Consider the following 266,710-nt stretch of genomic DNA (forward strand, 5'->3'; position numbering starts at 1 on the left):
AGTAAATGTGACAGTTGGTGAGCTCACAGTAGTGTACTGCTGATACATGCCTGTAATAACTGTAGATGCAAAGTCATATTCAGGGTGTCATTTGTTGGAAGTCTGATCTCAATCTAAATCCTCTAATAAAGCAGCAGCTCCCATTTAGTTAGAAAAAAGATCTTACATGAAATAAGGCAAGAGAGAATTAGAGGAAATTGGAAACCATTTCAGACTCACTCCAGTGGAACAGCGGAGTATTGAGGTTAAGAGGTGACGGGACACAGTAAGATTGCTCTGTACTATGCAGTTGTAACTTGGGAGAAATCCCAACAATGCTTCTGAATCTCTTCTTGTACACCAGAAAAGAAGGATTCGTTGAAGTGATAAATAATGATAAATCAGTGGAAACGTCTGGAATAGACAGCCCAGAAGTGGCTGGCAGACAGCATGCTTGGGGTGAGGCGTCACTCGGTCACAGCCACCGTTTTACAGACCACCACCATACCGTACCAAATCTCAGGCTGCCCAGGTGTCTCAGAAGATGACAGCGCGAACAGGACTGGCAGGAGTGGCAAGGCAGAATATGTTAATGGTAGAACAACACTTAAATTCATTGCACACAAGCTCAAAAACGGTGGGAGGCTGCTCACTATGCCAAAGCCTATCCGTATTCCTTCAGGTGTACCACAGGCAGTTCCAGAAACATAGCAGCAGCGGTTCCTAGACAGTGCTAAAGGCAATTAACGGAGCTGGGCACCTAATTCAGCTGCTCTCCAGCCGGGGTGTGCAGAGATGCTGATGCAGATTTCTTTGGGCTGCACAAGCCCGCCGGTCCTGTTGCAGGAAGAAGAGAAGCAATTGCCATTGTAAGGCAAGGTCAGCTAGGGATGGAAACGATACAAGCAGACAGCACGGATCAGCCTCAGGAATGCAAAAACAAGCTCTGGGACTGGCAGAGGTTCACACAAAAAAGAGACACTGCAATAGAACTGACCCAATTTTCGCATTTGCCCTATTTTTTGGCAACTGAACATAACTAACAGCCCTGAGAGTTGCCCAAGCTAAGTCTCTAGTCATGCACAGTATCCTTACACAGCCTTTACCTGATAGAGTAATCCTCCTCCTCGGGCTTCCTACCAAAGAACACCTGTAGGGTTACATCAGCCTGTGGCACGTAGCTTCTATGTGACAGGTTTATTGTAGTGCTCTCGTTTCACAACCCTTTTTCTTCTACTCATCTGTCAAAGGAGTAACTTAAGACTCTTAAAGAAGAACTAGAGTTCTTTAAAACAACACTCTTTGAAAGCTGGACACTTTGTGCAATACTTAGCAAAAAAATAACAGAAAATAAAAAACAAAACAAAATTTGAGCAAAACAAAATCAAATTTAATGTTCTTAAATGCAAAAGTAAAAACAAACAAAAAACACAAAAAAGCAAAAGAAAATTAACAGAAACAGAACAACTCAAAGTTTCAAGGCAGTCTGCAGAAAACTTGGGGGATTAATCTTTAAATCTACAAATCAAAGGGTTTTTTTGTTAATATCTAACTTGCAAGTCGTAAGTACTTTTCTGCTGAGTGTTCAATAAGTAAAGCTAGTTGTCAAAACAAAATCCTATTAAAATAGAAAAATCTAGCACTCATTAGAAGGGATGCGAGAAATACAATGCTCAAATGTTTATAAATGTTTTTTTCTTTACAAAACAGAACTACCAAAGGAATTCAGACTATAATGATCTTTGAAAATGAGTATCTTGCTGCATTATAATGTACCAGTAAGTAGTGCACCATGCATTAAATATTTGGACAGAAGAGATTCAGTTTGATAAAGTAGCAACATATATTCACACTTTTTTGGAGTTTCATTTTGACTCTGAAATCTTCCCGGAGTTTCTTTGAAACTCTTTGGTCCATTCCTATTAGAAAGTGGGCTTTAAAAGTAATGTTTCTAAAACCTTTGAATTTGACAACTTGGCTGCTGCTCAGTGTGCAACTTACCTCATCAATGGTGTTAAAAGTTATGCTGGCATGCTACTACTTACAAGACCTTGACTTTATAAAGCCTAATCCTCAACTATATGTAGCAATGAATATTAATTGATAAAGCAAATTTACTGTCAACTAAAACATTAGTATTTCTCAACTTTTCTTCCATACTAGTGAGTCTGGGGTAAAGAAGGTCAGGGGAACGGGTAGGAAAAACAACAACATGAAAACAAGAAAAATTAATTAATTCAGCCTGATAGGTTTAAAAAGATTCCAGTTTTTGCAGACAACATTCAATGGAACAAATGTTAGTCTCATAAGTGAAAGCATGCTTCAATTTTACCACCATCCAGAGGGTCTAGTTAAATGCAATCTACTTAAGATTTCAGGGGATTTTTTTTTAACATGTTTTAAGTGAAATAACTTAAAGTAACTTAAAATTGGTCTAACATTGTGGGATTTCAAACATTTGAACATGTCAGTTGCATCCCAGAATATAAAACCTTTTTCACTTCTCATTTAGACTAAGACAAACACTTGTGAAAATTGGCGCAAAATGAGTTTTACACTAACAAAAATGTTTCAACTTCTGTCACTCAATTATCTATTCCATACAAAAAGCACGAGCAAGTTATTTGTGGGACTTGTTGGTTTTGAAGGAAACCTGTAAGATTTTGTCCCCCAGGCGGTAGCCATTAAGACTTGCTATGGCCATTGCAGCTTCTTCATAGTTTGTCATGGTCACAAAACCAAAACCTTTGCACTTGTTGGTGTTGAAATCTCGAATAACTTTCACATTGGTAACCGCACCAAAGGGGCCAAACATCTGCCAGAGGATTCCCTCATCAGCATCTTGACCAAGGTTGTAGATGAAGATACACCAGCCAGAAGATGCGTTTCCTGGAACATTTACACCAGAAAGCCCACTCATGTGATCTACACCCATAGGAGAGAACCTAGCAAATAAAAAGCACAATATTTCATGTAAAAAGTTCAATTCAATCAAGCAAATTAACTTGAATGGGAAGCAACTGAGAATGAATATTTTCTACATGGACATCAAAACTGCCAGAAAAATGTTTACCCATTCAAATTAACAATAAACCAAATTGACAGCTGCCAGGAAAAAAAAAAGTTAAGATTCCAAGTTCTTTTCTTTATCAATAGGGAACTATAATTAGAAATAGGCAGGCCACAGAACAGTTGCAAGGCAAGTTTATGTAATCACCTTCACAGGGGACCCGGATTGATCTTTGAAACTCAGCTAGGCTGTTAAGTGTTCAGTGGCGTCAATGCAGAATTGCTCAAATGTGAAGTAACAGGCAACACCTCCCCAGAGGCCCCAGCTCGCTTCAAGCCACCCTCTCCCACTTATTTTGCTCAAGGGGGTTGCATCCAATAAGCCTCCTTTTCTTGCCTCTACAATAGCACATTGGGAACTCCTAAGTTAAGGGTTTTCTTTGGGTTTCTTTTAGGAGCAGAGTTTGTGTGTGTATTAATTTCAATTTCTTTCTGCGGAACAGAAGAAAACCTACGCCCTTCTCCACCATAAGGCAGCAGGTGCAGGCAAACACTCCCAATACCAGCAGGCTACCAAGGAAGCCACAGGCATGCACACTCTCTGCTATTAGGTAGCCAAGGAAACATTAGCACTTCCTCAGTTAATTCTCAGTAGCTGGGATGCCCCACATTTCTAGCTACAGAATTTAAATTTTGGTTTATTATTCTTTAACACCAGTTATGCAGATAATCTAACTGTGGTAGCTTTCAAATATAAAAATAGCGAACCACTTTAAAGTATACAGTTTTAAAATTCAAGTATTTCTGGTTTTCTTCTTATTCAGTTGACACCAACTTCATACTCTGAAAACTCATCTGACTTTACTGAATTGGACTTTTTAAAGTCACCTACCCACTCTTCCTAAATCTAGCCTCCAGCTTAGTAGCCCAGCAGTAATTCTGATTAACAAAAAGCAAATAATTTTCCTTTTTATGTCTTGCTCTGTATTATTTTCTTTTCTCCTATAACCCACATATCTAATTCTCCTTTCATCTTCTACTCCTGGTCTCCATCCTAGAAATTCAAAGCTTTAGAACATTTTAATGCAATATTATGGTTGCACAGCTAAGCACTCAAGGGTCAGGAAATGTGAAATTTAAAGCAGAAAACCTCAGTTGGATCCCTTTTGCTCGTGTATTATTTAAAAATGTGAGGTCACATGATTGTAGAAATATAATTATACTATACCAGGGGTTCCCAAACTGTGGTGTACCACTGGTGATATGCAAACCACTTAAATGCGGTACACGTGCTGCTCTCTGCCAAGAACATGGCGGTGGCAGTTCCTGATTCTCTGCTGACCTGGAGAAAACAGGGAATGGATATCTGGGCAGTGAACACCGCATTCAGTGCCAAGCACTTCCCCACTGACTTCTTCTTGCCCTGCATAAAGACAGGAGCTGCTCTTGCCTTTACAGAGAGGAGAGGGCTCAAGGCAACGTGAATGAGAAGGAAGGGGAGCAGAGCTGCAGCAGCACACACATAGAGGCAGGGAAGTCAGCTCACGGTCAGTGTGGTGCTTAGGTGGGTGCACCCATACAAGAGAACCACTAGGTCATCATCTCCCCCAGCCCACGCTCCCCGGTGCTCCAGGAGAGCTCACTTCTTTGGACACCTGAGCGAACAGACCCTCCTGTACCCAGAGGGAGCCTGCTGGTACAGACACCTTCCCCTCCTTTGCACTGTAGCTTCTGCTGGCTGCCTGGGGCCAGGAGAGCTGCCGCGGCTCAGCCAGGCTGCAGCGCAGCTCCCTGCCTGGTGCTGGTGTTTCTAGAGCACAGTGCGGACACACCTGAGCTCATGCTGCACATACTCACTGCTGCTGCCATTGTTGGCCAGCCCCGAGCAAATCCAAGTTTGGGAATCCTTGTACTATAGTAAAACTGAAAAAGCAGTTAAGAGTATCAGAATGTGAATGAAACGTGCTAACCCACGTGATTTGATGATTGTGACATCTTATCTACCAAGTATTCATTTTGCTTTTATATGAAGATGTTCCTGTGTTTGCATGCTTTACACACTTGTTTTTTTTTTTTTCCCCAGACACCTTCAGCTCTGTAACTTCTTTCTGTTTGAGTAACGATCTATTTATCTTAATTCATATCTGGAAAACGTTCATCTCAACAGATCACCAATCTTGGGTTCTTGTTCACATGTACAGGGAGCAGAAAAATCACTAAGCTCAGAACTGCGTGATGTTGGTTCCAGCAGACAGTGTAGGGCTGAACCTGCCCACTACGAAGCCTCACGCTCTGCCCACAAGCCCAGATCAACAGGTTATCAAGAACTGAAGACAACTGTAGCAGAAGTATTGGGGGTAGAAAGCAGGCAGACAATAAATCTAAAATACCTACTACATCCAAAATGATTTAAAATAGCAAGTTCCTCTGTTCTTTGAAGACACTAACTTTCCATTATTTTTCAAACGTTCTCCTCTTTCAGCTTTTGACTTGCAAAACTGTTTCAGGTTTATTAAAAAAACAGGGTAGAGACACCCCTAAAAGACTTGAAAAGGCACTTAAAAAGACACCAAACACCACCACCATAGGAAATACCACAACACAATCTCTCTTAACCAGATCTAACGTGACTCTAAAATGAAACTATACTTTGCAAATATACTTGAAAAAAAATAAAAATCTTTCACAGGAGTTTCTGGTTGGTTATAAAAGCAACTATCAAAAGAACTTGCAGAAGTGTCAGTAAGCATGCTACAGGACTAGACCTATAAAGAAGTCTAGATTTAGACTTGCATCCAGCCAGCAGCATCACATAGGCCAGTGTCACAGACCTGTCGTTGGTGCCAACACTCACACAAGGAGTAGAGCTCCTGCTGCGATTCAGCTGACCTGCTACGTCTCTGCTTACCCTGGACTAACAGCCTGCACAAGACGGGAGCCAGGAGATCTCGCAGCAGCCTGGGGTAACGGCCCGGACCCAGCCTGGCAAAGAGCAGTGGACACACAGTACCTCGTTGCCCTACAGGAAGAGTTTTTTTTGACACAGCAAATATAAGTATACCTTTCCAAGGGTCATCTTATTAAGGATGTTGAAAAGACTAAGTCTGACTTAAGTAGGTAATACTTTAGTTCACACAGATGCAAGACACTCCAGAGAAAATTAAAATTACTTCATTAACATTGTTATTTGGATAATCTCAGACATAATTTTTGCTGGTACCCTCATTTTTTGTTATATTTTTATATCATCTCCCTCATATTGTTTTTCCAACCCTCCCAGAGCATCTGTAAAAGATGTTATCTATGGCTGGTTCTTTTAAGTAAAGCCTTCAACAACTTGTGATGTTAAGCATCAACACAGTGTTAATATTTTTTATTTGTAAGCTTTTACTTTGTAAGCTTCTCATTTATACGAATGCCCCTTTGCTCTACTCTTATGAAAGAGACTAACTCATTTAATACATTTCAGGAAGCATTTTAAACATGCTAGAGTACATTATCTCAGAAGTGACATTCTTAAACTAAAACAATTTATTTTTAGTTCCACGGAAGTCCTATAAATTCTTTTTGCTGAATTCTTCTCACTGCACTCTGACAACAACTATATACAGCATCACAGGTGGGAGAAATCCCACTGCTTATATAATGGTAGTTAGCAGTAATGGAATTTTTAATATTAGCTATAATATATATAATAATATAGCTATATATATATTATAGCTATAATATATATTTAATATATGTTGCCCTTTAACATAAGCTCGGAATTTTTTTTTCCCTTTTGAATCATTCCACAAATAACAGGAGTTAAACCAAACTAATACTGGTCACATCCACTGTTTTCCCACAACTTTTTTTTATATCCCAATACAGATAGGAAGATCTACTGTGTACAGAACAGGTCTTGTTGAAAATTCATCAATACGAACCTTAAGCCTGAAGTAACAGTGTATTTAATCCAACAGCCAAATTTCAAAGAGCAACACTAATTGAAATAAGGGCTTTCAGCATCACATTCTTCTAGAGCTTTGACGAAACACTACTCTGGACAAAGTCCTCTTCTGTGCGGTCCTCAATCCATGTAAGATGCATCCAAGCTACAAACTGGATTACCATTGAAAATGTGAAGATAACTTCACTGAAGTGAAACAAAATAGATGTTTGGGAGCCGCCCAAGCATTGGTGCCAGCTTAGTTTTCAAGGATTTTGTGAACTGGATGTAAATGCTACCTAGCCATCAGAACCAGAACTCCTAACTGTCCCACCTCTGTGGTTTAAGGTCCTTACGCCTACAAAATCCTCTACATTGTCTAACAACATAGGGCTAAACAACGTAGACTTATTACATTTCCCCTTGATCAAAGGATTATCAAGAAATACCAATCCCCTTCAGGCATCCTGGAGCTAATTCACAGGCTTTGATATCAACAGAAGTATTCCTATTCAAGAAGAGGGAACTGGCTCCAACTCTGAACAAGTCTGAAAGTAAAAACCACTAAACTAGGAATATTTTCAAGATTTTTTTGTTGTTCCGTTTGTTTTCTTTCCCTTCTAGCATAAAACCCCAGTAAACTGGGGAAGTGTAAGACATCTAGGGACCTTGGTCGAGATTTTCAAACCTCAGTCCTTAACTTCAGTGTTCAACACCTAGAGACCCTCTGCTCTGCTTAATTAAGGAAAGCTTAGACTCAAACCCTTGGCCCAGATGTTTTCATCTGCCCTCCAACCACAGTTCCAAGTTGCAGCATCATCTGTTCTGGATGGAAACAGAGAGGCTTTTGGACCATGTACCAGACTTAGGAGGCCAACTCAGCATGTCAGCAGGACAGGACATTAAGACCAGTTCCTGATGTGAGCCATAAGCCATAAATACCACAGGAACCAGAAAGGATTAAGAGACCATTAAGCAGAGGTCTGAGTGATATCTGTAGGAAATTAATAATTACAAATTGGAGGTACAAAAGGGTTAATCCTGGATTTACAGAGGTATGATGGAACAAGATGGAGTGTAATCAAAATGCCAGTTTAAAGTATTCAGCCTCTATGTGGCAGTGAACACAAGTGTAATTTATACAGACTGAGCTCTCTGGAAGCAGCTTATCCTTTCATCGTACTTTGTTCACTCCAGAAAACAAAGAGACCTGGCCCAAGGCAAGGTTCCTAAGTTTTATCACAGTATGAATAGTTATAACTCAGTAAGTTCAACATCCTTTAAGGAAGACTCACTAGAAAAGACCTGCAGTTAGCACCAAAGGTGGGAAGAAAAAAACTGGGCTGTGGAATGGTGGGTGTGTTGGGCATGTGTCTGTGCACGCACCTGTGACTGAGGGGAGGAAGCATTTCAGTTCTTGCAAGTCTGTGACAAGACATTAAGAGAAACGGGCAGTTCTTGTCTTGAAGTCAACTACTGAAGCTTAACCTTATCTCCATAATGTATTCCTACATAATTCCTACCTAATGTATTCCTTAACCCAGAATTGCTTTATTATTACCTCTGCCAACCTGCGGTACTGAAAAATCTCCACCAGCAAGCTTACAGCTGGGAGCAGAAGGTGACCAGAACATGTTGACAGATGAGCCCTGGGAACAGTTTGACCTACCAAAGAGGCCAATGGAACAGGAACACCATGTTTTCTTTACTCTTGTGAAAAAACACTTGTGAAAACCCCTGCCTGTGGAAACTTAGCGAAAGCACACTAATAACATTAATGCTGCTCTTAATGGTACAAGAGAGAACGATGAACAACTCAGTCGTTACAATTTAGTTCCACCTGAACTATAAACAAACATATTAGCCATTTTTATTATGTGACCATTACACGACAGAATTAAAGTTATTAGTATTCATGTTCAAAATAAAGATACCATCTGCACTGCTTATCCTGATGCACCTTAATTCTGCTGTAAAACCTAAGGGGAAGGATGATGATGAATACATCCCAATTGTATTAAGGATTGAAAACATGAGACAAACCTCAAGATTTTCCTAGGACCATGAAGCCTCTAGCCAACACAGCAGATAGATGTGCAAATTTTGGAACAGTTCACCTAACCGCCAATATTTCTGAATTTCATCAATTGGTGTGGCTTACGAGGTTTGAGTGCAGAGATCTGGGTGAGTGCCTCAGTAAAACACTCTTATTTGAGGAGCTGCCTGCATTCAACTTGCTTGTGCTACAGCAGAAGAGAATCTCAGAACACCTGAAGAGGGCCCAGACCTCTGGAGGTCCCCTGGTAAACCTGGTAAACTCGAGGCAAGGGGCACCCACAGCAGGTTGTGCCGGTCAGGTTTTGAGCATCTCCAAGGATGGCACTCCAAGCTCTCCAGACAACCTGCTCCAGGGTTCAATCACCCTTGCAATAAAGGGCTTTTTCTTATTTTTCCTATAAGACAACAGCTGACTGTGAAGTACTTATTCTCATTGGAGACACATTATGCCTAACTGTTCTTAGAAAAAACACAGCTCTGCTATGGTCACAGCAACACTGGAACAGAAGTACTGCAGAGTATTTCTTGAGCATTTTAGTCCAGATTTTCCTGAGCTAACCAGGTATCTCCAAGGAGAAAAAAAAAAGTGTAAATTCTCAACAGGGCAAGACTACTCTCAGAAACTCTCCATGAACACACCTCATTAAAGAAAGCCAATTACTTGTTTGCAAGATAGTAAATATAATGCATATTCCAGAGCACAGTCCAGCTATCAACATCCTCCTTTAGGCAACTAAGGCAAGTCAAATTCAAAGCAACTAAGGCAAATCTCAAAGGCAAAATGCACAATATCTTCCACAGCTCTGGAAGCAGACGGTATGTTGCAATTACCCGATAATTTTCCTGAACTTATGAGGACTTAAGGAAACAACACCACACAGCTCAAGATGGAGGTAGAAAACCCACAGAATCTTAATCAGATAGTTTTCTTAACTTAGTATGACACCCCCCTGCTGGAACCAATGGTTCAGAGCTTTAATTAAGTTGCCAAATCGTATCTACATTCAGATAGATGGACTACAGAATGGGGATCTGTTGAGACAGGCATCTACGAACACCCATCTGGAACGTGCTACTTTATCATCTCACTATACACTGAATTGTAGAAATGCACACCTTAGTGTATGTACCTTTACATAATTAGCTTTAATGCAAGTTTTACAAGTAAGATTTTACTTTAAACATCTTTTAATTCAACAATTTATTTACATAACACTGCAGGACACATAGCGTACTATGTATTCATTCACACGCTGCAACGAAGAGATTACTGCACAGCTGCAAGAGTACAGTTTCCCAGATGGACACGGGAATAGCAGTACAGCCTTAAATGCATTATTCTTCCTAACCTACCTGAATCTTTGCGCCTGGTGATGAACTGGCCCTCCAAACCGTCTAGCTGGTGAATGACACAGCTGCGATAACAGTGCCACATTTTTGTTCTGGTTAGGATTGGCTGCAAACTTCACTGTAATGGGTTCGGAGGAACCTGGGGGTTTGTGACCATTGAAATTTGTAATTGCCTCTTCTGCTTCTGACCTTTTGTCAAACCGGATAAATGCGACCCCTCTGGACAAACCTTTTAACCAAACCAATAAAAAAAAAAATGAAGTTCAGGATAAACTCAAAATAATTTTGAATGTAAAAACAAAAAGGTTAAAAGTTTCTACGGTCACAGCTTTCAAGTTCTCTACATTTACTAATGGTTCTTCAGCAGCTAGAGAATAAAGCACAAAATTAAGAAACAAAAGACAAATGAACACATTCATTTCAACTATAACTACTAGAGTGACTAACACTTATAATGTACTAAAACAAAAAAATTAAATATGGTAATATTCCAAGAAAACCAACATCGAATGCCATTTCCATTATCCCCCCAAAACATTTTAAATTAATACCCCCTCAAGAAGAATCCCACTGGAAGAAAATGAATCACAAAACCCCTTAGCTTTGATTACCGTAACACTAAAAAGCATTTGCAAACACAAAATTTTCCAAATGTTTTCAGCTTTCCAAGGCTAACACACACTCCAGTTCTTAGACTATGGCATGAAGGTATAACTAATAAAGTAGTTTAACCTTCTGTAACAAAAAGATCACAATTTAGTCTGCATTATACTCATTACTTCTGGCTAGCACATACCTTATTTTTAATTCATTAAATACTGAGTAAGAATTACCTATTCCCTCCATAATTATACTGAAGCAATTACACTTGCATCTTGTTTCTATTTCCCAACGCTGGCCATTGGATTTTGTTATCTTTTTGATCAAGGTAAAAGTTACGCCTTACCAGATCTTCCCCCCTACTTCCCCTTCTCGTCTGTGACTAATCTGGAAATACTGCTTACCACAGTGAAGTGAAAAGGGTACATTCTGTTTAAATTTCATTCCAAAGATGATGATATTATGGATAGAATAATTTCAGGACTTTGCCAACTCTACTTCAGAAAGGGCTGTATCAAATATTTTCATATTGCCTCTACTAGAGGCTCACACAGGGCTATCTTCAAAGAAAGCTTCAAAAGTTATTTCAACTTGTCATAAATTACAAAGTTGTTTCCAAAGCAATTGGACATTACTTCCTGCGATTTTACAGAAGGAAATACAGCAGGACAAAACCCTGGTCATATGGCAAGCAAGCTGAAGGGAACCCGTCCTCTGCAATGCCCCTATAAGGGCCTACAGGAAGGGCGCGTTTGCTTTTGGGGCACTGGGAGAACTTCCATAAACAACTCGTCTCGTTTACTGAACGTTGTCAGGTATGCAGTCACACAGAAAAAGCCTGCTTCCCAGGTCACTGCACTTTCTGAAGAGAACATCTGCAGAGCAATGGTGGAAAATGCATTTGCAGAAGCCACCCTGTGGCTAGCACCACCTGTGCAAGTGGTATTCCTAACGTCACCCGGAAAGCAGTCTACCTGTGAGTAAGTTATTCCAGATCTGGATTTCTTAGTGATTGCTTTCAAAACAGGAGACTGGACCAGACCAGCTCAAATCAGAGCCGGTCGGATGATGTGCTCCAGTACAGGTCTTTCTGTGCCGCGTGCTGCAGAGGCGCAGGATGGCAGCAGCACCCCCCAGTCAGCAAGGGCTACCCCAAAGCCCAGCATATGGTTGCTTCTCCACTTCCATGCTGTTCAGCTTAGCACTTCTCACTTGATTTACCAGAGATTTCATTTAAAATATAGTATTAAGGCTCGAAAGCTGGAGAACAACCTCTGCTGAAGGAATGCCTGAAAGTACAAAGGAAACTTTGTCCCAGTTGGGCCCAGATCCAGATATGAAACGCATATTTTTAAAGCCAAGGCATGGCTTCGTTCTTGAAGGGAAAGGAAACCTACGCTATGCATGCATAATGGAGCTTCACAGTGTAAACAGAATACATTCTTCAAACAATACATAATTAAGGTTCTGTAAGCAAGCTGTATATCCTCTGAGCTGAGGGAATTAGACAGCATCATGCCCCAGCACACTCGATAAAAGCTGTATTATTCCTGGAAAGATTCTGACTGTATGACTTCTGTCATCTCATTTTATAGCCCTGTCAGAGAGAGACGCTAGCTATCTCGACTCCACTGGCAACCACAGAACGGTGACTCTTTCGGACACTTATGAGTAAGTTTTCTGTGCTCCTAAAGCCTTTTTCTTGCTTCTACCTACAGTTGTGATCCAGGTAACTAGCTCAGAGGGACAGAGTCATATGGATGCCAGTTACCCAAAATGAGTTCTTCTCTGCCTAGAATAGGAAGGATCGGGTTCCCTCATCCAGCCTTGAAGTGCCTGCAGTGTTGGTACCCAGATCTCCTTTAGTCACCTCAGACTTTTACATGCAATCACATTTACAGTGCAATCCACCTGATCAGATCAAAACACTAAGACGTAGGTGCCTACTCAGGAAACTAGTTCCAATGGAGATACTTACATTGTAGACTTTTACATTTGGTCAGATGAATCTCACCAAAAGTTGCTGGTGGCCTACTCTAAATTACAGTGGATTCTTCAGAGTATCAAAGCTGCTGCTCCTCACACAGCTTGAAAGCTGCTGCTCAACTAATGTACATAAAAGTACATACTACTGTGTATAGATGTTAATCTAATTCTAGTAATTCCACATTTGTCATTGCACTAATATAGCACATGCATAATTCATACATGACAAATGAGCTGCTGGAAAAAAAACAACTCAGAACACCTAAGGTTGCAGGATAAGTCATACTACACAGCATAGCTGTTTCAAATAATTACATAAGAAATTAAAACTGTCAAAACACATTGTAACACCAAGTCAGAATTAACATTATAAAGGAAATCCTTTGTAAAAAAAAAAAAAAAAAGGAAAAACAGAAAAAAAATTGGTTTTCTCCTGAGGTGAGTGCTTAACTAAGCAACTTCTTTTTACTTCAGAGTTTGTTTTTTTTTAAAGCATAATGCATTCAGAAAATTCAAGAAGGTAGAATTCACATATGAAGCTTATTCTTCTGGTTAGCAGTAACCAGAGGATAAGACACCTCAAATGTTTTTAAAATATCAAGAAATTGTATGAGTGAATTCCAAGCTGGTATGAAAGACAAAACACACTGGTATTTTTCTTTTTAAATATTTGACTATGGCCTGGAATTCACCTGTGAGTAGCAGCTGCATTTGTGTGAAGTAAACTTCATAGCTTCAAATTACAAGCAGATTGCCCAGGCACACACCTCACTATACTCCCATGAAATGTCAGAGCAAGAGGAAATTTGGCAAATCAACAGTTTAGCCTGATAGAACAGACAATAAAAGCATGGAATACATTATGAGGTTTAGACTGTAACCTAGCAAAGGAAGCAATGTAAGTCATTCTGTGTGAAAAAAAACAAACAAACCAACCACACATTAGAAAAGGACAGACCATTAAAATTATTTCAGTGGTTGATACCAGATGCCATGGTTAGTTTGTGACAGTTAAATGAGTTTAGGAGCTGCTAGTCCCTGAAGAGAGACAAAACATGCCATACAGTACAGTTTTGTCTAGCTAGTGCAATAGAACTCACCTGTGGTTTGATCCACAAGCACACGTGAGTTGATGATGCGTCCAAAACGTGAAAACATATCTTCTACATCTTTTTGTGTCATTGACCTCGGTAGTCCACTAATATATAAATTAGCATCCTTGATAACTTCAGAACTTGGACGAGCATAGGAAACCTTAAAAAAGGTTAATAATTAAAAAGAGGATATGTTCAGGGTTTAAATTGAAAGAGTAGCTTATTTTGTCGTAAGTCACTTGTATTTATTCCTCGCTAAACAATGCAGGCATTTTTTATTGTAGTTCAGAAGAGCTAAACGGTAGAGGAAAATTACCAGAAGAAAAATCATGCTCCTATACAACTTCATTGCTCTCAGGTTCATCCGACAGATAAACAGAAAAACAGCACTGCTATAAAATGCCAGCAACAGACCAGTGTTTCCAACATACCCGTTATGTTGAAGTATCCCTGTCCAAAGTTCGCAATTCAACAGTGGACCTATCAGTTACCACAGCTCACACCAAGAACTTGTGCAGTCAGTATATTTTTTGAGTCAGAAAATTTATCAGCTGCAGTGCAGCTTTCTATCTTAATTTCTGCTAATAGAGAAAGTTACAAAAATGATTGAAGCAGGTGTGATTTCCTGGACATAACGTACTGTTATATCCAAGAAGGAGTGCATGTGTATTAACACTTTAAAACAGATCAGCTTTGAGACATAAGAATTCATTCCAAGTCATTGTTAGGCTTTTGATCTTGGCTACTTCTATAATAATGGTGGGAACAAAAAACAACCAAAAAGCAACAAAAGCAATCTTTAAATACCAAGCCATTACAAACCCCAAGTGACTTAACAGCTCATTTCACTACTGTGCTCCCACAGTCAGTCTGTCTTGCAGCTGGACAGCACACAGAACTCACCACCAGAATGAACAAGCACTCTAAACGGATTACAAGTTTAATATAATGTCATTTTCACAGAAAACTGAAAAATCTGTACATCCTACCTTGATAGTTTTTGACTGAAGTCTGAGGCCATTCAGCGTGTTTATTGCTCGTTCAGCATCTTTTGCAGTAACGTAGTTCACGAAGCCATAGCCTAAGCTGTGTCCTACACAGAAGAACAGTTTTTAAATTAATCCTTACACAAAAAGGTTATCACTACCAAAATCACAGGAAGTGAAAGCAAGAAAAATGAACTCAACATAATCCATCCAGTAAATACTTAATATGCCACAGAACTTCCAGAGCACGCCAACCTCGAGAAACAGCTCAAGGCTACTTCAAACATCCTCAAGAACAGTTTATCTCAGATGGCTGCAGACCGTCCATCAATAGTAGAAAAATCAAATTTGAACTCTTGTACTGACTCTTGTCTCATGAACATAATGGGGATATAACAAAGACATGAATTTTTGCCAAGTTCACAAATACAAACTCTTGTATACAAAGAACAGAAAGCAAAAAAATGTGAATTGATGAACCCCTGGGTATGAAATCATCACGCTACACGTTTCTGTGTAGCTATTTCAACTTTTGCTCCTGGAGACCACAGGAAGAAGGTTTTTATTTCTTCATACAGCTAACAAGCAGTAAGTATCCCAAACACAGGATAAAGCTGAAAAGTGAAAAATTATCTTCAATGCAGATACTTCATGTACTTTAAGTTTACCTTAAGTCTTACCAAAAAAAAAAGTAATAATAGTACAACTTCAAAACATTTAAGGCAAAGCACACTTAATTGGATATTTGTTTGTTCTGCTTCTGTATATTCAACCTCCACAAATGCTCCTATCAGTGATAACAGTACATAAAGTCACTTCAGGTTGCAGTTTCCCAACAGTTAGAGGCTATCTTATCGCTGCAGGCCTAAAAATAACTGAAATCCTTTCAGACCGTCTTGGCACCTCCCATCCAAGAGGTGTTCCTTTTTCAGACTCCCCCTTGTCTGTCTTTCAGACTCCTCCTAGTCAGACCTACAGAATGCACGAGAGAAAACTTGAAGTGTGCACAGGAGAACATGCTATTTTACTGTAATAATATACTACTGCTATCTCATTATTAAGCTCCACTGTTACACTATAGAACACTAGAAGATGTGGCTAAACATTAGAGTAAAGCATTCTCTTCTGAAATACAGCCCTTTTTGATTACATGGCACGGCTCCACAACAGTCATAGCTGCCAAGGCAGTTTTCCTATGCCTTCCAGACGTTTCAGAACACCAGATACACAAAGATGAGTCGCGGTGACATCCTAGCACAAAGTCTCAGAGTAACTGAAGATTAATCCCCCTCTGCAAGACGACTCATCAGCCCTCAATCAATATCCTGGTAGCCTATCAATACCTTGTGGGTATTGAGACCTACCAGCCTATAAGCAGCACGGGACGGAAAGAAGCTCCAAATAACCTTCTGCATGTTGTTACCAACAGCACATGGCGCAGACGGACTGCAGCTGTAACAGCACAACTGCCTGGCACGTCCCGTGTTCACCTGCTTTGTTGTGAAATGTAATATACCACTAACTCATCTAAACCTAAATAACGTCACAGCCTGTTTCTTAATACACTTGTTGTATAAACAGTCCCAGTTAATTTTTACAGGCTGCTAAAGCTCTTAAAAGAAGCCAGATCCACTTCACATTCACGCCTCCTAGAGGAACGACATCCTGTTCTTTGACAAAGCATTAAAACATCTCCACTAGCACAGATCCAGCCTTTGTGATACCAGACACTTCTGTACAATTGCAATAGCAAATTAATCTTTGATAGCCAGGTAGAATTTAATTCTGCATAGGAAACAAATAGAATAAAAGATCTTAGACAACATCTTCTGTACCTTTACCTTTTAAAGAGCTACAGATGACAGTGGCTAATAGAACAGAAAATGCACATTATTAAGAAATCAACAAAAAAGCACGTAGGTAAGACCCCAGAGATGGTCAATCATTTAGATAAGGCGTGGTTAGCCTGACTAGTGATATTTTTTTTCCCTAATCAAGAAGATGCGTTATTTATCAATTAGAAAAATGTTCGTCACCTGGACCCTGGCTTAATCTAAGAAAACAAAGATAAGCCTCAGAGGGAATACGTGCCATGCAGATGGCAGGCGATGAATTTTTCCCACCTAAGGGGGTGGGAAGGGTCCAACACTCCTTACAGGCACAGCAAACCAGCAGCTTCTCTGCAGACCACCACTACTCTGAGCACCCCCTTCTTTGCAGGTGTTCTCAGTTTGTCCCAACAGCCACATCAACATCACGCTACTGCACAGAATGAGGTCCTAGTAAAGAGTTTGGAGACAGGCCCTTAAAGATCAGGGAAATAGCAGACCCAGCCATCCTCTCCTGGCAGGGCGAAGGCAGGAGCCTGTGCAGCGTGGATTTGTTAAGCTGTCCTTAGTGCTCTGGGTCACAGAGACCAGGGGCTCGGTGCTCTGGCCAGCACAAGTGAACGTCCTTCCCCATTTTCCTGGGTAAGTCCCCAGAGAACAGAGCAGGCACGCCCTCTCGTGCAGAGCCTCAGACAGCTTGTATGTTTACGCACCGTTTGAGATCAGTGACAAGGAAGATTAAGCTACTTACTTTTGTTTTTATCCTGTATAAGTGTTCGTAGATACGCAGAACTGAAAGGGACCACAGGATCTGGGTCAAGCCCTTGCAATCACACGCTGTACATATTCCCCTTCCCTAAAAAGGGAGCTTCACGTGAGAAGCAGTTAGGTTTTTGTCCCGAGGACTCTGACTGAAAGCACGATCTAGAAATCCCTCCTCCAACGCTCTCCTTTTCTAAAAGTGGGCCTGAGTTTATCCCCATCTCACTTATATCCACTTGTTCTTGTGCAAGTACCATCCTTTCACTTACACGTGCTCACCCTGCCAAGTGTCTGGTTCCCAAAACACACCCGCAGGGACCATAACCCCCTCGACCTTCTGTCTTGGTTTCACCTGAGCCAAACCTGTTCTTTTCCCCTTCTCGTTTTATCCAGGTGGCTATTTTATACAGTGGCTATTCGTATCAGAGTTTGAATGCCCTGGGAAAAGAGGGCAGGGATGGAATGGGGTTAACAGAAACAAACAGAGATAAAACAGCAGGGTCTGAGAAGGCACCTAGCAGATGGCAGGATTACAACGGTAAGAGTTTCTCATATCCCCAGTGGTTACAGTCTCACTAACTTCTCAGTCCCTAGATAAGGAAGCACCTATTACCTATCTTCCCCTACAAGGACTAGGACGCTGACCCTCCCCTCTTCCTCTATACTTCCCACCTTTAAATGACATCAGTGGAACATGACTTCACAGTCCTTAAGTGTTAAAAAAGCTAGCCTACACAGCACAGACAACAGATACCAACTTATCAGCCTCACTCATCTCCTGCCATTCAGGTCTTGCTTTTGATCTCTACCCAGGCTGGATCTCACCCACTGCAGTCCCAGCACCAAGAGGCCCGTTCCAGATCTCGAGAGGCACGTTCCGCATCTCCACACATCGCTCCTCAGGAACACCGTCTGCTTCGTAATTGTGCAATGCATTCCCACCTCCTAAGGGCACAAACTAGCTTCCTTCAGGGTATGCCAGGAAAAATAAGGGGCTGGCATTTACACTGCGTAAAGATTTATGTCAAGCATTTGTCTCAGGCAAGGAGACGTTATTTGCTTTACCACAACATTAACAGCCTGCTAGAAACCTATTGTGCAAAAGAAAGTAATTCCATAACATTCCTCAATCTATTTTTAGTGGATAGTAATTAAAAATAAATAAATAAACAAACCCTTTGCTTATACATAAAATGTAAATCTACTCAAGAGACCGAAATAAAAAAAAACAAGTAGGCCCTTATCTGGATGAATAAATTAACAAAGTGATCATGAAATCTAGTTTTAAACAAACTGCCATACTCCTTCAGCATAAAGAATCTAGTTTTGTCCCCATGATAAGAAGCCCTTTCATCAAAGAGGGCACTCATTTTCTTTCTGCGCGTCACTTGGTTTTCTGTCCATGTCCTTGCTTCCTTCCCCTGCTGCCTCAGACACACGCCTTCAGTCCCTAAATCGTTTCTCATTCCCCTCCTGCTATGGGCTGACAACTCCGGTTTCACTGGAGCCCAGTACGAGAACAGAGCTGGTGCTTGTCTTCCTCCCCGCTACAGAGCGGCTGTCCCTGAAAGCAGCGGCCCCGGATTCTCCCCATCCTGCCCTCCTCAAGGAAGCCGAGATGTAAACCTGGCCCCACTACGCCAGAGCGCCTTGGTACGAAGGCATTTCAGTTCAGAATTTGTTTTCTGAACTGAGCAACTCTTGCCAATCGATGCAGTCTTGTGAGGTTATATAAATAAATAAAAAGCCAAGTAACCAACGCAGGAGGACGGAAGAGATGCTCCCAAGACGTCACTGAGGAGAACGGGGTGTCTTGGGAATAGCTGGGTTTTTTGTTTGCTGCTGCAGAACACGCACGAATGCATCAAGCACTACCTCGTCTGAATACAGACACCGGTGGGCTGAAATGCACAACTCTAAGCGGTGGCTCTGCAGCTTCAGAGGATGAGAACAGCGAAAAGTGCGCTGCACGGGCTTGCTCCAGTACCGTTACAGCACTGTGTAACGGCACCTACACACGCGTGTCAACTAGAGAAAAATGTGAGCACACCTGCATCAAGCTTCAGGAAAGAAGTCCTGCCAACGCAGAAGTACAGCAAGGCAGGACTGGCAGAGCAAGTGACCACAAGGTTATCCTAACCCCCAGGACAAGCAGTGCTGTGCACGCAGCACCTCTCTGCACTAGGTACACGTGCCAGCTCCTGCTGTGAAAAAGCATGTGCTAGCAACTCTAAATCCGGTGACAGAAAATAGCAGCTGGGCTTTCCTCTGCTGCAGTGCATTCCTCTGCTTTGTTAGGTCAACCTAAAAACGTGTTCAGTTCTAGAAATTCAATTTCTAAAATTAAAAATAAGCCATTTCAAAACAGAGCTAACCGATTCTCTCTGAACACTACAGAAACTAGGAGGGGTTTCGATATAAAAGGGATCAGATACGATACATGTCTGCTGTCTGCTTCTTCCCGCAGTTCTATGTCCTTTGCACGCAAAAGGTACCCGCTGGACACCGGCACAACACTAAGAGCCACTTCAGAGCTCATTAATGCTACAACCTCATGTGGCAGTGCTTGTTTTTACTTGGCCAACTTCTGCCATTAAGATTCACTTAAAAGACAGACACTAAGAGGTACACGTCTATACTTCACAGGGTATCGCTACAGTTTGCAGGCTTTGCACCTGAGCACCTTACCTCCTCCTTTCTGGAAAGGCCCCGGGGACAAGGAACCGCCTGAAGCCACGGGACTTGGGACCGCCAGCTCCCAGAGCCTACTCTGGTTTGAGGTGGAATATTTAAATCTGGAGTCAGGCCACCGTTTCTGAAGTTAAGTTATAATACGCTGCTGTCAAAGTTTCGACACTTTTATGTACACCTGTGCTAACAAGAAGATAAAACAGGCTTTGGGAATTTCCAACCCTTTCATTATAGAAGAAACCCCACTTCCATTGGAAAGCCAAGAACAAAGCTCAAGAATGGAAGGTGCTAATAAGCTGATGCACAGCAAAATAAAGATAATTAAAATTTTGGTGGACTATTGTCTCTTATCCTTCCTATTTATAGAGATGAGAGTATGCTGTCAGGTGTTGAAATAGAGGAAGGAAGACTGAATCCAGAGTATAGCACTGATAATTTGAAGTAACTGTCGGTTTTGGACTTGTTGAAAAGATGCATAGTATTTCAAACGCAGTCTGTTACAGCATACCTAGAAAAAAATCTTAATAAAAGCAAAGAAACATTTTTAGGCTCCAGTGGAACAAGCTACTGATTTAATGAGAAAGATACAGACCAGCTTCCAGTCTCTCAATGACCTTCTGTCAAAAGCTTCTGTAATTTCAACAGCAACTGGCTGTCAGATTGATGCAGGGTTAAAGCATCAGCCTCCAGACCTGACCGCATGCAACGAAGTTTTATTTAAACTCCTGCAGTGTCCATACCAGTTGACCCTGGCGAGTAACAACAGCCATGGCCTTTGTTATTCTCCAGCCTAGAAAAGCAGGGGCTTAATTGAACAGCAGTTCTGGCAACACCACTGATGAAACGGTTTGAGTGGAAGAGAAACCACATCAGAACATGCAACAAAGGCACACGAAGTTCACATTATAGCAAAGCTCCCTTGCTCATTCTCATTTCCAGCCTCCTTCCCAATCAGGCATAGACTTTTACATGGAGGAATTACTGCTGTAATTACCGAGTTTCTTTATTTCCTCAAGTGTTTGTGGTAACTGCTTACTAAATTGGTTAATTAAAGAATGAAAAAGCTCGTAATTAAAAGAGGAATTCAAACCTAAGCAAGCAGCGCAAGTTGACCAGACACCATTTGCCTACTCCATGCCTCAGCACAACACACACTACACAGCTTCATCCTGATCCAACTCATTCTAAAAGCTGTAATCTATAGAGTGAATAAAGCAAAGGACTGCCAAAAAGACCTGAAATAACCTGCCAGTGAATAAAACCAGTGTTTTTGCTTTAGAAATACTGATCCCTAAGGGCGAAACATCGTCTTCCGACTTCAGAGTTCACTAGCCAGGGATGCTGCTAATAAGGGTTACTGGTTTTTGTTGGAGGAATCCCTGACCTCTCGGCAGCTTCAACACACACACCAGAAATGCAAAGCTGCCCATAGGCAGTGGATATGCTGACAATTACTTCAGAGCAAGGTCACCACATGTTCCCATACACAAGCACAAACTACTGCATCTTTTTCACCACTACGTCTTCCCCTGTTACTCAAATTTGATGCCACCCACTTACCTGTGAGCATTATTTGGTAGCTCCACAGCACTTCTAAGAACTCCTTTGAGGAACCCAACAGAGACATTTCTTAAACTCCTCAGCTTGGACATGATGCTGAAGTGCAAATAATGTCTTGAAGCAAACATGGGAGACACGAACAGCTCAGGTTGCAGGACTTGCCCACATCGGTCCATCTACACCCCTGTGATCACCCAACACTATTTCTCCCACATGGCTGGCAAACACCCAGCAGGAATGCAGCCTGGCTGCCACGGGAGGTGACAAAACCCAAGTGCTAGAGATGGCTTAGTCAGAAACCAGTGTTTGAAGACATATCAAAATCTCCTTAATCTCACTGGGTCTGGAAGACGGTACTGGATGCTAAGGACTGGGAATGCTGTTGGGTTCAAGCCCACCAGAATAGACCAACCTAGAACTCAGGAAAACAAGTAGACGTGTCAGCAGAGCAGCCTGGCTAAGCAGGGAGCTCGTGGCAGAGCTCCAAGGCAAACAAGCAGCATGCAGGAGATGAAGAAGAGACAGCCTGCAAGAAAAGAAATTTAGAAACAGTCCACTTGGTTTCACGAAAGCCAAAACTGAACTGAAGTTGAGATTTGCAAGGAAAGCAAACAAAAAAAAAAAAAAGAAAATCAGAGGGAACAGTAACTTTGAAAGGTCATGGGAACCGGACGAGGTTCCCAGGAACTGCAGATGGACAAGAGCTAAGTCCACCTTCAAGAGAGCCCAAAGAACAACCCAGGTCACCGCAGGCTGGTTGGCCTCACTGGGGTTCCAGGAAAATCATGGAGCAAGTCCTCCAGGGACACGTTTCTGAGAAGATGAAGACAGCATGGTTGGGTCAGCACGAACTTCCCAGGGACAAACCATGCCTACCCAGCCTGACTGGCTTTGGACAGAAGGACTGGATTTGTGGACAAGGGAAGAGCAGTGGCTGCCGTTCCCTTCATCTTCAGCAAGCTTCCAATACTGTGCTTGAGAATATTCATGCATCCAAGTTAAGATGTTATAATCGGGATGAATGTCAACCAGATCAGAAGAGATGTGGATCAGAGGGTGGCAGGTCACACTACCTGTATGCCCGCAAGACGTAGAGCACCGCAGGGGTCCGTCCTCAGACCTGCGCTGGTTTCTGCTGTTATCCACAACCTGGAGGCGATGGGGGTGCACTCTTGCCAAGACTGGAGACAACGCTGGGCTGGGAGGAACCTGTGGTACACTGGAGGGCAGGGCCGCCACCCAGAGGGACGGGCCAACAGTGGCCTTTTGAAATCCAGCAAGGACTAATGTAGAGTCCTGCTCTGGGAAGGAAGAGCCCCTTACACCACCACAGACCGGGCACTAAGCGGTGCAGAACAGTTCTATGGAAATGGACCTGGAGTCATGGTACAGAGCAAGGCGAGCATGAGCCAGCAGTGCACTAGGACACAGAAAGTTAAGGGCACCGTGCATCGTGCTAAACAGAAGTACAGCATGAAGGAAGGGGGAAAGGATCATCCCCCCTCACTCAACACTTGCTAGACAACATCTAAAATACTGCTTGCAGTTATTCCTGCGCCCAAATACAGGAAAGACATCAATGACCTGAAGCAGGCTCAGCTAAGGACCACCGTGATGCTCGGGGGGACGGATTTCCAAGCATGGAGGTTTTCAAGGCCAGACCCAGAGTAACCCGGCCTGACCTTACAGCTCACTCTGCTCCGAGCAGGACACTGGACATAGGCGGCCACCCAGCTATGGTCCCAACGACAGAACGAGGAACACTCAGGTTAACGTGGTCTTCAGGCCTTTCCAGTTCCACCGAAGGCCTTTTTGTGCCAACAGTCCATATGCATACTTCACCTAAGTAGGGATGTAACACACCTAAGGATTTATGAAAGGTCTAGAGAAGGTAAGGAATCCCACCTTTATTCTACCTCACAAGACCATCTCCCATTCACAGAATCACTTCCAAATTCTGAGTTTATTTCTAGCGCAGTCCTGAAATCAAGGCCTGGACTTACCAAGACCACTACATGGCTAGGAACTCCAACCTTGTCCATTTTCAGCAGATTAGTTATTCTGTCACACATTTCTGGAAGCACCCACTCCTGTTCTGTTTTCAGTTGAGTTCATTTCTGAAGGTTTCCACTTTTTTTTTTTTTTGGACTTTTTTTGTCCCCTGGCCTCAGGAGATGATGCTGCTTTCCAACTCCTCCTGATGTCCTTCAGCCCTAATTACCTCTGCACCACACTGTACCAGCTTTTAACCCCTTCCTCTTAACATTCAAGATATCAGCCTCAGCAGGGAACGTGCCAGCCCTACAGGCACTGCCTGGCTTGGCTTTGGAGTCGAGCGGTCGCTACTGGCTGCCCCCTCGCCAGGTTTTGTTTCCATACCACGAGGCATCCTTACAAAGACTGGAGGAGTGGGAAGCAGCTTCTTGAAAGACTTCTGTCAAAACCTGTTTTTTGGAAGCAAGCAAACATTTTATTCAAGTATTCAATCACCAGCTTTCAAAATTAACAGCAGAAGGGCATTGTTCTCCATTGCAAATCCATGCTGATCAAACCTCCTCACACCACCAAGCTCACAGTGTACTCGTGAGAACACAGTGAACACCCCAGACCTTCAGCAAAGATACAGATGATGCATCTCAGCTCCTCCAACATCAATCTGAAGCTAAAAGCCCACAGCCTGATCCCAAACTTCACCTGATCCAGTCCCCCCAGGACTCATCTCAAGGTCCTTACAACTGGCTTCCTCAGTGATTCTCCTAAGTTGCTTGAAATGCACCCTTTCTGTCCCATTTATACCACAGTGACCACATTAAGTCCCAGAGAAGTGGAAAACATGCTGCTCATCAGAACCAAGAGGTATAGCAGTTTTAGCACAGGTACTAGAATAGCACCTTATTCCTAAAGGTGACATTCACATTGCCCAACGAAATATTTTACGGTCTTGTGCTCAGAGTTTTGAAAAAGGAAGTAAGTATTTTATTAACCTGAGTAACTTCTTGAAGCTACAATTAATCATTCTGAATTACTTTTTACTCTTCATCTTTTCTTTACCGCTTCATCTCCAGTTTAATCATAAACACTGTCCAAAACTATCGTTAGTCATACAAACACCGAGAGCACTGCAGAAATCCCACGTAATCAGGTTGTTGTCAGGCTGAGGGCAAAGCTCCAGCTAGCGGGACAGTCTGGTGCTGTGCCTCACTTCAGCCATCTGCAAAGCACTGCCCTGTTATAAGACTAAAGTGGCTGGATCTACGCTACCTGTAAGCATACCCCTCAGAGCACAAAGACAAAAGTTCAGGTTCTATGCAAGTATTTCCAAGATATTTACCCTTTAGAAGCCCCTACGGTCAGTGTCAATGCAACAGCTCAGTACTTTTCTTCCACAGTGACCGACCTCAGCTTTGTTATAGTTTCTGTCTGAGCCAATTCCTGCTTCTACTTAAGACTTAAAACCAGTGCATCTTACTGAAAAGGCTTTTGATTGCAACAGAAAGGAGCTAGGAATGAAACAAAATAACGTCTAGTTTTATTGGTAGCAATTTTCAAATGCAAAATGCACCCCCACTGCTTCATCTGGATTCACAAAGCAGGACACAAAGCTACTGCCTGTTCTGTGTCTGAAAGACGAACAGTCACATTTAAGGAAGTCTAGGGGCATGAACAGTATTTGGCAGGTTCAGAAAGCCTGACCTTCAAACAGCTCAGGATAACATTTGGAATTACAGCAACGTGGCCTCTCCTCCATTTGCAAAATAAATGGAATTTGCCTTGAAACAAAGATGACTACAAGCAATACAAACAGACGCTTCAAACAAAAAAGTCAAAAACTACAAAGCAAACTTGACATAAGTCTGGTCTTAACCTGGATCAAAGAGACAAAGAGACAGCTTCCAGGGATGTCGCTAACACCACAATATTTAAAATTTTGACCATTTGCAGTAATAGTGCCAGCTTTAAATCCTGAAAACAGAAGATTTAATATTAGAAGTTACTTTAATTTAATGAAGCCCTTCCACACATTCGTCTCTTCTATATATTCTCTTTATATTTTCTCCTCTCTCTCATTTCCAGAGCATTTTTCTATTGAGATTTAATTTAAGTTGCTCCAGGGCTCTTTTTCCAGATGAACTGCAGTCACATCCAAGATGCTGTGAAGTGAAAAGGATTTGTAAAGTGAACACAGAAAATACCAGGCCCAGAATTGTGCATGAACACCACAGGCTGATTTCCTGAGGAAGTCTTAGGGGGAAAAAAAAATGCCTTGCCCACTTACCGTAAAATCTGATTTCTTTAAAACTTTAGGACAGATTTTGTTCATCAGTGGTTAGAATGAAAACCTGACTATTCGATAAGCCATGGCCTGAAAAAAGTCCCCCTTACCCATTTAAGAATAAACTTGTCTAATAATGACATTTTTTTCCTGTAAACATTATAGTGCAAAACTCTGCCAAGCGTTCAGAGTCAATATGATCGTAGCTTAAGATGAACTAAATCATTATTCTGCAGAAACACACTGCTTCTCCACTGGAAGAGAATTAAAGTGCTGTAATATGATGTGGAACAATAACTCCACATAAAAACATATTAAGAAACATTAGAGTACAATTAAAGATTTTGCAATATGGCTTATTTTTTATGGTTTGGTGGGGGAAAAGAAGAAAGGCAAAAGAATTGAAGATGTCTGCTTTTGTGAAGCAGAATATTTCATACAGCGGGGAGTACAACTAACTGTGCTGGCCTTGGTGATTTTACGTGCCTGCATAAGGCAAGGAGGGACACTGAGCATCAATCTATTTACACCCCTCTGTTTCTCCAGAGAGCGAGGATACCCATAACGCTAAGGCAGTAGAAGTCATCCTCCATTATGCCAGCCCAGACGTAATGCTTACAGAAAACATCGCCAAGGTCCCTCTGAATGGCAGCACGACCACCTGCGGTACTGGCTGCTCCTCCCAGCGTTGTACCGCCTGCAGACGTGCTGTGGGTGGGCTCTATCAAATTTTTAACAGGATTGGCCCCATCACTGAACATCTAGGTACTGCACTAGTGACTGGCCTTCAGCTGGACTTTGTGCTAAAGATCACCAACCTCGGAGACTGGATTTCAGTCCACCCACAGGTCCTTTACACGGTGACACCAGTCCTCCAGCAGCTCTAAGACCATCTCTCCCAGCCAGCCTACGTAAGAGGCCCCAGGCACCCCCAAGACCTGCTGAGCTGCACCCTCGCTCTGTAGCTCTTTTTCAGTCCAGGCCTCTGTAACCTGCAGGGATGGCTGCTCCAGCGACTGCAAGAGACCACAGATCACATCACCCCGCTGCCGAGCACACGGGCTGGTCCCAACACAGTCCTTCCCGCGATCCGTGCTGCTCTGTCTGCGGTGCTGTGGGAGCTGTGCTCCGGGCTGGACCCAACCAGGGGTCAGCTGGAACAAAAGCTCCAACCCTACCTCTGATCAAGGACAGCTGACAGAGCCCAGAGCTGCTGGAAGCCAAGGTCTCCTCCAGCTGTCCTTCCCTGGCAGCCGCACACATTCAAGTTCCTCAGAGGGTTCCCACCAGTCCTGTGACAACCCACAAGTTCCCCGAACATTCAGAAGCAGAGCCCAGAAACTGCTGCGCCAGCCGCTGCTTCTGCTGTGCTCTGAACACACTTGAAGTCAGGCAACGTTTGTATTAAGGATATTCCCATACCCTTGCTAGAACTCAGTTATTACCTCCGAGGTAGTTTATACGGCCAGCCTGATGATAAGGGAAATCAAGTGAAGCTGACAAAACTAAAAGGGTGTTAACTTCTTAAGTATTTGGCCAATTTATCTGCAAACTGTATGCACTTTTCATTAAGTTAACCATTGTTGCTAGGTGTTCTGGAATGTGCATTTAAAGAAATTGCATACCACTAAGTGTGATTAAAAAGCTGGAAAAAAAATCCAGGATAATGATGCATTTCAATTCCACAGTTAACAGCAAGAACTACACAATACCGTAGTTGTTTTCCATGCAAAAGAGAACAATTTCAGCCAAAGAGAATACTTGAACACTTTCCACAAGACAAGAATAATTAAGAGTTCTGTTAGTAGACTGGAAGCCACCGCACTAGCACAATGAGCAATCTCCCCATCATGTGAGCTAGAGCTACTTACCGCCTTTCAGCATCTGAAGGCTGTTAAATGAAGCCCTCCTCCCCTTTATGCTTTAAAAGCTTGGGGACACCATTTATTTCTGGTTTAGGTTGCGTAATTTCTAAGAGAGTCTTCCAGATAAGATCTTATGACAGGGAAAAGGCAGTGAAAAGATGCGTGCACATCAGTTCCTGTAATTCCAGCTATCAGGAAGTGATTGTTTTGATCCTATAAGCAACAGGTCACGTGCACTTGCAGTACAAGTGAGCTATGACGACTGTATTCTTTGAGAGGGACTCCAGATTTCTGTACACAATCATGACAAGTCATCACAAAACGTCCCGTCTACTCCACATTTTTCAGCAGCGATGGAGTGCTACCTTCATCCCTTAGTGCTGCTGATCGAGGTCAACACCAGTGAGCTCCATCAGACCTCAAGCTTGCAAAAGCAAACGGATTGCCACGAGGAAGCCCACTGTTCCCTTTCAGCATCTGCCCAGAGGTGGCCATATTTTGGTAGCTGATTGGTATAGACAGCTTCTGGCACAGTCCTAAGGATCATGTTGTGTATTTCCTCCAGTAGGAATTCAAATATTTTGTGAAGAGTATCACAGGGATATCTTATTTCCTCCTCAAGCAGTTTAAGAGATGTGAGGGATGGAATAAGAAGCCTCAAGAAGCTGAGTGCCTCCCTCTCCTAACCAGATCAACTGCCGTCAGACAGAACTCTGACAGAGAGGTGCACGCAGCAAAACTGTCACCAGATACTCAGAGGAGGGTCACAAGTGCCACAAGCACTAAACAGATCCCACGGAGATCTGCACATTGCTGGGTAGGAGACCAGTAAGAGCACAAGTTCGGGACCAGGATGCCTGAAGTCAGTGCTAGAGGGCTACAGTCTCATCAGCGCAGAAAGATCAGACAAGCCCCAGCACTTTTCCTTGCTCACGGCCTCATGAGCCAGAACCACACACAGGGTGGTCTTCAGCTGAATGAAGCCAATGGCTACTTACAAGCCTCAGCAATAAATAAAAAAGGCCAGGAGACACAACGAAGATGAAAAGTAAAATCTCAGAGTTGACACTGTGCAATAGTATATTGAGAAGTGACCTTCTAATGTTTCCTTGGGGCTCTGAGCTGGTGCTAGTCTTGAAGCCTGACAAAGAACGATATCCAACGTGAGTTCTACAGACTTCTTTGTACGAAAATCCTGGACGATCACAACAAATACAAGTACAGTGAGCAACAGAGCTACAGTCCAAGATTTGCTTGTTGCACCTGAGAGTAGAGATGCTGATTACTGACTAGCTCTTCACAACTTAAGCAAAGCCATGTCTGGAAGTGCTTAGGAATTCAATACACAAACTGGACGACGTAGACACCAGCACCTTATCTCACCAGCATCATCAGGAAGAGCTGAAACTGCAATGGGAGCCTTGCACCCTGTCTAATGTTCATCTACTGTGCACAGACATCTCCTTACTGCCACTGCAGAAATAAAATAAGTTATGGCTTGAACAAAAAAGCAAGCGTATAGTCATACTTTTGCCAACTTCTATAAGCTACATGTACACAGTGCAGGAAATTCATAGCAAGGAATGTAAATTGACACTACAGTTTACTGCTACTTTCAATTCCTTTGGTGTTTATCAACAGCAAAGTAAAGGATGAAAATTGTAGCAATTTCAAAGAGTTACTCTTAATTTTATAAAGACAACCTCATACATGAAAAAATAAGTGTTATCAAACATTGGTTTTAATTCTACAAATACAGTCAATAAAGCAACTAAACCCATTTAAAAGTTTGACTGCCATGAAAAGAGAGGTTACCTCCCTCCTGTCCTGGCCACACAGCTCCACTGCCTCTTAGGTGTCACTATTACAATTTATCTGACCTCAGAGAAAACAGAGCCATGGAGCTAAACAGATTTTTCTGCAGTTCTGATTTCCTGCTTGTCTACCTTGGGTCTCAGTGGGGTCCATACAAATGCAATTGCTGGCATGAGGAAAGCAGAACTCTGCTGCAAGACTGCTCTTTTCAGAGGCTGATTGGTAGAGTTTTACAGCACAGATACGTACAAATTGTAAGCCAAACACGAAGGGGAAAGAAAAGTGAAGTGGTATCTCTAGAAGGTTCCTGAAGAAGCTGATTCTTAGTCATTGATATTCTAAAACAATCAACGAGCATGAAGATGACTTGGAATTGTGGCTAACAGCGTTGCACGTGAATGAAAAATTAGTGAGGTAACAACAAAAATGGCCTAACTAACACAGCCATGCAGACTTAAACACTTTCAATCACTTTAAAGAGTGAAGGTTTTGTATGCAGGCACTCAAGGACTGCATGCAAACTAAGAGGACTTTTACTTCTGATTCTTTGAGGGTTGTTAAGAATAACCTGAAGCACACAAGCACCTATTTTGGCCATTAAATTACCCAGCTCTGTCAAGTTCCAAGTTAAAGTTAACAAGACTTTACCAGAGTATACGATGCTACAGGGAACAGTCTTAAATAAACTCTGAGACTTCAGTTAACATGCTTTGCTTCCCATTTAAAATGTCCTCACCAGCCATACAGAAGATTTTGCACTCATTCAACAGCCTACGGTGTGGATTACCTATGTCATTTAGTGAATGACTTGCTATCATTAAAACAAATGGTCTTATTTCCTTGCAAAAGTAGCCTCCAAGCAAGCCTCTACGTCTAAGCATCGCAAACTGTATGGCAACATCTAGGCTAAGTACTTGGATAGCTCAGTATTCAAAGAAATCAGTATTTTGTGGAACTATTTCATGACAAGTTTACTCATACAGTCCGTAAGTACAGATTTTGGTAGGGCACTATCATGTGAAGCTAGGTCTTGAAATTTCTTTCAGATGAGAAGGCAGACATTGGAGAAGCCATGCTGAAAGTACGTTTTGAAGTTTTCATTATTCAGTTCTCATTTCTACTATGAAGCATATAAAATAATGTCAGTTAGAATGACACACAGAATTTTCATGCATTTTATCAGCTTTCTTGCAGTTTTTACGGTGAAGTAGTTTCAGGCTTGTTTGGCATGGATTAAATAATGATTTAAATCAGTACTGCTAGAATCTGAAATACAAGATTGAGCACGTGCAGCAGAAAATTCCGTAAGGCAGTAGTCATCTGTGTGCCAAGAACAAACAAGCATGCACAACTAGTGAGCAGCATAAATACTTTTATTTACAGCAATAATGATTGTTATCTCCCACTAAATCAAAGATTCTGTGAATTCTCAGTGAGAATAACCAGAATTTGTAAACAAAGATTTGAACAGGACAAGGATTAAAACATCCTGACAGAGCAGATAAAAAGCTCCTGCAAGTAAATAGATCCAGCTTATGAAACCAGCTGCTCTGCCAGCACTTGTCTGTTTCCAAGTAAACATTGTATTTCACAAACTAAACATTTCATTCCTCATTTTTTCTAAAGCTACTACCAACAATCCTATTTAAAGAACTTAGGAGTTAAATTCCTGAAGAATGATAAGGCCTACAACAGTTTCAGACACATACCACACATCTTTTTACTGATCAAAATAGAATCAATTTACTCGCATATTCAGAGCTTTTTTCCTGCTATGCAAGGAAGTAAGTTAGTGCCAAAAAAGCTCAGACTGTAGGAAAAGTAAGTTAGAGACCAAATTCAGACTTCAGATATGCATACGGATGCTGAAACTTAGGAATTTTATTGTAACTTTTAACCTTTTACAAAAACCTCTGGATTTAGCCTGAAGTATCCTCTAAGACTAGACAGTGAGTGCTATGTATAACATCACTCTAGTTATGTGTCTTCACATCAGCAGTTACACATGCTTGCAAAAATGAGATACTCTACATTAAATCGCTTTCAGGCAAGTGTTTGGTTGAGCACTTTACCACAAAGTAAAAAAAAAGAAAACAAAACCATAATTTTTATATCATACCTGCAACTTTGTCCCGAATAAGTTTTGCAGATTCGACTTCGCCAATACTGCTAAATAGACTCCGCAACTCATCTTGCGTCATGTTCTGAGGGAGGTAGTTCACAATTAAATTTGTTCTACCAATATCATCCCTGCAATCTTCAGCCATGTGATCTTCATAACCATTAGACATTTTATAATATATCTGCAAAGAGAAAAATCCCAAATAAGTTCCAGAACTTTGTTTGAATAAGCCAAACTTTCTCCACCTGAAATAAGCTCAAATGTTTTAGAGAACTGACAACAAGCAACTGTTTCAACTGTACATATTTTTTTCACTTGTAAAACAAAACATTTTCTGTTGAAAATCCCAGAACAATTCATTCTTTCAAGCTAGCAAGCATGGCATTTTAGAAAACCATGTACCATTAAAGAGCTCAAGTCTTTTTTTTTTTTTTTTAAATGTAGATAGAAAGCACTGTGACAGATTTTGTACGCATTCCTGCAAACAGCAGAGCACTCACAACAGTTAAAAATCAGGTTCCCCATTTCAGAGCACTTGACTTGACAGAACTAAAAACCGCCAACCTTAATTCCAGCCTTCTGCCCAAAACTCTTACACGGAGACAAGGAGTAGCCAGACCCACTAGATGCAGTTCAGCATTTCAGCCAGCGGCCGTTTACCTTCTAGATGTTTTCTCCTTTACACGCATTTTAAGACACTGTTATTATTAGATGGTTGTCTTCTGGTGAGCACTTAATTGCACACACGAAACAGACTAATCTGTACCAGAACATTAACTTCAGTATATGCTGCATATTTCACAGAGTTTCTATTTTTGCACCTTTTTAAAGAAAGCCTTGAAAAATACCCTGACGTTCCATCCCATGAAGACAGCCCCTGCCTTACTCAGCCACCAGCAGCAGGGGCTGAAGGCTGAAGTTTCGGATCCACAGAACATCTACGGCTCCAACTCCCAACAGAGCCCAGCTGCTCTTTCTTCATGGCCTGCCAAAATACTAGACATTTAAAAGTGCTTTTACAGCTGCTTTGAAATATTCCGAATCAGGATACTTAAGCCCTATTCCTGCAACAGGAGAAAGGTGAGGCCTGGCAGGTTCGGGAAGCCCGGACAGGCACGTTCGTGCTGGAAGCCATCGGCACCAGGAAGCTCGGTCACCGGACGGTTCTAGACTCGGGTTCTCAAGCTGGCTGAAGCCATTTGTTCATCCCCTCTGCTAGAGGGCACTGCACATCTCTTGCTCCAAAACAATGCCATTTTGGTTAACAGCTCTTAAGAACAGACAGCTGTGAAGTGTGCGGAATTCCAGCACTGCTCGAAACCCGTGGCGAATTCGGGGCCTCCTGATGCTCGGCTCAGCGCTCCTCTTCCACGTCAGCCCCATTGGCGCGTTCTGCCGCAGAAGCCAAACACCTACACCCACCAGCAGCATACAGACCTCAACCTACGCCACAAAGTTGCCATAATGCTGAAGTATGAACACATTTCCAGTCCAGACTCGGCTAATAAGGGCAATATGGATTTTACAATAAAGGCATTTAGTCCAAGTGCTCACTAGAGGAACACCATTAGCAAAATACCAACACCAAATTAGCAGCGCTTGCTTAGCTAATAGCCTCTGCTCGCTATACTCCATTTTCCATCCATGTAAATTCAGATTTATACCACAGCATTTCCAGAACGTAAGTAAATGAATGCTACACCAAGAGATCCAAACGTTAAGCATAGCAGTTCATTAATGTCCAAAAGAAACAGCGAGCAGTCAGCCCGATGACAAATCTAAGCACCAGGAACTCAGCAGCAGCCTCACAACTGTAGCTCCCTCCTGAAGAATTAGCACAAATCTTCCAAGTTCAACACAAAATCTGCCGCTCACCAAAACTCACAGCGCTACTGCAGAAAAATTCGTCACCACAGGCTCAAAGACGAGCTTTGTATCGATTTTAATAGAGCTGCAACATACTCGTTTGGCCAAAAGAACAACACAAGATGCTGTACAAAAGCAACTGCTTCCTTGAGAACCCGGCTGACGAGGTTGTCTGAGGCAGGTATCCCCTCCACAGTGCTCACCTCACCCAAGGGAACAGCCAACCCCACCTGAAAGGGACATTTTACAAGACGAAGCACCGGCTCTGCGGATGCAAGAGCTCCTGGCCCGTCGCAGCGCAGTGAGTCTGCAAGCCTCGCGGCACCACGCGGCGGTGCCGGTCGTATTTGCCAACTTAGTTAGGTATTAAGCTGGGCTAGAAGTGCTCGTATGACCACACAGGCTTCTCAGGTAAGGTGACTTAACGCTGCCAGACAGCGATGTATTTATTAGCGGCTCGCAGATTCCGGTGAAGCTCCAGCCACTGCTCGCCAAGGGCCTGAGCGGCCACGGTGCGCTGCTTTGTTTCATGGATCGCGGCCTGCTGAAGTTCGAGCACGTCCAGCATCCGCACTGCTGCTGTCAGCTAGATGGAGAATCATGGAGAATCAGAAAGAGGCAAAAAATCCCAACTCTAGATCGGGAATACTGCCTTTAGGTAGGGACTTCCAGTCCCTTCTCCAATAGCGGTTAAGTCATGTCTGGCATTTATTTCGTGCTTTCTTCTTATGAAATTCAGGCTTTTAAATGGGGAAAAAAACAGAGTGCACTGTTTTTAGAATAAGCCACCAATAAAGTTATGTTAACTTGAGATTTAGCACAGTATACACTGAAATTGAGTCCCTTCTTTTTTGCAGTACAGTTTGAAGCAACCTGACAGCCGGCAGCTCGGAAACTTGCCACCCACGCCGCTCATCAGCCTTCCGCCCCCAGGTCTGGGTCAACAAGGGCAGCCCCTCTGCCCACAGCACAACCAATCTGTATCACAAAAGCAGTGGAAAATTGCACCAGGAGGGAAGCGTTTTTGCTGCGTCAGCAATTTTAATCTGCTTTCCTCGCAACAAGATAAGCACCAGAGCTAACGCCAGAGGAGAGGAGAGCCGTAAAGCTAGAAGCAGGGGAAGAGACTCCCCCCTTCCGATGATTTCAGGCTGTCACGTTGTCTCAGCTGTACTGTGAAATTATATAGTTAAACACAGGTTCCCTTCCCGCTCTGCCAGAACTGCCTGAGCACAAGCCCCCAAACCAGTTTCCTATCCTGCTAAATGACACTCAAACACCTGAACCTTCTTTGCTCAACACAGAAGCTATAAAACCACAAGACTTAAGTGTTCTCAAAATTGTTGTAATGGGAGGCAACTTTGTTTGCCTTCCTCCTGGCCAAAATTCAAGCCCTAGACACACAACACACCAACAGGCTGAATACAGAAGCGAAACGCTACAGTTAGGAGTATTTAATAACTAAAGGAAGAAGCATAGATGAGATTTTTCCAGCTCTGAATACGAAGGTTCAGGTTTCCTTCACACCCCACCAAATTTGCCCGAGATACAACAAATCCTTCCTGCTGCCAAGATTCTTCTCCCGACAAGTTTATGAAGTTGCTATGCATTTCAATGATTTCCAAAAGCAGCAACTTAAATCCACCTTCCTTATCCTCCCAGGTACACCTGCTGCCTACAACAGGAGGCACCCCGGTCAGCTGCCGAGCACAGGGAACTCCCCAGCACACCACCCTGGCAAGCTACCAGGCTCACATCTGGCACTAAGCAAAACTCACAGGAGCTTGGCAACTGGCTATCAACTTTAAATCATTTTACCACGGCCTCTAATCTCACTGTCTGCAATCCTTACCAGCTACGTGCCCTGCAATAAACACGGAGCACCCAGGGCACTGTCGATTCAGAAGCAGTAAGACCCGTGAAGGAAGCCTTCCATCTGCTTCTCCTCAGACATCAGAAAAAAAAAAAAAAAAACAACTTACAGGAAGCCCTTGCATAATGGCCTGGCAAATGTTTTCACGGGATACCAGGAACAAAACATGCAGAAGTGATAACGGCATAGTAGAGAGGAGGAAAAGGAGCAGAGTGCTGACAAGATGCTCCTTTCTTCCGAACATCTCACCAAATACCTCCTGGCCATCCTGGAAGCCAGTGGGAAATTGCTCCCTGCACTGGTGGTGAACAGATCTCAGAATTATTTACCTTTGCATACTGAAAAGAATTCCCAAAAAGCCATAAAAAATGGTCGGTATGGAAGAAATGAGAAATGCTACGTCAGAAATCAAGTTCTTAATTCCACTCCCACTGAAATACATTGAGAGAATACAGGCAACCTCCCAATCTTTCTTATTCAAAGCAAGAACAAGCAAGTAATGTCAACAGAGATGCAAGATTAGAACCAGGCCCAGAACCCAACCTCGGCCCGTAACCATTACCTGATGGTTGTCAGTCCTTGTTGACACAAGCCAGGAGTGTGAATGCGCTTACATTCTCAGCTGTGGGATGGGGAAGGAAAGAAGGCTTACCTAAGGAATGATCTTTAGGCTTACCAGTTCCCCTTGGGAAGGACACTTGCAACGAGACTGCCGAGGCACCCAGCAGCCTTCCCAAAAAACACCTTCAGTTCCATGCCCTCTCCCTCCCCCCAAAGGAAATTGTAAGACTAAGTTCCACTGTAATGGGGTTCCTAAAATTAAGATCTGTTTAAAATAACCCAGCCTTATAAATGCTTGTTTTCCCTCAAATTTAGGAGGTCAAGGTTGAAGCAGGAACCATATGCACCATGCCTTAACCTTCCTTTAATTTTGGATGTGCTCAAATTCACATAGCCCAGCACTTTATCATCTGCTTCAAAGATTGCTCTTTCATCCACAGCCAGGTCTGCCTTCTCATGACCAGACTGAAAAGCTCTCCAGCATATTCTTTTTTTTTTTTCCTGGAAACATTGCAGTGACCCTGAAGATCACCTTCTCAAAGGTGCAGAAGATCCCAGAAGGTTTAAAAGAAAAGTGACACAAATAGCTCTGGCAACAGACCAATTGCAGCTTTTTCCAAATGAAACTCAGCGTCTGCATCGAAAATCCTGTGATTCAGAGCTATTAAGTCTTTCACTGCAAGATGTTTGCTAAGAAGGCAGTCCTACAAGGAAGGCCTACGTAGGAATATTCTCAAGATGCCTGATCCTGAAGATGCACAGTTGAGAGGCTCACTGTACCTTTCCCTTGTCTATGGGTCTGCAAAGGCGTTAGACCACCACCGGGCTCACAAACCTGAATGCAGACAACTAAACAGATTACAGATGATAATGGGAATGTATTAGCTACTGCAGAACCTAGGAAGAAGGAAAATTCTCCCATGAGCAACGAGTTCCGTGCTCCTTCACACCAGCAGCTGGCACTTTTATTAAATCCAGGCAGCAAGCCTTATCACTCCAGCAACCGAGCTATTCTCCCTCCCACAATGTAGCTCTCCAGAAAGCGAAGGCTGTGCAGCACTGCAGGTGCACAGGTGAGAGCTAACACTAGTGGTGCTGAACCTGAGAAGGTCAGAGCTATTTGAACATACTTCTCGTCTCTGATATCAGAAGCACGATGGCTACGCCGATATCTGACACTTGGCCAAAGAGAGCCAGGCGAATGCAGGACAGTACCAGGGCACAGGGTTTGTGGCACCTTCCCTAGGTAACTGGGAACGGACCCTATTAGGCACAGCAGCTCTCAAAGCACACCTGAAAGACACCCAGACCCGAGGGTGCTGGCACAGGTCACTGACCCAACACCTCAGCCCAGCAGGTACAGTGCAGCAGGGAAGTCAGTCCCCTTGCTGGGGTTAACACTGGTGCCTGAACAGGGATCCTGCACCGAGACAAAAGGTGCTGGCAGAGGTCTGACAGTCGGCTGTCTTGAGAATTCAGACTTCAGTCTCAAGGGTTTATTCTTAAATATGCTGGTTGACTTCAAGGATCTTGATGGGGTGCTTCAAGGAGAACTTTAGGGCTACACAAAGAGACTTCCCCTTGTTTCTTCAGCTCGTGGGTGTTATTTGTTGACTTGCCTCCCCCCTGTAAGCCCTCTGGGTGACTCAGAGGCAGACAACAAACTCGGCTATCTGGCTAGACACTGCTCTACCACTCAATTTTGAAGCTACTGAGTAGTCTTCCTTGGAGATCGCGCCTGAAATAGAACAAAAAGGACACTACTATGTCAAGGAAAGTGCCAAACAAATCCAGTAGAAAAACTCCACCAGGCCTACATGCCTCCAGAAAAAAAAAAAAGTTTTCCAATGCTCCACACGCAGAATACCTCTCCCCATTTCTTGATCTAGATCCCTTGATTTTATGAATACCAAAGATTCTTTACCCGTAATCTCCAGGAAACCCCCTTCTACTCTTTACACAAATTCCTCTCCTATCCCCAACAGCTCTCCACGCCGCACCCCACACGGACATCCGAGCGCGTCGGCGGCAGCGCAGCGCCCGGCCAGCGCCGTTCCACCTGCCCGGTGTTCACACACTATTACTCCGAACAGCTGAGGACTTCAGCCTTGACTCACCACCAAAAGCCAAGGCCCAAGCTTCTCTCTTCAATTCAAGAAGAAAACGTGGGGAAAAGCTTTAATTTAACCTGGTAACTAAACACAAAAGATTACCCTAGTACGTGCATGTACAATACAGGTCAAAATCTCTCTTAAGTCTTTTATCAAATTATTATAATGTATAATTGCAAAGACAGGTGATGAGTTTTCTTATAAATAAAATTAATTTAGACATGGAGTAGCACACCCATATTTGAGAGACGCCTGATGCCATTACCAAAACACAAGTCCACGACCAGTAAGGAGGAACGCGGATGTCACGTTTTCTTGCTTGCAGTGCTCCAGCCGATTGGCAGCTACCGCATTTCCTGAGCGCGTGTCCTACGTTTCCTTGGAACTGCCATTTTCCTGAACTTCAAGGCACAGCGTTTGAGAACACGTGAGAACTCAAAAGCAGAATGCGAGGTGTCCGTCCTTCCCACACACCGTACTGTTACCCTATTTCTTTTTCTTGTCTACAGTGCTCCCTGGTCAGTACTCCCCCCCGTGTAGCTGTCTCCTCTGAATTCCTCTCCCCCACGGCTAATACTCCAAATCGGCAAACAGGACAAATTTAAATTTTGTCTTCACTTTGAATTACTCGGCATTTGTACTTTGTTTTTCTTCTCCCCAGAAGAAGAAAACCCACACAGCCTACTGAGACATGCTAATGCAGCTCACTTTTTTTTTTTTTAAAGAAAGTTTGCCTTTTAACCTATCCAGGAAGATTCTTTTACACTGAAACTCTAAGTGTTAAGTCACGGAAGTTGCTGAACTTGTAGGGGTATCTTCCTTTTGCTCCTTTCACACTAACATGCAAGCTCTTTTTGTTAATCTGGCAATTGAACTGCGTCTGCTTGCCAGTCCTTCAGATTTCCCACTGTTAATAGACCTCTTTTACTGATTTCTCACCCCCTTCATGATCTTGGAATGAAGACACTTCTTCCCCCCTTCCCCCCCTCAGCTTGACTATATTTAAAATTCCAACATTTTTCTCAGTTCTGACAAAATATTCTCTCTACTCAAGCAGAAGTGGCTATTACCAAAATCTATTACTGCATTTCAACAGACTTTATTTCCATTTGCTCTATCAATGGTTTCTAGTACAATAGATTTTAAGCTCTTTTTTGCAACTTTGGACATAAGCTTATTTTTAAGTGTATTACTAGCTAACAAATCCCAGCTATCATAATTTAAATATTTTAAGAAAATAGCTCTGCATATTCTTTGACAATCAGATTTGCCTAAAAAAGCTTGTAAGTTTTTTTATTCATGTCCAAACACTGACTGGTAAATGTTTTTGACAGTGCTTAGAGTGACATCCAGAGACATACGCATTTGAGGACAAAAAATAAGCTGCATTCTTCTGAGGAGCGACCTCATTTTGCCACCAATCTGATGAACTAACTCAATTCACAGGAGTAAAATTAATCATAGTTAGGAGGCTGTCAGAAATTAGATAAGGACTGGCCATAATTACCACTCTCTGCTGCTTTAACATGAAAAGGAGGACTGGGGCCTCCCAACATCATCTCTGCTTGATACGTACGAACAAGGGCCAGTTGGAAATTATGCAGCTCAGATAGGAGGAAACAACTGCAGCTGGATCTGAGATTTCCCCGACTTTCAAGGTTAACGGTAAGCCTTGCCAGAGAGAGCAGGCTCAGAGCTTCACGTCAACACCTTCCACGGCTGTTGTGTCACTGGGACAGAGATGCTGACAGTCAACATAACGGAGTTCTTCAGCAGGGAAGACTCAGCTGGACAACTTTTTCTAGCTGAGATGGTCTTACCTGCTGCACGGGTACTTTCAAAAGGACAGGTTTACTACAAACATATGAAAAAATAAAAATATGCTACCATCTTCCTGGTTACAGATGTTGCCAGGTTGTTTGACTGTCCAAAAACAATCCAGAGACACTGTGCTGGAGAGAAAACATTCGTGAACAACTCCTTCCCTATGCGCAGGACATTTGCAATAGGTGAGGGGAGGACACAAAAACTACAGATTCCAGACACATTTTGAGAACAGCTGTCCCCCACGCTGATCCATCCTTGGATTAGCAGCTGGTACTTTCACTTTGATGGGATAGGATGGCAAATGAAGCACCAAGAGGAGGAGATGGCATCCTGCTGGCTCACCAACACAACACAAGCAGCTGGAAATCCATCTCTGAAGGCTTGATGAGACACCAGAACTCGCTGCTGCGCTCCTACAAGGCAGCAATGGAAGCAGTGGGCGAGAGGAACACTGTAATTTATACTTACTATGCCACCGCTACTAACAGTGAAAAACAAACAAAAAAAGCAAAAAATCACATACACAAAGAATGTCTGCCTTCTAAGCATAGTTTATTTCCACCCTACGTCCCAAAAAAACAACCAAAAGAAGCTTAAAATCTATTTTTGCACACATCACCTACATAAAACAATGTTGTATAATCACACGGATCATTTAGGCCAGCAGTTTGAAGCTTGCAGGTGCCTAGATCACAGAGCCGCACATCAAAAAGTAGAAGTGCCCTCACCCATTCTAAACAGAAGGCAGAATTTAACACCTCTCCTATGCTGGGACTACGTCACTAAACATTTACATTGCTGGGAATCTCCCACAGCTGCCTCCCATGCTTTAGAGAAAGTACTTGGAAGTGCAGAAAGAGCAGCTCCTCTCAACATCTCTTTTTCAAGTCTGCAAATACAGCAGGCTTGAGTTTTCTGCACCTAAGTCTGCCATCCTTACAGGTAGCTTATCCATAAGATACATACTCAGTGCAACATCTAATAACGTTTTAACGTTATTGGTTTTTTTTTTTTTTTTCAATTTAACATTTTAGTATTTACAGAGTGCTCGTAACAAATAAGAAACATGACAGAGACCAGTGCTTCAGGAAAGAAAGCAGGCAGGCATAACAGCTTAAAGAAATGGATTCGGAAAACATAATGATATGCCCCCGATGGGTCAAGACAAGGAGTTTTTCCAGGGGGAAAAAGTGTCAGAACGTGCACGAACCAGCAAAAAGTACTTGAATTAAGGGCTTAGATCCCGTTTCACAGTAAGCTAATGTCAGCACTGAACACTGGCTGCGTTCAACAGAAGTGATTAAAGCTCAGAAAGATGCTCTGCACAACATTCACACTTCCCTTTAGACTGCTCAGGACTAGCACTGCTCCCACAAACGTGGCACTGCCTAAGACAGTTTACATAGGAAAGCCACACATAACTACCTTTATCTGGTGCTGCAGAACCACTCACACCAGGGCTGAATGAGTTAAGGCCGTAAACTCACTACGCAATATATTTAACACCAGTATCAGCTTAAGATTTCCTGCTCTTATTCCAACCAAACCAAGTGGTGAGCCTGCTGCTGGGGCAGGTCATTATTCTGTAAGTCAGGAGCATCGAACACTTTGAATCACGAAACCACAGACACCCACATCATCGTACAAATAAATACAGTTATACTGCTTCAGAACAAAAACTAGGCCGGTCACAGAGCAATGGATCACGCTGCAGACTCACGAGCTCAGGGATCTAGACTTTATCACGCAATACAGACGTACCCCTGGAGTCAATGGAAATCTAAGAAAGCATATTGATCGCATGAGCTTGATAAAGCCTTTGGAACAGATGCAGGGCCCCAGTTTTAAAGAGAAATACAAGAGCCTGTGAACTGTTCACACAGACCTGGAAAGACAAGTGGTTTAAAACATGAGTGCGTGCAAACGGTCCTTGAACTTGAAAAGGTAAGAGCCGAGCGACACGAGCAGTCAACATCCACATTCATGGCATACAAGGAAAAAGGAACAGAAATGCAGAGACTCCAAGAAGTGACGAGTTATGACAACAAAAACAACCAGAATTCGTAATGGCAACGAATCTCCACCTTTCCCACTTCTTCCCACCTTTGGTTTTCCACAGATGCCCCATCACGCGAGCCACGGGAGCCAAGCGGCAGCACTTTGTGCGGTCAAAAACGCTTCCTTTCTCAGCACGTCTCGGACGAAGGCCCCTGCCTGGCACCCGGCGGTGCCCCCCCGCTCCCCAGCGGGACGTACCGCGTTCGCCAGCACACGCTCCCCCACGAACCGCTCCCCCGGAGCCCCGCTCCCCTTCCCCCGGGCCGCCCCTTCCCCCGGGCCGCCCCGCCACGCGTTCCTCCCCCCCGCGTCCTCCCCCGACGCGCTCCTGCCTCTTCCCGGCACCGCAGCGAGGGGAAGCCTCCCCCGGCGCTAACAATAGCGGGCCGCTGCTCCGGCCCCGACTTCTTCCGGCCCCGAGCTCCCCGCACGGCGCTCCCCGAGCCTCGCTCCCCGCGGCCTAAAACCAGCGGCACTGCGGGGAGCCCCCCCCCCGGGAGCCCCCCCCCAAGCCGCCGCCGCTCGGCGGGGACGCGCCGCTCTCGGCCGAGGTGGGAGACGGAGCCCCCTCGGGGGGGGAGGTGGGGGGGTGCCGGGGGGGGGCTCAGCCCAGCCGCGGCCCCGGGCCGGCTCCCCCCGCGCCCCCGCGGCGGCGCCGGGGCCCTCCCGCTCCTCCCCCGCCGGCCGCAGCCCCGCGCCCCCCCGCGGCCGGGCCCCTCCCTGCCTCCCGCAGGCCCCAGCTCTCCCCCTGCAGGCCCAGGCCCAGGCCTCACCGCCGCGGCCCTCTCCTCCTCCGCGCCGCCCCGCGCCCTCCCCAGGCCCGGCCCGCTCCGCTCCACCGGAGGGCCCCCCCCGGGAGCCCCGCGACCGCTGCCCCGCGGCCGGCCCGGCCTCACCTGCGGGGCTCGGCAGGGCCGTGCAGCGGCGGGGTAACGGCTCCGCAGCGCGCACAACGAGAGCCGCTCGCAGCGCCGCCGGCCACGCCCCCCCCCGAGCCGCCAAGTCCCGCCCGCCGAGCCCCGTTGGCTGCCTCGCGCACGTGCCCCGCGCCTCATTGGCTCGCTGGGACGTCCGTCAAGAGCTCGGCCGGGGGCGGCCGCTCGCGGCGGGCTATGGGGGGGGGGGGTGCTACGCGTGAGGCGCCGGCGGCCTGCGGCGGGGAGCGGGGCCTGAGGCCCGGCCGGCTGCGGCGGGGGGCTGGGGCCCGGCGGGCACCTGGGGGCTCCTCCTCGTCCCGGCTCCAAGGCTGGGGGGCTCCAGGCAGCCTCCTTGGGTGGTGGGCAGGGGGCTCGGCCCGCTCCGACAGGCGCCTGAGGGGAGCGGCCGGTCGGTGGGGCCGCGGGAAGGCGGCGGCGCCCCGTGGGGATGGCTCCGGAAAGGGCCGGGAGCGGAGCTGGGCCGCGGCCTGCTTGGCTGGGGCCTTCGGCAGGCAGAGAGGGGAGCCAGGGGCAGAAAAGGGGCCTAGGAGCAGCAAGGGGCCTAGGAGCAGCATGGGGGCCTTGTCCCCAGTGCGGCCTGGGGACGAGTCCTTCCGCACTGCACTTGTCCAGGGAGAAGAGCAAGTTCTTGGGCTCGAGTAGAAGCTCCAGCAGGACAGCCCCAGGCTCTGTGGTGCTTGTGGTCAGCTGAAGGCTTCCTCCGCGCATGGATGTGGAGAGCCAGCTGTAGCTCAGACACAAGGGAGAGCCTCGCTGAGCACTAGCACAAAGGAGTGTTTGTGAGCAGTGAAGATGTGAACTGTTCATGTGCAAGCAAAATGCTTGTGATGAGCTGCAGCAGGAGCTCTGATGGTCAGCTCTTTCCTATGCTCTAAGTCCTGTAGTGGCCTTAGGGGCTCCACTTGTCACAAATTTTCCATTCTTCCACTGCCAGCATATTTTTGATAGGAAAGGGCATCCCTTTATATCTATCCTTTTCTACTGCACAGGAGTCTAAATGTAAAATTCGACCATTGTTCAGGAAACAAATGTATTTTGTCAGTAACACAGTATTGTGCAATAATATCCCTGGTACAAAGCAGTATATTTTGTGTGACACGCTTGTAAGCTTGCAAGACTAAGTAAATCCTGTATACATGTCAAGATATTTGGCTTCGGCCAAAAATTTCAAAAAGTAACATCAGAACATTGCTACATTAAAATATGCGATGTTATTTGCCATTCATAGACAACTCATAATTTGAGCTTTACTTAGTTGAGTAGTATAACTAAAAATCACGTTAATGAACCTTTTCCTACAGTGTAAGAGCAGTGAGATCTCACCTGGAGGACAGAAACTTGCAATATAGCAGCAAAGCCATATATAGAGGATGTGTGCTTTGCCATCTATTGCACACGTATGCATGGAAATACTTTACACCTGGTAATAATTACACTGGAACACATGGAAATTCACATAATGAAAATGCAAATATCTTTCCTCCACCTACCTTGACTTGGCCTCTGCAAGGCCCCTTATAGTAAATTCCCAGCATTGTTGCACTGATGGTATCTGTTTTATCTGCCCAGAAATCCATTTCAGGTTGGATTTCACTTTCAAGTGGTCTTGTTATATTGGCCACCATATATAGGCTCCTAATCTTCCACACAGTCTGACCAGGAATGGTCCAGCCTCTGCCACAGTCTGAACAGCACGGTATCAAACAGAAGGTAACATGCAGCATCAAGAGTCCATCAAGGAGGTTAATGACTAAGATGTTAGAGACATTGCCATTTTCATTTTTTTTTTCCTTTTTCGTAGCTTTCAGTGCCAGATGGGGAATCCTCACATGTAAACTCCAAGCCTGACAGGTCTGGAAATATCTTTCAAGGCCCCATAAAACATTAAAGATGTTTGTACATCTGTTATTTGCTCATGCTGCTATGTATGCCAGTCACAATATCACAATTTTGTCATCCACATCAACGGCAGCTTTCAGTTACTGCAAATTTTATATTTTTTCTTCTATCACTCAGGTTTTAATTAAGCAAACCCATTCTTGGGCCTAAGATGGGTCTCAGATCTCTAAAAAATAGAGGCCATGGGCACAAGACATTGCTGCACAGAGCTTTGATGCCTCTATTTCACAACAGCACATTTCAATCTCATCATTTAATTTATCAGTATAAACACTTTGTTATTAAAACCGCGATGACAATTAGAAGGTGTTATCCCACTAAACTGTAAGCCAATTTTTAAAGGAATTATCTCATTTTACTGAAATACATTAATTTCCATTGCAGTGTTTCAGCTCATGTGAAAACACATCAGTCAGAAACAGGTGGTTTCATGTTAATTTAGAATTTTAGAAATGCGAAGCTAGGTGTCCTGGTGAAACCATCTTATGATGATGCAATGTAGGTGACAGCAGGCTCTTCACAGGTATGTTGAGTCATGCTGCTTGTTGATGTATGAAACTTGAAAAAAGCTCAATGCAAACGGTAATACTGGAAGCCATTTGTCAATACGTTTCTTACATATGGCAGGAAAATGATCAGTGCAAAGTGAGTTACTGAATTGGCTGCCAAAAGGACAAATGATTATTATAACTGGCCACATTATAACCTGCTAGAAACTTCAGGTTATGGAAGGAGAAAGATTGTTGCGGAGCCATCTGACAATGTGAATGTATTATGGAAGGTAAGAATGCTTAACGGTGGGAGCAGCAGGCCAACTGAACTCAAGTATGCTCTCCTAATTTAAAACCAGTGATTAGCAGCCATGCACGGGGGGTGTCTGAGAAGTGGCAGCTGTCCTAGCACACTCTTTCAGCTGCCAGCATTGTAAGGACTTCATGACATCGTGACCTTGTGCTCATGAGAGCCCATCTGGAGCACTGTGTCCAGCTCTGGGGCCCTAGCACAGGAAGGACGTGGACGTATTAGAGCGAGTCCAGAGGAGGCCACAGGGCTGCTCAGGGGCTGGAGCAGCTCTGCTATGAGGACAGGCTGAGGGAGTTGGGGTTGTTCAGCCTGGAGAAGAGAAGGCTTCGGGGAGAAGGCTACAGTGGCCTGCCAGTACCTAAAGGGGCTGCAGGAAAGCTGGGGAGGGAGGGACTCTTTTGTCAGGGGATGTGGTGACAGGACGAGGGGTAATGGATTTAAACTAAAAGAGGGTAGGTTTAGATGAGCTGTTAGGAAGAAATTCTTCCCCCTGAGGGCGGTGAGGCCCTGGCTGAGGCTGCCCCGAGGAGCTGTGGGTGCCCCATCCCTGGCAGTGCCCAAGGCCAGGCTGGATGGGGCTGGGGGCAGCCTGGGCTGGTGGGGGGGTCGTGCCCATGGCAGGGGTGGGATGGGGTGGGCTTTGAGGTCCCTTCCAACCCAAACCACTCCATAGTTCTGTGATACTAAATTAGGAGGCACTGTTGACTGCAACGGTAGAGAGGCCTTGCAGAAAGATCTTGATAAACCAGAAGGCTGGGCAATCACCAACAATACAAAATGTAAAAAGAGCAAGTGACGTATTCTGTACCCTGGGATTTGTACAGACTGGGGGACAAGAGGCCCCAAACCATTCTATGATTCTGTGACCTGGAAGGTAGCTCCAGGCCACCCGTTATCAGTGAAAGGCTCTGACAGGCTTCTCCATGAGCCTCTATAGATTCTTTTTAGGCAGCTCTTTAACTTCCCTTTTTAATGCTGTTTTAAGTGCCATTACAAAAAAAAAAAAAAAAAAAAAAAAAAAAACAAACACGATTTTCACAAAACTGGCTTATCTTCTCCCTGACTGCAAGAGGGTTCGCTTTCAGCACACTACAGCCGCTGCCACAGGCTGGATCCGCCGCGTGTGCCCCCCGACTGCCCGCCCCGCTCGGGGCTTGCTCCGAGGAGCCGCCAGCGCCGCAGCCCCGGCTCCTCGCCTAAAATGGCGGCCGGCAGCGCCGGCGGCCTGGCGCGGCTCGGCGACGGCCGGCAGGTAGCGGGCCGCGGGCAGAACCCGGGCCCCGCCGCAACGCTGCTGCCGCCCGCCCCTCTCCGCCTCCGGGGCCGGCCCCGCCCGGCCGCGGCGCCCCCGGCCCGGCCCTCGGGGTGGGTAAAATGGCGGCGGCGCGGCCCGGGGCTGGGCGGCCCGCAGGGGGCTGAGCGCCTGCTGCTGCTCCGGCCTCGGCGCCGCGGCCTCGGGGCTCTGCCCGCCCGCCCGCAGGGGGTGCTCCGGCTGCCCTGGGGTGCTCCGGCTGCCCTGGGGTGCTGCCCTTCCCTTGTGAAGTGGCGCCGAGATGAAAGGTGTCCTGGTGCGCTCCTTCCCGGTGTCTTCATTCTTCGTGTTTCTTTTCTTCCTGTAGGGTCTCGCGTTGTTTTCTGATTTCTGCTTGCTCTTCGCACCGCCTTCTTTGCTCTTTCCTGTTGCTTTCTCTTCTCAGGTCTCAGCCACCAGCCCTGTGTTATCTCCTGGCTCCCCGCTGCCCCTTCCAACAAATGCCCTGGCGTTGCCCCCAGGGTGTTGCTTACCTAATGCCCTGCTTTACTCTCCTTTTGGTTTGTGGTCCAACACGGTGATCTCATTAGGCACGCTTGAGGGCTCCTGTGTTGCTCTGCTGTCAGCATCCTTCCCAGGAATACTTTCTGGTTTTTGTTTGTGGAGTTTCTCTGTGCTCACTGTTTCTGGTATGCTGTGGCTCTGATGAACTCTGTGCTTTCAACTTTGCTCTTGAAGGTGATTTCCTCCCCAGGGATCTGGCCTCGTAATATCAGTTGTTCATCGTGCTTCATCCTCTTCAGAAGCTCCTTCTGCTGGTCGCTTGCAGAAGGATGGAGTTGTATCTGGTGTTTCGCTCCCATAGCAGTTACCTTCGTTGTGGTTAATTGTGATGTCTCATTTTGTTCTGCCTGTGTTGCCTTGTGAATTATATCACCTGGGGTACGTTTGCCTCTGTCTTGCACTGCTGTAAGATCACTCCCTTGTAAGCTTTAAGGGAACTGTGGGAGAACTTTGTGGCCTTCCTTGGGTCAGCACAGAACACACTGCATTGAGCTTCGCACAGCACGCAGTGGGCGTGATGGCCGGCGCACTTGTTAGTTCACGTTTCCGTGTGCTGAGCTTCTCCAATTAAACCACGCTTAATCACTTGTGGACAGATTTAGATAAGTTACAATATAACTTACAATAAATGCAGTTATAAGCTTTTAATGAAGCTGATTTTTCTCTGCCACTTTAATTTTCATGTATGCATGAATAGCCTTTGTAAGCCCCCCCATTTGTTGAGCAGTAGTCACGCTATTTATTAGCCTAGCTTTTGAAGTCTTGTCCTATACAGTTTAGTAGACAATAAGATCCTTCCACAGTGAAATAAAGTGGAGGGAAGCTAAATGGAAGCTTTCTGGTTGCCAGTAATCATCTTTATTCCATGCTCATTATTTATGAAGCTTGTGGTTGCGTATAGTTTCATACTGGCTGTGAATAGTATCTACTGAAATTATTTAAGCTGATGCAGTGCTTATTTGTAGCATAGTTCTGTTTGTGTAGTGATCTGTTAATTTTCTATTGCAATTCAAATCTAAAAGTATAACAGTTTTTATTGTTAATCATACTGCATATGTCAGACTAAACAGAGAAGCTTGTGTCTGGGAAGTACATGGAATACTTTTTGACAAATCTGTTTATGTGTTTAAATTTTGGCACTTCAGATCCCTTCTTAAATCACAGTAACTTGCTGGTAGCATGCTTTCGTGTGCTCAATCTCTGGTGTATACGAGTGAAGGATGAAGTGTTTTTTGTAGTAGAATATATCACTACTGCGTATTGCTTACTAGCCATGGCCCGTGCCTGATCTCGTTGCATCCTGTAACCTTGCTTAGCCTAGAAAGTTAGGCTGAGCTTACTGACCACGTTCTGTAGTCTCAGCTGGTGTGAAAATGACTTTAAATTTGTCATTAAGGCAATATTAACTACGTTTCTTATCTTCCAGTCCTTGAAACTTCATGATGATGTTAAGCAATAATAAAATGCACAGCAAACGTTCTGTTTACATTGTTTTTGTTTCCCCAAAGACCTGGGGGAAAACACCCGTTTTTTGTGTATTTTGGAGCATTTGGCAAAACATACTGCTGCAGCGGCCGTGTGTGAACTTGTAGTAGGGAGTTATGAAGAGCTCGATAGGTGCTTTAAGAATGGTTATTTGAGAATAGTGTCTTATTCCTGAGATTAAGTATTTGTTGCCACAAAAACAAATACATAGGAATAGATCTACTGACCTGTTCTTACATCGTTCAGATGTGTACAGTGATATAACTGCCTTACTGAAACCATAAGTTGGGTTTGCATGCATCAGCAATGGAAAGCCCATTGATACTGCTGCCAAACTAAAACTATTTGGACTAGCACCAACAGTAATAACATAGCATGCCGTGCGTTTAATGTCTGACATGAATGTTTCCCTTCACTGACAGAAGTTTATAATTTCCAGAGCATGTATTCGTGATGGTCTTAATATGGAAAATGTGGTGATATGAACACCCTAATGGCTAAGGCATCTCCCAGGTTTTCTGAAGTAATTGGTTGGCTTGAACATTTATCACACTGTCTCTTACCACCACCATGGAAGCAATAAAGCACTACAGAATTACTGTGTTATCAGACTTTGAGTGTCTTTGTACTTCAAGGATATATTTCAAAATTCTCGGAGAGACTGTAAAGGGACAGGGTTTTATGGAGGAAGGCGTGATTGTACCTGTTCTTGTAAGTGAAAGTTTGAAACATCGAAGCCTGGTTGGATCTGGTGTGGTAGTAACATGAGTTGCTACAGGGACCAAGTTTGGAGGAAGCTTAAGCAACAAATTAGATTAGAATCCTAGCTAAGAACAATGTAATTGTTGAGCTAAGCATACCAGTTTGTGACAAATACTTGGCAAAGCAACCTGTAGTCTTGATCGGCTTTTATCCCCAAACATATCTTGAAAATGCAAAAGGAGATAAGTGCTTTAGATAATCCTTTCACTTAATACGTTATACAGTGACGTGCAAGATCTGTCTGTGGAGATTGTCCGTCAGTTAACTAATCAAAGTGCCAGCAGATGTGTGGCTATCCGGTTGTGTGTCTGACAGTTGTTATTTATTTGTTTTCTGGTATGACATGTATCGTTAGCATAGTAACAACCCAAGCCCTGTCTTGCAAAAATTTCTCTCAAGAACATCTTAAAGATGATGAAAAGTACTGGAGTCAAAACTGACCTGGGGAAAATTCACATGCGGTTTCCGTTCAGGCGTGTCTGAACATCATGTGCGAGCACTCAGGTATGACCGAAAACAATTCAAAACGGCCCCAGGCATATCAAGTGTGGCCTTCAGACAGCATCGTTACAGCCCAGTATGGAGGCTGAAATGTCTGCCCTATCCTCCTTAGCCAACCCTGCTGAGTCCACTGCAGCACGCAGGCGTTTAAGCTGTCTTGTGTGAGCTGGAAGTTAGTTGTCCTGTGCTACAGCCTGCTCTGTTCTAGCACGACCTCTCATGTTTTAATCAAAGTTCAGCAATAGATGTAGGTGTCACGTCTACTGTCTGTATGATACTGAATCTTTTCCCACACTACAGTTTAAACTGAGTGAGCAGTAAGCTCCCGAGGAAAGGAGGTCTCTCTTCTGTGAAATAATGTTTTAGGATCTGATAGCAAGAACAAATGTTTTCCCTACTTTACAGGTTAAGATTGTGTATTCAGTGCATTTTAGATTTGCTAGTTAACTACCTCTAAGATAATGTTTTAAAATATCTCTTATGAACAGTACTGTATACCAAAGTCTTTGTGACTAAATAATTTGTTTGATAAAAGTTACGATACATTCACCTATGCATTACTTCATTTTTTTTTTTTTAACTTTTAAGTGTTCACCTGTAGTGTAGAAGATGCCTCCACTTCAATGTTTTAGCTTGTTTCAAGAGCTCAATCTGATAATAAACTGAAATAAAGGCCATGATGTAGATCCAGCTTTCTTTTTTTTTTAATGGCAAATACTAGTTCTGGTGAGGATGAGAAGCTGTTAGGCTTTGAAGACTTAGGTATGATGCTTTTGAGTTTACAGAATTAAGTATATGAATTCTTTTGTTTTTCTCTTTCCCTCCCTTGTTCTTCAGTATCTTCTGAAGTCTCTTTACAAAGGCTGATGATTCTAGTTTCTGTCTTCAACGCTTTTTTTGCTGAATGGAGATGAATGCTTGTAATTATTCTAGTAATACTATATTCTAGTAATACTAGTATCCAAGCTTAAAATGTCTCCAATTTAAATGTAAACTATTACCTATGACTTTCCATTTTAATAGTTTATGGAGTTAGAAAAAGTAAATAAATTTGTTACCCTAACTTCACCTGTGAAGTTAAATACCTAAGCATGGAAACAACTGGCATGATAAATTATACTCTTTGCAATTTTTGACTTTTTAAAAATAAAATCTCTATTTGGATATTGAAGGGAACCACGGCTTCAGAATAATACATGCACTTGCAATGTAATGTAGGTACAGCAAGAGAAGGGATGATCTTTTAGTTTCCTACCTTCCTTGGTAAGGAGATAAAGTGTATGTTCTGAAAGGGCTTTAACAGCAAGTTCTTATGTCCATTTTCCTCATGCAATTGAATAGTGTCTCTTCAAGTAACTTGCTCTGTTAGCTGTTACGACACATGAACCAAATGAACTTTTTCCTCTCTTCAGTTTTATATCTCTATGGTCTAAGCTTCCCCACTGTGATAAACTAATATACAGAACTGTATGCAGAATACTGGAATACTGCCTTGTGTGGCTCATGCTTCAATTTATATCTTGTAGCAAACTAAAACTTATGAATACAGAAACAGGGTAATCAACTTAAGGACATACAAAAAGATACTTACTTTTTAAATCAAGTTTACAATAAAACTTGCAAGGTAGATATCGAAGAGTTATATTTTTCATGAGAGAACAGCATCAGCTATGGTAACTCATGGGGCCTGAGTTACTGCTGCTTTGTCCACGTAGACAAAGGAAAGGAGCAGCTTTTATTGTGATCGAAGGAATAACTACAGAAATCCCGCATTGACTTGTTAACTAATAAAATAGCGTAGGGCTTGTCATACTGGGCAGAAGCCCTTTGGCAGTTTTGAGTGATGTTAATCCTTAGTTACTACGAAGTCAACAGCTATTTGTTTACTGATTGGCATATTCACATTTTTCATGTGACTATATCTTCGCTCTGCTTCTAATCGGTCATGGCCTTAATTTTATAACACAGACCCGAAGTGCAGCATTACTCGGTCTTCATAAGCTGACTGGCCTGCAGGGTGGTGTTAAAATGTGGTAGCAGTAGATTCTGTGCATGGAAGCTGGGTCTGCTAAATAAAACTTCGGGGGGTTTTGTTGTTGTTTCACAGTGCTCAGCCAGCCACACTTTAATCACATGCAACCAGTGGAGCGAGCTATAGCGTGCAGCGATGTCCTGCATTGGCACCTCTCGTACTCATAGCACAGACTGTCAGGCCGCTTACAGCCTTTGCCTCTGGACTCTATCAGACACAGTCAGGGCAGGACTATGGTTGAGGATGTGCTTAGTAGAAAATCATTCCCCAGCCTGTCAAAACACCAAACTTTCAGGATTTAATACCTGGGAGTTTTTAGTTGGTAACCTGTATTCACAGTATTTGTTTATCGAAATTACACAGTCGAGACAGTAATGTTTAAGGTTCTTTATTCTCCGTGTGTCTAGTCTCTAATTCAAAAGACTTGGTCGTCACTATCTTCAGTTTTCTTCATGCCCACGCACTTCGTTTCAGCACTTAAATGTTGATTTCAGGTAACAGGGTAATGAAAAGAAAACCCAGCTCTTGAGCATCCTCTGCCACACAGCAGTTTAATGGAACTTTAATTTTACCTCTGAATATTCCTCCTCAGGTAACTGGAAGTACTAGGCAGTGCATCAGGGCTAATAAAGCTGAGCTTCGGGTCTATGCTCATGCAAATAATTCTCAAGTTAGTCTTGTCAGCAGCACTGCATCTCAGGCAGTGACTGCATGGTGTGTGCGCATACCAAATTATGGATGTGTTTCTGAGCTTTCAGCACCTACATTTATTGCCTGGATTCCAGGCAGGATTTTTGATCCTTTTGGGAGGAGTTGCTTGCAGTCATCAGTGGCTATTAGTCGGCCAGATAGAGCAGATAGAACGTACCTGTTCGCGATAAAGATTCAGGCTGCATCAGGAAAAAAAGGATGTGCCCTCGTATTTCTGAGGTGGCCTGTAGGCAGTAAGTGCTCCAGATGAATTAAAATAGGAATTTTCTGTTTGACACAGTATCAACATATTAAGATCTTACAACTTTTTTTCTTACTCATAGTAAAGTGTCAGTTTTGGAGTGTATTGAACTCTAACCACTATGATTTATTAGCAGAAATTATTACTACATCCCAAGAGGTTACTTTTGTCTCTTTGGTACTCAGAACTTATTTTGCTGGCATATTTGTTCCTTGACTCTGGACCACATTTAATTTTGAGACTTAGGCTGAATTTGCAGACCTGTTTCTTAAAGGGAGCTTTTTTGTAACTATAAAGTGAGCATGTATAACATAGAAATTCAGTCTAAAATCGTATAATCTCTGCAGTACTGTTTCTGCAGTAGTTTGTCAGAATCTTTTTATTGTTCCTACCTTGCTGAGACTGCTACCAGAGAGCAAAGTGCAGCTGATATCAGCATTTCCTAGGGACTTTTGTCTCACTAGAGTATTCTGTTCTCATGCTTTAAAGATAATGAAGTGAGTCATTGTCTTTACATCTCATGTGATTTATTATAGACATATCTCTCTAATGCTTTCTGAGAAAAAAACAGATCTTTTGTTCAAACTGGTGGCTTTGAACTAGTAGGCTGGTTGAGAGTTTGCTTAACTAGGGAGTTGCTTTGATTTATTTTTTTAATCTATATACTGAGAACACTTCAGCAGACAATGGAGCTCACAGGAGCTTTTTGGTGATTTATTTTTATAGGTATACTGCTTTGGCATCAAGGAAGAATAGATTCATCAGCACCTTTTAATCTACATAGATATGTCAGTGGTTCTATTTTCCTCCTGAAAAAGACTTAGCTGCACTGGATGCAGGTTGGTTGCTCTGATGGAGTAGTAGACTGGGCACCTTGAAGAAAAAGGTCAACTTCTGAAGCTTTGAGAGTATAGCAAACTTCCTAGGCTGAGCATCAATACAGGCCATGTGTTAACATCTCCAAGCCATTCTATCGTTAGCATTTGATATACTTACTTGTTATCTAGTTCAGCTTCTGCTGTGAGGAAGGCAAAGCAGAGTTATAACAAGTAGAATAAAAGGAAAATTAAGTTTAGGCATCTCTCCTAACCCAAAGGATATATTTGTAGCAGCAAGTATCAAACTGCTGCCAAGTGTTGGATGTGATGTTTGAAGGAGGATCAGAATCTGCAAATAACAGGTGAAAGGACTGTGAACTGCAGAGTAGCTCTGTGTGTAGACACACTTGTACTTGGGTGGAAAATACTGATAATTCTTGCTAGATGCTTCCTGCGTGGTAAAAGAAGTGAAGAGCCATTCTGCAGAGCGCAGAGAACAGGACATCTATGTACCTCCACTATTAAACAATTTCTAAGTTACAAGCCTTCATTACCTACAGTGGCAACTCTTTTGCTGGTCAATGTTTAATAGCAGCAATAGTAAGTCTATAGACCTGATGACCTAAAGGAAAGAAGCAACTGCCTTTTTTTCCTCTTACTTCAAAACAACATGCTTAAACAACTTTTAAATTATTAGTGATGTGACTAAATTTTTTGAAGTGTTGCATATCCCTGCTGTTGTACAGATGACAGTGAGGATTATGGGGGTTGCCAGATTAGTTTTTGGAATAAACCACGTGGTTTATACAGGAAGAAATCCCTTCTGGTGCTGAAGGCTGTGAACTCCCTGAGTTTCCATGGACCAATAGGAGAACAAAATTGCATGCATCTTTTTTTTTTTTCAGAATACCTGTATCACAGTTCTGTAATAAGTATGATAATAACTTCAATTTCCTGGCTATAGAAGGTGCTGGGATCTGGTGCTACAATACTACTATATTATTGTGTGATTCTTTGATACTAGCTGTAGAGTGCAGTGATAGTCACACTGTTATTTTAATCTTTGCAGAGTGAAGCATGGGTCAGTATAGTCATTAATTGCCTGAAAAAGAAGCATTGAATATCCAGAGTTGGAAGGAATCCACAGGGATCCTTGAGACCATCTCCTGGCTTCACACAGGACCACCTAAAAATCAGAACATGTGTCTGAGAGAATAGTCCAAACCCTTCCTGAACTCCAGCAGGTTCGTCGCTGTGCCCACTGCCCTGGGGAGCCTGTTCAGTGCCTGACCACCTCTGGGTGCAGAACCTTTCCCTAACCCCCAGCCTGACCCTCCCCTGTCCCAGCTCCATGCCGTTCCCTCGGGTCCTGTCGCTGTCCCCAGAGAGCAGAGCTCAGCGCCTGCCCCTCCGCTCCCCTCGTGAGGGAGCTGCAGGCCGCCATGAGGCCTCCCCTCAGCCTCCTCTTCTCTGGGCTGAACAACCCAAGGGAACTCAGCCACTCCTCACACGTCTTGCCCTCCATACCCTTCACCATCTTCATAGCCCTCCTTCAGGGGCTCTCTAATAGCTTTATGTCCTTCTTATACTGTGGTGCCCAAACCTGCACGTGGCGCTCGAGGCGAGGCCGCGGCAGGCAGAGCAGTGTAGGACAATCCCTTCCTTCACCCAGCTGGCAGTGCCGGGCCTGAGGCACCCCAAAAGGTTGGCCCTGTTGGCTGCCAGGGCCCGCTGCTGACTGGTGCCGCTTTGTATGCACTTGGGTTCTGCATCCAGACCACTGAGAAAAACACTGAATAGAACCATCCTTAAAAGGAAGGCAAGCAGCGACATGATCTGATATTAAGTTAGGTAGGGCAGAACAGTGAGGAATTATAGCCCCAGTACATGACTGAATAGCTAGTTTTCCCCCAGTCTTTACTTTTGTAAATTGTTCTAGCTTTTCTGCAATGTAATAGACTGTGACGGCTACTCAGGAACAAGAATTTGGAGTTTTATAGTGTTCAGCAGAAGTTTATTGAATATTAGAGAGTAAGAACAAAAATAGCAAACAGAAGACAGCTTTATACTCCTGTTTCAAATAATGGCAGTGGCTTTGCCCTTTGCTTGGATACTGACTGTATGCAATTCTCTGTTCCTATTGTCTTGGAAAGGATATGGTAGGACTTGGAAAGGGCCTGAGGCTAGTGACAGAGGTGATCTAAAGCATAGCATAGCTTCCATAGCAAGAATGACTTAGTGGGCTCGGACTCCTCAGCCTGGGAGAGATGATTTAAAGCAGATACTAGATGTTTACTGGATCTGAAGTGGCAAGAAGCAGCGGGATAGGAACTGACTGTTCACTGTCTCTTCCAGTACTATGCAAGCTCAGGTTTACAATTGAAGCTGTTAGGAGTTAGCTTCAAAGCAAACAAAAGGAGGTGATGGTTCTTGCAGTGGATATTAGGTCAGGGGAAGTTCTTGCTCAAGGATGTTGTGTCTGCAAAAAGATAAAGGAGGAAAAAAGGAGACTGAGCAAATATTTGAAAGGTATTTTGAGAGTAACCAACGGACAAGTTATGTCAGGCTTGGGATATTCACAGAGCTGATAACTGAAGCAGAAAGAGTTGCAAGGGAGTATTCTGTACTACCTCTCCCTTGGAATTTGCTTGTAGGCACCACCGGAGACAGGATAATGCACTATATAATCCTGAATGGTCTTACTGCTAGATAGTACCTTTCTGATAGATTTAACACAGTTGCTTTATCACTGTTGCATGATTTTCTTTTCTGTATGGGCTTCATTTTGCAGAAGTTGTCTCTGCCTTCTGTGTAAGCTGGTCTAGACTCCCTCTGTAGGCAACAGAAAGCAATAGCTGCGACGAGTTATCTTTTGAAGGTGCCTGTTTCTCTCTGACCAGAGAGAACAGACAGGCTCGATAGCTTGCATGTCCTCTGGATGGTGGCCAACAGACAGTCACAGTACCAGGGATTTTGTTTTGACCTGCCACTGATGGGAAGCCCGCAGACCCCAGGCATCTGTCAGGGTAAATGGATGACTAAAGAAGTTATTGCAGGTTGTACTGACCTAAGACTTATTTCTTGAGGGACATGATTTTTTTCCCTTATACAATGTGTCCCAGTCCTTAACAAGTATTTCTGGATATTGCTGTTAATGAATCACCTTTGACTTCCTGGTGAATTTCAGATAAATGCTCCTAGACTTTAGCATGTCATCTGCTCCTTTTGAATGGTAAGAGATGTTTCTTATTTATCAGTTTTCTAGATACTTCTAGAGTGTCAAAATAATTAAATCTTACTCTTTTCTTCCCCATTGCATGAATATACAGCTTGAATGTGTATCTGTCATACTAGCAAGAGCATGGGATTTTGTATTTTTTAATGAGGTCTTGTATCTTGCTTTAGAAATTTGCAGCATACCCTAACCTTGGGGTGACTCACACTGAGCACTGTGTGTAATTGGAATGAAACCTCTCAAAGGAGTGAATTAAAGCTGCCTTCTTGTTGTGAGTTACTGTCAGTGATTCCTGCTGTTTCCCCTGCACCTCCAGCTGAGCTCTCCTAGAGAAAGCACAATTAGCCTGCTTCCTGCTCCCACATAATTCCCTGCCAATACCACCAAAATGCCCTTAAATGTTTTTTTCTATAAATAACCTCATTACCTACTGTTCATAAATCAAATATGCGAATTGTCTGCCGTCTGTCAAGTCAGTCACTTATAAATGATTTTTTACCACAGTGTTTTCTTAGTCTTTTTGCTCTGTTGGAATTCCATATGCATTATAATTACAGTTATGAACAACAAACATCTGCAAGCAACTGTGAGAGCAAGCAGTACTACCAGCCAGCACCTGCCTGTTCAGCTGCAACATCCTGCTAGCGATTCATACTCCCCACCAAGTGAGTGTTTCTGGAATCCAGCAGTGGTGTCTTCTGTACGTATGTTTTATTTTAACATTCTTGTAGTATAGGCAGGTTTAGAATTGGTTCTCAAATACAACAGTTAAAACATTAACAAAAAAACAACTGAGGCCACTACTTGTAGCTGCAGGAGGAAATGAGCCTCCTGCTCTTTTCGGAGAAGCCTCTCTCTCAACTGAAAGAGAATAGTTTCTTCAGTCTGAAGTGGTTACTATGAATTGTCTCTTTTAGCTCAAATACCTGTTTCATATCAGGTGTTCAGTTCTCCTAAACAGGTTATTTTTAATGCACGTTCTGAAACAAAATAAGAAATTGGAGAAATTATTTTCACTTCCCTCCTTTGTGTCTTTATAAGCAGAAAACATAACATGCTACTTTGCAATTATGTCTCCAGACAAAATTTGAAGTAGCTTGAATGCATAAGTAATATTTATTTGTTTATCTGTTGAGAAAGTATGATGATATGAACTGTGGATTATAAACATGCTTCATGAATTCCTTGAAACTATGCTAGATAAAGTGATATTTTTACAGCATTGCATGTGAGAAATCAAAATGAAACTATCACAGAATCAGTATTTCACCTTTTCAGTGGGTGACTCCATCACTGATTTCTTTTTTGTTTTGTGGGGAATAGGTAAACTGTTTGTGAGCCTGTAAAACATATTCCTCAAGCTCCTGGACATATTTCTATATTTAGAAACTTAAAATAGTGAGCAGTATATTCATATCTGAAATTGTTGAGTAACATCTTCTTGAGGAAGCAAGAAGTGCTAAAAACTGGCTTACATTTTGCTAATCCTTATTTTTTTTCTTCTGATATTTTAGTGCTGTTAAAAGCTTTCTTTTCCAGATAAAATGTAAATATTTTGATAAGAAAACTGCATTTATCAAAGTATGGTGTGTGTCAAATTTATCTGAGAGAAGAGCATCTGTTTTTTTACTTGCTTATCTTTGACTCAATTTTCCCATACTTTACAAATCTACTGAACTCTTCAGAGAACAAATGGATAAAAATAACTAATTTTTAATGAAGTTTCACTCAGCTTTTCAGATTTTTTTAAGTTAAGATTGCTAGAAATCTGTAAAGTAAACTTGAAAGCAGATGTAGCAGGTAATTGGAGGTGAAGAGTGAGTGTGTTCTGAAGCCTTCTTTTCCGACAAACATTTTCCCTTAATATTGATGAAATATGAAATAATAAAATAAATTATAATGACTGTACAGGAAGTAATATTTAAAATTTAGCCCCTAGGAAAGAATACAGCAGGGATTCTTACATCAAGCATTTAAAAATATAAGTTATTCAGCCTTAATGAGGCATCACAGTAGGTGCCTTGCTTCCAGCAATGATATTGGAAGCTTTAGGACAAGCTTGAAGTCACACAGACTTCAGCTTAATCATTTGGTGGTCATGGTGTGAGGGGAGGGTTTATTCTTGGCTTCAGCGGTGATACTTGACAGTTGAAAGTAATTACATTTAGTTGTATTTGCTGAAATACAAACTTACTATTGGCTGAATTATCTGATTCCACACTTAGCTTTCTGACCTCCTCTGGCAGCAAATTTTGCAGGTTAACTACATGCTGCTTGAAGAAGCGCTTCTCACTTCTGGACTTCAGAAGACTTATTGCTAAGTAGGTCCCTCTCATCTACAGAAGCAGCTACCTTGAATTTTAATAAGAGGATGATGTTCCAATACAAAATGCAGTAGAGCAGCCTCTCTATCCAGATCTTGTACTCGGCTCCCCTTTTTCTGAAGCAGTGCTCTCTTCTCAACTTGTCCAGGTTTGTTCCTGGTGCTGGTTAACTTTGTTCAGTTCTCAAGCCTTTTTACTCTAATCTGCAGCCTGATTTTATGCCATGGAAGGAGCACCTGGTGCATTGAAATGGTGCCTCAGTGGATGTGCTTGCAACACCTGTGGTGTTGCTGGTTCAGCACCAAAGGAGCTGTGGCCACAGTACTGCAGTGGCTGTTCCTGTTCTGCTTAGTACTAGGAAAGTGGAAGCAGAAAAAGCAAAACAACTTTTCCTTATTCTGTTCACTTAATTACAAAATGAAATCATAACCTGGAGAATGTGCAAAATGATAATGATCAAAATCAGTTTAGGAGGAAAAAGCTCTGCTCTGCACTGGTGCAGGCTCATCTTAAGTACTTTTGTGGCAGGTTTGGGTGCCACAATATAAGAAGGACATGAAACTACTAGAGAGTGCCCAAAGGAGGGCTACAAAGAATGTGAAGGGTCTGGAAGGCAAGATGTGTGGGGCAAGATGTATGAGGAGCGGATGAGGTCCCTTGGTTTGTTCAGCCCAGAGCAGAGCAGGCCGAGGGGAGGCCTCATGGCGGCCTGCAGCTCCCTCACGAGGGGAGCGGAGGGGCAGGCGCTGAGCTCTGTGCTCAGCGACAGGACCCGAGGGAACAGCATGGAGCTGGGACAGGGGAGGGTCAGGCTGGGGGTTAGGGAAAGGTTCTGCACCCAGAGGTGGTCAGGCACTGAACAGGCTCCCCAGGGCAGTGGGCACAGCAACGAACCTGCCAGAGTTAGGAAGCGTTTGGACTATTCTCTCAGACACATGGTGTGATTTTTAGGTGGTCCTGTGTGGAGCCAGGAGTTGGACTCAATGATCAGGCACAGGCAGCGGAAGCAGGGACACGTGGTCTGGGAAGAGTACAGGGATGTAGTCCGGATGTGCAGGGGTAGGATAAGGAAAGTCAAGGCATGGATGAAACTGAGCTTGGCAAGGGATGCAAAGAATAACAGGAAGGATTATTTAGATACGTTGCTCAGAAAAGAAAGGCCAGGGAGAATGTACCCCCTCTGCTGGATGAGAAGGGTGAACTGGTAATGACAGACATGGAGAAGGCTGAGGTACTCAACTTCTTTGCCTCAGTCTTCACTGCCAGTCAGGCTTCCCAAGTCTTTTGTTTCTCTGAACCTGCAGATGGAGGCTGGGGGAGCAAAGTGCCACCCGCTGTAAGTGAAGAGCAGGTCTGAGACCACCTGATGAAACTAAACAAGTACAAGTCTATGGGGCTTGATGAGACGCATCCTAGGGTCCTAAAGGAATTGGCTGATGTACTTGCCAAGCCTCTCTCCATCATATCTGAAAAGTCCTGGCAATCAGGCGAAGTCCCTGGTGACTGGAAAAAGGGAAACATCGCTCCCATTTTTAAAAAGGGTAGAAAGGAGGACCTGGGGAACTACAGACCAGTGAGCCTCATCTCTGTGCCTGGGAAGATCATGGAACAGATCCTCCTGGAGGCAATGTCAAGGCACATGCAAGACAAAGAGGTGATCTGAGACAGCCAGCATTGCTTTACCAAGGGTAAAGGGTGCCTGACTATTCTGGTGGCCTGCTATGATGGAGTGACTGCATCAGTTGACAAGGGAAGACTGACCAATGTCATCTCCTTGGACTTCTGTAAGGCCTTTGACACAGTCCCACATGACATCCTGGTCTCCAAATTGGAGAGAGATGGATTTGATGGGTGGACCACTCACTGAATAAGGTGTTGGCTTGAAGGTCTCACCCAGAGAGTGGTGGTCAATGGGTCTATGTCCAGGTGGAGGCTGGTGATGAGTGGTGTCCCTCAGGGGTCTGTCCTGGGACCGGTACTATTTATTATCTTTATCAGTGACATAGTGGGATTGAGTGCACCCTCAGCAAATTTGCAGGTGACACCAGTCTGAGTGGTGCAGTTGATACAACAGAAGGAAGGGATGCCATCCAAAGGGACCTGGATAAGTTGGAGAAGTGGGCCCATGTGAACCTAATGAGCTTCAACAAATCCAAGTGCAAGGTGCTGCACCTGGGCTGGGGCAATCCCGGACATGCATACAGAGTGGGAGAAGAACTCATTGAGAGCAGTCCTTTAATTTTAAAATTAAAGACATTTGAGTGTAAACTTGGACTTCATGTGACTTGACAAGGATGGATTTGATATGCATGTGTACTTCTCTTCTGAAAAATGCTGAACTTATAAAAGTGAACTTATAAAAGTAATCAGTTCTACAGTTTTCAAATAAATCTTGTTCTTCTGCAAATTCAGCTGCAGGTTTAAGAAACTTAGTATAACTGTGAAGAATCTGTAGTACTTCAAAAACTGATAGATATTCAAGTCAAATTTGGAATGAATGTTATAAGGGTATAGTTATAACTGACCAACTTCTATAACCACAGAATTCTTATGTGACACATTCAACAACGTTTAATACACCTGAGCTTAATTTAGGAGTTTCTTAACCTTTACACTCTTTGCCAAACCTAGCAAACAGCTGTGTGACTGTTCAGCTCTAAAACACTTCCATGGCTAATTTCCTTATGATAAGAAATGTGAAGTCAGTTTTCCTGGTACTGAAAGCAATTTTGGTTTTAATAACCAGGTTTCTGTTGTGTTCAGCCCTGGCAATTGACTGCACTGTGGCTCAGAGAGGACTAATTCTGGAATCCTTCCTGGCTTTTTTTTGATATGACTGCCATCTAACATTTGAAATATGATTTAATCTGTGCCAAAGTCTATAGCTCTCATTAATTCAATGTATCTGATGTTTTGGTGGTTTGGCAGATGATTAACTAAAGATATTATCTTGAGCTTACGAAGGTAAAGAAGGATGTGGGATGTATTCCAGAAGCTTTCACCTTTACCCTTTACCAATCAGAATCATGATGTGTGCCATCATTTATCCTCAGAAGAGCTAGAGAGGTTAGTTTGAGCCTCTCTTAAAAATTCTTCCAGATTTGTGATACCAATTTGGATTTTGTTTGGTCTTTTCCTTCTCTGAGATGGGAAATCAAGGCTTGGAATTAAACTCTGAATTCAGAAGCTGAATACAAAGCGCTGCCCCTGGTTTTCACAAACCTCACAGTTTACGTTATTCAGAACATGAGATTATCAAGTTGATACCATGAAAAAGCCTGCAGGAAAGTAGGCACGGCACAAAGTTCAAGATGAAATCTATAGGATCATTGTGGTTTTTTTGGTTGGTTGTTTCTTTGTTTGTTTTTGTTTAAGCATTTATCTGTGAAATCAAACAACTTGTACAGTTATTTACTGAGACAGATGTCCAGTAGCCCAGAACCTTGGCACAGTCAACTTCCAATAGTCCTGTCCAACATACCTAACTAACAACTTGTATTCTTAAGACGTTTCTTAGACAACCTTTTACTGTTTTAGGAAGAAAGTGTGTTTTATTGATATGCTAAACATCTTTTTCCTGACTAATTTATATGAAAGTTTGTGAATAGATCTAGGGTGCTTTTTGTCCTGCAAACGGTTACTGATATGTCAATTTAATGCCTGAAATCAGAGCTAGCTGTTCCCATTGAAGAATGTGTGGATCTTATGGCGGATCAGTGGTTAGCACTGAATTTGAACCTTAATAAAAGCTGGGAAACCGCCTCCTTCCCTACTGCACCCTTAGCAGGATGAAGCGCCAGTCCCATCTCACTGGTTGCTGATGTGGAAAATGTTGATGTTTTTCCAAGGTTAAGGTTTATCAAGTTAAGCCCAACTGTTTTTTTTTCTAAATTCAGACGGGTTTGAAGTTTGAGTAAGTGAGAAAACTTACTGAGTAGCTGTGTGGATTTTTTTTTTTTTAAGATCTAGTCTGGTGGTCAAGATCATGTTTTTATTAACTCATTAGTTTATTAGTCAGTGGCACGATGTCCAAGGTTATTTAAGGTGATGTCACCCCTGGACTTCTGAGCACAGCTGTAGTTTTTTACTTCTGTTTAGTGAAGTGAAACAAATTCTTGCAGAGTACTGTAATGTCTTACGAAAAGAGTATACGTACCAACCAAGAAGTTACCACATTTAAAACTCCTACAGTTTTTCAGAAGCAAGCATGTGATATGCCTGTAACTGCCTGATTTCTTTGAACTGTTGTCCACAGCAGTTGCGATTCTTAGTCAGTGCCTTCCAAAAGGGTCCTTAGCTCTCTGTATTTTGTGAGGTGACATGCATCTAACCAAGCCTACAATATAGTAACCTGAATCTAAATCAGCTGTTAGGTGTGCTCCACAGCCAGCAAAAAGCTAATCGTTTTAATTGTACTAGACAGATATGTTTAGTTGTGTTTAAGTCTTACACCCAAGCTGACTGATTGTTTAAGGAGCCTGAAATGATTAGGTCGCATGTGAGTTCCTATTGCAGTGTGAGTCAGTAAAGGGCGATTCATCAAGCTGTTTGCACTTGTGAGCATTTTATATATTGCAGGTTTGGATGGGACTCTGAAGTGAGGGTTTTTTAATTCTTTTTTTTTAAATTTGACTTTCTGGAAATTTTCCATTTATTTTCGGAAGACATTTAGTGTTTCTGTAGGAAAAAAACAGTACTGCCATTGAAAGCAAAATGAATGTGGTGCCCTGTTTGATTGCAGACTTACCGGGAGCGCTTAGAATGACAAAAGCACAGAAAGAAAGAAGCTGTTCAGAAGACAGGAAACCAAGGAAACAGGAGCCCCTGCAGGGTTCAAAAACAGCCTCAATGTGAGCTCTGTGATGTCCCTTGCACAGGAGCAGGTGCGTGTGTAGCACATATCCGGGGAACCTTCAGAAAGCGAGATAGGTTTTAATGTTAAGAACACAACAGAGCATGCGTATGGCAAGTAAAAGATCTTTAAGAAATATTTCTGAAAGAGAAAACGTGATACAGATGTGCTTTAAGTCAGTTTGCTGCACTAAATGAACTCTTGGGATAACCAAATGTGATCCGAGCATGTGTGTTGCTCAGCTTTGCCAAACATCCCTCTAAAACTGCAAGGTACACTGAGAAAGCTTAACTGTTGTAAAAAAAAAAATGTTTCTGTATCATTTTTTCTCTAAACTCATGTTAAAGTGATTTTACAGTTAACAGGGAAATAACTCTATCACTTAAAAACACACACACAAAAAAACAACTAAGCATAGCAGAATCAAAGCTTGTTTATGACTGTTCAAGCCAATATCTCTAAAAACCTTCTCCTTCAAGTGTTCAGCCATCTTTGGGCTTAGTTCTATGTCTCATCTAAGCTATGACTATGAAAATATCTGAGTATTTTCTGGTTCTTCACTTGGCCTGGGTAGAAGATCTTGTACTTATGAGTGGCTCATGTGGTCATTCAGAGTTGTCTGTGTTTAAGTAAGGATACAAATCTTTTAGCATAAATGTTGGTTTTGTGTTGCATTAGGAGTGTAAAGCTCAGCGATAAATTTAATCCCCTACAGTCAAATACTATAATAATTGCTATAGTGACAAATTGGGGAAAGTTATGTTGGGGACAAATAGCTGACAATAGCATGATGAATTTTTAACTTAAATGCTGTTAAGAATGTCTTCCTAAATAGTAAACTTCATAAATAGTAAAGAACTGGGCTACTAATCCATTTTCTTCATGCACTGCTGAAATACAGGGAACAAGCAACAGAAGATGATGAAACCAGAAGCAGGGCTGCAGTTGTTTCTGAAAACGTACCTGGAGGGCTGCTGGATTTCACAACCTGTTTTACATGACCATGTGGAAGATGTTAACATCTTTCCTCTCAAGGTAAATTACTATGTAAGGTTTTCAATTTCAGACATACTATTTTAATGTAATTTCAACATTGCTTTCTCAGCAACACATGACCAATGCTTGTTGAATTTATTCCATACTATTTAATTTCATTAGGGTGACAGGTGTTGTCTTGTTACTGCGTATGAACAGATCATGTTCTAGTTAAATTTCCATGTGAGGTTTTCAGTCCTTGTGGAGCCCTTTGCAGCTTAAGGGGATGTTGTCTTTCTTTCCTGTCTTAAATAGCAATGTAACAAAGCTATTAAAGTAGCTGTTGTAAATTACTCAGTGGGTTGGCACAATTTTAATACGGAATAAGTACGTGTGTCTTTTAAAAGTACATTCTGCTGTAAAACATTTCTGCTGTAAATGCAAAATAATTTTTACTGTCCTGGGTAGATACCCTGAACAACATGTTTTACCTCTCAGACAGGAAATAATGAAGGAAAAATATTTGACTTCATTGTGAGCTCCAAGTGCAGTTTTGATGGCTTCAGTGCTGAGGATATGCATGTTAAGCAGTGAAGAGGAACAGACTGCAATACCAGGTATGAATGGAGATGTCATCTTGTTATGCTGAGCTAAAGTGATTCTGGTTAGCAGTTCCCAGAATACCAAAGGAGACCACTATCCAATGCATTACTTTTTTAATGTAAAATATAATATTTTATCAAATGTAGAAAAGAGCAGGGTAAGTTAAAGTATTGGATAGCAATTCCTTCCCTTGTCAAAAAAAAAAAAAGATTCCTGTGTTTTGTGCACTTGATAGATCACATTATCAAGACTCTTATCTATCTGATTTAGTTTGAGGAGAACGAGAGAATTTTAGTATTCTATGAATATTTAGTGGGTGACTCAAGTGGATTTTCTGCATTTTGTCAATGCTTAACTGGTAAACATTGTCTTGTTTCAAAACTGAAATTAAATGTCTTAGAGATCTTCAAAACAACTCTGAGCTCTTTTTATTTCACCAGGATGAATTCCTTGTACACCCCAAGAATATAGATAGACTCAATCAGTCGGTGTGTTCATTGAAGTATGCTATATTCCAGCTGTCTCATGATAAAACTGGCCAATAGTTTTTGATAGAATTAGCTTCCTATCTCTCCTTTTCCCTTGCTGTCAAAGGTTTCTTGCATGGAGTGCAGCCGGGGAACACACCATCTTTTGTCCAACCACTGTTTAGAAAGAGTTTTGTCTCCTTCAGCTTGAATGAAGACAACAATCTAGTTAAACACTTTACAGAGCTTATGTGCCACCAGGGTCTGGGCCCTGCGATAGGTAGGGATCTGTCTGGCACCTCTTCTGGACATGCTTACCCTATACAACCAATGAAGAATATGCAGCTGCTGTATTTAAGGGACTAAAAGCACATCTAGAACTTCCTTTTTCTTTTATCCGAAAGTTTAAGCTTGAACATCAGTTTTATTCTATATTGCAGTAGGAGGCTTCTTTTTCTCATATTGTTAGTCCATTTATATGATAGCTCTGGAAGCTTTTCTAAAATGCTTTATGATTTACTTATAGGAAAAAAGGTTCTAGATCTAATATACAAGGAGATGATGAAAAAACAAAACCAAAAGATTCTGATAAAGAGACAGAGTGAGGAAAAGCAGTGTAGACACATAGGAATCAGGCAAGTCACCCATACAAAAATGGGTTTTCCTGGGGTTCTGTTGGAATCGCTTCTGTTCTTTTTTATTTATTTAGTTAGTTAGTTTGAAGTTGAAATTATCTTTCTTTTACTTAGCTCTTTTTTTCTAATGTAGGTATTCTTGACCTGGGTGGATTTTAAGTTGGTTACAAACTCATTTCTTTTCAGTGTCCCTGAATTCAGATTTGCCAAATGGTTGCACATTTCCATTTTTAAAAAATATTTATAATTATTATATTTTTTTAAAATAATTTGAGAAAATATTCTACCCTCCTCTTCCAGAGACTAGAATTAATGCACAAAATGCTTTGGTCATGTCTGAAAAAGAGGAGGTGAATGGCTCCTTCGTAGGCCTGCTGCAAAGCCATATCCCTTGAGAGAAGTATATATATATATATTTGTTATCGTTGTTTTAAGTTTTATTGCTCTAGGACTATTCCTTTTAAATGAAGAAGCTGATGTGTTGGCTTGTCCATAGTGGCTGTTATTCAGTTCTTTGTAACTGAACACACAATGCTTCAACGCATGCTGCTTGTCTCTTCCTGTCTGGGAGAGATGTTCTTACATAGTCAGTGGAGGGAACAGACAGCGTAATTAAATGTGTTGTCCAGCTGTTATCACCTGGTCGTCTTAAATGAAGAGGGGAATCTATAGCTGTGTTGTGGTTTTGGCTGGGCTGGAGTTAATTTAGTAGCTGGTATGGTGCTGTGTTTTGGATTTAAGATGAGGGTAATGCTGGTAACACACTGTTTCAGTTGTTGCATTGCAGAGCTTGCACAGAGGTGGGACTTCTCAGCTTCTGGCGCTGCTCCCCCAGCCTCCTCACTGGCAGGGCACAAGAGGAGGGGACACAGCCAGGACAGCTGACCCCAACTGGCCAAAGGGATATCCCATACCAGGTGGTGTCATGCTGAACAATATGGGATGGCTGGATGGGGTGAACGGGGTGGCTGCTTGGGGTCTGGCGGAGCATCAGTTAGTGATGGTGAGCAGTTGCATTTTGCATCGCTTGTTTTGTGTATTCTGTTTCTTTGTTTGTCTTCCTTTCCCTTTTTCTTATGAAACTGTCCTTACCTCAACCCATGACTACTTGCATTTTTCTTTTCAATTCTCTCCCCCATCCCACAGGGGATGGGAGGTCAGAGAATGTCTGTGTGGTGCTTAGCTACCTGCTGGGTTAAATCACAACGAGCTGTAATGCAGCAAAGGAACGTTTTCCAGAAGTACCAGTAAGATGATGGCGGATGAGTCCAAATACTGCTCTAGTGGCAGCACAGCAAACAATTACCCTGAGAAATCATTAAGTGCACCAGTTTCAACGTGAGTCATTTTGTGTACAGCAAGCAAAAGAGGAAAGCTTGTGTTTACTTTCTGCTATCTACAAGTTTGACTTATGAATCACATTGCTGTACTCTGATCAATAGACACTTCTGTTACCACGCTTGGCACTTGACTGAATAATACACAGCTACTTCAGGCTGGAAATCAGCATGCATAGTTTAGGTGTGTTCCTACATCTTCCGCTGCTTTCTTGTTAACCAGAGCATGTGAATAGCGATTAAGTGTTGTTTGCAAACAGTCTGGTATTTAGCTGACCAGAGGACAGCTCCTTTGAGACTGGGACTAGCTTAACATTGTTCAAACTGTATTTAATGCAACTGTGTAACTTTTACTTTTTTTTTTTTTGTACGTCTATTAGGTTCTTTGAAGACAACTGGTACTGCAGATAGAGGTGGAGAAGTGAGTTACAATGGGAAGGGCAGCGGCTTCCTGTGGGCAGACCTGACATGCTGTTACCTTTCCTGGTGGGTGACCATTGACTGTCTTTCTTAAAAATGAATCTGTACTAGTACCACTTAGTGAGTTTTCAAGAACAGAATATACCAGTTTTCCTAGCTCCTGAAAGGTTTAACTTTGTATTTCTCCATCTATACAGAATTGTCACCAGGACTTTAGAGTGAAAAAAGTACAGAGGTCTATTCTGTCTTGAGTTCATGTAATATTATTTAGTTTTTCAGAATAAATAGTTCTTCATACTCTGGAGTTGCTTGAAGGCCTGTGTTAACATTTAACCCATCAATTAAGTACCACACAGACACTTGTTCACCACCCCACAGTGGTATGAGGGAGGGAATTGAAAAAGGTAAAAGTGCAAGAACTCATGGGTTGAGATAAGTACAGTTTAATAAGAACGTTTTGGTTTTCTTTTTCTAACAAACAAGTGATGTAAAACGCAGTCGCTCACCACCAGTTGAGCAATGCCTAGCCAGTTCCTGAGCAATGGCAGCCTCCCAGCAAACTCCCCCTGAATTTGTTGCTGAGCATAATGCCACATGGTACGGGATATCCCTTTGGCCAGTTGGGGTCAGCTGTCCTGCCTGTGTCCTCTCCCAGACTTCTCACTGGCAAGGCAGTACGAGAAGCTGAGAAGTCTTTGCTTCTGTGTAAGCACTGAAATGCAACAGCTTTAAGGAAAGGTTGAATGTGGTGTTTAGAGACCTGGTTTACTGGGTGATATTGGTGGCAGGTGGACAGCTGGACTAGATGATCCTGGAGGTCTTTTCCAACCTTAATGATTCTAAAACATCAGCGTATTACCAGCATTATCCTCATCTTAAATCCAAAACACAGCACCATACCAGTTACTAGGAAGAAAATTAACTCTATCCCCAGCAAAACCAGGACAGCCTGTAGAAAGTAATTGGCTTCTCTTTTACCTTTTGTATATCATGTCCTACCGATAGGGAAGCCCTAGGCCTTTATAATCAGCATATGATCTTATGTGGCAAGACAGGTCTTGTAGCATTGAGAATATACTTGCTAATGTCACCACCTCTGACTGCATCGAAAATGCTGCAAAGTTGTTCGTTCTGGCTCTCTGCTGGAACTGGTTTGGGAAGTGGTGGCTCTGGCTGCATTGGAGCCAAGCAATCCCTGACTTCTAATCAGCAGGCTTGCCTGAGGTGTTCACCTGCTCCTTCATCTCTTGGCACTGCAGCATGCATGAAACTTGCTGCCAAACACTCCCAGGATAGAGTATCATCAAAGAGCAGTTTTAAACCCCTCTCTCCAAGCGTGATTTCTTTGGCATGATCAATTCTACAGCTGGGCAGTACAATCCATTCAGACAGCTGGTGTACAATATACAGCAGTATGGTTTTCCCAGGGAACTTGAGTGGTTTTTCAGTTTGTTTCGGTCTGCCTGGGAAGTTTTTTTTGCTTAATTTCTTGAGAAAGACATATAGGGAAATGAAGCTCTTGCTGCATGTGTCTATGCTTGGTCTTTCCTTGGAGATCAGTGCTTTTTGTAAAAGAGAATACTCAACAAGCAGTCAATAAGATAGACCAAGTTTATCTTTGAAGGCTGCTTTTGTTGCAGTACACTACTCTAATTATCATAATATCAAAAAGTCTTATTTGTCGACTTTTATGAACTTTTTTGCTGTATTTTCATAAGCAACTTGAACTGCCATAAGGTACTGCTGAATGAAGCAGTGCTGCCTGTCTGTCTACTTGCTGCTGGCACCGACTTTCATAGGCCTTTGTTGAAAGCTGGGTTACAGGATATATGGCACGCTGCTAATTTAAACTGATTGCTAAACCTTGCTTCTAGACTAGTCTGTGCAAGTTGGTCCATCTATATGTTGATGGTAGTGCTATGACTCAAGACGTTACCTTCAAACAATTTTTAAGACTTACAGGATAAGAAGTTGTGTAGAAATTAGTGATTATGTAGCTGCTGAACTCAACTTCCTCTTTCCTCTTCATGCAACCTAGGTAATCTGTAACTAGACATGCAAAAAAAATCTCCATTGCTTGCTCAAACTTCCTTGCTGAATTTGCTTTACCACAGTTGTATTCATGCAAACCTTGTGACATAGGTGTGGTATCTGTGATAGTTCTGCTAGGATACCTTTGACACCCAAATAACCACTGAATTTCTTTTTTTCCCTCAGTCTACAAGTCTACTCATCTGATGACTCATGTCATATGACAAAACACTGTAGCATCCACTTTACAGAAGAACTCTAGTCAATCCAGATATGTTCCTCATATGGAATGTGCACTTTTGCCTTAGATTCACTGACAGGGCAAGATCTGGAGAAAGAGGAAGAAAATGAAGAGAAGAGGTAATGCATTTTTGTTAACTTCTTTATAAAGTTACCGTGAGATGATGGCAAAGTGAGATTGGTGGAAAAGCTGCAGTGTCAGGCTATATGTAGAACACCCAAGGGAATGAGGAGTGGTGCTACACCACTAAAAGAAGGGGGAAAAATAACATGTTAAGTAGTTAAGCTCTTTTATTTTTCCTGGTGTCTTTTTGTGTACAACTTTAGGAAAAACTGTATTTATATTCATAGTTCTTAAACACTTTGCTGTACTGCTGGTGCTCGGTATACAGACGTAAAATGTCTGATTTGTAAACAAAATGCAACATCTGTCCATTTCCACAGGGAAGTATTAAACTTGTCTCTTCAATTCCTATGAAAATAGTCCATAGAACAGCACTAGCTGTGACTAAAAACTATGCTTTTATATTGAGTAGAAACATTTAAAAGGACAAACGAAGTGTAAGCTTCATAGTTGTCTTCATAGCATGTTACCTAGATGGCAATTGTCATTTACATTCTTCAAATGAATAATGCAGACCCAGGACACCATATGGAGATTTCACTGTCCTCATGTCATCAGAAATACAGCCCAGTCTCACTCAAGCACATTAATAATAGATAAGTTTTGTTTTGTTTTTCAGATGGCTTGGAGTTGTTTGTGATTTAATACAAAATAGATTCAGGGCTGCTGGGAAGGGTTTTTCCCATGGCTTATCTTCAAAGAAATGTAGAAACTGAGCCCTGAATTCTGAAAGTTGTAAATTGCAAGAGTATCTTTTTTTTCCCCTCTGAGGACACAGGGATGTTCCTATTATCCTGCCATCTGCCCAGAAATGTGAACTTTCCTCCTAACAGGATATCTCAGGCTGCCTATGGAGCAGTTTTTGTTCAGATTCAGTTTTTCCTAAAATAGGAAAATGGTCATCCAGAGCATAGAACAAGTTATGCTTTCCTCTTTAAGATAAAGTTTTGCCATGCTGTGTACAGAAATGTAATGAAAAGTAAGGTCTCTGCCCTTTCGACATGGCTCATACAGGCCAATACATCAGAAGTAGAAAGTGGAAAATAAGTGCCACTGCATTCACGTGAATTAAGCAATCTCTTCTTGAACAGAAAATTTGCCAATTGAAGGAATGACATGCTGGAGAGCAAGAGCACGTTGTAGGTAGTTTTTTTCTGAAGATGGGTTTTGATGCATAAGCATGAGAGAAACAAGTTGATTTTTTTTTCTTAGTTACTTTCCAGTTACTAACAGAGGACAAATATGAAATTTCATCTGATGCTGAAGGAGCAAGTATAGTTACCTCTTCTTGCAATGAGCCAATAATGCAGGTCAGCATTTCAGTGACCTCTTCTCCTGTGCAAGAAAATACTACTAACTCCTAACAGAAGTAAGGAAATTACTGTTCAGAGTAGACAAAAAGCATTAATGTGACAAATTAAATTTGATAATTGGTGTACGTTAAAGTTGGTGTGTTGATAGAAATGGATGTTATCTGGATGCTTATGTCAAAATACATGTCACAGTGACTGCATCTCAAACCTAAAATACTCCTAAAACTCGTGGCCTAATACTTTCACCCTAACAGCTTCTTCCATGGGACGTTTTAAAGCAATTTTAATTATTAACAGTAATCTGTTAAATAGGGATTCTGATGCCGTAGTTCAAGAGCTGGTGACTTTTGGAAAGCTGTGTTGCTGACTTCGTGAGAGATACTGTCTGTGATCACAGTGCTCACAGCGTCTGTACTCCATGACTGCAGATCTCATAGATCAATTCAGTGCTAGTTTGGTAGCAACTGTTATACCATAAACAAAATTTTAAGTGTATGCTTAGGCTATTTCCAGTAGCATTTTGGGTCATAAAAATTTGATTAAGATGCAAAGAAAATTGTGTTCTTCGTAGAGGTAGCAAAAGTGTTTCAGCCCGATCTGTGTGATACTTCAAATCAGCAGGAACACCCAGAATTGCAGGCTGCTCTTCATTGTCTTAAATGTTTCCTGTGTGAAGGCCTTCCAAGCCAGTGCATTTAGTTGAAGCATGGTGTTTATTCTGCAGCATTGATCTGTCTCCTTGTTGAAAGAAAACATGCCAGAGCAGGACGAAAGGAGATATGGCTTTATACTGCAGAATTGACTGTGCTTGTTAAAGTGTTAACTCTTGTCACTGAGTGTTCTGTGGTGTGGGGGGGTTATTTTTTTTTCTACTGAGCTTTCAGTAGTTATATCTTGTTCCTGCTCATTCTGGCCTGGAGCTACTGTACGGTGGCCGGAATATTTCTAGGACACAATCAGGACCATTGTGTGTGTTTGTTTTGTTACTATTTTTCTCAGGTTTTCCTGAAGCAGGCTTTGAAGTCCAAAAGATCTTTTTTCATCTTTCAGGCTGTGAAGATTGTGTAGCTGTTTTTCTGTTTCTCAGAAAATGGCTAACAGGAACTCTCCTTTGATAATCCAAAAAAGAACTTTCAAATACAGGTTTTCAAGTCAGGTGGTAATTTCTTAAGAAAGTTGTAAGTACTTACCATGCTAATTCAGTCTCAGCAAAAACAAATGGGCTTGAACAGACTATTGAGACAGTATGTACTTCTGCTATCCCTGAATCCATAAATATTTCTGCTTATTCTGTAGCTGCTCAGATATTGAGCGTAATTTGGTAGCCACCATTTCACTGTGCAAATCAGGCTGACTCTGTAGGCTAGTTGTTTTATCCCCTTTGTATTTTCTGTCACTGAGTAACAGTGCTGTATTGCATCTTTTTTCTCATTGAAAGAAAATTCCATTAAATGCTGTTCGTATAATATTATAGTTGCTTAAGATCAAAGTCATTATTAACATTTGTGGGCTTTGTGCTTGCACAGCAACTTATTTATATGTTTGTTTTTATATTTACTGGTGACCCTTCTCTTTTCCCCATAAAGGCTAAAGGTCTGCAGTTAAATGTGATTATCATCGAAGTTCTGCAAAGACCTTTGCCAGCATGTACCTGCCTGAGGGGCTCTTCTGGACTGTGTGAAGACGTAAAAAAACCTTGTCTGTCATGTCATAACAGCAGTTAAAAGAAAGATGTGATGTAGCATTAAGGAGCAGCAATGCTCATTATCTGAGGGGCTGTAGTGAAGTAAAAAAAATTAGTTAATCACACTAGTTAGTAAATCGCACTAGTAAATTGGAAATGGTAGTAAATCCAAGCTAAAGATCACAGACTTCAGTAGGATGCAAGATTTATTATACATCTATCCTTGCTTGTTTCTTTTTTGTAGCCCTAGATAAAGTATCTTGCTTAGAAAGACGGTATGAAATTCAAAACATGAGCAGGTTGTTTCAGGAACTCATAGTCTATGGATAAAAGTCAGCATTTCTGGGGCGTGGTTAATTTCTTTCTAAGGTTGACTTCAAGAGCAGACCTGCTGAATTGCAAGTCTTCCTCTTCAACTGTAAAGGAGAAAGGTATGTAGATAAGTAAAATCAGGTGAGGTGCCCCCTTCACACAGTGGGGTGTATCTGCTCTAACTTTGGCTTTGTAAAGTTAGATCTCAAGATGAGAGAGCCTTCCTCTGTAGAAAGTGTAAAGAAGAATAGCTAGTCCATGTGACTAGCTAACAGAAATGATGTTAAATCAGGATTTTCCACTTCTGCATTGAGTTATACAGGTACTTTTCAAACTGTGTTAGCACAGTGACTTTGCTGTAGCTCAGAGATATGGGGACCGCTGCTTTGGGTTACTGTTTATAATACTATGTCTATAGTCTTGTGGGCGGCCAACATGGCTACTAAGCATGTAACAAATACATATTTATTATTTTCCAGTCAAACTGAACCTCCAGTATCAGTTATGGTGGTTTCATTCATTTAGCTTCAGTTTTCTCTTGTTTGGAGTGGCTAAGCCGTGCTCGTGCTACACTGGAAGTTTGAACCTGGTAATTGAAACTATTCCAGGTTGCATTTGTCAGGCACAATATGCCCTTGATCTTGATTGGCAATCTCTAGAATAACTTTTGTAAAGCTTTTATTAATAGCATTCAGCATTTAGTTAATAGTATTCAGATAGTAGTGTTAGAACCCTAACACAAAAATAAAAAATGGCATAGGAAGTGGGGGAAAAAGATCTATTCTTGTGTAGACCGATACGACTGAAATAGTCTCACATATGAATGATGGAAAAGTGCCAGTAAATAACAGAAATATCCATGGAGACCACCTAAACCCAAATCTAAATGACAGAGGTGATATATTCTGCTATTCGTCGTGCTTATGAGGGAAAATATCTCGTGCATTTACTGCAGTTAAGATTACCAGGCAGCCGTAAAATTCTGCATACATTCGGTTATCTCAGATCTTTTAACATTTTTAGAAAGAAGCTCTGAACTGAGCTCTTAATTCACTTGAGATTCATCCTTAAGAAGCTCTATTTGTCATTACTGCATTTCTTAAGGTATGTTTTTATTTGGCTGTTTTGGTGATAAAGTAGCAAAATAACTTCTTACTGGGCTATTTGTACAATAAAAATAATCACAGAGGTTGATATGTTCCTGGTGGTTTTACAGGTCTTTTACAATGCAGTATAGAAACTAATTTCAAAGTGCTAAAATAATCACTGCAGTCCTGAGAAAGGGCATGTGTCTAGAGAAGCAGTAAGGTTTGGTTAAAGGGAAAGCTATTTTTGCTTGTTTTTATTCCCTCTAATGGATTGCATTTGTCCTCTCCGTAAGCAGCAGGACTTTTGTGAAAAGAAAAAAAAAAAAAAAAAGCTTTAAACAGAGCATTGAGCCTGTTAAATCCTGGCAATGCCATGCAGCGTTGTCTTGAAGGTGGCGTGTCAGGAATGCCGTTGGATGGTGGGTATAGAATCATTTAGGTTGGAAAAGACCTCTAAGATCATCAAGTCCAACTGTTAACCGAGCACTGCCAAGTCTACCACTAATCTGTGTAATCACATGGTGTCATCACATCAGTACCCAGGAGACTCACGGGAACCTTTGGCAAAGCAGCTTGTGCCGTGAATGTTGTTCCTCAGTTCTGCCGCCTCCTGTTTGTTTTCTTACAGAAGTGTTGCTAAGTGCCACGGTTTGTCTCCACTGCACTGCTGAGTTGCTCTGTTAAAATAATGTTGATAGCAACGCTTTCTCCAGGAAGGAGAGACCTGTCTTCACTTTCTGATTCATAAGGAAAGACAAACACCTGAATTTGTCAGAGATGTATTTCAGGCCCCCAGGCGTTTGCACTTGTCTTTTACAAAGCTCATACTGATTTTCTGAATACTTGCATCGTTATTTATAGAAAAGCTTTTAAGGGAAGTCTCCAATGCTGGAACTCAGTGCTTATTCTGGAGAAGCTAAAGCTTCATCAGTTTGTCACATTTTCTTACTTAAGGGTAAAGCAAAATGTCAGAAGTAATTAAACTGTTTTAAAACTTAATTTTTTGTTCCTTCAGTTTTGCTGTTAAAAACCTGAGTGCAATATGTTTACTTTTGTGATATCTTTTTTCTCATATCTTGCTTTGTCAGATGAACCTGGGCTGCAACATGTCCATTAGAAAGATAAGTTGGATGCTTTGGAGACTGACCAGTTGGCAGTAAGATGATGTTACAGCCTGTGCACCGGTAGAAAAGAAGAGCAGTTAATAACAGTTGAGGAGGACACTTTAGCAAATGTTCCTGGCAGTGGTATACTGGAGATCACAACTGCAAATAACTTTTTCAAAGTACTGAGAGATGTGATCTGCATTTTATTTATGAATATATTTCTATCACTTTAAACACCAGAAATCATGCTGATACTGTTCACTTCTTAATAAAGAGGTTCATCAAAGTGAATAAATACTTCAGATGAGGGTCCAGTTGTCTTTAAATATGTTACTTGTTTTAAGTGTTCCTATCTGCCATTCTGTCCTCTGTCACAGTTTGTGTTCCGTGTGTAGAAAACCACAGAACTTAATGTAGCACGTGGAATTGTGCTGTGTGTAACTCACGCCCTCTTCCATTCTGTCTGCTCAGTTATTCTCGGTTTGGTAGATAGATGGATCATTTACATATAACTACTTTTCCATTAACGTTTAAAATTTGCCTGATCATGCTGTTTCTTTGCAGTGAAAGCATTTACTTTCTTGACCAACCCAGAATAAGCAAACATTAAGATCCTACAGTTATTCATGTTAAATGTAGTGGAAGAGATTTGAGTACTAGACTAATTTAGTTTCTGTAGCGAGCCTTGCCTGAAACTTCTGTGGCTTGTTACAGAAGTTTGAATGAGAAATTTACATTGCTGGTTAGCATAGAACTATTTTACCAGTACAGTCACTCTGAACTTGCATCTCTCTGTCCTACCTATTCCTTAGCTCTGTTACTTGTTTGCTGTGGTCTGTTACAGCATTTCCTACTTCATTCCTAGCTACTTCTACAAAATGAAGAAACTCAGGAGGATGGAGGCAATTGAACTTACTTTTCTCCTCATGGCATAAAGCAAATTGTTTCTGTAGAAAACTACAGCTTACAATTAAATTCATTGTTTTAACCTACCCCCGCTCCCTAAAGCAAACAAAAGGAAATCTCAAGCCCCACATCAATTTCTGGCTATAACATTTCTGTCAAAAGCTCGTTATATTCTCAATAGAAAGACTTCAGCGACTTCAGCTCAGACACCAAATTTTTAATTTCTTGTTTTCAAAGTAGTTGGCTTCTCAAACTTCTCAAAGTTCAGGTGAGTGTTGAGTAGCTTTTTACAATATAAGCCTAACTGCCATGGATGATGATGATGATGATCCTTTAAATAACTTAAAATACTAGCTTCCAGTGTGTGTGTGTGTGTGTGTAGACCTGCATATTTCTGTGTCTTTCCTTCATACAACTGCCTTTATTCCATTTAGGTTGTTACCATTTTATCTCTTCGTTCTCCTAACATGTTTTAAAAATGCTACCTTGAAGGAAAAGAAGGGGGGGAGGGGTAGGGCAGTGAAAAATACTTAGAATGAACTTGTTGCTATCTCCCAAAAATACATTTAATGCACGCAATAAAAGAACAGACATCAAAAGCAACAGAGGGTGATGGAAGTGCAAAGAAGGACAAAAAAGAGGAAGAAGCCGCCTAATAATGCTACTGCACCTATAAAAGTGTTCATATGGTTCAAATTTTTATATATAAAGAGGCCCTGTTTTAGTGTCATATTGGACAATTTTGATAACTTTTTGTCGAAATCATGTACTATAGGTAACTTTAAATTGTACTATAGTCACTACAGAAATTGCACTATGCTATAATAGTGAAGTTGCCTATAGCAACGCTTCCTTGCCTTCTGTTATGTCTCCTTCTCCTCCCGCTACCTCACAGCAGAAACTTCCCATAGCAAAATAGGTGAACAGGCAGATGCTTTTAAAAATAAATAAATAAATAAGGGGGAGGGGGTATTCATCTTCATCAGTGTGTGGTAGTTTTACCTTGCTAGGCAGCTGAACTCCACCATAACCGCGCAGAAGAGGAGGGGAAGAAGTAAAGGAAAGGACAACTCATGGGTTGAGATAAGGATAATATAATTAAAGGGAAAAGTTATTAAGGAAAAATTATTATTAATTAAACAATTTAACTAAAGGGAAAGGGGGAAAGGGAAGGGAAAACAACAACAAAAAAGTGAAGGCTGTGTGGAAGTGCAGGGGAAAGAAATTACTCTCTGCTTCCCACAAATGAGCGATGCTTGACCATGTCCTTGAAGCAGGGCCTCAACGCACGTAGCTGTTGTTTGGGAGGACAGATGTTTTCACAACGAGAGCCCACCCCTCCCCTCTTCTTCCTTTTTCCACCTCTTATTGCTGAGTGTGACACCATGTGGTGTGGAATATCCCTTTGGTTGGTTTAGGTCAGCTGCCCTGGTGATGTTCCTTTCTCACTCTTTGCCCAGCCCTAGCCTGCGGACTCTGGGAGGGTTGGAGAGAGTCCTGACGTTGTGCCAGCACTGCTCGGCAGCAGCCACAACGCTGGTGTGAGACTTGTGCTGTTCGAGCTACAAGTGCAGAGCACAGCACTGTACGGGCTGCTGCAGGGAACGGTAACATCCCAACCAGACCCAGTGTAGAGCGTGGCATGCAAAAGGAAGTACAAGATTATTGTGGGTTCTTCATACATTTACTTTATTACTCTAGATTTCAAGCGTCAAACTGGAGGCAGTTTCTAGCCTGGTCTGAAGTGTCTGAAACTGTCCCAGTTTGTTATGCGTGTCCCCCCACCCCTTTTGAAGAGGGGATCTTACACTTTGGGGGCTACTATCTGGGAGCAGTGGGGTGCGTGTGGGATCGCACAGTGATACGTAACTGCTTGCTTAGGGCCTTTTTGGTGGTTTTGGCAAAGCTAGCCAAGCAAATGTGCAGATGACAGCCTGTAACATGGCTTTAGTGTTGTCCTAACATTAACTGGAAACAGGTTACAAAGGTGAAAAACAGAGCTACACACTTTTGTTGCTTGATGTGATGTTGCCAGTTAGCCACTGGATTGTCACAGATTTCAGCTTCACGCACATTCATCACTTAAACTTTGCTTTCAAATTGATTTTCACATTCTTTCAGGTTTTTTAGAGTATTTTGGACCTCTGCTTTTTAGGACTTCTTGGAAAAAAAAAATCTGGATTGTTTATTGTCAAATAAATCTGTTTCTTAGGTATCTTTGTTTTGGGTGTAAAGCAGGCACCATTTAAATATCCTGGGGTAACAGTTATAAGTAATTTAAAAATATATGTTTGAAGAGGGATGCATTTTCAGTACTTCCATAGATGTTTAAACCAGAGGCGTTGTTGTATTTCACTAGTACAGTGCAGCGTGTTCTGAACTGAAAACTGCTCGCAGCTACCTGCCTGTGCTGCAGCAGTTGTCATCCTGCCGTGCGGTTAGTGTTGCTGTGACCTCACACTGAAGCTTTGCTCTTATCTTCCTTTTGCTGTACGGTTGCCTTGTCTACTTCTGGTAACCGGAAGGATTTTCAAGTGTTGACATGTGAGTGATTTCTAGCCTTTTCATCCAGAGCAATCTGACCTTAGTCAGATAGGAGTCTGATCAAAAGAGGATGAAACGGTTCATAGAGTCACAGAATATCCCAAATTGGAAGGGACCCATAAGGATCATCGAGTCCAACTCCTGGCACCACACAGGTCTACCCCAAAATTCAGAGCATGTGACTAAGAGCACAGTCCAAACGCTTCTTAAATTCAGGCAGGCTTGGTGCAGTGACTCCTTCCCTGGGGAGCCTGTTCCAGTGGGCGACCACCCTCTCGGTGAAGAACCTCTTCCTGATGTCCAGCCTAAACCTCCCCTGCCTCAGCTTGACACCATTCCCCCGGGTCCTATCACTGGTGACTAAAGAGAATAGGTCGGTGCCTGCCCCTCCACTCCCCTCCTGAGGAAGCTGTAGGCCGCGATGAGGTCTCCCCTCAGCCTCCTCTTTTCCAGGCAGTCCAGCCCATCCAAAAAGCTTCCACTCCTAAAACCTTTACTCATTAGAAATTAGAAAGTAAAACCATCAGACGCTGCCACAAGTGCTGCCAGAGTTGAAAGCCACACTATGATACCAAATTGCCAAGGTTTAAGTGACGTGACAGTCCTGATCCAGCGTGACATGGACTCCTGCAAAGACCAAGAACTCAGCTGTGGGAGATCCCTGTAAGTGTTGTGTGTTGTGTCCCAAAACAGTCACGGTAAGCGTGGACTGAAGCCTGCTGTGTGAAACAGCTGCCACCACAGCGTGGTTTGGGTTAACGAACGGAGGCGGCAGCTGTAGCAACGTAACTTGCACTTGTCCCTTGAGCACGTTGAATCCGCTTTCTCACTGGGACACAGATTTGTGCAAAAGACTTTGCCCTGTAATGGTTTAGTGGCCACATCTCTGCTGTCCATGCTGTTCCTTAGGGCTGCTGGGCAAGAAGGGGCATCCCTCTTGGAAGCGTCATTCTGGCTCCTGGTGATGCAGTGAGGGGTGTTCAGGTGCATTGCAGCACCTGGATCCCACGTTCTCTGCAGCTGCTTGGAGCAGGGTAAGGAATCGTTCAAAGCTCCCGCTGACAGCCAGGGTGAAATAGCCTCCCAAATGATTCTCTGTGCAAGTGACCCAACAGCACCACTGTGCTGAATAGAAATCTTAGCTATGGAAAGAGGCATTTGATCTCAGTGGTGTTGTCTCTAAATGCTGGAGGTTGGATCTCAAAGACCCCGATAGCATTCTATGCTGCCCTTATGAGCAAGCAGCCTTCCTCAATGTCTTGGTGTGGTGGTTTAACACCGAGGGGCAGCTCAGCACCATCATGCTGCACTCTCACTCCTTCTCCTCAAAAAGATGGGGAGAAAATGTGATGGAAAAAAATCCCATGGTTTGAGGTAAAGACTCAACTATTGCTGTCATGGACAAAACAGACTCAGCATCAGGGCGATCATTGTAACTTACTCCCTGTTGCTAAATGACTAGAGCAGTAAGAATTAAAAGCAAACTAAAGACAACTTCCCCCATCCACACACTTCTACATCGTCCCCCCAAGTGGCACAGGGGAACGGGGGCTGCAGTCCGTCCGTAACGTTTCGTCTCCGCTGCTCCTTCACAGCCACTCTCTGCCCCTGCTCCAGCATAGGATCCCTCCCACAGGATGCCGTCCTTCCCGAACAGATCCTGCGTGGGCTTCCCACAGGCAGCAGTTCTTCAATAACTGCTCCCACACGGCTCCATGCCACGGGGTCCATCCCCCAGGAGCAAACTGCTCCAACATGCGTCCCCCACAGGCGGCAGCTCCCCCCAGCCCCCCTGCTCCTGCGTGGGCTCCTCTCCACGGGCTGCAGCTCCGGCCCGGGGCCTGCTCCTGCGGGGGCTCTCCATGGGCCGCAGCCTCCTCCAGGCCACATCCACCTGCTCCACCGGGGGCTCCTCCACGGGCTGCAGCGTGGAGATCTGCTCCGTGTGGGACCCATGGGCTGCAGGGGGACGGCCTGCTCCACCAGGGGCCTCTCCACAGGCCGCAGGGGAACTGCTGCTGCGTGCCTGGAGCACCTCCTGCCCCCCTCCGCTGACCTTGGTGGCTGCGGATTCCTCTCTCATTTCTCATACCTCTCTCCCAGCTGCTGTTAAGCAGTTTTTTTTCCCCTTTCTGCAATGTGCTCTCCCAGAGGCACAACCAGCATTGCTCATGGCTTGACTCTGTCCAGCAGCAGGTCCCTTTTGGAGCTGGCAGGAGCTGGCTCTGATCTGACCTGGGGCAGGTGCTGGGCTCTGCTCACAGAGGCCACCCTGCAGCCCCCCCTCACCAAGCCCCTGCCATGTAAGCCCGACACACTTGGCTTACTCCAGGTCAGCACGGGAAACCAGGTCAGCCGAGTTGCACTCTGGAGGTGCCCATTTTTCCTTTGGCTGTGCAGGGAGCCAAAGGGTACTGGGATGTTTGGCTTTGGACACTGCGAGGAGAGGTAAAATGAATCCCCCTGAATTGTCACAGAGGCCAGGTAGGGAAGAGTTACCTGTTTTTGTCGCGTGTGCTGCCATTTTCCAACTTCATTCCTAAAGGCTTCAAATGCAGGGCAGATTTCTCAGGCTACGTCACATTCTGGTGAATGCAACTGTATTTTCAGCATGGACTGAGGACAGAAGAACAGGCAAAGAAGAGCCCACAGGCTGCGATCTGCTAATGTCCAAATCTGTGCTGGGAAAGCAGTTGCTTTTTCTGCATAAGATGTGTTGCTGTTCCTAACAAATCTTGCTGCATGTCCTTCCTCTGCTTCCTCGGATAACTTTTGCCCTTTATATTGCTGCTCCTTTAGTCCTGCCAGGGATGACACCATTCAGCAGCTTGTTGTGCAGGACATCGCGTGTGGGACTCACCCACAGAAAGGATGCCAGGAGGAAGACTGAGAAGTGGTTAAAGCCTCAGCCCAGCATGTGAGAAGAACTTTTCCCATACTGTTGCAAGGTAACTCGGCAGCTCTGGAAGTTCTAACACAATCTTTCTGCTTCGGCTTGCTGTTGGCTGTGTTAGAGGTACCTGGGAACACCAGTGATTCAGCTGTATGGGACTAAACAGGGCTGTGCAGCACAGATAACTGAACTGCTGCATCAGAGAAGGGAGAAAGGTGGTTTTGAGGATTAGTATTAAAGACTGAGGCACTTGATGGCTGGTAGATACCTGAGAAAGAAAATGGGAGATGAATCCAACTCCAGCAGAAGCAGTGGGAGTCTTTTTGTGGCCCACACAGCAGGACAGGGAGGGCCCATTTATTACGTCTGAGCATGTTGTTCCCTCTGTGTGATGCTGAGTTCTTGGTCTGTGGTCACATCTGTAACAATGACTGGATGTGAAAAAAAAACAGAAGTACAAAACATCTCTGTTTGTTGCCAAGAGTCATGCTTAGACCCCAGGAAATCTGATGCTGAGACCCAGGAGTGTGGCACAGGGATGGTGAGGATGCACACGTGTTTACTCTCTAGCTTGAACAGACCTGGCATCTAAGGATCCATCCATACAACTCCAGAGAATAATGCAAGGAGTGTTTCTTGGGAAACACACCCTAAGAATCCTATGAACACATCTGTCCCAGTGGTTTGAGGAAGCAGTTTGTTGGTGGAAAAATATAACCAGGAGCTGAAACTGTTGGCCCGTTTGGAAGGACTTCTCAGCTGTACTGGGAGTTGTACCCAAAGAAATGAAATTCCTTGGGGTCATTCGTTAAACAAATAGTTTTCTTACTTCTACTCTTCCTTTTTCCTTGAACTGCCAGTATTTTTAAAGGCTTAAGCATATTTTTTATTAAAAAAATAAAATAAAAACTTGAATGGAATGTGTTTGCCTGAAACTGCGTTTTCTTCTTTCTCACCATTTTGCCCTGAAAATTAGAAATGTTGAACGTAAGTATGAAACTGGTCTCTCTGATGAGCTACAGAGGCAATTGCTTCCTCTCCCCTAGTTGTGGATGCTGGAGGATATAGATAAGCCACTGCCCTTTGACAGTGGTGTTCATTTAAAGCTCCTTCTGAGTTGTACAACTGCCCCTCCCAGACTGCCATGTGTCTGTGCGCGTTTTTATCCCCAGTAGAGCAACAAGGCACAGTCATTCCCCTGGATCAGCCTCCCCTAAATCTGTCGGAAATTGGTACTGAGACAGGATTAGGCTCCAGGCTCCCTGGTCCCACCACGTCCACTCCTGAGTCTCCCCAGCGAGCTGCTGGCACCATGAGCACCTGCAGCTTGGGCGGATGCACTGGTGGCGGCTTCCAGTGGTAGCAGCAGGTCTCTCATTTGCATAGTGGAACATTAATTTTATGTGAGAGCTACACAATGCTGCAAGGTATAAGTTCTGATGATCGTTTCTAGCAAGGGTGTGGATTTGTGCCGTCAAAGGGTAAAAGTTGTTTTAAGCGTTGTCAAATAATGAGTCAGCTCTGATTAATGTTTGACTGCGCAGGCGGCAGGCACTAGGACCTCCAGGACGTTACATCTGCAGCCCTAACCAGAAGAGAAATCAGGAAATAACGCAGTGTCTCTTTCTGGGACTATGCCCTTGAAAATAAAGCTTTGCTGCTCCATGTGAAAGGGAGTTTATTCTCCAGGAATTTGGGAATTTGAGTCCAGACTTAGCTGCGAGCAGCTCCAAGGCATCGCTGCCGCCAAGGCCCTGCATGGACGTGGCTGGAAGGTAAGTGCAAGGGTCTGCTGGAGTTGCTGAGAGCAGGTGACGCGTTGCCATGTCTGCTCTGCCGGCGGGGAGGGATGGATGTCATGTTACGAGGACTGCGGTCGGTGGGGAAAATGGCCAGGTGTTGCCCGTTTTTCAACAAGCGATCTACATCTACCACTTGTCTTGGTGACCCTTAGTGCAGCCGGGTGTTGGTAAAATGGAACCTCACCGGCCCGTGTTTCAGAGGTGTGTGTGCAATATGTCCGGCTCACATTGCAGTACAGAGGTGCAATCTGGCAGCCTGTATGTTGCCCATTCTGCCTCTGTGCTGTTGCATTGTGGCAGCTCTCCCTCCAGCTAGAGTAACTCTGAGCACTGGAAACAAGCCTGAAATCCGTTTTGGGGTCAGGATGGCTCCACCGAACCCCAACGGGCTTTTGTGTTTCTCATCATTGCAAATGCTTAGGTTAACTGGTTAAAAAAGTGTAGAACAACAACAAGAAAAAAAAAAAGAGGGGGGCAAGTGTATTCTCCTAGGCTTTGTGCCCATGCACCCTGCTTGTGGGAATGCTCATTCCGGTGGTGGGAACTTGACGGGCTGGACATCTCCACGAACAAACAGTTGCTCCAGTATGAGGCATGTGAGCGGCACCAGAGGACCGTGACTCACCAGCGTGCCCCAGGTGGCTGGGTGGAGGTGCTGGCCGGGATGGGTTGGGCGCCCCGAGCCTCACAGGCTACCCAGTGCCAGTGGGGGAGAGGAGAAGTGGAGCCCTCGGGCAGCCTGAGCAGAGCACCCCACCCTTCAAGCACCATCTGCACGCATGGGCAGGGCTGCACCCGATGTGGCTGTCCTGGAGCAGCAGAAAATGAGGGACAACTTTCAGAGCCGCTGTCATCCCTGCTGGCGCGTCCCTGTGCCAGTTGCATTGTGGAGAGGGGTATGGAGCAGAGCCCATCCTTCGGCTCTGTGCCCACGAGGTCCTCGCCCACCCTGGACGCGTTACACTTGAGCTCAGCTGCATCACAGCACCTCGGGCTTGGGCTGAGCCTGCCAGGGGGCAGCCACCTTTGCACCTCTGCCCAAAGGCTTTAGTCCAGCAGGATAATACATGTGGCATGGATGGGCAGGACAAGGGGAGGTCTGTGCTAGCTAAAGATGGCTTCTGGAGCAGATAAAACTGCCGCCTGCTAATATTAGGCTTGCCACAACTGCAGCTGTCCCTTTCTTTTGTTGTTCGGGATGAGGGCAGGCACAGCAAGTCCCCAGATCCTTGTCGTCACAGCATCAGGCTGGGGATTACCACCGGTGATGCAGAGGAGTGACCGTGACTCACCCTCCAAAAGAGGAATAGAGCGGAGGGTGACATCGCTGCTGCAAGGCGCTGAGCGAGCCTCATGCCTCCCCCAGCCCGGCAGAGCCAGGGAGGCATCGTCCTGCTCTGGGTTTGCTCTAGAGGTGCAGGTGCTGCTGGTCCCAGACCCACCTTGCCCATGCTCTCATGTCAACTGAGCACCACAAAAATCTCTTCCCCCTCCTCAGACATTTCTCTTCTCCGGAAGCCAACGCTTCTCTGGCTCCTTTGAGGTCTTGGAAGCAGAGAAGCGCTGAGCTGCTGGGACAGCTTCGTGCTTTCTGGTTCTTGGGTAGGAAGGAGCAAGGTGGGCACGAAGCAGCTTTGCCTACGTGGGATGTGGTCTTATCAGATGGCGTCCTTGGTAGAGCCTGAAGCATGTGAGTCATTTGTGTGCTGAGGAATCCCACCTTCTCTTAGAAAAGGAATGAAAACATCTGCCTTACAGCGACAGAGAGAAATTTCTAACAGCACGATGGATCTGGAGGAAAGGCGCTTTTATTATGCTTTATTGTGAAAATCCTGGTGGATTGAGGGATGGTGCTATGATCTGGGGACGCATGGCAGCCTGCGTCATGCCACCCAGGATGCTGGCTCGGTGTCACAAACCAGTGTCATGGGCTGTCCTCTGGCACTGTTTTGTCCCCTTCAGCCATCCGTGCTGCCTTTGGGCTCTGCTTTCACTGCCTGGGGCTTTCCCTGGGGACTGGACACGACCGAGGGTCTCTGCCCAATGTGCCCACAGGCACTAGGGGCTCCCAGGGGGACAACTTGGCGGCAGGGGACCACAGGGACCTTGTGTGATCATCCTGGGGCCAGCAGATGTGACAGTCCCACCTCATCCCAGCCTTGCCCGTCGGTGTCACCCCTCGGGCAGGCAGCCCCCACGTCAGTGCCGCCACATCCCATGTCTGTGGGGCCCCTGCGCCTCTCCCAGCCCCGGATCTCGTGGCCCCGATGACTGGGAGCTGCAGAAACAGGAGGTGAAAATGCCAGTTTCTGGTAAAACCACATCTTCCTGCTGTCGCTGTGATGGCCTCGCAGCGCCGGTGGGCGGTGAAGCACCTCTCTGATTCGCGAGGCAGGGAGAAGGGGCAGCGAGCAGGACACCTGCATCCTGTTCCCACCTGGGTTTGGGGCAGGAGAGTCCCCAGAACACACGCTGTGGTTTTGCAGCCCACTGCCGTGGTGCAGGGCTGCCCTGGGCCATAGAGGCCTTGGTGGAGGTGGGGACAGCGGTGGTGGCCTGGGACGGTGCAGGCCATGGGCTCTGGCTCGGCCCCATCCCTCCACAGCCCTGCTTGGTTTCCTCTCCACAGGTGACATCGGGAGAGGACGGGGAGTCCCTGATGCACTGACGGCCGAGCATGTCTGGGGTGAGCGGGGCTGCCAGCTGCAGGGGCTGGCTCCTGACCGCGGGGGCCTTTGGGCACGGCCCGATGCCTCCGCTTCCCCCAGGGGCATCAGCAGCACCGTCCCCTCCTGCACTGGCATAGGGGTGCCAACATCAGGGTGTCCCATCCCACCAGGACCACAGCGGGGTGCAGGGGGGGTCCGTGCCCCGTGTCCCTTGTCCCTGGTACCATGTCCTATTTCAACGGTGCAGTCGTTCTGGCCAGGGACCAGGGGGGTCCACAGGGCTGGCCCTGATGTCCGTGGGAGGTGGAGGGGGACAGGCCTAGCCTAGCCCTGCCCTCGCTGCCCTTGCTGATGCTGCTTCCTCCCCTGCAGAAACACTGGCCCCCAGGGACGCAGTGCGTCACCAAGCATGACCATAACAAGCCCAAGGCCGGCGAGCTGGCCTTCCGCAAGGGAGATGTGGTCACCATCATCGAGGCCGTGGAGGTGAACCCGAGGGGCACGTGGGGGCCAGCCGTGGCCATGCAACGGAGGGGAGGGGACCCCAGGGCCATCGGCTGAGCTGCCGGAGCCGGGACCACCTTCCCCGGTGTGCCCCCTGCCTCCCCCTGCCCTGAGACCCTCTCATCCCCAGGGCAAGGGCTGGTACCGCGCCAGGCACAACGAGAGCGGGCAGGAGGGGCTGCTGGCGGGCAGCGTGCTGCGGGAGCGCGGCGCCATCCGCGCTGACCCCAAGCTCAGCCTCATGCCGTGAGTACAGCGGGGGTCCCGGTGGCGGCAGAGAGGGGTCTGGTGTGCGTGGGGGCAGAGCAGCCCTTAGCCCTGGCCGTGGGGGGATTTGCTGGGGCAACACCTGGCTTCACAGAGTTGTGCCCACCCAGCGTGGATGGGCCTGATGGGGAGAGGGGTTGTGCAATGGGCTTGGCACAGCCTTGGTGGGGTCTCTGCTCTTCCTGTCTTGCTGCTGGTGCCCTGTCCCCATGTCCCCTGTTCCCATGGTCTCTGTCCCCACATCCCCTGTCCCCAGCTGGTTCCACGGGAAGATCTCAGGGGTGGAGGCAGTGCAGGAGCTGCAGCCCGCCGAGGACGGGCTCTTCCTGGTGCGCGAGTCCGTCCGGCACCCCGGCGACTACGTGCTGTGCGTGAGCTTTGGCAAGGAGGTGATCCACTACCGCGTGGTGCACGAGGAGAACATGCTGAGCATCGACAGCCAGCACCGCTTCTACAATCTCATCGACATGATCGAGGTGAGAGCCCCCCCAGTCCGTGAGCTGCACTGGGGGGCTCCAGGGCCGGTCCAGCCCAGCACATGGTGATGGAGAACCTGTGGGGTGATCCCTGACCCACCTCGTGCCAGCGCTGCCATCCATGTGACAGCATGGTCACCTCGTCCCGTGGTACTTGGGAGCTCGCTGCTGCTGCCTGTGTTCTTTGCTGGGTTTTGTTCGGTGCAGTTCTCCACCCCGGGAAGTTCTCCCAGTTCCCCACTCCGTTTGGGGTGCAATGGATGGATCCAGGATGCCCTGGTGTCCACAAACCAGCTGTGCCCACAGCATGCCCTGCCCAGGGTTGTGTGTCCCCTGTCCCTGCTCCTCTGGTGCTTCATGCAGCAGCGGAGCTTGGGGCATTTTGGAAAACAAAGCTCCTGACAGCCTCTGCCCCCGTGCCCTGGATGAGGCCTGAGCCGCACTGAGGCTCAGAGGCGTTTTGCTGCAGTTCTCTCCCCCCGAGCTCTCCCTTCACCCGCTCACCCTGTGGGACTCCAGGCTTCCTGCTGTCGCTGAATTTATCACCAGCTCTCATGCTTTCAGCAGGCTCTTCCTCAAGATCTGTCTCTGCCCTGTCTCGTAACTCTTCCATGCCTCGCTTCTGGGGTTTTGTACTGCCATATATTTTCCTCATTTAGACACAACTTCTGCTTTCAGACCAGCCCTTTCCCCGCTCAGCTGCCCCAGCCCTGCTCTGTAACCACTACGGCCATGCTGCTGTTTCCGCTTCACCTCTGTAAACCCAGCTCGGACGTGTTGCTCCCTCCAGGGCCGGGCTGTAGCACCCGCAGGGTTCAGCCCCATCATCTGCTGCCCGGCTCGCCGGTAGCGTCCCGAATCCTCGCCCGGTCGTAGTGTCTCCCTGGCCATGCCCCATGGAGACCAGGGCTGAGATGCAGGCTGGGGACTGCAGTGCTGGGGGAAAAGCAGGATTTCACGCAGCCGGAGCAGGAGGGGCTCTGGGCACCTCAGGGCCAGATGCAGGTGGTAGCTTTGGTGGTAGGGGCCCATGGAGCATCCCAAAGCCGTTTCCTGGCTCTGCACCCACCACCTGCCCCAGCCTCGTCTGTCCCTTCCTCTGCAGCACTACACGAAGGAGCAGGGAGCCATCTGCACCAAGCTGGTGAAGCCCAAACCAAAGACTGGGATGAAGTCAGCCGAGGAGGAGTTGGCCAAAGGTAGGGGATGGCGGGAGAGGAGCAGGTCTGGGTTTTGGGGAAGGAGGTGGCGCGGCCCCACTGGTGGCCTTGTTGACCTGTCCTTGCACCTGTTCTCAGCCGGCTGGTTGCTGAACCTGCAGCACCTCACACTGGGAGACCGCATCGGGCAAGGCGAGTTCGGAGGTAGGTGAGAAGATGGAGACAGAGATCCCTGAAGGACATCCCCCGATGTCCGTCCTGGGCACTGTCCTGGGGCTTTTGGGGTCTCAGCCTGGGATGTGGGGAGTGGGACATGTGGCCAACGGCTCAGCCCCATGACACATGCCCCGTGTCCCCTCCCAGATGTCCTGCAGGGTGAGTACATGGGGCAGAAGGTGGCTGTGAAGAACATCAAGTGTGATGTGACCGCCCAGGCCTTCCTCGCTGAAACTGCTGCCATGACGTGAGTGCCTGGGGGGGCACTGGGGGGACACTGAGGGGGTATGGCCAGACCCTGCCCCACGACCCAGGCACAAACAAGCACCCCCTTGACCACGGTTGCCTCCTTTCAGGAAGGTCCGGCACAAAAACCTGGTGCGTTTGCTCGGCGTCATCCTGCACAACGGCCTCTACATCGTCATGGAGTTCATGAGCAAGGTGAGAGCATGTCCTTGGCCAGCGGGACCCATCGCTGCTCAGTTTTTTGGACAAAATCCTTGGTCTGGGGCTGAACTGGGTGGATACTGGGCAGCTCTTAGGTGTTTCTCCTCCTCCGTCAGGGCAACCTGGTGAACTTCTTGCGCACGCGGGGCCGCGCGCAAGTCCCTACCCAGCAGCTCCTCCAGTTCGCTCTGTAAGTGCCCCCTCCCCTCCACACCGCTGGGACCAGCACTCTGCATCCCCCTGGGAGGCACGCGGTGACGCTGCCTCGCCACCACAGGGATGTGGCCCAAGGCATGGACTACCTGGAGTCCAAGAAGCTGGTGCACAGGGACCTGGCTGCCCGCAACATCCTCATCTCCGAGGAGCATGTGGCCAAAGTGAGTGATTTCGGCTTAGCCCGGGTCAATCCCAAGGGCGCGGACACCACGGTGCTGCCCGTGAAGTGGACGGCTCCCGAGGCCCTGAAGCACAATGTGAGTGATGGAGGGAAGGGAAGGGGTCCAGGGGTGGGGTGGGGTGTCCTAAAGCAGCTCATCCCATTGGGTCCCCCCTTCCCATACCCACCTACCACTTCCCACCAACTCATCCCTGCCCCACGGCAGCTTCTGGTGCCACCAGCTCATTGTCTCCCCAAATTTGGCCTTTGTCCTGATCCTGGGGTGTGGGGGGGATTTAGGGCACCTCCTATGGGATGCGGCGGGCTGGGACAGCCGGGTTGGAGCTGGAGTCCTGGTGGTGAAGGAGGGCCAGGCCGGGAGGTCACAGCCCGATGAGGGGGAGGACAGCCCCGGGAGCAGCAGGAGGTGAGGGCACAGCCCTGGGGAGCCCAGCACAGCCCGTACCCAGCTGCAGCCTCCCTGCCTCGTGCCGTGGCAGAAATTCTCCTCCAAGTCGGACGTGTGGAGCTACGGGATCCTCCTGTGGGAAGTGTTCTCCTTCGGCCGAGCACCCTACCCCAAGCTGGTGAGTGCCAGGGGACACTCTGGGTCGTGTCCCCAGGGGATGGATGGGAGGGGGACATCCCAGCTCCCCCTGGCCAGTGGGGTCCCAGCTCCCTCCTTCATCTTTAGAGCCTGAAGGAGGTGACAGAGCTGCTGGAGGAGGGGTACCGCATGGACCCCCCCGAGGGCTGCCCACCTGCCATCTACGCGCTGATGAAGAGCTGCTGGGAGATGGAGCCGGGCAAGCGGCCGTCCTTCAAGAAACTCACAGAGAAGCTACAGAAGGAGCTGAAGCACCTAAGGGACGTTTAACCTGCGTCCTGATCCCAGAACCGATGGCCAGAAGCCCCCCAGACCCACCGGGATAGGGAGCAGCATGGAAACGAGCGGCCAGGCAACCTGCATGCTGCTTTCTCCCAGAGAAGATGGGGCAATGGTTTGGCAGTGTGCCCTCCTCCTCTGGGGTGGCCGAAGAGGATGCAACAACCTCCCACCATCCCCGTACGGGTCTTTCACCCAGCCACACTTGGGGACACCTGGAGCGGCGGCAGGGACCCCAACCCACCAGGCTGCAGAGAGCAGCCCCACAGGGGTGCTGGGCCCATGGCCCCCTGTGGGGTCCCTTTGACCCCCCCCCCCCTCAGGTGACAGGGGACAGGACGGGACATCCCAGCCTGCTGGAAAATGAAACCCCAACCCTGGCAGAGCCCTGCGCTGGCACAAAATGGAGGCCCAAACACAGCCAGCTCAACTGCCTTAATTATTATTATTTTTTGATTAAACCAAAGAAATTAGTTCAACAGCATCTTTAAGTCTCCAGTCTCAAATTAGTGCTCTCTCTTACATGGGGCTGAGTGCACCAAAGCACGGGGAGGGGCGGGCAGGAGCTTCGGCCCTCGGAGACCCCCATGCGCAGCCCGGCCCCGCTCCGCTCGGGGCTCTGCACGCAGCCGGGGATTATTCTTTTAATCAGAGTCTGTATGGGAATTGCTGCATATAGATTACGGGAGCTGGACTCGTCCTCCAGTGGTGGGAAGCCCCCAGCCGTGCCGGCTCGCAGGCAATCTCGATGTCTTGGTGGAGCAGGGATTAACGGGGCCACGGGGCTGCGCGTATGTGCGTGCCCGCCTGCTTCCTCGTTTCCCTTCCAGTCCTTCCACCCTTGATTGAGTTTTTCGGCTAATCCTCTTCTGTGTCCTCTGTGCCGACTTCTTGCAGCTCTCACCCTGCTGAGCTGGGTGGCTCTGGGTGCCCACGGTGCCAGGCAGGGTCTGAACCCTCCATCAGGGCCCGTGCAATGGGGTATCTCAGTGAGGTACGGGTCCCCAGCACCCTTGGGTGCAGCGAGAGGCACAAGAAGGTCTTCCCACCCCGGTGGCTGTGCCTTCCCCTCCTAATGCCTTAATCCAGCCCTGATCCGCGGCGCCCCTGGGTCCTGCTGACCTTGCAGACACCGGCCCCGGGCAGGACCCGGCTGGGCACCACGGGGCACAGGGCACCGCAGCCACCCACCCATGGCCACCTTCTTCACGGCAGCCCTGAAGAACCTGCGGGGGGGCGAGGAGGAGCCCAAGGCACCCCCCAAGGACACCAAGGCGGCCACTCTGCCCAATGGCATGTCCCGCGACGAGTTTGAGGAGTACCAGCGGCAGCTGCTGGAGGAGAAGTAAGGCTTTGCCGGGGCTGTGGGGTCCCCACACACTGGGGCCAGGGTGTCATCCACCTGCCTGGATGGGACGGGGACAGGGAGGCAGGGGATGGGAGCAGAGTGGGTGCTCAGCGATCCCTGCAGTACGAGAGTTCCCAATGGTGCAGGAAGTCCCCATGGGTGCTGGCACAGGGGCTCGGCACACTGCAGGTGGCCAGGGGCAGGTGCCTGGTGCCACCCTCACCCCAGCACCCATGGAGCCACGGGACAACGGGCACAGCACGGCCCCGCTCCCCTGATCTGGGTGATTCGGGGGCCTCAGTCGGGACAGCATCAGGGAAGCGAGAGGCCATAGGAGCAGCAAGTCCCTGCCACAAATGTCATCACTGGGCTGGAGGGGCAGGATGCGGCCCCCGATGACTGTCTCGTGTGGACCTTTGCACCTTTGGACGGGTGTAGCCACGCTGCAGGGCCGAGGTGCAGGGTGATGGGGGGTGTTTGGCTGGGGCAGGGGTGACAGCGTGGCGCCCGCTGTGCAGGATCGAGCGAGACAAGGCCTTCGCGCACAAGAAGGCGGAACGGGCGGCCGTGCGCATGCACCTGCGGGACAAGTACCGCCTGGCCCAGGTAGGGACACACGCGGGGTGCCCTGAGCCCCCCCACCCTCCCCGATAGCCCTGGGCTGGGTGGCTGCTGTCCTCCCCCACCACCCTGGTCCCCTGGGATGGGAGATGATTCCTGAAGAGGGCAGCAAACAGCTGCTGTCTCCGTCCATCCGCCTGTCCGCCCGCACACGTGTGAGCCCAGCATTCCCAGTGTGGGACTGGGCAGCCCCAGCAACCCCGGTGTCCCACAGCATTCCCACTCCTGGGTATCCCAAAGGGACCCTACTCCTCCCTGTCCCCCCCAAGGCTGGTGGCACCCGGTCCATCCGCGGCCCCAACCTCTCCCACCCGTGTGCAGGACGAGCGGGACGATGCCCAGCTGCACGTGGCGGGCGGCGCGGTGGAGCTGCCGCAGGAGCTGGCCGCCATGGTGCGCGGCGAGGAGGAGGAGGAGGAGGAGGAAGAGGAGGGGGCCTTCGCCTTCCTGACCAAGCTGCGGGAGATCGATCTGCCAGCGCTGCGGGGCCGGGCGCTAGGCACCGTGGACGAGGTGAAGGAGAAGTGCTCCCTGATGTAGCGCCGGCACTGGCAGAATCGGGCTCAGCCCCAGGGAGCGGGCGGGATGTGGGCATTGCGGGTGCCCGGTGCTGCGTGCCATGTGCCCCAACGTGCTGCCTGTGTTTGGGGTTTTCCTCCCCCAAATCATTCCCTAGGGCTTTCTGGGGCACTGGGCAGGGACACCTGGGTCCCCTCCTGCCACACTGGCCAAGCCCCCAGCGTCCCAGGTGCCACCCCCCAGCCAGGGCAGGCAGTGGTCCCCAACGCTCCTGCCACATCTTTCACCAGCCTTGGGGTTGCCCACACTGTTTGGATCAATAAAAGTGGTATTTTGCAGGACTGGTGCTTGTGCCATACAATGCTGTCTGCGTGACCCCCACCTGCACAGTGCCACCGTCCCCAGGGCTGCCCCATGGGTGGGCAGGGCGGGGACAGGGACACCGCTGCAGCCCCCCCGTGTCCCCATGCTGGACACAGCCCCATGCCCAGCACATTATTACCCTTGGTCTCCACAACCCCAACCTGCAGGATCCGTCCCCAGCTCCTGCAGGAGCCCCCAGGCACAGCTGCCCCCAGCCGCACGCAGGAACCAGCAGGACCCGGTGTCCCCACCCAGGGCATCCCCGGGGACAGGGTCCCCGCTGCCTCCTGCCCACCCCAGGGGCTCCCCACTGCCGGGCTCAGCAGCAGCGCGGGCTTAAACGCCGCCACGCGGGCACCCGCGCCGGAAGGCTGCAGGCTGCTGAGATCACTAATACCTGCCTATTTTAGTGAGGTCTAATCTGCCTGAATCGCCTGTCCCCGAGGGCTAAGCTAGCTGAACCCTTGTAAAATGTACCACCAGCACTGGCCCCGAACGCCACCGCCCCGCTGGAGCCGGCCCGGGAGTCACGCTGTGTGTGCATGAAAGAAAGGACGCGCTGAGCCGCCTCCGTCCTCCCCACGCCGGGGCCATCTGCTCCGGAAAGGCCCGCGGGGACGGCGCTGCTGCGGGCTGCCCACAGTGGCGGGGCCGAATCCGGTGCCGGTGGGGTGGGCGTCACGGCGCAGAGCCCGTTGGCTGCGAGTGCCGCAGGTCTCAGCCACCCCGGTGGCATGGGGGGGTCCCTGGGTGCGTGGTGCTCGGCCCCTCGGGTCCTGGTGCGAGGGGCTGGTGTCTGCTGGAGCATCCAGGCGTGGCCGGTGGCACTGCCGTTCCCGCTGTCCCCACCATCCTGTTGTCACCACTGTCCCTGCCACCCCTCCTGTCCCTGTTGTCCCCACCATCCAGCCATTCTGCAGGACTCGCAGCATCTCCCATTCGGGCACAAAAATCAATCCGTTTTGATCGGGATGGGGCCATGTCTCCCCAGCGGCCCCCAGCCAGCTCCTGTTCCTACCCCATATCCCCGCTCTCTCCGGGTGCCAGCCTGTGGGATGGCGGCACCAAGGTCCCCAGGCAGCCCGGCCCTGTCCCCAGCCCAGCTCCCAGTGCTCCCAGTGGGGCTGCGCGGGGCTCCCAGTGCCGGCTGGGATCCGGGTCAGGACCCTCTGCCAGGTCTCCCTGGCTAATCGTCCTGTCCCCCCCCGCCCCGCTGTCCCCACACCGCCACCTGTGCCTCGGCACCCTTTTGGGTCACCCCTGCCGCCCACCCGCCCGCCCCAGGCCTCTTAATGAACTAAAAAAGTGACAAATCCCCGGCAGAGCTGGTCACGTGCGGCCAGCGGCCCCCGGCCCCGACCCCCGCCCCGGCCCCACCGCCCCGGTAAGCTGACGCAGCGTCTCTAAGCGTTAGCAGCTTTGCCCGCTAATAGGATTAGGGAGGTTTAAAACTGTCATTTGAGTGAACTAAACCCCCTGATACTCTGCATTGCACCTTCTTAACCAATTTGCCTTCAATTAGGGTAATTGGGAAACTAGCAAAGAAGTATAGCATTAATATTTTAAAGTGATGAAGCGATTACGGGCCTTGGACGAGGAAGCAAATCAATTTGCTATCTGCTCCTAAAAGGCAATTATAATCATTTGTCAAATCAGCCTGCTGGCCTCCCCCGCCCGTGTGAGCCAACACCTTAAGGCGGTTTAGCGGGGCCGGCTCCGCGCACACGGCCCTTGTGGGTAAATCCAAATCCGGGCAGCTGGGGCGGCTGTGCCCGCGCCTCGAACCAGCCCACGGGTGGTCCTGGTGGGGTGTCTTCAGGCACAGGGGGCTTGGGGGGCTTGGTGCACTTTGGGTCACTTTGGGGCTTTCGGAGTGTTGGGTATCTCTGAGAAGCTCCATGAGGGTCCGCATGTGCAGGTCACCCTGGTGGGGTCCTCCTGGGACAGCTCTGCTTGTCGCGTCCCCATGCCTGTGCCAGGAAGCCACCGTGGGCCACCAAAGCAGGGGACTGGGGTCCTTTCGCTGCCACTAGGGTGGCCCACGCAAGGGCACATTGGCACAAGGGCCAGCTAAAGGGGCCCCTTTGCGCCCATGTCCCCACGGCCTGGGGACGTCCCCACCACCCTCCAGCAGCACTCAGGGGTGCTCCTGGAGCTGGAACCCCCCATGCAGGAGCGGGCAGCAGAGGGGTCCCTGTGGCACTGCCCGGCGCAGCAGTGTCACCCCGTCCCCAGGGGGCCACATGTCCCCAGTGCAGTGCCACGCTGTCCCCATGATGCTGTCAGCCTGTCCCTGCGGTGGTGGCACGCTGTCCCCACACGGGTAGCACGCTGTCCCAACAAGAGTGTCACGCTGTCCCCAGGAGCTGTCAGACAGGGCAGGAGGGTGAAGGGAGGTGACACAGAGATGGCTTTAGGGTCCAAGCCCGGACACAATGGCGGTGGCAGTGTCCCACCGGGGGCAGCTCCATGGGCTGACACGGGGGGGGGCACGCGGGACCAACACCAGGGCTGACTGAAAACCTTGTGGTTACATTTGGCATCCGAAAGGGGAACTGTGCCGAGGAGAGGAAGGGAGTGGGAGGAAGCTGAGATGGCGGCCGAGAGCTGCAGTGCTCGCAGATGGAAGGAAGAGGCTGTTGGGAGAAAGTAAAAGTGAGCAGAGAACGAGAAGGGCAAAACCCTGCAGAGGCCGGGTGGGCAGCACGGGGAAGGGGCTGAGCTCAGGCAGCACTGAGCCCCAGGCACCCGGAGGACCTGGGTGGCAGGGAGGGGACCCCGTCACAGTGCTCACAGCCCCCACCCGGCTGGGGTCCCCAAGGGACGCAGGAGGGGGACACTGAGGGATGGTGTTTCTGCCCCACCCCCCCCCCCAGCCCATGGCCAAACCCCACGGATAGCCCCAGAGTGGGTCCCCCATGCTCTGTCCCCTTGCCTGGTCCCCAGAGCCAGTCCCTGTGCACTGCCCCACGTCCACAGCTTGTCCCTGTGCTTGGTCCCCATGGCTGATGTGACATCCGTGGATGGTCCCATAGCTGGTGTGACATTCATGGACGGTCCCACTGCCGGTGCCCACAGCTGGCCCCATGGCTGGTCCCCATGGCTGTTGTGACGTTCATGGTGGTCCCCATAGCTGGTCCCCAAGCCTGCCATCCATGGCCGGTCCCCACGCCTGGCCTCCCCCTGGCCCCCACACCCACTCCCCGTGGCTGCCCACGGTGCTCGCCCCCGGGGGCTGGTCCCCACGCACCTCTCCCCGCTCCCGGTGCCACTGCTGGATGTCACACCTGTCCCCATGCCCGGTCCCCATCGCCCGTCCACACCCAGGACCCAAGCATGCAGCATCCCAAGGAACCCATGGGGGCCACACACACTGCCACCAGGGCCACCCCCCAGTCTCCGTCCCCTCTGGGGTGGGACACGGCCACTGGAGCGTCCCCACCACAGCAGGGCCGGGCACGGGCTGCGGCCCCCAGGCCCGTCCCTGGGCCGCGGCGCTGGCAGAGCCAAAGGAAATTGTTTCTTTCCCTCCTCCCCCCCCATCCTCTGCCTTTCTTCTCCTCGCCCCGTGTTTCTAATTCTTTTTCCTCTCCCATAATGAGGGGATTACAAGGAAAACTCCAGCAGGACGCCTTTGTGGGGAGACAATCCGAGCGGGGAAGGCAGCGCGGGGCTTTGTGTGCCCGCGGCCCCCCCAGCCTGCCGGGCGCTGGGGGGACATTTAGAGCAATTACTTGTCCAGAAAGTAACTGTCAATCATTCTTAGAGGGGAAGGCCTCCAATTAATAACCTCGTCTTAATCCTTTGGACTCATTTCCAATCTGCGGGGCCTTGGTGACATCTGCAACACTAAATAAAGATTCTCCCGAGCCTTAGCACGGCGGTTCTGTGACAAATAAGAAGACTAGAGGCAACTTTGGCTGCCAAGCTGCAAGATTGGTGAGGTTGAGCCGCTTGTTTGGTTCCCAGGAGGGGCCGACAAAGTTAAATACTCCTGGAAAAGCCGAGTTGGGCCCAGCAGGTAACACCGTTTTATTCGAATTCGGGAGAAAGCGCCGGGGGAAGATGCTCCAAAGAGAAACGGGACGGCCCTGGGGTGCGCCCGTGGCCAGGGCCGGATCCTGGGCCCTGCCCCGGGGGTGTGGGAGTGGGTGCTGGGTGCCCCAAAGCTGCCTGCTTTGCACCCCTGGTTGCCCTTCGGTGTCATGGCACCGAGTGCCACTGCTCCTGGTGGGCTCTGCGCTGCCGGCTCGCGCTGTGCCGGCTGCCATCAGGGTCCAGCCCCGGCCCCGGTGCCCACCGGCACCCAAAGGGGCACGGAAGGGGAACGGGTGCTGGAGCAAAGCGGGACGGCCTCAGGCAGGCTGCAGCACCCACGGGCCACGGCACCGCCCGAACGGAGGGTTTTGGTGCTTTATTCATCTCGCCGAGTCTTTCTGGCACTGGGAGAGCTGGGGTTTGCCCAGTTTGGGCACATTACTGCCTAGTTCGGGGCTTGTCGCCGTTGCTGTTTGCTTTTCTGGTGTCTGTGGTGAGGAGCAGACAGCTCCGCTCAAGCCTGAGGCTGCAACGGGTGCGGGCATAAAGCAGCGAAACGCTGCCCTGGCACTGCCCAGTGCACTTTTACAGCCGAAACCCCCAAATTGCTGCCGGGACCACCACGGCCGCGGGAAGCCCTCTGGTCCCCGACGAGCCCAGGCGAGCCGCCCTGCCGCCCAGCTGGGTGTGCATCTGGGGGACGGGGGCTGCGGGGTCCCCTTGAGCTGCCGGGTTTTGGGGCCAGCAGCGACACCCGGGACTTCTGGCTTGGCCATGGGGGTGCATGGACGGGGCTGGGGGGAGGGGGGGGGCACCCGCTCTTTCGGCAGGGACTTCGGGCACCCATCAGAGTGACACAGCCGGGGAGCGGTGCTGGGGAGCCGGGGGGCCGTGCTGTGATGCCGCCAAGGATGAGGTGGGGCGGGGGCAGCCCCGGGGCACCCACAGGCTGCAGCGCTGCCACCCCGCTTGGCGGGTTGTGATTTTCTGTAATTCCCATGTTTGTTACTCCTGCTTTTGTTTGGCTCTGTTATTTTTTCCGTTCTTCTTTTATCGCCCTTGATTCCTGCTCCCACTCCAAGGATTTGTTTTCCTCTTCTTCCTGTTTTTTGTTGTTGTTGTTGTTGTTGTTGTTGTTTGTTTGTTTGTTTTCTTGGCCTCCTTTGCTTTTGGGTGGGGTTGGGAGGTGCTAGGGGCTGCCCCTAGCCTCAGCCCTTTTCTGTCCCCAGCCCCTGTTGCCCAGCTCACCCCAATCCCTGCACCTCTCCGTGGGGTCCTGGGGGGGGCTGCAGGTGCTCACCCCTCTCCCCTCTCCTTGCAGGTGTGGAGCTGCGCAAATGAGAAGCGGGTGAGCACAAACGGGATGGCGGCGGGGGTCCCGTCCCCTCCCTGTTTCCCCAACCCCAGGACATTCCACGACCCTCGCACGGTGACATTGGGGCCCTGCTCGTCCCAGCGCCCAGCAGGGCACCCCAGCACTGCGGCACTCAGCAGCCTGGGTGCCATGAAGGGACTGCTGCCTGGGGCAGCGTGGCCAGACCCAGACCCAGCCAGAGACCTCGGGGTGATGGGGCACCCTGCGTGGGGCCGTGGGGTGTCACCCAGAGCCAAGCACGTGTGGCACGTGCTGCATGCGGACCCTGTGCATTTACTGCATGCGCTGCACATGCAACACACTGGCAGCGCTGTGCACTGCACATACCGCACGCACAGCCCCTGCGCGTGCACTGCATGCGTTATATGTGCTGTGGACACAGGCACTGCACACACTGCACAGTGCGCACATTGCACACACACGCTGCATGCTCTGAGCGTGCTGCAAATGCCTTGGGCAGTGCACACAGCCCCTGCGAGCGCGCTGCATGTGTTACACACACTGCACACAGGGGCACTGCCCAAATTGTGCAGTGCACACACGCTGCACATACACAGTGTGTGCTCTGAGCATGGTGTGCATTGGGCAGCGCACACAGACCCTGGGCATGCGTGGCACACGTTGGATATGCTGCACATGCTGTACACACGGACGCTGCACTTGCTGCACACCTGTGTGCACGGTGTGCACTGCACGGCACGTGCTGCATGCTCTGTGCGTGCGCTCGCTGCATGCACTGTGTGCACTGAGCACAAAGGCACTGCAAGCACTGCGCACAGACACTGCACGCACGCACTGTGCACTGATTCATGCTGTGCCCACATGTGCATGCACTGCACTCCTCGCACACCCTGTGAGCTGTGCACTGCACATGCAGACTGCACGCTGCACCCGTGGCACATGGACACTGCACACTGGGCACACGCTGTGCACTCTGCATGCAGTGCATGTGCAGCACAACCCCCACACACACATACACACACGCTGCTCGCACACAGGCACCCACTCAGCACAAGTCGCACCCTGCGCTCCGCGCACGGCACGCTCACACCTCGCTGTGCACACCCCCAGCATCTACACCTGCCTGCAGTGTGCGTGCATGCTGCCGATTCACTGCACGCTGCACCCTGCACATGCACACACACAAACCATGCACGGCGCACGCAGACCCCCTGCGTGTGCATAGTGCCAGCAGCCCCCAGCTCCCCCCACCAGCTGCCCACCCAGGATCCCCAGTTATTCCCTTAGCGAATTAATTGATTTTCCCCCTCCCTCCCTGTGCCCGCTTGGGTGTTTCCTGAATTTTTGGGGCGATGCAGGGCCGAACACCTTCCCCTCGCAGAAACACCCCGGGATTATGGCTTTTTGCCCGATTCCCGTGTCTGACCACATCCCCGCGGTGGAAAGGGGCCCTTAATCCCTGGCGAATACCACAGGAAGATTTCAGAAGCTGGATAAAAAGCTTAAAGATGCAACATTGTAAGGGTTGAAAACGCTGATAAACATGCAGAAAAAAGGATATTAGCTGGGGGACGGCGCTGGGCCGCTTTTGCCCTGCCTGGGGACTAGAATGGGTTCCTGCAATGATGTGGGGCTGGTCTCAAGGGACAGAGCAGAGGAGCGGGGCTGGCAGGGGGACCTGGCCAGCTCCGGTCACCTCCAGGCCAGGCAGGGAGGGGTTTGCATTGGTTTTCAGGGCTGGTGGCTCCATAAAATTCCCACACAGGTATCACGGGGCTGGCCCATCCTCCTGTCCATCCGCTTGTCCCTCTGTCCCAGCCGGGGTGCATGGAGGGGGGGTTCCGATGTCCCCACCCTCCCCAACCCCTCCATCCCCTCGCAGGCGCCGAGATGTTCCTGAATAAGTGCGAAGGGGATCTGGGCGAGCTGCGGAAGCCGGGGGACGGCGAGGGGACCCCTCCTGCTGCCGCCGAGGAGGAGCAGCCCAAGAAGAAGCACCGGCGGAACCGCACCACCTTCACCACCTACCAGCTGCACGAGCTGGAGCGCGCCTTCGAGAAGTCCCACTACCCCGACGTCTACAGCCGCGAGGAGCTGGCCATGAAGGTCAACCTGCCGGAGGTCCGCGTGCAGGTAGGGGAAGCACCTGCTGGCCATGACGTGTCCCCTGGGTGCTGGAGGGCTTTGCTCGGTGCCCAGCTCTGTGCCTCAGTTTCCCCGTTGCTCAAGGCAGGGGCAGGGGCACAGCCACGGGGTGGGCGCACAGGGCCGCGCCACCTGTCCTGCGTTGCTCCAAGTGTCAGGTCTCTGGGCTGGGGTTTGGCTGTTTCCTGCTCCCCAGGGGCTCCCCAGTTCAACCATTGTGTCCCAAGGCTCAGTTTGGGGCAGGGAGATGGGTTTTGGAGATTTTTCCCCCGCTGCACAGAGAGGTCAGGGATGCTTTTGTGGGTCCAGCTGGTCCCATGGGAAAGGAGAAAACCCTCAGTAGCTTGTGACCACTTGCAGCTCCTCAGAGCCAGGAAAGCTCAAAATTCTCATCGATTTGGGGATTTTAGGCTTTTCAGAGCATGGGGCACGGGAAGTTTTGGCTTCCCAGGCTGCAGCACAAAACCCTGCCGGGGGTGGGGGGGAGGGGGTGGGCTCAGCCTGGAGCAGCCCCTGCTGTGGTGAGGGTGCACTCCCTCCTGCCTCTGGGTCTGAAAGCCCAAGAAAGGGCAGAGGAAACCAAAACGATCAGAAGTGACAGAACAACTGTGAGATGGCCAGAAAAGCAATCCACTGACACGTGAACTGAGTTTTCCAGGCCTCAACTCCATTCCTTTTTGCACATCAAGCAAGTCCAAGCCAATGTGGCCTTTTCCTTGGAGCTCCACACCACGGGGACGCCTCTGCTGAGCTGCCTGAGCAGCGACCAGTTTGCACCAGTATAGCCCAGTAGGAGCCGTCCCCTTCTCAGCCCAGGGGCTGACACCTGCTGCCTCTTTGCACTACAAGGCAGGCTGGGCTGTGCCCCATGCTGCTGGGGACTCTGGGGACGTGGGGACCAGTGCTTTAAGCAGCAGCTCTTCCCAGGTCCGGGTGGGTTTTAGTGCAATTCAGCTTCTAAGAACTTTTACCGAGTGGCTTTTGGACACCACGCAGCGTTGTACCGACAGCGTGCGGTGTTGCAGGGCCAGTGGGAGCGTCCCCACAGCGCAGCAAGAGCAGGGGCTGCACGGTGCCACCGCTCCCGTCCCACGCCAGAGATGGGTTCGGTTCCTGGGGTTTGCAGGAGAGGCTTAGCAGAGGTGCGTGGTGTGACAGGGACTGCTGGAGCCACGGGGGACACAGCACGTGGGCACCCTGCTGGGGACACCCCACGTGGGACACAGCATGTGGGGGCATCCCACCTGGAGCACCCTGTGCGGGGCACCCTGCATGGGGCACCCCGTGTGGGATACAGCACAACGGGGCACCCTGCATGGGGCACCCCGCACGGGGCACAGCACGGGGGGCACCTCGCACGGGACGGAGCACATGGGGCACCCTACACAGGACTTAGCACGTGGGGAACCTTGCACGGGGTGTGCCACATGGGGCACCTGACATGGGACATGGGACACAGGGCACCTGAAATGAGGCATGCCACATGGGTACCCTATATGAGACGTGCTACATGGGGCACCTTGCATGGGAGATGCCATATGGGGCACCCTACACAGGCCACAGTATGTTGGGCACCCTATAAGGGACATAGCACGTGGGGCACCCTATAAGGGACACAGCACGTGGGTCACTCCCCGTGGGGCATGCTGCGAGGGACAGGCCGGGCATGGGGCGTGCACCCTGGGATCACTCTCACTGTCCCCTGGCAGGTCTGGTTCCAGAACCGGCGAGCCAAGTGGAGGCGTCAGGAGAAGATGGAGGCCAGCTCCATGAAGCTCCACGACACCCCCATGCTCTCCTTCAACCGGCCGCCCATGACAGCCAACGTGGGGCCCATGAGCAACTCCCTCCCGCTCGACCCGTGGCTGACGTCGCCCATCTCCAGCGCCACCCCGGTGCACAGCATCCCCGGCTTCATGGGGGCCCCCCAGGCCCTGCAGCCCCCCTACGGCGGGCACTCCTTCCTCAACACCCCCCCGGGGATGGCGCAAGGCATGCAGCCCATGGCCCCCGCGCCCTACCAGTGCGGCCCCCCCTTTGTGGACAAGTACCCACTGGAGGACGTCGACCAGAGGAGCTCCAGCATCGCCTCGCTCCGCATGAAAGCCAAGGAGCACATTCAGACCATTGACAAAACCTGGCAGCCCATTTGATGAACGCTTCCCCGCCTCCCCGGCCCCCCCACTGCCCCCCCCCCCCAAGGCTCCCGTCCCCAGGCCGTGTGACACCGGGGGTGACAGCGGGATGCTCAGCAGGACCAAAGCCAGCACGGGGCAGGGACGGGGCAGAGATGCTGGGCTGTGGCTGCACCGCCCCCGGACCAGCACCGTGGGCACAGGGCAGCGAGGCGGGGTGCTGGCGGGACCCCCCCCCCGTGGGGAGCACCCCAGCAGCCACCCACGTCCCGCTCAGCCTCCCTCGTGCAGCCGCGCACAGAAGACCCCAGCCCGGGGCTCTGCAGCCCTGCCCTTTATCGTTAATGTTGGGTTTGTTTGTTTGTTGTTTGTTTTTTTTTTTATGCTGCAGATTTGAACACAAATGAACAGAAATGCTTTAGTTTCGTAGGGAATATTGGGGGGGGGGGTGGAGGGGGTTAGCTGCATGGGGGCACAATGCTGGTTGTGCGCCAAGAGACGGGTGTACTGCGAGTAAAGAGATGAGCCGAACGGGTGCGTCGCACTCGAGTCAGGCACTGCCGCTAGCCGGGATGCGGGAAGGAGCTTTCCAGGGAAATCGGCTTTTCCCTCGCCCACACTTGGCATCTGCAGGGAAAATCCGCCGTCCCGGCGCACCCAGCCATCGCACGCAGGGCTCGGTCCCCACCGGGTGACCGGATCCGTCCCCGCCGCCTGGCTCCGCGTCCCGGCTGCTTGTCAGGGGGAATCTGCTCCGCCGTCACTCCACGCTGCGCCGCCCTAATTGCTCTCCAGCGGTGCCGGCGTTCGAGGCACAAAGCTGCCGTAATTGCCGGGCAGGGAACGGCCCCACGGCCCCCAGTGGGGCCCACCAGGAGGGGGGCAGTGGGGCAGCAGCGTCCCCGTGGGGTCCCTGGGGGGGCCATGGTGCCAGGTGGGAGCAGGGAGAGGAGGGTGGCGATGTGCCGTGTCCCCAGCCTGGCCCCGCAGTGACACCGGGGAGGGCGCATGGCCGGTGTCACCGTCACCGGGCAGCGAGGGCCAGCACGGCCCCAGTGGGGATGAGCGAGCTCAGGATGGCTTTAGGAGGCTCGTGGTCGGGACAGGCAGGGGCTGGTCCAGGCAAACGGGTGTGCTGTCACCCATGGAGGCAGAGGGGACGCTCCTGGGAAAGCAAGACCAAGAGGAGACCTTTCCCCAGAAGTATTTCCTGCTACAGAACCAACAACTACCACGACACTGTGTCCCCACCTTGCCTCCAAGGCCCAGAAGGGAGCAGACCCTGCTCAGCACCAGCACCCCCGGCCCCCAGCCCAGCCCCAGTGGGTCCCAGCCCCTCGGGAGCCCCAGGGACAGCGCTGACGTCCCCACAGCCCTGGTGGCACTGGGGTCAGGTGGGAGCAGCGGCAGTGACACTGGGCCAGCCAAGGCGCTGACCCCAAGGGGACCCGGCTCCTTGTCCCCGTCCCCCGGCTGCTGCTGCTCGTCTGCTTCGTTAGTGATAATTAAACCTTTAACAACCCATTAAACGCATAATCAATGCTCCCCCGGCTCCCCAGCCCAGCTAATGGGACCGGGCTTAGCTTAACCGGCCGCAGGCAGAGGCATACTCGGGCCGGGAGATAATGAAGCAACGGCCGCGGAAGTAATGGGGTTTGATCTGGGGGACGGGTCGCGCTGAATGGGGGCTGCGGTTTTCGCATGACATAATTGCAGAGGCTGGCGCCAGCCCCGCCGGGGCGGCCGGGCTCCCCTCGGCCCTACGAGCACCAACAAAAGCTGGCTGGCGCGGGGAGGGGGCTCGGGAGGGGGCTCCCCCCCCCCGAATCCAAGCCTAATTGGGTCAGGGGGGCCCCCGCCGCCACCCAAAAGCGCAGGCGCATCGGGGCGAGGCCGGCCTTGGTGTGCCTGGGTGAGGACGCGTCTCCTCCGTGCTGTCGAGGTGCTGGGTGTTATACAAATTATGTAAATGAGCTAATTTGCACATGGCCGGTGGTGATGCTGTGCGGGGCCAGGCATGGTGCCCGGCGGTGCTGGGTGTCACCGCGACAGGGCTCGGGCACCCCTTACCCCAGTGCGAGCCTCGTCGCTCTCATTAGTGCAGAAACAGGCGGTGTTTCTGGCCAAAAAAGCCTCCTGAACACGAAGAACCATGAGAAGTGCTGAGCTATCTTGCCTTCACTCTTTTATTGGTGTTTTCCCCCATTTTAGACCCAATGGAGACATTGCAGATGCTGGCACATAGGGCCGAGCAAAGCACGCGTACACCCTGTGCCCCCATCTCGTGCATTATGGAAAAAAAAAAAAAAAGCAAATGGCGATTTTTCCCCCAGATTTTATCCATACCCTGAAATCTTTCACGGCCTGGCCAGCGCTGGCACTCAGTGTCCCACTGGGAGCACTGGGGGGCCAGGTGGGTCTCCCATGGCCTCAGGGCTGCCTCCCAGCCAAGCAGGAGCCCTTTGCTCCCCCCTAATCCTCCCCTCAGGATTTGCCCCCTAATCTCCTTATTTCTCTCTATTTCTCCTAGGCCTGAATGAGCCCAGCCCTGCCCCGGCGCGACGCCTCGCTCAGCCCCCTGCCTCCGTCCCCTCCTCGCCCCATGGAGCAAGGGGCAGTGCCACCGCCACGCAAAGTGGGCCCGGCCCGGCCACGGGGAGCCCCGGGGCTGGCGCTGCCCTGGGGTGGGGGGTGGCACTGCCGTGCCAGGGACAGCGTCCTGTCTCTGGGGGTGGCAGTGCCACGGCAGGGGACATGGGGCCGTGTCCTCTGTGTGGGGCTGGCAGTGCCGTGTGGCTGGGGCTGGCATTCCCTGTACATCTGTGGGGTGGCAATGTGCCATCCGTGGGGCTGTCCCTGTCCAGGGCAGGGGGCAGTGCCCTGTACCTGAGGCAGCACCGTGCTGCCCCCCCCCAGGTGCCAAGCAGCGAGCCCCACATCCCTGGTGCGGGGCAGGACAGGGCTCAGCCCCTCAGCACCCAGCTCCGTCCCCATCCCCTCTGTCCCCTCCAGGCCAGACGGGGCACGAGGTGTAGAGCGGGGGCCGCGTGTCCATCTACAGGCTGTGTGAGCCTGGCCCCTTGGGGCTCAGGTTCTCCTCGGGGGTGTTTCCCCAGAAGTCCCCCGCCGCCCCCCAGCTCCCCGGGGGCGAGCTGGAGAGGGGGCTGACGGAGCTCTCCAAGGGGGGCTGCGAGGCGGCGGCGGGGCCGAGGCGCAGGTTGAGCTTGGCGATGAGCGGCTTGCCCACGCTCACTGCCCGCCTCTCCTCCACGAAGTCGTCCATGCCGCGGTAGCGGTACTGCAGGCACACGGTGAAGGCCAGCTCCTGCTGCGGGGCATGGCAGGGTGGGCACCCGCCCGCGGCATGGGGACGGTGGCTTCATTCCCCCCCCACACACGCAGCGTGACCCTTACCCGCAGTTTCTGCAGGCCGCAGAGGCGGCTGTAGAGGCAACAGGAGGGGCAGCCGGGGCTCCAGGAGGGTGACAAGGGGCTGCCCACCTCCTCGGGGCTCTCCTTGTTGGTGCACTTGAGGTCCACGTCCAGCTCCTGCCGTGGGCGATGTGCGACTGTGGAAAACCCACAGCCCACTGGGACCCCCCATCACCGCCCTGCCGAGGGTGTCAGCACCCTGCCCCACCTCGGGGATGTCGGTGAGCTTGGCCACGCACTCAGTGACGTCCCTGGGGGCGGCCAGGATGCGGGTGTAGATGATCATGATGTTGGAGAACTCGGCAGCGAAGCCCAGCTGGACGGTGACGCCGCAGCTGAAGTGCAGGTGGCGGCTCTCCGGGAGCACTGCCGGGACAGCGAGCACGGGGCTGGCACCTCCTCGGTCACCACCACAGCGGTGACCCTCGGGGCAGCCCCGGTGCCAAGCCCAGGGCTGGTGGTGCTGCACCAGAGAAACCCGGTGGGCACTGGAGATGCTGCCTGCCACCTCGCCCCACATCTCGGGGCCGTCCCCTCCACGTCCCCACAGGTGCCAGCGCTGGGTGCGGTGGCCGCGGTGCTCACCGTGGGCCTTGGCCCACTGCAGGTTCCTGGCAGAGGTCTCGTCCCGGCCCGGGGCACGGATGGGGTCCGTCAGCGCTCGCCTCTCTGAGAGGTTGCTGCGGAGCTCCAGCGCCTGGCGGCCCCGCGTGATCTCCAGGGTGCCCATGTCTGCGGGGGGACGAGAGGTACAGGGGGGTCGGTGGGGGACGCTCCCACCCCCAGGGTCCCCGCTGCTCGCCACTCACCCTCGGCCACCTTGTCCAGCAGCACCGTGATCTTCTCGTCATCCAGCAGCCAGCGCTTGAGGAAGCTGACGAAGACGCCGTTGGAGAACTCGCCCTGGCTCAGCTCGTAGGCTTCGGCGTCTGCGCACCTGCGGGGATGGGGCAGGGGTGGGCTCCATCCGTGGGACCCCTCCATCCACGGGGGGCTGCTCCAAGAACCAGCCCCCACTGAGCCCTGGGGAAGCTCAGCCACAGTGCCGTGGCCAGATCCTGGATGCTTAAAGCATCGTCGGCCCAAATCCCTGTGCTGCAGAGGAGCCTCGGTGCTTTAACCCCCTCAGGCACTGCCCAGAGCTGAGCAGGGCTGCGAGCATCCCCCATCCCTGTAAGGGACTGGGGGCTGCGACTCCCAGCACCTCCAGCATCGACCGGGGGGAGTTGGTGGCCTGGAGCAGGATGTGGTACAAACGGGGCTGAGCCCCATCCCTGCTCCAGGCCAAGGCAGGATGTGTCCCACTGGCCCTGGAGCGAGGAAGACAGGGGCACCACCAGGGCGGTGGAAAGGGGACCCACGTGGCGTAGCCGAAGACGATGTTGGCCGTCACCTGCAGCGCCCCGACCTGCGGGATGATGTCGTCGTTGAGGTTCCTGTAAGAGAGCAGTTGGGCAGAGCTGGGCGCTGTGAGAACCCTTGGGGGGGTGCAGCCCCCCAAATCCACCTGAGGCACCCCAGACCCTGACCACAATGGGATTAAACTGGAGCAGTGACACTCAGGGCATCCACACGATGCCACAGCTGGGACACGGGGGACACCTCGCTCTGCTCCCCCAGGAACCAGCACCCATGGGTGGCAGGGACCCCGTGCCAGGACCCCGCTCTGTGCCGGGGGGCTCAGTCACCTCTTGCGGCACATGTCGAGCAGGAAGATGTTGAGGCCGGTGTGCCGCTGCTGCATGCTCTGTAGCACCCGCTGCACGCACAGGCAGTGGGCGGAGGTGTAGGAACTGGGGGCGTCGATGGGCACCATGAAGCTGTTGCCAAAATTTTCGTAGCCATGCCCAGCGTAGTAAAGCAAACCTGGCGGGAGGGGACAGCAGCGGGTCACGTCCCTCCTTGCACGTCCCCAAGCCTCAGGGCCCCCCCCAGTCCTCACCCCAGGCTGTCCCCGCTTCTCACCCCGCCACCCCCAAACCCCACCAGTGCAAGCCCCCCCAGTTCCCCCTGAAGCTGCCCCACCGTAGACGCCCTTGTCGAGGAGCAGGAGGAACTCATTGACAGCCATCTGCATCTCGTCCTTGCCCAGGTCCAGCAGCGAGACCACCTTGAAGTCGAGCTGGCGCAGGAGGGAGCTCAGCGCGTGCACGTCCACCATGGGCGCCTTCAGGTGCTTGTGGTGCAGGTAGCGCATGTTGCCGATCAGCAGGGCCACTTTGTCGGTGGCTGCCGGGACAGGAGAGGGGCACGCTCGGGTCGCTCCTGCTGTCCCTGCCACCCCTCCTGACATTCCCGGTGTCACCATGCACACCAGTCCCTGCCTCTCTCCCCAGGGTGTTGTACCCATGCTCGAGCTTGGCCAAGCAAAGCAGACCTCGCGGGTGGCAATGGGGACAGTCACAGCCCCACAGGGTCCCCAACCCCTCGTGGACGGGCTCTTACCGTACAGCTGGTCAGGACTGCCGGGCTCTGGGGGGCCTGGAAAGAGAGAAGCGTGGTGGCATGGCCCTGAGTGCGGTGCCCTGAGCAGACCAGCAGGGACAGAGCCACGCCACCTGCACCTACCTCCGTCCCCATCCTGCCAGGAGCCTCCAGAGGCGAAGAGCCGTGGGCCTGGGGCAGCACAAAGGGCAAGGGGGGGTTCAGAAGAGAGGGAGCAGGGGCACACGGGGGCTATGGGGCTGGAGGGAACCCCATTTTGTAGCGCCCAGACAGCGCGGTGCTGAAGCCCCCCAAAATGTGAGGGAGCAGAGAGGCCATGGGAGGACGTTGTGGGGGTGAGAAGAGCCAGGAGAAAGACACGGGGTTGGGGACAGGGGACATGGAGGTTGCCCCCCTCCCCTCACCGATCTCCACGTCCACCTCCTGGCTCCACACCTCGTGGAAGAGGTTGAACACGCGGCAGGAGTAGCTGCCCCGCTCGGCCGTCGTCACCAGCTGCACCTGCCAGCGGGATGGAGAGAGGAGCTGGGGCCACCGTGCCACGGTGTGCCATGCTGCACCACACCACGCTGTGCTGCACCACGCTGTGCCGTGCCATTCTGCACCGCACCGTGCCATGCCGTGCCGCACTGCTCCATGCCATGCCGTGCCGTGCCGCACCAGGCGAGGGGCCCCACGGTACCTGGAGCCGGGGCGCCCGCGCACCCTCCACGGGACGCCGGTTCCTGAACCACTGGTACTGCGGCGGCGGGTTGCCGATGGCTCTGCACTCCAGCAGCAGCGTGTCCCCCTCAGCCAGGCAGCACGGCTGTGGCTGCTGCAGGATCTGCAGCCCCGCCATGGTGGGGCAGTAACCGCTGGCTGGGGAGGGGACAGGCAGCAGGTCTGCCAGGGGCCACGGCAGGGCTGCGCCGAGCCACCCGGGGCTCCAAGTGACGCCCTGTAGGAGCCCCCCTGGTCCCGCAGGCGAGCGATGCCTCGCGGGTGCCAGCACAGGGACGCAGACCTTGGGGCCCACCTGAGCTAGGGCTGCTGCTCCTCTCCACCTGGACGTGGGCCCACCTGGAGAAGGCGAAGGCAGCCCCGCAGTTCACGCGGCAGATGAACCACCGGGGTGGGCCCGGCGGGGCGGCCGTGTCGATCACCAGCTCCGGGGCCGTGGCTCCGGGCACCTACGGGATGAGGTGGGGGGCTTGGACAGGGGCTCAGGGTGGGGGTTCGGCCAGGGAGGGGACCTGGGGCACTGGCTTGACGTGGCTGCGTGGGACTCACCTCCTGCTTCCCGCAGAACCACTGGTAGGCGAGCCCCGGCGGGCCGGTGGCCCAGCAGGTGAGGGACACCCGCGCGCCCTCCGCCACCACCTGCGACTCCGGCTGCACCGTGATGCGGATCATGTCATGGACTGCGGGAGAGGGAGAAGAACCCGGGCTGGCCGAGAGCCCCATCCCGCACCGCCCTGTCACACCCGGCCCTGTCCTGTCCTGTCCCGTTGTGCCCCATCCCAGTGCAGCCTGCTCCGTCCCACCCCGACCATCTCATCCTACCTCACCCCATTCAACGCCACCCTGACCCACGCCACCCCAGCCTGTCCTGTACTTGGCGTTCTGCACCATTCCTGTCCCATCATACCCCGTGGCACCTTATGCCATCCCCTCTGCTCCACCCCAGCCCACCCCGTGCCGTCCCAACCCATCACACCTCATCCCATCACGGCCTGTCCTCTCCCAGCCCCTCCTGCCCCACCTCGTCACACATGGTCCCATCCATCCTTCCCTACCCCATCCCACCCCACGCCACCACATCCCACCCTGCTGCATCCATCCCATCCCATCCCATCCCATCCCATCCCGTCCCGTCCCGTCCCATCCCATCCCGTCCCATCCCCAGGAAGAGCTGCCCCTCCTCTCCCTGTGTTCCTCCTGCTGAGCCCCCTTCCCCTGGTGACCCTCTCCAGGCCCCCCAGGCCCCGCCGCCATCCCTACCGGCGCTGCTGAGGACCTGGCAGGCCTGCGCGTGCCCCATCCTGTCCAGGCAGCCCAGCAGGTACTTGAGGGTGCAGTCGCGCTCGGCCAGGAGCTGCAGGAGGCACTGCGTGGGGCTGCCGCGGGGCTCCAGCACCTTCAGCGAGCACACCTCCAGCTCCTCCTCGCTGCGGAGCGCCCGCAGGGCTCAGCGCCGCAGCCTCCCCCGGGACGGCCGGGGCTCAACACGGGAAAACGGGGACACAGCGGGGCGGGCGGGGGCCGCGGGCGCCCCTCGCTCGGCCGTGCCCCATCTCCTGCCCCGTCTCTGCGGTTTGTCACCCAGCAGGGGACAGAGGCCCAGCTGTGCCTGACGCAGGGTCCATCCTGCTCCTACCTGCACTTGAAGCGTTTCTCCGCCCCGGCCACCTCGGCCAGCTTGCGCCAGCCCCGGCTGGCGTTGTCCAGGAGCTCGCAGAGCCGGGCCACCACCTCCTCGCCCAGCGAGCTGATGGGCAGGCTCCAGTCCCCCATCCCGTCCCCGCCACCGCCTGCCTGGGGGTGTGGAGGGGATGGGACATCAACGGGTGACGAAGTGACAGTGCCTGTGCCCCACCGGGCACCCTCAGGAGCTGCTGGCAGGTGGCCCAGCGCAGCAACGCTGGCACGGGGACGGAGAGCACCGGCGCCAGCCCATTGGTGTTGTGTCACCTCCCTGCACCATCCCGGGCTCTGCAGGATCCGGCCACCAGCCAAGAATGCCACAAGATCCCCCTCTGTGCCCAGGGGACGAGAGCTGTGACAGTGGCATGGGGACCCTGCTGAGCCCCTGGTGTTGGGCAGGGGGCCAGGGCCGCAGTAGAGCAGCCCCCAGGACCTTGGCAGGATGAGGTCCAAGGAACTGGAAAAAGGGGATGTCCCCTGCCACCTTCCCGTCCCTTTAGGGGACACGGAGGACGGGCTCATCGTGGAAGGCTGAGCACGGGTGGGACAAGGTACGGCACAGCCTGGGCACCCCGCTCCTTCCAGCACAGACAGCGCGTGGCGTCTGCACCTCAGGGGTCGGGAGCAGCCCCCTCACTGTCACCAGGCCCCGTGGTGGTGGCTCTGGAGGTGGCCTGAACCCTGCTGGGCCACCAAGAGGAGCCCTGGGAGATGACAAGGGGAGTGGAGCACAGAATCCGAGCCCTGGGGGCAGGAATTGGGCACCAGGCACGGGGACAAAGGGCTTTGGCAGCGAAGGGAGCGCAGCATCAACCACCCTGCCCCTTGTGCATGAGCTGCCCGGCTCTGCACGGGGCCCGACACCCAGGAACGCGCTCCCTCCCCACCGAGCCACCCCACAGGACCGGCACATCCATGATCGGGCGACGCTCAACCAAACAGCGGGGCTCTGACACGGAGGGCAGGGACTTGCTCATCCGCTCTGCTCACCCTCTGCTGGGTTTGGGGGCCCGGATGCGCTCGGGGTGGCGACAGGGGGTCAGGGGGACAAGCGCTGGGGTGGGCATGGAGAGGACAGAGCCTGGAAGGCGCAGGGCACTCACCTCTGGCACGGCCTGGCCCCAGCCTCAGGGCAGCTCCTGCCGGAGGAGCCTGCCTGGAGCCCTCAGCTCTGAGCTCGGCGCGCACCGAGCCCCACGCAGAGGAAATGAAGGTTAAAAACAAAAGCTCTCCCCCGCACCACGGCATGGCACTTCTGCTTTCCTCCACCGCTTCCTGTGCTGCAGAGCGTGGGCGTCACAGCTGCCGGGGAGCTGGGCATGGCCCCGTACCAGGGTGGCAGCGGCCCCACTGCCCGTCCTGCCCCTGCGGCACTGCACAGGCAGGACTGGGGCCAGGGGGAGATGCTGGACTCCACCAGGCCGAGGACGCGTGGGGAGGGGGCAGCAAAGCCCCTGGTGCTTGGGTAAGATGCAGCTGCAGACCCTGCTGGAAGGCCAGACTGGAAGCCACAACTTCCCCAAGGGGAAGGGGCTCGGCTGAGCAGGACAGACGTGCCCCCCTCCGCTGCGCCCCCCAGCCCATCCCACTCCCTCGGGATGCTGAGCCAGAGGAGGACAAGAGAACATGGGGTGGTGGTGGCGCTGCGAGCCCTCCCACTGCAGAAGGGGCTGAGGCGTCCCCTCAAACTTGCTCGCTGCACCCACCAGCGCCCCCAGACCCTGACTTCCCTCCTCTCGTCCCCCGGGGTGCTGGCTGCCACCCTGACACTTCCCTCCTGGGGGACACGGTGACACCAGCGGAGTCGCCCCCACCCCAAGCCACTGCCCTCCCAGCATGGCCTGTAAGCCCCCATCATTGCAGCGCAGACTGACAGAGGGAGCGGGAACGATTTGGCAGCTTTGGCTCCCTCTGTGAACAATAAATGGAGCTTCTGCTTTAGCAAAGACACCAAGAATTTGGGGCCTCGATCCTCCGCCAACCCTGGGCAGGAGGGGAGGCCCACACTGAGCTTGCGGAGGACGTGGGTTTGCCACAGCTTCAGTAACAGGCATCAGCCTCGCCAGAGATTTATTACCAGTTCACAGCAAGAATAAGAGACCAACAACGGGAGCTGGTCCCAGTGCCGTCCATGTGGCACTCGGGGCAGCTGCGGTGCCACGAGGTCCGCAGCACCTACAGCTTCTTGCCCTTCTTCAGCCGGTTGCGCTGCCACGTGTTGTACTTCCGCAGGCGCCTCCAGTACTCGATGGAGTCGGGGTCCATCTCCTCCAGCTTCTTGGGGGGCCCCAGGTGGATCTGGAAAAGCCTGGGGGCGAACGCAGAGGACGTGAGTTTGCAACCAGGAGGACAAAGGAGGATGGAGGGGCAGTAGCGCATGATCAGGGCACGAATAATCCCTCACCCACCACATCCACCGCTACCAGGGCAGGTCCCCGAGCCCCCAGCCCCAAGGAGGAGAGCAGTTCCCATCCCTCCAACTCTTGTTGGTGCCCTCGGGATGGGCCTTCGGGGCCAGGCACCTCAGGGGGGCCCCACCTACCAGTCGGGGTACTCGGAGTCGGGCTTCAGGGCCACGTCAGGGCTGTCCTTGTGGTAGTTGACGCCCACAGCATAGGTGGCCAGCTTGACGGGGTCCGTGCACACCTCCGGCCCCTTCAGCTCCTCTTTTAGCACGCTCTTACCCTTGGCCTTCCCACCTGCGGGGACGGGGGCACAGTCAGGCAGGGGGACGTGGGGATGGGGCTGAGGAGCAGGGCTGGGGCAGGAGCAAGAGGAGAAGGCCATGGGGTGAGGGGATGAAGGACTGGGGGCCGGGACCAGGGTGAGGCCGGGACATGGGGCCAGGACATCGGGATGGGGCTCGGACACGGGGCCGGGACACAGGGCTAGGACGGGACAAGGATGGGACAAGGGGCCAGGACACCAGAACAGGATGGGACATGTACGGGACACTGGGACGGGACAGGGCTGGGACACAGGGCCAGGACACCAGGACAGGGCTGGGACGCCGCGATGGGGCAGAGCTGGGACACGGGGCTGGGTCGCTGGGACAGGGCACGGACACCGGGACCAGGCTGGGACACGGGGCTGGGATGGGGCTGGGACACGGGGCTGGGACGTGGGGCCAGGACACCGGGACGGGACGGGATGGGAGGAGGATGGGGCATGGGGCAGGACACCGGGACAGGGCACGGAAACCGGGACCGGGCCGGGACACCGGGCCGAGGTTGGGGCCCGGCCCACCCCACCCCACCCCGGCCCATCCCGGCCCTCACCCGGCTTCTTGGCGTACCCGCGGGCCGGGCCGGGCCGCACGGCGCTGGCCGCCCTCAGCAGCAACCGCGCGGCCATGGCGGGGCGGGGCGGGCCCGGAAATGGCGGCGGCCCCGGCCCGGTCCGGCCCCGGCCCCGTCCCGCTCCGCCCCGTCCCGTCCCGCTCCGTTCCGCTCCGGGACCGGGGCAGCGCCACCCCAGGGCCCCTCCGTGCCCTCCCCCCCCCCCCGGACCCCCAGCCCCCCCCCCCCCCCGCCGCCATGGAGAGCAGCATGGATTTCCAGGCTGCGCCCTCGGCCCCCGCTCCCGGCCCCGCCGAGGCCCCCGAGCCGCCGGCCATGGACACGGAGGAAGGGCCCGCGGGGCAGCCCGGAGCCCCGGGGCCCGGCGTGGCCGAGGGGCGGCCCCGGGGGTCCCCCTGCAGCGGCACCGCCGGGGGTCGGCGGAGGGGAGCGGCAGCCCCGGGCCCCGGGCGAGGCGGGGACGGGCGGAGCGGGAGCTGCCGGGCCTCGGGACGAGCCGTGCAAGAGGAGGCGGAGGACGACCCGCGGGGCCCCTCGGGCTGGGAGGCGAGCGTGGGGAGCGCCCCCCGGGGAGCGGGGCCGCCCCGCGCCCCCAGCAGCGGTGACATGGAGCTGGACGAAGCGCCCGAGGACGCGGAGGACGAGCCTGCGGAGATCCAGGGCCTGCTGGCGCAGCTCGAGACCCTCAGCCCCAGCCTCTGCGACCCCCCGGACCCGCCGCTGGCCTCGAGCGCTGGCATGGCCCCCCCAGCGGGCGAGTGGGCCCCGCAGGGCTCCGGAGGGTGCCGGGGCGGGTGCCGGCCCTGCCCGCTGCACGTGGCCACGGGCAGGGGCCTGGCGACGCGGCCCTGCTGCTCCCAGCACTCGGCCTGCTCCCGGCCCTGCCATGGCCTGCTTTTTGCCGAGGCTGACCGGGAGGACTTGCTGAGCCTCCTGTGCTACGAGGGGGGCTTGCCCGAGGCCGGCGCCGAGACGCCCCTGGCCCGCTCTGACGTCCTGGCCGGGACCAACTTGGAGATGCTGCAGGCTCCGGAGGAACCGGCGGCTGTGGCTGAGCCAGGAGGGCCAGGCGGCTCGGAGGAAGGGCCTTCTGGCGGCTGGTTTTACGGAGAGGGGCTCAGCGAGGTTGACCCCACCTGTGAGGGCAACCGGGACAGTTCGCCAGAGCCGGCCTGGGTGGCCCTGTCTCCTGCTGCGGCCCCGGAGAAAGAGCAGCTGCCCCAAGGCAGCGTGACTGTGAGTGCATGGCCCACAGGCTGCGGTGGCGTGGCAGCAAGCCAGGATGTTCCCCTAGGCTCTGCCTCCTCGTGGGATTTTGGGAGGGGGCAGAGGGGAGCAAGGGAGGGCTTTTCCCTGGGGCTTACAGGGCCTTGCGTTGCTGGGGTGCCCGGACAAGACCCTCAGTATCGGCTCTGGCTCCTGCTGTCCTGAATGTGCGGGACATTCACACCTGCCTGAGGCACGCGTGCCCTGGGGAGGAAGCCAGTGGGTCTGAACAAGCCCCTCAGCCCCAGCACCCTGTGCCCATGCTCTCCTGGTGCTCCCCAGGCTCCCAGTCAGGGTCTCACCCACCCTCTTGTTGCTTTGCAGAACAAGGAATCCCCTTCCTCCTGTCCAGCCTTCAAAGAGGGTGAGTAGCAGCTGTGCTTGAACCAGGAGTCCTGAGCCATCTCCTCCTGCACTGACATGAGCACGGGGGTGGCTGGGGGTCGCAGCTGGGGAAGGAGTGCTCGGCTCTGTGCCCAGGAGAAGGGGCCCCTTGGGCAGAGGCGTTGTTGCCACGTTTTGGAGAATATGGCTGCAGACTTTGGGTGGCTGGTTTGCTCACAGCTCACCTTTTGCTGTATGAATGGGGTGCTTCAGGGATCTGGGGTGGTGCCCAGTGAAGGAGGAGGCAGCCCTGGGGTCAGCTGTATGTGGGGTCAGTTGGTCCCCGTGTGATGCCAGGAGCCCATCTCCCAGGCACTGAGCCGCTTCGCCACACGTAGGAGCACAGCAAACATACGGTGGCAGCTGGCAGCCCCCAGCCTTCAGAGTCAGGAGGGAACCAGCCCCTGCTTTATCCCTCCCAATACCTCAGTTCCAGGCCCCTGCGACCCAGAGGATCTGCTGGACGGTGTGATTTTTGGGGCAAAGTACCTGGGCTCCACGCAGCTGGTCTCCGAGAGGAACCCCCCCACCAGCGTCCGCATGGCACAGGCGCAGGAGGCTGTGGACAGGATCAAGGTGTGTGGGGGCACAGCCTGGCCTCTCGTGGGTGCAGGGCAATGCTCAGGCCAGGGCTGTGCGCAGGGGGACCCCAGCCGTGGGGCAGGGACCCGGCAGGGACCTCACTGGGGCACTTTGCAGGCACCGGAGGGGGAGTCCCAACCCATGACGGAGGTGGATCTGTTTGTCTCCACGCAGAGGATCAAGGTGCTCACGGCTGACACACAGGTGAGAAGAAACGGGAATGCCCACGTGGCCCTGGGGCTGCTGAGACCTTCCCGTCCGCCTGGGGATCTCTTCTGCCTGCCCACGCTGGTGGGGTCATGCGCAGGGATGGCCCATGGGCAAGGCCGTGCAGCTGGGAGGAGACGTGTCACTCCACAGCCATCCCACACGCGCGTGCCGTGCGTCCCTCGGCTGGCTGCCTGGCTGCACGAGGCTTCTCATGCAAACTAAGCCTCGGGGGAGCAAACTGAGCTCCAGGGGAGCTGGTCTTAAAGTTTTTGCAGCTCTTTGCTGTAGGATTATTTTCTGCTTTATAGTAAGATGCCAAAGAGCTGTGTTGTCCCCTGACTACACCTGGAGACACAAACGAGTCCTCGATTGAAGGAACTGTTTGTAGCTTTCAGCAAATACATGATTTCTCCCAGGCTCTTGAGCCACGTTTCAGCAGTGTGGGGTTTGAACCAGACCTCACCCAAATCCTTCTGACATGGAGCGGTACCTGGCTGGCCCGTGGGCTGCCCAGAGGGGAGGGCTGAAGGTCTCTGCTGTGTCCCCCTTGCCAGGAGGCCATGATGGATCACTCCCTGCAGACCATCTCCTACATTGCCGACATCGGCTCCCTTGTGGTGCTCATGGCACGCCGCAAGCTGCCTCGGCGAGCGGAGGCGGCGGAGGAGAAGCGGCTCTACAAGATGATCTGCCACGTCTTCCACTCGGCTGATGTGAGTGGAAGCGAGACCCTCGGGAGGGCAGGGTGGTGTTGGGGTCCTGGTCCCCATCCTGCTCTAGCGACCGGGTGCTTGGTGTCTCTGCACTGGGGGCTTCTGATGCAGTCAGAGGGAGGAGGAGGGAGCTTGGGCACCCCTCCCACGTAGAGGGTCCCAGTGAGAAAAGAATGGGATTGGCACCACGAAGGTGAAGGGCAGGAGCCAGGATGCTCTGCAGCTCCCAAGCCTCGGCTGCGCTGGGCAGAACGGTGCTGGCAGCTGCTGGGTCCAGTTTGGCATGAGGCCGCAGCCCTGAGCTGTGGCCACGAATGATCCCTCTCTATCCCCAGGCCCAGATCATCGCTCAGGCCATCGGGCAGGCATTTGGTGTGGCTTACCAGCGCTTCCTGGAGGCCAACAGCATCGACCCGAGTGAGCTGAGCCCTCGCCAGTACAGCCGTGCCCTTGAGGACCAGGAGCAGTACAATGCAGAGCTGACCCACTTCTCCCGGCAGGAGAACTGCAAGGACGTAAGAGCTGCTTTGGAGGGGTGAAGACAGCGTGGGGTATCAGCACGGTGCCTGCTGGCACCTCTCTGTGGCACCTCACCGTGGCTCCCTGAGCTGCCGAGGTGCTCCCTACAGAACTGGGCCCCCCCGCAGCTCGCTTTGAGCCCAGGACCCCCGTGCTGGGGCTGTGACACACGCCCCACGACCCAGCATCCCTCTTCTCGTGACCACAACCTCCCCGTGTCCACCCCCACAGGTCTGCATCCGGAAGCAGAAGGGGGAGATCCTGGGCATCGCCATCGTGGAGTCGGGCTGGGGCTCCATCCTGCCCACGGTGGTTGTCGCCAACCTCATGCACGGGGGCCCTGCGGAGCGCTCGGGCGAGCTGAGCATCGGGGACCGCCTCATGTCCGTCAACGGGACGAGCCTGGTGGGGCTGCCCCTCACCACCTGCCAGAGCATCATCCGGGTGAGCCGGGGCTGGGCCCAGGGGTGCTCCCGCTGCCAGGGCAGAGCCGGGGCCCGGCCTGAATGCATCCGCGCTGTCTGATACTGGGGTGCCCCCAAACGCTCCCAGGAAGGGGATGGATGGGAGGTAGGAGCATGCTCGGCAGGCAGAGATGTGACAAGGCGGTGACAAAGCTGGGGGCTGAACCCGCAGCAGGGCGTGGGCAGGGCCCTGCCCGGGGAGGTGGGTGGGTGAGGAAGCTGGGCTTTGTGGGGATGTGGCCAAATGTCCCGGGGGGATCCTGTTGCACCTTCAGCCTCCTGAGCTGAAAGCAGCGTGGTCTCAGGGACAGAGTGGGGTGTCTTGGTCTGGATTTGTAAGTTCCTCTCCCTGAATTTGAGCATGGCAGTATTCTTGTGCGTGCCTCAGTTTCCCCATTGAAAACAGGGTGCTAATCCTCAGCACCCCGTGAGCAACGTGGCTGTGTCGCCCCTCTCAGCCCCTCCAAGTGGCTTTCTGAAGTCTGACACGTCCCCATTCCATCTTCCAGGAGCTGAAGCACCAGACGGAGGTGACACTGAACATAGTGCACTGTCCCCCCGTCACCACGGCTGTCATCCGGCGCCCCGACTCCAAGTACCAGCTGGGCTTCTGTGTTGAGAATGGCGTGGTGAGTGCTGGCAGGGACTGAGAATGGTGTGGTGGGTGCCGGCAGGGACAGCAGCCGAGCCAGGCCGGGGTCAGCCAAAGGCTTCTGCTGCCCATCTGGCAGAGGGACGCGTGGCTCTGGCTGTGTCTGCGTGGACGAGGACCCAGCACCAATGCTCCCTGCCTCTGCTGGGGCCGAGGTTTCAAGGGTCTCTGCAGTGCCGTGGTGAAAGGCTCCTTGTAGCTCTCCTGCAGCGTTGCTGTTTGGGTTTGTCTCCTTGGCGCTCCGTAGCTGTTTGCTTTGGGGGTGGTGGTTTCTTCCTGACTACCTTGACGTGTCCTTTGTGACATTTGTCACCATCCCCAGTGCCCTGGCCACTCCCTGCTCTGAGCTCCACAGTGGCTGGGTTTGAAACGCCCCGGAAAGGCAGAGAGGAGCGTTTCCAGGATCAGCAGGAGAGGATGGGGTGGGTGGGCAGCAGAGGCATGGTTGCATTTCCCACCAGCTCATGCTCCTGCTCGTATTGAGGCATGGTCACCCCGCCAGCATGCAGGAGCTGCTGCCGCAGGGAGAAGCTCTGGCTCTGCAGCCAGGGACAGGAGCATGAGGGTCCAAGGTGTGGATGTGGGGAGAGGAGCTCTGTGCAGGCCAGGGGGCCAAAAGCCTGTGGAGTGTTCTTGCCATGCAGCTCAGCACGAATCCCACCACAGCAGTGCCAGGGGCCGTCCCTGTGCTCGTTTGCAGGCCCTTGGGCTGGAGGAGACAGCACCAAGCGCAGAGCTGTTGCTGGAGGAGGGGTTTTGGGGCGGTCATGGTGCACGGCCCCGGGGTACGAGCACAGCTCTGATCTCACCAGCACTCCCTGCTCCCCAGATCTGCAGCCTGATGCGCGGGGGCATCGCAGAGAAAGGCGGCATCCGTGTGGGGCACCGCATCATCGAGATCAACGGGCAGAGCGTGGTGGCCACGCCGCACGAGAAGATCATCCAGATCCTCACGCAGGCCGTCAGCGAGGTAAGGCAGACCCCGGCTGGGTGACCACCGAGGTCCTTGTGCTGGGGGGGGCTGTGACTGCCCCTCTGCTCCCTGCAGACGCTGTGGGCTGGGCTCGGGGCTTTGCCCCAGCAGCCTCCCGCCTGGGGCTGGCATCTCCCAGCTGATCTGCGTGTCTCTGCCTAGGTCCACATCAAGACCATGCCGGCCTCCACGTACCGCTTACTGACGGGGCAGGAGCAGCCCGTGTTCCTCTGAGCGCTGGCCGTGCCCGGCTGTCGCTGCATGTGCCTGGGGCCAGGCAGGAGCGAGCCCGGGGCCTCCAGGGTGGGACAGGCTCTGCCTCCTGCCCCAGGACCCTCATCGGAACCCTCTGGCCCCCAGCAGGGCCTAATCCTGCACCTCGTTGGTTTTACTCAGGACACAGTGGGAGGCGGGGGGCCGATGCCCAGCTTGAGCAGTGTTAGGGCCTGTGGTGCACAGTTCAGGCCCGTGACTCCCTCTCTGCCTCTGTTCACCCCTCCCTGCCTCACAGTGCCTGCACGGCGCCATCCCCCTGCTCCTCGGGGTCCCTCGCCTCGGCTTGGTGCTGGCAGGGGAGAAGGGACCCGCTGTGAAAGGCCGCCCCCTCCAGTCACCGCAGATCGTGCTCTTACACTTGCCGCTGGTGCCTTTCCCTAGCTGGGGATGGAACCTGAGCACAGCTCGGGGGCCTGTCATAGCACAGCCCCGGGCGGCGCTGCCCCTGCACACCCGGGTGTGGGCGCACACCGGCACCCAAGGGAGAGCCGGCAGCTCCCAGGCTCAGCCTTAAGGGCAGCAGCACCCTCAGCACCCACTGCCCCTCCCGGGCTTTGCCAGGGGCCTGGTGGGGTGCAAACAACCTCCCTGTTAGACCCGTTGCACCAAGCTGGGAAACTACCTCTGCCTCCCCAGTGCTGCCTTTAACTGCTCTGCATGCACAGCTGGGTCCCAGCCCTCGGGGCTGCTCCCCAGCGCAGCAAAAGGGAACATGGCACAGCTGCATCCCAGGGAGCATGGGGACACGAGCCCCAAGGACCAGCCTGCAGCTGAGTGCTCCGTGGGGAAGGTGTCATTCACAAGGGGGTATCTGGGATCCTTCGGCTGAGGCAGCCTGACGTGACTTTGCCTGTGTGCTTGGTTGGTGTAAAAATAAAAGTTTGGGGGAACGTTGGAGGCTGTGTTTCAGGAGCCGTGGCTGGGCTGCAGTGGAGGAAGCTCAGGCTGGGGGATGCTGCCTTGAGCCCGCTGCGGTGCCAGACGTCGGTCCGAGCCCGCCGCCCCCAGGCTGGTCCTGCACCAGTGCCCACTGGGGACAGGGATCAGGGCAGGCAGGGGGCCCTGCCCACAGAGGCGTGCGGATCCCAGCAAGGCTGCCCTGCTGTACACCTCCGCTGCACGCTGCCACGCAGTACACACGGAAACAGCCCGTCCTACTCAAAACGTCCCCTTTATTTCAGCTGCAGAGGCTGCGGACGAAAGGGGGAAGGAGGCACTTGGTGGTGGTGGCTGGCGACGGGCGCAGGCGCAACCTGGCCCAGCTGTGGGATGCTGCGTGGCACTGCTGGGGCTGTCACCCGGCCCCGGTGGCACGGGGCTGTGGCAGGGCTGGCCTAAGGGGCCCGGCTGCCCAGCAGGGCAGAGGCTGGCCCGGCAGCGTGGAGGGGTCCCAGGCAGGCGCTGAGCCTGCCCCACTACACGTCCGTAGCGGGGCCCCACTCGTAGCCTTCGTCCTGGTCCGAGTCATCTCTGGCTCGCGTGAATCTCTTCCTCACAGCGTCATGCTCGTATTCCCTGGGGGACAAGGGGCTGCGGTGATGCCTCCGCGACGTGGTCAGCAGAGACAGTCACCGCCGTGCAGGAGCAGGCTGCGCAGAGCTGGCACCGATCCCCCCCCGGGGCGTGGGGTACCTGATGCTGCTGCGCTGCGTCCACTGTCCCTGCGGGTGCTGCTCTGTCACCTGTGTAAAAAGAGACGGGCATCAGAGGTGGCTAGGCATGATTTGTGTTTCCCCATAGGAAAACGTTCCAAGGCACCAAGGAGAGCTGGAGGTGATAGCCCTTCTCCCACCAGTACCACAGGAAGATAGGAATTCACCCCCACAGGTGGGTTCTGGGCCCCCCCTGCCCCACCAGCCCCTGCTACAGGTGTGGGGCGCCCACCTGCTCACTCAGGCCATGGCTCGGGTATGTCTGTGCCGGCTCAGAGGAGCGGGCCAGCGCAGGCTGATCGTAGGCGTCCTCTGCCTCGCCGTCAGTGTAGGCACCCGCCTCACCATCCGTGTCATCGTAGTCGCTGTTGGCGTGACTGTCACAGGTCAGGTAGCCCGAGGCCGCCCTGCTTGATGGGTTCAGCAGGTCCAGGCTGTCCTCCAGAGCCACGTCCACCTGTGGGGAGGGGATGAAGGAGACCTGGGACCCTGGGCTTGGAGAGGACAGGCACAGCCCCACGCGGCCCTGGCACCATTACTCACCTGCCTGCCCCCCTGCAAGGCTGAGTCTTGCCCCAGGGGAACCCCTGCCCCATACCTGCTCTGCTGCCGTCCAAACAGGCTGGCTCTGCTGCGTCCTGATGATGTCCTTGATCTGCTCGTACCAGGCGTTGCCGCTGCCGCTGAGGCTGATGGTGGCAGTGAAGAGGTGGCTGCAGTACTTCTTCATCTTGGTGGCCTGGGCATAGAGGCGCCGGGAGCTCTTCCTGGATTCGGGCGCCAGCCACTGGCGCATGGCCTTGATGCCCTGCCGGCTCTCCGGCTCACAAAACACCACCACGGGGTAGTACTGCACGTAGTTGAGGCGCTCCACAGCCAGGGGTGTGATGTCCAGCAGGGCATGCTTGTCCTGGGGCAGGGCACCAGCACTCAGCCCACTGGGGACGGTGCTGGAGGCAGGGGGCTCCCTGAGGGCTCCCCCTGCCAGGCCCTGGCCCACCCAGCCCCCAGGACATGGGGAAGATCCCCCAGGCTCTCACCTTTTCTGCGATTTGCCTCACCGAGTCCAACTTGATGACCTTGGATGATGTCCCGTCTCGGGGCACGCTTGCTGCAGGACAAGGAGACAGGCGTGAGAGCAGCTGGGGCAGATGTGACATCCCCTGTAGTCCCAGCTGGCGTCTGGCCATGGGGCTCTGACCCTCCAAGGGGGATGTCTGGAGCCAGCTTGCCCCACGATGCGTGGGGAGAGGGTGCTTGAGTCCAGGAGGGAGTTGGGGTGTCACAAGGGGGCAACGAGGCAGGATCTGAACCGTCAGTAAAATGCTGCCAGCACCGAGGGTCCAGCTGCTGAGCACAATTCACCCCGGTGTGGAGGGCACTCACGGGCAATCTCAAACAGCGCAGGCAGCTCCGTGCTCAGCTTCTGCATGGCAATGTCCGCGATGGGGCCCAGGATCACCACCGGCCGCTTGAAGCTGGCTGTGGGAAGAACACACACCAGCTCAGGGAGGCTGGGAGCAAGGGCAGCCCCAGGTCTGATGACCCCTGGCGGGGTCTGGCTGACGCAGTGCTGTGCCCACCTTCCTTCAGAACCACCTTCTCGTACGGGGGGTAGTGGCCCTGCTTCGTGAGGGCAGACAGATCCTCCCTGCTCTTCCGCAGCATCTTCTTGGCTCCCCGCAGGCCTCGTAGCTTCCAGAACTCGGCCCGTGCCCCTGAGGGGTTGGTGCCAGACGAGGCTTTCAGCACTGACTCCAGGCTGGCGATCTGCTCGGCCCTGGGAGGGGAAAGGGCTCAGAATTTCGAGACTGGGTTTACTCGGTAGCCTGGCTGGATGGGGCTGTGGAGGCCCCTTCCCTCCAGGACCTGAGACAAGCACAGCATCAACCACCCCAACCTGCCCTGGGCGCCAAGAAGGTTTTTCACCAGCTAGTGCTTCCCAGCACCACTCCATCTGCCCTTGCCCTACGTCTTACTGGGGCCACCATCCACATCCCCCTCGTCCCCTGCCCCCTGCTCACCCTAGGCCCATTTCTGGCTCTGTCCCTACCTGCTCTGGTTGGGGATGATGCCCTTGTCCTGCTCCTGCAGGTCCCTGCCCATGCGCACGGCCAGCCAGCTCCCCAGCTTGCCCCGGTACATGGTGTCCAGCACGTGGAAGATGTCCCCACGGGCAAAGCTGAGCCCTGACGGCGTGTCCTTCTCGTAGTCAAAATGCGTCCGGATGTAGAACGAGTCACCCACGTTGGACGAGATCATCTTTCTGTAAACTGGAGCCCGGGTGAAAGGGACCATCAGGGAAGAAGTGGTTGAGGAGGAATTAGGGGTACGGGAAGGTGCTGGAGGGATTTAGGTACAAGCTGGGCTGGCCGGGATCCTCCACAGCAGCCCTTGATGCCAAAGAGGGCAGTGAGGACGCCCTATCTACATGTGGTGCTCTTGGGCATGCTGGGGACAGCAGGACCCGACCCCCCAGCACACACTGGCCTCTCTGGGCTGAGCCACAGTGCCAGAAAGCCCCACGCTCCTGGATGCCAAGGCACAAACTGCACACCAGAATGGCCCAGTCCCCTCCCATCACCTCTCGGAGGAGAAGGGTGTGGGGAAAAAGGACCACCCTGTGGGGCAGAAAGAGCCGCGGGGTGTCAGGCAGCTCTGATGCTTGCTCAGAGAAGACAGAGGATGGAGAGAGACAAGCCCGGGATGACACCAGCTGTCACTCACTGTCCTGCTTGCTCTGGATCCGCAGCGTGATCTCCTCACCAGGCGGCAGGTTCAAGAGATACTGCACGGCCTCCTCGCGGGTCAGGTTCTGGAAACTGGTGTCGTTCACCTGCCGTGGAAAAACGCTCAGACGTGACCCACCGGTAGGACAGAGGGATCGGGTTCCAGCGGGGTCTTGGGGACAGCAGTGCCCAGGGCAGGGTGGGAGAGGGAACTGGTCCCTGCCACCCAAGTGCCTGCCACAACCCCCAGGTGACCCTGGGGACAGCCCCTCTGGGTGGCGCCTGCACCCTGCTGGGTGCTAGCACAGTGCTGGGGACAGGACTGTCCCCTCAGGCAGCGCCTGTAGACCCAGTCTCACGGCTGTGGGCACCAGTGCTGCCCCAAAACAAAGCGCAGCAGGAGAAATCCAAACCACATGGGGGGTACTGGACCCGAGAGGGACACGGCCAGTGCCAGCATTCAGTGGTGCTCCTGGTCCCGGGTACCTGCAGGATCTGGTCCCCTTCCTGGATGCCCTGGCTGTCGGCCGGGCTCCCCTCCTGCACGCCCGACACGAAGATGCCCACGTCGTTGCCGCCAGCCAGCCGCAGCCCCACGCTCTTGGCCTTCACAAACTGCACGACCCTGGAGTCGGGGCTATACCTGCCACGGGGGAGGCTGCAGTGAGCCCGGCAGTGACACGCCGGTGGTCACTGATTCTGAGACCCCAACCCTGCCCCAGCACAGCTCCCACCTGCCCAGCCCTTCCCCACCAGCCCTTGCAGAGACGCACCCGTCCTTGCAGGCGGCTTGGGCAGCGGGGCTGGTGCGGGGGCTGTGGCGGCCGTCCCCCTCCACAGTTTCCAGCACATCTGCAGGGAAGGAGGACACGTCCAGGAGGTGGCGGTGGCTGTGCCGCTGCCACCGAGGCACGGGGAGATCTGGCACGGCTCTGCCAGGCGGGCTTGGGGAGTGGGGAGATGCGGGAGCCCAGAGCCCGCTCAGTGCCCTCGGCTCCCCCCAGCCTGACCTGAGCTCACCCACCATGGCCCAGAGCATCGTGTGTGTTCGTGTCAGTTGCGGCGTTCTTGCTCGCTCGTCTCCTCTCTCTGGAACAGAGTCAGGGCAGGATTTAGGGTGGCCATGGAGGTGGGTGCTGGATCAGCACGGGCAGGCAGAGCCTGCGGTGCCAAGCAGGCAGCAGGGACAGCGGGGCAAGCTGGGGACCAAAATGCAGCGCCACCTTCACGGTGAGCTGGCTCCAGGACAGAGGAGAAAAAGCCACTCCAGATGGGCAGAGAGCATGGGGGGTCTGGTGGTCAGTGGGGGAAAGAGGGGCTCATGGGGACGCAGGAACAGGGACATGGCAGGGCTTACGGTGGTGAATTCATCCTGTCAGCAGCTGGAAGTCGTGGGGAGGTCTGGGGGGACGGCGGACGGGACAGGTCAGACTCAATGTCAGAGATATCTGCAGCAACCGAAGGGGAGACACATTGGTGACCATCCAGTCCTCACACTGAGCATTGGGACCCTGGTGCTGTCGCTCTGTCCCCTTACCGTCCATCCGGGAGCTGTCACTCTGGATGTCTTCCATGTCAGGGATGTTGACCAGGAACTGCCGGTGGTCCCGGAGGATGAGCAGGGTCAGGGTCCCCTCCGTCCGCTCAATGAGCTGCTGCGTGTCAGCCAGGGACATGTCCTCACTGGCCACCCCGTTGATCTGGAGGGGCAGAGCAAGAAGGCCTCGGTGCACTCGCTCCTGGGAAAGCTGTTCCCAGGAAAACCCCACTTGTTATGGGGACACTCCCACCACCGCATTCCCAGGTCCCTTCCCATCCCTGCTGGCCCCAGCCCCAGCTTTTGTTTGCTCCAGAGTCACTTTGGCTCTGGTTCCCAGTGGCCACTGGTTTGCCTGGCCTGTGTGCGTGCAAACAAAGCACCTCCATCCCTCTGTTCTATCCTCCCCAAATTCCTTAAGCACCATTTCACCTGGCACGCCCTGAACACCTGAGCTGCTTGCTGACTGCTCTCCCAGCAGGGACACCCACACGCAGCACAGGACCAGTGCCATGGGGACAGGAGGAGGCTGGCGATCCCACTGTGGCAGCAGGATGAGCCGCCGTCCCCAGCTGAACCCCACTGCTTTAACCAAACAACCTCAGCATCCTGGGGGCCTGGTCCTAGGGAACAACTGGGGCAGGATGCGGGCACCAGATGGAGCTGCTTCCAGCCCAGGAGCTGTCCTTCGCAGCTGGCCAAGAGAAGCATGCCCTCACCTTGTCCCCTGAGTAGACACTACTCAGGGCCAAGACACCCAAACCAGGGGAAACAAGTCCCTCGGCAAGTGCTGTGCTCCCCTTGGGACCCCGTACCTTCAGGATCAGGTCTCCCTCCTGCAAGGAGCTGCCCTTTGCCGCCAGCCCGCTCTCCACGATGTGCTTGATGAAGAGCTGACTTCCCAGCTTCAGGCCGTACTCTGCACCACAGAGAGCCCATGACAGCCCTGGAGCCGGGCAGAAGCAGGACCCGCAGGGGTCTTCTCTTGCCACCATCCCCACAAGCCCACCCCAGCTCCCACTGGGCATCTGCAAGCCCCAGAGCTGAGCTCTGCCACCCTTTGGGCGGAGGCCAGGCAGGCTCGGTGCCCCCAGCACGACACACATCGCCTCTGGCTGTGTGCCAGACCATGGCACCAGCCCTGCAGCTATCTCCTCCCCAGGGGCACGTGGCCACTGCTCAGGTGATGACCCAGGGACGGAGGAGTCAGGAAGGCCCTACCTTCATTCTCCTTCTTCTTCACCAGGACCGACGTGATGGGCTTCATCAGCACGTCCTGGTGCGGCAGCCGCTTGAACCCCGACACCAGGGCCAGCCCGTTGGTGTCCCCTTCGTGGCCGAAGCCATTGGCGGAGCGGCGCCGGCTGTAGCCCCTGCGATCCGAGCCGCTGTCGGGGCTCTGCCTCCAGTGGCTGCTGTCCTGGCTTCGTCTCCGGCTGCGGGACACCGACTTGTGCTGGCGGCGGTCGTCCCGGTGGTGACCGGAGCTCCTCTCACTGGACGAGTCCCCGTCATAGCCCCGGCTGTGGTCCAGGTCATCGCGGGAGCGGTGCCGGCGGGTGCTGCGCAGGGCCAGATCCGCACCACGCGACCCGTAGTCCTCATCCGAGTCGTAGCGCCGGTGCACGGCAGGGGACCCAGGGCCACTCTTGCTCACGGGAAGGTGAATTTTCTTCTGTCTTTTCAGCGTCTGCAAGCAGAAACAGAGAAGGAAGGGATGGTGAATGAGGCTATCTCTGCCCCATGTTCCTACAGCAATGTCCCAGCCCAGAAGAGGAACCCTGGGCACCCCGGGGGAGCAGAGCACAGTGCTGCAGCCGCTGCAAGAGGAGCAGGGCTTTGCCCAGCTCCACCACCCACCCCACACACAGCTACAGCAAGGTGGGGACAGGCATGGAGCGCTCCCACTGCGGGGCACACTCACAATGTTGGCGATCTTGCCGCAGGTCTTAAGCGTCTGGATGGCGAAGGAGGACGAGGCATTCTCCATGGAAAGGCCATTGACCATCACAATCTGATCCTTCCTCCTGCGAAGGGAACGCAGCCATGGCTCTGCCCCACGTGCAGCCCCCAGCCCGGGGAGGTTTGGCGGGGCAGCAAGGGCAGCTTTGCCCCAGGGGGACCCCGTCTGCGCAGCACACCAGGGCAAGGTGGCAATGCGCTGGCCCTGTCTGAGCAGGAGCAATTCACTGCCCTCCCCGTCCCCGCTGGCAGCGAGGACGCCCTGTGTCCCCACGTCCCTGCAAACTCACTGGAGCTGGCCGAACGCTGGTCCCCCAGCAACCACATCCGAAACAACCACCGCGGTGTCCCCGGTCACCTTGTTGGGACGGTCCCGGCCTCCCGAAACGGCAAAACCGAAGCCCCGTTGAGGGTCCTAGCGGGGATGAGCAGAGAGGGGATCAGACCCTGACCCCGTGCCACCGTCCCACAGCCTCCCCGGCCACGCTCACCTTGCTCAGCGTCACGGTGTGCTGCTCCCAGATCACCATCTCCTCCATGGCGGCCACCTGCCAACGCAAGCGAGGGAGGGCGAGCGCTGAGGCTGACCGGTGCCTCGGCTCCAGCCCGGGGGCCAGGGGCGCGGACCGGCTCCGGTTCCTCTTCGCAGCCGCCGGCCCCTTCCTGAGTCCCGCTTTGGGCTGCGAACAGAGGCGAGGCGAGCGCTTTCAGCATCAGCTGAGCCGCAGGCAGCGGGGACCACAAGGGCGCAGGGGCACAGAGCCCCCCGCGGTGCTCAGGCACCCACCCAGGGCACTGGGACTGGTGGCTGTGACACTCCCTGTGCAGGAGCGTGCCCAAAACCCAGAGCTGGCCCTGTGCAGAGTGAACCCCCCTCCAGTGAGCGCTGGGGACATCCATCTCTGTCCCCTCAGACGTGTGGCCACGGAAGGAGAGGTTTTAGGCAGAGCAAACGGGCTGGGGACCCTTCCCCATAGCTGGAGCCACCAGTCCCGCTGGTCCTGCTCCCCTCCCTGCCCTGGGAGCTGGCAGACCCTGGTTGCTGCTTCGGACGGTGCTCCTGTGCCCTCCCACCTGCCCCTCAGCATGACCACAGGGCTGGAGGCTCTGCTGACCACTTCAGGAGCACCAGTGTCCTGCCTTCACCCTTTTTTTTTTTCCAGGTTTTCCCCAAATCCAAGAGTTTCTGACAGACAAGCCTCATTGGGATGTTCACCCCAGCTGAAACGCCGCCCTGCACAGGGCATGGGATCAGGATCCCCTCCAGCAGCTCCCAGTGCCCCAAAGAGACGCGGGATCCGCGCACCATGCAGGGAAAATCCCCAGAAACAAAGCCGCAGAACCGGGCGCGGGGCGGTGGCTCCCACAGCTGTGTTTTACAGCCTCTATCTCAAGGGTCATCTGGATATGGAAAAACAAACCGAGAGCGCCAGGCAATGCCGCGATGGATCAGCTGCAGCCTCCCCGCAGCCGGCCCGAGCCTCCTGCTCAGGGTGCAGGACGCGGCACGAGGCTCCCGCCGCCTCCACCGTGCCCAGGGCACCCTGCAGCCCTCCGGTGCCAGGCAGGGCAGGAGGCACGGCGCCCGGCGACAGGAGCGCGTGGTTTTATCCGTGACGAGGAAATCATGGAGAGGCCCCACCGCCGTCCTGCGGCGTGACGAGGCCGGGCCAGCAAGCAGCCCGGCGCGGTGCCACGGCCGCCCCACAGCTCCCCACGGCCAGCAGCCGGGTGGGACAGGGCCGACCCGGGTGGGATGGAGCTGACCCCGCCGCCCAGCCCCGAGCCCGCCGCGGTGACCTCCCCGGGGCTCCCCCGGTCCCTCCCGGGCGGGCAGCGCACCTGGAACCGCACGGCCATGCTGAACCTCCCGGGAGGCGCCAAGGGGCCCTCGGGGGCCGCCGCTGCACCTGCGGCACGGCCCAGCACGGTACGGTATGGCCCGGCCCGGCACGGTACGGCCCGGCCCGGCCCGCCTCCCGCCGCACCCCACCCGGCCCCGGGGCGTGCCCAGGTAGGGCCGGGCGGGCGGGCACGGAGCGCGGTCGGGATCCAGTGCCTCGGTTCCCTGCCGGCACGGCACGGTATGGCACGGCACGGTATGGCACAGTATGGCATGGCACGGCACGGCACGGCACAGTACGGCATGGCACATGGCATGGCACATGGCATGGCACGGCACGGCATGGCATGGCACGGCATGCACAGCACGCACAGCACATGGCACGGCTTGGCATGGCACGGCTTGGCATGGCACAGCACGGCACAGCACAGTACGGCATGGCACAACATGGCACGGCACAGTACAGCACAGCACAGCACGGCATGGCACAGCACGGCACAACATGGCATGGCACAGCACAGCACAGCATGGCACAGCACAGCACGGCACAGCACAGTACGGCACGGCACAGCACGGCACAGCACGGCACGGCACGGCCCCGACATGGCACGGACAGGACACAGCTCGGCACAGCCCGTGGTGGCAGCTCGGCGGGGGGAGATCTCCCCGAGTGCTGCCCGGCCGGCAGCCCCGGGGTGGGCGATATCCATCCCCGGGCTGGCAGCTCGGCTCCGCCACGGTGGGAGCGCCGGATCCGGGTGGCCAACGGCTCTGCCCTAGCAGATCTCCTGGGCTCCAGCGGGCCAAGGGCTCTGCCACGGCAGCAGCCCCCATTTCTGGCCTCGCTGCCCGTGTGCCCCCATCCTGTGCCACCCGCACATCCCCGTGGTGCTGCCGGGGGCCACGGGGTTGTCCCGGCCCCCATCACAGCTCGGCTGCCCTGAGCCCCACCGCGGACCCCCTGCATTGACACCCCAGGGCTGGAACCCCACAGCCCCGCTGGGAATCACCACAGGGCAGTTCTGGCAGGACGGGGGCACCTGAGCGCTGACACCCGTGGGCAGCGCCTGTCCCCAGAGCCACAGTGATGGGGCTGGCAGTGGGCTCGGGGGTAAGCACACAGCCCCAGCTGCACCAAAGGAGCCCCAAAACGTGGCGGGGCGGCCGGCAGCGCGGCAGGCAGGGGTAATCATTCACCCGGGCCCGGGAACAACCTGGCCGGCCGGGCTGAGAGCGCGGGGCAGAGTCCGGGAGGGTGTCCTGCGCCGCCCGGCCTCACCAGCCACCGACACCGGCCCCGGTGCCCAGCCGCTGGCGCTTGACACCCAGGGATGTGTGCGCCTGCGGGACCGGCTGGGGCCAGGCAGGATCCCAGCTCGGTGGTGTCACGGTCCTGTCCCCCCTGCACTGTCCCCATACTCATAGGACCATGCCATGGTGGTGGGCAGGTTTCCTGCTGGATCAGAGGCAGGTCCTCTCCCAGCTGTGTCACCAGCATCAGCTGGTTGGTGCTTACGGGGTCCCCCGACACCCACAGGTGACAAGGCAGGGCCCCCAGGTCCCAACAGCCCCCAGCCATGGGACAGCCAGTGTCCCCCCCTCCAGGTGACGGCTCATGCTCTGTGCTGTCCCCTCGCCAGCCCCACGCAGCTGTCCCATCACCGGGACTCAGGGAATCAGTCACACGCCTGCGTCCTGCAGCTCTCCATGGCCTTCGTGGGGCCAGGGTGGGGGGACAGCATGGGGACAGCAGCTCCCTCTCACCCGGCAGTGCCTGCGGGGACGGCCAGCCCCGGTCCTGCCCTTGGCCTCCCCGAGGGCCCTGCCCCGAGCCAAAGGCCGAGGCTGGCAGCCGGAGGAGCCGGCTCTGCCGGTTTCCAACAGAAACCAGCCCGCACCCGAAATGGCCCCGCCGGGAGAGGCAGTTTCTGGGCCGAGCTGACCGCGGACCAGCCCGATGCACCGGGAGCCCCGTGGGAGCCCCGTGGGAGCCCCGCACACCCCCCTCGCACCGGGCCGGCCTCCCCTGGGGCTGGCTCCCCGTGTCCCAGCCAGTTCTGCCGAACCGCTCATCCCTCGTCCGGCCCCGGCTGTGCAGGAAGGGTCCATGCCCCGCCGGCAGCCCCCCAGCGCGCCCCCAAACCCAGCCCCACCCGCGTCCCGGTGGGCTGATCCTGCCGCCCCCCCCCCCCCCAAGACAGGTGCCCCCCCAGCCCTGGCTGGGTGTAAACGGGTGGGATGGAGGCACGTGAAAGGGAGGCACGTCCTCCAGCCCCAGGGCGCAGAGCCTGATGGCAGGGTCCCAGCTCCGTGTCCCCAAGCCCACGGCGTGAGAGCCGCAGCACCCCAACAAGGGCTCTGCACCGCGTCCTGCTCAGGTCCCCCCCGCCAGCACGTAGGGACCCCCGGGGCCTCCCCTCCTGCTCCGTCCGTGTGGTCAGGGCAGGACCCCGGGAGGGTCCCCGGCCCCTGTCCCTCCCGGGGCTGACGGGCAGGGGTGACCCTCGGTTCCATCCCCGTCCCCCGGGACTCACCGAGCGGTGGCTCAGCCCCAGCGGAGGCTGGATCCGACCAGGAAGGAGCTGAGCTCTGGGGCTGGTGGCAGCGGTGTCACTCCCGGGCGCCTCGCGTAACCCTTTGTGGGCCAGACGCTGCCTGCAGGAGGGAGAGGGCAGGGGGAAGGGGTCCCTGGGCAGCTCCACCGGGCACAGCAGGAGCTGTAGGGGGGCTGTCCCCGCTGTCCCCCCCCGGGCTGGTGGCTCAGCCACGTCCACTCGTGCCCCACGCGGCCCCAGGCAAGGACAGGACGCACAGGACGCGGGGGGTCACCGGGGGTGGCAGTGCCCGAGCACGGGGCCCTTCCTCCCGGCCGGGCCCCCCTCCGAGGAGGTGGGGGGGGGGGGCTCCACGCCACCCACACCGCCCTGAGCCCCCAGCCCCTCCCCGGGCCGTCCCTGGGGGACCGCACAGCTTCACCCAGCGCCACGCGAGGGGCCGGGGACAGCAGCTCCGCGGGGACACCCAGCCCTGGGGGGGCCGTGGGTGAGACCGCGGCCCCTCGCTGCCCCCCTGGGCCGCCGCCCCCTTCCCTCCCCGGCCCCTTCCCTCCGCCCCCACCTCGCCGCCGGCCGGGGCTCCCGGCTCCTGCCTCCCGGGGGGCTCCCGGCCACAGAGACCGGCTCCACGCCGCGGCTCCCGGTCCAGGCGTCGGCCCGGGCTCTGTACCGGGGGTGCCGGGGCAGCTCCGAGCCCCGCTCCCGGGCGTCCCGGGGGGACCAGTTCCTGCGGAACCCCCCCGCCGCCAGCCGCCACCCCGGGGCCATGGTGCTGGGCGCGGGGCTTCAGCGGCGGGCTCGCAGCTCCCCGGGGGAGGACGGGGCAGCTCCCGGTGCTGCTCCCCGGAGCCGTTCGGAGCCTCCCCGCGCCGCCGCCGCCGCTCCCCTCCCTCGCAGCGCCGCAGCCCCGGGGCACGGCGAGGCCGCCCATGGTGAGGGCAGCGCGCCCCGAGAGCCGGGCGGGCTCCCCCCGGGGACACCCGAGGCCGGTGCCAGGCTCACGCCGCTCCCCGGCCTCCCCCCGGTGCCCGCTGCCCGCTGCCCGCTGCCCGGTGCCCCCCCCCCCCCCATCCCCATCCCCACGGAGCCGCCCGGGCCCGATCCTGCCCCCGCCGCCGCCGTTGCCATGGCGCCGGCCGGGCCCGGCCGCGCGGTGCCTCCCGGCCCCCAGGGGGCAGCACGGCGCCGGCCGCTCCGTCCCCGCCGCTCTGTGGTGCGCCGGGCCCTGGCCCCTTCCCCGCCCCCTCCGCCCTCCCGTCCATGGTCCCCGCCGCTCCCAGGCTGCTCAGCGGCGGCGGCCGGAGCCGGGAGCAGCGCGGCGGCGGCGGCGGAGGGGGGCGCGGGCCCGGCCTGCCCCTGCCCTGCCCTGCCCGCGCCCTCGGCGGCCGCCATGGAGCTGGAGGTGCCCGAGGAGGCGGAGGGCTCGGCCGCGGCGGGGGCCGGTGCCGGCGCCATCACCCCGGAGGGCAGCGCGGGGGGCCCGGACGCGGCAGGAGGTAACGGGCGCTGCCCCGCCGGGGGTCGCCGGCCCCGCGCGGAGCCCTCAGGGCCCCCCCGTCCCGTGGCCGTCCCCCCCTCCCGCAGCCCGCAGTGGTTCAGCCCAGCCCCCCCCCCCCCCGGGTGCGGGTGGTGCCTCCCTGCCCCGTCCCCCCGGGGGGGTTCCGCTGCCCCCCCCCCCCCTTCATCCCCCCCCCGCCGGGCCGCGTGGTGCGCTCCGGCCGCCGCTCCGCGCAGCGGGGGGCCCGGAATGGTTCCGTCCGCGGGGGGGGGGGGGAAGCTCTCGGTGGTCGGGGCAGGCGGGGCGCCCCCAGCACCGGCGAACCGCGGCAGGAGCCGGGGCTGCCCCGGGGGGCGCCGCCTGGCACCGGGTCCCGGCCCGGCGCCACCCCCGGCTGGTTTTGGGGCCGGCCGGCTGCAGGCAGCCCGCAGGCTGCGCCGCCTGGCTCCGGGCGGTCTCGCCTCCGATGGCCCCGTTTGGGAGGGAGCCAAACCGGGCCCCTCGGCCCCGGCCCCGCCGCTGACGGCAGCTCCCGGAGGGGGGGGGGGGCTGGAGGGGGCTGGGGGCGGCCCCCGAGCGGTTTTTGGAAGGGGGCGACCCCGCGGGGCCCGGCGGCAGGGCTGGGGCTGCGGTGCCGTGCCCCCCGTGAGGTGTTCTGCTCAGCCTCGCCGGCGGGAAGCCGAGGCCGTCGTGCGGCAGCCGTCGTGCAGCAGCCGTCGTGTGGCAGTCCCCCCCTCGCGTCGCACGCACGAGGCAGGCCGGAGCGGCGGCGAAGCGCTCGTGGCCCAGCCGGTGCCGCTCGCCTCGACGCCCGTGCTGCTGCCGGTGGCGTGGCCGAAAGCCCGCTCCCCGGCGCCGTCCGCGCGCCCTGCTCGCACCGACCGAACGCCGCGGCTCGTCCCGACCCCCGGCTGGCCCAGCAGGGACCTTCCCCAGCACGCGGGAAGAGGTGCGGGAAGGAGCTGGGGGGCGGCGAGGCTCCGCGGCTGCTTGACTCGAGGCCTGGGGAGGCTTCGGCAGGGGGCTCGTGGAAGCCTCGGGATGCCTCCTGAGGAGGAAAACCTTTAGCGCCGGCAGCCGGGCTCATTCGTGGACACGCAGGGCTGATCGGTCCCTTTCTGAGAACCTAGCCTTGGGGGTTTTAAAAAGTGTTGTAACTGTTGTGGTTGAAAAAAAAAAGTTTCAAAACCTGCCGCCTGTAAATGGCCGCCGCGGCTCCTTCCTGAATCCGCTCCCTCTCGCCCTGAGAAGGAGCCGCAGGGAGTCTGAAGGAAGGCGTCGGAGCTGGGGTGGTCGGGGGCTCTGTGAAACCCTTGGGGCTGGGATAGCCCGTCCCCAGTCCCCAGGCGTGGCTGGGTGAGGAGAGATCGCTGTCCTGCTCCCTGTGCCGGCGGGGCCGGAGACTGGGGGTTCGCCTTGCTGGAGAGCCGTCAGCAACAACTGACAGCAGAGCTGCCCTCCGCCCTCTCCTTGCAGAGGTGGGGTCTGGAAATTCTCGTCCCAGGAGGGAAAAGAGTTGACTTACGATTTCTTTCCATTCCTCCTGTCTCCTGTTGCGTGGGTTGCGGCCTGCCCCTCGCTTACGGCTTAGAGCCTGGGCAGAAGCCTACAGCGTGTTCCTCGGGGCCGAGTTCCCCTGCTTTAGGGACTGAAGCGATGTAACGGCGGTGTCTGTGCCCTGGCTGTCTCCCCGTGCCCGCAGCAGAGGCCCTGGCCAGGTACGCTGGGCGCGGACGGAGCCTCTGAGGCCGGCTGGGAGAGCGCAGGTTGCGACACGAGGAGCAGCGCTGCGGCTCTTCCCTCTTCGCCACGATAACCGCGAAGTGACTTCTGAAGGGCTGCTGAAAGCGATTTTTATTTTTTTTTTTCCAGTGAGCAGATTAGAGATAAACGAAGAATTCCACCCCGTGGGGCACGAGCAGCTCAATCCGTACCAACGTGATGGAGAGGGAAATTGGAGAGAGCTTATCAGCTTGAGGAAAAATCAAATGTAAACATCATCCCCAGCATGATTATGGTTCACAGCTTAGTTGGGTGTCACGTGCCTCTTTCCTGTGAAATGGTGCTAGCGAAGATGATGACAGGGGGAGTCAGCTAGGCAAAAACACGCAGAAAAACACCCTGTGCCTTGAACTTCTGGAGACCCTGCAGTTCCTTCACAGTCAATAAGTCACAGCTCAGCTGCAGGCAAGGAGAGGAAGGCAGCGAAAATGGAATTCAGGCTGCTCCAGCAAATTAATTGGCCTTTAAGATGCGACCGGGCTGGGAACGTTCAGGGAAGCTGGGACCATGGGGGCCGGGAGCCGGGGAGGGGTGCGAGGGGCAGTCCTGGCCGGGTGTCCGGCCGGGCTGGAGAACCAGTGCCTGGGAGGGGAGCGATCGATCTAAGATTGATCTGATTGCAATTAGCAGGCGCTTGGCCCTGACCCGCGGTGGCAGACTGGGTCTGCCCACGTGCCCCGGCTGGCTCGCTGAGCGTCTCCAGAAGGGCTCCCCCGGGAGCATCCAGGGTGGATTTAGCGCGAGCAGCGCGTAATTTGGGACCGATTATCGAAGAGAATCGCTGACACGACCAGCATGGGCTCTCGCCAGATGCGCAACCTTAAATATGGTTTTCCCATATAAGGTGGCTGCAGCCTGGAAAGCAGAAGCAGGAATTCCAGCGCTCTCTTTTTTCACCAACACGTCTTTCAGACGCAGCCGGTTGAGTCCCGAAATAGGTCTGCCGAGGCTGGGCGCTACCCCGACGAAGGCGCGGGGAGCTGCTCTCGTCACATGCTGCTTCCAGCTTTGTCGCATTCGATTATTCCCTCTTTGGGCTGCCGAGCGTGTTCCTGCAGCCCCGTGTTAATCTGTGGAGGCACGGTGGGTGCCTTGTGCCCAACCTCACCGCTGTACCTGCGTGCCCTCCGGGAGCACGGGACCGGTGCCATCTGCACGTAGAGGAGCTTCAAGAGTTACGTGGGGTCAGTTAACCCACACGTCGCAGCGCCGGGAAACGCCGCACCTTTTGCACCGTGCGGGGGAACATCGGCAGTGGAGCTGGAGGGGAAATGCGTGCCAGCTGCTAGCACGGCGAGGGCTGGGAGCATTTGGGTGGTGGTGACCTTCAGCAGCCTGGTTCGCACGCTCCGCTGTCGGGGAGGGCAGAGGGAGCTCACAAATAGCAGCAGAACAGGAGAAAAAGTCCTTGGGTGGCTTTTTCTGTTTCCCAATCCCAGGTCTCTTATTTATTTATTTTTAAATCCCAGTAGTCCCCTTTAAATTCAGTTTGATAATCCGGCTGACGGTGCCGCTTCCCTTCTGATGCCTCCCAAGCTGTTGTCTCCTAGGCCTGCGAGCCGGGTCGCTTCGTGGACGTGCCGAAGAACGGGATCGATCTCGGTCGCGTCGGGCTGGACGTGGGCGACCACGGACGTGGGGCCAGGCAGAAGCTGATTTTTGCAGCCCTGTGCAGGCGCAGAGCCCCGGCTGTTCGGCACGGGCTGCCAGTGCGGAGCTGCTGCCAGGGTGGCAGCCCTGCACGGTGCTTGCTGCGTCCTCGCCCGTCCGTGGCTGGTGCAGACACTGAGAGGAGCAAAATGTTGTCATTTCCTATAAGCCGTTGGCAACGCAGTGTTGCTGGCACGAGCACCTTCTCCCTGTTCGCTGCCTGCTGATGGTGCACCGCGCTCCCTTCAACAAACAGGCGCAGCCGCTTGCCTTTTCCCCCCCGAGGGAAGGATGCTGTGAGGAAAGCGCGTGCCGTGCCCGGCGCCTGCCTGCGTGCGGCCGCTTCCACGCGCTCGCGGCGATCGGACAACGGGAGCCCGGCGGAAAGGTAAATGGAGGCACCGCGAGGGATGCCGACCAAAAGGCCGTTTGATGCTGAAACTGAAGTGCAAAAACGCAGGGAAGAAGAGGGTCGAGTTAAAAAAAAAAAAAAAAAAGCGATGGTCTGCGCGAAGTGTATTTTGTCCTAGTCTGTATCAGCGCTGAGTTTCTCAGCGGAGCGCCCAGCATCGCTCGCCTGCCCGCCTGGGTCGCTGCATGCTGGAAGGAAAAGCGTTTCCTGGCTTTTCAGGCTTCCCACCTCCTCTCTGAGTGCCTTGGAGGCTGTGGAAGGGGCGGCTGGCCTCTCCGAGCAGCCCTGAAAGAGCCACTGACGATAAGGTGACATTGTGGTTTTTCCTCCTTTAGGTAGGTCTCCGAAATACTTTGTTCCTAGGCGGCCTGGCACTCGTCGTGTCTTTCAGCGTTTGCCAGTAGCCGAGTTAACCTCAGAACTTTTCTGGGAAACGTTTTCTGTAATTAAAAAGCTAAAAGCAATCAGAGCAGCGTTTCTGTCACTTTGTCTCTTCTCACCCACGTGTTTGAGCAGAAAACGCTGTCAACCCCTAATTAAGTGTCGTTGCCTTCCATCGTGTGTTTTTTGCGGCTTCCCCGGCGTACGTGTGGGTTTTTGCACTGGCTTGTGGTGAATAACCCAGGCTGAGTCAGAGCACGTGCTGCAGCGGCGAGGAAATCAGGAGGCCCCAGTGCCCTCGGTTGCCCTGGGGTTCACGGCTCATCCGACGGCGCCGGTCACCGCCGATCGCAGCTCGCTCACCTCGCACCTCTGGGGAGCGGCTGCGGCAGCTCGCCGGCAGAGTGTGTGCCTTGGCTTCTCTCCCCCCTTTCCTCGAGCAAAGCAAAGCCACCGCTCTTCCCTAATGCCGTTTAAAGGATGCAAGTGCCTCAAACTGGAGTCAGCGTGGAGTGTGAATGGGTCTCTTGAACATTTCCTGTTGCCCAGGAAGAGGCTGTGATTCTGAAGACGAGCAGCGTTATTTTACAGCGCGGAGATTGCCGGAAATGCGACTTTACAGGCTATGCAAATGACTGGAACCAGAGCTGTCCCCCTGGATAATTGCACGGCTCTGCAGCACTTGGATCCAGAGCCGCAGAAAGCGAACCTCACAATGCCCAATCACCGCCTGTATGGCTTGGATCCGGAGCGAGGAGTGAGCAACGGGGAGGGGGGGGTGTGCACAGCCCTCCTCTCATCTGTAATTAGCAGAATCTGCATGTTCTCTCTGCGGAAATTGCTACTTGCTATGAAACTTGGAGAGGGTGGGAAAGGCTCCCAGGGAGAGAACAGAAGCGGGAAGCCAGCTGCCCGCCTGCCTGCCCGGGGTCGGCGCCGCTGCTGGCCTGCCTGTGGGCAGGAAGGGGACGTGCGCTGCCCACCTGCGGCTGCTCCTGCTGCACAGGGCGCTCGCTGAGCCGGCACAGGGAGCGCCGTCACAGCCTGGGGACCACAGGGAGCGCTGTCACAGCCTGGGGACCATCGCAATTCTGGCCTGGGCAGATCTGCTGCTGCTGCTGGAGGAGCCTGGGGATTCGCGGGGCATGGGAACGCTGCAAGCGTGGGGAACTTGGTGCCGGTCAAACTCCCCAGTGCTCGAAAGCAGCTTCTGACTTCACTGCACGACATCGAATCTCTCCCCGCCGTTTAGGGGCACGATGTTTAGTTCGGCTTCTGCCTGTGCTCTGGCCGCTCAGGGTTTGGGGTTGGCGGCGGCTGCTGCTGAGCAATGCTCGCGCGTGCGGCTCGCTGGCTCCTGCAGACCTGTCTCTGAGGGTCCCCGCACCAAAGCAGTGATTTTCCTGCCATTTAAATTTGCCGTGCTTTCTCTGACGGAGCTCTGTCAAACTTCTGGCTATTTAACCCGTTCTCTGTGTCCCTGTACTGTGGTAGACACCTACAGATTTCTTCTTTGGGTCTTCTGTTCTGAGAGTGCTTTGAGTTAGGTGGGTCCCTGCTCCTTTACAGAATTTAGTAGTTAAGAGTAATTCCCCAGCTGTTCTGTTGTTTGTTTTTTTGTTTTGTTTTTTCCACAGGAGGCAAAGAGATCTGCTCTTGAGACCAGGTAGCTGAGTTCATGCAGCCATTTGGCAGGGCTGGTGTTGGAAGCCTCTCTCGTGCACCCCAAACGCGGCACACATCGGGGCGCTGCCCTTCCGAACGGGCGTTTGGAACGCGCTGGACCCTGCTGGTGACCGTGTTAGGATCCTGCACGAGTAGAATTAACCGGGGTTGTTTCCTCCCTTTCGTTTGCTGCCCGGCAAGCTGTTATTTAAATTGCCAATTACACCTTTCTCTTCTTCCCATTGGCATCGGCTGTGCTCAGCTGCTGCTTTGTTTTGCTGCCCCGAGCGAGTTAAGGTCCGGATCTCCAGTGGCTGGGATGGCCGCGGAGACCGGTGACGTGCAGCCGGATGGAATTGAGGGCTGGCACGAAAAACACGTGTAATCTCCATTAAAATAGCGTCGTCTGCGAAGTCACTCCCTTGTGAGCTCAAACCTGCTGTGCAGGCTTGCTTCCAGCCTCCTTGCCCAGGGCTGGGTGCCCACCACGGGTGCGTGCCATTGAGCACGGGGTCTCGCTCAGCCCCTCGGGGGGCAGGAAGGGCGGGGAGGGATGAGGTGGGCAGCGCCGCTCTTCTATCGCGTGTTTAAAGCAGAGGTAACGCGGGTTGTCTTAGTCTGTTCTCCCTTTCCTGCAGAGTCCCAGCCACGTGTGCTTGGCACAGCCCCTGGCGCAGCCCCGCTTTGCTGTTTTTCCCTTCCGAGCATTTTGTGACCTTTGCAGGCTTCTCTGCCAGTTTCTTGCCTACCAAAAAAAACAACCTCTCCACCGCTAGAGCAAAACAGCACCATTTGTGTTTAAACTAAATGGCTTCAAGGTGTTCCCAATTATGGTTTTTAGGGTGGAATTTCTGACTTGTGGGTGGAACAGATTTGGTTTAAAGGGCGAGTTCATAGCATCCTCCTGAGCTCCTGCAGCCTTACTTGTGTTTTTCTCCGGTTGGAATCGGGCAGCAGTGCAGTTACGGTAATGCCTCAGTCACTGTGCAAGTAGCCGCGTAAACATCTTCCCAAAACGGCTCCTTTCAGCCTGCTGGTGATGAAAGCTTGGTTTGGAAGGGCTGCACAGATTTTCATTCCTCATTCAGGGCCATGTGAGCTCAGGTAATTAAGGTCACTTTACATCAATTGGAGAAACTTGAGCGTTGGGTTGGCGCGTCGGTGCAGCTCACAAAGCATTTGGAACATCTGAGAAATGTTTTTATGGAACTGGCAGGTTGGGAGAGGTTTGGGGAAATCTTTCCAAAGCCGAGGACGCGGCTCTGAAGGCTGCGAGGCTCGAGGCGGGCTGGGGGCTCGCGGCGGCCGATCTCACCGACACGCACGCCGGCGGTGAACCGCCGACGCAGCACGTGCTGCTGCTCTCTTGCTGGGTCGGCACAAACAGTGGGATCCCGGCGGGTCTGGGATCAGGCACTGCTGCTCCTCTGCTCTTGGATCCCCCTTGGTTTCGTTGTGTTTCTGTACGGCTTCATCAGAGGCCGGGCAGCTTCTGGCCACGCAGAAGCCGAACTTTCCCTAGGTTTCGCCTCCGATGTCCACTGGATCAGGATTGTACTCGAGGTCCTGAAGATCTGAGGGATTTAAGAAAAGCCTTCAGGCTTGGCGTAAGGCCCAGAAACCCAAGTTCCTAGTTTGCAAAGTAAAGTGAAGGTGATTAGCTGGAGTCTCTCGTTGCCACCGTCTGGGTGGCCTGGTTTCCTTTTGCAAAACGCCTGCTTGGGGTGAGGGGGAAGGCGAAGTTCCTGCTGCTCTCGTGACGCTGCCGATGCTCCTGCGCTGCTGAACTGCGGGCAGAGGGGAGGCTCCGGCACGAGGCACAAGTGGTTTTGTTTTGCCGACCCCTCTGAAAGGAGAGGGAAAACTTGTCTGTGCCTTAACGCTCGCTTGATCCCTGCTGGTGTGTTCCGCAGCACAAGCAAAACGTCACCAAAGCCTCTAGCGCGGGCAGGGTACAGCTGCCGCAGCACTTCTCTCTCTGTAGTCTCTCTGCACATCTGACAGACCAAATTCCGTGGACTTTTCAAGGCAGAATTGCCCATTGCAGCGTTTTCCAAAGGGAGGCAGCTGGCTGAAATCATCATCTTCCCCAGCGCGTCCAGGAGGGCTTCGCGCCGGCAGCCGCTCCGGTTAGGGGCTGACATGAAACTCGGGTCTCTCCAGTTTCCTGGGTTTTGCCCCATTTTTTGTCTGCATCCCCACACCAAGAAGAAGAGGGATGTGCTCAGGAATCTGTGAGAGGGCAGCTGCAATACCTGAAAGCGCCCAAAATGTCCCTGGTAAATCGGCGTCGCTAAAATGACAGCTTTGCCTCCCGTGCAGCCTCGGTGCTGCTCTCGCCATCTGTCTGGGTGCGCGTTGATGGGGGGCAGCGTACAAAACGCACGGTTTGCTGGCAGAGAGGCAAGCTATAGAGATGTAAAACAGGCCCTAACTTCAAAGCTGGAACGAAGACAGCAGAACGTGAGAGCGTCTTGAAGCTGTGCCTGTCAGCGCCGAATGACGTGCGCTGCGTGACAGCGCGAGCGCGGCCCGGGTGGGACCCAGACGTAAGGCAAAGGGGGTCCCGTGGGGCCTGACGGGCGCTGGTTGTCTGTGGGCTCAGAGAGCACCTGTCGGGATAATTCTCGTGTTTGTAAGGACTGTTTGTTCGGTGATCGGGGCTGAAATCTGGAAGAGCAGCCATTTATTCATTTATTCTTCATTTATTACTTTTTTTTTTTTCTCCTGTAATGCTAACTTGTGCTACAAGATAATTTTTTCTAGGGGATGCAGATTGTGCTGCGTTTGATTTTTCTAGTAACGCTTTATAAAACCTCTGCTTGGGAGAAGCTGAAATGTTAATTCTTTAAAGATGCTCTTCTGATACGTGTGCTATTTTTAATCCCAGAATGCTTCCTCTCAGACCGGCATCTCTTGGGGTTTAAATTCATTTGGATGGAAGAAAAATGATGACATGGTCTTTCTCCACCTCGGTCTCCGAGGGCTGGATGTTTGTTTTCCTTTCGGTGCTATGCAGGAGTCACCGGTGGATTAACTATCTGGGACGCTTCGCCGAGAGCGAGGCTTCCAGACCGGTAATGCCAGGAAATGCTTATTAAAGCAAATGAGAAGCTGAAGGAGCGAACACCCTGAAATTGCTACGTGATTTTTGTGGCTCCTTCGCTGACCAGCCCCGGCATTGCTCGGGTCTAACTGCGGTCTTTGCTGCAGGGAGCCTCGGAGCCCTGATGGACGTGGGGCTGTGTCTGTACAGTGAAACCACCACCGTGCACGGGCAGGCAGTCGTGTTTGTTAGCCAGCAACGCCCGGCTCCGTTTCACTCAAATGCAGTGAACTCGGTTGCCCGTTGTGTGCCAGCTCCAGAGGTGGGCAATACAGGCTGCTATTAAATCGAGGAGCCTCCCGAGATGAGCCGCTGACGGAGTGCGCTGCTTGGCAGGACTCTGTCCGCTGCTGAGAGCCTGGTTTGGGAGGAAACTGCTCTCGTGTTGGTGGGATGGCGCTGCAGAGATTGAGGGCTCCTAACCGATCTCGGGGAGGACAAACGGCTTCTCCAACTCCCAGGACTGAAAACCCAAAGGGTAATTTTATTCTGAGTGTTTCCTCTTTTTTTTCTAAACTGAAAGCCGGGAGTAGGAGAAGGCTGGGAATGACCAGCATGCAGAGCAAAACGTCACCTGGAGAGATGAGGTGGGTTTTTTGCAGCGTCTGATAAAAACAGACCTTAAATGCAAATTTTCTCTGAGGTGGGGTGAAAAACTACTGAATTTGTAACAACGCGGGGCTCTCCAAGGGCTGTGGGAGGAAAGGATGAGATGTGCCTGAATGGCAGCTGCTCGTCTAAAGGAAAAACGAAGAGATTACAGGCAGAAGTGGCAAGTGCTGCCTCTTAATTTGTGTTTTCTATTAGAGCTTCTGCTTTGGGTTGCTCTGACTTGCCAAGACAACGGTCTACATATGTCCTTTGCCTTAGGGTTGGCCTTTAAGTTCTGGCAAAACCGATGCACCCGTTTCAGCAAAGAGCAACTGGAGAAGCGTTGTCCCTGCCCGGAGCGTCAGAGCCCTTCAAGCTCGGTCATGGCCATCGTCGAACGGCCTCGCGATGCCCGCAGGCTGGCGCTGCTTCGTCAGAGCTGCCTTTGGCTCTTCCCACGGACATCCAGCAGCTCCGAGCCTTTCAACTGCCCTTTTGCCGTGCTTTGTGCAAATAACTCGTGGAAGTCTCACCGACGACACTGAAGGAGCCCTGCTGCCTGGTGGTCCTGAGCCTCCTGGCCTGCGAGAAGATTGCTGGGTTGGGAGGTGGGGAAGGAAAAGATTGACCGGTGGGGCTTCTTATCTAGTGTTTTACCTTCCCCACTGAGAGCCGTTCGGGAGCTGTCGGCCAGCATCACTGCCCGTTTCTTTTTCTTCCTCCCACCCCACAACACACACCGCTGCCATAGAACTCGGCTCCTGCAGAAGGTCTCCGCCAGCTGAGCTGGGAGCGGGAACCCAAACCTCCCCAATGTGCTGTAGGGTCCATGTGTGATGTTTGCTCGGCTGACTTCTCGGTTTCTCCCCAAACCCGGGAGCAGACTGTGCTGTCCCAGCTTCCTTCAGGTCGGTGGCAGCGTCTGTGTGGCTGATGCTGTCTCGTGGTGGTAAGGTTCAGGTGCACGGCTTCGTTTCAGGCTTTACTGAAGTCTTGGCAAGCAGTTTTAAAGCTCCAGAAAAGACTTTTCTTATAAAACGAAGCACCGTGTAGTTCAGAAGTGGTGGACTTTGGTTCACTCAATGCTGCTGTCTTCAATTACTGTTTTCCATACCTATTCCCCATAGGGGAGCCCCAGTTTTCTCCTGTACCAGGCAGAAGCTGAGTGAAGCCCCGAGATGGTCTCAGCATCGACTTGTTCATGGTTCAGGACCGTTTCAGGACCTGCGAGACACGAAGTTCTTCCCAGTTGCACCTCAGACTTGTGCCTGCTGAACGTGGTCATCTCAGCGCGTGTGCACGAGCCACGCAGCCGGCCTGGGCTCTCCAAAGATGCGCTCGTCTCCGCAGCCCGATGCTCTCCGCTTCTACCTTCGTGTGTTCAGTGAGCTCCCACTGCAGCGGGGCTGCTCCAAAACCCGCATTTTGAGAGCTGGGAGGCTCTGGAAAGCCAGCAAAAGGGCCAAGCCCGCCTTCACCCCGTAACGCTCTGCTATCGCCCCCGTCCTAGAAGCCACGCGGTCGCTTCAGAAGGACCTTGCCCACTCCTGTGTCCTGCGGAAGGGCAGGACACGCACGGGAAGCGCGACACCCGCCCGTGACACGGCTCTCAGCAGTGGCCGTGCCCTCCGTGCCGGTGCCAAACGGTGCCGCTGCGTGCCGAGGGGCTCGTGGCAGAGCGCGCGGCAGCCTCTGGGAAAACCGTGCTGGCAACGTGAGGTGCCCTCGGCCCTTCGGGAGGCTGGGGTAGCCACGGCCTCAGCTCGGCCCTCGGTGCTCCTTCGCGTTTTGCTCTTTTGCACCTTCAGTTCGGACGCGTGCCTGTGCTTAGGGTGGAAGAGTCTTGTCCTCAAATGAGGAAATAAATGGCTGGAGCTGCTCATCGTTACACAGCAGCAAGTGCCTGGCTTGGCCTCCAAGTGCAGATGCTCCTGGCTGGGCTGGAGAAGCTGCTTCCCTGCCCTAGGTTGTGAGCCAGCTGCAGACCCGTGCCAGGAGGAGCCTCTTGTCCACGTTGTGCTTCCCGGTGTCGGAGGAGGCTGTCCCCGATCGGCAGCATAACGCGACGGCCACATCCCTGTAGCCCAGCGTAGGCAGCAGGTTTTCTTCTAGCCTTCTAGGCCCGTCTCACCTATTCGTATTTATGCCAAGCTCTAGAAGTCTTTTTGAAAAGCTTTGTTGATTTTTATTTTCTTTCAGGTTACTTATTTTCAGCTAATAGCTGAGTCACTGGCTGCCACGCTACGGCCAGGCTCCCAGGGAGAGAAGAGGCTGGTTGCTGAAACTTTGAGTTACGGATTTTGGCAGCACACTTAATCTTTAGAGCTTGTTCTGCCGTGGCTTGTTTTGTTCCATCTGTTCAGGTGCCTGTGTTAGAGCAGAGCGGGAGCATCAGACCAAAACACTCCGGTCACAGAGAGCGCAAGTGGCCTTAACAAGGTGGGAAGAGAACGCGGTGGTGGTGAGCAGCAGTTAAATTCATTTTTAACCTGCAGTCCCCCACACCTTGCGGCAGCAGTTTTCTCCCTGGAGGTCTTCCCTCGGCATCACGGCGTGGGGACATGGTCTGACGGAGCTGCTGCTGTCTGCAAGGTTTGCTCGCAGCCGCCGGAGGTGAGGACCAGAGCGTTGGCGCCTCCTCGGTCTGGGGCTGTTGGCCGTCCGGGATCCACCTGGAGGAAAGGATTTGCGGGGTCTGGGATGGGTTAAGCAGAGCTTGCCCTACAGGGCAGGCAGGCCTCGGGGCTGCTGGTGGGCTTGGGTGCGTTGTGTGAAGCCACGTAGAGAGGGTGGGGAGCAGCGGAACGCCAGCCAGACCTGGCCTTCAGCCACACGCGAGTCGGCGTCGTCAGTGTTGTGCGAGGCCAAGAAATCTGATCGCTCGGTGCCTGACGGGCTCAGATGAGACCTGCACGCAGCCCGAGGCCTTGGAATTTCTCCTTGTTACAGCAGTAAAAGCTTAGGTTTGTACAGACGCAGAGACCTGGAGTGAAGACGCGCCACCAGTCCCCTGTTCCTATCGCGTCTGTTTAACTGCGGGTTTTTCACGGAACCATCTAGGTTGGAAGAGACCTCCAAGGTCCTTGTCAACTCGGAAGTTGTATCTGTTATCCCCGCCGGGGGGGCGTGCTGTCGTGGGGCTGCGTCCCCCACCGAGCTCGAAAAGCAGTCAGGTCCGCAGCCGCGACCTGACACTTCTGCCTTTGAAACCTGGGTCTGAAACAGGCAGAAATTGCAGGCGTCTCCCATTTCCTCTCCCACCCAGACCTTGTCCTCGGCACCGCAGCACCGAATCCCTCGGGCTGCGTGGCCCTTGCAGCGCCCGTGGCCGCCGGCAGCGCGCGGGGAAGGAGGGCTCGCTCCACCTGGTGCCAGCGGCCTCGCAGGACTTTATTCCAGTGACGCACGCTGTGCGCAACCCCGTTCTGAAATCCCCTTTTAGTCTTTGGAGTTCGAGCACCTCAGGAAAATCTCTGTCAAGTGACATTAGCGGGAGTGGAATTAAACCTGAGAGGATTTAGCCGAGCAGCTTTGGCTACAGAGTAAATCAGGAAATAGCCCGCTCCTTACAACTCCAGGTGCGTCTTCAGGACGGCTCGCGAAGGGTGGCCCTCGGGCAGCTGTGTTCCCTCTGGCCAGGGGTGCCTGTGTTTTCGGGGTTTGCTCCTGGTTGAGGCGCTGAGCTCCCACAGCCGTAGAGCTGCGCTTTTCGTGTAACTTCTGCGTGTCCTGGTCTTGGGGCGGGCGGTTATTGGGAACCTTCAGGCAGGTTTCTTTACTCGCTGTGACTGTATTAATGGACTTCAGCACCTCTTCTAAAAGGTCTGAAAATGGGACATGTGGGGAGGGAGGATACCTTTCTTAATTTAGCCTGGCAATAATTCTCAGCAGTAAACGAGCAACGGGACGAAGCTCTGTCAAGTAACGCGGACAGGGAGATGCTGTGAAGTGGTGCAAGCAATGAACAGCATGGGAGGGATTCCCAGCTCGGAGCACTGACGCTTCCCTGCAGACCCTTTGTGAGAAAGGGCTGAGGGCTAAGATGGGGGACAGAGTGCTGTTGTCTCCTGTAACTCCAATTCCTGAGCTCTCTGTGTCTGCTGGGCTGCTTCTACCAGCAGCTCGAGCGGCTCCTTTGGCGTGCCAGTGCCTCCGAGACCCCTGGAGCTCCGCCAGAGGGACGCTCGGAGAAGCAGCAGCGTAAAGGTGAGGGGGCCTTGCCCTCTCGGGGGCAACGTCCTGTGCTGAGCACCAGGTGAAGGAGTTCAGGATGGGCTCCGGTGGGGTTCGCCTCCTCAGGCACCAGCCCTGCGGGTGTCTGGTGGAAACGGCGAGGGGCAGGAGGAGCTCGCGAGGCCGGGCGGCAGAGTGGAGCCCCAGCAGCGCTGGTCCTGGCCTCGGGGGGTGCTGAGGTCCGGTGTCAAGCCTCGTGCAGCAGAAACAACACAACGTGCCACGCCGCGAGCCCTCTGTGCTGGGTGCAATAGCTGCTCTTGGGATCAGCGTGTAGCCTCGGGTCAGTCAGCTCGTGCTTCTTCCCCTTGCTAGCTGCATCTGGAGGGCAGCGCGACGGGGGCTGCGGCTCGGTGTCCTGTCCCGGCACAGGTGGGGCACTGCCTGCGTCTGAGCTGGTCAACCCCGCGTCTGGGCAGGAGCCTGCAGGCAGGGTGATGGTGCTCAGGGGACAGGGGTGAGCGCTGGACTGAGCCCTTGCAGCAAGCTGCCTTGTGCTCCTGTGGCCTGGGTGGGGAAATGGCTCTCCTGGGCCTTGTGGCTGTAGAAAACCCCGTCTAAAGCAGCAAAGGGTGGTTGGTGATGGCCGCACGGGGACGAGCACTACATTCAGGTCCCTGTTTTTGTGCTGCAGCACAGCTTGGGAGGACATCAGGAGAGAGGTTGTGCCTCCTCTTGCCTTTTCACTCCGAGTTACGGCTCCGCTGCCAGCTGGGACCTGCAGGGCTCGTCCTGCCCCAAGCCGAGGCCGGGGCCCCTGGGTGCCATAGCTCTCCTGAGCGACCCTGAGGAACGTGGCTTCAAAGTCCGTCGGCCTTCAATGGCCTCGCTCTAAATTGGCGTCGTGGTTTCGAGGCGGCGCTGCTGGGTGTCGGGGGTGCAGAGAGCTGGCTCCGTCCTGGGTGCGCTTCCCGGCGCGCTGCTTGCTGTCTGTAATTAATCCTAATCAAGCTTTGCTCCGGATTCAGGCAGGCAGACTCAGACTTGAAGGCCGCAATAAGGAGCGGAGCCGGGGGCTAGGAAGAGGCTGGCGTCCCCGCCGCAGCTGCCGGGTGCCGACCTTGGGCACGTCTCGCCTGCTGCCCCGCGGGGAGGGCGCCCGGACGTGCCGGGCAGCGTGTTTTGCTCGCTCCTCCTGCGACCGGCGGCGTGGAAGGCGGCAGGAACGCCGCGTTCAGATAAGGCTGCACCTTTCCCACCCAGCAGATGCGAGCCCGAGCGTCCCACTGGATTGCATAATTACAGCGTGGAGCCGAGCGGCTGCAGCCTTTCCCGCTGCGGGGTGTCAGCTGTTGTGTGCGCGCTCCTCCTGATTAGGTTTTTGTTTTGCTTTGTTGTCAGATGTGTCACACGGTTCGGGGTAGGCGCTCGGAAATGGCACTCTTTTCTGCGTGCAGCTGATCTGAGACAAGGAAACAAATCAGTTCCTTTTAAATTTCATTTCCCCTGTCTTGTCCTGCTCGTTCCCCGCTGTAATTGGGCTTCCCTGCTGCAAGCGCTTTTTGGTTAGTTGTCAAGGGAACGTTTTAGCCAGGCGTGTCCTGGCTCAGCACTCCGCATCCCGAGGAGCCGATCCCATCCGGCACCCGGGCAGGAGCGCGCTACCTCCCGCTTGCGCCCTGCCTCCTGCTCCGGGGTAAACGGGTTATTTCCGAGGCAGGAGGAGTTTCTGCATAAAAACTTTTATTAAAGAGAAAAGCGGGGGCTGGATGCCTTTGCTGACGCTCCGCAGGCTGGGGGCTTCTTGCAGCCCCCCTGGCTCGGGCGCTCGAGGAGCTCAGCAATGGAAATGCCCGGGGAGGGAGGCAGGGAGCGCGCCGCGTGTGCCGCCTCAGTGCCCCGAGGCCCCGTCCTGCCTCCCCAGAACATTAAGCTCTCTCCCTTAATTTGTACAGGCCATGCTGTTCCTTTCCCCGACGAGTTTGTGCTCAAGTAAACGAGACAAAGGGCACGGGAAAAGCGTGGGGCACAGCGTTGGTGCGGCAGAGCACGGTGTGTGACCGCTGGCATCCTTCCCCCCCCAGCGGGGCTGGGTCCAGGGGGCTCCAAACAGCAAAGGGAGGTGTGGGGCTGGCGTGGGAGGTGTGGGGAGGTGCAGGACACCGGCCCTGGGTATCGAGGAGGGATTAGATGGGATTGCTGATCTCCGGCTTTCAATGCTGGCCCAGTGTGAATGCTGCTGTGTGTGCCAGCGTTTCAGCTCCCTGCGAAGAACTGTTGGGCTTTGGATGGGGTCTAAACCATCCCGAGGGATGTGGATGTGTCGGGGCAGGGTCTTCCCTTCTCGGAGGGATGGAGAGCCTCACCCGAGCACCGGGCTGGGGTCTCCCCAGGGTGTCGGGATGGCGTGTCCGGCTGGTGCGAGACCAGTGCTAGTTCTTGTAGGTCCTCCCAAAAATCCTTCATGCAGTCTGCAAGTGCACCAGAGAGAAAAAAGGGATTCATTTTTGGTGTCAAAGCTTGTGTTGCTTTTCTAAAGCTCCTATAGACTCCATATAACAAGCGGAATTGATCTCAGCTTGCTTCATTTTCCTTTTTATCGCTCCAAGCTCTCCAGCAGCACCCTGGGCACTGCTGGCTCTGAAGAGCAGCCGCCTACAGCTCCTTCTGAGAAGAGACGCTGCATCGGAGGGGAAGAAGCCCCCACAACTCCTCTCAGCATCGTGGCTCGCTCGATGCTCCTCACGCTAACCGACCGGTGCTGTCACGTGGGGAGGCAGTGTGTTCGAGGACCAAAAGCAGGTCATGCCGGGTGCCTGGGGAGGGCAGGCTGTAAGCAGCTGCCTTCTCGGGGTGGCTGCGGAGCCCTGCTGCTGCTCCTGGCGTTTCTCCTCCACCCTGCTCATTGCCCTGGTCCCGAGCGCTGCTCGCCGGGACCCGGAGCCGCGCAGTTCGGGTGCGAGAAGTTGAGGGGCTGCTCCCCGCTGGCCGGGCTGCCCTTCCACGCCGCCCTGGCTGGCTGCGTGCCGGTTCCGGCGCCGCTCTCAGCCGTGTCGAGTTTTCTGGCATCTTCTCCGAGTCGCTTTTTTGTTTCCTGAACTTCGTTTTCTCAGCGGTTCCTTATGGAGAGTAGCAGCTGTCTCTCTTGATGGATGTGTTTTGCTTCCAGCCTGTCTCTCCATATTTCTCCCGCAACACATCTGCTCCACGTGCACAGCCTTCGCCTTGCACAGCTCGTGCCCTAGCCTGCGCCCTGCAGGACGCGAGGGCCAGCCCGATCCGACGATAAATCCTCGCACCCTGCCGCCAGCCTTCCCCTCCTCTTGTCCAAGCGGGTTGCTCAGGTGGGTCGTGCCCTCTTGCTCTTCGTCAGATGAGTGTGAAATCGGACCCAGACCTCCGTCGACGTTTGGGGGGCTCTCCAGAATCTCCCGGCTTCCAGCTGAAGAGCTGACGTGGTGTTTGTGTTCCTGATGTGGTTTTGGTTGCAGTCACTGTGTGTATCTCCCAGGAAACAATTGAAGCTTTTATTAAAGATGCAGCAGCATCTCCGCCTGGGCAGAGGAGTCCAGATGATGCCAGCAGCTATTCGAATCTGCTTCCGCTGCTTCCCCAGTGCATCCTAAAGCATTAAATATTTATAAGTTATAAATGATTGTGTGATTATGCATATGCCTTACAAAGAAGTCTTCTCCGTCAGGTCTTACATAAGAGCTTTGCTTGGATGTTTGTAAACTTTCTTAAGAAACTCTTTTTCAGTGGTTGGAATCATCAGATTTAGCTGGTTTTGAGAGATCCCAGTGACTGTTTACTTGGCTTTATTTTTTAATTTATTCTCTGCACGTGAGTCAAACTTGAAACCCATGTTTTTACCTTAAACTCAGTATAGGTCATGGGCAGCAAGGACGAGATTTTCTGGTTTTCGGGAAGCTTTGCTTTTAAGCCTGAAGGATCGGTGATTTTTCAACTTTCTGACTTCGGGCATCACTTGTGTGTCCCGGCTGGCAGCATCTGGAGAGGCTGGGGGAGCTGCAGGAGCCGCTGTGCTCCCGGCCCCTCGCTGCTGAGGGCGACGAAGCTGGTGGAGATACACGAGGCCCCTGCCCGCCCATCGTGCGCCGCTTACTGGGAGCGAGTGGTCAAGCGGACGTAAACGGGGGCGAGGGGCCCAAAAATGCCTGAACGACAATTTTGTTGACACAACACGTTGCATAAGAGGAGGAACGGGTTGTCTAATCGTGTGGAGGCTCAAGCTCCTCTGGAGGGGTCGAGCTAAATCCAGAGAAATCAGAGCGTGGGGGCACGGAGGGGTTTGGGGAGTCCCCTCCCTGCCCGCGCTGTGTGAGCGCCCTGCTGGGATGGACGAGCCAGCTGCGGCCGTGGACAGAGGCGTAAGGAAAAAAACAGACGTTAAATCAGATGGGAACCGCCGAGTGTTACAGCTGAAGCTCTGAGGCTCCGGAGCAGCATGCCGATCTGCATCGGGTCGAACAGAAGCGGTGTGTGGATGAGAAGAGGAGCTGAAGGCAGCAGGGCGGGCGTGCGTGAAGCACCATGCAGCCCAGCGCCCAGAGCTGCGCTTCCATCCCAGGCTTCTCGTTCCGGAGCCGGTCCTCACACTCCTGAATGCCCCCTTGTTAAGCTGCACCAAATCGGATAAGAATCATTTCAATTAGCTTGCTAAGTATTGAAACTTCCCCCAGCAGAGCTCCGGTGCCCCGCAGACCCGAGCGCCAGCTCTCGTGGCTGTGTATAACCCCGAAGCTGGAGCTAAATCAGTTTTTGCAAGGCCATCTGTCAGCTTGTTTGAGATGAGCACAGCCGAGCACCGTGTGCTGAGTACCCAGTGGAAGATTTTTTCATTTTCTGCTTAGACGGGTTGATTTCATAAAGCTGATTTTTTCTCTTTGGAGAGGTTTTGCTGGTGATGCCCTTGGCCACCTGAAGTGCCGTTTCTCCTGACGATCCCCGGCTCTCGCCCCAGCACCCTCCCTGCGAGCACGCCGCCGGTGTTGATTCCACACTTGGTACGTGTACAGCAGCAGACACTTAAAAGCTGAGAATGAAAGCAGCTTGTGGTAATTATCACAAAATTAAAGATAATCTCCTGCTCTGGAATTGTGACAAAGCGCAGAAAAGAGATTACTGCGGCTCGTCAGCAGCGCGGGGCGGTCGGAGAGCGGCCGCAGCCGGGTGAGCGGAGCAGCCTGCGCCGTTCCCGGCCGTTGCAGGGCTCAGCGGGGAGCTCTCAGTGCCCTGGCTCCCCTGCCCTTTGCTGGGCTTCGTGTTGAATGACCTTAAAATCGTTTGTCCTAGGCCAAAGAACTAACTTCCAGCTCAGGACCCAAGCGTGTGTTGATCGGGTGCAGCGTCTGAGCTGGCGATGCCCGGCAGCAGCGATGCTCCGAGCTGAGCCGCGGTGTGGTCCCAGGGGTGATGGGAGGTTTCATCACCGGAGAGACAAAAGCAGGCAAAGCCTGGGGTCAGGGGGCTCGCATTGCTGGGGGCTCGCATTGCTGACTGCTCAAAACACCCCGTGGACGTGCCCTGTTTGCATCGGGGCGTCCCCGGTTTGCCCAGGCCCATGAGATAACCTCAGCGCTTCTGCCTGAGAGCGATTCCATCTCCCTTGTGACTGCCAAGGGTTTTTGTTGGTTTTATTCTGCTTCCCACTCAAAATGTTTCCTGGAATATAACGAATCGCTGTTCTCATCTGCAGAGCAGCGTGCTCTGCTGTGCCTGACTTCTTGCTCAGGTTCCTTTGGAAGCAAGCCCTGAAGCGTCTCCGCTTGCGTTTTAGGAGGGTGAGCGGTTGCCCCGGTTAAACCATCCTCAATCCTCTTTGGCCAGCTGGGGAGATGCTGAAGTAGCAGAACCTTGGGCTGGTTCCTCCAGGGCTCTCCCTGCTCTCCAGCCTGAAGGACCAGACACCTCCCACTGCCCCCAGCTCGTGCAGATATTCCTCGAGCTGGAGGGCTCGATGCTGACAGGCGCTTGTGTAATCCACCCCTCGCCCTCGATTGGGGAACAGCCGAGGGCTCAGGAAGAGCCCCGCTTCTTCACGGCCACAGCTCCCGAGTTTTGCTCCCCGGCCTCTCGCGAAACGAAGCCCTCGCTGAAGGACTGCAGGTTGCACAACCCTCCTGGGCGGGCAGCTCCTCGCCTTCCTCGGCAGCTCCAGGCCCTCGCTCCTGTTCCTGAGGGGCCTGGGCCGGAGTTGCAGGACCCGTGCGTGGCTTCGCCGCTTCCTCCCCGGTCACCAAACGCCTCGCAGCGCTCGCACACCGCGGCTGGCGCAGGGGAGCAGAAGCTGGCCTCGTGTCGGAGGAGGGCTGTGGCTTGGTGCTTCCAGCTCTGGTCGCGTACCTGGAAGCTTCAGGCAAAACGCTGATTTTTTGCTGTTCGCTGTAATGGAGAAGTGGTGGCTTCTCCCAAAGGCAGGGGTAGAAATAAATGATGGATTTGATTTTGTGATGTATTTGGGCCTCACGTTCTATAAATAGGTTCAATTATCGATACGCTTTGTCAAGTGCCTTCTGAGTGGCTGGAAAGCAGCTCCGTAAGCGTCTGGGCCGCTGTGCGTAACCGCCTGCGGTCCTGCGGTGTGGCGCGGGCCTGTTGCTTGCAGTGCAGCAGGGATTAGGAAGAACTCTGTGCTGAAACCTCGAGGAAAAAATATTGCTAGGAAAAATGGTGCACCTTTGTGCTTCTATAAATTGGGCGAACCCAATAACTTCAGGCTCCTGCGCTACTGAAATTGAAAACTGAGCAAAAGCAGCTGCTTTAAAGGCTTTCCAGCTTGCTTGAAGGAACAAAGCGTTAGGTTATTGTCTGAGTAGTTTTAATCTCATGTGACTACTTTTACTAATGCTCTCCCTTGTTCTCCTCAGGTCTGGCACCAAAGAAAGCAGCCATCACTGAGGTGAGATGCTCTCGAAAATCCTGTGCTGAGAAATGAGAACACAGAGCTCTTGAGAATGCCTCCGCATGACTTTTTTGAACAAGGCCGGGTTTTAAAATACATTTAAGTTTACTGAAAATTTGATATTGATAAGGTTATTTGGGAGACAAAGTTAATGGCAGCTCTCTGGTGTCTGTGTGTTGGTGTGACCACAGCCACAGAGAAATGGGAAGGGATTTTGCCCTCCCTGTAGCCATTTGGGGCTGTGGCTCCGTGATGTCTGCATGTGAGTGGCTGGATCTGGCTGGGGACACTTCTTCCGTACCAGCACCTGGAGCTCCTCCTGTCTCCAGGTGGAGACTCCACGTCCTGGGCGCCTCCAGGGCTCTGCGTTGGGTCTCATCCCCTTCTGGGAGGGGGCAAGGCGGCTGTAAAATAGGGAGCCCCGAGACGGGAGTATCTTGAGGGACTGATCTTCTGCACGTAATCCAGGTCTCAGGTTGCTGAATCACTGGTACCTTCTGGAGCAAAACTCTTCACAGTTGGCAGCAGGGAAGCTGGTGGGAGGATCTGTGCCTGAAAGCTGTTCCCTGAAGCCCACACTTGTGGTTTAGGGCACCGTGTTCAAATGGTTTTTGTTTTATCTGATTTTCTGACATATCCCTTCATATTTCTCACCTGAGATGCTGAACGTTAGTAGACGTGAATAGAAAACTCTTCCCATAAGCTGCCAGGAATGTGGCACTTAATTCTTTTTGACTCCCCAGAAATATGCATAGTAGAAAACACAAACCCTGTAAAAGTGAATTGCTTTTTTCAACACGCAGATAGCCCCCCTTTTTCTTGCCCTGGAAACGCAGTACAAGTAGAGCGAGGGACTGCGGAAGAGACTTCAGTTGCTGATTTTCGTACAGAGGTGGTCTCCTAACCAGTGCCCACCTCTGTTAATTCTTTGAGGATGGTGATGAGCCACGAGGAGAGGTAGGACAGCGCAGCTTGGGCTTGCGTGCAATAGGATGCAGCTCCCTGGTTCGAAGCTGCAAGGAAATCTTTGCTGCTGATCACACCTCTTTGGAGAAGGAGTGTTTGGATGCGAGCTCGGCTGTGCTAAATGTTTAAAACAGAGTAGGAAGTGCGGTTCTGAAGGAGAAATCAGGCTGCCCCTTAGTTCCAGAAGTACAGGCAGCCTGACCAGAAATAGCTGCAAGCTCCTGATTAGAAGCTAAAACACAAAGAGCTTCTGTAGTCTGAACAAAATTATACGCTGTCTGCCGTAGCCATCAGTTCTGAGAGATGACTGTGTGCAGCGCTTAGAGAGAGAGCGATATAATGTTGTCGCTTGGGAAATGACCTTGGGTCTCGCTGCACACTGCTTGAAGTGCATCCAAGGCCTGGCTGTTCTGTAGTGTAACAAAACCCCAAAAGTCTGGTGCTCGCCGACCATCGCAGCTATCTGATGGGCTCTGCGGTGCTGGGGCAGCAGGCGGGACGCTGCCCCGTGGCACAGCATACGAGTCCCAGCCCTGGGGCTGCGTGAGGAGCTGTGTCCAGCTTCACCAAACGTGGTCACATCAGGTGGTTAAAAGGGTACAGCTGCCATCTGCTCCCTCCTGGATCAGCAAAAAAAGGCCTGGATGGACTCAGAAGTAGAGGAGGAGATGGGGTAGGAGTAGATTTGTTCTCCCTCTGAAGTGCTGGCAGCCCTACAGTGTTTCTACAGACTCTGCAAAACTTCAGGAAGAGCTGTTTTTGCAGTTCACCCTGTGTGGGCTTGTCCTTTGAACTGTTAACAGATGAGATCTTGCTTAAATGGATTATCTCCGTGTGAACACAGGAGTGGGGTTGCGTTATCCACGTTATCCGTCTTTTATTTCTCAAGTCAAGTGTGAGGCGTTGGTATGAAACCTGAGGGCATGGGATTTTTAAAAATAAGCCTCTCGCAGTTTGATTTAATATATCCCTCTTTTTAATCGATGAGAAACCAAAGTCAAGCAACCGGGGAATCCTGGCAGCTGGGAGGCAACGCTGACCTTTCCTGGCTCAGGATCTTTGCCGAGGCTCTGCCCCATTAGTACTGAGGGTGTCGGATGGAGCGGCTGGGTATTCTCACCCCTCCTGTCTTGAAGGATGAATAAATAATTCAGACAGCCTTGTTAAAAGCTTGCCAGTGCCAATTACACCCGTTTGCAGACTTCCCACAGTGGTAGCGATCGCTCCATCCTTTATGATGGTGGTGATGTGGTCCGGCCTGTGCTGTTCTGCCTGTTCGTGTCAGCCAGGTCAGCTGCTCTGCTGGCAAGTCACCGTGCCCTTTCGTTGCAGGGACCATCGCTTCCAGGACAGCCTGGCCAAGGAAAGAAGATAGGTCATCGAGGCGTTGATGCTTCTGGTGAAACCACTTACAAAAAGGTTTGGTTTTGGGGTGTGGGAGGGCGGTAGCTATGTCAGTGGTTAGGCTGCGAAGTTGGGGCCAGGAGTAGAAATGGCACAGCTGAGCTTACCTGGTTTAGTTTGTTAATAGCTACCAATCTGATTTCGGTTTTATGCAGCACCCTTGTACTGTGTAGTCTTGAGAACTACAGACCTTCTGAATCCATCTATTCAGAAGTCAACTGAACTTGTTTAGCAGTGTATGCTGCTCAGGATGACCCAATGGAAGTTATAGACATGGCAGTATTGTAATACAGGGAATATTTTTGTTCTAATCTCCTGGGAAGTGCTCACTGACAGCTCTTTCCTTTCTGCCAGACCACTTCATCCACTCTGAAGGGGGCCATCCAGCTGGGGATTGGATATACTGTCGGCAATCTGAGCTCCAAGCCGGAGAGAGATGTCCTGATGCAGGACTTCTACGTGGTGGAGAGCATTTTTTTCCCAAGGTAAAGGAGACAGGGAAACAAAATGAACGGATGAGTTATTTCTTTTCCTCTCACTGATTTTTCAAGAGAGCTTCCATCTGTCTTTAGATCACAGAGATGGATGCTCTGAATGTTTTAAATATGCATCTATTTCATACAAACATAGCAGTGGGAAGTGTTAGATTCCGCAGAACACTGACTTGCAAGGAAGCACAATGTAAGGTACAGTGCTGTATGGCTGGGTTTGTTAGTCTTGCTGTGTGCTATTCTTTCTACCTGTCTGTAGAATTTTTATCTCAAACACGGTATAATTTCAAGGGGGAAGCTCGTTCTGGGAGCTCTTTAACTCTCTTTAACAAATCTCATGAAAGCTGTGTTCTCTGTCTAAATGCATTCAGCTTGACAAGCGGCTGTTCCTTGCATTCTTTGGAAATAGGTTTTGGCAGATAATTTAAAACCGACTTTCCTGTTGTTCTGCCACAGAAGAAAGGTGTTTTGTTTTGGGTGGTGTTTTTTTTTTCCTCATTCCTAAGAGGTCTTTTTGCAAGGCTCAATTTAGTGTACAGCAGCCTTGATGTGGCCGTACCTATCTGTCGAATGGTAATACAAAGGCTCGCTCATCTGTAATGTCTGTTTTGTGCAGTGAAGGAAGTAATCTTACCCCGGCTCACCATTACGCTGACTTCAGGTTCAAAACCTATGCACCAGTGGCTTTTCGGTACTTCCGAGAGCTCTTTGGGATTCGTCCAGATGATTATTTGGTATGGATATATTTTTCTGTCTTATTTGAGTATTATCTGTCTTATTTGTCCTATTTTATTTGAGATGATCTGGAGCAGTACAGTAAATCTGCCCCTGAATCAAGGCTATCAGCTCATCTTGTCTAAAAGGGACAGAGAAGAGCCAAGGAATCTCTCTGATCCCAGCAAGGAGTGGGAACAGGCTGTGGCTTTAGGGGTTCTGTTTTGGAGGAGATGCAGTGACCGTCCCAGTAAGAGCAGCACGACTCAGCCAAAACCTTCGTTTGCTCAGAGGTAGCTGTTAGCTCACACTGGAGGGAAAGGAAGTGATCTGCTTTAAGTGTGTGCTGCTAAGCTGTGTTACGGGGTTCCCTCTCTGTTGCTGGTGGTGACAATAACTTGCTGTGTTTACAAGCAAAAGGGGTTTGTGTTCGGCTGGGTGCAACCCTGTAATGTCCCCTGGGGCTCTGAGGACAAAGACAGGAATTTGTCCTTGTGTACTCACTTGAGAACTATGCGAATGTAGTTACGTTAATCATCTTATGAAGACGGAATAAAACACGGCTTGTTCTTGTGCTCAGAAAGCTCCTTGGAGCTGTTTTTTAAACCATCTAGTAATACAAGCTGGTGGGGCTTGGAGTGCACTGGGGTTGAATTTGGTCCCCTTGCATGTTTGTGACACCCCGTTCTTTAAACAGGACACTTGTTGAACTGGGAAGCAGAACACATTCAAATAAGCGCACACCCCCCCCTTCTGATAGCCATTTTTTTTCTGACTTCAGCAGTAGGCAGGGGTAAACCATAGCTGAAAACATACAAGAAGAAACAAGTCTGTGCCCTTGCACGGCTTGACGGTAACAGCGCTCCCCATCTGTGCCATCTGAGATAATGCTGGCTGATTTGATGAGTGGCTCAAAAGCTGGGTGAGGCACAGAGCCTGCCTCAGTTGCAAAGGTCACAGCTCTGATTTGTTGCTTCTGTTTCCCCTGATTCTCTCTTGCCTGCCACAGCAGCAAATGCCTTTAATTATGCATGAGATAATTAACTTGATAAAGTCTTGGATCATTAATCTGCGCAGTGCTGAAAGCTGTTTTCAGTGTGTAATGATGAGCATTTAATTCATTGCTCTGATTATGGCCCTTACGTACCCCTACCTTCCTCTCCCCATCTTACCTCTTGCTGTGGCAGCTCTGACATGAGCTGCCCTGAACCTGCTCAGCCTACGCAGATACCCTGGGGTTGGTCCCTCGCTGCAAAGTGCACGTCCACACTTACGCTTTCCATTTTTTTGCAGCTGCTAGGCATGTCCTCAGTTGAGGACCTGCTGTTTGCATCCTGGTATCTAGCAATGTCCTCCCGATGCAGTACCCCCTGCTGTTCTTAGCACTGATCCCTCTCTTCTTGTTTGGACACCTGGTCTCATCCTTTTCATGTGTTTCCAACAGAGTGGGGGTGAGATGTGGCTGTAAAACACATCTGTAGCAGGGGAGCACGAGGGCAGAGGAGGCTGCTGAGAGCAGCCAGTGCATCGTGTTCCCTCCAGCACGGAGATACGCGGTGCCCTGAGCAGACTGTCATGTCTCTTAAAATCCTATCTTTCTGTCTGCGCTTGCAGTAATGTGCTGAAAGAAGCCTAAATGTGGTACACACGTACATGCACAATGGGAAGAGATGTCATTATGAAGCCTGGATGTTACTGAAAGCAGAAGATTAGCTTGATTCTGAACAGTTGGGATGCTCTGAACTGTAATCTCACTCTCTAATTGTAAATTGTCCATCAGCTTTGCTGCTTAGACCTAGCCTATAATGAAAATAATTCCCTTTAAAGCTTTGCTACCCCTTAATCTCACAGCGAGGCAGTGTGCTAGGGAAAGCCCTCAAGGGCCTAGAGCTCAGTGTGCAATGAGCTGGGGCTAAAAACGTCATCATTTTTTTTTGTTTTTCCCTTTTCCTCCCTAGTATTCATTATGTAACGAGCCTCTGATAGAGCTGTCAAACCCTGGTGCCAGTGGCTCTCTCTTCTATGTCACCAGCGATGATGAATTCATCATAAAAACTGTGATGCACAAGGAAGCTGAATTCCTCCAGAAGCTCCTTCCTGGCTACTACATGGTGCGTATCACCCAGCTCCTCGGACCTGCGTTTGTAGTGGCAGCTTTTTTCTCCCAGGTGCTGCACAGGGCACGTCACCCACCCCAGTTTCTTGAGGCCTGCCCACCCTGTGCCACCGACAACATCAAAAGTCACAAAAGCCAGTCCCAGAAGCACAAATCCTGCCAATTATTTGCAAGCTCTGTAGGTAAATTTGGTGTGGGGGGGAGGTGATTGCGAGCTTGTCGACAGGTTTTGGCCTGAAAATGGTTTCCCAGACGTGTAAGGGTGCCCTTTTCCCAGCACTAGCTCTTTCTTCTTCGCTTGGCACCGTGCCTCTGCCTCTGCCTGGCTTTGAGGATGGTTGTTGACTGCAGTAATGCAACCATCTTGGTTTTACGGGGTAACCACTGCTGCCCCAGCTGTGTCCCACACGTGCTGTTGAGCAGTTACTCCGAAGGCAGCTGTCAGTCGCCGTGGCTCCCGCTGGCTGCGGTACCAAGCTCAGGAATCTTGCAGCACCCAGAGAGGCGTATAAACCAGGAGCTGCCTCCCTGCACAACTGTGCTGAAGGATCCAGCTTGATACCTAAGGGCGCTGAAATTCCCTGAGGAGCACCCAGGGATTTGTTTGCCATGGAGGTGCCGAGGAGAAGGTCGTGTTTATGGCAGGTGATGGTAATGCTGCCCCATCTGTGTGCATGTTGCAGTGGGTTTGATTTGTGCGTTTGTACACTCTTCTTTCTGAAAAGACTTGTCTCGCTCTGCGCATTGGGGCAAACTTGCTAGAACGATGCAGGGTCTGGGTTGTTGTGTGTATCTGGCAGCCAGTTGCTTGATTTTGGAAGTGGCAGTGAAGTTCCTGGAGAGGATGAGCGTTTTTGGAAAGCGTTGCTGTTGTCTGATGTACAAAATAAATGGGAATGGAGCTGCGCTGCGGTCCTGAGTTCTGCAGTTGTCCTGGCTGGCCACCAGGTTAAAGAATTACGCTGAGGTACCTGTCTGTGCGGAGGGACGTGCTGCTTGTAGCGTTCACACCTCTGTGGTTACTGTGGTGCTAACACACGATCTCTCCGCTGTTCTTGGGAAACCCGTCCAGTGTGAAAGGACTGGATGAAAAGGGAAGCAGAGGGGTCTTACCTGAGTTACTTTAAAGCTGGGCAAGTGCTGTTTGCATTCGGTCTCGGCTCCTTCTGTTGCTTTTAGCTTGCGCTGTGCTGAACAGCACGCTCACAAGGAGGGCTCGCTTGTGAGTCCAGCTAGGTGAGATGAGATGTGGGGCGTGAAATTGTAATGCAGTTGTGCTTCTTCCATCTGTCAGAGAATCTGTCAGGCCCGTCCTTCCCGTCACAGCGTGCAGAGATGTTCTGTTTCCTTCCCAAATTTCTTCCCAAAGCTGAACAAGCAGTTCGTGTCTGTCATGTCGTTCCTAATAATGCAGCTGCCTAAAAAAAGGACATGATAGCAGAGCAGGATATCCGTGCTCTCTGGCCAACTGTGTTTTAATAAAGCAACTCTCCAGAAGGAGGAGGAAATTGATGTTGTTTTGTTTAAAATTTAAAAAAATACTGTGTCCCTGGTTTATTCTGGGCCAGAGAACGGCTCTTGATTTCTGACACTTCTGAAGAGATGAAGATAGCTGTTATTTTTAAACTTGAAGTTCCCACTTATTTATGTTTTTCTCTTCCAGTTTGGTTTCCCTTTTTTAGCTGCTGTTGGTGGGGAAAGCAGGGAATTTCCGGACTTGGTTATTTGCCCAGAGAGAGATGAACATCTCATTCCCCGTATTCAAGGCAGAGTGGTATTTTCAGGTCCTAAAGCCACTGAAACACAAGGGTTTGTCAGATGTGTGCAGTAAGCTCTGATGTAAAGTTCAGAAAATCTCTAGGTGAAGAACCCCTAGTCTGTCTGCTCCAAGATCCACTAATGTGCTCTGTGTTGGAAACAGCAGGAATCTTCTTCAAAATGACCTCCGCTGATGCTTTTTCCAACCCCATTTCAGAACCTGAACCAGAATCCACGGACGCTGCTGCCAAAGTTTTACGGACTGTACTGTGTGCAATCAGGGGGCAAAAATATCCGCGTGGTTGTGATGAACAACATTCTGCCTCGTGTGGTGAAAATGCACCTGAAATTTGACCTGAAAGGCTCAACCTATAAGCGCCGGGCGTCCAAGAAGGAAAAAGAAAAGTCCAGCCCCACATACAAAGACCTCGACTTCATACAAGACATGCCCGAGGGCCTGATGTTGGATGCAGACACCTTCAGTGCGTTGGTGAAGACATTGCAGCGAGACTGTCTGGTAAGGAGGGGGGCGGTTTGGGGAGCAGATTAACAAAGCCTGTGGCTCTCAGGCATGAGGAAGAGCATATGACTGAGAACCTTACTAATCTGCTAACCCCAAAGCAGGATAAGTCCTCTGCTGCTCTTTACCCTGAAAGCAAAGCAGCGGAGTTGGATCTTGTGACAGTCTCCAAGGACTGAGACTGTGTCCCTCTGCCTGATGCCTAAAATTGCCGCATTCTCGCCACTTGTAGCTGGGCTGTTGGGAATAAATACATTTTTCTTATGCAGTGTGCGACAGATACCTGGTACAACAATGTTACTTGTGTGCCCTCAGCCCTTCGGGTTGTGGGAATTCTATGCAGACAAGATGACTATTGGGTCAGAAGCGTTCAAGCTCTGGCAACGGAGTTCTTAGCATAAACGTGGACGGGCTGTTCTGTGCTTTGGGGTCTGTGCTTTGTTTGAACTGCTGGCCTGATGTTTTGACTTTATTCTTATACTCAATACTAATTTGTAGGTGTTGGAAAGTTTTAAAATCATGGACTACAGCCTCCTGCTCGGGGTTCATAACATAGACCAGCAAGAACGGGAGCGGCAGTCCGAGGGAGCCCACAGCACGTCGGATGAGAAGCGCCCCGTGGGGCAGAAGGCACTTTACTCCACGGCCATGGAGTCCATCCAGGGGGGTGCTGCCCGGGGGGAGTCCATAGACACAGACGACACGTAGGTGAAAACCTGGTCCTCTTGTGCTGCTGCAGGGGCGGAGGTGGAGGCAGGAGCAGGAAATCCCTAACTGAGGCCCTTCTGGGCTATATGGGCATCTCTCCTGGGTTTATGGCCCTGCTGCCTTAAGCCATCCCAGCGTGGTTAGCAAGCAGCCTCTGCTCAGCACACGGGCAAGTGCTGGAGTAACTGGTGGAGCTGTGTGCCGGGTGTTTGCCCAGTCCGTGGCTCTCGGGCAGCTGGTGGCTCTTGTGGCTGTCTCTCTGGCTCTGTGGACAGGCTTGCTAACAAATGCTGGAGTTTGCTGCGTTTGCTGCCAGCAGCCGTGGCGTGTGTGAAACCAGCTGCTCCGGTTCTGATGGAGTCACAGTGGAGCCAGGAAATATTCAGCATTTCAAACAGCATCCTTAATTGCAGTGGCCTGCCTGCTACCTGCATGCTTTCGTTGTGTGCTCGCGCTGGTGGTGCTGCACCTTTGACTGATATTAGTGGGGATGGCGCTGGGAATACGTTCATCCTTAAAGATCTGCTGCCCTAACAGGCAGGCAGTTCATGCTGTCTTGGGTCCCCAGAGTAAAATATTCTCTAGCTAAGAAAAAAACATGGTGCTTTCTGGCCCAGGTAGAGCTGTTGTCATGCGACACAGATCCTGTGCTGATATTTGGTGATCTGAGCAGCCAGTAGCTCTGGGGACATCTTGTGTGAAATGCTCTGGGTCAGTAGGTGACTTGCTGACAAAGGGACTGTGCAGGTTTTGTGTTGTCTGACCACCACATCGCAGAGTCCTGTTTCCAGTGCTGCCGCCTGCCCTTCCACCGGTCTCGCTCGGGGTGTTACAGCTCTTGGTTTTAAGGCTGTGCTCACTGGGGTTTTGTCTTACCTGCAGGATGGGAGGAATCCCAGCAGTGAATGGCAAAGGAGAGCGTCTCCTGCTCCACGTAGGAATAATAGATATTCTTCAGTCATACAGGCAGGTATCTCTGCAGTCATCTATCCCCTAAGTGTGTTAACATCTATTTTAATGCTGAATGAAAGCAGGAAGATTTTCGTCTCCTGAAGAGTTTGATAACGAGTAGGCAAGCTACCTGAAGCTGTCTGTCGATGCACATTGGGGGCTGTTGATTTTGTTCTTGTCCTTAAAAGAGCTGGTGACACAGAGCCATTTTTTTAAAGGTATAATGAGAGTAAGGTAAGGTAAATGCTCATAAAGAAGTTCCCTGTCTCAGTGCCTGGGACGGACAGCGTATATCCAGGGGTGGAGGGTGATTTTCTGCCCCTCTTACAGCCCCACGCCTCCTTCCCTGGAGGGTTTCCAGGCAGTCCTGACCCAACTGCCGAGATGCCAGTGTGCTCAGCTGACCTCTTGGCTGGAGGAAAGCTACTCTCCAGACGAAGATGTCATTAGCAGCTCAGCGATCTCTGTTGTGCGGGGTACAAAAGGTGTCTTAGACACGGAGTACGTGCCTGCAGCTGATTCCTTCTTTCTCTCTGCTTCTCCCCTTAAATTAGGTTCATCAAGAAGCTGGAACATACCTGGAAGGCCCTTGTCCATGATGGGGTGAGTGTCTGTACAGAGGCAGGAGTTGTCCAGGTCTCAGCAGGGTTACTGCTTTGGTTTCATTTATGCTACTTGGTGCCAATTACCTCGCTATTTATAGTGCCTGAACTGGTACAGTTGAAGCTGATGAAAGGAATAGTTCTTGCCTCTTAAGCCTCCACAGTGGTGTAGTACCACTTATTCCCAATCAGGTTTTCTTGCTCACTCCACCTCCTCTTGCTTAGCTGTCATGCTACCAGCTTTCCTCCTCTGCTCCCATCTGTCATTTTCCTCCTCCCCACAATACCAGGAGCTGTATGCACAAGGCATGTGCCATCGTGTATGGGTTGAGGAGCCCTGCGTTTGCTCTTTGGTGACTGACTGCGGTTCCACTTCAGTAAGCTGTCTGCTAATAAATCCCTTTCAGTGTTTCCTTGCTGTCGTGTCCCTAGCAGCAGCCAGATGCGTGTTTACAAAAGAGCAATCTCAGCTGTGAAAAACTCTTTTTCAGCATTGCATATCCTACCTTCCCTTAAAATGCAAGGCAAAGGAATTGTGTAGATGCTAAGTCATAGGAGCACAGTTGAACATGGGAAGCAGAGACAGCTCAGTTTTACTATTTAAAACAAAAAGTGCAAAATATTTGAAATGTATGGGGACCCCTGGCTGAATTTTGGTGTCCGTGTCATTTGCAGTTATACCCAGGTGTGCTTTGAATGTCAACCAGCAAAGCCAGAAGAAATTCCATATATGTAATCAGGTCAATATTTGAAAAATCCAGAAAGTCTATAAAGAAATAAAACCACCAAAATCCATTATAAAATTACAGTGAGAATGTAATCAAATGCAATCAAATCAAAGGCAACGCTTCAGGCTTATTTATAGCATTAATCAGATCATTTCAGTTAAGCCTTTCCATTTTAAGGATCTATGAGTGCTAAATGTTGGAATAAAAAAGCTTGCATTGGCTGTTATAGAAATTCTGCCTTGAGGGGTAATTTTAAAGTGAAACAATTGCTTCTTGCCTTTGTAGGACACAGTGTCAGTACACAGACCCAGCTTTTATGCAGAGAGATTCTTCAAATTCATGACCAACACGGTGTTTCGAAAAAATTCCTGTAAGTACATGGCCCAGGAACTGCTGTCCTCGTGATACGGGAGAGTCAGAGCCTTATCTCCATCCTGCTGCTTGCATCCAAAGGGGGAGTTTCTGGGCAGGAATCTGAGCAGGCTTTTCTGCTGTAATATGAAGCAAAGCTGGGGAGCTGCAGAGCCCTCGGGTGTCATGGCTTTCTGTGGCCTGCCGAACTCCTGCCCAGGAGCTCTCCATGCAGTGTGTCGGAGGGCAAAGGCCTATGAATGGCAGGGTGCCTTTGGTGTTGGTGGTGGTAATTTCAAATTCTCTTTCACTCTTCTCATCCAGCTCTGAAGTCATCTCCCTCAAAGAAAGGGCGTAGTGCCTTGCTAGCTGTCAAGATGCCTGGTCCAACAGCTGCGTTCTCAGCTAGCCAGCTCCCCTCTGAAAAGGACGAAACGCAGTACGATCTCCGTGCAGCCAGGAGTTACCCCACCCTTGATGATGAAGGTAGTAGTCTTGTCTGTGGCTGGTGGCTGTGTGATTACCCTCTTCTTCCTCGCAGTTCCTTAGGATGCTCCTCAGTTCTCGTTGTGTTCCCCACTGTGCACCAAACGCATCTTCCTTGATGGATAGTTCTTCATTCCCTGTCTTGCTGTGCTTTGCAGGTACTAAACTTAACCAGGACAGGGGAGAAGGTAAGAGGATACCGTTTTGTCACAGTGCTAGCAGTTAGTTGATTGGGAAGCAACATCTCTGCGTTGAAGAAGATCAAATCCTTTCTTTGCAGCACTGTATGGTTCTGCAGTAAAAATGGTCACTTGCATCACTGCTGCAAGGCAGCCACTTCCACCTGGCACCAGTGGTCGCAGCCCAAAAGCAATCAGTTGAGTTTTCCACCTGTAGAAAAAGGGGACTGTGCACTGCAGGACTTCAGTGTCAGTGTTTGAGTGGGGCAAGATCTTGCATTTGGGGGAGAAAAGGAAAAAGGTAAATGGGTCTGGTTCTTTGCCCTTTTTTCATCACTTCTATCTGGGCTGGATTTACAGACAAGTGGTGAAAGGCAGGCTTCTTGAGTACATAAGTGTTAGATTGCTATCCATGCAAAGCAGTGAGCACTCGATTCATCTCTTAATTCACTTGGATATTTATCTCTGGCAATCCAAGCCTTTAATCCAGCTTTGGTTACCAGTGAGATATCTTCATTGGCATTACATTTTCTGTAGTGTCTATCTGTCATGCTGGAACGGTGCTTACTGGCTCTCTCTAGAGGATGCTTTGGGATAAGCCGTTGCTCTCACGAACCAGCTAAACTTGCCTGCTTGAGCCTTCAAGTGGCCAGTCCCAGTGAGGGTGTGCAGGTAGAACAGCCTCACGCTGGCATGGTGTAGATAAGGGGTTGATGTTTGACCTCATCTTTTTCTTCCTACTTCTCTCCTGTCCTCCGCTGTGGGCCAGCAGGCAGGCCAGACCTGCTCCCCTGCACACCTCCTTCCTTTGAAGAAGCTACCACGGCCTCCATAGCCACAACACTCTCTTCAACATCTCTCTCTGTTCCTGAGCGATCCCCCTCGGAGACATCTGAGCAGCCCAGGTACAGGTGAGGACAGTGCCCATCCCCTGCTCCCACTGGTGTCGAGTGGCTGCCGTTCCTCTTCGTGCTGCAGCTCTCGGTAGGCTGCCCTATGCTCTGGAATGCTAATGACCAGTTTTAATTAAATCTCTCCTGGGAGCAAGCAGACACAGCTTTGATGGGATTAATTATTGCTGGGAGAAGTGTCAGCTGTTAAGTAGAACATCTCCCTTATGGGGCAGGGAGTTAGATTTGGGGGCAGCGTAGGATTTCTGTCTTAAATCCCTCCTCTAACTACTATCCCGGTTTCTTTCCGCAGGAGGCGCACACACTCCTCAGGGCAGGATGGCAGGTGAGAAAAGTGTCTCGTCTCTTGTTGCACTGCTGCACAGGGACCTCACGTTTGTCCCACCTCACTTTTGTCCGTGTGAAAAGGCCTCTTGGAGGGCTGAATGTGAATATTGGCAGCCCCGCGACTTTGGAGTGGTCTTCTGCAGGATGATGAATTGCTTCCTGCAATCAGATGATCCCCGTTTCTTGCACAGAATTTTCACTATAGCAGATCTCCCAGTGCTCTGCAAGGAATCTTTAATATTGTTATTTGGTGGGAAAGGGGACAACTTAATTTGGTTGAGTTGTCCAAACTTACCCCCTCAACCAGCACTTGAATCAATGAAAATGGTCCCTTATGCCGCCCCTCTCAGTAACCAAGCCTTAAAAGCAGGAAAAATCCTCCTTTGTGCATCTGCCTTGCTGAAGTGGACATGAATATAAGAGAGGGCTCTGACTTTGCAAGGTACTGAGCACATTCAGACCACCAGAGATGTAGCTTGGAGGCTGCATGTACTTCCCGTGTTCTCAGAAACTTGGGTGCTTTGAGGCTTTTTCTGGCCTGTGGTGGTAGGTGGCTCAGAGCCAAGGGCAAGGTGAGACAAAACTCCCTGCTGCATAAGAGCGTCTGGATTTAGAATCTCATATCGTGTAATTATCTTGCATACTTTCGCACCAGTAAAAATAACCCTGTTGCCTGTGTCAGTGGGACCTGAATGAGGACCCTACACTTGCTGCTCACTCTGCCCTAGGTTTCTGGGACATCTTGTAAGTGTTGTAGGTACAGATTTTGAAATGCACATCAGAAACTCAGTCTTGGGATACGCCGCAGCCAGAGGAGCTGCTGGACAGACTGATGTCCTCTCTCTGTGCAGCCAATGTTTGGTGCCGCAGGGGAAGGCAAGGACTTGGGAAGATGGGCATTTACAGCATCCCACAAACATCTCCCCTCATTCCTAGTTTTTAGTGATTTGCTGAGTTTCACACCATGCAGCCTGTGGAAAAAATCCTTTTCCAGGGTATTTCTTAATGCATTTTGGGAAGTTCCTGTCACTAGAGGGCAAGGGGCGAGTTGCTGTTGATTTGCAGCACCCATCCAAGTGGCAGGGACCTGTAAGGCATCTCACCTCCCGCAGAATCCATTGTCTGAAATTGCTGAATATCGGAGACTGAAACTCAGGCACCTGTGACAAGATCCACTTTGCAAAATGCAGTGACTTCACCTGAGTTACTCCAGGCTCCCTCGATACGTCATGGAGGGACTCATTGCAGGATGTGACTGCTCATCTGAAAATGGGTCAGGTGAATCATGTCCTAGAAGTGACTGTCCCCAGACTGGACAGGGAGCTTAATGACTTGGTCAGAGGTAGATCTCTTTGTCACAGACTTGCCACAACTACAGCTCACATAAGTGGGACCCTCTTTGTTGTTTTTTGTGTGTTTTTTTTTTTTGCCAAATTTCTCTGTTTCTTGTGATGGTATCTACATCCTTTCTAGGGGAACAGGGACCTTTGTGTGTATGTGCAAAAATAAAGTTATTAAAGCATGAATCTCTGGGAATTTACATTCCTGAGTTGAAATGAAAAAGCCCTTCTCCAATTTGTTTGAGCCTGGAATGTGGCAAGCCTCTGATTACCCTAATCTGCTGGGTAATTCCCTCCGGGTTTGTGAAATCCACCCCTACAGCAGCACCCAGCCGGACGGAGTGCTGCTGGCTGCAGCTCTTGGCCGAGCACCGGCCAGGGATGGAGCAGAGCTGGCCAGGGATGGAGCAGAGCTGGCCAGGGCTCCTCGTAGACCTGAAGCTCCTCCCTGCCCCAGACCGTGCCCTTGGCTTGGCAAACACCAGCTTCTCCTTCCCAGGAGGGCTATAGAGCCAGCCCTGCTAACACAAGCAATTACTTTAATAGCATGAGGTATTAAATTGAAGACTGTCACAAACTGCTCCTGAGCGTGCAAATAAATAGGATGTTAACCTCGGAGGAAGCCAGAGCAGCTTCAGTGCGCCGGGAGCCTCAGAAGAGGTTGGAGGCTTGGCCCCTTGTGCAGTTGATGGATAACTCTGGGCACAGGTTTTCCCCAGAGGCCGATTTTCCTTTTTCCTATGTATTCAGGTTGACATTGCCATCTTTTCTGCAGCACTGGTTAGCTAATCCCTCTCCTCTTGTCCTCTTTTCCCACCTCTTTGGCTTTGAGCACCGCAATGTGACAGGACTGACTCTTTCGCCTGGGAGTTTTGGTTACCCCAAGCCTCAGTGCTGGGAGGTCTGACTGAGCCTTGCTCCTTGTGTCGTTGGCTCCCAGGTCACACGAGGAGGTGCGGGTTGAAGAGGAGCTTCAGCAGATCAGCGTAGAGCTGGAGCCCAAGTGTGATGTTGAGATCGTAGCTCCTGAAGAAGACGACAAAGAGTGAGTGCTTTGGAGCTTTCAGCAGCTGGGCAGAGCCCTGCCCGCTGCCTTTTGGTCTGTGGCTGCTTCTGCTGGAGGCTGCTTTTGTTGGGGCATCGACTTCCCTGGAGAGAGAGGCTGTCACACAGCTCGGTGAGACACGGCCGAGTGATGCTCCTTCTGACCTGACCTGATCTTTCTGGATGTTAAAGCAGATTATCCTCTTCAGCTTTTCTGCAATAAATCACCGAGCCTTCCTCATTCCTTCTTTTCTGACCACGCTGACTCGATGCTGTCATTTCTTCCCCCCTCCAGAGAGGCGGCTTCTTCAGCCTGTGCCATTGGAACATCCACGGCTACAATAGAGGTGGAGACGGCCAGCCAGGCCTCCGAACCAGCCAGCCAGGCCTCGGATGAAGATGATGTGCCAGTCACAGACATATACTTTGTAAGATACCTTTTCTGCCTGGCCCGTTAGGGGTGTGAGGGAAACGTTTGGACGAGGCTGTAATCATCTCTATTTGGGCAGTCGGGTGCGCAGGGTAGTGTCTGCCCTTGTGTTGAGTGCCTTCAGATCTTAACACTGGATGGGTTTTGAATGCAGGGAACCAAACTAGCCCTTGGAGAACGGAGAGCAGCATCTAGTGGGGCTCACACAGGTGACGCTGCTGCAGAGGTAGCCGTAGGTGTGCTGCTCTACTTCCAAGCAGGAGCGCTGAAGGGCTTATCTAGGCCAGCGTGTTCACTCCTGGGACAAGCCAAGGTGAACGCAGGTGCAGCCCTGCTCCCTCAGCTGGAGCTGGAACACAAACGTGCCGTAGCTGCCCAGAGCCAGAGCAGAGGCGGTTGCACTGGGGCTGACCTCGGGCTCTGGTAAACTCTGGCTTTTCCTTTCCCTGCAGGCAGATGCAGTAGGTGATGCAGTGGAAATCTAGTACTGAGACAGGGAGTAAGTGAGGTGGTTGCTGGTTGGCAGCAGAGTGCCGTGGAGCCGGGGGCTGTATTCCTCAGCCAGCTTCTGCAATGTCTGAGCAGCTTCTGTAGACTGGAGAGGAGATTTTAGCAACGTGTCCCTGCTTCGTGGATTCCCAGAGCAGAGCTGAGGGCCTGCCCCATGGCAGCTCTCCCCTGTGTCCTGGCACTGGAATCTTCTCATTAAAAAAGGTGCCCTGCTCTGCCTCGTTGCTGTCGGTTACACAGCAGTGGAGATGAGCTGTGCCCCGTGAACTCCTTCCGACTAACCTAAACATGGCAACGTTTGGCTTTCCCTGGGCTTGCGTGACTCTGCTGCAGAGCTGCTCACTCATTGCCGAGTCATCTGGAGGCTCGTGGGAGCTGCAGAAGGAATCAGCTCCATTTTAAAAGCTTGTCTGTTTGGGTTTTTATGCATGCTGTTCAAAATGCAAACAGCTCCCTCTAACACTGGCTGCTCTTTCTTTGCCTGTGGATGGCAGCTGTGTGCAAGCTGCTTGCAGATACTGCCGGTTCCGCTGGCAAGTGTCTTCTAGCAGGGGGCAGCTCCCCTCCCTCCATGTTCGTGGGCACATGGACTCCCCCCCAACTTCTGAGGGGTTCCTCCCTGTCCAGAAGAAACCATTTGTGTGCAGTGTGTGCTCCCAGAGAGCGTGACTGACCGCCCATCAGCATTTCATACTTCATCCGAGTCCTTGAGTTTCGCATTAAATGTGTGTCGTGTGCTGTGGAGCGTTTGTCACTGCTGGGATGAAGGGAAAAGGTGACCTGGGCTCCCACAGGCACTTTCCTTGGAAAACCACTGAAACCGGAGCTCAAGGGAGGCAGTGCCCAAGCGCAGCAGGGCTGGGACCACAGCTGCTCCCACAGCGGTGCTCCAGGAGCGGTGGTCGGAGGGTTGCTACGGACAGAGAGCGATTTGTCAAGTCCCAGGGGGCTGTGGTCTGTTCTTTGGAAATCTGCTTCTGAAAGGAGAGCGCTTTATCCTCCTGCTCACTCTCAGGGGAATAAAGGCGCAGAGACTGTCCCAGGCACGGGCACCGCTCTTCCCACGCACGGCTTCCCTGCCCGCTGATCCGTTCAGACCTGGAGTTGCACAACCCCTTGTTCTTTTTTTGTTGTTGTTCCTTTGTTTGTTGTTTTGTTTTGTTTGTTCGTTTGTTTGGGGTTCTTTGCTTTCTCTTTCATCCTGTCCTTCACATCATCTTTTTTTCCTCTGTTTCCTTTCTCACCTCACTTGCCCTGGGGCCATCCAGTTCACAGATGGGAGGTACTGGATTTACTCTCCCCGTCAGCGCAGACTCCGAACCACCTCGTTTTCCTCTGGGACTGTAAGTGAACGTGCTAGCACATAGGGGAGCAGAGCTGCAGCTTTGAAACGCTGGGTCCAGCAGCTCCTTTTTCCTTGGATGCTGTAGCTCTGTCCTATGTGGCTGCTAGGAACCAGCTCAGTAGAAACTGGGGAGGCAGATCGTAACTGCAGAAATGGATTTCTGTGGGATCTTACAGAAATGAAGGCTCTGCCCTGCTTTTCTGCAGGCAGAGGGCACAGCTCCTGGCATGGGATGGGCCACAGCATCACCCAGCCCTTGGACAAACCTGCAGGCACCAGATCTGTCTAGAAAGGTGAAGGCACCTGAGCATTTGTAGGTGACGTTAGGCACAGCTCCCTTGGCTCAGGAAGCCAGACTGGGTTCCAAAGAGCCTGCTGAGATGCTCTGGAGCTGCTGTTAAGCCAGTTTTGACCTGTTAGGCCTGTGGCCAGTCTTATTTCTGGTGGCTGGGAGGCTGAGCACTCGTAAAGCCAAAGGAGTTCTGAGTTACTGATGGATCAGGGATGGTTTCTGCTCTCAGCCCTTGCTGGCATCACTCATGGGCTCCCTCCTCACTGCAGGTTTTCTGTGAGCTGTGGGAGTTTCCCTTTCCCTTCCAAAAGGCGCAGTGAGGCAGTTCAGTGTTTAGGGGCTGCTCTGGGTTTCGGCATTCCCTTTCTCAGGGCCTGTGAGAGCTGCTGTCTTCCTCAGAGGGCAATGACAGCGCTGTCAGGGCCTCGGCACTGCCGCCTTGGAGCCAGGCAGGGGAGAAGGCATCAGGCAGGGCGCACGGGGAAGCAGGGGCATGCTCCTGAGCTTGGCTGATGGCACTGAGAAGTGCTGCACTGTGTGGGCAAACAGGCAGCCAGCTCCTCCCGGCAGCTTTTCCTGCCCCCACGCTGGGTTCGGCTGGCCCAGCACCAGCAGGGTTAATCCCAAGCACCGGATGCTCCTGTTTTTTGTTTTTATTTATTTTTTATCTCCCCGCTGGGTTTGTAGCTCCCTGCGTGCGTCTGGACTCCCAGAAGGCTCGAAAAGGGGCTGGCTGGAGCATGTGGTTCGGTCAGGATGGGTGAAAAACAGGATGTGGGGCAGACTTGGTGCAGCGTTGAGCGTTGCTGCGCCTTCAGCAGAGCCCTGCAAAAAGCTCCAGGCAAGGTTTTCTCTTCCTTCCTTCCTCCCAGCGGTCTCAGCTGCAATTACTGATGGGGTCCAGCATGCGGAGCCCGGTGCTTCAAAGCTCCTCTAGCTTCTTTTAGTTTCTTGCACATCATAGACTGTTACGCTTGGTTCCCAGCCTGGGAACCCCCCCAGGCTTCTTTCAAGCATCCAGTTCCATTTCTCTTCCTCTGCAACCCCAGGCTGGGTCATGGGGCCAGCTTCCTCCCCCTGATATGGGGGCACCTCTGGAGCCAGCAGAGCCACTTTGCAGCGAAGGTGGGTCCCTGGGTCCCCCAGGAATCGCCAGCCCTTGAACCTGCCTGGATTTCTGTGCTGAGTCAGAAGCAGAAGCGTGTTTTGTCACACCGATGCCCAGAGCTGCGATAACTGGCTCCCACAACACACGTCCCCTTCCCCCACATTATTCCCAAGATCCAGTTGTGTTTTGCCTCCTTTGCTGTACCTGTCCTCATCACCCCCTCTGCTGCCTCCAAGGCTCTCAGTGGTAACTAGCTGGTTCCTTTCTGTGCCCGCCATCCACCATGATCCAACCCACCCGTCTGCTGCCTTGCTTGGCCTGCAGGGAAGGGGGAAGAAGGCACAGCAAACCAGGTCAGGTTCCACTGTAAAAGCCCTCCTGGACACTCGAGATGCCAATTTGTAACATGCCTGGGGCTCAGAAAATGGGGTTTGGGAGCTGAGAGTGGGTAGCAAGAACCAGAGCTCTGTCCCTGCCCCTAGGTAAGTCGCTTCCCGTGTCTCCTGGTTTCTCTGGGGTCAGGGTGATGCTGTGGCAGGGAGCTGAGGTTTCCCTGGCACTTCCAAAGCACTCAGATCTGTCCCTGCAAGAGGAGAGGTTGTCCCATGTCCCAGAAGGTGGGGAGCAGGTAGGTACTGAGGATGAGGAAGGCTCCTCTGCTGAGACCCAGCACTGAGCTCAGTTCTCTCCCTCCAGGCGGACAGCTGTTCTTACTGTATTGTTTCCTACTCTTTTATTTTCTCCTTTTATTTTTTCCTCTTCTCTCCTTTGCTCCCTGCTCTGCTGCTGCTCTCCTTGCATTCTCCCCGCCGTCTCTGGCCACTCTGGCAGCCGACAGACGAGAGGAGTTGGGTTTACTCCCCGCTCCACTATAGCGCTCAGCTCCACTCTGTCTCCGATGAGGAGAGCGATACAGTAAGTGTACAAAAAACACGTGCTGGGTGCCCGGTGGGTCAAGGTCGGACCTTGCGCTCCCTGTGCAAGCTGGCCTTGCAGAGGGAGCTGCTGTGGCCTCTGTGCAGCATGGGGCTCTTGCATGGCCGCGGTGGAGCCCTGCCGCAGCTCGGCTCAGCTCTGTGGCAGCAGGTGAGGTCTGCTGCGCTGGCAGAGACCCGTTCGGCTCGGCAAGGGTTGAGTGCAGTGAAAGCTCGGGGGTCTGAAGTTCTCCAGATGTGTTGTTGTTACTGGGATGCAAAACAAGCAAGTTTCCCTCTTCGTGCTCGTTGTGGTTCTGGGGATTTGGCTGGGCTCAGGCCAGATGCAGAGCGGACGCACGGGTGTTGACTCTCTTTTCTCTGCCTCTTGCAGTAATCTCTATGCAGACACAGAAGCCCCAGAGAGCAGCGATTCCCTCTGCAGGTCGATGTGTTCCCTTTTCGTTGATGCAGCCGTTCCAGTGGGATGGGGAAGAGCTTGCCGACACCAGTATTGCTGCACTGCAGGATCCCGGGCACTGCATTTCAGAACGGAGCAAAACTATAACCGTCTATTTCTACTTATCCCAGATGTGGGCAGCAAAGAAACCACCCACTCACCCACAGCTCCCAACGGAGACATCCAGCTGGGTGTAGAGAATCCTGGGTAGTAACACAGTGTTTTCCAGATGTGCACTACCGTAGCTACCTATCCATGTGTAATACTGTGAACCTTTTTAATTTTTTAATCATGTATTTATTTCTTTTATCTTTGCACAGAGACAGCACAAATGTGCTTTTTTAAACATTTAGTTTACTGCACTTTTTTTTTTTTTTGGTTGTCATATATTTGTGCATCAGAAAGGAGTGTGAGACCTCACTGGAGAATTGGTAGGAGCACGTTGCTGGGGAGGGCAGGGACCGGAGTGGCTTCCCTTGAGGCAGCAGCGTGGTCTGACCAACTGATGGAGTCGGGAGGTGTAAGGCTGTCCAGGCTCTGCCACGGTTTTGCCGAGTGACCTAAGGCAAGTCACTTAACCACTCTGTGCCTCGGTTCCCCTGTGCTGATGGGTGTGCAGTTCCCACTTCCGTTAAAGCACTTAAAGCCTGGGATGAAAGGTGCTATGTAAATGCCGTGTATTAAAGGCCACTGAGTAGAATTGCTCCCATGTTACAGTAGTCCAAAGTAGCCATGCCAATTCACTTGGATTCAAAAATTGCTAGTGACTTCTCTAGATCTGTAACGCTGCGTGGGGGAAGCAAGCGATTCCTGGCAACGCTGATGTGGTCACCTCGGCTCTCTGGACGTCGCAATGGCTTCAGCCTTCACCGTGCACCACGCTACTGTCACCCCGTCCCTCTGTGCTTGGGAGCCCACGCTTCGTCCTACCGGCCGCTGCACCGCCATCCGCGCCAGCCACTGCCCGCTGGCAAGCACGGACAGATGAGGACTGGGCGCCTCCAGGGACCGGTCCCCGCTCTGCCAGCCCCGGCGTGGCTCGCCCGGACACCGCATCCCACCGGAGCCACTTAGCACCTCGCATGCTCACGGGTGTATCCGACCGCCAGTGACTCGGGGGTCGCGGACATGGGGTTCACACGTATCCTCCGTACCTCAGGGCAGTCAGGGAGCTGCGTGCACGTCCACGCCTACCGGAGGCAGAAACCAGGCACCTGGCTCCAGCACCCAGTCGCGCCGGGCGGTATCGTGTGCATAGACTCTGTTGGACAAAAAGCTGGGTGACTCGGATGTTGCCTGTGGCAACGTCTGCTATTGGAAATCGCTGCTTCGGATGTCTGAGACACGGATAGTTTGCTCTTGGAGGGCTGCACGCTGCAGCCAAGACAAGATTTGGTGTTGCTTGGCAGTGCTCGGTTTAGGCTCATCCTTCTGTCAGCAGGACACCGTAGCATCTTGAACTCCAGCAATCCCATCCTCTCCCAGAGAGAAGAAATGAAACCCTTTAGACAAGGAGGAGACAGGTCTTGTTTGTGTGCTTTACATGCCAGGAGAGGGGGTCAAAATCTCTTTATTCTCATCACAATCTTCAGCTGTCCTTGGGATTCCTTGTAGAGGAGTGTAGAAGAGGAACCCTCCTTCTGGGGCTCTGTCCCTTTCCATCTGTCTTCGCAGCAGCACTCAGGACTGGTTGATTCAGGTCCCAGAAGGTAACCAGGCTGGTGGGAAGCTCTTCCCCTCTGCGACGTGATGAAGTTGGCGAGGATCTTCGTGAATTGACATTGTTTCTTGCCTAGAAGTATGGGACCCAAACTTCACCCCATGCCTGCAGATGCTGAAGGCTGTACAGTGTGCTGCTCTCGGAGTGCAGGCTGGGGGTCTTGCAAGCTGCTGCCATTAGATGTATTCATGTATTTACCAAATAATCTATCAAAAGTCTTTCAAGACATTCTCCCCTTTCAGTCGCTACTTGACAGCTTGTTCATCTAGCTCGTAGCATCGCTCCATGACAGCCCCTTCAGTAGGCTGGGGAACAGCTCCTAACCCACCCCATCTCCCTGTGCCAGCCCGGTGGGGGTGCTGCAGGCTGGGTGTTGAGTGCTGCGGGGGGCTCAGTAGTTGGGCAGAGGGGAGCCGGGAGTAGTGCAATACCTACAGACTAACGTGCCTCTGGGCTGAAAGCGTGAGGCTTCAAAATGCTAGAAATTCAGCCTTTGTTCGTTTCCTCCAGAAGCCCGATGCTGCACTTGGAGAGGCCGGAGGAAGCCATGTCCCTTCCGCATCTTCAGATGTCGCTCTCGGGCATTGCGCTGGGGAGCGCGGCTCTGGGAGGGAGCCGGGAGGCTGGGCTCAGCTGAGCCCCAGCTGCACGGGCACCTCCTCGCTCGTGGGGCCGCTGGGGTTAGCTGCAGCAGGCCTTTCTCACCGACTAAAATCAAGCATCTTGTTTAAGATGGTTCAGGCATCACTGTCTAAGAGCTGAAATCAAGACTTCTTTCCTTCCCTGCGTTTCAGGGGTCTCTAAAGCTGCTTAGCCTCTGTGCAGGAAGCATCTGAGCCCAACCTTCATGGAGTATCTCGGTGAATTAACTTTGCAGGCTCAAGCTAGCTTGGTCCCAGAAGATACGGGGAAGCCCAAATCTCCTTTTGCAGCACGTTCATTCCAACTGTTGTCATTCTTCAGGTGTCCAGGCTTTTTGAGACAATCCTTCTGTGTGCAATCCTATAATGCTGAACCCTTTGGAGCGAGCAGGTCTGTAGAAGATGAGAGCAAAGGGATGGGAGCAACTTTGTCAATGTGAGTGGGGGAAAAAGGAGCCTTCTTTTAGGGAGATGCTGATCCCAAATGGAAACTACTCCTTGCCAGGCCCAGGCACACTTCCTGCTGTCATCTCCTGCCCAGGTGTCTGTGCTGGAGGGCAGCTGAGCCTTCACAAGGCTACAGGACCCTGGGGTTCAAGGCTTGCTCATTACCCACCTCTCTGCGCTATTCCTGCCCACTGCGTTGCAGTGGGGGAGCATTGGGGCACTGTGGGGCACTTCCCATGCCTTGCCAATGCTGCCTTTGCAGGGCATAGCAGAGTCGAGGAAGGGAAGGACTGGGTCTTGCCCTTGGGAAAGAGCATCAGCCCTTCTTTGGGGAGGAGAGCCCTTGCCACTCCTTGGCCTGAGCATCTCTCTAGCTGTGTGCCCAGCTCACCTGCGGAGCGGGTCGTGTGTGTTTTTGCTAGGGCTTTCTCTTAGTGCCCCAGAAGATTGCTGCCTAGTGCTGTCACCAGCGTACCCCTACATCTCGAAAAGGAGGCACCGCATCTCCTGCTGGTCCACGGGTGCAGGGCTCGAGGACTCCAGGGCTGTCTCTGCTGTCAGTCTCCGCTGCCTCCTTGGTGCCTGGCTCAGCCACGTGTGCTGAGGTCGCACGTTGGCTCTGGGCACGGGGCTGGCACCGCTGCGGCAGGGCCTGGGTCACCCTCGGTGCCGGCTGGGCTCCCGAAACGTGCCGTGGTCCTGCCCAGCGCCTTCCGCTCCCCGCTCAGCGTCACCTCCAGCTCTCGCCCAGCCGGACAAAAGCCGCGGCCCCCACGCCCTGGCTCGTGTCTGCTTTTCTCTCTGTTGATGTCTACATTAGACCCGGGTCTCCTCTATCGGATGCTCGTGCTCCCGCTCATTTCCCACGTCCGCTCCGTGCGTGCACCGTGTAATGAATGTATGTAATTAGGGGGGGCCGAAATGGGATGCCGACCGGGGGTGTTGTCGTGGCTCTTATTTTTTTTTGGGGGGGGGGGTTACGTCATGAGCGCTTTCTTCTTTTCTTCCTCCTGTTGGTTTTTCGTTTCCTCTTTGGGGGAACCCTTTTCCAGAGAACTGTAAGTTGATGCTTTGTGTCCTCGGCTCTGTGATAAAAGCGTTGTGTGTGTGCTGTGCGCAGCGCGCGGCTCTGCCTCGTCTCAGCGCCTTCACCGCCGCGCCCCGCCCCGCGCCGGCATTTTGGTGTAAAAAGCGAGAAAAAAAAAAAAAAGAAGGGGGAAATGAATAAATAAAGAATAAAATAAATAAATAAATAAAACACCGATCGCGGGCCCGCCCCCACTGTGGGCCGGGCCCGGCGCCGGGGCCTCGCCGCGGAGCTGCCCGCGGCCGCCTGCGCCCAGCCGGGAGCGGCGGCGCCGATGGGCTCCGGGTCGCGCAGCCCCGGCCGGCGGCACCGGGACCGGGACCGGGACCGGGATCGGGACCGGGACCGGGAGCGCTCCGGGAGCGGGGAGAGGCGGCGGCGTCGCAGCCGGAGCCGGAGCGGGGGGCACCGCCGCCGGGAGCAGAGCTCGGGGTGAGCGGGGAACCGGGCCCGGGGCGGCCGGGCCTTGGGGGTGGGGGGGGACCGGGCCTTCGTGGTGGGGAACCGGGCCCGGGGCGGCCGGGCCTTGGTGGAGGGACCGGGCCCTGCTGGGGGAGGACCGGGCCCTGCTGGGGGAGGACCGGGCCTCGCTGGGGCGGCTGGGCCTTGCGGGCGGGACCGGGCCTTGTCGGTGGCCGGGCCTTGCTGGGGGGACCGGGACCAGGCCCAGGCCCAGGCCCGGGCCTTGCGGGAGGAACCGGGCCTCGCTGGGGGGGCCGGGCCTTGTGCCGGGGACTGGGCCCGGTGGCCCCGGGCCTTGTCCCGGGGGAGGCGGCGGGGAGCGGGGCCTCGCTGCGGCCGGGCCCGGGGGGAGGGCAGCTCGGTGCGGCCGGGGCTCGGGGCCGTGACCCCGGCCCGTCGGCCTCCTACCGGGCCCCAGCGTGCTCGGGGGCTCGGCCGGGCCGAGCCGGGCCTGGGAGGCCCCAAGGGAGGCAGGGCCTGCAGGGCCTGCCCGCCCGCCGGGCGCCCACTCGGCCCCGGGAGCCCCTCGGGGAGGACGCGGCTCCTTCGTGCCGCTGGGGACAGCCGCAGGAGCTCGGAGGGAGTGCGGTACGGGGAGCGAGTACCGAGCTAAAAGCGCGTTTGAACTTTCTCGGCCCTGCTGCTGGTTCTTGCTGTGGCCCGCGACAGGCCGTGCCGTGCCTGTGGTGGGGCAGTGCTCTGTAATCATCAACTGAAATGCGACTTCCCCCCCTCCCACAGTTCGGACTCTGACGATGAGAGACACAAATGGAAGAAGAAAAGCAAAAGCAGGGACCAGCACCATAAAAGCCAGAAGAAACACCGCTCGCGGTCCCGGGGTCGCTCCTCCAGCTTGAGCCCCGAGCGAGAGCGAGACAAGAGGCGAGACCGCAGCAGAGAAAGGCGGAGGAGAAGAGATGGCTCCAAGTCCTCTGTGTCCTCAGTCAGCTCTCCCTCCCCACCGCGTTCCCGGGGCCGGGAGGAGTCGGGGCAGCAGCTGAGCCTTCAGGAGCGTTTGAGGATGAAGGAGGAGAAAAAGAAGCAGGCTGCACTCATGAAGGCCTTGGAGACCCCTGAGGAGAAACGGGCTCGACGGCTGGCTAAGAAGGAGGCCAAGGAGAGGAAAAAGCGGGAGAAGATGGGGTGGGGAGAGGAGTATATGGGTTACACCAACACCGACAATCCCTTTGGGGACAACAACCTGCTGGGCACTTTCATCTGGAGCAAGGTGAGCGCCCAGTCCGCACCTCTGTGTCACAAGAGGCTGCTCTGCACGTTGGCTCAGAGGAGATTGTGTTCCTGTGGCTGCCGTGGGATGGTCCAGAGCAGTGGGGTGTCAGGAGGGACTTTGCTTGAGGTGGGAACCTCTGAAACGCTACAAGGAGCCACATGAGAGCAGTGCTGTCACCTAGGGCAGCACCTGGGTGTTCCTGAAAAGCTCTGCAGGGTTTTACGTCTTTTATTGTGAAGACCAATGTTTGTAGTCAGGGCTGTGGGATGAGGAGATGGGTCAGGGTACAGGAGAGGCTCCTTGGGAGCTGAGAGCTGGGGAGTGTTCCCTACTCATGTTGCTGCTCACCAGGTGGGGTGGACTTTCTGGGTGAGCCTGGGTTTTGCTGAGAAGCTGCAGGAGTAGGATTTGAGGGAGTCGGGGGTCCTTGACAGGATGAGAGCCCATTAGAGCAGCAGAAATGGGTGGATGTGGTGTTGGTTGCTACTTGAGAGGCTGTAGAGGTTGCTTGGTTTCATGGCTCCTCTTGGCCCCTCTGTTTCAGGCGCTGGAGAAAAAGGGGATCAGCCACCTGGACGAGAAGGACCTGAAGGAGAGGAACAAACGAATCCAGGAGGACAACCGTCTGGAGCTGCAGAAGGTGGGCCCAGAAGCCCCCTCCCTCCCACTGTCTGGCACAGGTCCCCATGGACAGCCCAGTTCTCCCAGCCGCTCCCAGCCCATCCTGAAAGTTCCCTTGATCTCTCTGGGGGAGCCCATGGGCCGTAAGACATGGGTGCCACACTGCGCTGACTGCTGTTCGGGGCTGAGATTTTCTCCTTGGGGCTGAATCCAGCTCAGGAGGTGCTGATGAAGACAAATGCCAGGTCACTGCAGCGCAGCACTTGGTCGTGCCCATGTCCCCTGTCCTCTGAAGGTTTGGCAGGGAGCAGCGGGCAGCTGGCTCCGGTGCTGGCTCTCCTTGCGCAGAGCTTCTGGCTCTCCGGGATGATTGCGGGGGCTGAGGCAGCTCAGTGAGTGCGGTTACGGCGGTGTCCTGCGGGAGGCTGGCAGCCTCACGTCTCGCTCTGTCCCTGAGCAGGTGAAGCAGCTGCGCCTGGAGCGAGAGAGGGAGAAGGCGATGCGTGAGCAGGAGCTGGAGATGCTGCAGCGGGAGAAGGAGGCGGAACACTTCAAAACCTGGGAGGAGCAGGAGGACAACTTCCACCTGCAGCAGGCCAAGCTGCGGTGGGTGGGCAGCTGCGTGGGGTCAGGCTGGTGGGGAGCAGAGGTCGGCAGGCACCGCTCACTGTTCCTCTCCTCTCACCCAGGTCTAAGATCCGGATTCGGGATGGGAGGGCGAAACCCATCGACCTCCTGGCCAAGTACATCAGTGCGGAGGATGACGATCTGGCTGTGGAAATGCACGAGCCCTACACCTTCCTGAACGGCCTGACCGTCTCCGACATGGAGGATCTGGTGGAGGACATTCAGGTACCTCTCTGTGGCCTCTGCACCCAGGCTGTCCGCAGGGCGGCAGCTCCAGGCCTCCCTCGCTGAGCTCTGCTGCCCTGCCCGTGGCTGAGTTCAGGCCGTGACGCAGAGCAGCTGCCTGATGTCCCCTGTCCCCCGCCTGCAGGTTTACATGGAGCTGGAGCAAGGCAAGAACGTGGATTTCTGGAGGGACATGACCATCATCACGGAGGATGAAATAGCCAAGCTCCGCAAACTGGAGGCCTCTGGGAAAGGAGGCCCAGGTAAGCAGGAGGCCAGAGCCTGGCGTGGATGTTGAGGGGAGTGTGAACAGTGGGTAACGAATGGCGCGGGGTCTGCCGCAGGCTCTCAGGCTTGCAGAGGCTCTCGAATTGCTCCTGGAGGATGTGATGGATGGAGGCTGTGGATGCGGCAGCTGTCCCCTGCCGGGCTCCAGCTGTTCGGTGAAGCCCAGGAGTGCCTGAGTGCGTGAGCGCTCAGAGACTGACCGGTCGCCCTTGCCTGCCTGTCCAGGGGAGCGGCGGGATGGCGTCAACGCCTCCGTCAGCTCGGACGTGCAGTCCGTGTTCAAGGGGAAGACCTACAACCAGCTGCAGGTGCTGTACCAGGGCATCGAGAGCAAGATCCGGGCAGGAGGGCCCAACCTCGACATCGGATACTGGGAGAGCCTGCTGCAGCAGCTGAAGGCCTACATGGCTCGGGCCAGGTGAGAGCAGGGACTGCCCCCTGCCAGCGGTGTGGAAGGGGACAGCACAGAGCTGCCATGAGCAGAGCTGGGGAGGCCCAAACCCACGGTCATGGTGTAGGGATATTATGCCTTTTCCAAGCTGTTGCTTCTTCCAAGTGGGAAGAAGGGCTGGACAGTCAGTCACTTCTCAAAAGGCGATGTTTGAGATCCTCAGGGGGGAAGCTGACTGGAGGGTTATTCAGCCCAGAACTGTAAAAAAACACATTTCGGCTCGGAGTGGTGTGTGTCCCAGCCATGGGCATGCAGGGTGTGACCTGATGGCTCGTCTCCCCCTCGCAGGCTGCGGGAGCGGCACCAGGACGTGCTGCGGCAGAAGCTGTACAAGCTGAAGCAGGAGCAGGGCGTAGAGAGCGAGCCGCTCTTCCCCATCATCAAGCGGGAGCCGGTCTCCCCCAGCGACAGGTATGCAGCCCCCTCCTCGGGGAGCACAGCCCTCAGCCTCCCCCTCGGGCACCCAGGACAGAAGATGCAGCCTCATGCTCCCATCTGTCCACAGACAAACCTCGGGGAGCCAAGGGTACCGTCTCCATCCCACATTGTCTTCCCTGCAGGCTGGACCCGGAGGAGAGCATTGTGGTACAGCCGGGGCCGTCCTCAGAGCCAGAGGGTGAGCAGGATGCAGAGGCCAAAGGAGAAGCAGAGGGGGAAGCCGTGTTGATGGAGGAGGACCTGATCCAGCAGAGCCTGGACGACTACGATGCGGGGAAGTACAGCCCCCGGCTGCTGGGCCCCAACGAGCTGCCCTTCGACGCCCACGTGCTGGAGGCTGAGGAGGACATGCACCGGCTGCTGCTGCTGCGCCAGCAGCTCCAGGTCACAGGTAGGAGCCCCGATGGCCTCGTGGCCTGGCCTGGCACGGGGGGCACACACATGCTCTGGGGTGCGGGGCTGGAGGGGGGACGCTCCTCTTGGAAAAGGGTAAATGCTGGGTCTGGAGCACGCACCCAGAGCTGGCCCGGCAGAGGGATCCACCGGGTACTGAAGGGGGACGCAGCCCAGACTGTTGGCGTTCCCTGTGGGTGCCCGAGTCAGCTCCTTCCCTCTCCCCAACACACCACTCAAGCTGCAGACAAGTGGGAAGGGAATTTTGGATGAGTTTCCCAGCGCCTGCCAGGTCTCCGTGTCCGGCACATCCCCGGCCCGGCCCCTCCTGCCCCTTCCCTGCGCGCAGCCCAGGCCCAGTTGGCGCTGCGGGGCCAGCCCTCACCTCTCACCTCTCCTCTCCTCCCTGCAGGCGATGCCACCGAGAGCACCGACGACATCTTCTTCCGGAAGGCCAAGGAGGGCATGGGCGCGGACGAGGCGCAGTTCAGCGTGGAAATGCCCCTCACGGGCAAGGCCTACCTCTGGGCCGACAAGTACCGGCCCCGCAAGCCTCGCTTCTTCAACCGGGTGCACACGGGCTTCGAGTGGAACAAGTACAACCAGACCCACTACGACTTCGACAACCCCCCGCCCAAGATCGTGCAGGGCTACAAGTTCAACATCTTCTACCCCGACCTCATCGACAAGCGCTCGACGCCCGAATACTTTCTGGAGGCCTGCCAGGACAACAAGGACTTTGCCATCCTGCGCTTCCACGCCGGGCCCCCCTACGAGGACATCGCCTTCAAGATCGTCAACCGGGAGTGGGAGTATTCCCACCGCCACGGCTTCCGCTGCCAGTTTGCCAACGGCATCTTCCAGCTCTGGTTCCACTTCAAGCGTTACCGTTACCGCAGATGAGGGGCTGCTCTCCCCGCCAGACTCCTGGCACAGAGGGCGGGCAGGGGGCTTGTCCCCTTGTCCCACATGCGCTGTCCCGTGGACCTGCCCGATGCTTGGCCCAGCGCAGCCTCTTGACCATTTTCCTCGTTGCTTTTATCCTGAGGGATCCTGAGACTTTGGCACAAATAAATAGGGGTTGTTTAAGCCGTGGCCTCCCTTGCATGAGCGCCTCATGCCCCTGTGTCCCAGGTGGCTGTGCTGTACGCTGCCAGCAGCCACTGTCCTCCTGGGCCAGCCCTGGGAGCTCCCCTGGGGCAGTGCGGTGTTGGGGGCGGGGGGTGTCTGTGCCCCTAGCCCCACGTGTGGGTTCCCATCGCCCCTTCCAGCCCCACGCCCTCCCCTTGCTCGTGCCAGACCTGTCCAGCCATGACGTTCCCCAGCTGGAGCTGCAGTGCCCTTTGCTCTGCGAGCACAGCCCTTTGCCCGCGGTCCCAGTGCTGCCGCTTTCCCTCGGCCCCGGGCCGCCCCCACAGGCCCCGTTCCTGGCGTTCCCCTGCCTGGCATCCTGCTGCCCCAGCCTGGGAGCACCGCCACCTCCCTCGGCCCTGGCTGCAGGATGAAAGGGTTCGGTGGCCACAAGGCGTCAGCCTCCGGCGGGGAGGAGGAGCGGGGTGTGAGATGTGACCAGGACATCTCCTTACAGGGGAAAATCTGGTTTCTGTGGCACACGGTCCCTCCCCCTGTCCCTGAGTGGTGCTTACTGCCCCGGGCGAGGGGCAGATGCACTCCCCAGTACCCCAGGGGTGAGGTGGGGCTCTTGGGGGCTTCATGGGGACCAGGCGGGGGCTTCTTGGCCGTGGGTTTTGCCTCGCAGCTGGCGATTCCCCCCGTAGCTCACCCCGTCCTGCTTCTCTTGGCACTGCTGGCAGGATCCGGCCCTGTGGGAACTCATTTTCAGGAGCGCCCCACAGGCACCCAGGCGTGCCAGGAGCCCAGCCTGCCCGCAGGCAGTGGTGCCGGGAGGGGGGGGAGACCCCGACCACCTCGGCCCCGCGCGTGTCCCCAGCCTGCCGGATATCCCCCGGCCGGCGGCAGCGCCGGGACGTGTCCCCACGGCCTCTCCTTCCTGTGCGTTATTTAAAGCCGTTGAGCGGCTGCTTGGCGGGGGGGTGTTGAGATCCTGAGGTCAGCACAGGAAGCGTGTGAAGGCCGGGACAGATGGGTTCGGAGCAAAAAGTAGAAAAAAAAGAAACAAAACCGGCGGTTAGGTGCCCTCTGTGCTTAACTGCCTGGCAGAGCCCCTGCCCTCTCCCTCACGGACATGGGGGGGCCGTTCTCAGGTCTCCTGCTGCCACTGGATGTCCCCTGCGGTGGCACAGAGTCCTCACAGCCCCTCTGCTGGTCCTGGAGCAACCTGGGAGCCTGGGGGGAGCGGGACGGGGCTGGTGCCTGGGTGAGCATTGGGGCGGGGGGAAAAGCTCCGTCCTGCTCTGGCTGCCCCCGAATTGTCACACCGCGTCCCCTCCCGGGCGATGCCGGAGGTACCGCAGCCCCTCCGGGGGCCGGGGCCAGCTGACGCCCAGGGCTTTTCGCTGCCCTGGCAGTTCTCAGCGCTCTTCTCCACCCCTGCTGTATTTCAGGAGAGCCGATCGCCCGCCTCTGCCTCGTCGTGTGCCACGGTGAAGCCCCACGCCGGCTTCGTGGGGGCCGAACTCTTCTCCGCTCGCAGAGGCGGCGGCAGCGGGTGCCTGCAGCACCCAGAGGCTCCCCGCCCGCCGCACCCCCTGCCCACATCCTCTGCGCCCCGCGCGGGCTGCGGGGGTCACACCCCAGCGACATCCGCTGCCAGCAGAGCCAGCAGAGCCTCGCGGCTCCACGCCTCATGGCTCTCGGGCTGTGACACCGCGGCGGGCACGAGGGACGCTCCCGTGTCACTCGCTCTCTTTGGCGCAGGCCGGAGATGCGGGTGCGAGGAGCGGGCTCCGCTCCCCGGCGGCACACAGTGGCCCGGGTGGATGGGCACAGGGGGACGGCGGCGGTGGTCCTGTCCCCTTGCGCCACAGCGTGGCCTCAACTTTGGGCCGCTGCGCCCAGACAAACCCCCGTGCGTGTAAAGCCACGCTGCGCCCGGGCCTGGCCGCGTCCCCCGGGACGTGGGGGACATCCCGGCCGGGTGGGCTCATGTGGGCCACGCAGGGCCGCTGCTGGGGACACCCGCTGGGGCCCGACCAGCGCCCGTCTCCTCCCCGTTCATCCCGCAGCCTCCCCGTTCCCCGGGGGCGGCGTCGGTGGCCCCTCGGCGGGCTCAAGGACGCGGTCCCGCAGCGGGGCCGGGGGGTGCCGGGGGGGTCCCGCTGGGCTGGCGGCGGGGGGGGGGGATGGCCCCCACCAGAGGCAGGAATCCAGCTCGGGTAAACAAGTGAGTAACGCGGCTCGGAGCGCGGCCCCGCTAAATATAGCCGGGGGACGGCGGGGGACGGGGTGCCCAGCGCCAGCCCCTTCCCGCAGCCGCGCGGTGGGGCCAGGTGAGGCCGGTGGCCACGTCCACGCGTGTCCGTGTCCCGCGCGTGTCCTCGCCCCACGCGTGGGGGCCGGGCCGGGCTCAGCCCCGCTGACTCAGCACCGGGGGATGCTGCGGGGGGGCGGCCCCGGGGCAGGGCCGGGGGCGGGGGGAGCGGGGTGGGGGGCGCGGGGACACGCGTGGGTGCTGGGGGGGGGGGGGGCGGTGCCGGGCGGCCGGGCCGGGTCCGGCCCCGTTCGGGGATCGGAGGGGGGGGGGCGCGGGCCGGGGCGGGGCAGGGGGAGGGGTAGGGGCAGGGGGAGGGGAAGGGGCTCCGAGCCCGGCCCTTCCCCCGCGGGGGCCGTGCTGAGCCGAGCCGGGCAGAGCCGAGCCGGGCTGAACGGAACCGAGCCGCGCCGAGCCGTGCGGGGATGAACTGAGCCGGGCTGAGCCGAGCCGAGCCGGGCTGCGCCCCCCCCCCCCCCGCCAGCCCCCGCGCATCGCCACGAGGTAGGGCCCGGGGGGCGCTGGGGGGGGGGGGCGGGCCGGGGGCGCCCCCCCTCCGCCTGCCCCGGGAGCGGCCCCGCGGGGGGGGGGGGGCGGAAAGGGGCTGCGGGGGGGGGGCCGGGACGGACAAAGAGCGCCCACGGCTGGGGTGGGCGGAGGGGCCGGGGGGGGGGGGGGGGGGGGGACAGGGCGCGGGGCTCCCACCGAGGGGCCGGGACAGACGGACGGACCGCGGGTGGACGGGCGGGAGGGCTGGGAGGGCTGGGCAGACCCTAGGGCTCGGACAGACGGACGGGGGGCTGGGACAGACGGACGGAGGGGCTGGGATGGGTGGGTGCGTGGGTGGGTGGGTGGAGGAGCTAGGACAGGCAGATGGAGAGGCTGGGACAGACGGACGGGGGGGGTTGGGGTAGATGATGGAGGGGCTGAGGTGGATGGACAGACCGCAGGCGGACAGACGGAGGGGCTGCGCGGGGCGGCAGGGCTGGCCGGGCCGATAAGGGCTGCCTGACCCAGCGGGGCTGGAGCGCTCCGGGGGGAGCGGTGCCCCCGCGCCCCTCGCTGCACCGCCTGGGAGGACCCCGCTCGCTGCGCGGGGCCGGGCAGCGCTGCCTCCTGCCACCCACCCTCCGCTGCCACCGCAAAGTTTGTCACTGGGCGGAGGTGCTGAGGGACGGGACAGGACAGAGGAGGGACTTTGACACCCCTGCGATGCTGTGGCAGGGGCTCCCCGCACCACCCGGCCCCCTCCTCGTGCTCCCAAGGGTGGCCGGGGAGCTGCCACCACCTGCCCTGCTCCCAGGGACAGGTTGGGAGCAAGATGGGATGGGGACTGTGCTCAACGCCCCCGGGGGCCAGCGATGAGCCCCAGGCAGCCCTGACTCTGAGCAGGTTGGGGACTTCCAGCTGGGGACCTCTGCTGTGGGCCACGACAGGGACAGGTGCCTGGCTGGGGCTGCCGCCGATTGTCCCCCTGCTCCCCATGGCCATCCCCTTCCCGGACAGCCCGTGGAAGTCCCCACTCCAGGCTCCCCCGGCAGCGGGTCGCTTTGATGGCTGTGGGTCCGGGGAGGGACTCTGGAGCCCTGCCAGGTCCCCATCCCCATGACGTGGCCAATGCATTTCCCGTCTCGGCCGATGTCCTTGAGCTGATCTGCCCAGAGAGCAGCAGCCCGGGGGCAGCCGCCGAGGGGTCACGTCCAGCCCTGGCAGGGACGGCTGCGCCCAGCCGTGTCCCGTGGGACCACCTGCTGGGGACATCGGCCTGGGGACACTGCACGGAAAGTTGGGGCCATCCCTGGAGAGGTCCAGCAAGCAGAGAGGGACGGGACACACACGGGATAAAGGCAAACACCCGGAGCAGGGACCCTGCAGCTCCCAGCACCACACCCAGCGGGGCAGAGCCCAGGGGCTGCAGTGCTCCCCCTCGCCCTCACCTCCTGCCCCCCAGCACGATCCCGTCCCAGAGCCCTGCTGCTGCGGCGCCTTCAGCCCGGGGACATGCTCCCACCTGCCGGGCCCTGCTTTGGGAGCTCGCTGCTAGTGTGCCCGCGGGATGCCCGCTGTCCTGCCCGCTCCCATTCCCAACCCTGCCCGGCACCCATGGAAGCGATGAGCTGGGGCAGGACCCGGGCAGCAGCGGGATCCCTCTGCGTCCCCCCGCTGCTGTTGGTGACACCTTTTCCTCACTGCCCTCAGAAGTGGTGAGGGCAGGAAGCGGCAGAGGCAGGGCAAGACGCTGCGCATCCCTGGCGAAACGCCGGCCCATGGGCTCACGCGGCGCCAGAAACCCCATTAGTGCCCGCACCAGGGCTGCCAACACAGCCTGCAGCAGCCCATTTAGGAGCCGGCTCCTCTCCTCCGGGATTTTGTCCCAGGATCTCCCCGCTGGGGCTCCTGCTGGCTCCAGCACCCCCAAAGCGGGGCGGAGGCACGGACTCAGGGTGTCTCCTCCACAGGTGCTGCCATCCCCATGCGCCTCCTCGTGCGACGGCTGCCCCGGATAGGGGGAGATGGCAAGTGAGGAGCCTCTGCCCCGCTCATGAACCCCTTCCCGTAAGTGCCTCTGCTTTGCTCTGCAGAGCAGCCGGGGCTGGTGGGGTTCGGCTCGGTGACAGCCCTGCTAGCGCTAAATGGGCGCTCTTTAATATTTGATTCCCTCTAAGTGCTGCCTGGCCCCGTGCAGGGTGGCAGCGGCTGCTCGGCCCTGGCATTGCTGCCGCCCCGTGGTGGATGCTGCCACAGGATGGGGCCGGATCCTGCCACTTTGCAGGGGTTGGAGCCTGCCACTGTTGGGGTTGTGGCCTGCCACAGAGCGTGGTGCGTGATGGACTCGCATCCTTCCACTTCGGGTGGGTTCGGATCCTGCTGTGCTGGGGCTGCGGGTGCCCTGCAGAGCCGCTCGGCAGCCGGGTACATCCCATGGCCACAAGACCTCAGGACAAAGTTACCCCGCACGCCCCAGGGGGGCCCTGCAGCCCCCACACACCCCGCAGCACGCCGCCAGCCTGGCTTTGTGCCCGGCAGGGCCGGTGCCCACCCAGCCCCTATTCTGCCAAGTGACTGAATTCTTCCTGCTGCGGCGCTGCCAGGGCTGGGCTGTCTCGTTAGCGGGAGGGACAGCGGCGGGGACACGGCCAAGTGCCCCCCCCGAGCCCTCCCTGCAGGCAGCGATGGGGAAACTGAGGCACAGCTCAGGGTTGAGCTGCTGGGCACTGGCAGTGCCGTGGCTGCGTGGGGCCAGAGCAGGTGGTTTGCACAGCGCCCAGCAGCACCGTGGGGCCAGGATGAATTCACCAGGGCCAGGAGCGCGGGACACGGCACCATCCCACCGGGGCCTGACATCAGTCCCAAGGGGACCAGCACCTTTGGGGCTACTGCTGCGGTCCCTCAGGGACAGGAGCAAACAAACAGCGGCAAGTTTTCACTCTTGTCTCATGGAAAAAGCCGGGGCCGTCCTCACCCTTCGGCAGTGAGTCACCACCAGGCTTTGCCAGCAGCCCCACACAGGGACGAGGACAGGGTCGGGGATGGGGACAGGGTCACGACACCGCCACCACCCCAGCATCCTCCCCAGGGGACGGCAGCGGAGCGGGCAGCAGTGCTGCCGTGCCGTGCCGGTGCCACTTGGCACCCCCAGCCCCACCGCCCGCCCCACCGCCGCGTGTTGCAATCCCTGGCCCCATCCCAGCCCTGGGATCAGCGCGGCGGCTCCAGGCCCCGCAGCCGGGCCTTGCCTCCGAGGGCCAAGAAGGGGGCGGCGGGTCGGGGCGCCGGGCGGCTGACGTGGAGCCGGGCTCCCAGGGATGCGCAGGGGAGGCGGGTGCCGGGGCAGCCGCTGCAGCCGTCGCTGGTCGGGGCCAGCTTGAGGTTTGAGTCGGGGATGGGGCAGGTGGCGGTGGCACCATGCACGAGGGGGTGGCGGGACCCCCGCAGCCGTGGGGCCGTTCGCAGAGCCGGCTGCGGTGGAGCCAGCTGCAGCGGCCTCAGCAGTGCCCTGGTCCCCAGGGGTGGCCAGGCAGGGGGAGGTGGTACCGGGCAGCCTGGGGACGGGGCAGGCGGGTGGTGGGGACATCCCTGTCCTGAGAAATGGGCCCAGTCCCCACGTCCCTCCGGCTGGGGTCGGGTCCAGCTGTGTCTCTGCTTTCTCTGGAAGCGGCTCCACCCTGTCCCGGATCACCCCGTTGCAAACAGGCTGCGCTAATTAGCGATGGCGAAAGCAGCCCTGGGGCTGCCCGGCTGCCAGATGCTCCCCGGACAGAGGCCGGCGCCCAGCAGGCCGCCGGGGCAGCACGCCATCCCCCGTCCCCGGGCCAACAGCTCCGGCTGCCGCAGACGGGACGGGGGAACGCGAGACCTGGCTGCATCCCCCACACCTGCAGGTGGCTGTGCTGGGGTGGGGGGGGCACCCAGGGTTGTGGGGTGACCCCCCCCCCCATGGGTGCCACGTGCACCACGCGTCTCCGGGCGCGAACGTCCCGCCTGCGGTCGAGCGAGCGCCATGTGGGCACCCGGCCACAGGCGCAGGGAGGGGGGAAAAGCTTTTAAACTAATCCTGCTCCAGCCCCACGGCGGGCCTGGAGGATGCGGCCACATCCCCGATCCCGGCTCGGCACGCGGGGCTGGTCCCGTGCCCAGCCCACAGCTGGGATGCAGCAGGGAGAGCGCCCGCCTGGGTGCTGTGGGGCTGGGGACCCCTGGGGATGGACACAGTGACCACGGTGGTCCTGGGGGCACCAGAGGATGTGCAGAGCCCCCGCCTCATGAGTGCCTCAGTTCCCCCGCCCCGCTGCAGGAATGTTAGGATGGGGCAGGGGCAGGGATTTTGCAAGGTCCCTGGTGATGCCGAGCGCTGGCAGCGCCCCTGCCCGTGGTCAGGATCTGTCCCAGGCACAGCCACCCAACCCTATGCCCACGGCCTCGGGGGGGGGGGGGGGGGCGGGTCTGGCTGGGCCACCCCAGCACGGGACGGAGCCGTCAGCGAGCCCAGCTGGCAGCAGCACGCTTCTCCAAACAACGAGCACGAGGGGATTAGGGCCTGGTGGCCGCTGGCCCCATGGCTCGCGGCCGGGAACGGTTAATCCCGGCCAGCTGCGGGGCTGGGGCCAGGCAGCACCCAGGCCCCCACCACGGCATCCCGTGGGGCGCCCCACATCCACAGGCTCTGGGTGGGTGGCAGTGGTCTTGGCCATGGGGGGAACTGTCCCTAAAACTCCCTTTGTCCCCATAGAGCCAAGTGGGATCGGAGCCGGCGCTGGGACCTGGGGGCAGGACGTGCTATGGAGCCGAGCTTGGGGGGAGCCTGAAGCCAGCAGAAGGACCAGGATGGGGTGGGGGGACACGGAGCTCCCCAACGTGAGCCTGGCTGCCCGGCCGGACACCTGCTTCGGGGTGGTCAACCTCAGCACCAGCCTCAACGAGACGCAGAAGAAAGCCATCGCCTCGCCGTGGTTCTCCACCGCCTTCGGCCTCATCGGCCTCTGCTCCAACCTCTTCGCCCTCTACGTCCTGCTCAGCTCCTCCCGCAAGCTCACCAGCCGGTCCCGCTCCTCCTTCCTCGTCTTCCTCTGCGGGCTGGTGGTCACAGACTTCATGGGGCTGCTGGTGACGGCCTCGGTCATCATCCCCTACCACTTCATCAAGTTCAACTGGGCTGAGGTGGACCCCGGCTGCCACCTCTGCAACTTCCTCGGCTTCTCCATGGTCTTCTTCGGGCAGTGCCCGCTGCTGCTGGGGGCCACCATGGCCGGCGAGAGGTTCTTCGGCATCAACCACCCCTTCTCCCGCTCCACCAGCATCTCCAAGCGCCGCGCGTGGTCCATCGTGGGGATGGTGTGGGGCTTCTCCTGCGTGCTGGGGCTGCTGCCGGTGCTGGGGCTGGGCCGCTACACGCTGCAGTACCCCGGCTCCTGGTGCTTCCTCACCCTCCTGCCCGACACCGGCAATGCCGTCTTCTGCCTGCTCTTCGCCCTGCTGGGCATCTTCTCCGTACTGCTCTCCTTCATCTTCAACACGGTCAGCGTGGTCACGCTCTGCCGCGTCTACCACGACCGGGAGTCCGTGCAGCGGCGGCGGGACAGCGAGGTGGAGATGATGGTGCAGCTCGTGGGCATCATGATCATCGCCACCATCTGCTGGATGCCGCTCCTGGTGAGGCCCTGGCTTGTGGCATGGCCCTCTCGGGGGGCAGGGGGGGTCAGGTCTCAATGTCCTCCCCACATCCAGCCTGGTGCCCCCGTGTCCCTCCTGGTGAGGCCGCAGGTATTGGTGCCCCCTCCTTGTCCCCTGGGATCCGTCCCCTTGTGTCCCTCCTGGTGAGGTCCTGGTGTCCCCCCCCCATCACCCGCAGCAAGGCCCCAGCTCTCAGTGCGCCCCTTCCCAGCCCCTCCTGGTGAAGCCCCATGATCTTGGTGACCTCCCCCCATGCCCCGAGAGGAGGCCCCAGCCCTTGGCGTCCCCCCCACGTCCCTTCTGGAGAGGCCCTGGGTCTGGATGTTCCCTGCCCCCCCCCCCATCTCTCCACCTGGGGACCTCAGCCTTGGTGAAATCCTCGTCCTCGCAGGCCGACCGGGTGCCCGAGGCCACAGGTGCCCAACGTGGGACCCCCAGGTTCTGCCCCAAACCCTGACAGGGACCGGTGGGAAGCCCCCCACCGCCCCCCCCCCCCCACGGTCAGCTCACGCCTCCCCTCTCCCCCCCAGATCTTCATCATCCAGACCATCCTGCAGCAGCTGCCGGCCGGGGAGCGCGCCCGGACGCTGCCCACGGAGACGCAGAAGCTGCTGCTCATCTACATCCGCATGGTCACCTGGAACCAGATCCTGGACCCCTGGGTCTACATCCTGTTCCGCCGCGCCGTGCTGCAGCGCGTGCACCCGGGGCTGCGCGCCCGGCCCTCCCTGCTCTCCCTCTACCCCGTCCTCAACCCCTCGCTGCGCCGCAAGCTCGCTCAGGAGGCCCGGCTGCAGTAGTTGGGGGGGGGGACGGGGACGAGCGGGACCCCCCCCCCCCCCCGCCAGCCGTGGGATGTGGGCGCACACAACCAGCGGTGCAGCGGTTTATTAATTAGCGGTCACCACGCGTCCGCCCTCCCTGCCCTAAGGCCGGGGGATGCGGTGCCCAGGGGGGTTTGGGGGGGGTGGGAGGCATGGGGGTGCTCCCCCCACACACACCCCCCTGTGTGACCCCTCCCCAATAAAGCGCAGCTTGTGCAGCTCTCCGTGCCCTCTGGGATATGGGGGGGGGGGGTGCACGGGTGCCCCCAGCCCCGCTCCTCCAGGCTGTGCTGTGGGGGCTCGCAAGGGGTGCGGGGGTCCTGGCACCCAGAGACAGGGGCTCGCACCCATGGGGGTGGGCTCTGCATCCCCCCCAGCCTGGGGTGGGTGCACAGCAGCATTCACATGGTCGCAGGATGGGGACCTCCCCCCCAGTGCCACCGCCAGCCTCACACAGGGTGGTGGCACAGGGGGGACACAGAGTGGGGACCTGGGTGTGGGGACACCACTGCCCCCCCCCCCCCCGGCTACTCCTGCGCCCCCCCGGTGCTGCAGACAGCCGCCCACACCTCGGCCACGAACTCCGGGGGGAAGGCGAACTCGCCCAGCACCGAGTCGAGGCCGCGGGCGAGCGCGGCGGCACCGGGGCTCTGCTTCGCCATCTCCACCATGGTGGCGGCTGCGGGGAGAAGGGAGGGGTGAGCAGCGGGGGGGGGGGGGGGGGGGGGGCAAATTGGGAGGGGGGAGGAGGGCACGGGGGGCTCACCCAGCTCGCTGTCGCGGATGCCCATGTAGCTCTCCAGCAGGTCGTCCACGCGGCGGGCGGCTTCTTCCTCCGTGGCACTGGGCTGCGGGTGGGAGCGGGGAGCACCCAGTGCAGGGGGCACCCAAGGGGGGGGTACATTCCACCCCCCCCAGCCCAGCACAGTGCCTGCCCATGGGTCTGGGGGTGCCTTACCCCCTCCTGCAGCGTGGCCGGGCCCTGCGCCCGCAGCCGCAGCGTCTCCTTCCCGCTGGCCACTCTGCCCTCGGCGGGGCACTTGCTGCTGCTCCGCGTCCTCTGCCCGATCATGTCTGCACCCCGGGGTGGGGGCGAGAGGCAGGGAGGGTGCCCGGGGGTGGATGTCCGAGGATGACCAAGGAGGGGCAGCCAAGGATAACCAAGAACATCGGCGACGGACAGCCAAGGGTGACCAAGAACACCCAAGGGTGGCCAGCCAAGGCTACCCAAACACCCCAGGGGACACACAAGGGGGGCCCTGTGGGGTAATCCGTGTGTGGCCGAGGACACCCACGGGTGCAGGTCAGGGATGCACACGTGTACGGTGTGCTCGTGCAGAGGACTAAGGGCGGTCACAGGGGGCAGCTTGGGGCACACGGGCAGGTGTGGGAATGCGCCCTGAGGTGGGGTGTTCGCAGGGGTGCCCGCAGCCCTGGGGGGGGCTGCAAGGGTGCGGGGTGCGTGTAGGGGTACACGCATGGGAACCCAGCAGTGGGGTGGATCCTGAGGGAGGCTGCAGGAGCCCAGCACCCTGCTCAGGTACAACACAACCGCAGGCGTGTGCCCTCCCACGGGACCGTGGGGTCAGCGCACGGCCCATGTGCATTGCAGGAGGGGTCTTGACGCCCCTTTCCAGGGGTCCCCCAGTCAGAGCAGCCCCCGTCCCCGCTCACCAAAGGCCTTTTTTGGCTGCACCAGGCGTAGGGTGAAGGGCTGAGCGCGGGGCAGCTCCCGCAGCATGCGGGCCACCTCGTAGTGCCGGCAGCCCACGATGGTGTGGTCGTTGATGGCCTCGATGCTGTCGCCCACACACACCGCCTGGAGGCGGTTGATGATGCTCCCCTCCTTGATCCGCTGGGGGGGTACACGGTGACACCAAGGGGGGGGGACATCGGGAGGACAGACAGACATAGCCCCCATCCCACGCCTCCTTGCACCGACTTCCTTTAGCGATGGGGTCAGCCAGGGAGCCCCCCAAAATGCACCACGCAGAGGGGGACCCCTGGGGCCAGGGTACACGCAGAACCCCCCCCTCCAGCCCCCTCCCGACTTTCTCACCTTGATGAAAGCGTAGCCAGCCCCGTTGTCCGTGATGGTGAGCCCCAGCGCGTCCTCAGTCTTGGTCACCTCCACCTCCTTCGTCTCCCCCCGGACGTGGGCGAAGATGAAGTCCTCCAGGCCGATCTGCCCCCCCAGCAGCTTCTGCATGTCCACTTTGTGCGTGTTGAGCGTGCAAAAGAGGATCTGCCACCAGCACCCCGTCACCGCGGCTGGGGACACCGGCGGTGCCAGCACCACCCTTCGGTCCGAGCCCCCCCCAGCGCACCCCGCCGCCTCACCTCGGTGGGCGAGATGCTGAAGACCTCGGCGATTTTGCCGTAGAGCTCCTTGACGTTGGTGAAGCCCTCGATGCGGCCCGTGGGGCTGCCGTGGGCCAGCTGGGTGCGAAACACCAGGCGCGGGCGGACACGCGGGGGCCGCGGGGCTGGGGGCGGCTCGGGGGCCCCCGGCTCCTGCCCCACGCCGTTCTCCATGGGGCCGTCCTCCTGGGGCCGCCGGCCGTGCCTGCCCGCCCGCTGCATCCCGCCGCCGCCGCCGCTGAATTATAGATGGGCACCAGCTCCTGGCCGGGCCGTAAGGCGATCCCCAGGGGCCAGGAACCCGATCCGGTGGCGCAGGTCAGCCCCCGGGATCGGGTGAGCACCGCCGTGTAGGATCAGCTCCGGTGAGCAGCACCACGGCTCCGTCGCACCCCCCTGGGGTGCAGGATGGGGCAGCAACGATGAGTGCGGGGCCATCACCCTTGCAGCTGGAGGCCAGCTCGTGGCTGTGACCCAACAACGCGGGGGTAAAGCTGTTCCAGGTAGCTCCTGGCCTTTGAAGCCCACCCCAAGCACAAACACACGGAGCCCAAGGTGGTTTCTCCCACGTTTATTCACTCCCATCTCCATCCCGAGCCGAGCAGCCACCAGGAGATGGCAACCAGGAGACTCATCTACAGAGCACCGACCTTGCAGGCAAGAGAGGGGTGGTCGGACCCCTGCCCCGGGTTAAACCCGGGGCCGAATCCACGTAGTGCTAGTAAGAAAATAAGACGCTCTCTAATTACACAATCTGAGATTTCTGACGGGCAGCCCCAGGGTCATCCGACCCCGGCACGGCGTGGAGAGGACGCGGCTGCCGTCACGGTGGTCCCATGAGGGCTCCCCAGGGCTGGGAGGGCTCCGGCCCCGCTCCCCCTCAGCACAGAAGTTTCGCCTTTGCCAGCGTGTGGGGAAGGGGCTGCCCTGCCTGGCCCCAGAGGCACAGGGGAAGCAGAAGGGGCAGGCAGGGTGCATGGGGCTGAGGGGCTGAAGGCACCCGAGGGGCAGCAGCGAGGGGAAAAGGGAAGATTAAATAAAACAAGAGACAGGGGAAGGAAACCTGTCGCCTCCCCCATTGCAGACTGAGGGTCCCTGGGCTGATTTAGGGGCTGGGATGTGGCACTGAGCCCCAGGGGCTCCCCATGCCCCCCAGGGTGCACGGCTGCCGCTCCTGGCCGCGCTCACCAGGTCGGGGACAGGAGCCTCGAGCCGAGCCAAACATGCAGAGGGGCAGCTCGAAGGAGGTCCTGTCCCTATCGCGGAGAGGTGAGGCCATCGAGGAGGGGCTGGGTGTCAGCCCTTCTGCCTTAGGGGCCTGTCACAGCTGCCCCGCAGCCCCTGGGTCGCCGTGGAAGAGGCTGCTTTCCTCCAGGCCCTCCACCCGCAGGCTGCGGTGCCGCATCTGGCACCGGCCACGCTCAGGGGAGTCCCCGGGGGCTCAGCGAGCCGGGGCCGCAGGCGATGCCCAGAGGCGATGCTGCGGGAGCTGGGGAGCGCACGGGAGAGCAGGGGGTGCTCATGCTGGGGCCTCAGCCACGGCACCGCTTGGTCCCCAGAAGCTCAAGGTCCTTGGAGATGTCACAGCTGCGGGGCCGGGGTCGCCCCCCGCTGATGTGGAGGGGGAAGCAGCCGGACCACCAGCAGGGACTGTCCCTTGCGTGAGCTCCAAGGGACAGGGCCGTGGTCCGGCCGGCCCCGGGCTCCGGCAGGGACTGGTCCTCTTCACAAGTGTTCGCTGCAGGGGGTGGAAAACGAGGCCAAATGACAGGGCTTTTGACTTCTCTTCCCCACAACCGTGTGGAGACGGCCCCGAGCCCCCCCCGCACCCCCGCCGGGCGCCGGCCAGCCCTGCCCCGCTCACCTGGCTATCCGGGACAGGATCTCCTTGATGCGAACCACCAGCTTCTCGTGCTGCAGCGGGTTGCTCTCGATGGCGCTGTGCAGCTTGGCCATGTAGAAGTCCAGAGTGCTCAGCGTCGGGGTTTCCCCGGTGCCTACGGGGCAGCAGCCAGTGAGTCCCCACCCAGCCCTGTGCATCGTGCTGGGGACGAGACCCTGAACGAGGTCCCGGCTCCTGCAGCAGTGAGCTCACACCGATACAAAGCCAGGAACAAAAGGATTGTTCCTGTTCCTAACAGCTCCCCAGAGGAAGCTGTGACTGCATCTAGAGACAAGGACAGTTCCCAGTTTGAACTATCGTGCTATAGAGGAGCTGGCTGGCAAGTCTGGACTCTCTGGAGAGCCCCCAAGTGCTCTGTGATCCTCCCCCCCAGCAGATGAGCAGTTATCCCCGCCCCACTGACATCCCTGCTACAGCCCCTGCTGGCTTCAGGCCCCCCCACGTGGCCGCCATGTCCCGGGACAGCAAGGCTGGTCCCCGGGGCTGCCCCGAGCTCACCAGGGATGGGGAGGGAGGCGAAGCTGGTGGTGAGGGCCTGCCGCACGGACTGGAGCTGCTGCTGCAAGGCCAGGGTCTGCCTCTCCTCCTGCGCCAGCTCCTGCTCCAGCTTCTCCTTGGCACAGTTCATGCTCTCCGTGTGCTTCTGCAGGATGGCGTTCTGCTCCTCAAACTCCGTGTTCATCTTCCGCAGGCGCCGCAGCTCGGCCTCCCGGGCTGCCGGGGACAACGCGGGTCAAAGGGGTCAGAAGGGGGCGGGGGGAACGGTGACCCTGTCCCCTCACCCCAAACTCGGCCCCTTCCTCAGCCCCTCACCTTTGTTTTGGTCCAAGAACTCTTCGGTGAAGATGGGCACGTCGAAGGTGGAGAAGGTGTCGCTGCACTCCCCAGCCTGGAGGACAGGAGGGGATGGATCGGGCAGGGCGGAGGGGACGCCGTGCCCCTGGCGGAGGGGACAGCCACGTGCCGCCTCCTGCAGCTCCAGGCACCGCTTCAGCGGGCAGTCCAGAAGCCCGTCCCAAGCCTCCCTCAGCCCAAAGGGGCCAAACCCAGCAGTGCCACGTGCCCCAGCTTCCCCACACGGCCGTGGAGCTGCCAGCACCTTACCTTGTGCGGGTGCCCGTTCAGCAGGGTGTTCACCGCCACGGAGCCGGCATCCTCTGGGAAGGAGGAAGGGGGTTACCCTCCACGAGCCGCCCCGGCACCACTTGGCCGGACCCCGAGCAACGGGCAGCTGCCCCTGGTTCCACAGCCCACCTTTTTTGATCTTCTTCTCCTGGATCTTCTCCGTGCACATCTTGTAGGCCTCCGACTGCTGGTATTCCCGCAGCTCCTTCATGTACTGCTGCTTCTCCCGCTCCGCTTCATCCAGGTACCGCTAGGGTCACAGACGTCCTCAGCCTGGCCCGGCCCCAGCAGTGGGCTCCCCGCGGTGCTGCTGACCCCCTCCCACTCCCCGAGGCCCGGCTCCTGCTCACCAGCCCAGCAGCACCGAGCCGGGCTCCCCGGTAACCCCTTTGCGGCGCTTTCCGTGCCCAGACCTCGAGCGCGCAAAGATTTTGGCTTCCGAGCGCCCCGAGATGCCATGGGGCCGCTCCCAGCCTGCGCCAGGCAGCGAGCAGAGGGGGGTCAGGGTGCAGGAGCCTCCAGAGAGGCTCCGCCAGGACGGGGGGAGCTGCCAGCCCCAGAAGATGAGGGCCCCCCCCGGTACCTGCTTCTCCGACAGCTGCAGCTTGCTCCACTCCGCTCCCAGCATCTTGGTGATCTCCGGGAAGGGCAGGTCAGGGTGCTGCGTGCGGATCTGCTCGCGGCGCTCGTTCAGAAAACGAACGTAGCCCGTCACGGGGGCCTTGGGGCCATTGGGAAGGATCTTCTTCCTCTTCTTGCCCTTGGGCCAGCCCCTCTTCTTCACCGGCTGGTGCCCCGAGAAGGGAAAGGGACAAGCCGGCGTCGATGACGGTGCAGGACCCGCACCCCTCGGGGCAAGGTCTCAGCCCTTCCCTGACCACGGTCACGCCACGGGTCCCGCAGCACGACTCGGCGAGCTGGGGAACAGCCCCAAGCCCCGGGGACAGAGCGGGGAAGGACGCGGGCAGCGGGGCTCACCTCCTCCTCGCCGTGTGGCTTCTCGCTGCTGGCCCGCGCCACCTCCCCCTTCTCCTGCTTGATGGCCACCAGGAAGTTCCCATGCTGAGCCTTGCCCGCGGTGTGCCTGCGGACAGGGAGTGCCCGTCAGAGAGGGCTGGGGGCCTGCTGGATCCATCAGGGCACCCCCTGCAGCACCGCCGGGGCCTGCCAGCCCCCTGGCTCCCACCCAGGCCGAGTGCCCAAACCCAATCGCAGCCCCAGGGCTCAGCAGAGCCCAGCGCCGGGCGGACAGGACACGACCCCGGGCACACAAAAGCTGCTCTGAGGTCCAACGGCCACCCAAGGCCGCTCGGCGGCGTTTTGAGCGGGGCTGGGAGCTGCCAGCACCGCTCCGGGTGGCAGCGAGCAGCGAAGGCAGCCACGAAAACGCTCGGGGACATCCCCATGTGCCACCGAGACAGCACGGCGAGTTGGCCTGAGCGACACGCGCCGGCTGATCCTCCTGGGTGAGGGAGGAGCCGCCGTGGGGACTGATCCTGGTGGCGGCACCCCCCCGGGGTACTGGACAAGGAGGGCAGGGCGCCGGCGGGACGAGCCAGGGCCAAAACCGCTCCTCCGGTGGCTGGCACCAGGCTCACAGAGCCACCTCCGGACGCACCCAGCAGTTCTAACGAGAGGCCGGGAGCCCCGAGGCCGCTTTCCAGCTCGACGCCACATCTTGACGCAGCAGCAGCCGCCCTCTGCAGCCCCAGCACAGACCAAGCCGGGGTAGGAACCCCCCCAGCAGCACCGCGGCCTCTCCCTGGGGCCCCCATGGCACCAGCTGGCCCCGGCTCCCTCTTCAGCCGGCTCCTTCCCACGGCGCAGCCCCCGACCCGCTCGCGCTTCTTTGATCCTCTGACTTTGGCCCTATCACAGCGACTGCTGCCGGCGGCAGCCCAGCCGATCACGCACCCGACCACACCAGAGCGCTGCCAGGCCTGCCGGACACGGGGAGAAACAAAGGGCGCGAGCGGCGTGGCCGGCACGGCCGGGCTGTGCTTTCATCCCAGTCACAAGACACGTTTAATAGCGAGGGGCCAGGCACAAGCCCGCCAAGGGAACGAGAACTCGGCTGTGCGCTAAAAGCCAGGCAGATCCGGACTCGCTCCCTAGTTTGCAGCGTCCCTCGGTCACATCACACGCTCGGTGGGAACCCAGGTCTCCGTACAGGGCCCTGCACGAGCCACAATTCACCTGGCAATTAATTTCTGTCCCCTTTCTGCGAGCCCTGGGGACACCGCCTCTAAGGCTGGTCCTCCCCGGGACCTAGCCGCTTGCACTGAAGCTACGGGAAGGTGTGAGAACATCTTCAGCCTCCCGGAAAGAAAAAAAAAAAAAAAAACAACTGCTGCGGCTCCAGCGGGCCTCAGCCCTTCTTTATCAGCCCTAACAAAACGCTCCCGGCCACACCAGCCCGGTACCGTCCCGCACCGCGGCTGGGAATGTGCTGACACCCCCCCGGACGGCGAGCTCTGCCTCCCCCCACGCAGCGCCGCGGATTCCTTTCGTGCCTGAGGATGCTTTAAAAAGTAAAGCTATTCCCGGCACGGTTCCTCCCCTTATCTCGGCTCCCTTGGGCATCCACCTCCCCGCGCCGCCTGCCCGGCCTCGCAGCGGCTCCGGGACCCGGCGCCCCAGGACCCAGCGGTGGCAGCAGCTGGAATGTCCCGGGGGGTGGGCATCGTCCCCCGGGGGGGTGGGCATCGTCCCCCGGGGGGGTGGGCATCGTCCCCCGGGGGGGTGGGCATCGTCCCCCGGGGACCACACGTGGTGTGTCCTGAACGAGCCAAGGCTGAGACGATCCTAATCTCACGGCACATTTTTTTTTGGTTTTTACACCAGTTCCTACAGGAAAGGTCCCCGAGGCGGGCACGGCGACGCTTGTCACCCCCCCCCCCGGGACCCCCCTCTCTGGGGGGCTTGTCACCCCCCGGTGCCGGTTGCCGGGCTGGGGGGAGCACTTACAGCATCCCAGCGGGCGCCTGCTTCGCGCTGTGGGCCATGGGCAGCGGGGGGGCAGCTCAGAGCAGGACCCTGAGGGACAAAACCGGGGGTGTCACCGGGGCCCTGGGGGCCACCCAAGCAACGGGCCAAGCCCCCCCTTGCTCAACTCTTTCCCTCCACGCCCCCATGGCCGTCCCTCCTCAACCCCCCCAGCACCCCCAGCCCCCCCCAAGCACCCCTTCCTACACCCCCAGACACCCCCCCCAGCACCTCCAGCCCCCTTCAGCACCCCTAGACGCCCTCCAGCCCCCCCCCAACACCCCCAGGCCCCTTCCAGATCCCCTCCAGCTCCCCCAGCGCCTCCCCAGGCCCCCCCCAGCACCCCCAGGGCCTCCCCAGACCCCCCCCAGCACCCCTCCCTATACCCAGCCCCCCCCAGCACCTCCAGGCCCCTTCATGACCCCCCCCAGCACTCCCAGCCCCCTCCAAGACCCCTATCCTACACCCCCAGCCCCCCCCAGCACCCCTAGACCCCCTCCAGCCCCCCCCAGCACCCCCAGGCCCCTTCCAGGCCCCCCCCAAGCACCTCCAGGACCTCCCCAGACCCCCTCTAGCCCCCTCTAGCCCCCCCCAGCCCCCCCCCAGCACCCCCAGCCCTCCCCCAGCCCCCCTCCCTACACCCAGCCCCCCCAACACCTCCAGACACCCCCCCAACACCCCCAGGCCCCTTCCAGCCCCCCCCCAAGCACCTCCAGGACCTCCAGGACCTCCCCAGACCCCCTCTAGCCCCCCCCAGCCCCCCCCAGGCCCCCCCCCAGCACCCCCAGCCCTCCCCCAGCCCCCCTCCCTACACCCAGCCCCCCCAGCACCTCCAGACACTCCCCCAACACCCCCAGGCCCCTTCCAGGCCCCTTCCAGGCCCCCCCCGGCCCCCCCCAGCACCCCCAGCACCTCCAGGACCTCCCCAGACCGCCCCCCAGACCCCCCCTCCAGCACCCCCAGCCCCCCCCCAACACCCCCCCAGCCCCCCCCCAGCACCTCCAGGCCGCCCCTCCCCCCATCCCCGGCCCCCCCCGCCCCTCGTTACCCCCGGTCCCCCCCCGCCATCTTGGGCCCCCCCCGCCCCCACCTTCCCTGGCGCCGCCGGGCCCCTCGGCCTCCCTTCCGCGCCCGGCCACGCCCCTCTATTATTATGCAAATGAGACCCCCGCTTCCGCTCCGCCGATTCGCTCCCCGCGCCGGGCCCGTGGGCGAGCGGCCGCGCGCCGATTGGCTGCAACCGGTGTACGTCACGGGGAGGAGGCGGGGAAGGGGCGGGGCGAGGCGGGGGCCGTCGCTGCGCGCTCGCGTGCGCTGGGTTCGGCGCGCGCGGCCGGCCGCCCAGCCAATCAGGAACCGGCGTGCGGACGGGGAAGCGTTGAGGGGAGGGCAGCGCCTTAAAGGGGCAACGGCAAAGTCGAAGAGGGGGGCCCACCGCATTCGGCCCCCCCTCGGGTGCCCCCCCAGCGCCGACCAGGCCAAGCAGCGCGGGGGGGGGCCCGCGGACCCAGAACGCTCCCAGTGCCCCCAGTGCCCCCAGTGCCCAGCCCAGGGGCGTCCCAGTGGCCCCAGGACCCCCCCATACTGCTCCCAGTGCTCCCAGGGCTGTCCCAGTGCCCCCAGTTACCCCTCCCCAGTCCTCCCAGTGACCCCAGACCCCCCCACACTGCTCCCAGGGCTGTCCCAGTGCCCCCAGTTACCCCTCCCCAGTCCTCCCAGAGACCCCAATGCTTCCTTTTGGGGTCCCAATGGCCCCAAGCCACCCCCTCCCACTACTTCCAGCACCCCCAGTGCCTGCTGGAGTCGGGGTTCCCATGACCCCAACACTCACCCCTCCCAGTGCCCCCAGTACTCCCCCACACTGCTCCCAGTGCCCCCCAGTGCCCACCCCCGAGACCACCAGTGACCCAGCGCCCCCCCTCCCTGGGGCACCCCAGCACCCCCTGCCCTGACCCCGCACCCCGCGGAGCTGCAGAGGAAGGCGCAGAGCAGGAGCAGTGCCCACGGTGCCCGCGGTGCCCGCACTGCGCAGAGCCGGCGGTGCCGGGGGGACCCCAGCGCTCCCACCCCAGGGGAGACCCCCGGCCAGGCAGGGCTCTGCGTGGGGCAGGGCCGCTCGTGCCCCACCCTGCACACGGGGCGTCCCCAGGGTGCACAGGGCCTCGAGGGCGCGGTGCCCACGGCGGGCGCAGGAGATGCACCGGGTGCCCAATGCATGGGGTGCCCAAGGCATGGGGTGCCCAAGGCATGGGGTGCCCGGGGTGCGCAGCGCCGGGGCAGTACCAGGCCCACGGCCGAGGGTGCACGGGATGCCCAGCACCCGGCGTGTGCAGCGCCCGGCAACCCCAGGGCCCGCGATGCCCACGGTGCCACCCAGCACCCCTGGGTGACTGATCCCCAAGGTGCCCAAAGCACCCGACGTCCGGGGTGCCCAAACCCCGGGGCGCGCGATGCGCGGGGCTGGGGGGCACGGGCACGGGAGGGGGCAGACGGTTCCCAGCTGTGGGGCCGGGGGCCGGCTGGGGCAACCCCCCCCAGCTCTTCCCTCCCCGGGGCTGCTCGCCCATCGGCCTGGATTTTCGCTTCCTCCTGGCCTCCCTGAGTCACCGCCGTGCCCTCACATGATGGGGGGGGGGGGACGGATGCACGGCCCCCACCACCCCGGCCCTCGCAGCTGGAGCCGCCTCAGGAATCACAAGACCTCGCACCGACGTAACTTGTTTATCCGGAGCATCCCGGCCCCGGGGCTCCGTCACCCCTTTGCTGCCGACACGCCACGGCCGCAGCGGGGGTGTCTCTGTCACCCCCCCCTCGGTGGCGGTCACTAAGGGGGGGTGGCCTGAGCTGCTCCCTGGGGACCATCTGCGGAAGGGTCCCCAAAAACGCACGGTCCAGGAGCCCCCAGCCTGGCTCTCCTGGAGGTGCCCAACCTGCTCGGGTTACCCCCGATGTTCGGCAGCCCCCGGCTTCATCCCCATGATCTCAGCATCCCCGTGGGCAGAGCAGGTGGCACCGGGGGGGCTGCGGATGCTCGCCCCCACCCCACGGGCAGAGCTCTGTCCCGCTGCGCCTCCGGGATCAGAGCCACCAAGAACCCGCTTGAAACAGCCTCAAAATCCCCGAGCGCCCAGAAATGGTCCCGCAGCAGAGAAACCCCCCCCCCAGCAGCAGGCATGCGCCCACGGGGAGGGCGCTTCCAGGGGACGGGGCGATGGGGGCCCAGCAGCACCCCGGGGGGATCCCTGGGGATCCATGGGGCTGGGACCTGTGCACGGGGGGGGGGACACATCTGGGACGTCCCTGCTGGTGGCTGGCTGCCAGGATGGCACAGCCCCATGGAAGGGGGGGGGGCTGGTGTTAGGGCAGGGGGCTCCCAGGTTTTTTGGGTGCCCGGGGGCACAGCAACAGCGCCGGGTGCCGTGGGGTTGGGGCACAAATGGGCTGGCAGAGGGGGCAGAGGGGGCGAAGCGCTAGGGCAGGCCCCCAGCCTCCTCGTGCCCCTTTCTGCCCAACGCAGCGGTGGGGGGCATCATGGACAGCGTGTGTGTGTGTGTCCCCCTCTGCGCCTGGGGGCATCACAGACAGCGTGTGTCCCCCCTGCGCCCACAGCACCCAGCCTTTTGCCCCAGGGATCCCCCTGGGAACCAGTGTGTCCCCAGTGTGCCCCCAGCACGTCCCCAGTGTGTTCTCAGCGTGTCCCCAGCGTGTCCCCAACACGGGGGGGTTGCACCAAGGCAGGCAGGGATCCGCAGGAGCTGCACCGCTCCCGATCCCGACCCCATAGAGCCCCCGGCGCTGGACGTGCCTCGGCCAGGCCTGGTGCTGGGGGGGGGCAGCACCGGGGAGCGGGGACGGCAGGGATGGGGGGGGGGTCAGGGCCTGTGCTGCTCGGGGGCCCAAGCGGGGCCACCGCTGCCACCACCGCCACCGCCACCACCACCGCCACCACCGCCACCTCCGCCGCCGCCGCTCCCCCCGCCGCAGGCCGCGTCCCGCCCCGGCTCCATCCCCGCCCCGCCCCGGCCCGGCGGGCGCTATAAGCGGGCGGCCGAGGCCGGTGCGAGCGGCCCGGCATGGCGGAGCCCCCGCGGAGGAGCTCGCTTGGGGCGGGCGGCTCGGCGGCGGCGCTGCCGCTGCGGGCGCGGCTGAGCTTCGCGGCCGGGCATTTCCTGAACGACCTGTGCGCTTCGCTCTGGTTCACCTACTTGCTGCTCTACCTGCACGCCGTGCTGGGCTACAGCCACCGGCTGGCCGGTGGCCTGCTGCTGGCCGGGCAGGTGGCCGACGGGCTCTGCACGCCGCTGCTCGGCTACGAAGCCGATCGCTCGGCTGGTTGCGGCCGCTACGGCCGGAGGAAATCCTGGCACTTGGCTGGTAAGGGCTGGGATGCTGCGGGAATCCCACCCCCCCAGCCCAGGGGGCTGAGGGTCTGTGCAAGGGGGTGGCCTTGGAGAGGGGTTGGGGTGCTGGGGGTGCTTCCCTGGGGGGCTCGGTGGGGTTCCCCCAAACAGAGAGCGAGCTGCTGCGCCAGGCAGCTTTGGGGCTCAGGGGGGCTCTGCTGGAGCCCCGATGCTGCCGAGCGCGCCCAGCACCAATGCTGCCTGCAGGGGCCTTTTTGGGGTGCCCCAGATGGGGGGTGTAACACCTCCCCCGTGGCACCGAGGTGGGAACGGGGCAGAGCAGGCGTGGGGCAGCCCCGTGGGGGTAACGGGGTGCAGGGGAAGTGGTGGTGTGACGTCCCTGTCCTGCCCGGGTGCCGTCCCCCTGCAGTGGCGTGGGGTGGCCCCGTGTCCCCCTGCGTGGGGGTGGCACCAAGGCAAAGGGGTAAAAAGGAGACCGAAAGGTAAATCTGGGCTTTCCCGTGAGCATGGGGATTTACCTGGGGCTTGCCTGCGAGCGGGAAGTTCCCCGTGCAGCAGCTGTGATGGGTGACCTTGGGGTGCGGGATGCTCTGCTCGCCGGGGCTGCTCCGGGTGCTGGGGACCAGGCTGGGGCTCCCCGGGTCGGGGCACGCGTGGGCTCTGCTCCGGGTGAGGAAAGGCCCCGTGGGGACGAGGAGGAGGCAGAACCAGGTCCGTGTGAATTATTAACGGGTCCCCACCTCACATGGGTGGAAAAGGCACTGAAGTGCTTGGGCTGCCCTGCTGCCGTCGGGGGCCCTCCCTGAGGGGACAGCGTGACTTGGAGAAGGGTCCTCGGAGCCGTGGCACACGCAGGAGCCTGCCCTGTCCCTGCTGCCCCGACGGGGAATGGGGCGGTGAGCGTGGAGAAACCTCCGTGGGCAGGAGATGGAGACCCTCGGTGCTTCCTCCTGGTAGGGGCACGGCACCGCCAGGGTGCCAGCGGACCCGTGCGGGGAGGGGACGGTTGTGCTGTGGGTGCTGTTATCTTGATGCCAAATTTCACCCTGCCAACCGCTTCATGCCACCGAACGGCAGCCTGATAAAGCAGCTGGGCTGCCCGGCGGTTGGCTTGGCCTGGCCTCCCAGCCTTGAAGGGAGCCAGAAAAAGGGGGTGCAGGGGCGGCAGTTTCACCCCCTGCCGCAGCATCTGGGAGATCTGCGCTCTGAATTTAGGGAAGTGGCCGGAGCTGTGACTCCGGCATGGGCAGCGCTGCATCGGCCGGGTGCACCCGAAGGGGAAGTTCTGAATCACGTCTTGCATGGGGGCTGTGCCTGCCCCCGGCCGGCACCGCGAGGTCCTGGGGCTGAGCTCCAGCCTGGCCCTGCCTGCTTCAGTGGGACAGGGGAGGCTGGGGGCATGGGGGGAGGCTGGGGGGGCTGAGGCTGGGGACACGGGCTGAGGCTGGGGACATGGGCTGAGGCTGGGGACACGGGCTGAGGCTGGGGACACGGGCTGAGGCTGCGTTTCCCTGGCCAAGGCATGGGGTTGTTCCTGGAAGGTGGGTGCTACCCCACCGCCTCCCCGATCCCACCGCAGCTCAGCCTGGTCCCGGGCTGGCCCTGCTGGTCCCGCTCCTGGCCCGCTGGGTCACGCTGCGGTGACAGGCTTCTGCGCGTGGGAGCGGGTGGCCCATCTGGCAGCAACCCATGCTCAGATCAGAGGAAACGTTGTGAAACCACAGCCTTGCGGGGGGAGATACCACGAGCTGCTATCGGCAGCATCTCCCCTCCGCGGTGCTGGGCTGGTTGGCGGCGGGGCTGCCAGGGCCGATGCTCTGGGGAAGCTGGCTTGCTGCAGGATGCGCGCCCTGCCCGTAGGATTGCGGGGCAGCTCCCTGCAGCCATGGGGTGGGAGCAGCTCCTTGCTTCACTGCTGAGCGAGTCTGGCCGTGCTGCCCCAAATCCCCTGCCTGCAGCGGCTGCGCTGCGCTCGCCCACTTGTAGCCTGGCGTTCCCGTGACTCTGCCCTGGAGGGCTGCGAGATGAGAGCTTGGACCTCTGCCACCTGCACGCGGTGCTGGGGGGCTCCCGGAGCCCTGTGCGGGGCCGTGGTGCCCCCCATGGGGATGATGTCTGTGCCCTGCTGGCTGGTTTGGTGGCCCTGGGTGCTCTTTGGTGGCCCTGCTGGGAAGGCGATGCTGCACACGGGTCTGCTGCGTGGCGGAGGAGCAGCGAGGTGGGGATCGGGTGGTGCAAGCACTCGGGTTGTATTGAGGCTGCGAGCTCCTGGCCTTTGGGTCTGGGCTAGGAGCTGAGCTGGGACCTTGAGGGGCTCCTGTGGTCCTGCTGGGATGAGCAGGGGCCCCCAGGACAGCTCTGGGCTCGCAGCGGAGCCGCATCACATGGGGATGTGGCTCTGCTGGGACAGCCCGCTGCAGGAGCCTGGCTCCGCGAGGATGGCCTGTGCTGGCCCTGGTGGCACTGCCCGTCCCTGGGGGCTGCCAGGAGGACAGAGCGACAGGCGTGACACAAACGGCTTCTGGCGTGCGGGGGTGTCGGGGCGGATGTGGGAGCTGCAGCAACCCGAGGCCCAGGGACTGCAGCTCCTGCCCCAGCGCTCCCCGGGGACGCGGGCAAGTCCCTCGCAGCCCTTCGGGGACTGCAGAGCCCGACCCTGTGGGGCCCGAGGCTGGGCGGGGGGCAGAGCCTCACCGATCCTCCAGGCTGGGCTGGGTGTTTGACACAGGCACGAGTTCTGGTCCGAGTTCTGCACCTTCTCGGAGCCTTCCCTTCCCTGGGTGGGACAGGGACACCGCGGTGTGCCTGAGCCCCTGTCCTTCGGGGAGCTCCTGAGCACTGGAGCCGGCGGTGAGCTGGTGCAGGGCAGCACCCAGCACCCTGCTGGGGTCCTCACGGGCACCCAGGCTGGGCTGGGATCGCTGCCTGCCCTTGCTGGGCGCGGGGCGGGGGGATCTGCTCTGCTCCTGGCAGCCCCTGCGGCCGCGTGCTCCTCGGGCATCCTCCTCAAGTGGAAGTGACGGGGAGGAACTGCCCTTGTGGCTGAGGGAGGGAGAAATCTCTCGTCAGGAAAAGGATCTTGCATAGTCCTGCAGAGAGGGGAGCCTGGGGACCTGGCGAAGCGGCTGCGGGTTCCCCTGGGCTGTGGGATCGGGTTCCTGCGGCTTTGTGGCCAGCGGGTGCTGTGGGTTTGGCAGTGCCCGGCGCAGGACAGGACGGAGCAGGGCACGGCGCCCGGGCCTCGGGAGCAGCGAAGCATCTCGGCGGATTTGATCCGTAACCTTGTGGAAGGGGAGGGAGAAGCCGGCCTGTCCCTGCCTGTTCCACGCAGGCGTCCCCGTGGCGTGCAAAGGGGACACTGCCGGGCTGTGGCGGAGGGAGGGACCTGGCTCTGGTGTCACTGACTCAGCCGGGACCTTCCCATCAGGGCAGCAGCGTCTGATGCCGGCGTGGGGACAGATCTGCTCCTGCCCCTGATGCGCTGGGGGCCGCTGGGGATGCCCCTGGCTGCCGCTTTGCGTGGCTCCCTGCAGCAGAAGGGACGAGGGGCAGGCCGTGCGCCTGCGGGAGCTGGAGCCGTCCCGGTGCTCAGGGCGCCTTATCGCCCTCAGGCAGACGGCGCGGCGGCGCGTGGCCTTGGGGCCGGTTATCTGCAGGCCTGGAGGTGGGCAGCGACCAGGGGGGAGCTGATCCCCCCCGCAGCCCTGGGGCAGGACCTGTCTGTGGGTAGGAGCCAGCTGTGGCCGTCGGGTCCCACGGCGCTGGGCTCGCAGCCCCTCACTGCTCCCCTCTCTCCCCCAGGCACCACCTGCGTCCTCGTGTCCTTCCCCTTCATCTTCAGCCCCTGCCTGGGCTGCAAGGAGAACACGCCGCAGTGGGCAGCCTTCATCTACTACCTCCCCTTCATCGTCATCTTCCAGTTTGGCTGGGCGGCCACGCAGATCTCCCACCTGTCCCTCATCCCAGAGCTGGTGACCAGCGACCATGAGAAGGTGGAGCTCACGGCTTTCAGGTGAGCGTGGCCAGCCCTGGCTGTCCTCTGAGCCGAGTCCCTTCGCCTCCGTGGGGAGAGGTCCCCTGCGCGGCACGGCTCTGCGTGCTGCCCTGCCACAGGCACCTTGGGCACGCTGGAGCCCTTGGGCTGGCAGGACGGGGCTGGGGCCGTGTGGGTGTCCTGCAGGACACAGCCAGGTGACACCGGTCTTCTGGGTCCTGGTGCCAGGGGAAAGGTCCTGCTGCCGAGGATGCCGGTGACACAGCTGTCGCTGTGCTGTGGTGATGTGAGACAATCCACAGCTCTCCACCAAACCCAGCCGGGATTTGTGCTGTGGTGCAGGCGGAGGCAGGGCTGCCTGCCAGCTCCCTTCCCCCCTTGGTACTGGGGTGCCAGGTCCCCAAACCCTCTGCCCCAGCCTCAGAGGGTGCATCGGCGCAGAGGAGCTCACGCCCAGGGGGCACTTTCTCCTTTGGAACCGGAGGCTGATGCTCACACGGGAGGAATGTGTCCCCAGGTGTCCCCGGGGAGGGGAGGGCTGGGCACTGCCCTGTGCAGGCCGTCCCGGAGGCGGCAGCGTCCCCAGGGCAGTGCGTGCAGCCCCAGGCACAGAGCCCGCGCTGCTTATCTGACGGGGCCGGGCTGCAGGAAGGGGACTTTATCAGCCGGAGCAGGGCTTCGTTATCTGCCCCGGTGGGAGGAAGTTCCCCTTCCGTCAGGTAACAGGCGCAGCGCTGCGCCCGTGCTGGAAGCACGCAGGGAGGCGTCGGGTCACCCAGGGCCAAGGGGCCCCACGCTGCGGTGCTGGGTCAGGCGGCTCGGGGTGGGCTGGGGCTGGGCAGGCTGGCCCAAGGGGGCTCGGTTTCCTTCTGGTCCTGCCCCCTGCTTGGACTGGGGGTGCTGGGAGGTGCACCAGTAAGGCTAATGCATGGCCAGGGCTGGCCTGTCCCTGCGCGCTCTTGGAGGTGTCACCTCCGCACTGGTGCTGTGGTGCAAAGCTGGCTGCAGCGTGCCTGGTTTGGCGGGCAGCCTTGGGTGGAGGTGTCCCTGCTGTGGCCGGAGCTGCGCTCGTCCCTCTGCGTCACCCTGGCGTGCCATCTCCCCCAGGTATGCCTTCACCGTCATGGCCAACATCACCGTGTACGGCCTGGCCTGGCTGCTGCTGAACCTGCAGGTGGACCGGCCTGAGCGCACGGAGCACCTGGGCATCCAGGATGTCCCCGTGTTTCGGGTAGGTGGCACGGCTCGGTGCCTGGGGTCCCTTCTTTTCCCTGGGCGGGATGTGGCTGTACTGGGAGGTACTGGAGGGAGTGAAGTGGCAGTGCCCCAGAGTCACCTCCTGCACTGTGCAGGGGCTGCGCCAACTCTCCCTGGGTTCTGAGACCCCCTTTTAGCCCACCAAACTCCTGGGGTAGGGGGGGCGGTGAGCAGGCAGAGGGCACCCTGTGCCATGCTCACCCCCTTCTGCCTCCCCCAGAACCTGTCCCTCATCGTGGTGGGGCTGGGGGCTGTCTTCTCCCTCATCTTCCACCTGGGCACCAAAGAGAAGCCGTACCCGCTGGGCTCCCTGCCGCAGCCCGAGAGCACGCCCCTGCTGCAGAAGGAGCCCACGAGGTGCCCGCGCCCGCTGCTGGCCTGGAAGGACTGGCTGCTGGAGCCTGCCTTCTACCAGGTAGGAGCAGGAGGCTGCCACGGCCGTGCCCCGTCCCCCTCCTCCAGTCGGTGCGGGCTGAGCGCTGCTCTCTCTGTCCCCTTGCAGGTGGCGGTGCTCTACATGGCCACCCGGCTCATTGTCAACCTGTCCCAGACCTACATCGCCATGTACCTGACCAACTCGCTGCTGCTGCCCAAGGTGGGCACGGGGCAGGTTCCTGCCCGCACGTCAGGGTCACCCGGGCAGAGGTCCTGTGCGAGTGGTCTGGAGCTGATCCTCTCCCCGTGCTTGTCGCTCACAGAAATACATCGCCACCATCCCCCTGGTGTTGTACGTCAGCGGCTTCCTGTCCTCCTTCCTCATGAAGCCTGTGAATAAGTGGATAGGTCGAAACGTGAGTCCTGGGGGCTTGGTGAGGCTTGAGTTAGACCCAGGGCATAACAACCTGCTCCTGAGCTCAGGGGCTGGGCACAAAAGGCAGGTCCTGAACCCACAGGGGAGCAGAGCACTTGGCACACCGGAGCCCGGCTGCAGAGCAGGGGCCCCTCAGGAATCCTCCTGCTGCAGCATCGGTCCCACAGGGCAGGGCGAGGGGTGGCATGGGCCTGTCCTGCACATCTGCGGGTGCTGAGGTCTGGGAAAGTGACGCTGGCCCAGATCAGCCTGTCCTGAGCAGCCCTGGCAGGGCTGGGAGAGCCCCGAGAAGCCCAGAAGAGGCCAAGGCTGAGCCACCCTGAGCATGCTGGGGGTGTGGGGTCTGCAGCCCCGGCAGGATGGGGCTGCCCCTGCAGCACACCCCCTTCTGCCCCGGAGCAAATGCCATTTCCCAGAAAAAAGAAAAAAAACCTTCTGCTCCTGCCAGGGGGTGCAGGGCACGGCTGGGGCTGTCCCCGTGCCCTGCAAGGCACCCACAGCTCCTCTGGGCACAGGCTGGTCACTGCGAGGCCCTTGCTGTTTGGGGACAGCGCCCCGAACCCGCTGGGAGCGAGCCAGGGCCGTCCCTGTGAGCCCAGGCAGCGGCTGGCCCCGATGCCCCGCTGGCGGGGTGTCACCGGGGTCTGGGGCACAGCCAGCTGCTGGGTGCTGAGCTCCGCCTTCTCCCCCTGCCCGTCCCCACGCTGTCCCGGAGCAGCTGACGTACTTCGTGGGCATCCTGGTGATCCTGGCCTTCGCCTCCTGGGTGACCCTGACCAGGACGATGGGAGCGGAGATCTACGGGGCGGCCGCGCTGCTCGGCGCTGGCTCCGCCACCATCCTGGTCACCTCCCTCTCCATGACGGCCGACCTCATCGGCACCAACACGGTACGTGCCCCGGGTGTCCCGGCAGGGCTGGGAGCCCGGCGGGCAGGAGACGTGTCCCCACGCAGGCAGAGAGCCCTGAACCGTGCCCGGGCCGTGCTGTAATGTGGGCTCTGCCCATGAGAGGGCACACGGCTCTCGCTCGCTGCGCTGCGTGGCACCGGCTGGCCCCACGCAGCAGCGGGTGAGCCTCCCTCTCCCCTCGCAGCACAGCGGTGCGTTTGTCTACGGGGCCATGAGCTTCACGGACAAGATGGCCAACGGCCTGGCTGTGATGGCGATCCAGAACCTGCACCCGTGCCCGTAAGTGTCCCTGTGGAGCATGAACAACCTAGTGACAGCTCCAGCCAGACCGCCGGGGTCCTGGCAGCAAACAGCCCGTGGGGGCATGCTCTGACACCCCTGCTGAGAGGCACTGGTGGAAACTAGCTCCGATTCATCCTAAATCCTTCCTCGCCTTCTCCTCTGGCCGTAACAACGGCTGCATCTCAGACGCCTGAAGGGGCTGGGGATCGCTGTGTCCATGCTGCTGCCCTGGGCTCTTCCCCCCGTTTCCCAGTCCTGGTGGCGAGGACTTGGGACTGCTTTAGGCAGCGGGAGGGTGGCAGCAGCCCCGGGGTGCTTGGGGAGCGCTCTGGTCCCCGCCACCAAGCTGAGCCGTGGCCTCTCCTTGCAGGACTGAGCTCTGCTGCCCTGCCTGCGTCAGCTTCTACCACTGGGTGATGGTGCTGGTCACCGGGGGGATTGCCATGGCTGCCACCGTGTCCCTGTGCTGCATCATGATCTGGCCCATCCGGGTCCGCTTCCGTGAGTGTGGCCGCAGGGCTGGGGGCACTGGGAAGGGGCAGGCGTGGGGCTGGGGGCACAGGGAGGCCCGTGTCCGGTGCCAGCCCTGGCTAAAGCAGAAGTGTCTTTCCAGATGGCCCTGGTTGTGGCAGGCTGCGGGGTGACCCTCATGGTAGGCAGGCTCAGCTCCTCGTGCTTCTGCTGCTCCTAGCCCCAGAGCTGGGGCTGTGCCCGCTTGCTGCGCCCGTGGCGGGCAGGATCCCCCTGCCCAGCCACGCTGCCCCTGGCCCCGTGGTCACCGAGGGGTGAAGGGGCTGCTGCTCGTGCTGGTGGACAAACACAGGGGCAGGACCGGGGACCGGGTGCCCCTTGCCAGGCTGCTCAATGTCAGCTGTGTCTCCGTCCTTTGCGTTGTCCAGACTTGTTCTGTGCTGGGTGGGGGGAGAACACGGAGCCCCCACGGGTGGGGCTCTCGGCAGTGTTGTGTAGGGCCTGTGCTGCCCTGGGACGTGCCAGGGCCCCTCGTGCTGGGGCCAGGAGAGCCCACGAGGACCGGGCCAGCACGTGGCGGGTCGCCCGGCACTGCGAGGGCTCCTAACCCGTCCCTCTCCTCCTTGCAGATGATGTCTCCCTGCAGGGACTGAATGAAGCCAGGATCCCGTACGATGAAACGGAGAGCGTGGAGGAAAGGAGCCCCAACAGCACGGTCAACTGAGCAGGGCACGTGCCCTCGGCCGCGGTGGTGGCCGGGCTCTGCCGGGAGGGACCCCGAGGAAGGGGATGGCACCAGGCCGGGGGAAGCTGGGCTCAGGTGGGACCCGGGCACTGCCTCGCCTCTCTGTCACCTTGTACAGGACTTGTCACCCCCACGCTCTGCCCGGGGACTCAGTGAAGGATGTCCCTCTGCGTTTGCACAAGTTTAACACTAAGAGGCCCGGGGCTGGGCTGTGGAGCCCGGCCCCTGCACTGTGGGACGGGGGCACCCAGCCCTTGGTTTTAAACTGCTTTTGTAAGGTCAGTGTGTGTACATAGCACTTTTTAAAGAAGGAAAAAAAAGAAACAAAACACAACCCACCTCTAAACTTGAATAGAAAGTTTAAAAATTAAACTTGAAAAAAATTAAAATTCAACTTGAACCGTAAAAACCTGCTGGGCACGGTGCTGGAGGAGGGAGGGGGAACCCCCCCCTTGGTGCCCTGAGGGCAAAGTGGGGCTGTGAGGGTTATGGGGGGGGCTGTGTGGGGGTCGTCCCTCCCTCTTCCCCTGTGGGGGCCGGGGCTGGGCTCGCTCCCTGCCTGCGGCTCCCCAGAGGGGCTGCAAGGGGGCTGCGGGGGGGCCATGGGCCGTGGCCGCCCCCCGCCGCCCCGGTGCCGCCCGCAAGATGGCCGCCCTCAACAACGATGGCGGCCGCGTCCCGCGCCCGCGAACAAAATGGTGGCGGCGCGGCGGCGCTGTAGCCCGCTGATTGGTTATCGGCGGCGGGGGACCCACCCCCCTCGGCAGGGCAGCCAATGGGGGCCGGCGGCCGCTGGTGCCAACGCGGCGGGAAGCGGCCCGCGGGGCTGCCCGGCCTCGTCCCGGTCCCGGCTGGTCCCGGGGCCCGGGGATGGCATCGGTTGGAAGAGGCCTCGGGGCCGTCTGCTCCGACCGGCCCCGTGCCGCAGTCACCACCAAACCCTGTCCCCAAGCACCACGTCCAGCCTCTCCTCGAACACCCCCAGGGACGGTGACGCCACCACCTCCCTGGGCAACCCGTCCCAACGCCTGACCGCTCCTTCTGACAGAAACGTCCCCTCGTTTCCAACCTGAGCCTCCCCCGGCGCAACTCGAGGCCGCTCCCTCCGCTCCTGTCACAGTTACCTGGGAGCAGAGGCCGACCCCCAGCTCCCCACAGCTCTCAGGGAGCTGCAGAGAGCAGCGAGGCCTCCCCTGAGCCTCCTCCAGACCGGGCACCCCCAGCCCCCTCAGCCGCCCCTCACAGACTCGTGTCCCAGGCCCTTCCCCGCCCTCGTAGCCCTGCTCTGGACACGTTCCAGGCCCTCGATGTCCTTCTGGTACTGAGGGGCCCAAAACCCAACCGGGCGCGGGCTGCCGGGGGCTTTCACGGGGGGCTGGACCCTGGGGCAGGCGCTGGCTGCGGCAGGGCCCCACGGGACCCCCGGGGACCCGCAGAGGCCGGTGGGGCCGTAGGGCCGTGCCCGTGTTGTACGGCAACGGGAGCCCCAGGGACCGCGGCTGGGAGCTGCACCTGTGGCCCAGGGCATGGCCGGGGTGTGTGGTGTCCCCAGGGTGTCCCTGTGGTGTCCCTGTGGTGTCCCCGGGGTGTCCCTGTGGTGTCCCCATGGTGTCCCCGTGGTGTCCCCGTGGTGTCCCCGTGGTGTCCCTGTGGTGTCCCCATGGTGTCCCCACAGTGTCTCCCACTGCTCCCTGCTGCGTGTCCCCTGCCAGCCCACCCAGCGCCCACTGGGACCCAGCCGCAGGCACCCAGCGCCGCGGGCACACCAGGGCTGTGCGTGCATGGGGCCGGGAGGGCAGCGGCACCTGGAGGGCGTGCAAAGGGCTGCGTGTGAGCAGGTGTACGCGCGTGCAATGTGTGTGTGCGTGTGCATGGGCAGCCTGTGCCGTGTGTACGTGAGCACGGGACTGCACATAGGCAGGGCGCGTGCAGCCCTGCCTGAGCCCGCAGGTGCTGCGTGTGCCTTGCACACCTGTGCACGCCCATCTTCGCACGTGCACGACGACGACACGTGCACACCCTGCGGGGGCGGTGCCTGGGGTGCTTGGAGCCCTGCGGTAAGGAGTGGTGTGAGCGCGCAGTGGGTGTGCGGGGGGGCGTGCACGTGGGGGTGTGGGCGCACAAGTGACGTGTGCGCAACGAGGGTGCGCGTGGGGGTGTGTAAGGATGGGGCGGGTGTGACCGCGGGGCATGCATGGGGTGGCTGGCGATGCTCTCGGTGCTGTAGCTGGGGGTCCCCGGGGGTGCGGGGCTGGGGATTGCAGTGCCCCGGTGCTGCGCCGCTGGACCCTGGTGCTGTGGTGCTGGACCCCGGTGCTGCGCCACCCCCGGGGTTACAACTGCTCCCCGTGGAGCTGTGGGAAAGGCTTTGTCAGCGCAGGGCAGAGAGCAAGGGTGAGCCAGGGCTGGGCGGCCTTGGCACATGCCCCAGCGGGCATGGGCAAGGGATTTCCCTGCTGTCCTTGGAGCCGCCCGGCCCCTGCTCTTGGCCCTGTGTTTACAGCTTGTTTTGGGGTGGCGCGGACACTCCCGGGGCTGCAGGGGGACCAGCAGCTGGCGAGCCCCAGCCCCCTTTGAGGGCTGCATGGCAGCTGTGGGGTGAGGGAGCTCCGTGCCCCTTGCCACCCCCCGGGCCGGTGGGTGCTGCGAGGCGCTCCCGCTGTCGGGGTCAGATGGTGGCGGTGTCAGTCACCCCCTCCGTGCTGGCACCAGCACACCCCAGGGACTCTGCATGCAGAGGATCTTTGTCCCGTGGGCACAGCGGGATGGGCACAGCACCAGCATCCTGCATCCCACCGGGATCCTGCGTCTCACCAGCATCCCACATCCCACCAGGAGCTGGGGGCCCCCATGGCCGTGCCATCGCGGTGGCAGTGCCCGTCCAACCCTTCAGAGCCCCCCCGGCCAGGTGGTGTTTGCTCCAGCAGCCCCGAGTTGGTATTTGCCCCGACGCCTCCCTGCAAACCTGCTGCGGCCGGTCCCAGCCCCGCCTGCATGCCCTTCCTCGCTGGGAGGAGGAGGAGGAGGAGGAGACGGCGGCTGAGGGCCAGGTCTGGAAGGAGCAAGGAGCGTGCGTGGGAGCCGGGCGAGCGCGGGGCTGCGGCGCAGCGGGACGGGACGGGACGGGACGGGAGGGCTCAGCTCTCCCCGCCACCAGGTACCGCCTGGGGTGGGCAGCAGCAGCCCCGGTCCAGGGGTTTTGCTCCGTGCACTTTGATCCAGCACCGGCCCCACGTGTCCGTCTGCTCTGGGGCTCGGCCAGCCACGGAGGGACCCAGGAGCTGTCACCTGCCGCCAGCTCCTGCCTGTGAGCAGGGCGCTGGGGGTGCTGCGGCCACCTCGGGGACCCGGCTGCTGTCCCCAGGAGCGCCGTGGCCATGAGGAGAGCGTGAGGCCGGGGTGCGGCTCTTCCTGGAGCGGGGCAGCGGGGCCATAATTGCCAGCACGCTGGGGGCACCCTGTGGGGCCACGGGGATGGGGACACCAGGGCGTGGGGGGCATGCGGGGGCTGGTGGCATCCAGAGATGCTGCAAAGGGGGATTGCAACGCCTGTGATGCCCCCCGAAATGTCCCGGTGAGACCTCGGAGCTGATCAGAGCGGTGTGGGGACCTGCCCTGCTCCTGGAGACAGGCGGTGTCCCCTGCCCTGCCTGGGGACACCGAGGCACAGCTGGACAAGGGTCGCCCCGTGCATCATCAGCTGTGGATAACCGCAGCCAAATGCCCAGCACGGTGCAGGCATGGGGTGGGCTTTGCTCTCCTGGTCCCAGCAGGGACCGTTTGCCCCTCACCTGCCCCATCCCCCTGCAGCGTGCCGCACTCCTCCTTCATGTCGGGGAAGCTGAAGAAGAGCAGGAAGGCGGTGCTGGGGGAGAAGCTGTGGCAGAGCCTGGAGGAGAGGGGCAGCGCGGGCACCCAGCCGGGGTCGCACCCCGCACTCACCAGGTGGGTGCCGCTCCTGTCTGCATGTCCTCATGTCCCGGGGACACGAGGGGCCTCAGCTCACCCTGCCTGCTGCTCCCTGCCAGGTCCAAAACCTACGACCCCTCCTGTAAGGAGACGGAGGAGGCTGAAGTGGCTGGAGGCCGGCACGGGTCCCTGTCCTCCTCGGTGAGTCCGGGGGTGCCGGGGCGAGGAGAGGGGACCCCAGCACCTTGGGCGCCTGTCCTGGTTTGGTGGCCGATGTCGGAGTGGGGACCACGGGGTGCCCACCGTGCCAGGGCTCGGCCCCACGTCCCGGCTTCCCCCCGCAGCTGAACAAGCGCAGCTCCAGCTTCCGCAAAGCCTTCGGGGAGATCGCCGGGCGGGAAGCGCTGCTGGCCTGCTTCTCCTGCGCCTGGCAGCGAGAGGTGCCCTACCATGGCCGCCTCTACGTCTCCTCCGGCCACGTCTGCTTCCACGCCAGCCTGCTGCTCAAGGACATCAAGGTGAGGCAGCTGCGGGGGCGCAGGGCGGCTGCGGGGGCGCGGGGCCTGACTCTGCCCCCTCCCCACAGGCGGTCGTCCCCGTCACGTCCATCTGTGCCCTCAAGAAGACCAACACGGCGCTGCTGGTGCCCAACGCGCTCAGCATCCGCACGGCCGAGGGGGACAAGGTGAGTGCTGGGGGGGGGGGAGGTCGGGGGGACCTGAGGCTGACCCAGGACACGACCGCCTGTCCCCCTGCCCGCAGTTCCTCTTCGTGTCGCTGCGCCAGCGGGAGGCCACGTTCCAGCTCCTGAAGTCGCTCTGCAAACACCTGCAGGTATGCGCTGCGCCGGGCGGGGGGCCAGGCTCTGTGCCCCCCGGCGCCCTGCTCCATCTCTCCTTGTCCAGGACAACGGCTGGAGGCCCCTGGCCTCTCCCCTCAACAGCAGCGCCACGCAAATCCTTAAGAAGCCTCTGGTAAGGCTGAGGAAGGGCCAGCGGCGGCTCTGCGGCAGATGGAGGCACGGCCGCAGGGACGGATGCGGCGGTGACACCCGGGAAAGGCTTATTTTGGGGGGGGGCAGAGGGGGTTGGGGGGACATTGTGGTAAAACCCCCCAGCCCAGGGCAGCACAGGCGCCCTCCTCCACGTCCCCCCTGTGTCTCCGTGTCGTGCCCTGCGATCAGGGCTTGTCCTCCCGCAGACCTCGAGCCAGTCGGACCTGGAGGAGAGCGCTGCGGAGCCCGACAGCCTCCTGGAGCCGCCGGGTGAACGGCCGCCCCCACACCCTGACAGGCCCTCGCAGCCCCCCTTGGGCACCCAAACAGCCTCTTCTCAGACACCAGGGAGCGCAGGGGCCTCTCGGAGACCCCAGGGCCACCACCCGCACCCCAGGCACTCCATGAACATCCCCTGGTTGGGTGCAGAGGAGGCGAGCCAAGCCAAGGAGGAGGCAGCAGCGACAGCAGAGGATGCGCCGGCTGTGGGCAGAGGTGAGCGGGGCCCTCGGTGGAGCTGCGCAGCCCCAGCGTGGCCGGACCAGGGACCTGACGCTGCCCGGGCTTGGCCACAGTGCTCCAGGACCGTCCCCAACACCTCCTTGTCCCGGCAGGGGATCCCAGCCCAGCGCCCCGCGCCCGGACTGCTGCACCACTGAGCCCCTTCAGCACCATCATCCTCATCTACCTGTTGCTGTGAGTCCCGGGGCAGGGCCCCCCCCGCACCCCCCAGCCATGGTGGCCCCAGCTGCCACCTCCCGGCTCTGCCCGGTGCCTGACGCCGCCCTGTCCCCAGGATGGTGGCCCTGCTGCTGACCTCGGGGTACATCGGGCTGCGTATCCTGCAGCTGGAGCAGCAGCTGGCGGACGCGGGGGCTTGGCCAGACCCGGACCTGTTGCACCAGTGAGGGGGGGCAGCAGCCCCTCCACCCCTGGCACAACGGGAACCCCCTCACCCTGCCTCCCCCAGGAGGGGCAAGAAGACAGGAGGCCAGCAGGGACCTGGTCGTCACCAGCAGGGGGTGGGGGGCTCCAAGCCCGGGTGCCTTCCAGCCCCCCCCAGGAGCCCCCGCAGGCCGTGGGGCTCCATCTCGTTGCCCCCCCCTCACCCCCCCCGAGCTCCCTGCGTGGGCACAGGGGCACCGGCCTGGGGGGCAGAGAGGACCCGGGGGGGGGGGGGCTGGAGTCAGCTCCCCGCATGGGACAGCCACCCCAGGGGGGTGCCGACACTGGGGGGCCCATTGCAGGGCGGGTGGGGACAACGGGACCGAACTATTTAATTAATAAAGAGGTGAGGGGGTGCTGCCCGCGCTGCGGGGGCCCCCACCTCACCCCACCCCGTGACAATGCTGCCTTATTCCTTGGGATGGGCACAGGGAGGCTGCGAGGCTCTCCCCTAACCCCAGGGAGATGTTTTTGGGGTGGGGTAGGGCAGCATCCAGCCTTGAGGCACAGGCCTGGCCCCGACGACCCCCGCTCAGCCCCCCCCCGCCCCGTCCCCACAAAGAACCGGGACAGCCGCAGGCGCCGTGCCCTTTACTGGCGGGTGGAGGGCTGGTGCTGGAGGAGGCTCCAGGTGCGGACGTCGCGGGCGGTGCAGGGGGGGCGGCAGGAGGACAGCAGGGGGACGTACCCCAGGCTGCCCCCCGGCGCCCTGGGGCTCCAGCTGCGGGTGGCAACTGCGGAGGGGAAGGGAGAGGGGTGAGGAGGGGGCACTGGCAGATGCCCCCCCACAACCCCTCAAGCTCTTACCGTACTCCTTGCCCAGGATGGGGCGCTCCTGCCAGAGGAAGGCTCCCCAGCAGGTGCAGGGTCCGAGGTAGGCGGCGGGGCTGATGGGGTCCCACCACGCCACCTCCCGCAGGTGCTGGGCGTAAACTGGGGGGGGGAGCAGAGCTGGGGCCAGGCAGCACGACCCCCACCCTGCAGCAGGGTCATCCGCAGCCCCCCCAGGAGCCCACCCCCATCCCTTCCTCCCCCCACCTCATAAACTGGGTCACCCCCCAGCTTCTCCCTCCACTGCCACCACCCCCAAGTGCCCCCCCCAACCCAGGACCCCCCCAACCCAGGACCATACCCGGGGGCAGGGGCTCCAGCTCACGGGGGGTGTGGGCGCGCTGCCAGCGGCAGCGGGAGATGCCGGGGGTCAGGGTGTACCAGGGGCCCCCCGCCGTGTCCCAGCCGCTCAGCCCCGTGGACCAGCTCTGCCCCGCAGCGTCCCAGCCCATGGGGGTGGTCTTCCAGCGCACGGCCTGCCTCAGCACAGGGGCCTGGCGGGGCCCCTGCAGCGTCACGTACTGGTCACTGCGGGCAGGAAGGGAAGGGGGGCATCAGGGCTTCGTGCCCCCACCCGCATCGCCCCCACGCCCCAGCCACAGGGGTCCCACGGGGGCGAGGGGCTCACCTGTACAGGGGCAGGGGGAAGTCGGTCTCGAGGGTGCTCTGCGGCACCCAGGGCCTGTGCGCCCCCAGCTCCATGCCTGGCGCTGGGTGAGCCCGCAGCGGTGCTGGAATCAGCGCCAAGCAACGGCCCCCACGCAACACAACGGGGGGCTGGGGTGGGGCAGCGGGGCCGAGGCACCTTCGCTCCCTTTGTGCCCTGCAGGGGAAGGGCCGGGGCTGCTCCTCCCTGCTCCAGGAGAGCAAACAGGGGCGGGCGGGAGCTGGGCAGCAGCCACAGAGCACAGACCTGCACTGGGCAGCCGGCGCCTGCCTCTGCTTGCGGGGGCCTTGGAAGCCTGGGGGGCACTGCCACTGCTCCTGTCCCCCCCCCGTGAAAAACCAACTGGAGCCACAGAGACGTAAATTCACGACGTGTTTAATGCCAGTCAGAACGCTTTACATGGAAAAGTTACAACACTCTATAATTTTTTCCACCATGTGATGCTTTATATATTTATATATATATAACAACGCCACAAGGTCGCAGACTCCGGGAGGACCCCTCGGCTCAGCCCGCCCGCACAGCTCAGCACTTGCGGATCGCGCACACACACAACACAAGCGCACGGAGGCTCTGCTCTTTTGCCCACGAACACGCCGCAGCACACCCCAGCCAGGCGCCGGTGGCACGCGCACACCCAGGGGCACCCCCCTCGTGCCAGGAGGTACCCGCGGGGAGCGGGTCCCCACTTCAGCCCCACGCACACCCAGGGCCACCCCCGGGCACCTTCTGCTACAGAGCGGGCACAAAGCAATGAAACCTCCCAGCTCTGACACCTCTCCGATGCCCCCACCCCATTGCTGATTTCCTCCCGGAGGAGAAAGCAGCGTCCAAGGGTCTGTGCGCGCGGACCCACAGGAGGCATCTGCAGCCCAAAACGCCCGGCAGCAGCCACCCACCTCCTGCCCCGGGTGCAAACAGCCCCATCCCCAGGTGCAGCTGCCCTGCAGGGTGACAACCCCCAGACACCCGTGACAACCACGTCCTGCTGCAGGTGGCCCCCGAGCCACTTGCCAGCTTAGTGACCTGACTTAATTAACAGCTCCTCGGTGCTTCGCAGTGGTCCCTCCACGCCGTGACATCGAACAGTGCCAGTGAACGTACAACAAGCAGCAGGAAAGGCAGCAGGAGGCCAGCAGGCAATTTTTAAAACCAAGCCCCACGCCCCTGCTGCGAGAACCACAATGTAGTCGTGCTGAGACTGGGTTTCAGAAATTACACAGAAATTACAGTTTGGGGGCAGGTGAGGCTGTCGGATGCGACTGCCGCTTTGGGCTTTGGAGGTTCGGTGCCAGTGGGAGCGGGGAGCCCCTGGCACACGTACGTGCCCCTGGGTACCTGCGACACGCGGAGGCAGCGTGAGCCGTGGGTGAGCCTGATCCAGGCGCTGGCACGATGGCACACATGGGGTCAAGGCCGTGGTGAGCAGAGCTGCACCTTACCGCTGTACCAGCCTCCCTCCGCCTCAGCCGCTCACCCCAGGGATACCGGTGGCGCTGGGGAGGGGCAGGCATTTTCCTACCACTACCCCTACAGTCTGGATTCAGGAAAAAAAAAAAAGTACTGCCTATACACTCTACAGAGAACAGGTCAAGGTCTATATACACAGCCGGGAAAATCCAAGTGAGAACAGGAAACAGCACGCACATCCCAGCGCACGAGAGAGGGCACGAGGCAGGCAGGAGCCAGGTGCGCAGCAGGAAGCATTGGCACATGTACAAGGTAAGACAGGAACAGGCTGCTGCAAGCGTAACAGCTTCTCCTTAAATTAAAAGCAACACATACACACAAGTGCTTTGCATCACATCCCACGGCACTCATCACACAGGCTCCGAACGCACAAGCAGGCACTCTTCCCATACAACTTAAAAAAAAAAAACACAACAAAAAAACAACAGGTCCCTGGCATTGACTCGGAGATAAAAAAGCAACACTTCTTCCTTGCCTTAGAAAAAGAAACCCCCCTTGCCCAGACGCGGTGTTTCCCCCCTTCCAGCCAGAAGAGGCCATGCTCTCTCTGAAAAAGATCCACAGGAGTTGTTTTGTTTCTCAAGCACATCTCAACTGCTTTTGTCCTCAAGAAGACTCCAGAGCAACCAGCCGCCACAAAGGGCACTGTGGGAAGCTCCACATGCGTGTTGTTCCTTTGTTTTGTTTTTAAAGCCATTGTTTTTCCTCTCTGTTAACTAAAAGAATCAGCCTAAAACATGCAATAGCAATTTTAAATTTCTTTGAATGCATTCCCTCTGAGGTGGAGCCTCTTTAAAGTCTCCTCTAAAGTTTAAAGCCCCGAGATGCATGTTTGAAGGCAGCTGGTAAGCGTGCCAAAATCAAGCTGTCTTACAAGAACGGCAAGTACCGCAGCACCTGCTTTATCTGGAAAAAATAAGCAGTTCTCCAGTTTTTTCCTGTCATGGGGATCCCAGGCTCTAACCAATGCCCTTAGATACCAGAGAGGCTAATGCCCCGCCTAGAGCCCAGTCCCCACGCACCAGTTGCATTGAACAAGCGTGGCTGGCTCCTACCTCCGAAGGTGTCCATCCGAGGTTAGAGGGACCCGCAGCAGCACGTTAAGCCCCTTTCCACAGAGGCAAGGACGCTCTCATCTCTCCTAAGAGCAGACAACACAGCAGTTGGGATGGCCTTGGTCCGGTCTCGGTGGTCTGTGTAAACAGGTTTTCTCCAGTACACAAAGCGAGGGTTGGAGGGCGCTGGTTCAACATTTCTCTTGTACCCGTTCCCCTTTACGGAAGGATGAATCCATAAACCTTTGGCAGTTCCCTCCCCTCCCCAACCCCATCCCAAATACTGCCCGGCGTGGTTCACAAGCACATATTTAATTAGGATCTGTTGGGTCCATCCTCCAGTCCCGCTGGCACTCCCTCCCCTTCTGGCTGATCGTTTGGGGTTCCATGCACACCAAGGTAGTGGTTTTATCCTGGAACGGCACGCTGTAGTCTCTTGGATTGCAGTACATGGGGTTTACCGTATCCTGGTGAAGAGGTTGAGAACGGATACAGACTCCTAAAAAGAAAAGGCAAAGCAGGTACTTCAGCACTTAAAGGCTTTGCTGCAGCGTTATTCCACATGATTTATTTATTTTGTAATTAAAAAACGCTGGTGAGGTATCTCCAGCTCAGGGCACTGATCTGGGCTAAACATCCAAAGTCCAATGCCATAAATATTCCCATGTTGTTTTTTTTTCCAACTGATAACGAGGCGTGTGGCAGGCAAGCATGCCATTCCCACAGCTCTGTGGGAAGCTGCACCCTAGAGCCAGGGTGCACCCAGGCGCCTGCAACGCCCGCTCCCCACAGCTCATTCCTTAAGATCTCACTGCCATTTCTCCACTGCCTCCGCGAGACACCCAGAAAAGCTCCTGGAGCATCTGGCACAGCCTGCTTTTGGCGATGGCACGTTGTTAGTGGCAGTACCACGATCCCAATTCCACCCCAGCCACCACTTTAGGCGCTTACGCAAGGAGCTAGAGGATAATCAAGTCCGAGGGCACGGCCAGTTGATAGCAGCACGTGAGCACAGAATACGGGCTGGAGGTGAGCTCCCTGCAATGCTGCTGCGTTCAGCAGCTCCCTAACAGCCAGAATGACGTTCTGTCACACTACTTGGGTGTGCAGAGGCAACCTTTTATTGCATATGACTGCAAACCCTTTTATACTGCAGTCAAGTTTAACCCTTCACTGCACCCTCCCCTCAACCCACAGGATAAGGTAACGAAGCCAGAGGCAAGGCCGAAGAACAGAGGGAACTGACTGAATCCCCTGCCGAAGGCTGAGCCTGCTGCAGGACACGGCTGCAGCCAGCAGCTGCGCAGCACATCCTTACCTTTGTCGAGCGAGTTTTACTGAAGACGTTCCAGAACCGCAAGGTTTCATCTCCAGCTCCCGTGACTATGGCCTCCCCATCAGGGGACATCGCCTAAGGCAGGAGAGAGCAGCCTTTAGTATCTGCTACATTCTTGAGGTTGAAAACAAATCTTCATTGGAATGCATCAGAGGTATTCTACTCCCCTTCCTACTTGGCTGGCGGTGAGACACCAGACTACCACCTCTGCTTTCATGTGCCTCACTCAGCCTCAGTAGGTGCCAACTCGAGCACTTGCATCTTACTTACGCAGCTCTGGAACACATGGGTGGAATTATCGTAGAAACGATTCCTGTGTTAAGAAATCCATGCCAGTTGTAATCGAGGCTATTCCTCCCCGGATTATAAATGTGTGTTAAGGCAGGAAGTGTGATAGAGCTGGCAAATGCCAGTCATTAGTCACTTCGGTTGGAACCTACCTCACAAAACACTATCAGCATATTTATCATGTTAAGAATCCACTGAAAGCCCTATGTAACATTAACAGAGCAGGTAAGAAATCAAAGGGATTAGGTGCATCAGGCATTTTAATACGGAATTAGGAGGACTGAAAGCATCAAGTTCTTCCCCTGCTTGCGGTTACCAATGGAACAGTGACAAAGTCTTAAGGGAACAAGAAGACTTTCCCGTGCTTCCCCAGAAGAGTTTTGGCAAGCTCTGCTATTCATTAATAAAGCCTCACATTTCCATAGCAGCAAATCAAAGTATCCCTTGCAGGCAAGGAAACCAGATACAGAGCTTTTTTTTTCGCTTGCAGGGCAACATTCATGCCTCACCAAGAGCAGAGGCTGCTCACAGCGCCACCGGCGCTGCAGCTTCAGGTCTCATCCCAGCACATGCACAGCCAGTTCAGTAGGGACAGAAGGTTTCAGAGGCAAGGCCGGTGCTTACCAGATATAGGACTCTGTACGAGTGCCCTGTTAGCTTTGCTACTTGAGTTAATGAGGGGTATTTCCAGACGAGGATCTGGTTCTGCGAGTATCCATGGGTACTCACCTGGAAGCGGAGAGGGAAATGAGTTACGCTCCCGAAGGCAGGAGAGCTCAGCAGCAGCGCTGCGCAGGGAGGAACTTACTAGCTCGTTGGCGTGCTTTGACCAGGCCAGGTTGCACACTTGTGACCCGGTGTCAATGCACTGCAGGGGCTGCCCGGTGAGCGTGTTCCAGAAGCGTATGCACCGGTCGGCTGTCCCGCCGCCGGAGGCGAGGAGGCCGTGCTGGTGCGGAGACCAGGCGATGGCTTTTACTGCCGCGAGATGCTCTGTGTATTGTTGGACAGGACTCAGGCTGGAGTGATTCCAGACAAGGAGCTGGCAGAGAGGAAAGACGTGATCGAACTTGCACTGCAGTCACGTGCACGCGACACCCACAAACCACGATGTCGCGCTGGGATTGACGAGGGTGGTTGGGCAACACGACGATTTCCCACAGCTCTGCCCAAGCACGTGTCTCAGCTATTTCAGCCCTGCAGCCTGTCCCACCCTGCCACCACGCTCAGCTGAGGAGCCACTTCACCACTGGGTCGCAAGGAAGTCCTTCAGTTAAGCTTGTAAAGCCAGCAACACGGTGTCACCGAATGTCAGCTAAGGCCCCCCTTTTGTCTTTGTGGCTGTATTACCCCAGCACACGTCAGGAAGCACGTGCAAGCTCATTGCAAGATATTCTGAGAAGAACTTTGTACAACCATGCTGTCACACATACACTGGGCAAATTCACTACCTAGCAACCCGCTCCAAAGGGCTCTGAGCACTTTCTTCAGAACAGATGCTTCTTCCATATGGTGTTCAGTGAACTACAAGTCTGTGCTATAGGTATTAAAACTTATATAGCTTCTAAACTCGGTTTCCTTCCACATACATAAACATAATTGCAACAAACTTGAGCCTATATGCTACCTAAACCAAGCCAGGAAGTACAGCTTAGCAGTAGCTTTATTGAACTCAAAACCCTGAGTCAAGCTAGAGATTTAATTAGCCAAATAGAGAAGCAAAATTAAATTTGCCTCTTTAATTTTATTACAGAGAGGAGACTGAGTAGAAGCTTAGCATGATTTATCGTTGGGCACAGTCCAACAAGTGAAACAAAAGCCCCTTCACAGAGCAGATGAATATCCTTGGAGAAAGGGGACCTGACATTTCCCTGCGAAGATCTAGAGATGCTGAGCCTCACGGGACCAGCTGTAAGTACTATACCTTGTTATCATTTCCCCCAGAGGCCAGGAGCTGGTGGTCCGTAGACCATTTGAGCCCACAGACCTCCTGCCTGTGGCCCTGCAGCCGCCGCTCTGACTGCAGGGGCGGGGTGCGGATGTCCCTCTGAAGGATCATTCTGTCTCGGCTCCCAGAAGACAGCTGGTCCGCGTTCCATGCCAAGGCACCTGTAACACGGGCAGAGAGCAACAGCCTAAGGGCATGTTTTGGGAGCCTTGCAGGAGCGTGCAGGCAGCACACAGCCACCAGAACTGCAGGAGGTTTACAAAAAAAAATCAGTGCTTAGGGACCCTCCTTTATATGCCCTGCCTGGAGTCTTAAAATGGCATACAAAGATACCTTCACTAAGCTTGCTGCAGGCAAATCTATCGCTAACTCCATTTCACTGGGAAGTAAAGCACAGAAACAGAACTCAAAAGCTATCTTGACTCCCCAAATCTCACCTCAGAATTCAGATTCACAACAGCTCTGACCAAAAATTTACAAAAAACACCAAAGAAAAACAGAAGAACAGTCCCCGAAGCATAAGGGAACTGGAAATCTCAGTGTAAAGCTGCCTGCCTGCAGGGCTGAAACCGGAAGCCAGTGGCAGTGAGAAAGTGTTGTAACCAAACCCAAAATGCCTCAGCAGACATGGAGGAAACACCTGCTGCAGTAGTCACTCAAACACCACCACACCCAAGATCAGAACACCACAATTACTAGGTGGCAATGTTTTAAAGGCAGCTCAGGACACAGCAAGGCATAAATATCAATTCTGGTACTGTCTGAGTTCAGGGAGAGAAGTAAAAAAAAAAATCAAGAAACAAAACATGTGAAAACTCCACCTCCTTACCAACTCTGGCCGTGTGCCCCTCTAGCATGGAGAGCTTTTTTCCTGCAGCTGCATCCCAGATCTGTACAAAGCCCTTGTGAGTGCCAACGGCTACCAAGTTCCCCTAGACAAACAGAAAACCACGATCAGTAAAGCCAGTAAGTACAGACAGAAATAAAACAAAAAGCTAGATGCTGAGACGACTTCAGATAAATCCCACAAGATGGAAAGCATCCAGAGTTCTTCCATCTCGCATCTTTTCCCTACTGAAGAGAGGAGCCAAGCAGCCCGGCTGAAACATACTTAGAATCAGGTCACTTCTCCAGCTCTTGACAATAAAATGTTTTTTTTTTCCCCTCCCATACCTCTTAGCAAGTGCCTCCAGAGTGTCAAGATACAAGAGGTTACCCTCTATCCCCTCTCGTTTAGCAGAGACAAGAAACACATTTGATGAACAGCACACAGGGAGTTTGGGAGAATACAGAAAAATAATCCATGATTTTAGAGCTTGCAACGAAGGGCTATACAGCTACGGTGATAGCATTTGAATTGCATTTCACTTGGCAGTGTTATACTGACCCGTTCTGACCAGCCCACAGACGTTACAGAATCTCCTTCCACGGACAGATCGCACAGTCGGGTCACCTTGAGGATAAGACAGAATGAGAAATACTTGTCATTGTCATGCTGCATCAGCTACCTCCAGAGCTATCTCCCGGTTTGGGACAGAGCATTACAAGCACCGAATCCCTCCCACAGCGTGTTCCATAGTTCTGAAAGGTGCTGCAGCTGGAGAACACCCACAGCAACAGGTACATCACTCTCCAGACGCTGGTCATCATTTACCTGGCTCGTACAAGCACTCCACAGGTAAACACATGTGCCAAGGCCAACGCTGAGGACGTTAAGAGAGGACCAGTCCACCAGGTTCAGGTAGAAGTCGTCCTGCAGTTCTGGGGCATCCAAAACTTTGAAAGGAATCTTTGAGATTTTCCGAGTTGGTTTTCGGGGTGATCGTAGCAGCTTCTGACTGTTTACAACGAGAGATATAACAACAACTACAGAATATCACACATCACAGCAGATGGCGTGGACAGATGCAGCTAGTCTTTAGAGCATACCTGCATTTCTACAGAGATACACAAAGAGGCAGCAAAATGCTTTCCAGCATGTTAGAAGGAATTAGTCTCTAGTTCTATAAAGGAGCTGGGGAGCAAATCAACAAGCTGACTGCTGAGGGCTGGTCAGGACACATTCGGTATTAAGCAGTTGGGGTGTACTCAGGAATCCTTAGGGAACCTGACTGTCCCTACTTATTACCTTCTCAGACTTCCCAAACCAATTCATGTGGCAATTTTAGTTGCCTTAAAGAGAAACCCTCGAGAACATCACTGAAACACCTCACTGAAACCTGTTTCAACACTCCCCCACTGTAGAAGTCTGTGGGGAATCAGTATTACCTTTTGTTGCTGACAGGAGACAAGGAATACGGCGAGACCTCGTTACCATCATCCGGACTGGAACGTTTTGTGCTGAGAGAATACTGCAGAAAGAAAACACACCCAGTAAGAACACCACCATGCCCAAGACCGATGTAAACCACTCACACAGGCACCAGTGCCCAGCTAGCTCCAACATCCACTGCCAGTTTTCCAGCCTTTTCAGTTCCCCTCTTTTCCAGGTGTTCCAGGACCATACAAAAACTTCCACTGCAGACCAAAACCTTGATTTGGTCATTTACTCAGTCTTAAGAGCGTCCAAAAAAGCTTTGTTCCCACCCAGCTTCCTTGCCAGTACAGAAATAGGAAGTACGTAGCTTGCTACAGATATTTACGTTTTCTTTATAGGCCACCAAGTAAGTTGAGGAGCAAACATCAGCAAAATCTTAACACTAACTCTCTTGCATTAGCAACTTGACAGAACCACGCGCTTTGCTCCCACGACACAAGACACACAAACTCCCTTTGTTTTAAATGCAAACCAACTTACAGTGAAGAGGGACTTCTTCTCTGGAGTGGACGGCTGCAACCTCCTGTCTTCCGTCTGCGGGTCCTGCACTTTCTCGATCCCTGCTCCTAAGAGTTCATTCTTCAGCAGGGCGGAGTAAGCGAGGCCATCTGTGAACCCAAACGAGTGCTTAGGCAGGGAACTCTGAAGCCACAAGCGCCTCTGCAGGGACCGACTGGGTCACAACCGCCTGACTTCTACACTCACAGGGCCTCTTCATAAGCCTGGGACTCCAGCTCGGAATTAAGATTAGCAGCAAGCTTCCCCTCCTTCCACACCATCAGGAAATTACTTCCGTGACTCAATAAATCAAGAGATACAAACAGGCCCTCGCTTCCCAGATGCTCAGCAGCAGCCCACTGAGGTGACCAGGTGTTCACTCTTGTGACACGTGCACAAAACACCAGCGTGGCTTTTTGCTTAAGATAAGCACAAAAGTGCCAGCGTTCATTTAATTTCCAAACTCGGCATCAATTTGGAATAAAAGCCGTAGCCAAGGCTACAAGCAGCAGAAAGAAGGTCTCACCTTTGCCATTGTCCGATGTGGCATCCTTTGCTTTTCTGTTTTGACTTGGTGATTTTTCATTTTCCTGAAAGGGGAAAAAAAAAAAACCAACACCATCACCACACAGAACCATCACAATGCACGTAAAATAGCAAACAAAGAAGTCTGCAAACAGGCTGCACCTGCGGGCCAGGAGGCACACATTCAAAGGAACTCTTTAAGGGCAGCAGCAGACCATGGCTCAGAAGATAAGCAGAGCCAAAATGAAATGCCAGCCAAAATGAAACGTGCCATTTCCTCACTTCAAAGACTTTGCGCTGCAGGAGAAGGGAGCGAAGCTTACATTTATTCTGTGGAAGTTGATGCTCCAGTTGGCCCCAGCTCTTGAGGGAATGAACCTGTCTCCATGCTTACTCGGAGAAGACATCGGAGAATTGGAAGGCGTCAGGGTTCTTCTCATCTCTGCTACCTGAATTAGAGATTTAGACACACGCAAGAACAAGTGTTGATCCCAGCAGGGGGTCTGACAAACATCAAAGAGGTCTTGTCAAAGCTAAATATGCCAAAATAGAAGAGCAAAACACTGGTTTATCCCCTTAGCAGAATGAGTACGCACACCCAGCCCAGCTGTCACAGGAACATCTGTCAAGAGAAACAATTAAGCAGCGCCTTTCGCACTGCCCCTTTTCAAGCTGATGCTGCCCAGGCAAACACAGGGAAGGCGAGAGCAGGGCAGAACGCTCGCTGGGTGTGCTGCAGATTCCTCGAGTGCGATCACATTCTTTTTCGTACAGAAACTCGTAGCGGAGAGGACCCCGGCTCAGAAGAGGGCTGGTTTCTCCAGCCTGCCAAGCTCCCTCTGAACGCAGGAAATACCTCTACCCCAGGTGCTTCAACAACTCCCCCCAGTACAGCGTCATGCAGGAACTCGGGGATCGCGCACCGCCTCCCTCTGCTCTGCTCCCCACTGAAGGCACTCAGCAGCACTCCCCCCAGAGGCTGGTCACTAGCCAGGCTGACTCCTGGCGACTATTCTGAGCCCAGCTAGATAACCTCCCCTCCTGCAGACCACCCACCTTCAATTCTGCTCTGGGAGACTGCGCCAAAAGCCTCGCTGCAGTCAGTGCAGACGACATGTGCTCCCTCCTCCCATCCATCACGTTAAATCGTGCCTTCGTAGAAGGCTCGCAGGTTGGTCAGGCATGATTTGCCCTTGGTAAGCTTGTGCTGACTGCTTTCAAACACATTTGGGTCCCTCATGTCTGGAAATGGTTTCCAGAAGGATTTGCTCCATGGCTTTCTCAGGGACAGAAATACACAACCGCCTCCCCTGCTCTTTAGCTTGTTCTCTAGCTGCTTCAGCCTCCAGTCCTAAGGCTTTGTGTTTGTTAGTCCTCAACCTTTTTACACTCTGCCTGCGATTCCAGAGATTATTTAGTAAAAGCCATCACTGCACTACAAAAACATCTCTTAACTCACTTTTGCAACCTGAACTGAGGTTGTCTGCGTGAAAGCACTGTTAGAGTGGGGTTATTCGGTTACTCCTACAACAGCTCAGGAGCTCTCATCTGGTCACAGCCCCACAAAGGGCACAGGTTCCCACATCTGCCAAAGCTCAACTGAAAACAGTCACAGGCAATGCAGACGAGCGCTTCGCTTTCAGGCTCAGATCCCTTGGTACAGACCATCCGTACTTACACAAGGCATCGTGTTTTCATTCTGGATGTTGATTTGGCGTAGGAGACGTCTCTCATAATCCTGGTCCATGGTGGAACGTGTAGGGGTTGGGGAGTTCAGCAGCCTCAGGGATTTACGTTCATGAAGCCCAATCAGTAATTAGTCTGCTGCAACAGATGGGGGGAGAAAACCACCAAAATATTACACCTCTTCACGTAGAAGCAGCCTCCAGCATCACTCAAGACTCTTTAAACCAGAGCCCACTTTCCCCCTCCACAGCAGCGTTATCAACCCTGTGCGATAAAGCCCAGTGCAAGGTTGCTGACGGAAGTGTTTTCCTGTATTGCTGCCCTTGGTTGTTAATTCACCCGAATAGGCGATCGGCGTTTTGCAGCCGATAGGACCGAAGCATGCGACAGCCCGAGCACAGACCGCGACCTCACGCTCGCCGACCGCGGCAGCGCAGCTTGGCGAGCCCCAGGTACGCAGGCGTGCAGGGATCGGATGCCCACAGCCCGTGGCACCGCGGGCCAGAGGCAGGCACCTCTGTGCCAGCGCGATTATTTCATCCGCGGCGCATGCACGGCAGCCTTTTGGTGCCCTGAAGCGCAGGAACAGGGGCAGCTCTGGACTGGGGAGCCCCCTGAGGAAGCGTTCAATCTCTGACGCCCGTGCTGCCCCACATCTGCCTCTGGGCTACCATAAAGCCAGCCCAGCTACGGCCGCACGGCGAGGCCGCGCTGCAATGCACGTGTCACTCGAGCGCCCGTTTTATGAGAGGGCTGCTCCATTACCTAGAATTGGCTAAGTTACAGCACGCATCAACAAAGGATACCGAACCTTTCCGGGAGGGCACGGAGCTGCAGCCTTCCCCCGAGCAGCCCTGCCTGCGCCCAGCCTCCCCAGCAGCCGTGCCCGGCCGGTCGCTCAGCCCAAGGGAAACATCTCCAGAGGGAAAGGCAGAACGAGCGCACGCCGCGCAGAACCCTGCGACGGAGGCACCTGGAAGCTCTGCGGAAGGTGAAGAGATTTTCAATCGACTGCTGTCGCATAAACATTCGCTGGGGCTGGCTGGAGGCCCGGCTCCACGAACGGCGCTGCCTCGAGATACGGATTTGGGAGACCTGGGAGGCCGCGGCGCGGCAGGGCTGGGCAGAGCCGGGCCCCGCTCCCTGCCCCCAGGAGCGGACGCTCGCCCAGCGCCGCGGGCGCATGCCGGGTCAGGAGGCCGGCAGCAGCCTGGTGAGACGCGACCGGGAATTCCGGCGTGCTGCAAACGGCCGGGAAAGCACGAGGACAGAGCACCAACTCTGGAGAAGCGGCTCCCGCCCTGCCATCCAAGCGGTTTGGTAGCGCTGGAGTTCGGACCTCTTACAGACACCGAAATACAGACACCAAAAAGCCGTTCTGTTCCCGGCTGTTAAGCACGCCAGCGCTATTACAGGAGCAGCCCCGAAACAGCGGCTGCCGAGCTGCTGCCGAGCACACCTGCTTACCTCTGCCACCTCCTCCCCCGGGCTCTCTTCTTTTTTAACGTAACACATTTCCCCCATATGTTCCCTCAGAGGAAAGGCTGGAGAACGCCACCGAATTTAACGGTGAGCAGCTTCCACCAGCGGAGAGGCAGAGATGGCGTTACTGCGAGTGAGCATTTAGAAGAGTTTAATAATAAAACTCATTTGTTAATAATAGCAAAACGAAATCTCAGTGCATCCCATGTCAAACACTTCCTCCTATTTTTTAGTTTCCTCACCACTGCCTTTACCTACTCACAGCCTCCCAAACCTTTCTTTGAGGCCAGCAGGACCTCTCAAACCCAGCGTTTCCACAAGATGTATTTTTTTTACACCGCGAGTAAGAAAACGCAGCTTGCAGAACCCACACGAGGCGCGTGACCAGCTGGGGACACCGCACATCCGAAGCGTCTTCCCAGAAGGGCTCAGCGTGGGCGACGCAGGCCCAGCCCCGCAGGATCGTGATGTTTTTAATTCGGGCTATCCAACGCGTTCACTTGCGGAGCTTTTCACTCGGGTTCCAGACCCGGGCAGATGCAGACCACCGAGGCTCCCGGTCAGGAACGCAGCGCGCGCAGAGTGAACGACAGGGGAGGGGCGGCGCGGGCAGGGCGCAGCAGCACCGACAGGCCCCACGGCGCCCGGCTTCGGGCTTCGGCCGCTTTGAAATAAAGCCCCACGGGGCACACATCGAACGTGAACCGCCAGACTTCCCCTCCTCCCCTTCGCCCCCCCGAAATTTGGGATTCGGATAAATTTTGGATTCCATTCATGTGCTTGAAAGTTCTCCTGCCTTCGGTGCTGTCAGAGCCTCTCGCCACCACCAGCGCCTCGCGCTCGGCCCCTCTCCTCCGCGCTAGCTCCGTTTTTAAGAGCAGCACAACGCTCCTGTAACAGGACAGCCAGGGGCTCCCTGCTCAGGTGAGCCACGGCACAAAGCCCACGCTCGTCACCTCGACTTCAGCGCCTGCCGAGAGGCCCGAGCAGGTACAGGCCGCGTCCGAACAGAGGAACAGTTCTGCAGAAACGCCTGCGCTCAGCTCGCTGCCCGCCCTGGGGTTCTGCACGCCGGCTTATGAAAACCAGATCCATACTGAGGGAAAAAACGCGAAGCGTTTGGACGCGCCAAGGTTGGGTCAACAAAAAAGAACGGGGCGCGCTTGTTGAGCGCCACGACTTCACCTGGAAGCGTTGCTCTGAGCAACGTTAGCCGGGATACAATCCGGCCAGCTCACGGGTAAGATGTACGGCGCGTGGAGAAAACACCAAGACTCGGTCAGAAAGCACAAATCCTTCTTGAAAACAACGGCCACCTGCCTTCTCCAGGCAGAGCACGTAACTGGTAACAGAACGGGATCCCGGACCGAGTACAGAGCACCTGGTTCCTCAGGATTTATTTCTTAAAGAAATAAGCTTGCAGTCACAGCCCCCAGTTCTCAGGCACAGCCTTTCCCACGGCTTTAAGGGAAACTGGAAAGCCTCCCGCAGGCAGATTTCGTTAGCGAGAGCCTGCGCAGGCCCAGCGATGCTGCCTTCTCTCCGGGCCGGTATGCAATGGCACCAGTTTGAAGGGAAAAATACTTCGTCATTCCGGTGATGAATATTTAAAAGCTCTAGGGAAGACCCCACAATTTACCAAGGGGAAGCTGTAAGCGAGCGCATCGGCCTCTCAGTCACGAACAGCGGGGCTGGAAATCAAAGCCAGATGCCCTGCTTCCCCGCAGCCAGCGGTTGGTGCTCCCAAGGCTTCTCCGAACCCGTCACTGGGCAACGCTCACGGGGCAGTGAGTTAGCGCCGGCCTCAGCTGCTGACAACCGTGGGACTCGTCTGGCACAGGGGGACGGACGGGCACCTCCGCCGTGCCCGGCGGTGCCGCACGTTCAGCTGGGTGGGTGAAACCTCCTCGGCCCCAAAATAAGACGCCCGCCTCTGGGCTGGACCCGCTCTGCGAGTGGAGAGCCAGCGCGGGGCAGGGGCGAGCTGCTGCCCGGGGCAGCTCCGCCACGCAGGCCGGAGGAGCGGTTGGGCTGTCTGGGGTTCTTTCAGTTCCCGGACCCCTGCGCACGCCGAAGGCAGCGTTTTTTGCTGGTGGTCGGGCCCGTTAGAAAGGCAGGCGGGGTGCTGGGGCTGGCCTCACAGCACCGGAGCTGGTGTCGGCAAGGAGCGCAGCGCTCCGCTGGCGGGCAGGCTGAAGCTGAGCTCCTCTGCGCTTAACCCAGGGCAACACCTTCACGCGTGCTGCGTGCGCGCCGTGCCGAACGAACCCTCCGAACTCACTAGCTTCCGTTTAAAAGCGGCAGTAACGCAGAAAGCCAGAGCCTTGTGCAAGTTTCACCGACGTCTCCTCGCTGGTAGAGCCGCAACCAGGCGGTTTCTCGTCCGGCAGCTCCCTCAGTACCGGTGCGAACGCTGGCGTTAGGTGACAGGCAACATCTTCCCCCCGAGGCCTGCAGGAAATCCCGCCGGCACCAAACCAGGGCCCGCCGAGCGGCCGCTGCGAGAGCCGCCACGTCACGTCAGCGCGTTCAGCGCGACTGCTCTTCACTGAGGGTCCTGCAGAAATCCGCCTGGGTTCTGCCTTTCCACAGCCTGTGCGAGGCAAAGCCACCACCTCCCGCCCCCCGAGGTGACGGACGCCTTTAGACACCCGCTGCCACCGGCTCCAGAGGGCCCACATCCCGCAGGGGCCGCCTTGTAGCCGACGGGCAGCAGGCACGGGCTGAACTCGAGCCAGGTTGGAAAGAAAACGCCCCAAAGCTGCGGCCCCAGCATTGTTTTCATCCCCTACCCGCACGCAGCCTCCCAACCCTTGGCTCAAGATGCTGCTGCCGCTCCACACCAAGCTCCACAGACGAGCGGTGGGTGCTGTTTGTGCCTCCTTTCACCACCAGCGTCACCAGACATCGTCCCTTCCTCGCGGGCCAGCGCTGGAGGTGACAAACGTCCGACGTTGTGCGACTCGCTGCACCTCCAGCTGCGCTCAGACAAGCTCCAGGACTTTCCGCAGCCCTCTCCGAGGCAGCTTCGGAGCTGAGTTAAGGCTGCATCTGCTTCTCAAAGCACCCCAGAGCCCGAGCAGGTGACAAGGGACCCCGGACCAGCAAAGCGCGCTGTACCCGCGCTCCCTGGAGCCACTCGGGACACGAAGGCCGCGGGCAGCCCGCTCCCCGTACCTCACCCTCGGCTCGCGCCCAGAGCTCCGGCCAGGATGGGGACTTCCACGTGCCAGCAGAAGCACAGCGCTGTGACACCTTCAGGGGAACAGGAAAAACGTATTTGGGAGAGCCCTCACCAAAAATAAAGCCCCCCCAACCGGTAACAATCCTCAGTACGCCATCACAAGCCCAGAGGGCTTCCCCCCAGAGAAGCCAGGCGCAGCACCTCGTCTGGGGGAACGCTGCTCCGGGGCCTCTCCTATGTGAGCGACGCTCAGATCTCTCCACCACTTTCAGGCCGGATGGGCTTTTTTCCCCCCCAAACCCTCCTCCTCTCCATGGCTGGAAGGGAACCTGCTGGGGCAGAGCCTGCCGTGCTGCGCTCGGAGCACGGGAACGTTTTCAGCCACTCCCTTCGCACGACGCCCAGCGGCGGAGGCAGCGGCCCCCTCCCTGCCCGCACGCAGCCGAGGGGTTCCCAAGTTCGCCCCGAGCAGCCTTTACGAGTCAGGAGAACTGCGGGGTTGCTCCTTCACCTTCCTAGACGGCGCTTCTCATTCCATACGCGTGTCCCTGCGGATCACAGGAGCCTGCCAGAAGCGCGGGGTTTATCTGAGCAGACCCGGCAATCGTGCACACAGCAGGGGATCGCAGAAGAGCATCGCCGTTAGAAAGCCCTTTCATTGCCTGCAGGTAGCGATTATTTCTCCTTTTCCCCGTGCTGCTTCACAAAGAAGCGAGCCACGCCTGCTGCGGGGAGCCTGAGGAGAGCACAAAGCCTCCAGCAGCGTGGGAAGCCACGGGCTGGGAACCGCATGCGGCCCCACGAGGCAGCGCGCACTGCGGGGTCGCTGCCGTGTCGTCTCCCGCCCCGGGGGTCAGAAGGCAAACCTCCGCGCCTCGTTAGCGGAAACGCTCCCAACGGGTTCGTCTGGTGCGAAAGCAAAACAACCGGGAGGCAGCAGGAAAAGCTCCGCAGCGGGGGACATGCAGCAGGCGGCACAGGTTCCTGCGCCGAGCGAGGTGCGAGCACCCGGCCTTTTGGGGCAGAGCGGGCCGGGACCGAGCCGGCACCACGCAAGTGCTGTTGGCTCCTTGCGCCCCGCTGCAAGGTGACGAGGTGGGCTCCCTCGGGCAAGGCAGAGCAGAACAACTCCCTGCTGCGGGGGCGAGAGGGTAAGGGCACGGCTGGCAACGGAGGGGGGCAGGAACCCCGGAGCCGGCACGCGGACAGGACGCGCGCGTTCTCCACTTCGCCTCCACGCCACGGCTGCTCCAAAGCTGAGAGCAGAGCCCCCAGCAGCCCCGGTGCCAGCGGGCGACTGGTCCCTGCCCCGAGGACACCGGTCCCCGCGTCACCCCGCAGGACGGAGCTTCTGCTTTTGGCTGCTCATCAGCTGGCACGTGGCGGCGCTCCTGTTGGCAAGCGCCCCGCGGGTACCGACCCCTTCGCTTATTTCCTCTGAACACCGCTGAGCGAGGAGGAAGCAGGGACGCGCCGGGCAAAGTGCGCAGGGGCCTGGGGTAAGGGGTCTTAAGGGCAGAGCTTGGCCACGCCAAGTGCTCCGCACTCAAGAGCAGCCCAAGAGAAAGGCTGCCGGGCGCGCTTCTTAGCGTTTCACCGACACTTTGGGGTTTTTCCGAAGTAGTTTGCACGCCCTGCCCTGCGTGCGGCCAGCTTTAGGAGGCAGAGGAAAGCCAAGAGCACCCGAAGCACAAAGGCCGGCCACCGCCTCTCCTGGGCCCCGCAGCCCCCGGGCAGCGCGCTTACCCCACTCACCTACCCGCAGGCTGTGTCGGAGCGGGGCGACTTGCCCCAAACACCGAAAGGAATCGGCTTCGCCAACCTTCGGTTTCATTTCAGAACGGAAACAAAAACTCGCGGAGCACATCTGCCCGCTTATCTTAAGCCTCGAAACAAAGCCCAGGCAGCTGCTGGGGGCACCAGCTCGAGGTGAAAGGTCCCCCTTACCGACGGCCTTATCAGAAGGCAGCGCTTTAAAAGCCAGGATTAAAAATTCACCAGCAGCCTCGTCCGCGGAGCTGCGCCGAAGTCAGGTGATTCAGACGCCTGCTCCATCACAGCGCTTAAACTACGGAAGACGCAGCAGTGCCCCCGGCCAGCTCACCGAACAAGAGCTGTACGGTTTAGAAGACGCAGCAGTTTCAGTAAACAGCCCCAGAAAATTCTGCTTCGGCCTAAAACAATAACAACAGCAATTAAAAAAAAAAATCCAGGCTTTACTGGGAGGTGCCGCTGCCAGCAGGGGAATCGCTCCATCAGGAGCCTCGGGCACACGACGCCAGGCTTGCACCATCGAACGCGCAAGCCGAGTAAGGCTCGGGGAGAAAACTCCCAAGGGGACGAGCACCGTGCCTCCGGGAGAGCCCCAGCCCCGGGACACCCACCCGGGCGGGGAAGCCCGTGGCAGCTGACGGTGACTCCGCCACGACCCCAGGGCGGCAGGGCACGGCGCGGGCTGCCAGCACACACACACACAGACACCCCCGGCCGCCACACGCCCGGTGCGGAGCTCGCAGCCCTCAGCCCTGCCCTGGCCGAGCTCCCGGAGCGCTCCCCTCGGCGGCCACCCCCGGCGCGGTAACGACACAAGGCCCCGAGCGGCACCGGGCTCCCTCCGAGCCCCGACAGCCGCCGGGAGCACGGCAGCACGGACACGGCCGGCTCCTGAGGGGGGGGGGTTTCGGGGCTGCTCCGCGGCTCCCCCCCCCTCCAACCCCCCCCCCCGGCCCCGCCCCGACCGGGGAGCCCAGGGCCGGGCCCCAGCAACTAGGGCCTGCCCCGGGCCCCCTGCCCGGTCCCCCCGGAGGCCTCCCCCGCACCCTTCACCCCCCTGCCCGTGCCCCCGGCCCCCCGCCCCAGCCCCCCTGCCCACCTACCCACCTACCTGCCCGCCCGGCCCAGCCCGGCCCTGCTCCGCCTCCTCCTGTCACGGCGCCGGCCCCAGCTCTCCCCAATATGGCGGCGGCCCCGGCAGGAAGCTCCGCCCCCCCCCCCCCCCCCCGCTGCCCCGCGCGCGGCACCACGGGAGCGCCCCGCCCGCCCGTTCGAATCTACACAGGAAGCGGCGGCGCGCGCTGCCATGGCAACCGCCGCGGGCGGCTCCCACCCGGCCGGGCCTCGGCGGGGAGCGAGAGCCGCGCAGATCCGTTCCGCCCCCGCCGCGGTCCCCCCCCCCCCTTCCCTTCCCTTCCCCTTCCCTTCCCTTCCCTTCCCTTCCCTTCCCTTCCCTTCCCTTCCCTTCCCTTCCCTTCCCTTCCCTTCCCTTCCTTCCCTTTCCCTTCCCTTCCCTTCCCTTCCCTTCCCTTCCCTTCCCTTCCCTTCCCTTCCCTTCCCTTCCCTTCCCTTCCCTTCCCTTCCCTTCCCTTCCCTTCCCTTCCCTCCCCTCCCCTCCCCTCCCCCTCCCCTCCCCTCCCCTCCCCTCCCCTCCCCTCCCCTCCCCTCCCCTCCCCTCCCCTCCCCTCCCCTCCCACCCCCGGGTCACACAGAAATATTTCACGCACACCATTGTACCCAGGTGTACACTAATTGTACCAACTGCACACCAACATTTCACACACACGCTTTACCCAGAGGCAGCCCCGAGGTGCCCTCACAGCCCAACGCCCGGCCCGCCACCCGCCTGCTCTGCCCCAGCCCCGCGGGTTCCCTGCTGCGGCACAAGACGCCGTAGGCACGCGAGCCGCGTGTTATTAACGTTATTAGCTGTGTCATTAACGTTATTAGCTGTGCCATTAACGCAGCTTGGCCTCCCGTGATTAATCGAATATCTATTCGAAGCTCACTTCTGAGGACGCGTTTACGGCAGCAGCAACAAGCAGCTAATAACTGGCAACCTAAAAGAGGCCCGAATCATTCCTGAAAAAACAAGGGAGGGAATGCAGCGCCCAGAGCCTCTCCTCCAGGGGTGCCCTGGGGGACACCCTGCTTCCCGGCCACCGCACGGACCTCGGGACGTGAAATAACCCCGTGGGCATCCTGAAAACCCCGGGTGTGGGAATGGGACCTCAGGACGTGAAATAACCCCGTGGGCACCCCGAACACCCCATGGGCTCTGGGGAACGGGACCTTGGGACGTGAAATAACCCCATGAACACCCTGTGTCGGGGGAACGACCCCTCAAATAACACCCCCAACACCCTGTGGGTTCTGGGGAATGGGGGCTTCGCGTTGCTTATCGGGGCATTTTTTGTTTTGCTGTCGTGGGGTTTTCCCCAAAATTGAGCCCGACGTGGCTTTTCGAGCTTTCCTACAAATTAAACGCGCACGTATTTATCACGATGGGTGGTGCCACAGGTCGTGGTGTGTCAGCCAGCAATGCAAAAGCCCAGGGGGCTGTGGAGACCCCGGCCGGCAGCCGCTTGGCACGGGGGGGTGAATGGCAGCTTGTGGGGGGTGAAAGCAGCCCCGGGGGGGGTGAAAGAAGCCCCGGGGGGGGGTGAAAGCAGCCCCGGGGGAGTGAAAGCAGCCCCGGGCGGGTGAAAGAAGCCCCGGGCGGGTGAAAGAAGCCGGGGGGGGGGGGGGGGTGAAAGCAGCCCCGGTGGGGTGAAAGTAGCCCCGGGGGGGGGGGTGAAAGCAGCCCTGGGGGGGTGAAAGAAGCCCCCGGGGGGGGGGGGGGGGGAGGTGAAAGCAGCCCGGGGAGTCGTCCGGGTCCCGCTGGAAGCTGCCGGGGCTCGGACCCCGCGGGGGGCACCGGGCCGCTCCCGGCCCCGTTATCCCGGGAGGGGGGCCCCGGGGGCTCCGAAACGACCCCGGGGGGGGGGTGGGGGGGGGCCGTCCCCGAGCCGAGGCTCGCGGATCCGCCCCGGCGGTCCCTCCGTGACCCCGCGGCCGATCACTTCCAGGGCGGCCCCGGCTCCCGATTTGAAAATGCAGCAGCGGCTGCTGGTGCTGCTGGGCGCGCTGGCGCGGCGGGCGGGCGGGCGGCGCCGGGCCATGGCCGGGCGCTGGGACGGGCCGCAGCGGCGGGCCTGGCTCCGCCACTACTACAGCCAGCGGCAGAAACGGCTCATGACGGTGCCGGGGGGGGCCGGGGGGAACGGGGGGGCACCGGGAACGGATGGGGATGGGGATGGGGATGGGGGGAGGCGGGGGGGGGGGCGGGGGATGGGGGATGGGGGACGGGGAGGTGGAGGGGGGATGGGGGGTGCGGAGGGGATGGGGGGTCACAGGGACGCGGGGGGGTCACAGGGATGTGGGGGTTATGGGGACATGGGGGGGGCACAGGGATAACAGGGGCACGGGGGGGTCACAGGGACACGGGGGGGTCACAGGGATGTGGGGAGGTCACAGATGTGGGGGTTATGGGGACATGGGAGGGTCACAGGGATAACAGGGACGCGGGGGGGTCACAGGGACGCGGGGAGGTCACGGGGACATGGGGAGGTCACAGAGATGTGGGGGTTATGGGGACATGGGGGGTCACAGGGGCACGGGGGGTGTAACGGACACGGGGGGGTCACAGGGACGTGGGGTGGGGACGGGGGGCACAAAGGGTGGGGATGGGGATGGGGGGCTGGACGCCAAGGACAGGGGATGAAGAGGGCACCAAGCACGGGGAAGAAAAAGGATGGGGGACAGGAAGGGCAAGGGACAGGGGACACAAAGGTCGCAGGGACACAAAGAGCGGGGATGGGGGACACAAAGGACAGGGGGCATGGGGGGCATGGATGGTGGGGGGGTGAGAAGATGCGAAGGACAGGGGGTGCAGAGGGCACGGGGACACAAAGGCCATGGGTTACAGAAGATGGGATGCGATCAGAGGGGGACATGAAGGACGTGGGGGCGAGGGGAGGTAAAGGATGGGACATGGGGGACACGTGGGACACAAATACCTGGACGTGAAGGATGGGAGACAGGAAGGACATGGGGGGGGGGGGCGTCACAGAGGTCAACAAGGACACAAAGGGTGAGGATGGGGACATGAGGGACAAAACAGATGGCGGGTGTGAGCCTGGACACAAAGGATGGGACATGCGGGACAGGGGTGTGAGGACCTGGGGACCGGGCGGTGGGGACGAGCGGTCTGGGAGGGAGCTCTGTGAATTCACTTTCCCGGAGCAGTTGCTGAGGAAGGCAAAAAAAAAAAAAAAAAAAGCTCCATTTTAGCTTAAAGCTGTTTCTTAGCATTTTGAAACAGAAAGACAATTCCCGTGGAAGAGCCAGGAGCATGCGGGGCTCGGTGCCCCTTCAATAACCAGCAGGCCTGTGGTTGGCTCTGCTGCAGGAAAGTGAATAATGCTCGTCAGAAAGTACAAACACAGCGAAAGCACGCTGACCGCCCCAAAAGGAGCCTCCTCCAGAACGCTCCTCTGTGCAACCTGGGCCGCTTGTCCAGACTCACGGCCACTGTTTGGTGGCTTTAGGATGGGGTTTCCCAGGAACGGGAAAATTTGACCCAGGTTCTGCCAGCCTGGAGCCACTGGGCGTCCTCCCTGCCCCGCGCCCCTCGAGGTGGCTTGAGCTGCGTCCTCGGAGGGAAAAAATAACCTGGACTGGGGGTATTTGGGGTGGGGAACGGCCGCCTCACGCCCCCGTGGTCTTCCCCCCGCCTTGCAGCTCCTGATCGCTCGCCGGAGGAGAACCAGCTGCTACTTCTACCCCCGCGCCTGGCCCAGCGTCCGGGGCGCGGACTGGTGGGAGCGGGTGGTGCTGAAGGAGTTCCGTCCCCAGGACTGGCTGGAGAAGTTCCGGATGTCCAGGGAGACCTTCTTCTACGTCTGCAACCGGCTGCGGCCGGGGCTGGCTCCGCACAGCGCCCACTTCCACCCCGCGCTGCCCCTGGAGAAGCGGGTGGCCGTGGCCCTGTGGCACTTGGCCACCAACGTGGAGTACCAGACTCTGAGCCCGCTCTTCGGCGTGGGGCCCTCCACGGTGCAGACGTGCGTGCGGGAGGTGAGCTACGCCGTGGTCCTGCTGCTGAAGCCCCTCTACCTCCGGCTGCCCAACGAGAAGGAGCTGGAGAACATGGTGCGCATCTTCCGCGCCCGCTGGGGCTTCCCGCACTGCATCGGCGCCCTGGACAGCCTCCACATCCCCATCAACCCCCCGCTGCGCCTCAGCGCCGACTACTGCAACGGCCAGGGCTGGCACTCCATCCTCACCCAGGCCACCGTGGACGGGCTGGGCCAGTTCTGGGACGTCTCCACCGCCTTCCCCGGCAGCATGGAGAACAGCGCGGTCCTGGAGAGCTCCAGCCTGTGGGTGCTGGCCAAGGAGGGCCGGCTGTGCCCCAACCCGCCCAAGCACTTCATGGGGAAGGCGCAGAAGTACGTGCTGCTGGGCGACGCCACCTACCCCCTGCAAGACTGGATCCTCAAGCCCTACCAGGAGGATGAGAACCTCACCCAGCGGCAGCTGCAGTTCAACTACCGCCTCAAGCGGGCGCACAGCGTGATCGAGAACGCCTTCCTGCGCCTGAAGGCTCGCTGGCAGATCCTCCTCAAGTGCGACGACTGCAGCCTGGAGCTGCTGCCCACCCTCGTCCTCGCCTGCTGCATCCTGCACAACGTCTGCGAAGCGCACGACAACCCCTTCAACGAGGAGTGGCTGGAGGGCACCGAGCCCACCGAGCTGCCCAAGCCCTGCCAGCCCGCGCCCGCCGCCATGGAGGACGGCCGGGCCGAGCAGGTGCGCGAGCTGATGTGCCAGTACTTCGAGAGCTGCGGGGAGGGCTGACGGCGGCGGGGACACGGCCCTGCGCCTCCCCGGGCTCCGGTGGATGTCCCGGGACGCTGGCCTGGCGGTATCGGGCTGCTCGGCCAGGACTGCCGCACCGGCCCGTTGGCTCCTGCTGGTTTTGCCTCGGTGGGTGCAGGCAGCGGGATGTATTTCACCCCCGTGCTCTCTCCTGGGATCCGATCAATCTTGTGACGTGCTCTGTGGTGTGTAAATAAAGCGGGGATCACGGTCTGGCTGGGGAGAGGGCTGTCGGGTTGTCCTGGTGCAGATAAACACTGGCTTCTCACGGGGCCTGGCTGCAGCAGGTCTCTGTGCCATGGCCCCCGCCTTGGGAGGAGCTCAGGAGGGCGCTCGAAGGAGGCAGAACCCCCCTGAAGGTACAAATACTCTTGTGTGAACGTCCCTGGGAGGGAAAGGGAAGGAGGGGGCAGAGCAGCAACTGGCCGGGGGCTGGCACCGGTGGGGAAGGAAACCGCACCTGCAACCCCCAGCTCTGGCTCCGCTCGGCTGGGGCTTTGCGCTGGGGGTCTGCGCCCCATCCCGCTGCCCAGCTGGTTGTGCCAGCACCTCCCAGCCCCGATCCCAGCCCCGGCGTGCGGGGCAGCACGCAGCTCTGCCCGCTATCGGCTGAGAAATCTCGCGGCGGCTGAGCCCCGTGGCACGCCGCCTCGCCTCGCCGTGCCAGGGCAGAGCCAGCTGCCGGCGCGCAGACACCTTCCTCAGCATTTCATCTGCAGGTGGTAGGCGGGGGAGCGGCGCGGGCACGTCGGGCCGTGCCAGCCTTCCCTCGGGGACGGGCCCGCCGCTCGGGGAGCAGCGAGCAGAGGCAGCGGGGCAGCCGCCCCCTCCCCGCCTTGGCCCCGGCCCCAAATCCTCACCCTCCCGGCACCCAGAGCGCTGCAGGCTGCTCGCCGGCGGTGCCGTCACCGTCGGACGGGGCCCGTCTGCAGCCTGCCCGATTTTCACGTCTGTGTTTTGCAACCCAAAAGCAGCAGCCGGGAGGCGATGCCTCGGAGCTGGGCGCGGGGAGGCGCAGCGCTGCTCCCAGCCTCCTCACCGCGGGGCTCGGCGCCCCCCGTTCGCCTCACGCCGGTGGGGCCGAGCAGTGGAAGATCGGGGTCCTGGGAGAGGGGCGGGTGGGAAGGCGCGATGGGGAGCACGTTCACCTCGGGACAGTGGCAGGGGGGTGGGAATTGGCCTGCAGGGCCTGCAGGAGGGCCCCGCACGCTGGCGGCGGGGATGCCGGGCGTCCCACGGGGACTGGGGGCTGCGCTGGGAGCAGAAGGGCCCACGGCTGGGTGCACGGCACCGCCTGGGGGGGTGAAATGGGGAGGCTGCTGCTGCTGGGCTGGGGCTGGGGGGCAGCGCTGGGGGGCACTGAAGCAGCTCAGGGACTGTGGGATAGCCCCGGGGGGCAGCTCGGGGGGGCACTGGGGCAGCCCACGGACTGTGGGGAAGCCCTAGGGGGCTGTGGGGCAGCCCTGGGGGGGCACTGGGGCAGCTCAGGGGCTATGGGGCAGCCCTGGGAAGGCACTGGGGCAGCTGAGGGACTATGGGGCAGGCCTAGGGGGCACTGGGGCACCTCAGGGACTTATGGGGAAGCCCTAGGGGGCTGGGGGGCATCCCAGAGGCCGTGTGGGGCCGCCCCCCCCCCCCCCCGACTGCCTCACGGCCTCAGGGCGCTCCTCAGCCCCCCCCGCCCCGACTCGCCCCCCGCGCCACTGCGCATGCGCCAGCGCTGACCTCCTTCCCCGCCCCTCCCCCCCCTTCCCCCGGCCGCTCCCACCCGGCGGGGCGGGGCGGGGGGAGGCGGTGCCGTGCGCACGCGCGCGCTGGGGGCGGGCCCGGCTCCCCCTGCGCGTGAACCGCCGGGTGGGAGCGGCCGCGCGCGGTCACGTGGGGCGCAACATGGCGGCGCGCGGTGAGTGCGGGGCCCGGCGCCGGTGCGGGTCCGGCGCGGTTCTGGGTCCGGCGCGGCGCAAGGACCCGGCCGCTCGGTTCCGGCCCGCGGCGGGGCCCGGCTCCGGTTCCGGCTCCGGTTCCGGTTCCCTCCCGCGGTCCCGGCCCCGAGCCGGGGTTGGGCCCTACCCGCAGCGCCCGCTCCCGGGGCCTGGCCCCGCTCCGTGCCTCGTGCACCGGGCGGGAGCTCGCCCGTTAGCCCGGGGGCCCTCTGAGCTTTTCCCTATGCGCAGGAGCCCGCAGAGCGTGACCGGGAGAGACCGGAGGAACGTGACCGGAGCAGCGACCGACCGACCGGGAGCCCCCCGCCATGGTGACCGAGGAGCAGGTCTCCGCCATCGGCCGCACGCTGCTGGACGCGGCGCAGCCGCTGCCCGCCCGGTTCCGCGCCCTCTTCACCCTGCGCAACCTGGGCGGCCCCGCGGCCGTGGCCTGCATCGGCCGGGCCTTCGGGGACGGCTCGGCGCTGCTCAAGCACGAGCTGGCCTACTGCCTGGGCCAGATGCGGGACGAAGCCGCCATCCCCGTGCTGCTCAGCGTGCTGCGGGACACCCGCCAGGAGCCCATGGTCCGGCACGAGGCGGGTACGGCACCGCGGGAGGGGGGCACGCTGAAACACGGTGCCTGTCCCCGCCCGCGTCACGGCTCGGGGAGTCCGAAGCGCCCGCCCGCGGCCCCCAGCCGGGCCGGTTGGCCAGGCCTCGCCTCCCCGCGGGCCGTTGCCGTGCTTGTTTGTCCAGCTTCGGTGTCCGGGAGGTCGGCGTCAGGCCTGCGGGGCGGGGCGGGGCCCTGCCGGGGAGCACGGCGGGGTTCTCCTCACCCCGACACCTCCCCGAGATGCCCCAGCTGCCTCCTGACGTCTCCTTCCCGCAGGTGAAGCGCTGGGCGCCATTGGGAACCCCGAGGTGCTGGACGTCCTGAAGCAGTACTCGGAGGACCCCGTGGTTGAGGTGAGGCTCTGGGGGTGGCGTTTCTGCGGGGTTCGGAGCAATGCCGGCAGCAGCAGGTGGTTGCTGCTGGGGCGTGCTCCCAGTGCTGCTCGGGGCCGTCCCGCATCCAGGCCCGCGTCCTCGTTCCCACAGGTGGCGGAGACGTGCCAGCTGGCCGTCAAGAGGCTGGAGTGGCTGCAGGAGCACGGCGAGGAGCCGGGCGCCAGCCCCTACCAGTCGGTGGATCCCGCTCCCCCTGCCGAGGAGACGGACGTGGCCAAGCTGCGCGAAGCCCTCCTGGATGAGGGGCGCCCGCTCTTTGACCGCTACCGGGCCATGTTCGCCCTGCGGAACCTGGGCGGCCGGGACGCCGTGCTGGCACTGGCTGACGGTAAGGGCCCGGCTGGGGCCGCCCGCTGTCTCCTCTCTGCGGGTTAATCCAGAATCGGCTTCGCCTAAATCCAGAGCTGTGCGGCTCCTCGAGCTGCTGCTTCTAAAGCTGCCTTCCCCCCTCCTTGCTTGCAGAGAGGGCGCAGCCCAGAACTGGTGTGGGATTTGCCAGTCTGAGCTGGTGGTTCCTGGCGCCGGGGACCTGCTTTTGTCCACCCTGGAAGGTCCGAGGCCACCCAGCCTCATCCTGGGCTCCGGAGATTGTTCTGGAGAGGGCGTGAATCGTGAATGTGTCCTGGCCAGGGAAGGGGCAGAGCGCAGCCCCGGACCCTGTTGGTCCCTCTCTGCAGCCCCAGGGAAGTGGATGATGCCTTCTGGCCACCTGGTGTGAGCCGAGGGCATGCCCGTGCCATCGGACGAGGTGTGCAGGGCTCTGGGACCTCGTCTCACAGCTTCCCAGTCCCGCAGGGCTTCCTCTGCAGCACGGGCGGGCTGCTACACGTGCGGGGCACTGCAGTCCCAGTGGCGGGGCAACACGGGGAGAGAGAGCAGCGTGAGACCCTGCCCCCAGAGCCCCACGGGCCCGGGGAGAGGCAGCTGCGGGCTCCAAGCCCCATCCGACCGCCCCACGCCTCCCCCTGCCCCGCAGCGTTTGGGTGGGGGGCCTCGGGTCGGCACCCCGGCGAGCTTTGGGGATTCACTCTCGCCTCCTCTCCCGCAGGGCTCCAGGCCGGCAGCGCCCTCTTCCGCCACGAGATCGGCTACGTGCTGGGCCAGATGCAGGACGAGGCGTGCGTGCCGCAGCTGACGGCCGCGCTGCGCAGCCGCGCCGAGAGCCCCATGGTGCGGCACGAGTGCGCCGAGGCCCTGGGCGCCATCGCCCGCCCCTCCTGCCTGGAGACCCTGCGCGCCTTCGCCCGGGACGAGGAGCGGGTGGTGCGGGAGAGCTGCGAGGTGGCGCTGGACATGTACGAGTACGAGAACGGCTCCCAGTTCCAGTACGCCGACGGGCTCTGCAAGCTGCAGGCCTGAGCCCGGCCGGGCGCGCCGCCGCCTTCCCCCGGGCGCGCTTCCCCGTCTGCCGGGACGGCTCCGTGCCCGGCTGGCGGAGGCGGAACTGGGTTTGCTCTCTGGCACCATTACAGCTGCCTTCTGCATCCAAATCCAGGCTGAGCTGCTACTTGCCCCCCTTCCCCCCATTTCCTGGATCTGCCCCTTCCCCTGCCCGCAGCCTGGCTCGGGGCTCGGAGCGGGTGGGCTCTCGCTGCGTGTCGGAGCCCGTCGCGGCGGCTCGGGGCGCGCGGGCTCTGCTTTCCCCACCTGAGCTTCGCCGGAGGGGTCGGGGCTGGCTTCAGGCGCTCGCTCCTGTAGGTTGGAGCCGCGCGGAGCCTCGGCATTGCCCTCGGTGTTGGTGCCGAGCCGGGGCCCTCCTTCCCTCCGCAGCTGCTGGGGCGCCGGAGGAGCCGCCGTGGGTTTGGCCTCTCCTGTCGGGGCAGGCTGGCTCTGCGCTGCAGCAGCCTTTGCCCTGGGATGGGGCTTGTTCCGTGGCGAGGCTTGGAAGATTTGGCCACGGTTTTTCTTTCTGCAGGGAATGGCATTGCAGCGAGGGCTTACGGGGTGAGGCAGAGCCTGCCTGGACTTCCCCCGTGTTTAAGCAGAGCCGGAGGGCGGCGGCTGCCGCCTGCTGCCAGCACCCAGCACCCAAATCCCCCGGGCGCGCGCGGGGCTGGGAGGAAATAAAGCACCGGCCGTGGGCACCAGCGTGAGCAGAGCCGTGATTCAACACCGCGGGGTCCGGCCCCATCCGGGGGTCCCTGGGGCTGCCCTCACAGCACGGGGGGGGGGGGGCCAGCGTGGGCAAAGACCCGCCATGGGGGTGAGCGGTGCCCGGAGTCCTCGCGGTGCTGCTGCGTGGGGTGTCCGTGCCAGCCTCCTGCTGACGGCGCCTCTCCCCTTGACCGAAGTCTCTGCGTGAGTCACTCGGGCTCGATCCTCTCAGTCCCCAAAGCTGCCGCTCCCCCGGTGCTGCGGCGGCCCCGGGGCTTTGTGCCGGGGGAAGGAGGGAGCGGGGAGCCCCAGCGCGGTCCCAGTCTGCTCCAGCTCAGCACCCTGTGGCAGGAGCCTCGTGGCACCACGATTTTGGTGGCCAGAAGCCGGACACGGGTGCCTGAGCGCCGTGGCGCGGGTGTGACATGGAGGAGGGGGGCCACCAGCTGCCAGACCTCGGTTCCTCTGCGCTGGTGACAGCCAGCCGCCGGTTTCACACCCGTGCAGAGGCGCCGGCAGTCGTGCGGCTTCTCGCCTCGCCCCCTCCGCCCCGCGCAGACCGCGGCTGGCAGGCGGCTTTGGGGCGGCACCGCCAGGCCTTGGGGCGCCGCCGTGCCCGGCCGTGTCCCCCGTGGGCGCTGGGGACGGGGACGTGGGGCGGGGGCCGCGCCGTTTCCCCCCGTGCCACGCTGTCGGCGCCCCACGGGAGCGCAGGTTGCGGTGTGCCTGGCGCTCCCCGGCGTGCTCGGCCCCGGTTATCGCACCGGGCTGCTCCAACCCTTGCTCCCTGCTTCCCGGCGCTGATTTTCCAGTTGTGAATCACGCAGCCCAGGCAGGAGCGATGCCAAATTTTTGCCTCTGCTCTCCCCCACCCCCCTTCCTCCCCCCCCCCCCCATCTCCTCCCGCCTGCCTGCAAAAAAACCTCAGCTCCTCCAAATGCCTTTTAAGCCCGAATTGGAACGAAAGCGGCATTTTTGCGGCCGGGATCTGGCCTGGGCGCAGCAGAGCCGGGACGTGCGCGGGGAGGAGGGCCTGGGCGCCGAGCCCTGCCTTGGCACCGGCTCCGGCGCGGGCATCGCAGGCACCTCCGTCCCTCCCTGGCGATCCCACCCCGGGCAGGGATTGGGGTTTTTCCAGGTCTTTTGGGCACTCGGTGCTGGAGGGGGGACCCAGGCGGGACCCCGGGGTGCCGGGAATGCTGCGGGCCCCCTCCTGGCCTCCAGCCCCGGTGCCGAGGGCATCGCTTTCGGGCAGCGCTGGGCCCCGTCAAGGACTTGGCGCCATCTGCTCGGGGGATTGGGGGCCTGCAGGGGGATTTAGCGGGGGGGGGGGAGTGTGCCCGAGCTGGGGGTGTCCGTCCCCTCCCTGCCTTTGGGGACTCCCCAGCTGCAGCCGATTCCCCGCTCACAAGGGGACACGGGTACCTGCAGCGCCACGTGAGGGGGTGGGGGGGATTTGGGGACCCCCCCAGCCACCTTGGACACTTCTTGCACCCCCATGCTGAGCTCACCAGGGCTGTGCCCGGATTACCGGCGCTAAGCTCCTTCCCACGGCTGCTCTGTCCTCCGCGCCGGCGGGCGAGCGGCTCCCTGAGCGCGGGGGGCACGGGGGCCGCGGGGGAGCCTTGGGGACCCTGACGCCGCCTGTCCCCTGTGTCCCCCCGCGTGGCGGAGGTTCGGGTGGCTCCGGGCCGGGGCACGGGGGGGGGGAGCTTGGTGATGGCCCTGCCGGGGGGTGCCGTGCCGCGGCACCTGCTGCAGTCCCCCCCCGAGGAGGACGGGGTGCTCTACGTGGAGTACAAGCCCCCCGCCCTGGACAGCATCCGCCTGCCCCGCTACGTCGTCTACCTGGTGATGGCGGCCAGCCTGGTGCTGGTGGTGGCGTACGCCATCGTGGGCCACCTCATCAAGGACCTGGTGCACGACTTCGCCGGTGAGTCCTTTGGGGAGGGGGACACACGGGGCTGAGCCGCAGGGGTCCTCGTGGGGCTGGGTGGGGGCAAGGGGGTCCCCAACCAGCCCAGAGGGGAAACGGGGCGCTGGGGTTGCTGGGGCACGGGGCAGGACCCCGCAGGCCAAAGGAGCGGATTTTTCTCCCCAGATAAATGCGGAACGAGGCCTGTTGCGCGCAGTTCAGGTTTTTGCTGCATTGCTCGGGGGCTGGGGACCCCCCCGGGGGACACCGCGGCGGGGACGCGCTGCCCACGGCCCCGTCTTTGTCCCCGCAGATTGGGCGTTCGGGCCCAAGCCGGAGGAGGAGAAGGCGGTGATGGGCGAGGGCGGCGCGCTGGAGGTGGAGTGGCCGGAGGAGGACGGGGCGCTGCCGGAGGAGAGGCCGCAGGGCGAAGGCGCCGGCGCGCTGCCCGGCATGGACATCCCGCTGGGGCTGCTCTCCACCGCCCCGCGCGGCTCCATCTCCTTCGCCGACCCCCACAAGAAGAGGTTTTTCTAGGGGGGGACCCCACTGCGAAGCCCCTGTGTCCCCTCCCTGCGGCTCCGTCCCCGTCCCCCCGCACCGCGGCGGTGCCAACGCGCGCGCATCGGGGCTGCCGTCGTGCTGCACCCCAATAACCCCCCCCCCGCTCCCCGTCCTGCTGGGGTGCCCCGACCTCGGCCCATCGGCATGGGTGCACGCGGGCTTGGCACGGGCACAGCCACACAGACGGACACACGGACGCACAGACGGACACATGGCCACACAGACGGACACACGGACGCACAGACGGATGCACGGCCACAGAGGCGGGCGCTGGGGGGGGCGCAGACACAGATGCGCCCCCGGGCGTGGGCGCAGACCCTCGGGGCGCGGGCGTGCACACGTGGAAACCCGGGCACACGCCGCTGCACGTGAGCGCGGGCGTGCACAGACACACGGAGACGCCCGGACAGACGGACGGACGGACAGGCAGACACCCGGCTGTGTGCTGAGGCCCCCGCCAGAGCCAGAGGCAGGCCCCGCAGGATGGGGCAGGGCTCGGCAGCGCCCACGGGTGCCCCCAAAGCCGATCTGAGCGGGAGCAAAGCGCCCACGAGCCTCTGGGAGGGGGCAGCGTGGGGGCTCCGTGCAGACCCCCACCCCTAAAGCAAGACGGGGCCTGGACCCCCCCCCCCCCAGCCCTTCGCTGGGGACCCCATCCCCACGTCCCCAGGGATTCTTCACCCCCTTGGGGAGTTGCAGTGGGAGGGGGTCCCTGCGGAGCCCACCCCTGGGTGCTGCCCCCCTCTGTTTTCTCCCCGAGGACAGAGCGAGGCAGAGCGGAGCCGCCCGCGGCCGCTGCCAAGGTCTCGGCGATAAGGGCATTAATATTTACCCGGTTATGGCACCCGGCACTCCCCGGGCACGTGGGGGGCAGCGGGGAGAGATGAGCCCCCTCCGTCCGTCTGGCCAGCCCCCACCCGCCCGTCCCTCTGTCCGTCCGTCCAGCTGCACCCACCGGGCAAATCCTGCCCCTGCTGCGTGAAGCCGCTCTTACAAAACGACACCGACAAGCCCCAAATCTGCCTCTTCTCCCCCCAAAACTGCACTGCTCCCACGCTGCCTGGGGGGCACCTCCCCAGCTGCTCCCAGTCCGCCCAGTCTCCCCAGTGCCTGGGGTGCTGTTCCTGTGGTGCCGCGTCTGGGGGTCCCGCTGGGTGCTGGGGGCCCGCGGGTGCTGGTGGCGGAGCGGGGCGGAGGTGCCACCACCCGGGGGTTAAGGGCACCGCGTTGCCATGGCACTTGGTGGCACTTGTCCTCCTGAGCCCAATAAAAGCCGCCCCTTGGCCCCGGGTGCAGGGAGCGGTGCCGCGCGCTGGGAGACGAGCGCCCGCCTCGGGGTGCAGGATCGGGCCCCTCCGCCGCCCCGCAATGCCGAGGTCCCCCCAGCCCCTGGGGCTGCTGCTCCTGCTCGCCCTCGCTGCCACCGCCCGGGGACAGGAGGGTAAGTGCCACCGGCACCCCGCTGCCCCCCCCCCCCAGTATGACCAGTCTGCCCAGTGCCTCGAGCGCCGGCACTGCGGCAGCGGCCATTCTGGGGTCAGAGCAGGAAAATTTGGGGGCGACTGCTCCACCCCGTGCCAGGCACCCCGCGCTCTCATGGGGACAGGCCGGCTGTGGGGTGGCTTTGTCACCGGGCCTCAGCACCCCGGTGTCCCCCGGTGTCCCCCGGTGCCAGGCTCAGGCACTATGCCCTGAGATGGAGGGTGCTGTCCTCTGCGGCACGGGGCTCCCCTGAACCTGTCCCCGTCCCTGTCCCCATTCCCACCCCTGTCCCTACTGCTGTCCCTGTCCCCATCCCTGTCCCTGTCCTTGTCCCTGCCCTCACTGCTGTTCTCATTCCCATCCCCATCCCTGCCCCTGTTGCTGTCTCTGTCCCCATTGCTGTCCCTATCCCTGTCCCCATACCCATCCCTATCCTTGCCCCTATTGCTCTGTCCCCATCCCCATCCCTGGCCCCATTGCTGTCCCCATCCCCAATGCTGTCCCCGTCCCCATCCCCAACCTCATCACTGTCCCTGTCCCTATTCCCATTGCTGTGTCCCCATTGCTGTCCCCGTCCCCGTCCCTGTCCCCATCCCACCCCTGTCCTTGCCCCCACCCCTGTCCCTATTGCTCCGTCCCCGTCCCCACGGCCGTCCCCGTCCCGGTGCCTTGCAGCCCTCGGCTCCAAGCAGTGGCAGCCCTGGCTCGTTGGCCTCACGGCCGTCGTCGTCTTCCTCTTCATCGTCTTCCTGGTGCTGCTCGCCAACCGCTTCTGGCAGCTCCGGATGCGCAGGTGGGGGCCGGGGCCGCGTCGTGCCCGGGCCGGGGGCACCGCGCCCTCGGGGGCAGGGTGCCGGGGGGGGGCGGGGAGGGTCCGGTGCTGACGCCGCGTGTCCCCTCGTGTCCCCTCGCAGGAAGCGCGGAGTCCCCGAGGAGCCGCAGGCGATCGGCAGGTACCAGCCCCAGCCCCAGCCCCAGCCCTGCCTCAGTTTCCCCTCTGGGGGGTCCCACGCGTGGGAGTGGGGGGGTGGTGGAAGGGGGCAGCGCCCTGCTGACGGCCTCCCCCCCCCCCCCCGATCCCCGCAGGCTGGAGAAGGCCGCCTACAGCAACGCGGCGGCCGACAGGGACAGCGACGACGAGCGGGAGCGCCACAAGGCCACGTCGCTGTGACACGCGTGGGCCGCGCTCCGGCCCGCCCGCGACCGTAAATCCACGCCGGGTTTTGCGGGGCGCCGAGCGCCGAACGGCCCCGGCTGACGGCAAAGCCCGGTCCGGATCCCGGCCCCGCGGGAATGGATCGCGGACACCGCCCCTTCCCACGGCAGCCCGCGGGACCCGCGTGGGGGCCGCGTGACGGGAGCCCACGGGGGGGGCGCTGGGCGGCCCCCCCCGATGTAGCCCACCAGTAAAGCTGCCAGCCCGCCCCCGCCTCCCCTGTGTGGTGTCGCCGCGCGTAGGGACGGGGCCGTGCCCACCCACGCGTGGGTACGGCGGGGGGGGGGGGGGTGTGGTGTGCCCCTCAACCCCACGGGACCCGTGGGTGACACGGGGGGGGGGGGGGGGGGTGACGTCATGCGGGTGCGTGTGGTGGTCACGTGGGCAAGGTGATGATGTCACGTGGGGGGGGGGGCAGCACCCCACGCGTGGGTCACCCGTGGGTGCCCCAACCCCGTGCCCCCCCCCCCCCCCCCCCCCCCAGCGTGTTCCCCACGCGTGTACCCCGGGGAGCCACCACCTCCTGCGTGGGGAGAGAGCACCCAGGGGTGGGGCCTCCCACGGGTGGCGGCACCCACCCAGGGCAGTGCCCGCCCCGCCCAGCAGCGCCCCCACGCGTGCCTCGGTGTCCCCCGTGGGGGCGGCGAAGGAAGCGCGGACGCGGCGTGGAGTTGAAGCATAGCTTGTTTAATTTTTATACATTTTTTCGTCTTTTTTTTTTTTTTTAACTTTTCTCCTTTTTTTTTTTCCTCCGCTTTTTTTTTTTTGTCTTTTTTTTAATCTCTTTTTTTTTTTTTAATCATTTTTTTTCCTCTTTTTTTTTTTTTTTTTTTTGCATAGGGGAGGGGGGCGAAAAAAAAAAAAAAAAAACGGAAAAAAAAAAAAGAAAAAAACGACGCCGAAAAAAAAAAAAAAAATCCAACCAAAACCAAAAATGACCAAAAAAAAAAAAAAACCCACAAAAAAAAATTCCCTAGCCACGTTCGGGAGCTGTATGTAGGCAGGCGCGGCGGGGGGGGGCTGCGTTCGTGTACATGGAGTAATCAAATATCGTGAAAAGCTCCGGGGAGGCGAGCGGGGGTCCGGGGGGGGGGGCGGCATGCAGGGGGGGGGCACGCGTGGGGTTGGGGGGGGCAGCGGCGCCCCGCTGCGCTCAGCCCCCGCAGGGTCACGGGGGGGGGGGATGCAGCGTGGGAGGGGGCTTGGGGGGGGCACCCCCGTGGGGAGGGGGTGTGAAGGGGGGGGGGTGACGGGGGGGGGGGGGGGGCAAGGAGCCCCCCCAAAAAAGCGGGCGCGGGCGGCGGGCAGCGAGCGAGAGGCACTGCGTGGGATTTTTGGTATTGGTGTCGTCGTGGGCCCGCCGGCTGCCCCGCCGCGCTTTTTTGTTTTTTTTTTTTTGGGGGGGGGCCTTTTCTTGCCTTTCGGTTAGTTTTGTTCTTTTTTTTTGTAACGCCCCCCCCCCCCTCACCCCCCCCCCCCCCCCCAAAATTTCCCCCCCCCGCTCTGTCCCCCGGTGCCGCCCGTGGGTGAGGGCCGGGGAGCAGCGCTTCCAAACGGCGAGCACGGAACGGAACGAAACGGAAAAAAAAGGAAAAAAAAAAAAACAAAAACAAGAAACAAAAAAAAAACAAGAAAAAAAAACCCAAACAACAACAAAAGACATATATATATATATATTTATATATATATATATTCCTTACTTTGCGACTTAAAGTACCTTAACTGCGTGTCGGCCCGCAGGGACCCGCGCCCCCCCGCCCCTGCGGCCCCATATATATATATGTGGGTATATATATATATATATGTACAGGGATTTATTTATAGGTCACGAGGACTTCTTTCTTTTTTTTTGTTTTTGAATTTTTTTTGTATTTTTTTCCCCATTTTTTTTCTTTTTTAACGCTTTTTTCAACGCAAACGAGTACTAAAAAACAACCCCCCCTCGGGGACTGTAGTGCATGAGAACCGGAGCGAGCCCCGGGCGCGGGGGCCTGGGCTTGTGGCGGCGCGGGATTGTCCCCCCCCCACCCCCCCCCCAAAAAAATATTGTCCCCAAGCCCCGGGGGGGGGGACACCCCGCGATGAGCCCCCCCCCCCACCACCACCACCGGCGGAGCTGATTGTGGCCACCCCGGGGGGGGGAGAGGGGGGGGGGGGGGGCTGAAAAAAAAAATCACGGCGAACGGTTCAAAAATAATAATAATAATAAAAATTAGTGGTCGGCCCCCCACTCCCCGCCCCCGGCCCCCCCCCCCCCAGCAGACCCCCCCCAGGCAGACTTGGGGGGGGGGGGGGGGGGGTTGCATATTCCCTTCGGCTGGGGGCCGCGGGGGGGGGCAGGATGCGGCCCCTAGCGCAGAGCGGAGCAGTGCAAATATCCCGGGGGGGGGGGGGGGGGGCGCTCCCTGCCCCCCCCCCCGGCCCGAGCCTCCCTCCTTGGGGGGGGGGTCGGGGTGCGTGGGGGGGGGGGGGGGTGTGAGTCCGTGATTTTTTTTTTTTTGCTTTTTTTGCCTTTTTTAACATTTTCTAAGGTGCTTTTCTTGCCGAGGGCGGGTTTTTTAATTTTTTTTTTTTTGGGGGGGGGGGGAGGTGCGGGGCCCCCCCCCTCCACGCAGGCGAAGGCAGCAACGAGGCGGGGGTTGGGGGGGGGATCCGGGGACCCCACGGGGGATTCCCCACGGCGCGTGGCCCCGGCCCGAGGGGCGCCCGCGCCCCACGCCCCCCCCCCCCCCCCCACGCCCCGCGGGCTGGGGGGGCCCAGCCGGGGGGGGGGCCGCGCTGCCCCCGCTGCTCCGCTCCGGTCACGGGTGAGAAATGCATTTTTTCCTCAAATTTTTTTTTTTTTTTTGCTTTAAACTGAATTTTTCTATCCTTAACCCCCCTTTTTTTAGTTTTTAGCTTTTTTTTGTTTTTTTTTTTACAATTTTCACTTTTTTTTTTTCCATTTTTTCGTCCGTTTTTCTTTTTTTTTGCCTCAACTCGACGCTAAAACTACCGCTCCCTGCGTTGCATTGTCCTTGCAGAAACCAACACCGCGCCGTGCAGCTCCGGGGGGGGGGGTGGGGGGGTTGGGGGGGGGCTCCTCGGGACCCCCCCCCCCCAAAAAAAAAAAAATTGACCCCCCCCTCCCCGATCTGCACCGACCAGCGCCCGGGGCCCCCGCTGCCCCCCCCGGGTGACCGAGCCACGACACCCGACCGCGTCTCCTCAGCGCAAAGCAGCAGCGAGGACCCCCCCGTGCCCCCCCCCGGCTCGTCACGACCCCCGTCGGTCCTCGGCCGCGTGGGTTTTAAGGCAAATTCTGGATTTTTTAGGGGTGCGCGCGGCTTGGGGGGGGGGGGGGGGCTGCAAAGGCCCGGCCGGAGGGGACCCCCCCCGCACTCCCCGAGGATGAAGCCGGTGGGGCTGGGGGGGCTGCGTCCCCGGGGGGGGGCACAGCTACATTCACACGGTTCCATTCCTGCCACGAGAGCAGCCGGGCTCAGCCCCCCCCCGGCTGGCGGCCCCCAGCCCCATTTCGCATCGTTTAAAGGGGAGGGGGGGGTCCCATGCCCCCCCCCCCCCGAGCTCCCACCCCACTGAGTCCTCACACCTCGCCCGGACACACTGGGGGGGGGGGGGGACACACATGGGGGGGGGTCCCCACCAGCATCCTGCCGCCCCCCCCCCCCCCTCGCCGCCTTTGGTTGCTGAAAGCAAAAAATGAACGTAAAAATAAAAAATTAAAATTAAAATAAAATAATTAAAAAAAAAACCAAAAACCAGAAACAAACAACGAAACAACAAAAGGAAGGAAAAAGAGGCAAAGCGAAGGGGCGCGCAGCCCCCGGCCCCCCCCCGGCCGCCGGGCCCCCCCTGGAGCCGCAGCCCAAGGGGTATTGCATATTCGGTGTGTTCGGACAGGGCGCACTCGGCATTAACAACTGGAAGACGTTTACGGGGGGGGGGGGGGGGGACACACAAAATCGGTAAAAAAACAGAGAAAAAGGGACTTTCCGGCCCCGCGGCCCAACGCAAGAACACGACATGCAGACGGCGAGCGGGCGGCGAGCGGCCGGGCCCCCCCGGCCCCCCCTGCGGCGGGGAGCCCCAGGCATGCAGCTACTCCTGTGCGGTGAGACCGTTTCTGGTAATACTTAGTCTTCGAAGGCAAGGCACATCATGTGGTATAAAATTTCGTGCAAATTAGGAAAACATGGATTTTTTTTTTTTTTTACGGCTTTTTTTTTTCTTTTATACAGATTTTTTTTTGTTTTTTTTGTTTTTTTTGTTTTTCTCTTTTCTGAAGGGGGAAGGTAGAGCCGGTTAATACAGTCTGCCATGCACAGCATCAGCCATCCACGGATGGGTTGAGCCAGGTCACGAGATCCTGTTAAAGCACCATGCAGTTTATTTGTCTTTTTTTTTTTTTTTGTCTTTTTTTCATGTGTTTCTTTTTTCATATCCTTAAAAAAAAAAAAGTTTCCCTCTCCGCCAAGCGCGCTCTCTTTTTTTTGTTGTTTGTTTTTTTCCTTTTTTGTTGTTTGTGGCTTTTCTTCTCATCGTCTTTTGTGTGTGTTTCGCGTTTTTTGTGTTTTATTTTTTTTTCTTTTTTGTTTTTTTTTTACCCCGGGATTTCCTGCGTCAGCCCTTTCCCCGCGGTGCCACGCTGCGCCCAGGCGGGCAGGATCCGGCCTCGCTGGGCCATCCCGGGGCTGCTTGGGGGGGGGGGGTTGTAAATGCTCTGGGGGGGGTGGCGGGGGGCCAGGGGGGGCCGGGGGAGGCGAGCAGGGTGCGGGTGCAGGTGCGGGATGCGGGCGGTCCATGGGGTGCCCCACGGGGTGGCGGCGGTGGCCTTGGGCCATCCCTCGGTGGCTTCGTGCCGGTGTCCCCGCGGCCGTGCCGTCACCTTGCGGGAGGCGTCGGGGCCTTCGCCAGCCCCTGCTCGTCTCCGGGTGCCGCGTGCCGGGTCCCCTGCCCTAAGGCACTGCCCGCGGCGCAGCGCGGCCGGGTCAGACCCGCTCGGTCCCCACGTCCCCTTCCTGGGCGCGGTGACATCTCGCCGTGGGACGGGGCCACCGCCGGGCTCTTCCTCGTGTGCTCGCCGTGAGCGATGCGTTGGTGCCGACGGAGCGATGCTCACCGCGGCGCTGGCACGGCGACGCTGCTGGCGGGCGACGCTGCGTGGCGATGCCCCGGTGCCGGCGCAGCGACGCTCCGGTGCCAATGTGCGGTGCTCCGGTGGTGCCAACGGGCGATGCTCCGGTGCTGGCGTGCAACACCGGGGCCGGTGTGCAAAGCTCGGGGCCGGCACGCGATGCTTGGTGTCACCGCGCGGTGCTCGGTGCTGGCCTGCAGTGCTCCGTGCCGGGGCGCGATGCTCGGTGCCGGCGTGCAAAGCTTGGTGCCGGCGTGTGACGCTTGGTGCCAGCGTGCACAGCTTGGTGCCGGCGTGCAGTGCTCAGTGCCGGTGTGCGATGCTCGGCGCCGGTGTGCGATGCTCGGTGCTGGCACAGCGATGCTCCAGCGCTGGGGGCTCCTTCGGGACCCGGCCCCTGCCGCCCTCCCCGCCGCGCCACGGCGAAATTGAGGCACTTGAAGCAGCGGGCAGGGTGCCCCCGCGGTGGGGCTGGGGCCGGGGGCACGGCGGGGGCTCTGTGGGGGGGCTCTGGGAGCGGCTCTGCGGTCGCCTTCACTCTCGTCCTCCTTTTCTCCATCGTTTTTTTAATTAAAAAAAAAAAAAAACCAACCAAAAAACAAAAAGCAAAAAAACAACAAGCCAGCCATCCCAGCAAGCCAGTGCCGGGGGCTCCCGTCTCTTCTTCCTCCTCCTCATTCTCCTCCTCCTCCTTTTTTGTGATTTTTTCTTTTTTTTTTGTGTTTTCTTTCTTTCTTTCTTTTTTTTTTTTTTAAGATTCCCTCTTAAAAGTGCATTTCCTACAAAATGTGCAACACAATCGAACCCTCTCGTCGCAAGTCCACATGGTACCTGTCCACAGGAATGCATAGCTTGGACACACGGACGCACACCCCGGCACGGCCCCGCCCCCCCCACCCCGGCACCGGGACACACAAGGACACACGGGGACACGTGGGGACACGTTGGGACACACGGGGACACGTGGGGACACGCGGGGACGCAGGCTGTGGGGAGCGAGGAAGGCATTGCACAAAGACGGGTGACCAGTGTCACACCACGGGGGAGCGCGTCGGGAGCGTCCCCACGCCGTGTCCCCGTGGGTAACGGGGCGCCACCGCCGGCACAGGTCCCCAGCCCTGCCCATGTGTCCCCCTGTCCCCAGCCCCTCTCCTGCAAGACCTCCTGCCAGGCCATGCTGGCCACCGCGTCACCGTGTCACCGCGTCACCGCACCACCACGCCACTGCATCGCCGCGTCACCGCGTCACCGCGCCACGGTGTCACCGCGTCACCCCTGTCACCACGTCACCCGTCCCCAAGGCGCGACCACGGCACGGAGCATCGGACCGGGAGCCACAAGACAGCGAGCGCGGCCGCGGCCACGTCCCGCAGGCGCCGTCAGGACGCGTTCCCCCGAGGGCCACCGCCACCCCCCCCCCCGGCCCCCCGAGAGCCTGCGTGGGGGTCCCGGGAGGGAGGAGGGCAGCGCAGGGGGGGTTTGTTCTTTTCTACTCACATAGAGGCAAGAATGAAAGAGTAAAGACAACTTTGCATAAACAGCCCTCTGGCGAGCGGGGCTGCGGCCCCGCTGCTGCTCCGGGAGCATCGCTGTCACGAGCTGCGTCGGGTCTCGGGCTCGGTCTCGCCGCGGGGCCGGCCGGCGGGGCAAATAGTGTTCGGTTTTCGTTTGTTTTTCTGGCAAATCGGATGTGGATGCGTCGCCGGGGGGGGGGGGGAAGGTCCTCGTAGGGTGTTTTTTTTTGTTTTTTGTTTTTGTTTTTTTTCTGTGTGTGGGTTGTTGTTGTTGTTTTTTTTTTTTTCCTTTTTAAAAAAGTTCGAACCTTTTCCTTCTTCCTTTCCCTCTCTCTTTCCTTCCGGGATGGGTTTTGCTTGTCGTCGTCGTCGTTAGTTCGTGCTCTCCGTCGTCACCGAAAGGCTGGGCCTGGTGCTCTGGGACGGGGATTTTCCTCTCAGGGTGCCTAAAGCAGAGGAGAAGGGAGGCGAAGGGGTGGCACGGCTGCGTTATCCCAGGTACCAGGACTGCCGGAGAGAAGAGAGAGGCGCCGTTAGTGCTGTGCCCCGCGGCCGTGCCCCCTGGCTGCGGCAGCCCCCGGGCCTCCGTGTCAGCACGCGCCCCCCCTCCCACCCTCCCCGTGCCTCACTTTCCCCGTCTGGAGAAGTTGGGGACGGCACGTCCTCGCCACGCAGCCCCGTCCCGCTGCGCCCGCCTGCGTCACCGCGCTGCGTCCGATGTCCCCTGCGCCACCGTCCCCGCCGTGCTGCCACCCCGTGTCCCCGTTCTGCTGGGGTGTCCCCGAGCCCCCACCTCCCTGCTGCGCCAGGACCCCCCCCCACCCCCCCCGGTGCCGTGTCCCCCTCCCAGGGTCCCCGTGGCACCGTGCCCGGCGTTCCCCGGCCCCAGCAGCAGGACGGGTCCCGCACGTCCCCGCCGTGGTCACTCCTGGAAGCCACCCTCCCACCGTGCCCCCCCCCAGGCTCCCCACCACCGCCCCACACCCCGAGGCGATTTTGGTGGCGTTTTCGCCCTGACGAAGGCTGGGATGCTCCCCGGGGCTCGCCCCCTTTGGGGACAGCGGCTGTCCCCAGCGCTGGGGGTGGCAGGGCCGGGGGTCCCTCCAGCCCCACAGCCGGCCCCCCACCGCCCTCCCATTGTCTCCGGCCGCCCCAAGTCCAAGTTCATCCCCGATGACCTCATGTCTGGTTTCCGTTGGCAACGAGACAGCTCGGGGGCCTCCGCTTCCCTTAACCCTTCCCGGCCCCGCCACACATGACCCGAGAGCGCCAGGTCTCAGCCGCCCTGGCCAGGGACGCCGGCGCCTCCTGCGTCCCCCCCCGGCCCTTCTCCGACGCTCCCCAAACCCGCCCCACACCTGCGAGCACCCCAGCGCCCGACGCTGCGCCACCGGAGAGACCTCCCCAGGTTTGGGGACCTGCCGTGGGTGGCATGTGGCTGGGGACAGCCCCTCCC

General features: G+C 56.6%; 22 protein-coding genes and 1 long non-coding RNA gene across 89 annotated transcripts in view; 14 read left to right on the forward strand and 9 right to left on the reverse strand.

Moving 5' to 3' along the window:
* Nucleotides 1-1,347: 1,347 nt before the first annotated feature.
* On the reverse strand, nucleotides 1,348-43,246 carry ELAVL1 (ELAV like RNA binding protein 1). 3 transcript variants are annotated; one of them, XM_066984026.1, is made up of 7 exons: nucleotides 43,103-43,246; nucleotides 31,908-32,091; nucleotides 14,997-15,100; nucleotides 14,014-14,167; nucleotides 10,331-10,556; nucleotides 4,217-4,330; nucleotides 1,348-2,924 (listed from the first exon to the last, which is right to left on the reverse strand). In XM_066984026.1, the coding sequence occupies exons 2-7, from the start codon at nucleotides 32,077-32,079 to the stop codon at nucleotides 2,600-2,602; spliced, it is 1,095 nt and encodes a 364-aa protein (XP_066840127.1). In that variant the 5' UTR covers nucleotides 32,080-32,091; nucleotides 43,103-43,246; the 3' UTR covers nucleotides 1,348-2,599. The 3 variants fall into 3 exon arrangements, with proteins under 3 accessions (XP_066840127.1, XP_013051716.1, XP_066840128.1); XM_013196262.3 differs by lacking the exon at nucleotides 43,103-43,246 and adding an exon at nucleotides 42,252-42,454; XM_066984027.1 differs by lacking the exon at nucleotides 4,217-4,330.
* Nucleotides 43,247-47,018: 3,772 nt separating this feature from the next.
* On the forward strand, nucleotides 47,019-77,261 carry LOC106045689 (uncharacterized). Of its 32 annotated transcripts, none has more exons than XR_010826779.1 (11): nucleotides 47,019-58,113; nucleotides 64,514-64,655; nucleotides 65,526-65,659; nucleotides 66,098-66,216; nucleotides 67,605-68,825; nucleotides 69,022-69,127; nucleotides 71,279-71,452; nucleotides 72,669-72,825; nucleotides 73,820-74,884; nucleotides 75,245-75,354; nucleotides 76,942-77,261. It is a non-coding gene; the product is annotated as an uncharacterized lncRNA (long non-coding RNA). The 32 variants fall into 32 exon arrangements; XR_010826770.1 differs by having other exon boundaries at nucleotides 67,605-68,221; nucleotides 68,544-68,642; nucleotides 68,747-68,825; nucleotides 73,820-77,261; XR_010826766.1 differs by adding an exon at nucleotides 62,728-62,838 and having other exon boundaries at nucleotides 47,019-57,445; nucleotides 58,006-58,113; nucleotides 73,820-77,261.
* Nucleotides 77,262-84,739: 7,478 nt separating this feature from the next.
* On the forward strand, nucleotides 84,740-92,589 carry MATK (megakaryocyte-associated tyrosine kinase). 3 transcript variants are annotated; one of them, XM_048077764.2, is made up of 14 exons: nucleotides 84,740-85,077; nucleotides 86,711-86,794; nucleotides 87,734-87,790; nucleotides 88,146-88,259; nucleotides 88,408-88,523; nucleotides 88,801-89,020; nucleotides 90,126-90,219; nucleotides 90,319-90,384; nucleotides 90,544-90,643; nucleotides 90,753-90,837; nucleotides 90,960-91,033; nucleotides 91,121-91,316; nucleotides 91,720-91,806; nucleotides 91,914-92,589. In XM_048077764.2, the coding sequence occupies exons 3-14, from the start codon at nucleotides 87,782-87,784 to the stop codon at nucleotides 92,094-92,096; spliced, it is 1,344 nt and encodes a 447-aa protein (XP_047933721.2). In that variant the 5' UTR covers nucleotides 84,740-85,077; nucleotides 86,711-86,794; nucleotides 87,734-87,781; the 3' UTR covers nucleotides 92,097-92,589. The 3 variants fall into 3 exon arrangements, with proteins under 3 accessions (XP_047933721.2, XP_013051794.3, XP_013051793.3); XM_013196340.3 differs by lacking the exon at nucleotides 86,711-86,794; XM_013196339.3 differs by lacking the exons at nucleotides 84,740-85,077; nucleotides 86,711-86,794; nucleotides 87,734-87,790 and having other exon boundaries at nucleotides 87,797-88,259.
* A 709-nt stretch (nucleotides 92,590-93,298) lies between these two features.
* Nucleotides 93,299-94,896, forward strand: LOC106045636 (complexin-3-like). Its single transcript, XM_013196239.3, has 3 exons — nucleotides 93,299-93,450; nucleotides 93,972-94,059; nucleotides 94,396-94,896. Exons 1-3 carry the CDS (start codon nucleotides 93,299-93,301, stop codon nucleotides 94,612-94,614), a joined length of 459 nt encoding a protein of 152 aa, XP_013051693.3. The 3' UTR covers nucleotides 94,615-94,896.
* A 3,688-nt stretch (nucleotides 94,897-98,584) lies between these two features.
* RAX2 (retina and anterior neural fold homeobox 2) lies at nucleotides 98,585-104,860 on the forward strand. The gene is made up of 4 exons (XM_066983996.1): nucleotides 98,585-98,977; nucleotides 100,316-100,342; nucleotides 102,213-102,463; nucleotides 104,185-104,860. Exons 3-4 carry the CDS (start codon nucleotides 102,221-102,223, stop codon nucleotides 104,626-104,628), a joined length of 687 nt encoding a protein of 228 aa, XP_066840097.1. The 5' UTR covers nucleotides 98,585-98,977; nucleotides 100,316-100,342; nucleotides 102,213-102,220; the 3' UTR covers nucleotides 104,629-104,860.
* A 1,918-nt stretch (nucleotides 104,861-106,778) lies between these two features.
* Nucleotides 106,779-114,803, reverse strand: LOC106045683 (mucosa-associated lymphoid tissue lymphoma translocation protein 1-like). Of its 6 annotated transcripts, none has more exons than XM_066983979.1 (17): nucleotides 113,997-114,803; nucleotides 112,847-113,004; nucleotides 112,487-112,637; nucleotides 111,760-111,890; nucleotides 111,506-111,659; nucleotides 111,170-111,348; nucleotides 110,892-110,988; nucleotides 110,611-110,658; nucleotides 110,488-110,523; nucleotides 110,068-110,271; nucleotides 109,731-109,908; nucleotides 109,404-109,478; nucleotides 108,852-108,979; nucleotides 108,628-108,774; nucleotides 108,251-108,408; nucleotides 108,025-108,159; nucleotides 106,779-107,935 (listed from the first exon to the last, which is right to left on the reverse strand). In XM_066983979.1, the coding sequence occupies exons 1-17, from the start codon at nucleotides 114,139-114,141 to the stop codon at nucleotides 107,666-107,668; spliced, it is 2,394 nt and encodes a 797-aa protein (XP_066840080.1). In that variant the 5' UTR covers nucleotides 114,142-114,803; the 3' UTR covers nucleotides 106,779-107,665. The 6 variants fall into 6 exon arrangements, with proteins under 6 accessions (XP_066840080.1, XP_066840079.1, XP_066840081.1 ...); XM_066983978.1 differs by having other exon boundaries at nucleotides 106,779-107,938; XM_066983980.1 differs by having other exon boundaries at nucleotides 106,779-107,938; nucleotides 112,471-112,637; nucleotides 113,997-114,123.
* Nucleotides 114,804-114,932: 129 nt separating this feature from the next.
* On the reverse strand, nucleotides 114,933-116,326 carry MRPL54 (mitochondrial ribosomal protein L54). The gene is made up of 3 exons (XM_066983997.1): nucleotides 116,172-116,326; nucleotides 115,436-115,592; nucleotides 114,933-115,201 (listed from the first exon to the last, which is right to left on the reverse strand). Exons 1-3 carry the CDS (start codon nucleotides 116,245-116,247, stop codon nucleotides 115,069-115,071), a joined length of 366 nt encoding a protein of 121 aa, XP_066840098.1. The 5' UTR covers nucleotides 116,248-116,326; the 3' UTR covers nucleotides 114,933-115,068.
* An 88-nt stretch (nucleotides 116,327-116,414) lies between these two features.
* APBA3 (amyloid beta precursor protein binding family A member 3) lies at nucleotides 116,415-123,126 on the forward strand. Its single transcript, XM_013196240.3, has 10 exons — nucleotides 116,415-117,428; nucleotides 117,783-117,822; nucleotides 118,273-118,418; nucleotides 118,542-118,628; nucleotides 119,189-119,347; nucleotides 119,683-119,862; nucleotides 120,098-120,310; nucleotides 120,840-120,959; nucleotides 121,812-121,952; nucleotides 122,118-123,126. The coding sequence occupies exons 1-10, from the start codon at nucleotides 116,430-116,432 to the stop codon at nucleotides 122,187-122,189; spliced, it is 2,157 nt and encodes a 718-aa protein (XP_013051694.3). The 5' UTR covers nucleotides 116,415-116,429; the 3' UTR covers nucleotides 122,190-123,126.
* Nucleotides 123,127-123,383: 257 nt separating this feature from the next.
* On the reverse strand, nucleotides 123,384-135,534 carry TJP3 (tight junction protein 3). Of its 6 annotated transcripts, none has more exons than XM_066983972.1 (21): nucleotides 135,072-135,528; nucleotides 134,489-134,609; nucleotides 130,603-130,659; nucleotides 130,402-130,526; nucleotides 130,074-130,176; nucleotides 129,371-129,839; nucleotides 128,965-129,095; nucleotides 128,150-128,312; nucleotides 127,970-128,060; nucleotides 127,637-127,701; nucleotides 127,386-127,464; nucleotides 127,099-127,255; nucleotides 126,611-126,719; nucleotides 125,937-126,156; nucleotides 125,467-125,663; nucleotides 125,270-125,365; nucleotides 124,924-124,994; nucleotides 124,482-124,793; nucleotides 124,116-124,340; nucleotides 123,864-123,913; nucleotides 123,384-123,746 (listed from the first exon to the last, which is right to left on the reverse strand). In XM_066983972.1, the coding sequence occupies exons 1-21, from the start codon at nucleotides 135,275-135,277 to the stop codon at nucleotides 123,647-123,649; spliced, it is 3,147 nt and encodes a 1,048-aa protein (XP_066840073.1). In that variant the 5' UTR covers nucleotides 135,278-135,528; the 3' UTR covers nucleotides 123,384-123,646. The 6 variants fall into 6 exon arrangements, with proteins under 6 accessions (XP_066840073.1, XP_066840072.1, XP_047933761.2 ...); XM_066983971.1 differs by having other exon boundaries at nucleotides 130,603-130,791; XM_048077804.2 differs by having other exon boundaries at nucleotides 128,965-129,068; nucleotides 130,603-130,791; nucleotides 135,072-135,527.
* A 226-nt stretch (nucleotides 135,535-135,760) lies between these two features.
* PIP5K1C (phosphatidylinositol-4-phosphate 5-kinase type 1 gamma) lies at nucleotides 135,761-178,066 on the forward strand. 7 transcript variants are annotated; one of them, XM_066983987.1, is made up of 19 exons: nucleotides 135,761-136,005; nucleotides 156,658-156,689; nucleotides 158,991-159,077; nucleotides 159,417-159,547; nucleotides 160,170-160,287; nucleotides 162,226-162,378; nucleotides 164,359-164,658; nucleotides 165,160-165,365; nucleotides 166,252-166,335; nucleotides 166,875-166,923; nucleotides 167,936-168,020; nucleotides 168,326-168,487; nucleotides 168,646-168,675; nucleotides 169,439-169,577; nucleotides 169,870-169,902; nucleotides 172,185-172,289; nucleotides 172,584-172,716; nucleotides 176,805-176,888; nucleotides 177,282-178,066. In XM_066983987.1, exons 1-19 carry the CDS (start codon nucleotides 135,900-135,902, stop codon nucleotides 177,282-177,284), a joined length of 2,040 nt encoding a protein of 679 aa, XP_066840088.1. In that variant the 5' UTR covers nucleotides 135,761-135,899; the 3' UTR covers nucleotides 177,285-178,066. The 7 variants fall into 7 exon arrangements, with proteins under 7 accessions (XP_066840088.1, XP_066840085.1, XP_066840082.1 ...); XM_066983984.1 differs by lacking the exons at nucleotides 176,805-176,888; nucleotides 177,282-178,066 and adding exons at nucleotides 173,171-173,217; nucleotides 174,497-176,795 and having other exon boundaries at nucleotides 135,779-136,005; XM_066983986.1 differs by lacking the exon at nucleotides 135,761-136,005 and adding an exon at nucleotides 152,406-154,794.
* A 3,375-nt stretch (nucleotides 178,067-181,441) lies between these two features.
* On the forward strand, nucleotides 181,442-187,067 carry CACTIN (cactin, spliceosome C complex subunit). The gene is made up of 10 exons (XM_048077662.2): nucleotides 181,442-181,674; nucleotides 182,446-182,932; nucleotides 183,480-183,575; nucleotides 184,017-184,162; nucleotides 184,246-184,408; nucleotides 184,554-184,671; nucleotides 184,922-185,114; nucleotides 185,436-185,558; nucleotides 185,708-185,976; nucleotides 186,391-187,067. The coding sequence occupies exons 1-10, from the start codon at nucleotides 181,517-181,519 to the stop codon at nucleotides 186,879-186,881; spliced, it is 2,244 nt and encodes a 747-aa protein (XP_047933619.2). The 5' UTR covers nucleotides 181,442-181,516; the 3' UTR covers nucleotides 186,882-187,067.
* Nucleotides 187,068-189,671: 2,604 nt separating this feature from the next.
* Nucleotides 189,672-196,585, forward strand: TBXA2R (thromboxane A2 receptor). Of its 2 annotated transcripts, XM_066983992.1 has the most exons (4): nucleotides 189,672-189,873; nucleotides 191,829-191,925; nucleotides 194,600-195,519; nucleotides 196,071-196,585. In XM_066983992.1, the coding sequence occupies exons 3-4, from the start codon at nucleotides 194,695-194,697 to the stop codon at nucleotides 196,338-196,340; spliced, it is 1,095 nt and encodes a 364-aa protein (XP_066840093.1). In that variant the 5' UTR covers nucleotides 189,672-189,873; nucleotides 191,829-191,925; nucleotides 194,600-194,694; the 3' UTR covers nucleotides 196,341-196,585. The 2 variants fall into 2 exon arrangements, with proteins under 2 accessions (XP_066840093.1, XP_066840094.1); XM_066983993.1 differs by lacking the exon at nucleotides 191,829-191,925.
* A 32-nt stretch (nucleotides 196,586-196,617) lies between these two features.
* GIPC3 (GIPC PDZ domain containing family member 3) lies at nucleotides 196,618-199,145 on the reverse strand. Its single transcript, XM_066983998.1, has 5 exons — nucleotides 198,705-199,145; nucleotides 198,039-198,609; nucleotides 197,323-197,438; nucleotides 197,131-197,212; nucleotides 196,618-197,043 (listed from the first exon to the last, which is right to left on the reverse strand). Exons 1-5 carry the CDS (start codon nucleotides 198,945-198,947, stop codon nucleotides 196,892-196,894), a joined length of 1,164 nt encoding a protein of 387 aa, XP_066840099.1. The 5' UTR covers nucleotides 198,948-199,145; the 3' UTR covers nucleotides 196,618-196,891.
* A 136-nt stretch (nucleotides 199,146-199,281) lies between these two features.
* HMG20B (high mobility group 20B) lies at nucleotides 199,282-205,950 on the reverse strand. Of its 2 annotated transcripts, none has more exons than XM_066983994.1 (10): nucleotides 205,829-205,950; nucleotides 204,721-204,789; nucleotides 202,732-202,837; nucleotides 202,337-202,540; nucleotides 201,883-202,003; nucleotides 201,733-201,785; nucleotides 201,442-201,517; nucleotides 201,127-201,342; nucleotides 200,590-200,722; nucleotides 199,282-200,463 (listed from the first exon to the last, which is right to left on the reverse strand). In XM_066983994.1, exons 2-10 carry the CDS (start codon nucleotides 204,756-204,758, stop codon nucleotides 200,451-200,453), a joined length of 960 nt encoding a protein of 319 aa, XP_066840095.1. In that variant the 5' UTR covers nucleotides 204,759-204,789; nucleotides 205,829-205,950; the 3' UTR covers nucleotides 199,282-200,450. The 2 variants fall into 2 exon arrangements, with proteins under 2 accessions (XP_066840095.1, XP_066840096.1); XM_066983995.1 differs by lacking the exon at nucleotides 205,829-205,950 and adding an exon at nucleotides 205,787-205,825.
* A 2,813-nt stretch (nucleotides 205,951-208,763) lies between these two features.
* MFSD12 (major facilitator superfamily domain containing 12) lies at nucleotides 208,764-217,928 on the forward strand. Of its 3 annotated transcripts, none has more exons than XM_048077752.2 (11): nucleotides 208,764-209,112; nucleotides 212,901-213,111; nucleotides 214,201-214,324; nucleotides 214,571-214,765; nucleotides 214,853-214,945; nucleotides 215,049-215,141; nucleotides 215,880-216,050; nucleotides 216,256-216,350; nucleotides 216,724-216,854; nucleotides 216,967-217,005; nucleotides 217,454-217,928. In XM_048077752.2, the coding sequence occupies exons 1-11, from the start codon at nucleotides 208,812-208,814 to the stop codon at nucleotides 217,546-217,548; spliced, it is 1,548 nt and encodes a 515-aa protein (XP_047933709.2). In that variant the 5' UTR covers nucleotides 208,764-208,811; the 3' UTR covers nucleotides 217,549-217,928. The 3 variants fall into 3 exon arrangements, with proteins under 3 accessions (XP_047933709.2, XP_047933710.2, XP_066840091.1); XM_066983990.1 differs by lacking the exon at nucleotides 208,764-209,112 and adding an exon at nucleotides 209,354-210,052; XM_048077753.2 differs by lacking the exon at nucleotides 216,967-217,005 and having other exon boundaries at nucleotides 208,767-209,112.
* A 2,268-nt stretch (nucleotides 217,929-220,196) lies between these two features.
* Nucleotides 220,197-223,842, forward strand: LOC106045663 (GRAM domain-containing protein 2A-like). Of its 3 annotated transcripts, none has more exons than XM_066983988.1 (10): nucleotides 220,197-220,726; nucleotides 221,380-221,514; nucleotides 221,598-221,679; nucleotides 221,823-221,996; nucleotides 222,065-222,163; nucleotides 222,241-222,312; nucleotides 222,384-222,452; nucleotides 222,679-222,967; nucleotides 223,048-223,168; nucleotides 223,269-223,842. In XM_066983988.1, the coding sequence occupies exons 1-10, from the start codon at nucleotides 220,242-220,244 to the stop codon at nucleotides 223,378-223,380; spliced, it is 1,638 nt and encodes a 545-aa protein (XP_066840089.1). In that variant the 5' UTR covers nucleotides 220,197-220,241; the 3' UTR covers nucleotides 223,381-223,842. The 3 variants fall into 3 exon arrangements, with proteins under 3 accessions (XP_066840089.1, XP_066840090.1, XP_047933712.2); XM_066983989.1 differs by having other exon boundaries at nucleotides 220,199-220,619; XM_048077755.2 differs by having other exon boundaries at nucleotides 220,200-220,726; nucleotides 223,087-223,168.
* A 130-nt stretch (nucleotides 223,843-223,972) lies between these two features.
* On the reverse strand, nucleotides 223,973-225,134 carry TEKTIP1 (tektin bundle interacting protein 1). Its single transcript, XM_048077756.2, has 4 exons — nucleotides 224,877-225,134; nucleotides 224,550-224,776; nucleotides 224,225-224,350; nucleotides 223,973-224,151 (listed from the first exon to the last, which is right to left on the reverse strand). Exons 1-4 carry the CDS (start codon nucleotides 224,948-224,950, stop codon nucleotides 224,009-224,011), a joined length of 570 nt encoding a protein of 189 aa, XP_047933713.2. The 5' UTR covers nucleotides 224,951-225,134; the 3' UTR covers nucleotides 223,973-224,008.
* A 140-nt stretch (nucleotides 225,135-225,274) lies between these two features.
* On the reverse strand, nucleotides 225,275-243,696 carry FZR1 (fizzy and cell division cycle 20 related 1). The gene is made up of 14 exons (XM_066983991.1): nucleotides 243,589-243,696; nucleotides 236,031-236,173; nucleotides 234,676-234,801; nucleotides 234,354-234,417; nucleotides 233,810-233,937; nucleotides 233,281-233,363; nucleotides 232,667-232,850; nucleotides 232,400-232,465; nucleotides 231,842-231,944; nucleotides 230,989-231,173; nucleotides 229,873-230,106; nucleotides 229,689-229,793; nucleotides 228,759-228,851; nucleotides 225,275-227,939 (listed from the first exon to the last, which is right to left on the reverse strand). The coding sequence occupies exons 2-14, from the start codon at nucleotides 236,097-236,099 to the stop codon at nucleotides 227,898-227,900; spliced, it is 1,482 nt and encodes a 493-aa protein (XP_066840092.1). The 5' UTR covers nucleotides 236,100-236,173; nucleotides 243,589-243,696; the 3' UTR covers nucleotides 225,275-227,897.
* A 1,781-nt stretch (nucleotides 243,697-245,477) lies between these two features.
* Nucleotides 245,478-248,612, forward strand: LOC106045627 (uncharacterized). The gene is made up of 2 exons (XM_066984107.1): nucleotides 245,478-245,717; nucleotides 247,260-248,612. Exons 1-2 carry the CDS (start codon nucleotides 245,571-245,573, stop codon nucleotides 248,376-248,378), a joined length of 1,266 nt encoding a protein of 421 aa, XP_066840208.1. The 5' UTR covers nucleotides 245,478-245,570; the 3' UTR covers nucleotides 248,379-248,612.
* Nucleotides 248,613-250,162: 1,550 nt separating this feature from the next.
* DOHH (deoxyhypusine hydroxylase) lies at nucleotides 250,163-253,416 on the forward strand. Of its 3 annotated transcripts, none has more exons than XM_048077827.2 (5): nucleotides 250,163-250,302; nucleotides 250,574-250,924; nucleotides 251,214-251,290; nucleotides 251,423-251,660; nucleotides 252,381-253,416. In XM_048077827.2, exons 2-5 carry the CDS (start codon nucleotides 250,651-250,653, stop codon nucleotides 252,689-252,691), a joined length of 900 nt encoding a protein of 299 aa, XP_047933784.2. In that variant the 5' UTR covers nucleotides 250,163-250,302; nucleotides 250,574-250,650; the 3' UTR covers nucleotides 252,692-253,416. The 3 variants fall into 3 exon arrangements, with proteins under 3 accessions (XP_047933784.2, XP_047933785.2, XP_047933783.2); XM_048077828.2 differs by lacking the exon at nucleotides 250,163-250,302 and adding an exon at nucleotides 250,439-250,457; XM_048077826.2 differs by lacking the exon at nucleotides 250,163-250,302 and having other exon boundaries at nucleotides 250,464-250,924.
* A 911-nt stretch (nucleotides 253,417-254,327) lies between these two features.
* SMIM44 (small integral membrane protein 44) lies at nucleotides 254,328-256,497 on the forward strand. The gene is made up of 2 exons (XM_048077563.2): nucleotides 254,328-255,359; nucleotides 255,655-256,497. The coding sequence occupies exons 1-2, from the start codon at nucleotides 255,146-255,148 to the stop codon at nucleotides 255,876-255,878; spliced, it is 438 nt and encodes a 145-aa protein (XP_047933520.2). The 5' UTR covers nucleotides 254,328-255,145; the 3' UTR covers nucleotides 255,879-256,497.
* Nucleotides 256,498-257,188: 691 nt separating this feature from the next.
* SMIM24 (small integral membrane protein 24) lies at nucleotides 257,189-258,811 on the forward strand. Its single transcript, XM_048077562.2, has 4 exons — nucleotides 257,189-257,346; nucleotides 258,063-258,180; nucleotides 258,302-258,340; nucleotides 258,474-258,811. The coding sequence occupies exons 1-4, from the start codon at nucleotides 257,274-257,276 to the stop codon at nucleotides 258,556-258,558; spliced, it is 315 nt and encodes a 104-aa protein (XP_047933519.2). The 5' UTR covers nucleotides 257,189-257,273; the 3' UTR covers nucleotides 258,559-258,811.
* A 4,219-nt stretch (nucleotides 258,812-263,030) lies between these two features.
* The window catches only part of NFIC (nuclear factor I C), a 44,119-nt gene continuing 40,439 nt past the window's right edge, over nucleotides 263,031-266,710 (reverse strand). For 6 of the 8 annotated variants that reach the window (XM_066984106.1, XM_066984104.1, XM_048077735.2 and 3 more), the window contains one exon: nucleotides 263,031-265,761. In XM_066984106.1, the coding sequence (XP_066840207.1) occupies nucleotides 265,744-265,761 (18 nt within the window). In that variant the 3' untranslated portion in view covers nucleotides 263,031-265,743. The remainder of the gene's footprint in view (nucleotides 265,762-266,710) is intronic. The other 2 variants (XM_066984103.1, XM_066984102.1) reach the window with 1 other exon arrangement.

The sequence above is a fragment of the Anser cygnoides genome, chromosome 27 (genome assembly GCF_040182565.1).
Source record: "Anser cygnoides isolate HZ-2024a breed goose chromosome 27, Taihu_goose_T2T_genome, whole genome shotgun sequence".
Lineage (NCBI taxonomy): Eukaryota > Metazoa > Chordata > Aves > Anseriformes > Anatidae > Anser > Anser cygnoides.

Bases quoted from the DNA above. Each gene is read 5' to 3' on its own strand.
- MFSD12 (XM_048077752.2), top strand. From the start codon at position 208,812: ATGGCGGAGCCCCCGCGGAGGAGCTCGCTTGGGGCGGGCGGCTCGGCG. The intron at 209,113-212,900 runs GTAAGGGCTGGG...TCTCTCCCCCAG, and splicing joins GAAATCCTGGCACTTGGCTG to GCACCACCTGCGTCCTCGTG. The intron at 215,142-215,879 runs GTGAGTCCTGGG...GTCCCGGAGCAG, and splicing joins ATAAGTGGATAGGTCGAAAC to CTGACGTACTTCGTGGGCAT.
- SMIM44 (XM_048077563.2), top strand. From the start codon at position 255,146: ATGGCCCTGCCGGGGGGTGCCGTGCCGCGGCACCTGCTGCAGTCCCCC. The intron at 255,360-255,654 runs GTGAGTCCTTTG...TTGTCCCCGCAG, and splicing joins CCTGGTGCACGACTTCGCCG to ATTGGGCGTTCGGGCCCAAG.
- MRPL54 (XM_066983997.1), bottom strand. From the start codon at position 116,247: ATGGCCGCGCGGTTGCTGCTGAGGGCGGCCAGCGCCGTGCGGCCCGGC. The intron at 115,593-116,171 runs GTGAGGGCCGGG...CCGTCCCCGCAG, and splicing joins CGGGTACGCCAAGAAGCCGG to GTGGGAAGGCCAAGGGTAAG. The intron at 115,202-115,435 runs GTAGGTGGGGCC...GTTCGCCCCCAG, and splicing joins GACTCCGAGTACCCCGACTG to GCTTTTCCAGATCCACCTGG.
- TEKTIP1 (XM_048077756.2), bottom strand. From the start codon at position 224,950: ATGGAGCTGGGGGCGCACAGGCCCTGGGTGCCGCAGAGCACCCTCGAG. The intron at 224,777-224,876 runs GTGAGCCCCTCG...TCCTGCCCGCAG, and splicing joins TTCCCCCTGCCCCTGTACAG to TGACCAGTACGTGACGCTGC. The intron at 224,351-224,549 runs GTATGGTCCTGG...TCCCCCCCCCAG, and splicing joins GCTGGAGCCCCTGCCCCCGG to TTTACGCCCAGCACCTGCGG.
- DOHH (XM_048077827.2), top strand. From the start codon at position 250,651: ATGGTGACCGAGGAGCAGGTCTCCGCCATCGGCCGCACGCTGCTGGAC. The intron at 251,291-251,422 runs GTGAGGCTCTGG...TCGTTCCCACAG, and splicing joins CGGAGGACCCCGTGGTTGAG to GTGGCGGAGACGTGCCAGCT. The intron at 251,661-252,380 runs GTAAGGGCCCGG...CCTCTCCCGCAG, and splicing joins CGTGCTGGCACTGGCTGACG to GGCTCCAGGCCGGCAGCGCC.
- TBXA2R (XM_066983992.1), top strand. From the start codon at position 194,695: ATGGGGTGGGGGGACACGGAGCTCCCCAACGTGAGCCTGGCTGCCCGG. The intron at 195,520-196,070 runs GTGAGGCCCTGG...TCTCCCCCCCAG, and splicing joins TCTGCTGGATGCCGCTCCTG to ATCTTCATCATCCAGACCAT.
- HMG20B (XM_066983994.1), bottom strand. From the start codon at position 204,758: ATGGCCCACAGCGCGAAGCAGGCGCCCGCTGGGATGCT. The intron at 202,541-202,731 runs GTGAGCCCCGCT...TCGGGGCACCAG, and splicing joins AGCCACACGGCGAGGAGGAG to CCGGTGAAGAAGAGGGGCTG. The intron at 202,004-202,336 runs GTACCGGGGGGG...CTGTGACCCTAG, and splicing joins TGCAGCTGTCGGAGAAGCAG to CGGTACCTGGATGAAGCGGA.
- RAX2 (XM_066983996.1), top strand. From the start codon at position 102,221: ATGTTCCTGAATAAGTGCGAAGGGGATCTGGGCGAGCTGCGGAAGCCG. The intron at 102,464-104,184 runs GTAGGGGAAGCA...GTCCCCTGGCAG, and splicing joins TGCCGGAGGTCCGCGTGCAG to GTCTGGTTCCAGAACCGGCG.
- FZR1 (XM_066983991.1), bottom strand. From the start codon at position 236,099: ATGGACCAGGATTATGAGAGACGTCTCCTACGCCAAATCAACATCCAG. The intron at 233,938-234,353 runs GTGAGACCTTCT...TTGGGTTCACAG, and splicing joins CACATCGGACAATGGCAAAG to ATGGCCTCGCTTACTCCGCC. The intron at 233,364-233,809 runs GTAAGTTGGTTT...TTCTTTCTGCAG, and splicing joins AGAAGAAGTCCCTCTTCACT to TATTCTCTCAGCACAAAACG.
- PIP5K1C (XM_066983987.1), top strand. From the start codon at position 135,900: ATGGAGCTGGAGGTGCCCGAGGAGGCGGAGGGCTCGGCCGCGGCGGGG. The intron at 168,021-168,325 runs GTAAGTACATGG...CTTCTCATCCAG, and splicing joins GGTGTTTCGAAAAAATTCCT to CTCTGAAGTCATCTCCCTCA. The intron at 168,676-169,438 runs GTAAGAGGATAC...GTGGGCCAGCAG, and splicing joins TAACCAGGACAGGGGAGAAG to GCAGGCCAGACCTGCTCCCC.
- LOC106045663 (XM_066983988.1), top strand. From the start codon at position 220,242: ATGGTGGCGGTGTCAGTCACCCCCTCCGTGCTGGCACCAGCACACCCC. The intron at 222,453-222,678 runs GTAAGGCTGAGG...GTCCTCCCGCAG, and splicing joins AAATCCTTAAGAAGCCTCTG to ACCTCGAGCCAGTCGGACCT. The intron at 223,169-223,268 runs GTGAGTCCCGGG...CCCTGTCCCCAG, and splicing joins ATCCTCATCTACCTGTTGCT to GATGGTGGCCCTGCTGCTGA.
- LOC106045627 (XM_066984107.1), top strand. From the start codon at position 245,571: ATGCAGCAGCGGCTGCTGGTGCTGCTGGGCGCGCTGGCGCGGCGGGCG. The intron at 245,718-247,259 runs GTGCCGGGGGGG...CCCGCCTTGCAG, and splicing joins GGCAGAAACGGCTCATGACG to CTCCTGATCGCTCGCCGGAG.
- APBA3 (XM_013196240.3), top strand. From the start codon at position 116,430: ATGGAGAGCAGCATGGATTTCCAGGCTGCGCCCTCGGCCCCCGCTCCC. The intron at 117,429-117,782 runs GTGAGTGCATGG...GTTGCTTTGCAG, and splicing joins TGCCCCAAGGCAGCGTGACT to AACAAGGAATCCCCTTCCTC. The intron at 119,348-119,682 runs GTGAGTGGAAGC...CTCTATCCCCAG, and splicing joins ACGTCTTCCACTCGGCTGAT to GCCCAGATCATCGCTCAGGC.
- ELAVL1 (XM_066984026.1), bottom strand. From the start codon at position 32,079: ATGTCTAATGGTTATGAAGATCACATGGCTGAAGATTGCAGGGATGAT. The intron at 15,101-31,907 runs GTATGATATAAA...TCTTCTGTGTAG, and splicing joins TATTCGGGACAAAGTTGCAG to GACACAGCTTAGGCTATGGC. The intron at 4,331-10,330 runs GTAGGTTAGGAA...TGTTTTCTCCAG, and splicing joins CACCAGGCGCAAAGATTCAG to GTCAGCAGAGAATCAGGAAC.
- GIPC3 (XM_066983998.1), bottom strand. From the start codon at position 198,947: ATGCAGCGGGCGGGCAGGCACGGCCGGCGGCCCCAGGAGGACGGCCCC. The intron at 197,439-198,038 runs GTGAGCGGGGAC...CCCGGGGTGCAG, and splicing joins GCAGCCAAAAAAGGCCTTTG to ACATGATCGGGCAGAGGACG. The intron at 197,044-197,130 runs GTGAGCCCCCCG...TTCTCCCCGCAG, and splicing joins CATCCGCGACAGCGAGCTGG to CCGCCACCATGGTGGAGATG.
- TJP3 (XM_066983971.1), bottom strand. From the start codon at position 135,277: ATGGCCCCGGGGTGGCGGCTGGCGGCGGGGGGGTTCCGCAGGAACTGG. The intron at 130,527-130,602 runs GTGAGCGTGGCC...CATCCCCGCTAG, and splicing joins ACACCGTGACGCTGAGCAAG to GACCCTCAACGGGGCTTCGG. The intron at 124,794-124,923 runs GTGAGAGCCTGG...GCCCTGCCCCAG, and splicing joins TGAGGCAAATCGCAGAAAAG to GACAAGCATGCCCTGCTGGA.
- SMIM24 (XM_048077562.2), top strand. From the start codon at position 257,274: ATGCCGAGGTCCCCCCAGCCCCTGGGGCTGCTGCTCCTGCTCGCCCTC. The intron at 257,347-258,062 runs GTAAGTGCCACC...GGTGCCTTGCAG, and splicing joins CACCGCCCGGGGACAGGAGG to CCCTCGGCTCCAAGCAGTGG. The intron at 258,341-258,473 runs GTACCAGCCCCA...CGATCCCCGCAG, and splicing joins GAGCCGCAGGCGATCGGCAG to GCTGGAGAAGGCCGCCTACA.
- CACTIN (XM_048077662.2), top strand. From the start codon at position 181,517: ATGGGCTCCGGGTCGCGCAGCCCCGGCCGGCGGCACCGGGACCGGGAC. The intron at 184,409-184,553 runs GTACCTCTCTGT...CCCCGCCTGCAG, and splicing joins ATCTGGTGGAGGACATTCAG to GTTTACATGGAGCTGGAGCA. The intron at 185,115-185,435 runs GTGAGAGCAGGG...TCCCCCTCGCAG, and splicing joins GCCTACATGGCTCGGGCCAG to GCTGCGGGAGCGGCACCAGG.
- LOC106045683 (XM_066983975.1), bottom strand. From the start codon at position 114,141: ATGCCGTGGTGCGGGGGAGAGCTTTTGTTTTTAACCTTCATTTCCTCT. The intron at 110,989-111,169 runs GTACCGTGGGGC...TCCCGCTGGCAG, and splicing joins CGCGGGCGCCCCGGCTCCAG to GTGCAGCTGGTGACGACGGC. The intron at 107,939-108,024 runs GTAAGGGTCACG...CATGCCCCGCAG, and splicing joins GCGGCCTGCAGAAACTGCGG to CAGGAGCTGGCCTTCACCGT.
- LOC106045636 (XM_013196239.3), top strand. From the start codon at position 93,299: ATGGCCACCTTCTTCACGGCAGCCCTGAAGAACCTGCGGGGGGGCGAG. The intron at 93,451-93,971 runs GTAAGGCTTTGC...CCCGCTGTGCAG, and splicing joins CGGCAGCTGCTGGAGGAGAA to GATCGAGCGAGACAAGGCCT. The intron at 94,060-94,395 runs GTAGGGACACAC...ACCCGTGTGCAG, and splicing joins ACAAGTACCGCCTGGCCCAG to GACGAGCGGGACGATGCCCA.
- MATK (XM_013196339.3), top strand. From the start codon at position 88,125: ATGCTGCTTCCTCCCCTGCAGAAACACTGGCCCCCAGGGACGCAGTGC. The intron at 90,385-90,543 runs GTAGGTGAGAAG...GTCCCCTCCCAG, and splicing joins CGGGCAAGGCGAGTTCGGAG to ATGTCCTGCAGGGTGAGTAC. The intron at 90,644-90,752 runs GTGAGTGCCTGG...GCCTCCTTTCAG, and splicing joins GCTGAAACTGCTGCCATGAC to GAAGGTCCGGCACAAAAACC.